This window comes from Dendropsophus ebraccatus, chromosome 11 (genome assembly GCF_027789765.1).
Source record: "Dendropsophus ebraccatus isolate aDenEbr1 chromosome 11, aDenEbr1.pat, whole genome shotgun sequence".
In the NCBI taxonomy this organism is placed as follows: Eukaryota; Metazoa; Chordata; class Amphibia; order Anura; family Hylidae; genus Dendropsophus; species Dendropsophus ebraccatus.
The window spans coordinates 82,948,896-83,223,312 of NC_091464.1; the positions used below are offsets into that span (position 1 = coordinate 82,948,896).

Consider the following 274,417-nt stretch of genomic DNA (forward strand, 5'->3'; position numbering starts at 1 on the left):
AGCAAATCCCCATAGGAAACCTCCCCTGCTCTCCAAACTGGGGAGAATACACCACTTCCTGCAGGACATACAGCAGCTGACAAGTACTGGAAGATTTGGGATTTCTTAATAGAAGTAAACGACAAATCCATAAGACTGGCCCGGCACGTTTTGTGACAACTTTGCTATCTGCGATGCACAAGGCGACGGTTACCATGGTAATCTACGGTATTACATACTCACTTTCTTTGTAGAATAGTGACCCAGCAGTCAGGTGACCCAGCCATTGATCTCTAGATACAGAATAGGTTATTATCCGTACCTGCTGGACAGTAACAGCGACGCTATTTTATTAACCATTTGTTTTTCTTTTGTACAGGTCTCTCATTGCTGCACAGCACGCATCCATGACAAAGAAAGAGAAGATAAGACAAAAAGGTGTGCAGAATTATTGGTAAACTGGGCTTTGTGCGCCACCTAGTGGTACAAGGTGTTACTATTCCTTTTTACATTGTAAAACTTTGACAAGGACAGCCAAATGGTAATTTTTATGGGTGCACTACACAGATAAGGGGGGGATTTACCAAGGCTGGCGTACCTGAACACTGGTCTTACATAAAGCTCTGCCCCTCATGTGTGCGCCTCCTGCAGGACCTGCCCCTGCTGTATGGCATCCTCAGAAATGTACACCCGCTGCAGAATAGGTATAGATTTCTGCCATGCTAGCAGGGGTTAATCATGATAAATCATGTGCTTCTGTCCGCCCCCCTCAGATGAGAGCGCTTACCTTGTGGAAAAGGAGTAAGTAGATAATGCGGGAGAGTTATCGATACTCGTACGCCAGTCTTAAAGCGTCACTGTCATCATAGAACATTTTTGACATGTCATAGAGACATCATAGAGACTTGTCAAAAGTTTTGATCGGTCCGGGTCTGAGTATTTAGATTCGGTACGAGGCTGAACACTCCGACCCAGACTGATCGAGACGTTTGACAAGTCTCTATGATGTGTCAAAAGTTTTCTATGATGACAGTTACACTTTAAATAAAGCCCGCACCCTTTTCCCATTCGGATTTACTAAGAGGCGTATGTGCAGGCATTGTGTAAAAATCAGGTGTAGATAACTGTTTCCAGGCATAAACCTTAATAAATCAGGCGCTGGAGAAGGTCCCCCCTCCCGACCGTCCATCAGGCGAACAGGGAATACAGCTGGTATAAGCTGCCTCCCCGTTAGATACTCCATGGCTAGAATAGGGACTCATGTATCAGAAGATCTGCATGTGGTACATGAGGCACTATGGTTTGATCAAAGTATATACCCCCCTGAATACATTCATACCCCAGACCTCCAGGAATACATTCATACCCCAGCACCCCCTAATCATATTCATACCCATGGCCCCTAAATAACTTAATGACACAGGCCCCATGAATAAATCCACACCCCAGACCCCCAGGAATAAATCCACACCGCAGACCCCCAGGAATAAATCCATACCCCAGACCCCCAGGAATAAATCCATACCCCAGACCCCCAGGAATAAATCCATACCCCAGACCTCCAGGAATAAATCCATACCCCAGACCCCCAGGAATAAATCCATACCCCAGACCTCCAGGAATAAATCCATACCCCAGACCCCCAGGAATAAATCCATACCACAGACCCCCAGGAATAAATCCATACCCCAGACCCCCAGGTATACATTCATACCCCAGACCTCCAGGTATACATTCATACCCCAGACCTCCAGGAATAAATCCATACCCCAGACCCCCAGGAATACATTCATACCCCAGACCCCCAGGAATAAATCCACACCGCAGACCCCCAGGAATAAATCCATACCCCAGACCCCCAGGAATAAATCCATACCCCAGACCCCCAGGAATAAATCCATACCCCAGACCTCCAGGAATAAATCCATACCCCAGACCCCCAGGAATAAATCCATACCACAGACCCCCAGGAATAAATCCATACCCCAGACCCCCAGGTATACATTCATACCCCAGACCTCCAGGTATACATTCATACCCCAGACCTCCAGGAATAAATCCATACCCCAGACCCCCAGGAATACATTCATACCCCAGACCCCCAGGAATACATTCATACCCCAGACCTCCAGGAATACATTAATACCCCAGCACCCCCTAATCATATTCATACCCATGGCCCCTAAATAACTTAATGACACAGGCCCCATGAATAAATCCACACCCCAGACCTCCAGGAATACATTCATACCCCAGACCTCTAGGAATACATTCATACCCCAGACTAGGGCTGGGCGATATTGGGCTAAATCAATATCGCGGTTTATCGCACATGTAGCCGCGGTAACGATAATTCAACGATAGTTATGACACGCCCCTTTTAGCAAACCACACCCACTAGCCATGCCAAACTGGCGATATTTTGATTAGAAAAAGTAAAAAAGAACTGAACAGCAACCCATGGTTAGTCTATTATCATTATTACTATTTGTCATTATTAGGGGTCTCAGCAGAGACCTAGATGTGTATATACAGGTATACAGCCTCTACAGTATGTGTATACACAGGGGTCATATAGGAATACATGTGTATAACTATATGGGGGGGTGGGGTGGATAGGTGTATATGACTATATGGGGGGGATGGATTGGGGTGCATTACTATACAGGAGGTACATAGGGATAGAAGTGTATGACTATATGGGGGTGGATCGGGGTGTATTACTATACAGGAGGTACATAGGGATGGGGGTACAGAACTATACATGGGAGTACATAGGGATAGGGGTGTATGACTATACAGGAAGCACATAGGGATAGGGGTGTATGACTATACAGGGGGCACATAGGGATAGAGATGTATGACTATACCGGGGGCACATAGGGGGAGGGGCAGATAGGGGTGTATGACTATACAGGGGGCACATAGGGATAGGGGTGTATGACTATACAGGGGGCACATAGGGGGAGGGGCAGATAGGGGTGTATGACTATACAGGGGGCACATAGGGATAGGGGTGTATGACTATACAGGGGGCGGGGCAGATAGGGGTGTATGACTATACAGGGGGGCGGACAGGGGTGTATGACTATACAGGGGAGGGTGGACAGGGGTGTATGACTATCAGGGGCGGTCTTGGCATTTCTTGGGCCCCAAGCGAAGTTATGTCTGGGCCCCCCCCCTCGACACGCACTCCACAACAATAGCCTGCTGTGTGCTGCCCCCAGTAGTATATACCTCTTGTGTGCTGCCCCTAGTAGTATATACCTCTTGTGTGCAGCCGCCAGTAGTATATACCCCTTGTGGGGCTTTTTGGGTCTGGTCCTGTGACATTGGGGTTGCAGGGCCGTTCCATGGCCTCCCTTCCCTGCACGTGCACGCTTTGCGGGGTTGGCGGTCGCTGACCGACACGGTGTGGAGTTAGCGTAGGGACCCGTGTGGACCAGAGGACCTGCGCGGTGGTACACGGGGCAATATGGCTTGATCAATTCATATACAGACACTCTGGTGTTGATTTTTAATATAGGCCTAGCGGCATTAGTATCAGCCATAGATGGGATGTGCAGCGGTTCCATTCTCTCCAGTTCGTGTTTTACAGTTCTCCCTCTCTGAACAGCTAGCACTCCTTTATAAGACCCACATGACCAAAATTAGCAGGAGATGCCTGTGCTCACATGTCTGGACCCTATGTCTTCCCCATTCTGTGAGAGCAGCAATGGTAAGTGTAATACCATATCCATACTTGTGTCGTTTGGGGGCAGCCTTCCCCGCCGGTGGTGCTGGCTGGGTTTTGGTGGGGCTTTTTGGGTCTGGTCCTGTGACATTGGGGTTGCAGGGCCGTTCCATGGCCTCCCTTCCCTGCACGTGCACGCTTTGCGGGGTTGGCGGTCGCTGACCGACACGGTGTGGAGTTAGCGTAGGGACCCGTGTGGACCAGAGGACCTGCGCGGTGGTACACGGGGCAATATGGCCTGATCAATTCATATACAGACACTCTGGTGTTGATTTTTAATATAGGCCTAGCGGAATTAGTATCAGCCATAGATGGGATGTGCAGCGGTTCCATTCTCTCCAGTTCATATACCCCTTGTGTGCTGCCCCCAGTAGTATATACCCCTTGTGTGCTGCCCCCAGTAGTGTATAGACGCCTGTGTGTTCCCCTAGTTATATATATCCCCCGTCTGTGGCTCCCCCAAAAGTATATAGACCCCCTGTGTGCTGTCCCAGTTGTATTTAAACCCCCTGTGTGCTGCCCCTAGTTGCATATACCCCCTGTGTGCTCACCCACTTGTATATAGCTCCACTGTGTGCTCCTTCAGTGGTGTATAGCCCCCCTGTGTGCTTCCCCACTTGGATATAGACCTCCTGTGTGCTCCCCCACTTGGATATAGACCCATGTGTGCTCCTCCAGTAGTATATAAACCCCCTGTGTGGTTCCCCCAGTAGTATATAGACCCCCCCCTGTGTGCTCCACCAGTATTATATAGATCCCTGTGTGCTCCCCCAGTAGTATATAGACCACTGTGCGCTCCTCCAGCAGTATGTGTGCTGCCCCCAGTTATATATAGACCCCCTGTGTGCTGCCCCCAGTAGTATATAGACCCCCTGTGTACCCCCGTTATATATAGACCCCCTTTGTGCTGACTAAGCAGTATATAGACCCCCTGTGTGCCCCACCAGTAGTATATAGACTCCTGTGTGTTCCTCCAGTAGTATATAGACCCCCTGTGTGCCCCACCAGTAGTTGATAGACCCCCTGTGTACCCCACAAGTAGTATATATACCGCTGTGTGTTCCCCCAGTAGTATAAAGACCCCCTGTGTGCTACCCCAGTAGTATATAGACCCCCTGTGTGCCCCACCAGTAGTATATAGACCCCCTGTGTACCCCACCAGTAGTATATATACCCCTGTGTTTTCCACCAGTAGTATATAGCCCCCCCTGTGTGCTTCCCCAGTTGTATATAGACCCCATTCTGCTGCCCCAAGTATTATATAGACACCGTGTGCTGACCAAAGTAGTATATAGACCCCTTTGTGAAGCCCCAGTAGTCTATAGCCCCCCTGTGTGCTCCCCCAGTTATATATAGCCCCCCTGTGTCTTCCTCATTATATAGCCCCACTGTGTGCTCCCCCCATTTATATAGACCCCCGCTGTGCGCTCCCCCAGTTACACAGGTCCCTGTGTGCTCCCCCTCCCTTATAGTATATAACACAATAAAACAAACACTTATACTCACCTGGGTCCGGGCGTCTTCTCTTCTCTTCACTCTTGTGGCCGCAAGGGTTTTCCCTGCGGTCACAAGAGGCCGCGCTCCCCTTGTCCTGGCGCTGATGCTCCAGTAATGTCACTGGAGCACCGACACCACAAGGACAGAGCGGCCACTTGTGACCGCAGGAAAAACACTTCCTGCGGCCACAAGAGTGACTGACAGGAAGGGAGCCAATGGCTCCCGCCCTGTCAGTGCTGCTGCTGCATGTAACTGTGAGCGCTCATTACGAGTGCTCATAGTTACAGTTTAGATCGCAGCAGCGAGCGGGGCAGCGGCCCTGTCTAGCGGTCTTGAGCACAAGAGAAGAGCGGGGCGTGGGGGCCCACCTGGATGTTGGGGGCCCCAAGCGATTGCTTGGAGTGCTTTGTGCCAAAGACCACTACTGCACAGTTACAGGTGTGATCAACACCAGTTGTTTTTTCGCTCACTATTTTTCAAAAATACATTGGACTGCGAGTGACTTGGTGGAAGTCCTCGAGTGGGAATTTGTATTGTGGACTTATATGGCGCAGTATTGCTGTTTCATGTACGCAGGTGTAGTGCTACTCCTTATGTACACACAACCATGTTCAGCCCTCTATCTACTTTCATCAGAGGTAAGTTTTACTTTTCTAGACTTTTCCGACAGTCAATTTAACTTTTGATAAACCTTACTATTAGTCTTTGGATTTCAGGGAAAAATTGTGAAATTATTTTTCACCTGTATTTCTGAAAAAAAGGGAATGTATGTTCCAGTGTGGTACTCGGCTAGTAGTTGAGCCAACCGTAACGCCCGTTTTGTGGTGTACGGCTAGGGAGGTTAGTTGTTGTGATGCCAGTGCTAGTCCAGCACACAGGTATGATGTTGGCACCTGTTTTGTAGATGGCCAATTTGTGTCTGTAAATGATCGGTGACCTGTCGGGTTGTGATGGGTCCCAACTTGGATCGCAACTGATCCAAGCGGACTATAGGTACCGCCACCCACAGAAAAGGGAAAAATAACCTAAAGTGTGCAGCTAATGTGTATGGGTGCCGGTGTGTATAGAATATAACAGAGTCGCAGTGATGTAAAAAGTTCTTTAATATAACAATACACTTTGACAAAATAGATAAATCTTCACATAGACTTTCAGTGCTTGACCTTGTTGTGCTTGAGAGTAGAGGAGTTTGTCTGAGGAGCCCCAACCCAATGTAGATGTGCACTCTGCTGGAACCTGAAGATATCCCTTGCAGTAAGATTACTTGTAGTTGTGTTTAGACTTTGGTCTGACCACCTTTTGCCCTACAGTTGTGAGCTACCTGTCCTGTCAGGGTAATACAAGCCCCAGCCATGGTTATCTTGGCGTAGCTAAGTGTCTAGGGGTGTCCCAGTTACCTGCACTGCGCTATAGGATACGTAGGCCTTCAGTACTGGCTGCTTTGTCCTATTGAGGCTAGTTCCTCTTGTGCTCAGGATACAGCCCTGCTCTTTGTAGACGTGTTTTCGGCGTGGGTCAGGGTGTTCCTCGGTGACCTCTCCCTTTAAAAAGCACTGCATAGTAGATATAGTAGTAGTTGGGAAGGAACTGGTTGTCTCTTGCTGAATCTATACACTCCTGTGTCTAGACGACTCACTGAACTGACTTGCTCACTTCCTCCCATGCGGAGCTAACTAACTCCTCCTATAAGGGGATGAGTGTGTAGAGAGCAGGGATAGGCAGAGAAAGAGAAAGCACCTCCTATTGTTTAGCACAAAACACATGGTACAACAACAACATTAACCCAATACTGACTTCAGCTGTGCAACACATAGACATATAGAACACTGACACCTAGTGGCGAAGCTGTAGAATACCTTAGCCCCACTTGAACTTTGTAACAGGAGCATAAGGGACTCAATAGTGGGACACCACACCAGCATCATAACCTTTCGCTGAATTACAGAGGTGAATGGCACAGAAATTATTCTAGATGCCAGAAATCTTCGAATTTCTCTGTGACTCAAAAGCCTCACCCAAAGCCATTAAATGGAATATCGGCAAGTTTGTCCTCGCTCAACAATGCAGAAGCTTTTTCTTGAGAGTGGTTTTATATTTACTCAGAGTCCATAAAACAGAGTAGACCTTGACCTGTAACTCCTCAGGCATTGACCCTGACGTCATAAAACAATTTAAAGAGAACAAGAACAGGACCAAGAGTCGAAACCTTCTCACTTCACAGATACAGCTCAGCCGAGGATCTCCGGGATCATCACCAAACGTAAGACACTTGTGGACATCTTATACTCCGGGCTCATTCCTATCATTATTCTCCTCCAGGTCATTTTCCCTGTAGAACAAAAAAAACCTGTTTTTTTTAATATATATATTTTTTAGAGTCTTCTTAGTTTTGACATCATAGAATTTCATAAAAAGGAACAAAATTCTGGACTTGAATTTACTGTGAACTTTTTACTTCTAGGTGGACATGCCCTTTAAGTAATAAGTAGACCACTCTTACAGTATGGCGTCCTATAGAATAGTTACGTGGTTTGTTGATTTATGTTAACATTATAATAAATGGCCAGTTTTGGTGATTCACTCACTTCAGTGGTAATGAGTAATGGTCCATTTACATGGAGCGATTATCGTTGGAATTTTTGCAATAACGATCACATTTAAGTGATAATCGTCTCATGTAAGCACAGTGAACGATCAAAGACGAGGGAGAAATCGTTCCTCTTGGTCTTTCAACATGTTCTCAAATCGTCGATGGTCGTTTGCTGAAAATTCACAGATTGCTTCATGTAAACAGTCTTTCAAAGATTCACCCTATGTGTGAGATGGGCTTAAGCGATCCTAAAACGATCATAATAACGTTTTTTCTAACGATTGATCTCTTCATCTAAACGTTGATCATTATAAAAACCAGATAGTTGCTTCAAAATTGTTAAACCATCCATTGGGCGAATTGAGTGACCATGTTTTTCTAATGCTGGATAACCCCTTTAAGTAGTCTTTTCATGGCCATTGTCCAGTCTAATGGACACTCTTGACCATGACAGATGGATAGGGTTAGAAGGTTTGCTTGTCAAATTTACATGTAAAAATGTATGAATGATGAGCCTTTTGTTTTTTGTCAGGAAGTTGCAGGAAAGATGAAAAAGATCAAGAACAATAATAATAAAAAAAAATAGCTATAGTAATACTTGTTACAATGATCTGGAGCAGATTTCTACTGATAATGTTTATCAGGCTGATAATTTGTACCTGTTCCATCTATGGCAACTCCAGCGAAAAATCTTTCTTTTAAATCAACTGGTGCCAGAAAGTGCCAGAGATTTGTAATTTACTTCTATTAAAAAAAATCTCGTCTTCCAGTACTTATCAGCTGCTGTAAGTCCTGCATACTTATATCTATGTCTATGACACTCAGCAGCTGATAAGTACTGAAAGACTTAGGATTTTTTAATAGAAGTAAATTACAAATCTGTTTAACTCTCTGACACCCGTTGATTATTTTAAAAAAAATGCTGCCCTTAAAGTGTGCTGATGTTACAAATGAGAAAAAAAAGTGATTTTCATAATCTGCCATGTAATTTTTTTTTCATTCCACTTCTCTCCTTCCTTTACTCTTATTTTACCTGTTTCTTCTATTTTGTATTCTCTGTCTAGATCCTCAGTTATTGTTAAGATATTTTGTTTTGACAGATTTTTCTATAGGATCCCTTTAATTTTTTAAAAAAAACTTTTGATATGTCTTATTTTGATCAGTAAAGATTGAGGTGCAGAGACTCTCTCAAGTAGGTAAAACAGTAGAAACAGATAGCTCAGAGGTAAGGAACCTTGGCCCTCCATCTAAAGCTTTGGCTGTCCAGGCATGATGGGAGTTGTAGTTTTGCAACATCTGGAGAGCCGCAGGTTTCCCATCCCTGCTTTATAAAGTTCAGACAATTTATCTCTAGATTAATCCTTAATTCATCCATTTTTTTCTCTCACTTGTCTGGCAGCCATTGTTACCGTAAGTTTTTAGTATTTGCTTTTTGGTAGCCGGTAATTCCTTTTACTGTAGTTCTAAAACTTTGCAGTGGAAATAACTTTCTGTGTCTTCTGTAACTCTAATCAGACGCGTTTCCAGCAATCTCCATTATTCAGACAACCTCTGGTAGCAGCCGCGGTCATGGTAGCTCTTCCCCCGTATCTTATCAGATTATAAGGACTGTGAAGGAAGATTATTATCCCAGAGACGCCTTTTCCTACAGGATTACAGTAGCCGCATAATATGGATTTTTCTGTATAGTTTATATATGAGGCAATGAAGCATAATGGTTGTTGTAGAACATTGACTTTTTAAATAAAATTTCTTTTATTTTTTTCTTATTTATCCCCCGATCAGACAAACAACTAAAAACACTATAAGAGAAATGAATAGCATTGATTATGTTATGACAATGGTGCCTGGCAAGGGGTGGGATGTAGTTGGAATTGGAAGCAGAAAAAAATTGGCAAACATAAGGATATGAGCAATTTTGACTTGCTGCATTGATGGGCTAGATGACAACCGCAGAGCATCTCGGTCTATGGGGTCTTCCAGGGGTTAGGATATTGCAAAAGTGATACAAGGAAAGACAACCAAGACAATCAAGAGGGTAAAGATTCTCCTTGCAGAGAGTACAAAAGGGCGCGTGGAGAAACTCTGGCTTGACTTTTATTTTCCAGTCATGTTCTAAGGCTCTTTAAAGTGTCACTGTGGTTTTATTTTTATGCCGAAATCAATAGTACAGGCGATTTGCATTTTTATCATGAAAAAGCAGTTTGAAGCTCTCCCCCCTGTCTTCTTTGTTCTCTATGGAGAGGGGAGGGGTAGAGGGAGATGAGACACCAAAACAGGACAACAAAGAGTTAATTTACAGCTACATCATCGGGCTATCTCCTCTGAAGTCAGCACTGACCTCTCTGACCTCTGAATACCAGCTTTCACACAGCTCCCACTGTGTAATCCTTTGTTCTCTGCTAGCGACTAATCTCCCTCCTCCCCTCTCCATAGGTTAGACAGGACTCGACTGATGTAAAAGAGGCGAAATTTCCTGATAATGAGCAGTGAGTGAGAGAGAGGAGGGAGGGGCCTGGGAAAAGGCCTTTTGAATGCAGATAATGGCATATTTGCCTAAAAAACCCAAATACAAAGTTTCTTAAAATCGCCTGAACTTTTGATTTCTGCAAAAAAAAAAACAAAAAAAAACACAGTGACACTTTAACCTCTTAGGGACATATGACGTACCCGTACGTCATATGTCCCCAAGAGGTGTTCAGAGGGGATGCCGCGCCGCAACCCCGCTCTGAACCGCCGCGATCCTGACTGCTATCTGCAGCACGGGACCGCGGCTATTAGCGGGAGCGGTCCGATCGCTGCTCCCGCTAATTAACACCGTTGGATGCAGCTGTCAAACATGACAGCTGCATCTAACAGTGTTGAATGCAGCCCATCCCTGGTGTCTAGTGCAGCAGGCCAAAGCAATAGAGCACTGATCTCATGGATCGGTGCTGCGTTATACAGCTACACTGATCTCTATGAGGGATCAGTGTAGCTGTATTATAAGTCCCCCAGGGGACTTCAAATTAAAGTGAACGTAAAAGAAAAAAAGAGTTTCCATTAATAAAAAGCCCACTCCCCTAATAAAAGTTTGAATCAGCCCCCTTTTCCCATTTTATTAATAATAAAAATAAATAAATAAACAAACAAACATGTTTGGTATTGTCGCATGCCTAATTGTGCAAACTATTAATTTATCACATTCCTGATCTCGCACAGTGTACGGCGTAAGTGCAAAGACCCACCAAAGTGAAAAAATTGTGCATTTTTGATCACATCAAATCCAGAAACATTGTAATGAAAAGTGATCAAAAAGTCGTATATACGCAATCAAGGTACCGATAGAAAGAACACATCATGGCGCAAAAAATTACACGGCCCCATAGACGAAAGGATAAAAGCGCTATAAGCCTGGGAATAGAGCGATTTTAGGAAACTTTTTTTGCTGTAGAAGGTTTTATTTTTTTAAAAGCCATCAAATAATATAAAAGTTATGCAAGCTGCATATCGTTTTAATCGTACCGACGTGAGGAACATGTATAACATGTCATAGGACAAACAGCGTAAAAGTGAAAACCGCCCAAAGAAAGAAAAATGCGTTTATTTTTCAATTTCACCGCGCACATAATTTTTTTCTGGTTTCGCAGCATATTTTATGCAAAAATTAAGTCTGCCAAGTACAATTAGTGACTCAAAAAATAAGGGCCCATGTGGGTTTCTAGGTGAAAAAAATGCAAGTGCTATGGCTTTTTAAACACAAGGAGGAAAAAGCGAAAACGCAAAAACAAAAATTGGCTCCGTCCTAAAGAGGTTAAGGTGTTTGATATTTATACCTCCAATAGGTGGCACCAGGGAGAGCTACATTGCATACACTCTTTAACAGCGGGTTATGCATGGCCTATAAGTCTCTATGTGCCTTGTATCACTCTCTAAGGAAGTTACATTGCAATGGGACCCATAAAAAAACTAATGGGATAAAGCCATTGATATATTGTTCCTCTCCTAAACACAATACACATATCTCTATGCACATATCTCTTATCCATAATGCTCTAAAGAAAATAAATTGTATGAATATATAAAAGAATTAAATCCTCTCCTTTGTTTCTACCAGCTCCGACTGTCTGAGGAAGAATGAAGACGTCTCTCGTTTTATTAGCTGTACTTCTCCCTTTCTTGCCTGAAGGTTCCGGTGAGTGATAACTGGAGAACGCATTGTCTAACCTGAATATAAAGAGACTATAAATACAATTATAAATACAATATCATAGACAACCTGTAATGGAAAAAACCCTAAACTTTCCTTATTATGACTAGCCTATGGTAAATGCCCCGTTATCTCACAGACGTTCTTCTGACTCTTTAAAGTATTAAGATATCAGGTTGAAAATATTCGTGGGAATTTTTTTTACTTTAGTTTTAATATGAGCTGAGATAGTGGGGGAGATTTATCAAACATGGTGTAAAGTGAAACTGGCTGAGTTGCCCCTAGCAACCAATCAGATTCCACCTTTCATTTTCCAAAGAGTCTGTGAGGAATGAAAGATGGAATCTGGTTGGTTGTTAGGGGCAACTGAGCCAGTTTCACTTTACAGCATGTTTGATAAATCTCTCCTATTATTTCCATTTTAGACTGGGGTTTCCCCATGCCATGGCCAGGGGCACACACAGAGGAGAGGGGTCACTATAGCACAGGGTCCTCCATCATGGTGCCTGGTTTTGACGTGTGGGGCAGAAAAGTTGGATTTCCATCGTGATGCTTTTGTCTATATTTCGTTGGCTGTTTTTTGTTTGTTTTCTAACCCTGCTGTTATAACTACAGGTTCCTGTTAGTCAATAACATAAGGGAGTTAGGCCAATCATGGCTGGTCATCCACCATCCAAGGCTTTTATAGGAGATGCATACATGTATTTTTAACTTAAAGGGAATGTGTCACCTAAACTTTCTTTTACTGATTAGAGTCAGATACTAAAACTTGTTCTTTTATTCTAATCTGTTTCTATTTTCTGACTGTAATTTGTTTTATTTCACTATTTGTATATTGTTATGTGGGTGGCCATCTTGCCTGGGCTGTTCTTAACAGCATTTAGTGACATGCTTTACAGCAAGACTCATGGACATAGATAACAATAGACAGACTCTGTCCCCTTGAGATGAATGTAAAACATTACTGAGCGCGCTCAGAGGTCATTCCACAGAAAGCCGCTATTGTCTCCTCTATCTACTGGTGTCACATGATGCTGCAATGCTGTATAGATCACTTTATAGCAGCCTCCTCTTATCACCACTGACACAACAGGAAGTCTCAGCTTAGATTTAGCCCCAGTGGTGGGAATGAAAACTGCAAGATATAGGGATTATATTATAATATAGATAGAAAAATGGAAAATTAGAAAAAAGTCACCAAAAATTATTTTCTAAAATTCTAAAAATATGTTTAATAATTTTCTGATGACACCTTCCCTTTAAATTCATAGACAGTACGTAAAAAATGGGACCCAGTGGTTTACTAACAATTTTCTTTCTGAGGGCTTCTTGTTTTACCACATTTAATAATGATGTCCGCACCCGTCATTTTGTGCTTTGAAACCAAAAAGTGTGCGTGTCCCTTTAAACCTCGACATAACCGACACATTTATCAAACAAACCGTAATTTTTTACAGGTTTCCCATTCTAAATATCAGCCACATCTAGTGTGACCGGATGGTCGGGTTTTAGTTCTGTCATGTGGAAAAACCCAACGAATTTACTAAGGTCGATCAATATATAATATATACTTGTTGTGTTTTTTTAAACCGGGGGGGGGGGGAGGGGGCTGGGAGGATATGTTAGCTATTAGTTGTTTTTTGTTTATTTCCATTTTTTTTACAAAATAAAAGCCCATAATGTGGATGGCAGATGTGAATTGTCACCATCTTCTTTTTTCCTGACCACAATAAAAAATTTGTTTGGAGAAAAAAAAACATCATTCAGTGACTCACAGGTGACGTCTTCTTTGACCTCAGTCGTCATTTCCCATTTTCCTCTCCATCCGGCCCCGGCCTCCATGACGGTTTCTTGCAGCTACAATTCATCTCTTCTGAACCTGCCAGACAAAATCTCAGGTTCCGCACTCATCCAGCAACTTCCTTCCCTTTTCCCACCTTCCAGTTTCCCTCCCAGACTGTAGTAATTCTGCTGTTTGGTGCAGTAAGGTCAGCTGGAAGCTGGGTGACCTCCATTACACTGACATACAGGATGCTGGGAAAGCTGTGTGACCTCCATTATGCTGACATACAGGATGCTGGAAGCTGTGAGACCTCCATTATACACTGCCATACAGGATGCTGGGAAAGCTGGGTGACCTCCACTACACTGTCATACAGGATGCTGGGAAAGCTGTGTGACCTCCATTATGCTGACATACAGGATGCTGGAAGCTGTGAGACCTCCATTATACACTGATGTACAGGATGCTGGGAAAGCTGGGTGACCTCCACTACACTGCCATACAGGATGCTGGGAAAGCTGGGTGACCTCCATTACACACTGACATACAGGATACTGGGGAAGCTGTGTGACCTCCACTACACAGCAGGGATAGAAGATATGGCATGGCGGCTTCCGGCCACCAGGGGGAGCTTACCACAGCACTCTCGTACAGCACAGCAGGGACAGAAGGTACAGCATGGCGGCCTCTGGCCACCATGGGGAGCTTACCACAGCACACTTGTACAGCACAGCAGGGACACTGTACAATATGGCGGCAGGTGACAGGATAAAAGCAGACTGTGTGCAGCTCTACAGCTGGCGGTAGGAAAAAAAAAGCAGGGATGGCAGCAGGTAAAGGGCCTCTTGAGACCTTGCCTGCACATTTTCAAGTGAGGCCTGAGGAAAGGAACATCGGTGTTGGCGGCAGGTGACGGTCTTTATGTCCTGCATGCATTTGCTCTGCAACGGACGCTAAAGGTAGAGGACAGCAGCGGCGCGCTAAAAACAATCCAAGCTGCATGCCGTGGACATACTTCTAAACAAATACTTTGCTATATCTAACCTTCGGGGGAGGCTTTATATTTAGCAATTCAGCAAAACCTCTACTAGGTCTTATTTTCGGGTAGACAGGGTATAGGTACATACCTATTATGTTGAGGAGGAGGAGACTTGCTTGGTTTAGAGATCACGCCATATAACATGATTATATTTTGTTAATAATTATCTCCGCAGCCACCGTGCTTTTACTGAACAATGCATCTCATGACGACCGCTTCAACGCCAACCTCAACGCTACTGCCACTCTGCGCTGTGAAGTTGTTAACAACACCAATGATGAGACCCTGATCTGGTACCGTGGGACCCAGCAAGTGGACATAAAATCTGAGAACAGTGTGAACATCAGTAATGTGTGCATCCCACAGCTGACAATGGAAGACAATGGAGTAAGCTTTACCTGTGCACTGGAGCGTGACCTCACCATCAAGCGCTCGGTGCAGCTGAATGTTCTCTGTGAGTCCTCATAATTATTCTAGTCTAGTAGATTCCAAAGAAGAATTGTAAGATCTAACATCTCTTAAAGTGTATTATTAAAGTGATGTTAAACTTGTAGGTATATAAGATGGGCCCTTACTATATGCATATGTGTTTGCTTAGGCTCGGTTCACACTACAATTTTGCAATCTGTTTTTCTTTTTTTTTTTTTCTTTTTGCAAAAAACGGATGGAAAAAGCGGATGCATGTGTGTGCATTCATTTTGATGCGTTTTTCCATTGAATACCATTATAAAAAAAGGATCAAAACGAATCAGTTTTTTAACGTACACAAAGTTGTCGACCTCATGTCCGTTTTTTTATAATGGAATTCAAAAGAAAAATGGATCAAAATGGATGCACACACATGAATATGTTTTTCCATCAGTTTTTTTTTTTTTTTTTGTTGCAAGAAACGGATTGCAAAAACGTAGTGAACCCAGCCTTAAAGGACAACTCCGGCGGGACCCCCCCCCCAAAAAAAACCACAGACACACACAGACACCATACTCACCATCCCTCCGGTGACGATCGCCACTCCATTCGCCCGCCGTCCGCCTCACCGTCACCTGCGTCCGCCGTCCAGCGATGTCTCCTTCTTCCGGGTCCATGAGAGAGAAAAGACTGCCAGCGCGCTTGCGCACCGGCAGCCTTTTCATTGGCTGAAGCGCATCACATGGCTTCCAGCAAGCTCAGCCAATCAGGGCTGAGCAAGCTGGAAGCCATGTGATGCGCTCCAGCCAATGAAAAGGCTGCTGGTGCGCATGTGCACCAGCAGCCTTTTCTCTCCCATTCACTCTCAATGAAGACGCCGAGGAGGAAGAAGACCCGGACCGCCCCCAGCTCTGACATCACCCGACACCAGAGAAGAGGACCGTGACGACCGTAATAGGTAATGTATATATTCTTTAACTTCCGGGGTGGGGGGTCGGGGGTCGGAAAGTGGGGGAAGGGGGCCAGACCGGGTATTTAACCACATTACAAAGTTATATAACTTTGTAATGTGTGTTAAATAAGCCAAAAAATTTTTTCGCCGGAGTTGACCTTTAAACTCCTTCCTCCGTGTGCCAGCAATGGTGATTCTGGTCCAGTATAATATGTGGATAGAAAGACTGGTGTCTGCTTCATGCTCAGAGTGCTTATCGGGGGTGTAGTTATATCCTTTTTGTTTGAATATTTTCTTCGGTTATTTACCTGTGATATAACTGATAATAATATTGGGGTCATCCTACCCGGCTATTATACCGTTATTGAGAGTCTCCTGAGGAGCCCGGCTTATGGTCTGGGTGAAACTCGTTGAGACGAGACATTAGATTTGAATAGAATAAGATTGCTATTGTAGGACCTATTGACTGACAGGTGATAGGCCCTCATTTGTAGACAAGAATTTTGACCCTGTTATATCTTCGTGTGTTATTATTTGGAATACAAATTTTAACTGTAGAAATAAAAGGTAAATTTTAATATGTGATTCTTAGATAGATTAGACCCTGGGACTTAGAAAACTTCTGGCAGGGCAATTTTTTTTGTAAAGGTGCCGGGGAGGGGGAGGCTGAAAGAAATAACTTGTTCTCACCTCCCTGGCTCCAACACTGATGCCGCATACCGCTTCTCCAGTCCCTGGCTGCTTCCTGGTTAGAGAGGGGACCTGGGTGGTGATGTGTCAGGGCTGACCAGCCAGTCAGCAGCGGGGCCCCATTACGGCCACTGACTGCCTGAGTGTCCCTGACACGTCACGAGCCAGGTCCCCTCTCTAACCACGAAGCAGCCAGGGACTGGAGCAGCGGTATACGTCATCAGTGCTGGAGCCAGGGAGGTGAGAACACATTATTTCTTTCAGCCTCCCCCATCTACAGATGTCCTTTAATATTATTTAGTTTTTTCCATTTTACTTCTCCTATTAGTGAAAGAACAATTGAGTTGAAAGAATCCCATTACCGTGCCTTACCTATAGATACTTATTAGGAATTGCTGCATTTAAAGGGCAACTATCAGCAGGTTTGACAAATTTAACCTGCTGATATATCCCTACTGTGCCTAGGGTGCTGAGGATGAAGGTATGTGTCTTACCTTCATCCTCGGCTCTGTTTCTGTGCAGTTTGTAGTTAAATTCTCAGGATAGTAAGGCGGTTTGGTGTACTGGGGGCCGGACTACTGCCTGCAGTGCCACAATGTGGCCAATCCCCAGCCAGCCTGCTCAACCCATATTAATTAGAAGGGGCAGCTGGGGGGCGGATCATTGCACTGGGGGTAGTAGTCCGGCCCCCAGTGCACCAAAATGACTTATTAGAGTAGGGTTTAAAAGCCTAATGTCATGGTAATTGTGCCGAGGATGAAGGTTAGAGACATACCTTTATCTTCAGTGCCCTGTGCGCAGAAAAGATATATCAGCAGGTTAAATTGGTCTACCCTGCTGATAGTTTCCCTTTAAAGCCAACCGCACTTTAGGGTCTGAGCCTGAACACTTACAAGTTCAGAATACAATCTTAACATAGTCACTACCTGACTACATTTGGGCTATTAAAGTCACTTGGCACCTAGGGGCCTGTGCCTAGGGGAGCAGTGTTGAGGGGGCAGTACTTAAAGGGGAACTATTAGCAAGTTAGATGAAGCTAACCTGCTGATAACCCTCTTTTGTGCACAGGATGCTGAGGAGGAAGATCTGTCTCTTACCTTCCTCCTTGGTGCCGTACCCGTGCTGTTAGCAGTGTAATCCTCTCTCTCGAGCACCATTAGGAGCACTGCCCCACCTCCATCACGCTGAGCCAGTCCACCTATTCCATTGATTATCATCAGAAGGAGTGAGCGGGCCGGCTCATGCTCTGGGGGCAGGGCAGTGCTCCTAATGGTGCTACGGACTGAGGATTACACTGCTAACAGCACAGGAACAACACAGAGGAGGAAGGTAAGATACATACCTTCATCCTCGGCACCCTGTGCAGAATAGGGGGCTATCAGCAGCTTAGCTTCATCTAACTTGCTTATAGTTCCCCTTTAAGTACTGCCCCCTAACACTGCTGCCCTAGGCACAATAGCCCAAATGTAGTCAGGTAGTGACTATATTAAGATTTGTTTCCCTTTAAATGAGTAAAAAAAAAATCATGAAATACTCTTGATGTAGCTGCTGCTGCCACAAATGATAAATGTTTCCCCTTTGGTTGAATCCATATGGGTCAGTGGATTGGGGAGATTGGGGTTTATGCTTATGGAGCAGACCTGTTACTGTATAGTATCTGTATAAGAGGCATATACCGATGTCTGATGAGATCACACATGTAATAGATCGCTCTACATTAAAGTAATATCCTTACAATCTGCCTGAAGTTAAATTGCGTCACCTTCATTGTTTTATGACATTTCATTCATATGTTTTTATAGACGCTCCTGTGCTGTCTGGAGACACAAGAATTCTCGCAGAAGAGGGTAAAACCGTCCAGGTCACGTGTGGGTTCAAAGCCAACCCGGCGGCCTCGATGTTTTGGAGACAAAATGGCAGCTTGTTCACGTTGCCTTCCCGCTACAAGCAGGACATGACCAGCGACTCTCTGCTGCTCACGATTGAAAAGGTGGAAAAGACAGATGCTGCCAATTATACATGTGTAGCTTTATTGTCCAATGGCAACGAGACTGTAAGAGTGATCGAGGTGATTGTTGGAGGTGAGTCTGCTTGGTTTCAACTCCTAATGTGCTGAAGACTGTAACACCTTCTTCGCTCCTTATCCAATCCCTATAAGTGCTTGATCGACAGCTAGAAGCAGAATCCCAAGGAGTGTCAGGAATGGGGGTAAAATAAGGAGGTGTTACAGCAGTTTAGGGACATGGGAACAACAATTTATCTCTTAACACGGAAGAATAGAACCATTTTCTAGAAGCACAGACAGATATATAAAAGGTACCATGTGTCTTCTTGATCCAACAGCATCAGCAGTCTGGAATTTAAATTACAGCTGGAGAGCCATAGGTTCCCCATCCCTGATCTAATAGTAGTCTGAAATTCACCTGTCTTCTCACATGCTTTAAAGGGGTTATCCAGGGCTACAAAAACATGGCCACTTTTTCCCCGCTCTTGTCTCCAGGTTGGGTGCGGTTTAAAACCCAGTTCCATTGAAGTAAATGGAGCTTAATTGCAAACCACACCTGACCTGGAGACAAGAGAGGGGGGAAAGTGGCCATGTTTTTGTAGCGCTGGATAACCCCTTTAAAGCATGTGAGAAGACAGGTGAATTTCAGACTACTATTAGATCAGGGATGGGGAACCTACGGCTCTCCAGTTGTTGTGTAACTACAATTCCCATCATGCCTGGAAAGCAAAAGATTTGATTTAGCTGTCTAGGCATGATGGGAGTTGTAGTTCTGCAATGGCTGGATGGCTGAAGCTTCCCCATCCCTGTTTTAGATCATATTGTTCTTCTTGAGTCTTGACCATGAAATTCTTCTTATATACTGGTTATTGGACATACAGTATACATACAGAGGTTGTTCGGCAGCTTTTCTGTCTGTACTTTTTTATGGAAAACATTCATTCTGCTTTATGATACTTGCAATGTTCTCATTCTATGTCGGAATGTGGAATCTGGTCTGTTCTCGGCTTTACTGACAATCTCTCACCTAGTTGTTCATTACTATTCCTGACCTGATCAATGGTTAACTCAGTCATATGGGTGCCTGGGCTGCCCTCATTTTCTTGCTTTGTAATTAGTATTAGTTACACCAGGTGCACGCTGCATTAGCGCAGTACTTCCTAGCTAAATGTTGGCATCGTATCAAGAGAACATTGCCGACGTATACTATGGCACACTGTGGCAGCTCCTTCCACTTCAATGGCTCAAACATAATTACTAGGGATGAGCGAACCGGCCGAGGTTCGTATGAACCTGAACTCTCTGCGTCTGATTCCCGCTGTCTGCCCACTCCATGGAGAGGGTGGATACAGCCGGGGGATGCCTGGAAACTGGGATACAGCCATAGCCATAGGCTTTATCCCAGTTTTCTAGGCAGTCCTCAGGCTGTATCCACCCTCTCCACGGAGCGGGCAGACAGCGGGAATCAGACGCCTCGGCAGGTTCGCTCATCTCTAATAATCACCCCAGTAATCTCTAGATTTATATTATGCTGAAAATTAGAGGGGCAGTGGAGCAAACTACTAACTGCACCAGAACAGCGCTGAGGAAGAAGGTAAGACACATACCTTCCTCCTCCTCGATGTCTCTGGTGTAATAGGGACATATCAGCAGGTTAGATTCGTCTCACCTGCCGATACTTCCTCTTTCAGCATTGGCTGGAAATTACACTTCCACAGTTCTTTAGTAGCAATGTTATTATTATTTCTGATGTAACATCAGTTTCAGGCAACCATTGAAAAATTGTTCGATTGTTCATTTAGATCTGACCCTAAAACCATTGTTGATCTTCGCTAATCGTTCAGTGTAATGGTGCGTTTACACAGACAGATTTATCTGACAGATTTTTGAAGCCAAAGCCAGGAACAGACTATAAACAGAGAAAAGGCCATAAAGGAAAGACTGAGATTTCTCCTCTTTTCAAATCCATTCCTGGCTTTGGCTTCCAAAATTGGTCAGATAAATCTCTCTGTGTAAACGCACCATAATTCAACATCGATCCTTCTTTCGCTTGGATCAGATGGAGTAAACGATTGTAGTAACGACTGTCGTTCTATGTAATATGGGGAGCGATTTCAGGTTGACGATAAACAATCTTGTTTACAATCAGTTATTGTTAACCGTTAAAAATCGCTTCATCTAATGGGACCCAGATGCTGAACGTTTGGTAAGTTCATTCAGGGGAAAAACAAAGGATAAGGTTGCGCTGCATTTTCCACTACTGGGAACTGGGTTGATGCAGTAACCAGCCGCAGTGCAACGGGAACACGAGCTGATGGGCATTTAGTACCTATACTTTCCATATTTCAAATATTGCAGCAGTAATCATTTTCAGCGGGTCTCAGTTTGTTTGAACAACACAATACTTTAAGTCTGGGTGTACGGGCAATGCTGGCAAAAATGGGGTTAGTCAGTATGGTTATTGGTTAGCAGATAATTCGCCAGTGTGTGATCAAAATAATATGTATGTGATATCTCTGTTACAGATCGGCAGCCTGGCCTGCCTGTGGAGGCAATAGCAGCAGCCGTGGTGGTCGGGGCCCTTATAATCGCCTTTGGATTGTTTGCACGGAGAGACAAATTAATGGTAAGTTGAACAAAATAAAATTTATCATAAGACATGATGAGGAATATCATTAAATTGTGGAACTCACCGCATAGATGGAAGTGTTAAAGGACAACTCCAGTGCTGACTCCACATCTGTTCGAATTTCCCACCATTTGCGGATCCCCGGAGCTCCGGTCAGCATCTTCATTTCTTCTTTGCCCTCTACCAAAGCCAGATTAAGACTCACTAAGGTGTGGCTACACTTCCTCTCTCCATGTGACTTCCTTCTACAGCATTTGGAAGGTGTGCTATGAGTGGGTGAGAAGAGAGTGCAAAAGAAAGAGAAGGGCAGAGATAGGTAAAATAGAGAAAGAGCTCTCATTGGTGCACAGATCCTAAAAACAATAACCATTTAGTTGCATACAGCTCTGCAATACACAATATACACAATATTTTATACAAACGAACACTGGGCTTAGTTCATAAGAAATAAAAATGATTTTTATTATGTATAAATAGGTACCAAATACACATCAAATTTCATTAGAGTAAATTAAAAAAAATGACCACAGTAATTAAAAAGTACAATTTAAAAAGAGGTGTCAGCAGAAATAAATAATCATGGATAGTGCAATTGTGATAATGTCTCATATATTAACCTCTATCTTAGTATGTTACACGGGGATATATATGTATCAGATTGCTTTAAAAGTCTCCTAATGTCCCCTATGTTTCCATTCACTGTGAAAGAGGTCTATCAGCAGCTGCTATTACCATCCAATATTATTGCACTCACCCATGCTGCCAGAACACCAAATGGAGCCGTCCCAATATACATACTAGCGACATCTAGTGGCAAAACTTAGGTACTACTTCATTACCAATTTTACTTTGGAGTACAGACTTTTGCGAGGGGTGTTAAGACTAAAAACACCAGTGGTGGGACACCACATGTTGTCTTTCAAATCAACTGGTGCCAGAGATTTGTAATTTACTTCTATTAAAAATTCTCCAGTCTTCCAGTACTTATCATCTGCTGTATGTCCTGCAAGGGGGGTGTATTCTTTGCAGTCTGGAGAGAAGGAGAGAGGTTTTCTATGGGGATTTGCTACTGCTCTGGACAGTTCCTGCCATGGACAGAGGTGGCAGCAGAGAGCACTGTGTCAGACTGGAAAGAATACACCACTTCCTGCAGGACATACAGCAGCTCAAAAGTACTGGACATTTTTTAATAGAAGTAAATTACAAATCTCTGGCACCAGTTGATATGAAAAAAGAAAAACATGTTTGGTAAACAACCCCTTTAAGGAATTACTGTTAGCAACACAAAGGAGAAGATGACTACCTGATCTGGTGATACTAGCCATCCAGTATCCAAGTGTAGAGTGTTTGGCTGACTACCAGTCACAGGGTGCAATCACTCCCTTGGCTTCTTGTAATGAGATGTCTCAGCTTGACTTGCTCCATCTTGCAGGGAATGTTCTGTGGAGACTTCTCTCCTACACCCTCATGTCTCTTATGACTTATGACTAATCATTATATAAGTAGAGGGTTGAGAATAGGGTCATGATCCTCCCAGCTGCCTGTACTAGTCCTGTGGCACCCACCACCACCAGCAGCAGCTCCATGCATCAGCTCACACACTGCTCTGTACTGTGCCAATTGGCAGACAGAACTAGCTTTCTTTATTAGAGCTGATGAATGCCAGAAAGTTTTTTTCCCCCACTTGGGATATATTCCAACAAATCATTTTTGTCCCTGAAATTTCACCCTGCTGTTGGGCCCTGCGATGTATTAGAAAGGCAGGTGCAGCAGTTACATTGTTGTACACCGCAGGTATTACTTAGGTCTGTATGATGGGACAGCACTTCAGCATTAGCTCGGAGCTAGTTAGTACAAGAGTCGGAGAGAATCTGGGTACACAATGTACAGCAATCAGACGTACTGTGCAGCGCTAATGTAGAAGAGTGAGACCGGGGGCAGAGAATAGAAATCCATACAGAACGAGGACATTGTAATCACTATGGCTAAAGTGAGTTCTTGTAGCCTCTGAATTAGGTCCTAGAGATGATGCACAGGTCTATGCGGGTCCGATATCACCAGTATGGCCTAGCAATGAAAAACAAATGCTTGGATTGTAATCCAGTTCACAGTATAAGTTGCATCGCATCCTGCACCTCACACCAAGGTGCAAACCAAGGTCCGGTGCCCGTGTGTCTGGGGGTGGGTGCTACCACTCCTGGCCACTGTTACAAGTTGACCAAAAAAAAAACAAAACAGCCCACCTGCTGCACACAACACCAGCACCAGCACCCTGGGCCACAGCATTAATGCGGCAAGCTGTTTTTTCCTAATGCCTGGCCTTTTCTCTGCTTTTGACATTTGTGCACCTTATTTCCACTTTAACTCTTCTATTCTTGCAATCCTAAAGTAATTATTCCAAGATTGCAAGTAATTCCTTTTCCGCAGGACAGGGGTTAACTAACTAATCAGGGGACCATTCACTATTGGAACAATAATCATTCATGAGAAAGTAGGCTCCTTGTCCCCAAAAGTGAATGCAAGTGACAATGTACACGCTCAACCAGTGCCCTTTTAATTCTCTATGGGACTGCTGAGCACTGACCTATGTAAGGAAGTCCTATTAATGTGATGCCCTGACCCGTGAGGGCCACTCCACAGTGCAGGTGTTACTAGCAGGCAAAAACCGGGCAGCTGCAGGGTATAGAGTTGTCACGGTACTGGCATGAGGGTGGCACAGCTGTAGGCCGGTCTGCGGTACTATGTGGGATACTGGGCATGCGATTCTTCGCTGTACCTAGTTGGGGCACCAGATAAGGGACACCAATGCCAGGGTTCAGTAACAGCAGTGGTTACAAGTTTATTGTAACTGAGGTAACTGGTAGGAACAGTCTCTTCCGGATGCAACCGGGTATATAGCAGGTTTAAACAGACAGAGCAAAGGTGGTGCTGCATAGGCTGAGGTGAAGCGTGCCGGATGATGGGGGTAGTAGTGATAGAGGAATAGAGAGGCTGGGTGGATTATAATACTTGCGGGAAATATCTTGAGTTGATGAGGAGATTGAGAACAGGAAGGGCACCCAGATGAGAGGATACTCCAGGCACTTGAGCAGGCGGACAGCCAGGAGCTGTTACAGCAGAGCACCAGCCACTCTTCTAAAGGTGAAGAGGGCCACAGAAACACATCTGTCCTCTCTGAGGTGGAGGGCAGAACTCACACAGACATCCTATCCCCTTTGTGGCAGGGAATAGACTGACTTGCAAGAGGAAGTCACATGGTAACCCCTGGCCAAAGCTCGACGGCCATTGGAGGAACCATGGTTACGGGGCATGGTCACGTGATCACCAGCCCTTGCATACCACTACACATGAACCTGAGAGTAATAGGGATTAAACAGTAAACAGTTGCAGTGCATATAGTTTCCAGGACAGGCATGGCTATAGCAATAAAAGTAACTTAAAGTGAGAAACTGACAGCATGTTCTGGGACACTGCATACCTCCCTAGCAAGTTTGAGCCGACCTCGGCGAATCTCGAGGGGTACATGAATGGACTGGACAATTAGACAACAGGAATTAATGGTGACTGTGAGTGTTGAAGTGTGTGTTTCCCACGCTCAAGGCACAGGTGACAAAGTGACGAGAGAGAAAAACCCTGGTGGCAGGACTTCACCTAGGGGTGCCTAACGTACTCTGGTTACAGGTAGTTAGTGCATGAACCATCTGACATGTAAGCCAGGACAACTTAACTGCTGGCGGGTGACCCTCAATATTCCAGCCAGTTAGACAGTAGGTTTTCAGTGAAATGTGTTACCATACTGGAGAAGAGAACTGTGAAGACCTGTGTATTACCTTGGGTGTTTGTGTGAAGTGTCCTGGACACCTGAAGGGAAAGAAGAAAATAATAAAAGCAAACATACATCTGGGTACCCTCATACACACCACTCAATCACACACACAAGCACTCCATAGGCCGAACACACGAAAAGGTATCCAGGGTGCAATGTGTATGGACAAATGTAAACGTTTAGTATGACTATGTGTGATAACTACTATGTTGGGACAAGACAGAGGTGAACAAACACTGGAGACACAAGGAAGGGAAACACAAAAGACAACAAATACTGCGAGGTCTTGTGGTGAACTGGCTCAAATAGATCTGAAGAAAACTGGCTCCACTAATCTTTCCAGTTATAGATATAATACTGTAATGGAAAACATAAGACTTGTTAAGAAAATACACTCCTACAAAACTATACTTTCTCTGAGATATATGAACTGACTTCTCTTACTCAGGATCTGACTCTGACACCAGAAAAATATATATACTGTTTTTCAAAAGAGGCACTCTACTCTGAGGCTATCTCAGTGACCTTTTGCTTACTCAGAGGAGGAAATACACAAATACCCTTGATAAGACTGAAGTATGATACTAGAGATAAGTGCAATAATAACCTTTTGACATCACATAATCACATAATGAAAGTGCTTTAGGAAGAAATGGATAAGTGTCTCGGTTAGGTAGTCTCTTTTAGGCAATAAGACCATCGTCCATGTAAAAGGCTCTGGGACAGGCACTGAAAACTTTTTAGCAATGTGAGTGTCCATCAGCACATAGCTGGTTAATAGACAAAGTTCTTGGTCAGGGGGACCAGGCATAAACCATGAACGTTACAGAATTTCACACAGCAAACAAAACAAGAAAAGAAAACAGTTTAAGGACTTTGGTCTCTGTAGCGTACTGGTGGAATTCCTCTGGTTGAGCGCTCGGACCGTCTCAGCGGAATTGCATTTTCAACAGTGACTGGTTCGGGTGCAGGGTGACAAGGTTCTCCCATAGGTGGCTGCGGAGGTGGAGCTGTTGGAAGTATGATTGGAAGAGGAGGAACAACTGGAACGTGCACAGGGACCCCTGAATAGCCTATGGGCATGAGGAATGGTTCGGACTGGAACATTTCTTCCAGAGAGAGGGGTTTAGGTGGAATGGCCAGAGCTGCTGGCGTAGACACTGGACATGGCACGGCAAGGCCTTGTAGATCCTCCTTGGCACAACACTTTATCCGATTCCGGTGCACAGTCTGAGGAACTAGACCAGGCTTTTTAACCTAATAGACATCAGTCTCTGGATGAGGGATCGAGGAGATAACGTAGGACTCAGGCTCCCAGAGGCTTTCGAGTTTATGAGAGCGATGATATTTTTTTAGCTAGATTTTATTTCCCACTTGTAGGGGTGCAGCAGTCGCCCTCCGATTATAGGCCTCCTCCTGACGCTGATGAGCCTCTCCCATCCTTTGATCCATAATTTCCCGAGCATCCTGGATTCTTCTCTGATGCGCCTGAACCCAGTCAGTCTCAGGCAGAGGGTTCGGAAGGTCAAGAGCCTGGACCCCGAGGGCGCGGTCCTGAGGGAGTTGACCCTGGCGCCCAAACATCAAGTAGAACGGGGAGTATCCCGTGGAGCAATGGGTGGTATTGTTGTAGATCTCCACCAGCTCGTCTAGCAGATGAGGCCACTCCACCCTTTTGGTCACCGAAGCTGTCCTCAGCATATTGATGAACACCTGATTGATTTTCCCTTGAGGGTGATAGGCCGTAGTGCGGAGCTTCTTGCACTCGTGGTAGGCACACAATTCCTGGAACAGCTGTGACTCGAAGGCCGGGCCCCGGTCTGTCAGCAAAGACTCTGGACATCCATAGTGCTTTACGTACTCCCTGTAGAAGGTGCTAGCAGTGGTCTTAGCGGTCAGGTCTCTGACAGGTACCACGACTAGAGTAGTGATCGACCATGGTTAGGGCATAGGTGTACCCGCATCTTGTTGGGGCCAACTTTACATGGTCTAGAGCAACAAGTTGATTAGGCCTGTGAGAGTTGATAGGATGCAAGGGGGCTCTGACTTCTCTTCCCCCAGCCTTGGAGATGTTACAGGCCGGGCACTCAGCACACCAGTTCTCAATGTCAGCTCTCATCCCAATCCAATAGAACCGCTGTCGGATGGTGGTCTCCGTTTTATGCACCCCGAAATGACCGGACTGGTCATGATAGGCGTCGAGCACCATCTTAGCATCTCGCCGGGGAATTAGGATTTGATGACACCTCTCTCCAGAGGCAGGGTCGAGGGGGTTCCGGAGGATTAGTCCCTTCTGTAGGAATAGTCTCTTTCTCTGTCTCCAAAGTCGCCTTAGTTCAACATCAGGGTAAGGCCTCTTGATCCGCATGGGAACCCGCCTGGTGGAGAGGTAGTCATAAATCTCCCCTAGAACTCTGGACTCCTCCTGGACAGTTTGCCACCTGGCCAGGTCTTGGGGGGCCCCTGTTGGAGACGGGGACGCTTCAGGCCTAGCGGCCTCGATAGCACTCTGGGAAGCGAACCTTTGATTGAAGGGGGGCATTTGCACGTCTTCCCAATCACTATCCTCCGGGGGTTCTTCGCCTCTAGAGAGCCGGGACAGGAAGTCTGCATTGACGTTAGCCTTGCCACTGCGGTATTTGATTTTGAATCTGAAATTGGCCAATCTAGAGGCCCACCGTTATTCCAGGGTGCCTAGCCGGGCAGTGTTGAGATGTGCAAGCGGGTTGTTATCCGTATAAATGGTGACAGGGGAAGCAGCGAGATAGTCCTTGAACTTCTCCGTGATGGCCCACACTAGGGCGAGTAACTCCAACTTGAAGGAGCTATAGTTGTTGTCATTCTTCTCAGCGCTCCGCAGGCTCCGGCTGGCGTAGGACACAACCCTCTCTTGACCATCTTGGACCTGGAATAACACGGCTCCTAGGCCTTGGAAACTGGCATCGGTGTAGAGCCGGAAGGGAAGGTTATAGTTTGGATAGGCCAGGATGGGAGGCGTGGTCAACAGACTCTTTATTGTTTGGAAGGCAGTCTCCTGTCATTCGGTCCACTCAATGGGGAGTCGTCGATTGTAGCTCTCCCAAAGACAACCCCGGAGCAGTTCGGTGAGGGGCTCGGCCACTTGCGCAAAGTGGGGAATGAATAATAATAGCCAGCAAATCCAAGGAAACTTCTCACCTCCTTGACGGTCTTAGAAGTGCCCCAGTGTTCCACAGTTGAGATCTTCTCTGGGTCAGGTCGTATCCCTTCAGCACTCACAACATGCCCCAGATAGTTCACTTGGGGTTTGAGAAGATGGCACTTGGAAGGTTTGATCTTCAGGCCGTGATCAATTAGGACCTGGAACACTTCAGCCAGGTGACGGATGTGGTCCTCGTAGGTACGGGAATAGACAATCACATCGTCTAGGTACAGGAGAACACTCTGGAAATTAAGGTGACCAAGGCATCTTTCTATCAACTGCTGGAAGGTAGCGGGGGCGTTGCACAGACCGAAGGGCATACTGGTGACCTCGAAGAGCCCCATAGGGGTGAAGGCCGTCTTCTTGCGGTCTTCCGGCGCCATGGGTACTTGCCAATGCCCACTGGTGAGATCCAAGGTGGAGAAGTAGGCGGCTGATCCCAGGGCGGCAATAGACTCTTCAATCCGGCGTAAAGGATAGGCATCCTTGTGCATGATTGTGTTTAACTTCCTATAATCCACGCAGAACCGGATGTTGCAGTCTTTTTTCCTTACGAGGACAATAGGGGCAGCCCACAGACTCTGACTTTCTTGGATGACAGAGTCTTTCATCTCCCTGAGCAGTTTCTTGACCGGCTGATAGCTGGCAGTAGGGATTGGCCGATGCTTTTCCTTGATAGGCAAATGGTCGCCGGTGTTGATTCGATGCTGAACCAGGCTAGTCTTTCCAAAGTCGAGGGTGTTTGTTAAAGGCTTCATGGTGCCGTTTGGCCACTTTAAGGATGCCGTGGAGGTACTCAAGTGGTGTATTGGCATCGCCAATGTGGAGTTCATCCCACCAAGGGACAGGAGGTCTGTTTGCATCTCCTCGAATACGACAGACGGACCTCTGATAGGCAATGGTTTCCTCACAGACAATGTCCTCAGGATCGAGTTGGTACAACATGGCTACAGTGGTGAACTTAGGTAAGTCAGCGGAGGAGTCTCCAAGGTTCACCAGACGTACAGGGACCTGACCATTGGAGACGGTCACCAGGCTCCTAGCAGCTCTGACCAGGGGTTGCCCCTCAACCTCGATAGCATCCAGAAGAGCGGCATAGTCGCATTGTCAAGACCCGGGCGAACCCTGCACCAAATGAGGAACTCACTGTTAGCTGAGATGGTGATCGGGCGAGCATCTCTAGTGCGGACTCGACAGATTTCCCCTCGAGGGTTGGCAAACTTCTGCTGAGCGGTGAGCACTTTGATGGTCTTCTGAACGGCAGGCAGGAGTCCTGTGGTGAAGGTGTAGGGGAGGCCCCTTGTAGCCCCCTTAGGGCTTGGCAGAGAGAGTCAACTACCTGAGTGAGGAGGTCAGGAGCCACTGGTGGATTAGCAAAGGTGGGCTGTTGTGCAGCCTGGATAGCGGGGACAGGTGGGGCCAACCCTGAGGCTGGAGGTGAGGGTGTAGGTCCCGCTGGTTCTGGGGAATCCGGACTTGGGATACAGCCAGCGCAAGGAGTATCAATGCCAACCACCCTTAGGGCTAGAGTCTTAAAGTCCAGGAAAGGCATGGTAGGGTTTTGGGCGGCTAGCATACGCAGCTGGCTCTGGATGAGTCTAGAGTCCACCCCCTTTATGAAGCGGTCAGTGATCATACTCTCCACAGCCGAGGGATCTATGGTGTCAACTTGTCTCAGGGCCCTGTAGGCAGATTGGAGTGCTAGTGCATAGTCTCTTAGGGTCTCACCTGGCATTTGTCGTCGGTCGTAGAACTTAAGGCGAACCTCTGTGGGTGACTGTACCTCAAACTCTTTGCTCAGCCGGGACAGGATCTGTTGCACATCGGCCTTCTCAGTAGCTGGCCATGATCGCACCTCCTCTGCAGCGGGACCCTCAAGTTGTCCTAGCAGCAACTGCACCTGCTGGGTGGGAGAGAGTGAGACAAGTTCAAGGGTGTGTGAGATCTTTTCTTTGAAAGCAGCTAACGTGTGGGGTTCCCCTTTATAGCTGGGGAGATTGGAGGGCCCAATAAAGAACGGCACGGCTGCTGTGATTATAGCGGCAGGAGCAGGGGGAGTAGCACGTGCTGCAGGCGGACTGCCTGATCCATCAGAGTCACTGTCGTGGCCGGTAGACATGGTGGTGGAATGCGGGGTACTGCGCCTTTAAGAGCTTGAGGTTCCGCTGGAGCACCCAGAACGCAGGCAGGATGGTGAGAGTGCGCAGGGACTGCAGGCGAACCAGCGGTGAGCAGCGATGATGGACTTGAGGCTGTAGGAACGGTAGACACAGCGGTACAAGGCAACCAGGCCTGGGAAGAGAGGGTGGAAGCAGAGTCCAGAGCTTCCAGCGGTCCGGTCACAATCTTCTTCCCCCCTGCAATGAAGGCCGGAGCAATGCAGGGCCGGGCGGGACTTGAGTGGGGCGCGCACGCGCGGGAGAGAATATGTCAGTCTACTGGGTTAACCCCTTCATAGGCCGCAGCGCGGCAATAGCAAAGTCTCTTAGGGGATGATAAGTAGCTTGCAGACAGTATAGGGATGGACACCGCGTGGTGTATCCTGTTCGTGACGCCAAAAATGCAATGCCCTGACCCGTGAGGGCCACTCCGCAGTGCAGGTGTTACTAGCAGGCAGGAACCGGGCAGCTGCAGGGTATAGAGTTGTCACGGTACTGGCACGAGGGTGGCACAGCTGTAGGCCGGTCTGCGGTACTATGCGGGATACTGGGCATGCGATTCTTTGCTGTACCTAGTTGGGGCACCAGATAAGGGACACCAATGCCAGGGTTCAGTAACAGCGGTGGTTACAAGTTTATTGTAACTGAGGTAACTGGTAGGAACAGTCTCTTCCGGATGCAACCGGGTATATAGCAGGTTTAAACAGACAGAGCAAAGGTGGTGCTGCATAGGCTGAGGTGAAGCGTGCCGGATGATGGGGGTAATAGTGATAGAGGAATAGAGAGGCTGGGTGGATTATAATACTTGCGGGAAATATCTTGAGTTGATGAGGAGATTGAGAACAGGAACGGCACCCAGATGAGAGGATACTCCAGGCACTTGAGCAGGCGGACAGCCAGGAGCTGTTACAGCAGAGCACCAGCCACTCTTCTAAAGGTGAAGAGGGCCACAGAAACACATCTGTCCTCTCTGAGGTGGAGGGCAGAACTCACGCAGACATCCTATCCCCTTTGTGGCAGGGAATAGACTGACTTGCAAGAGGAAGTCACATGGTAACCCCTGGCCAAAGCTCGACGGCCATTGGAGGAACCATGGTTACGGGGCACGGTCACGTGATCACCAGCCTTTGCATACCACTGCACAGAGTTATGCACACAAGATATACACATGAACCTGAGAGTAATAGGGATTACACAGTAAACAGTTGCAGTGCATATAGTTTCCAGGACAGGCATGGCTATAGCAATAAAAGTAACTTAAAGTGAGAAACTGACAGCATGTTCTGGGACACTGCATTAACAGTGGAGTCGTGGCTTAGTCAGTCAGTGGCACTTGTTGCGCTGTCTTGGAACATCACATCCCAGGTCCTTTCTCTAGACCAGGAAGCTGCAGGAAACTGGAACAGAAGACAGCGGACCCCAGTGCTGGAGCCAGGGAGGTAAGTGCATGTTATTTTTTTTTTACCCACCGCCTCCCCAGCAGTTTTTAAAAGAATGTCCCTGTACACTTCTTCTTTAACTGAGGGTGGTCAGTACATGAGACAGTGGCCAAGATGGAGAGTCTGATAAGTTGAGTTTCTCGAAAATAAAAAAATCATAGTTTTATGCTTCAATAAAAAAGGATTTAAAACTGTCCAAAAAAATAAAATGCTCAGGGGACTGTTAATTTAAAATAGTTAAAGGCGATATGTGTGTATATCATGTAAGTGGAAATGTTGAGGCCAGTTTGACATATTCCACCACTGGTAACAGGCTGTTTCTATTTGCAGTGCAAGAAGAATCAACTGGACACAGCTATGTAGGGAATGATCTGACGTTACGGTGATGTAGGATAACATGCAGCGTCCAACAACTGGAATCCTAGAAAGAGAAGCCAATGATTTCCATAAGGACTCTGTCTACTCTCATTAATGCAGCCTTCCTTGTAAGAAACCTTATTCCGATTACATTTGTTCTCCCCAGGTGAAGGACATTGTAACCTTGCCACTGATTTACAGGAATTGTTTTACAATCTTTGGGGTTGTGGCACAATGGGCAATGAACTTGAATCAGCCGGTACATTGTCATCTAATCCCCAGCATGACTTACGGATAACATTGCAAAACAGTCAGTTCTGGTGTAATTCATTATTATTGACGTCACATTGTGAATTGCAGTGTATTGGTTCCAGATACATTCCATAAAATATGGCCACACTACTGGGCTGCTGCCTTCACACTATGGCTTCCAAGTAGACCTGGATTGCAGAGACAGACTCTTTACTGGTTGAAGACATTCTTCACACACAAAAAAATTCCATTCCAAGAGCAGGCTGCCCAAACTAAAAATTCTTTGTATGTAATGTGTATACAAAAAAACCTTTGACATGTCACACAGACTTGTGAAACGTTTAGACTTTAATTATTGGTTTAATTATTCAGATCCCTATTGATCAGTAAACAGAGCTGGGAGAAGTGCAGAGCTGAGCGCTTCACCCTCCAGCTCCTTGCAGTTGCTGTCTTCCATGTTCAGAGATGTGACATCACAGGCAATGGCTGAGGCAGGACACCACTCCTCTCACTGGTTGGATTAGAGGGCCTGTGATGTCACACCCTCGATCCGGTGTTTTTTTTTTTTTTTTTAATCACCCCCTACTTAAGCATATATACTTATCTATAAACCCTTCTTCCCTACAACCCCTTTAAGTGCTGACTGCTTCCAGTGGGTTTAGTATATAATTATGCTATAAAAATGTGTAATTGATAAGGTAATTCCAAAGACTAGAAAATGCTTTGGCCTATGGCGTGTTTCAGCTGTATGTGGATTTTAACTCTCAGGATCTACAGTCTCCATCCTAAATAGCAAAGATTTTCCCATTCTTGTGCGTTCATATAAAATTTTATTATTGTAAAATCAAAAGAACACATACTTAGAGGCTATTAAAAGCTTTACTGCCCTATTCTTTAACGTTTACAGTTCTTTACTTCATAACTACGGAATATAATTGTATCACCAAATCCCACAGGAAATACTATCATTGTCTAGAGGGGACGCCTTGAAAGTGACTTTAAAACATGTTGTTTTTTTTCAGAAGTCTATTTTATTTTAATTTTGCCTTGTAAATATTAATTATACAGTTTTAACTTTGACCACTAGATGGCAACCCAAATTCTTTTTTTAACAACTTCTATGGTAAAACTGAATGTTAATTCTCATCAAAACTAAACTAAACTCACTTCTCGGCCTTTTGGCCAAGATCAAGTGTAGTATCTGTTCTGATCAGTTTAATATCAGATATGTCCCCTATCTGGGGACCATATATTAAGTGGATTTTAGAACAGGGAGATGGAAAAAGAGCTATATATACATATATACAGACACACGTCTGTGTCTCCTTTCTTTTCTGAACTAAGTGGGCAGTGTCACCTAGGCGGGCATTGATGGCCATTTGGCTCCCTCTCCCCAGCTAGGTTGGCACCATAGTCTCCACCCCCCAGTGACATTAGGTTGAGAGCAGCTCCTGCTGCAGCCTGAGCGCCAGGTTTCATCTCAGTGGTGCAGGCATGGTCAGGCATTGAATTTGCTGTTTCCTTTTCTGCCCTTACTACATCATCACTGGGGGGGGGGGGGGTATATAGCTATATATACACACACACAAGCCTTACCACAGATTTTAGAGCAGAGTGGTGGTCTGTAACCTAGACAGTGAGCTGTCAACAATGGGGCAGAAATGGCAGGATATCAAGAGAACAAAGCAGGTGTGCTAGATGGGAATACCCCTTTAATGGTGCGTTTACATAAAGAGATTTATCTGACAGATTTTGGAAGCACGCAGCCAGCAGGAAATTCAAATGGCGATAGTCACCGGTGGGATGGTAAGTATATTTTCAGTGTATGTCTATGTTTTTGTTTTGTTTTTTTTATGGGGGGAGGGGGGGGCAGCGCCACACTACCCCTTTAAGGATCGCCTGGTTGCTGGTGAAGCATGGCTGGGAAGGCAGTGAGTTTAGGAGTGAAATAAAGGGTAGTCTGAACAATAGTTTTTACTTTTTAAAGGGACTGGTCGGTCTGGTGAGGCCCAGGCATCACTTTGCTGTGTTGGGTGAGGCTCCAGTAAAAAATAGTTTGAGAAGAGGTTTGTAGATGGCAGAGGATTGCTGGAAGGTGAGGCTTATTGCTGTGGCATGGCCAAAGTTGGTTTGTGTGATAATAGGTTGCTATATTTTTAAAGGGGTTGTCCAGCGAAAATTTTTCTTTCAAATCAACTGGTGTCAGAAAGTTATATAGATTTGTAATTTACTTCTATTAAAACATCTCAAGTCTTCCCATACTTAACTGCTGTATGTCCTGCAGGAAGTGGTGTATTCTTTCCAGTCTGAAACCGTGCTCTCTGCTGCCACATCTCAGGTCGAGGTAGGAACTCTGTCTCAGCTTTATATGAATCCCCATAGAAAACCTCTCCTGTTCTGGACAGTTCCTGTCTCAGCCAGAGGTGGCAGTAGAGAGCACTGTGTCAGACTGCAAAAAAAACAACATTTCCTGCATGACATACAGCAGCTAATAAGTATGGGAAGAGTTGAGATTTTTTAATACAAGTAAATTACAAATCTATATAACTTTGACACCAGTTGATTTGAAAGAAAAAAGATTTTCACTGGACAACCCCTTTAAACATTTGGTTAAAAACATTGAGGCTTATTGGGATTAAAAGGGATGGCACCAGGGCTCGCCCAGGGTGGTTTTCGGGCCCGCGGGTGAGGAGCAGGACATGGGGGCTAGTTTTAGAAGGGAAGGGGGAGGAATATATATATATATATATATATATATATATATATATATATATATATATATATATATACATATACATACATACATACACTCACATAGGGGGATATGTATCAACGGGCGTACAGGGGTTTTTCGGCGTAATGTGCCGATTTGCGCATTATTTTATTCGCAGATAGCCGAATAAAATATTCGAAAATCGGCACTTTCCACCGGGTACGGGGAGGGGGTGTGAAGAGGGCGGAACGGAGGGCGCGGACTCAGTGTCCGCGTGATTCACCATCCGTTTCGCCAAAAGATACGCCGAAAACCTACTCCAGTCCTCAGCTGGTGTAGGTTTTCGGCCGTGCGCACCGAATTTATGTAGTGCCAGTCCGCCTCTACATAAATCCCCGTAGCGCCGGAGATGCGGGGACATTTTTAAGTCCGGCGTAAAAAACGTCAGACTTAATAAATGTCCCCCATAGAGTTTTTGTTGCCCCTTTTGGGGAATGTTGTTCTTTTTGGCAATCAGAAGGAATGGCCCTGCTGTAATGTTATAATGGTGTAGTGATAGTAGTGTAGAGCCTTAAGAACCAATGACCAGATTTCCAGTCTCAAGATACAATGTTCTTACTGAAAGCGATAAATACTATTACCTGAGGGTAGGCCACAACACTCAAACCAGTGAAGCCTGAATTGTAATGCCTGGTCAGAGCATCAAAAATTTGATGAAAGATTTTTCATTGTGTATGATAGTTTAGTACCTACCTAAAAGTGGTTAAAAGAAATATCACAGTGAATGCTGCCCGTTGCACATGGTAACTCCTGGCTCGATGCCACAGTCCTACTGTAGCAAAAATTGCTGAAAAAGTAAATACTAGGTGTCATAGAAAAGTGGGAGATCACACAGGGCACCGATGCTTGCGGTGAAGCTACAGATGAAAGTGCCCATGCCAACCCCGTCAATGGCTACAAAAGCCACTTGAGCATCAGAACTGCTCCATGGAGGAGGGAACCTGTGTCCAATGCATCATGCTTTCTACATAGATGCCAGGGCTTGGAAAGATAAGTGTAATGTCTATTTTTTTACACATTGATCAGTTTCTTCTGCTGGTCATTTCCTTTATTCCAACAAGCGGTAATCTGTCAAATTGACCTGATTGGGCACGGCTAGTTGCCAGAAGCAGTGACATGCTAAAGTTCTGCTGGGAAACCTTGAATCTTGGTATTTATGTAGATGTTACTTTGACATGTACCACCTGTCTTAACGGGGTTATCCAGAGTTCTAAAAACATGGCCACTTTCCTCTAAAGACAATGCCACCCTTGTCTCCAGGTCAGGTGCAGTTTGCAATTAAGCTCCGTTTACTTCAATGGAACCTAGTAGCAAAACCTGCACCCAAACTGGAGACAAGAGTGGTGCTGTCTCTGGAAGAAAATACTGGATAACTCCTTTGACATTGTCACCTACCACAATCTGTGTCTACAGGGTCCAGTTATGGTGCAATTACACAAACAGATTTACCTGACAGATCTTTGTGTATAGAAGATAGACTGTGGGTAGCTGATATAGCCTCAGCGCAGGACTTGCAAGACGTACTCTCCAGTATTATTTATAAAAATTGGTTTACTGAGCAACGCGTTTCGGCGACGTACTGCCGCTTTTATCACCGGCGGCAGTACGTCGCCGAAACGCGTTGCTCATTAAACCAATTTTTATGAATAATACTGGAGAGTACGTCTTGCAAGTCCTGCGCCGAGGCTATATCAGCTACCCACAGTCTATCTTCTATACACATTTGGCAAGTATCGGCATCTAGACGGGGGCCGACCACTACCACTGTTTGCCTGGCTGCGGACTTCTGTGTTATTTTGGGCTTTGCTAGTGTTGTGCCTATCGTACGCACAACACGAGAAGGTTAGTCTACTACTTGCTTTTTATATTGGAAATTCTACTCCATTGAGTTACTACACTATATGAGCGCCCCTCTTTGTTCATGTTTGTCCGTTCTTCTATGTCTCTGACAGATCTTTGAAGCTAAAGCCAGGAACAGACTATAAACAGAGAACAGGTCATAAAAGGAAAGACTAAGATTTCTCTTTTCAAATCCATTCCTGGCTCTGGCTTCAAAAACCTGTCAGATAAATCTGTGTAAATGCATCGTAATAAGTGTACATAGGGATGAGTTAATTACTAAAACTAGTGGTATGATTCATGAATGATTTACCTTCGTGATTTTTGCTTTGTATTAGTTACAATGTGCAAAACTTCATTTCCATAGGTCTTCATTATAAATTTTGCCCACTTTTGTTTGTACAGCCCCTGCATTGTGCTCTATTTTCTCTGTATACCTAAATACTGCCTTTATGATTTTATTTCTCCAGCAGACTTTTTTGTATCTGCTCCCCCTCTCTATGTAGCCTGTGTGCGTTATCCTTCTTGGTTTCTCTGTCTCCTATCTTGGGGTCCTCTTAGATTTAAAGATTTTTTTGGCCGTGGAGGCCGCAAACAAGCACTGGTCAGCATCCCGCTCTACCAGCTCTCCCGTCCTGTATCTTCAGACCCTCCCACCCCACCTCTGTCAATAATTCTGGAGGAGGCGCAGCCTGAAGATACAGCCGGAGGACTGGAGAGCTGGATCACAAGCAGAGTATATGGTAAGTTTGCACTGCTTGGGATCTGGAAATTGACAGCTCAGATATCTGTGCTGTCAGTTTCCCATTATAGTTATCAGCCACACTAAACAGGAAGATGTGCGACCGATGACTATAAATTTTAAAGCTTGCTCAAAAGACACGATCAGCACTGATCTTGGTCCCTTTTACACAGGCTGATTATCTGCTGCAGGAGTGTTTCTAGCAACACTCCTGCCCAGTACGTGGCCCCTGTAGAAGGCCCTTAAACTGGGCGTGTTAGAAACAATTCTTAGGGCCCCATTACAGGGAGCAATACATAGGCCAAATCAGGCTGATTATTGCTCCATGTAAGAGAGACAATGATTGGCTGATTGTGTCAAATAGTCTGACACCAAAATCGTCCGCCGACCATGCATCGCTAATAGTGATACATGACCCATGGCTAACGATTGAATAAACTGTATACATTATGTCTCCACACTCCTGATCTTCTTCTGCCCTCCACTTGCTTCCCGAAGCCCTGGCCATTGATTGGCTGAGCAGCCGGTCAGCTCAGGGACTGTTCAGAAGCTGCAGCCGTGGCGTCTGTAAGCGAACAGAGGGCAGGAGAAGATCGGGAGTGCAGAGAGGTAATGTATAACAGTTTAGGGCAAGGGCTGCATGAATAGTATATATATATTACACATATATACACACACACAGCCCTTGCTAAACGATCATCGAGCCGTGTAATAGACTCAGTAAACAAGCTCTGATCTAGCAGATTGGTGCTCATTTACATTATTCATTGGGCCGCCATCTGCCTGTCTAATAGTACACTAAGGGTACTATTACACGGAACAATAATCGTCCCTGTCCGGCCAATTATCGTTCCATGTAAAAAACACAACGATCAGCCGATGATCGTTGTCATCGGCTGATTGTTGATATAGGTTCAGACCTATAATTGTCGGCCACTGACCACGCACCGCTACGTAATAGCAATGCGTGGTCGGCGGCTAACGATTTGCAAAAGAATACATTACCTATCCATGGTCCAGGGCTCCTCCTGCTCCTCTTCTTCCCGGGTCCTGCGCGCTGCAGCTTCAGAGCGACCTGTCTTAGCTGACGGCTGCTCAGCCAATCACAGGCCGTGACCGCCGCGGCCAGTGATTGGCTGAGTGGCCTGTCAGCTGAGAGAGGTCGCTCTGAAGCTGCAGCACGTGGGACCCAGGGAGAAGAGGAGCAGGAGGTGCCCTGGACCATGGATAGGTAAGGTATACCAGTTTAGCAAGGGCTGCAAGGACATTGGTAACGATATCCATGCAGCCCTTGTTAAACGATTATCGGGCCGTGTAATAGGCCCAGTAAATGAGCGCCGCTCGTTTACATTTATTAATCGGGCCTCTATCGGCCAGTCTAATAGTACCCTTACTTCAAGTCATGGCTGGCAGAGATATACAAAACACATACAAGGTATTAGGTATTTTTGTTTATTCAGGTTTAATATTCACAATGTAAACAATAAATTTCCTCAACCACAGTATTTTTTGTAAAAGACAAAAGAACAGCGTTTGTACAAAAATGCCCTTAAAAAAAACAACTTATCGTGTATACATTTTACAAAATAAAACTTGCCGAAGAGTGAGCCGCTATTGAGAAGTCTGTGTGTGGACGCTCCTCTCAGCAGAGGCCAGACTGGGTTACACTGACGCAGACAAGACATCGAATGAGATCAAAAAACCCCTTTACTCCTCGGAACACAACGTCTCGACACCACATTTCCCTTCCACTGGTTTATTAAGGACGCTGCATCACATGCTCCGACTACCAAATTGGAAATGTTAACCACATCGTGAAAATGAAAAAATAAAAAAAAAACTGGATCTGTGATAGTTCTGGTGGAATTCGGTCATTTCTAAACAACTTGGCAGGCACATTATGCAGCAGGGTATATGGATTGCTATAGTGTATAGCAGGGGGAAAGTTACAGACTCCCCATCTACAGGCAAGGTATAACTCAGCCAGATACCAAGAGCTGTAGCTCAATACCTAGGAAGCAAGCACAAACGCACAGTGTGGCTTGCCTTAAAAGAGGAGCCGGGACGGAACAGGCATCTATAGTCAGAGACTGGTTGGCGGGTTCCAAAAGGCATTTAAAAGGCAAGTAGACCTAAAGTGCCAGTTCATCCAAGTTTAACAACCAGGATGTGTGTTTAGCAATTGTCCTCTCCTCTGGGCTCTATCGCTCATCGGTTGGTCTTCCTAAGCCTATACTACAATGTCCTGCAGAGAACCTGCCCTCCTGACATGTCTGTTATAGGAAATACTTGTAAACCCCAGGTAACAACAAATGCTCCAGAATTATTATTGTACCACCACATTGTGTAATTCCTAGTGTTATTCTTACTGGAAATGTATTATAAAAGGGGGTTATCCAGAATAAAAAAAAAAAAAACTTAATAAAAAAGAACTGCTACTATCTTCTAAAAACAGCACCACCCCTGGTCCTCAGGTTGTATGTGGTATTACAACTTGATTCCACTCACTTCAATGGAACGGAGCTGCAATGCTACATACAAACTAGGTGCAAGGGTGGCAGTGTTTCTTGAAGAAACCAGCTATGTGTTTCTAATCCTGGATATCCCCCTTTAAGTCAAATACAAGGTTGTCAATGTATATATGCATTTCCAGGAGAAATAACTGAGGAATTGCAGAAACTGAGAAATGTAATGCTGCTAAATTGTTATGTACATCTGGGTAAATACTTGCTTTCCCCAGAAAATGTCATGGCTCGTGGCCTTTTAACAGGCTGGCCTATCATTACAACTTATCCCCTCTCTCTTGTACAGGGACCAGTCTCCCATCAGAACAGAGCGGCGGTCAATGGTATGCACCGCCATTCGATTCATTTTCTATATCAGGGGTAGGGAACCTCGGCTCTCCAACTGTTGCAAAACTACAACTCCCATTAGGCCTGGACAGCCAGAGCTAACGCTTTGGCTGTCCAGGCATGATGGAAGTTGTAGTCTTGCAACAGAGAGCTAAGGTTCCCAATCCCTGGTCTATAGGAACCCCAGGTGATAGCTGAACACTGGACTCTTATCTCTGACAGCTTCTACCCTAATGGAGTGGTGGTGTGAGCTGCTGTCTTCTGACAGGAGACTCTGGTCATTTTCAAGATCATAGAGGGTCTCCGTAGTCTGACCCCTTGCAATCAAACACCTACCTCCTACCCTGGGGATAAGTTCTAAAAGGTGGGACAACCTCAAAGGCGCCTCAAAATAGTAATATATGGATCATTGTGTAAAAGGCTTTGCCTATACTAAAAGGGGTTTTCCAGGATTAGAAGAAACTGCTAAATTTCTTGCAAAAACAGCACCACCCCTGTCCCTAGGTTGTGTGTGGTATTACAATTAAGGCCCATTCACTTTAAAAGGAGAAGTCCTGGGTCTGACTTTTTTTTTAAAAAAAGGTGGCTGAACATAACAGGCACTTAGCGGGGTCCTACCTTGTCAGGCCTACTCAGCCAGTCAGCGGCCATGTCACATCTCGGGTCACCGCCCAGACCAGGAAGTGGACTGGGGACCGGGAACCAGAGCAGAGGACCCCAGCGCTAGAGCCGAGCAGATAAGTGCCCGTTATGTTCAGCCACCGGCTGTTTAAAAAAATTTCGGACCACAGACTTTTCCTTTAAGTGAGCTGCAAAACCACACGCAAATGGAGGGCAAAAGTGGTATTTTTATAAGCCTGGATTAAATTCAAAATACTGCTGAACAGGCCATCTTACATTCTGCATAAGACTGGTTCAGAGCACCTTAGGTATATACCGAACAGTTTACACCAGGATCCATAGATCAGTATTCTGGTATCTTCTCACCCAGTAGAGATCTAAGAGCCCCAATACTACACTCACATTTAAAGTGTAGCCATACAATCTATACACCGCCTCTGCACTATGACTGTAGCAGCAAATAAAAAACACTGCTTAAAAAAAAACAGGAAATGATCAAGGTAAAAACATCACTACATTGGAGTATTCCAGTTTGCAGCAAATTTTGCTATTAAAAGACCCCAAACATCAGTAAAAGTGTAATATAAAACACGTATATTATATGTATGTATTTGTAGGGATGCTGCAGGCGTGTTCATACACTATATACACCCGCCCACAAATACATGTATATAATATTTTTTTTACATCTTCACACGCAAACTTTAATAGACTGAACACAGATTCCAGGAAGGCCGAAACACTTGGTAGCTTTTGCTCTGAATATCAAATACACGCGCGCACACTATGTAACATTTACAGGTCGTGTTTCATACGGACAGATAGGCAGCACTGAGAGTCACTAGAATTACAATGTGTGAAGTACAGTAGGGACAGGTGGATCAGTAGAAAGAGGTGAAAGGCAAAAAAAAGAAGTAAAATGGCCATAAACTCTGACAGTTCACGGCATATTCAAGTAATGGAGGGTCAATCCTCGGAGAGTAGAGAACATGCCAACCTAGATTAGGATCTTCCTCTGGTCACATTCTCTCCCATTCACAACAAAGCCCTGGGTGGTATTGGGACTGATTTTACTTCTACTTCTTAAGAATAAGTGGCCATACTCCCTTGTACTAAAAAGCTATGGAGGACATGGGAATACCATGTAGGTTCGGCAAAGATTCCTTCCCCCCCCCCCCCCCCCCCCGAAATGTCAGCACCTAACATGTCAGTGCCCCAACAAGCCACAGAACAGGCATAGTCTTCCTAAAAAGTAAGGTTTATAGTGATATGTAAAAGTCAACAGCCACATGGCACACTGGACCCCCTATTTGCCGAAACGCACGGCAGCACTGCTGACCCCCAAAAAGGCATTAGGTACATGATGAAGTGATTCATAGGGACTTTTCTAAATAGAGACGAATCTGTAAATTCTAAAAAAAAAAAAAAAAAAAAAAGTAACTTACATATTTATGCAAGCTTTACATGCAGCCCACGAAGGTGGCAACTTCAGAACATCGCAACACCAGTAAACAGGTTATAAACCTCGGACTATCCTAAAACTTTCACAGTTCTGAAAAGATTGAAATAATAATAATAATAAAAAAAAAATCTAACCTCAGACAAAACATTAATCTGAAGTGTTAGAGAAGCAAACAAAAGTGCGCCTGGTTCCTACAACATTGACTCGCCAGTCAGGACAGCGGGGGCCCACCGACAACCATGCAGGAACAGTAACCTGCTTTTACTAAGGATTTCTTAAAACAAATATTTGAGGTTTCAGAGTTTAAAAAAAAAAAAAATTAAAAACACACACAATTATATTTATATATGTACAACGACTTACATGTGTGCAGTCAGGAATTACTTACAAAGGGAAAGAGGAGTAAGGGAAGCCCATCCTTACATGCATCAGGAACAATAATAAAACAATATGTCAAAATATATAAAATTAACCAATAAAGTGCACTTTCCTCACATATTACACCTGCCCCTTTATAAGAATGAAAAAAAAAAAAACACAACTAAAAAGTTCCAGGATTACATGGTATTATATAGTGGATTGGTTGTCCTCTTCTTCTCATTGGTCTTTTTAAGTCTTCGTAAAGGATGAGTTCTACCATGTTCGTGCTTGGGGGTGACACTTATTAGTGGGACTGAGGGGTCTAGTACCACTGGTGGGTGAAGGTGCCCCTGGGAAACAGTTAATTCAGACTCAGGACTTGCTATACCCTGCTGAGTTGAACCAAACTCTTTGGCATACTGCACAAGAGGCTTTTCCACTGGTTTGCTCTTTACGACACACTCTGCCGTTTTGATCTGTTCTACAAAATGTTTTGTGGGTTCCAGTCCCGAGGAGTCCTGGACAGAAAGGATGCAGAGTTTTTCAGGTGGATCTTCAGATTTCATATCTAAAGCAGATTCGCAATTCCCTGGCACAATCCGGAGAGAATTCTGAAGAATGTCGGGGTAAGTTTGATTATTTTCCGATGACACAGAGTCCCTCTCTGACAAATCATCTTTAGAGAGTTCTAAGCAGCCCAGCTTGGCCAGAGACGCAGAACGTTTCATCTGGGACGGAGTGGTGAGACCAGCTTGCCGAATCCGTGCCTCTATCTCCTTGGCTCTCTGTTTGACAACGCCAGGGTTGCTACTCAAGTCTTTGATGCTGTCGCTGCTAGAACTATGGGGAAGGCCAAAAGAGAAGGACGCGACATCCAGCACTTCACGCAGTTCCCGTATATTCTCTGTTAGCTTGTTGATTAAATTGAGATCTTCATGGCTCAGCTGGGACAAGGCACTGTCTGCTTCCCTTTGCATTAACTCCCCAAGGCCCATGAAGGGGTCCCCTTGGTACTTGTCCGTACAGTTCGACAGGTTGCCTAAACTTTCATCAGTACTGGTGCAGTCTTCGGTGGCACCTTCTAAAACGATGGAGCATGGGTGACACTGGAAACTGGGACTAGATAAATCTACAATTATACTAGGAGTGACTATATTGGGATCTTTTATATGTGTTACAGGACTATGCTCTTTCTGGGCACAGTCAGATGTTAAGGTTACGTCCAGGGAACCCAGGCATTCTATTTGTGCAGAGGACCTGTCCGATATACTTGCACAGGCGTTTTCTAAAGGTGCTTCTGAAGATGTCATCAGCTCTACAATTTCCCCTCCACTATTGAACTCCAGATGAGAGAGGTCATTGTCATTGTTATCAAAACACTTAAGTCCAGGGATATGTTCGACTTTCTTTGGAAACTCTACTGGACTATTTTTCTCTAAAAGTTCGGCAGTAGGCGACGGATTCTCTTTTTCTTTAGCTCCAGGTTCCGAATGATTCACGTCCTGCTTCATCTGAATAAAAGGATGTTCAGACAATTGAGATGTCTGTGACTCCGTAGATTGCTCAGATCGGAGAGGCTCCAAAGGCTCTAACCCTGTAACTTTTATTTTGACCTTTTTATCCTTTTCACCATCTGAAGCATCAAGCAAAGAGTCTTCAAGTTTACTTTTGGGAGCAGAATCACAAAAAGCGGATTCATTCTTGGAATTTTTCCTTGTTGGCACAGCAGAAGTGTGCTGCTGCTGCTGCTCCTGCTCTTGCCTCAAGCGTTCCTCAAACTCCATTGTGGCCCTTCTGACAGAGCCGGCACACCACTTGGGAGCCTGACCTAGAACGTCCTGATGGTCATTTGTTTCACTGGAGCTTTCCGAATCCTCCTGAGAACTTTGTTTACTCCTCTGCTCTTTAGACTTGTCGTGTGGCAGTGCTGCGCTAGCCTCGCTTTGCTCCTTGCAGTTGCTTTCTGGCTCCCAGACAGATTCAAGTGACAAATCGTGGATTGTATTTCTCTTTGGTGCTTGCACTTGGCTAGACAGATTGTCTGTTTTCTGTTGGCACTGGCCTGCTCCCTGGTTGAAGGACTCGATCTCCGTGATTATCTCTTTGACAGATATTGCATTTTCCGAGTGAGATTTGGGGAGATGATCTTGAACAACTGGTTCAGAGACCTCCTAGAAAAAAAAGAAAAAGAAAATTACCACCACATACTATTAACGCGAAACCAAAAATGAGGGTAAAATAAATAATTGTGACTAGTGTTGGTTGGCAGGTGGCTGGGATATGTAATCCTCACCAAAATACTAGACTATTTGTCCTAAAGTTATGGAATCCCCCCCCCCCCCCAAATACTAAAATCCACCTATTGACTTATAAAATTATTCATAAAAAAGTATAAAATGGATAAAATCCATAAAAAATACGCTGTCTATGTCTAATAATCACTTTGAATAGAAACACATCCCATGCCCTTCCCCAGTACTCAGCATTATAACACTGAATCCTGTACTTACCTTTGGCTGCTCCTCATCTGTAGACGAGTCCTCAGAGGCCTGTGGGGTGCTGACATCTGCATTTGATCTCTGTTTATCTGCAAGGCTCTCATACAATGTCGTCTCTGGCCAGGAACCTTTCAGGACACAGTTTCTAACATTGCCAACTTGCTCATCTGCTCGGGTTGTGGAGCACGTCCGTGGCCGATTCTCCTGAGATAATTCTTCAAACTTTTCCAGTGCACTTAAAAAATCAATTCTGTCCCCGCTCATGTCCTCAGATTGGGAGGTGAAAGAGGATTGATCAGGAGATTCCGGGAGATCACCCGTGTGTGATCCTAGATCCCTTAGTGGCAGGAGATGGCAGTCGACTTCGTTCTTCAGTGCATCCTTCTCCATGTCTTCCAGCGTCAGGTCAGGTAGCTCAGACTGACCTGTTAAGCTTTCGGAAACTGGAGACAAGTCGTCCGTGAGCCTGTCAGTTCTACAATTGTCCAGGAAGACTGAGGACTCATCAGAGCAGCATCGTGCCGAGCAACCGTTCACGGTGTTGAGATTCAGAATATCCTCTATTTGTCCAGTGTGATAGTCACAAGATGTAAACTCATAGTGTGCTTGTGGTGTGTTGCACAGAGAGGTGCTCATGGGGCAAGATGGGTTACAGTTATCCGTTTGAGGTCCCAGTGTAAAGGAATGATGCATGTCTGAGAGCTGCTCCGCCGATGATGTAATGTCCTTTTTGCTCATGTCCATCCCGGTTTTCCCAATTGGTTCGTGGTGATCGGATAGGTCACTATCTGAGTGAGAACGCCATAGCTTGTTGTGTCTCTGCTTGCTGCAAAACGAATAAAAAGGCAACTTTATACTTCATATAGAACGGCCATTATGCAAACACGGGCACATCTACATTAAAGGTGCAAAAAAACAAAAATACATGACGTTCAGCCAATAAAAACTTCCCACTAAATTAAAAAGTTGTTTTGAGCTAGTAGTGATAGGTGCTGCACCAATGTTAATAGACTGAATAAGATTCAGGAGCTGGCACACTAGTGGTTGGTCTGGAGCTTACTAATGTTAGGTAATGACAGGTATAAATGTGCTGAACAGTAAGACACTAGAAGGAGATTGTGTACATAGCTGTCCAGGGACATGACAGGTCAATCTGCGGCATCACATGAGTCATGGACACCTGTTGTGTCTGTCACTGCACGACCAACCTTTTCCAGGAAGAAGACAAGTACACGGTGAACTTCAGATCTCCAAGTTCATATATGGGATTAAAGGAGGCTGCTACCTTGAAACCTTACCGAGCAGTTAAATATATTACAATGCTGGATTAGAGGCATGGTTCTGCTTGACTGACAAGGTTTCTCTAATTCTCCGCATGTCGGATTACCTGAAATATGTACCAGCTGCTGATACACAATACTTAGCCAACTTTTTTTTTTTCCACTGAACTTTGCAAGTTGCCTCCGCCCCAGTGTTATTACTAACTTATAGAATATGGAAACAAATTATGGCCATTCGGGCTTCCTTAAATGGAACCTGTCACCCGAGAAGAGAGGGAAGAGCCCCGGATACTTACCTCATCCTGTAAGACCCGCTCCAGAAGCCGGTCCCACCGTGGAGAAATCGCTGCCTGACGGTCTGCGCACGCGTTATGTAAATGAGAAGAGACGAGTCAGACGTCCGTAGGAAATCACTGGAGAGCGATTTCCTATAGACGTCGGACTCATTTCTTCTCATTTACATATCGCACGTGCAGACCATCAGGCACTGATTTCTCCACGGAGGGACCGGCTTCTGGAGCGAGACTTACAGGATGAGGTACAGTAAATATCTGGGGCTCCAACTGGAGGGTTGGATGGGCTCTTCCCTCTCTTCTCGGGTGGCAGGTTCCCTTTAAAGGGGTTATCTACTTTTTCAAAATTAATAGGCCATGTCTGACTTTCACCCCCCTCTTTTCAATGTTAACCTCTGCTAAAACCTCCAAGCAATGGCAATACTAGAAGGTACCACAGAACTCTCCTGCTCAATTGAACAGGACAACATAGTAGTACCTTAAAGTGCTGTTACTGTTAGGTACAGGGCACCCCCACCCAATACCAATGGCCTATTCTAAAGATAGGCCATAGATTTGTAAAGCCTGTGTAACCCTCTTCTTATAACTTGAACATTTTACATGTATCGTGGCTTACCTCGCAAGCAGAATGCCCTGATATTCCTCCAGCTGCTTCATGAAACTCGGGTTGGGTTTGGTAACGGTCCGCCTCTCCTTCACGTAGTCAAAAGCTCTATCCAGGTTCCAGCCGTACTCCTTCATAGCGTAAGCGATCACAGTGGAAGCGGAGCGGCTGACTCCCATTTTACAGTGCACAAGACATTTAGCTCCATGTTTTCTGCAAGACAGCACAATGGAGTGATATTATTACAGTGCAGAATGCTTAAAGACTTTAAGGCAGCGTAAATGTACAGAGATATGGCGAGACTAATGTTTCACCACTAGAGGGCATCGCTTTGTCATATAACTGATCTCAATGGAAACCTCAGGGCACAGATGCTACATCACTGTGGCAAGCTTCATAATAACGCAACACTTGGACACGTGTTTGGATGGTTATATATCAGCGATAATATACCCGGCAGTGTTTTGTCAACATTGACATGAGAGCCGAGCCTCCCATTGCGGGACAACAGGACACGGAAACGCTTCCTGCAAAAACATCCCTTCTAAAGTAATAATAATCAATTAGGTAACACAGCCCGGGCGCACTGCGTTCTCTACAATAGTTGGGAAGTTGTACTTTAAAATGTGGAGATAACATGGAAACCCCCTTACCGTTTACAAAACTATATTGACTGGGAAAAAACAATTACTTCCTAGACTAATTTCTTGTGGAAAGTTGCAAAAAGTACAAATCTCTGAATCCCTATACCAAGCAGCAGTAGAGGTACAAAAATAGTTATAGATAGCAAAAATGGCGCCACCCCTGTCCTGAACATGTGTGTTCTATTATGGATGCAAAAGAACACTGAAAGACTGATGAAGACGTCTGACGTCTCTGTAAGAAGTTTTGTGAAGTGGCAGGGACACTTTATCCAAGTCTTCTCTGCAGTAACGGATAGGGCTGCAGCACGGTCATCTGTTAGATGCTACAGAATGTAGATTTTAGATGCGACCATACAGGCAATGTACTCACTTTGCTTTAGAGATGAATTTGTACGTATCATTCCAGAAAGCCAGCAGGTCCGTGCCTTCCTCGTCATATACTCGGATATTGTGATACTCAAAGACACCAGGGAAAAAGTTATCAATCTCCCGAGTGACGTTCAAAATGTATCTGACCCTGTAGATAGAAGGGAAAAGGGGAAAAACAGTTACTGCATTGACCTTCCTAAAGCAACAGCACATTTTCTAGATACCAAATGTCATCCCAGACTTATTGCAGATCTGGTCACGAAAGTGAAAGGTCATTAACAGGTTAAGAGTTAAAGATTAATGGTGCACCCCGGCAGTAGACATCTGGAGTAACACGCTGCCCACCTATGCCATAAGCCAGGGGTAGGGAACCTGGGCTCTCCAGCTGATCCAAAACTACATCTCCCATCATACCTGGACAGCCAAGCTTTGCACCAGCTGGAGAGCCAAGGTTCCTTACCCCTGCCATAAGGTTTTAATAACAATCGTAACCACGTAAAGGTTATCTGAGAGCAAATTGATTGTGAAAACTTGACATGCCCTTGGTTTCGGAAAACAGAGTAATGTTTTTACTCCTCTGCACATGGCACGGGGCCGATAAAAACACAACTTTAACATATGTATGCGGCCAAACCGGTCTGTCAGAACAGCACGCTCTATAGCTATGCACAAAACAACAAAACTGCCCCCTATGATAACCAGCTATGAAAAGATAAAACACGCTTTGGTGTAGTAATATGGACAATTAATATTCTGCAGACAAGCAGGATTAGGGACCCTTGGCTCCCCAGCCGTTGCTAAACTACAACTCCCATCATTCCTGGACAGCCAAAGCTAAATCTAGAGTTGTAGTTTTGCTACAGCTGGAGAGCCAAGGTTACCTACCCCTGACCTAGAGCCGACGCTACATGCACACTCAGAAAGCAAGCACTGGAACCTGTATGTTTTATAAGACTGATGGCTGTTTTTCCTTTGTTACAGCAACCGTACCACTCTGTTCCGTAGGTAGTGTCTGGTATTGCTGCTCAGCCTTATCCAAGTGAATAGGGCTGGGATGCAAAACCAATTGCAAACTGGCAAGGAATAGCCAAGGAAATCCAGGCAGATATTTGTCAGTAAAAGGCACACGCTGAATTTCCTTACCCTCTATTCTGCAGATCTTCCAGATTAGAGGCGTTCCATTCGGAGCCCTGTAAAAACAAACACCAATTCAATGACTCAAAGCTCTCCAATGATCTCACTGCAATTATTTAGTAAGAATTCCATCAAATTCAGGGAGAAAAATTTTTACAAATTACAAAAAAACATAACTTCGAGCGGGTCTACAAATCTGCTACCTGCTTGTTTAATACATGGGACCCAATGGCATTGGTGATATAGAAGACATATTGCAGTGAAAGGGTTAAGACGTTACGTCTGTAGTCAGGAAAAACACACACAAAGTTACCATAAAGGCAAACAGATGACTTCACCGTCCATGCTGTAATTGGACCCATCTGAAAAGCCCGTCCCGGGGAGAGGAACAACCTGTCAGACCAGGTACATCCTCCTCTGAAGGTCACATTTTCACTGATCTGACTAGAGATGTAAGTGGCAGCTACCCGAGGCAGTCCCTGGGGCTGCACAGAAAGCACCAGGATGTGAGAGAGGCGACAAAGCCTGAACACAGCTGCATCCTGGTGCAGAACCCTGTGGACTTAAAGGGACGCTAAACACCAAGTCAACCATAAACTACTGCTTTTCAACTACTTGAAAATGTTTTGCAGAGCTTCAGCTGCTACCAATAGGAAAGGACTTAAGGTCTGTCAAGCATACCCGTGCAGATTACCCCCTCCCCATAGAGAATATAGGTCTTTTATATTGGACAGACAAAAGCAAATACCAATACTCACATCACCTAGAGGGACATGGCTGCCGTCCAGGATAACCATCATACAGCATAGACTAGTGATGGAAGACTTCAAGGACAACATGGGATGAGATGTGACAATAGCCTAAAGCACATGGTGGACTTTCCCTGTCTTTTTTGGATCCACTGAAAACCTGGGCACTGACTGTGGTCTTAAGGCCCTATTATACAAGGTCATCTGGAGGAGCGAGCTAGTGCCGACCAGTCAGATCGGCGCTCTCTGCTGGCGCCGAAAGCGAGTGGGACAGAACGGAGGGGTGAGAGGGTGAGAACGGGGGGTGGTGGGCGGTGAGCTGCGGGAGGGGATCTTTAGATCATCCAGGGAGCCCATAGGAAAGAGCGGTGGTCTGCTGCCGCTCCTATTGCACGCCCAATCGCCCAAATAAAATTTGGGGGCTTGTTCGGGGATTAGTATTTATACTAATATTTATCATTCTTATAAATTCTTAAAAATAATTTTCCATTTATTGTCTGGGAGCTCCCACCTCACCGGTAGAGGTTACATGCGCCTGTACATGCTCCCATTAAGGGTGCATTCACACATACAGGATCTGCAGCAGATTTGATGGCGCAGATTCAATGCGAAGCAACTCTGGGCCATCAAATCTGCTGCAGTTCCTGTACCCTTATAGTATATGCCACATGTGTGGTACTTATGCGCTGCTGTTAAAAAGGTCACATTATAGATCCGTGCACTGAATAATGTATGGATGGAAGGGCATATGCAGAGTAGAGCAACGGAAAGCAATGCAAAGTTTACAAAAACATGATTCCGGCCAAGCCCCAGGAGCACTATGCCGCTTCTTTGTTTTCTATGTTCATGTTACAGATAAAGCTGTTCCCATTAAGAATCCCTATGCCAAATGCCAATCATCACCTGGAGATAGCCTCATGTTTTATGCTACAGTCATTGCATATTTGCTGATGTCAAGACTTCCGCTCATTTTTGTTTCATGAACGCGTCTCCCAAAGGTACGGTTCATATCTTGGCAATGGTCCCTGGAAAGATTTCACTGTGCTCTGGGATGCATTCTCCCTACAGTGAGTGAGAGGATGCCAAGAATCCTTCTTACCCCCATTGCCCCAGCTTTGAAGATAGTCTCCCTGGTACAACAAAGCCTGCTGTTTCCACTGTGGCTCCCTGTCGTCCTGTTACCGGACCTGGAGATCAGTGTCCTTGCAGTGTAAATAGTTGAGCCTCCCCAGAGAGGCTGCTGGTCATCTGGCATTAACCTCAACTCTGTTTCTAAACGCTGTTGCTGTTTCCTGCTCTCTGATGTGATAAAATAGGCCACAGGGGTCCATTCTTTTATAAAGAAGGATAAGCACAGCCGGCAACACGTCCTCTGCCTCCAGTGGTGAAAACAGAGTTATGCTGAAGAACTCCCAATAATGGATTTACTGCCGCTCTACAATGCCGAAGGGGCTCATATACAGAGCAAGCTGCTTCCTGCATGACATCACTAACAAATGACCTTATAACAGGGATAGGGGAACCTGCGGCCCTCCAACTGTTGCAAAACAACAATTTTCATTATACCTGGTATGATGCGAATTTAGTAGTTTTTGAACAGCTGGAGGACCAGGGGTTCCCCATTACTGCCTTATAAAATACAACTCAAGCCCTTAAAGTGGTTGTTCACTGAATCTTTTTTTTCCTTTCAAATCAACAGCTGCCAAAAATGTGTAATTTACTTCTATTAAAAAAAGTCTGACACCGTGCTCTCTGCTGCCACCTCTGTCCATAGCAGTAGAAGATCCCCATAGAAAACACTCTTCTGCTCTCCAGACTGGAAAGAATACACCACTTCCTGCAGGACACACAGCAGATAAGTACTAGAAGACTTGAGATTTTTTTTTAATAGAAGTAAATTACAACTCTATGATTTGAAAAAGTTTTGTTTTGTGAACAACCCCTTTAAACTGTCTCAGTCTTATGTAAAAGTTTCACGCGTCATAGAGAAGTATCAAAAGTCTTAGTAAGTGGAGATCTGGGTGTTTAGACCCAGACTGATTTCTAGATCTTGAAGAAGTTGGGAGAAGCTTGGGGTTTCATACTGTAGTAAAGCTGGCCATACATCTCCAATAACTAACGACCGAACAATCTCTCTCATACACAGGAACGTTCTACACAGCTGAGCTTTCCTGTGTTCTCTATGGAGGGTTCTTGCTGTGGCTTATATCTCCTGAAACAAAGGGAATGGGCAGTGATTTTCCACCACAAACACCCCCTATTACCACCAACATCATCTATTGGTGGATAGTCAGGTATACTGATGGCGGATATAGCTGTCAAAAGTCTATGATACTCTGCTCCTAAAGCCAGACATGGAGCACTGAGCCATAGAGTAAAGCAGCCACACAATGTTCCTGGCTCGTTCTTAAAAAAAAAATCACTTGGGACCTGTACACCCAGATGAAAAAACTTCTGATGTGTCAAGAGGTCTAATAAATGACTGGGATGCAAGCATCTATTTACTGGAGGAACGAAGCAGATAGGTTGCATGTTTCCCGTCACACAACTACGGAGCTGATGCATGCATATTGGGTTTCACTACACCTTTACCGTAAATCTTCCCCCCCCCCCCCGCCCCGTGGTGCCCGGAGAGCAGATTTACACAACCTTACTGTACGCAGAGTCAGGTTAAGGTGGTTTATGTTGAAACCCTCTTATCAGCCAAGGCGTCACCAAGACGCATCAAACTGATCTTGCACAAAGAAACCACTTCCTCTTAGGAGATAAAAGCCGCCGAATGTGTATATTTATTAGGGAAGTCCGCAGAATATATGAATCAAGATGAGACGTAGTTCACTAGAAAGGCTTGATGTGGGTATTGCACAAGTCCCTGACGTACATTGTGGAGTAGTGTGAGAAGAGGAGGAAGCCAGGAGAAAGGTGCAGGTATTACTACACAGGTCACTTACCAGATACACATGGTCAAAGATTTCAGTGGGGCTATCCATCTGTCCTAAGATGACAATCATTTCATTGTCAATGAACTCTTTGAATTCTCTCAGGTTACACACCATCTGCATTTCCAGCTCTGTGCGAATCTACAAAGAGGAATCACACGTTGACTACATTAGTATAAAATCGGGGATAAATCCACCTTTAAAATAGTTAGAAAAGATTGGAGAGGGGGTGACCATATAAGTAAGATGTCGAGAATAGAATCACAAAGGATATTTGAGTTTGATAGCCTTGAACCCAGAGGCTTGAATGCAGAAATGGAGCTCTTTGGCTTTCTGTGACTGGTGTTGTGTGATTGTCCCCTTCCATCCCTTTGTGACCGGTGTCCCTGTCCTGGCGGCCTCTGTGTCATGGCCGGCTACGTGCCAGGCCGTTTTTCACGGCGCCGGAGCCGTCCCTGCCACTTGGGCCACGGATCCTGAGATACCCGGGCCACTGATTACTATTCACGATATATGAAATATACCCTATGGAGTGGGTATTTATGAGTAAATTTATTATGATTTACGGTCACATGTAGTGGTCTAACTTGCCCACGTTATGCGAGGATGAGGATACTTATATCAGAAAATTTTGGTAAACATTGCATGGGTTAGTTACTCTCTACAGCATAACAATATTGCATACTCTCATTCACTTAATCGGTCTTTTACTTCAAATCTTTCTCTTTTGTATACTTATCCCTATACCCCGATCTTTTACCTTTTGTATCTCTCCTTTTTCGTGTTTTTTTTTTTTTTTTTTTGTGTTTGGCCCCTGTTCACACATGCTGCGTTTGTAATGCGTTTTCTAGAATGTATTAATACAGCAATAATAACAATACAACCAGACGCTGCTGAGTGTTTTACCATTGCACCCTTGTAACCTGCAGTTTACAACGTTCATAAGAATATATGTCAGAAGAACTCTTGAGTATGCATAGAATATACGGAAAATGGGTTTCTATGCGGATCGCAAAAGATGGTCTGAAATACCCAAATCCAGTCCTGAGTTTCTTCTGGATATCACATGATCAATCAGTAACTGATGGTCTGAAATACCCAAATCCAGTCCTGAGTTTCTTCTGGATATCACATGATCAATCACATGATCAATCACATGATCACATGATCAATCAGTAACTGACTACAAATATCCCACTAAATGGGCCTGCAAAGACTAGCATCATCGCCACTGACGAAGAGGTTAAACATTGAGAACCTTGAAACGCGTATGGCAATTATACAGACTAATGCTACATCAGATTAGTTATTGTGATTTTAAACCGAACATTATTTTTTCCTTTTTTTTTTTTTTTTTTTTTTTTTTTTTGGGACCTACTCTTGACCCATTGTCCCTCTGGGGGGCCCCCCGATTGTATTGTACCATCTGGACACTTGCCATTTGGAATACCACAACCATCTTTACAACCCTGTCCCGGACGGAGTCATCTGTGACGAGATCGAGGCTGTACCATTGCCCGCGAAGGTATCCTCAGAACCACGAGGACGCGCTGCGGGATCGCTACACTAGCCGCTAACCTCATATGGCCGTTGCGAGCTGATAGCAGAGAGGGAAGAAGCGATACCACCAGCCGCCTCGGGACGGGTGAGAGGCGCTACAAACGCCATAAGTTTGTGTCTGATATCACTGTTTGCGTAAAATATCATTACTGATCTAACAAAGCAGACCACACTTTGATGACTCGGGAGGACTATTAGTCTAAAAAGGGTGTCTGTAAAACACGTTAAAAAAGACTATCAGTCCGAGTCTTGATATGTACCTGGAAGGACTACAAGTCCAAGACCACCCTCTAAACTGAACTGCAACTAGAGTGAAATTAGTAGCTTACAATTAAAGGTATAAGCAATATTACTTCGCAACCGGCCGGCACCCAGCGGTACCGCTCATTTTAAAGAGACTTTTTTTTTTTTTGACTCATTTTTCTATTGTTTATTTTTTATTTTTATTTCTATTTATTTATTTATCTGTGTATTGAACCTTTATGTGCATTTATTTAATGTTCCATGTATTAATCCTCATTTTTGATAACTATAGGAATGCGTATATATGTTTTTATCTTTTGTTGATGAATATTTATATCATGCGCTATTTATGATTATATTAAATTAATTTATTACTGTCCAAATCTTGGCCAGATTAGTATATGATTACGACCTGTACAGGTAACCATTTTAACTGGTAAGATAGGACTGTTGTGGTTTAGAGGACTAAAAAAACTTTATGTACTTCCACCTTTAAAATAGTTGCTAACCGTATGCATTGACTTTAAGTTTGGCTGCGGCTCCTTTGGGCTTTGGACCATTATATCAACATTAATATACACTTTCGGGGTAAATACTCTTCAAAAGGAGGCGATTGGGATTAGAAAAACATGGCTACTTTCTTACAAAAACAGCACCACCCCTGCCGGTCAGCACTATACACTGTAAAGGAGCTGAGCTTCAATACCAGATGACAGACTGGTGGAGCACTTTTTGGAAGAAAGCGGCCATGTTTTTGTAAACTCCTTAAGGCCTTATTACACATGCCGATAGTAAAGGAGCAAGCGAACGCCAACATGTCAAGTCAGCACTCGCTTGCTCCCCATTCACTGTCAGTGCTATTACACTGACAGCAAGCAGAGAGGAGTGGGAGGGAGCCATGGGAGAGCTGCCTGGATCATCCTTATATTGTCAGGAGAGCCCATATGAGATAGCGGTGGTCTGCTGCCGCCACTCCTGTTACACGGAGTGATGGCCAGCAGATAGTTGCTATCAGCATAGTTTTCTTTCAATGTGTTGAAAGACAATGATCAGCCGACATGGTGCCTAATTGTTGCCTTTTAACACTACCGTATTATGCTGCGTTTACACGGAACGATTATTGTGCGAATTCGCACGATAAAGATCGAATTCGAACTATAATCGTACGTGTAAAGGCAGCGAATGATCAAACAACGAGCGAGAAATCGTTTATTTTGATCCTTGAACATGTTCTCAAATCGCTGTTGATCGTTCTCAAAAAATTCGCAGATCGTTCCTTGTGAACAGTCGTTCGCCAATTTAACCAATGTGTGAAATAGGCTTAAGCGATCGCAAAATGAATTTTCCATACGATATATCGTACCGTGTAAACGCTGATCGTTATGAAAAAAAAAAAAACGGTACTCCGACATCGTTAATCGTACGATCGGGCAAATTATCGTTTTGTGTAAACGCAGCATTACACCAAGCAGTTATCGGCCATAATGGCTAGCATAATAACTGATAACTAGCATAACGGCTGATATTTGTGTGGCGTAATAGGGCCTTTTCACTCTGCAGAGCCCACAATGCAATGTGATAAGCAGATGCCATAGCAGTAATCTTGCAGAATACAATTTCTGAGATCACAAGGCAATGGGATGGACGCATGTTGACTAGGACATGTCCTCACCTCTTTGGATGTGATGTTTTCCAGGTCCTTCTGCATCATGATTTCTCTCAGTTTTATTTTGATCAGGCGTTCGGTGCGTTCTCGCTCAGTTGGTCTGTTAAGGAAAAGTGACAACACTTAATTTGTGGCGTGTTACATGCCCCGTTATCATAGGGACAGGTGCTGGAGCCCTGCGAGGTGAACATTCCCAGTGTTCTATCACAGCGTCATCATTCAGAGGACAGCCAGGGATGTTCTCATAGGGTCACATCTCCCCCACCTATCCTGTATAGTCTCAGTCCATGTATGGTTCGGCAAAGTAGCTAATCACTACTTGCATTCCATTAACCTTGATGCCTGAGGCCTTATCACCCACTGCAAAAATAGACCAACTAAGCACTTGTAATGCTGCTGCAGTACATCTCTACTTCTTTCTATGTAGGGTCCACTACAGCGAGGTGACTTATTGATGTAACTATTGTACAATGCAGCCCACCATTTATTATTTACATAGCACCTGCTGCCCCCTAACAATAGAAGCAGCCCATATGGGAACCAGTGACAGACCCAAATACAGGAAGCCCTCTTATGTCTGCCATTGATACTGTGTTTTGCACCAATACACACAAAGCAACCGCCCCCTACAGGCACAAAGGGAGCTGCATGTAGCGACTTACACATCAGTGAAGAGGACAGGAGAGTCTGAGCGGTGGGACTGGACATCCTGCATAGCGTTCCATTCGTTGACCGACGTCTGGTCAGAGTTGATATGACTTTCATAGTAACTAACCCACGTTAAGAAAAGGCTGCCCGGGTAGTAGTTGTTGGCACGAGCTACCTCGCAGGCTTTGTGCAAGCTTTGCAGTGCAGACCTACGAAAGGAGGAGGTTTTTATTATGTTTTTATGGCTATTGAGTAGTACAACCGAAAATGTCAATACATAACAAAACAAAATGGAGGCGTTACTCACCACATGGCCTGAACAGACACTGGCTTAAATATGTGAACCCTGTTATCTGTAGATACGCTAAACCCCCTAGAAAGGGAAAAGAACAAAATAGAATTGTATATTGAGAGCAAATAATAATCATAATAATCATTATAATAGAAACATTTATTGTATGGTTCATCTTTACATTAAGGGGGTATTCTGGATGCGAAAAAGAAAAAAGTTGTTGCGCGGGGGGGGGCGGCAAAAAATGTTATATGTTGCTACAGGCCCCTGTAGCAGCTCTGGTTCCAGTGTCTTCCTCTTCCCCTCGGCCTTCTCAGCAGCCACAACCAACCCAGCCAATCACTGGCCGCCGATATACCACCTCAATAAACAATGGGCTACTCAGGAAGATCTAGCTAAGAAGACTTGTCTAGCGGGGGACTGGAAGATGCTGGAAAGGGGGCTATGGGGGAATAGGGTAAGCGGGTATCACTTACTATTTTTCTACAACTCCCCCAGAAAAAAATATAAATATAAAAATATATATAAATGTGGAAAATGAAATAATGTGAATTAGTGTTTTTTTTCCCAAAAAAATTTGGAACCTTTTTGGGCCCCTCCCCTGCAAAGAAAATAAAAATGAACACAGAAAAAAAATTATTTTTTTTTAAACAGAATAATGTAAAGCTTACCCATCTCCATCCAGGTGTATAAGGGTGTCACTCCACAAAGGAAGAACTAGGCCCATAGTACAAGAACTACTAAAATACAAAAACAAAACAAAAAAAGGAGGTTAATAGACACGTTTAGATACTAGATGTGATTTGTTTCCTATTGTTTCTAAAACTTCATTCAAACTGGCCATGTTTTTGTAGTGCTGGATAACCCCTTTAAGCTCCATTCACTTCAATGGAACTAATTGGCGAACCCCACTCAAACTGGAGACAAGAGCGGTGCAGTCTCTGGAAGAAAGTGGCCATGTTTTTCACGTGCTTGATAACCCCTTTAAGCAATATTTAGAGGGGGTTTCCAGGACATACATACTGGTTGCCTATCCTTAGTCTAGGCCATCAATATCAGACTAGTCCAACCCCAGCTGATCGGAGACGGCAAGGCACTTTGGATTCAACAGCATGGTGCCATACATTGTGTAGTGTCTGAGCCAGTTACATCCACAGCGAAACGCATGGCCTCCATAGAGGCTGTGCAATCTCCATTCAGCACGTCACTGAGGGGAGCTGCAAGGGGGATCCCCACCAGTCTGATATTGGACAGTCTGCCCTTGGACTAGGCCATAAATATTAAAGTCCCAGTAAACCACTCTAAGGTTTGATGTCTCTTTAATATTTCATGGTTCACAGATTTCTTTGGTCCCCGGTGAATTTTCAAGAACAATACTTAAGATGTTGTACACCTCCTTCCATGGTGGCCGATGGTTTACAGGTCAGCGAGCTGTCTACACACATCTAAGTGCAGCTTTCCCTAGTGACACGTGTCTCGGTGACCTAAAGAAGTAATTTGTGTGCACTGCGAATGTGATGAGTAGATGGAAAAAAAAAAAAAAAAAACACACAAGGCATCTCATGGTGCGAGGGGTATTTTTAGTGAGAACTGATTAAGGAAACCTAGCAACCTACCCAGAAACTCGTCATAAATATTAAGGCTTGTAAGCCCGCGAAACCTGACCTGTTGATCTAAAAACAGCTTGGCTTCTATATGCGGTTCTCCGCTCCCAAACTGTCACCACATATAATGGACATCACCTACACTACCATGTCCCAAGGTGTACCCTATTAATAGTCTCAGCTTAAATAAAAGATCCCAAGGAGAAGTCAATGATTTAGTCTCCTTGACTTCTTTAAGTGTACAAAGACCCCATTACAACTTGCACCAGGGAGGTGAGTGATCAGGGTGATTTTGTGGAGGAGGCTGTCAATCTGTCACTAGGTTTATGCTACCTTAAATGAGGATAGCATAAACTAGTGACAGAAATGCTGAACAGATCGGTGTATTACTTACATCATTCTGTTCACCTAATATGCAGGAGAATCGGATTCTTGCCACACCCCTCCCTCCAGCTGCTGATTGACAGGTGACTGCCCAAATGTAACAGGATATATAACTGCCAATCAGCAGCTGGTGGACAGAGTTTTCTGCTTCTCATGAATATCCAGGACTACTGGGCTCATGCACATAATGGAGAGGACTACTTATTGTTCGTGTTTTTCAGGAGGAGATCTCTGAATCAGCTGTACAGAACAATGTAAGTGATACATCATTCTGTTCAGCTTTTCTGTCACTATATTATGCTACCCTGAGATAGGACGTCATATACCTACTGACTGAGTCTCTTTAAGATTTAAATGGCCCAACAAGTCTGCCAGCTGTGGACACAAGCTACCTGCAAAACCGGATAAAATGCACAACAGCTTGTCAACCTACTATACAATAAGGATACCAAAAGCTCAAGAAATTTAAGATGGCAAAAACAGAACATGACAATAGCCTGGTGTAAAATAAGACTGCTTAAAGTCAGATCCCGATTATGTATCTATGAAAAGGTCTATATAGAAAGAGGGGAAGATAGTACGGCAGGTTTAACACCTGTGCTCAATTGCGAAGATGGGAGGAGTAGCTGCCGGCGTAACAAGCACTTGCAGCTACTGTACTGAAGATGTAGTAGGGGAACCTGCACCTGGAAGTATGCAGAGCATGCCTACTGGTTAGAGATGAGCTAACTTACAGTAAGGTCAGGCTCATGCAAACTCATACACCTGGTATTTAAATCCCAGTGGCTGGAGAAGATGGATGCATCCTTAGGGCAGTCTGGAATGGCTACATCCATCTTCTCCAGCCACCGGGATTCAAAAATCAAGTGTATGAGTTCACGTGAACCTGCACTTACTGTAAGTATGCTCAACTCAACTACTGGTGCCAGAGAAGAGTGTATGGCTGCCAGTGACCCCTACTAAACCTACAGATGGTTGACAGAATTCTCCATACACATAATGGACTAAGTCCCACCAAATTATAAAAAAGGGAGGAAAGCAGGGGGTGTCGAAAAATAATAATGTAACCTTACCCATTCTTGTGCCCCAAAGTGCCGCTCCCGGATCCCGTTGACAGACACAGTGTCCCTGCAGCTCTTCCAGCTGCAACGTCATGTATCTGGCTGAATGACTGCCTGCTCGGCCAATCCGCTGACTGGCTGAGCAGGCTATTGCTCAGCCGGGCTGTGACGTTGCAGCTGGAAGAGCCGGGTACGTAACATACTCAGTTTCCAGCCAAAATTGAAATCCAGCGGACCTGGGAGCAACACTATGGAGGGAGTTTACTTTATTTTCCTGCACCCCCCCTGCCATTTTACATGCATTTTGCATTCGTCTTTACACTTCTAGCCCCCTTCCTATTTCACAATGCTGCAATCTCCAATGTATTTTACTTTAAAATTACATAATTTTACTCAACTAGTCCAGCAGCGTGCAAAGCAAGAATACATTAGTAACCAGACATGAGTTCCTCCTAGTGCACTAATATAGGTAAGACTACTCAAGTATATAAGCATAGGGCATATAAAGACAACATGTCACTAGACCGGGGGTAGGGAACCTTCGGCCCCCCAGCTGTTGCAAAACTACAATTCCCATCATGCCTGGACAGCCAAAGCTTAAGCTGTTCAGGCATGATGGGAGTTGTAGTTTTGCAACAGCTGGAGAGCCAAGGCTCCCTACCCCTGCACTAGACGTACGTCTCTCCACCCCCCATATGTCTCATGACGCCTGATCAGCTGTCCATCCCTCCCGTCAGGTAATAGGATCATTTGTTTTTGCCACTATTTGTCACACAAGAGCAGAGAAACACATCGAGCACATAATAACAGCAAGAATGACGGTTCTCGGCTGAGAAGCCATTGGTGACTAAACATCACATGCCGGTCCCGTGTCGGAGGAGAGGAGGGGAGCAGATATTACACCATGCGCAGGTGGGGTTTCAAAACAAGCACTGAAATATTTTCCATAGTAACCAGACTACAAGGCTATGAATAACATTACACTAGAGATTCTTGGCATAGCAGTTCCCTGCTTTTCCCACTAGCTGCTGGCTAGAAAGATGGATGAGAAGTGCCGCGTCTCCGGCTGCCAGAGGAAAGCGGGAAATCAAAAGGAAAGGGGAAAAATAAAAGCAGCTACATCCAAGAAAGAGGAGAATTCAAAGGTTTGTATCACGACAAGGGTTATTAATGGATTAAACTTGAGGTTTGTTTAACTTCAAGTCTGCTACTGAATTTGTTGCAATTACATCGCCCCCTTAAAGGGGTACTCCAGAGAAAATGTTTTTCTTTTAAATCAACTGGTTTCAGAAAGTTATCTACATTTGTAATTTACTTCTATTTTAAAATCTCCAGTGTTCCAGTACTTATCAGCTGCTGTATGTCTTGCAGGTGGTGTAATCTTTCCAGTCTGAAACTGTGCTCTCTGCTGCCACCTCTGTCTAGGTCAGGAACTGTCCAGAGCAGGAGAGGTTTTCTATGGAGATTTGCTGCTGCTCTGGACAGTTCCTGACATGGACAGAGGTGGCAGCCGAGAGCACAGTGTCAGACTGGAAACAATACACCACTTCCTGCAGGGCATAGAGCAGCTGCTAAGTGCTGGAAGACTGGAGATTTTAAAATAGAAGTAAATTACAGATCTATACGACTTTTTGAAACCAGTTGATGTGGAAAAAAAAAAAAAAAAAAAAAAAAGATTTTTGCCGGAGTACCTCTTTAAAGGAAACCCAGCTCCATGAAAATTGTGTCCAGTCTATCAGCGGCACGTCATAGAGCAGGAGAAGCTGAGCAGATTGACATGTATTTTTGCGGGGAACTATTCAATAGATGTTGTATTTTAGTCAATATAATCCCTGCTCATTTTGGACATCGGAGTCAGGTGGGAGGTCCTAGTCAATGACTGATTGTCACTAACTGATTAGGACCGCCCACTGGACTTCTAAGCCCATACAAACTGTGATTTTAAAATAAAATATATAAGTAGAATAAAATCTTTTTCTACAAAATAACATACCAGTCTGCTCAGCCCCTCCCCGCTCTATAACATGATCTTGATATATTAAACAGTAATTTTATTTGACAGGATGCCTTAAAGTGTGAAATCTGGACAGTAAAACAACCTGCCATTGTCTACTCTAGAAGGGAGTGTTATGTACAGATACCATATATGAATTCACCATAGGGGTGTATTATTTTATTATTAGTGGGTAGATTATCGAGTTTATGGAGCATGTATAAATAGGGAGCGGGGTGGTAAGAGATCGGTCAGACAGCTCTGGCATCATCTACAGAGGAAGCATCAGTTATTAGGCACCTGTCATTGCATGAAAAATCCATCCCCAGCACGATGCTCTCCTCCGTGTCTTGCCTTCCGTTTGTTGAGACGACAACCATGTAACGTGTTCGGTTCTGGTAGGTGCTTTCCAATTTTACGGCCTAAAACAAGAGTACGTAAAAATAGGGTTACTACACATGATCTGACACGGCGAGTAAATCCACATAGCGACCAGTGTAAACTAACCCGCATATTAACATCTATGAAAACAAGAGGAGTACATACAGCGCTAAGCCTAGATGTGTACTGAAGCAGATCAGGAGGAGACGTCTCATCACAGAAGAGGATGTCACTACCATGGCTGTACACACTATATGAGCACACTGCTTCTGTAAGAGGTGGTCACCAGGCTATTACACCATACAAGCACGCCACTTCTGTAAGAGGTGGTCACCAGGCTATTACACCATACAGGCACACTGCTTCTGTAAGAGGTGGTCACCAGGCTATTACACCATACAAGCACACTGCTTCTGTAAGAGGTGGTCACCAGGCTATTACACCATACAGGCACACTGCTTCTGTAAGAGGTGGTCACCAGGCTATTACACCATACAGGCACACTGCTTCTGTAAGAGGTGGTCACCAGGCTATTACACCATACAGGCACACTGCTTCTGTAAGAGGTGGTCACCAGGCTATTACACCATACAGGCACACTGCTTCTGTAAGAGGTGGTCACCAGGCTATTACACCATACAGGCACACTGCTTCTGTAAGAGGTGGTCACCAGGCTACTACACCATACAAGCACGCCACTTCTGTAAGAGGTGGTCACCAGGCTATTACACCATACAGGCACACTGCTTCTGTAAGAGGTGGTCACCAGGCTATTACACCATACAAGCACACTGCTTCTGTAAGAGGTGGTCACCAGACTATTACACCATACAGGCACACTGCTTCTGTAAGAGGGAGTCACCAGACTATTACACCATACAGGCACACTGCTTCTGTAAGAGGTGGTCACCAGGCTATTACACCATACAGGCACACTGCTGTTCCCAATTGATAACATTTTTTCCCAGTCTCAGATGCAAGAATAAGAACTAAACTCAACAGACATACAGTATGTAAATATAAGTGTCATTCAATGTAAGGCTGCAAAACCATAGGGAACTACAAATTCCAGCATGCCTCCATTTAAAGGGGTAGTTTACCAATTTCTTTTTCTTTCAAATCAACTGGTCCAGTCTTCCAGTATTTATCAGCTGCTATATGTCCTGCAGGAAGTGGTGTATTCTCTCCAGTCTGACACAGTGCTCTCTGCTGCCACCTCTGTCCATGTCAGCAACTGTCCAGTAGCAAATCCCCATAGAAAACCTCTCCTGCTCTGGACAGTTCCTGACATGGACAGAGGTGGCAGCAGAGGGTATGTGTCAGACTGGAGAGAATACACCACTTCCTACAGGACATACAGCAGCTGATATACATACACAAGCTGATTGCTTGTGGATGGGAGGAAACAGCTGGTATGATATTTTATTATCCCTGCATGACCCCCTAAGTATATGGCAGTGTGAGTGGTGGTGAATGCTAGTGCAGAATTTACACAGTGCCTGGATATAGGCAGTCCTCAGGAAGAGGGTGCTTCCTGCACAGTGTGCCGTATCACAGAGGACATCTGCCCGGCCAAGAGACACAACAGGGATTACAGTCTATTGTTTTCCCACATCAGCTGTGCGCCCAGTCAGGGCTGACTCTGCAAGAAAGCAAGTAGGAGCAACGCCAAGTCTTCAGGAAACCGCATCGTGTGCGAGCAATTCCAAGAAGACGTCTCACAAGTACGAGAACAATACTTATCCATCAAAGTCAGAGACCAATAGGGGAAAAGTAGACTGATCTTTACAAATCACCAAAAAAAAACAAAAAACAAATGACATACCCGTATAATCAAGGCCCGTAGTTATTGTATATAGCCACAATAAACAAACTTCTACAGCTCCATAAGCAGAATGGCCGGTGAGTGAGAAAAATTTAAAAAAAAAAAAAAAAAAAAAAAAAAAACAGTGCCACATCTATAAACAGGCTGTGTCTGGTATTGCAGCTTGCCCCAATGTACTGAATGAGGTTAAGCTGCAATATCGAACACATACGGACGACAGATGTGGCACTGTTTTTGGTAAAAAAAAAAAAAAGAAAACAGCCATATTTTACTAATTCTAGCCGACCCCTTTAAAATGGTAAGATATTGTCAGCCATACAGGAGGACCGTAAAAAGCTGGACAAACATATAAGACCTGTGTCAGCCATACATATTAGATGTGTTTGACATCTCAGGAGGTCATCTCTCAGAGGAGGATAGCTCAATATGTCCACGGTGTCTGGCAGCAGCTTACACCCCTCTCTTCATTCCAAACAAGTGTGGATGTTGGCTGTCCGACGGAAAAGCATTCAGCTGACAGCTCTCTTATGTGTATGGCTGCTTTATGTTCTTCCCCTGCTATTTTAGATCTCTGTGGGTCTTGTGGCCACTGAGGATCAGGCTGTCCCTATCTAGAGGAGGTCACCAAGGCTATGTACATGGTCTGCAATAGGTCAATTCTACTTTAAAGGGGTTATCCAGTGCCACAAAACAAACTTCCAGTTCCAGGTTTTATAAATCTGTCCCATTGAAGTGAATGGAGCTTAATTGCAAACTGCACCTGACCTGGAGACGAGCGGTGCTGTCTCTGGAAGAAAGCGGCTATGTTTTTGTAGCGCTTTAACTTGGTACGAATGATCAAATAGCAGCTCCAACATGGCGATACTGATGTAAGGCACACCTGGTTGTGCTTCTGGCTTACTGATCCACAATTGTGGCCATCCAGATATTATAATCAGGATGCAGGAGAGTTCAGCTCTGGTTCTTATTGGGGATGAATGATACAACATTGCCCCAGGCAGCCAGTGCAGAGATCCTGGGCAGCCGGGTTCTGCTATAGTGTTTGCAGTCTTTTACCGCTCTGCTATCTTTCATCTTTCCTATCACAGCCGGTGAGGGATATTTATAGTCTATGTCATCAGATTTCAACCTGCTGGTAAATAAGTTTTTTTTATTTTTTCTAAATCATTCAAATCGGGCAAAAATAGAATGTATTTTTAGGAACAAACAGGTTTCGTCATGTTGTTCGGCTCAGTAAATTAACCGTTAAGGATTAATGGAACCTTTTACAAAACTCCTGACCCATGTACGATTCGTGTATGCAAATGAAGACTGCCATCTCTAGGTAGATTCCCTTTAATGGCTCAGATATGGACGTACATGGTAGCTGTCAGCTCTACATCATGATTAGAGCGGCAGACATAGGCAGATAGCTGAAAAAAATGATGGCAGTCTGCAAAGATATTTCCTTACAAGCCCAAGTGTTAAAGATGAGTTGCAGCATGCATGCCTCCTCACACCACTACTAGGCTTCCAGCACTGATCCCTGTAAATCATTCATCCAGGGCATGAAGGGGTGGTGGAGGGAGGAAGCATGCATACTGCAGCACAGCAACAACATGCCCTAGACACTTGAGCTCTGAGCGCGATATATAGATTAATGGAATCACTTTAAAGAAACATGGACTAGTGAGCTTAAAGAGGAACTATCAAAGCAGGTTAGACGAATTTACCCTGCTATTAACCCCCCCCCCCCCCCCCCCATTGTGCAGGAGGTGCCCAGGATAAAGGTATGTCTCTTACCTTCATCCTTAGCACTGTTTTGGTGCAGTTAGCCTTTTACTCCTTGTTCCAGTAAGGATAGTTGGGAGAACTGTCCCACCCCCATAGCACCAATCCACCCCCCAGCCAGCCCATTCTAATAATAATCAATGGAGCAGGCTTGATCGGTGCTATGGGGGCAGCCCAACACTGTTACTGAACCAAGTAGTAAGGGCCCATTTACACAGAAAGATTATCTGACAGATTATCTGCCAAAGATTTAAAGCCAAAACCAGGAATGGATTTGAAAAAGAGGGACAAATCTCAGGCTTTCCTTTATGACCTGATCTCTGTTTCTGGTTTTGGCTTCAAATCTTTGGCAAATAATCTGTCAGATAATATTTCTGTGTAAATGGACCCTAAAAGACTAGCTGAATAGAAGCCGCACTGAGGACGTAAGTAAGAGACATACCTTCATCCTTCAACAATACAGACATATCAGCAGGTTAGATTTGTGTACCCTGCTGATAGTTCCCCTTTACCCAGGGTCCCCCAGCTTTAGACAGCTAGACTGAACATAGAACTTTGAGCGGTATATACTGTGTGCTACAATTTGTCCTGGGTATGGATAAAAGTGCCTGCAGCTGCTCCTACCGGCAAGTAAAAAAGATGAGTGGAAGAGAGAATAAATTCCTGGAAATCCGCAGCCATTAAAGGACTATAGACGGAGCCGACAGTAATTGGGTGAGATGTAAATAATATGCCCCCAGCGGGAGAGACTTCACAGCGTGAGCCAATGCAGAACAGAAAATGATCACTTTGGGAGGATTCAGGCTAATTATTATGCCTAGCAACATGGAAAGCAAATGTAAAATAAACCGCGCCAACCTATAACTCACATCAGGAGAGGGCGTATACATTTACAGCTAAGCTATTCCTGTGTCAGATCCCATGGTCACACAACTTCCTTGGCTAGAAGGAGGTTTTCCCAGATAGGTGATACATGTCTATCTACGGTGTTCAATTGCTAAGGGCCCCAACCAGTCAATAGGACAGGGGTCCTGTTGTGCCATCTCCGTCACTTGCAGCACAAACGCCTGACCAACAGCAATGAGGGGAGACAGGAGACACAGAACCTCCGTACCAGTGATCGGAGGGAAGGGGGGGGGGGGGGGGTTGTCAGTGATCGGACAATCATCATCATCTGTCCTGTGGATAGTTAATAAATATTGGCATGCGTTAGAGGGGCATCAGCAGAGAACTTGCTGATAATGCTATGAAGTTTGTGGGTTTTACCTGTTTTGAACCTGTTCATTCTTTGGACGGACGGCGGAATCGACAGAGTCTATGGCATGGGCGGAAATACACACGGCTGCCAGAGTCTGCAAGCGGGTGTGAGCTGCGGAACCCGCAACAAGTATTCTGTTGGGATTCCACAGTGCGCACGTACCCTTAAAGGTTAAATGAATCTAGCCCTATTGCACAGAAGGCACAGGGGATGAAGCTATGTCACTTACCCTTATCCTCAGCGCTGTTCCCGTGCAGTTAGTCGTTAAGGCCATTAGAAGCACTGCCTCCCCTTCTCTAACATTAATAATTGTAGCAGGCGGGGTTGGGCTGGATTGGCGATATGGGGGTGGGCAGTGCTCCTAACTGTCCCAATATACCATGGAGAAAACTACTAACTGCACCAGACAGGCCCCAAGGAAGATTAGACACATACCTTCCTCCTCAGAGTCTTCTGTGCAATAAGGACATATCAGCAGGTTAGATTCGTGTAACCTGCTGATAGTTCCCCTTTAATATTATGCTGTATTTTCTCAGTAACAATAGTCTATAAAGAAAGATACCAGGAAAATCCCAGCGGGTGTGGTTCTCCAAGTAAACTTTTCTATACACCGAATGAGCTTCTGAATAACCTTTGGCAAGCTCCGAGTGACTGCCTCAGCAGAAACGGCCACGTGAGACGAGCTTCAAAGCTTGTTATTTTATATGGGAATATCATATGAATGTGTACACCCTTCAGGCAGACATTCCTCTATGGTTTGTTATATGGCGTCGGCAGTAACTGTGCTCACATGTGATGGGTTAATGTTTACAGATGAGGATCATATCATTAATATACATTGGGTCCTAATAGATTAGTGCCAGGGGATAGGTCTTATGACCGGAGCAGAATCATCACCCACAGACTCACCAAACGGATGTTGTCCTCGGGGCGGAGGAGTGTGAACATGGCCTGGAGGTGTTGCTGAAGGTCCCCTAGAAGAACAGAGCATACAGCTATGTTATAACTTGTTAATTCCACAGGCAAAAATTACAGAGGAAAGAAACCAGCTACATACCATATACACAACCTGCACTAAGCAGGTGCACGTTTTAGTCACCGGCACCATTAAAGTTTTGTTACAGAGGTGAAAAGACATCACGTTAAATATTGTTTTGCGTGCAGAGTAACACACAATTATTATTTCTCCGGTAATCTCATCCTCAGATAAAAGAGCAAGGTCGTCGGAAAGGACAGAAACAAAGCCAAAGTATTTCCTCGGAAAAGCCTGTGTACCAGGGATAGTTGGCACAGCGCGTTCACATTGGGAACTATCTAAAAGTGGCGCTTTCATTGCACAATAGTGAGATTACATATCCTTAGGGATAGGTCCCTTTGGCCAACACAGCACGCTGCTGAAATGGATTATAGAGGATTATATATGTACGTCTTCAGTCCTGATGTAGTGTCGGAACGTTTACACATGTAAATAGCGGCTATTATATAGGACAATGAGTATAGATATAATCCATTAAAACCCAGCCATCAGCCTGGTGACAGCCGCGGTCAAAATAATGGATTCATGAGTTTCCTGTTGCTTATATGTTCACACTGAGGAATAGGGGAGGAATAGAAGTGGAAAGTTTTCTGCTTGAAATTCCTCGCCTAATCAGCTCTGGCAGAAAAGGCACAGAATTGAAGCAGAATTCAAGCCCCATCGACTTCTAAGCGGAATCTGCCCAAAGAATTGATGTCAATTCTTTGGGCAGAAAGCAGATCTGCGGCGGAACACTCTGCACAAAGTGGAGTCTGTAGGAAATTTTTAAGTGGAAGCCGCGCAATAATTTCCTGCAGACTCCACTTGAATTTCTACCCATAAAATAGGTACAATGGAATGTCCCATTGAGTTTAATGGGATTTCTACTCTTTTGCTCACACTGTGGAATTTTTGCGCAGAGTGTTCCGCCGCAGATCCGCTTTCTGCCCAAAGAAGTGACATTAATTCTTTGGGCAGATTCCGCTATAGAAGTCGATGGGGCTTGAATTCTGCTTCAATTTTGTGCCTTTTCTGCCAGAGCTGATTAGGCGAGGAATTTCAAGCAGAAAACTTTCCACTTCCATTCCTCACCTATTCCTCAGTGTGAACAATAGAGTAGAAATCCCATTAAACTCAATGGGACATTGCACTGTACCTATTTTATGGGCGGAATTTTAAGTGAAGTCTGCAGCAAATTATTGCGCAGATTCCACTTTAAGTGCCTCAATGTAAACATACCCTAGCTCTGTAGAGATTGTTGTAACCAATAAGCTTCTGTTCTGTTGCCACATCAATAGGAAAAACTTCTGACGTGTCACAGACAGGTCAAACTTTTCGTTCAGGCAGCGTCTAAGTGCTGAGACCCCTACCTATCACTAGAATGAACAGGGAGAGGACAGCTAGGTGCTTCTTTAGTAATCTCCCTCCTTGAAGAAGATGGGCTTCAGAGACTAGAGAAGCACTTAGCCAACCACTTCTTCCCAACTGTTTTAGCGATTGCTGTAGAAACATTGCACACTACCAATTCCATAGCATGCTTTAAAAAAAAAAAAAAATAATAATTTGTGGCAGACTTTTACCACTTCCAACATAGAAAATAGAGTCCGCATCAAAAGCAGATTCCCAGCTTAAATGTTCAGTCGCGTGTGTGGACCAGACCCAAGGCACAAGCTTGTGTGTGTAAATACACGAGAAATTACTTTCCCAGGAGAAACTACATAATCCAAAATGGTTAATTATAGAATATATACATCAAAGCCGAAGCTTATAAATAGAGCAATTGTGCCCGACAGAGTCCAGGTAAGCACGTCCTGGATTTATTAGTAATTGTCTGGCGAGTTTACAGTGTGGCTATAGGATAATGGAAAGGCCTTTGTTCGGAGTCTCTGGTTGTGCTGTACTTTTCCATCATGCTAACTATTGTTGTATCATGTACTGTATGTCACAATGGTAAAAAAAAAAAAAAAAAAAAAAAAAAAGGAACAAAAGCAGAACAAAACATTAATAAATTAGATTTTCTTGTAAAACCAGTTCTCCGCAAACAGGGCTTTAACTTTCACCATGTTACGGTGCTCCACTAACCGATTTACTGCAAGGATGATGCATGCACAATATTTATGGGGTGATAAAATGACTCCCTAACATGTGAATGGGGGCTACTAGGTGCCATGTCCCAACTTAGTTCCAATTCTTACGCTGTGTCACAAGATTTATCATGCTGCTTTCAAAGGAAGAATTATTGCTGATAAATAGAGATGAGCACGTTCTTCCCCCGCTCGCTGCCTGTGATATCACACGCACAGACAGTGAGTTTGGAGGAGCAAGGAGCAGCTGTCCAATTGGTCTTTAGATTGTTTGGGCTGCCCATTGAAGTCTGTGGTTTCTGCTGCCATCTCTCCTTTTACAGGGGGCAATGAGCAGCAAACAGCATTGTGATCTTTCAGCATGTTGAAAGTCCACAATCAGCAGACATTGCGCATGTCTGATGATGGTTGCCTTTCAATTTGCTATTACATAGAACGATTATCGGCCTGTAATCAGCCAAGTAAGGCCAACAATCGTTTTATTTTTTTTTTTTTATTTATTTATTTATTTTTCTTCTTAGGAATTGGCCAGCAGCAGCATCTCTCATGTATTAGGCAATGACTGACAGCAGAAGAGGGCTTGAGCTGTGTAATGAATGACAATCTACAATAGGGATGGGGAACCTTCAGCCCTCCAGCTGTTGCAAAACTACCTTAGCTTTGGCTGCCCAGGCATGATGGGAATTGTAGTTTTCCAACAGCTGGAGGTTCCCCATCCCTGATCTACAAGATCGTCTCTCATTTACAGCATATGGGTTGGGCTGTGTAATAGGGCCATTATTACCCAACATACAGAACAAAAGCAGCTAACAAACTCCCTATAAATGTTCCCTATGCAACGTGTTCATAAAACATCCAGTTCTAGAACGGACAGAAATGAGCACTTACCTGCATGCTTATTGCGCCTATGGCTGGTTCTTGGGGTAGATGAGCCATTTCCACGTGGAAGGAATAAGGCAGCACCTTTCACTGTCAGGAAACTTTCACTGATGCTGTAAAGAAAAAAAACGAACCATTAAAACTACAATATAGCGAGAAAGTGATCACATTTTATTGACAAGTCACATGGATTTTCAGAACATAGATGCCCCCCCTGGGACCTATACAGCCCATAGAACACGTGTCAAACTTGCAGCAGCCCAACTATTGCAAAACTACAATTCCCATCAGGTCTGGACAGGTCTTTAGCCATCCAGACCTGATGGGAATTGTAGTTTTGCAACACCAGGAGGGCCTGAGTTTGACAGCACTGCCATAAAGCGTCGCGTCTGCCAATCAGCTGACAACCATCTCCCTTGGTTTGGATAAGGAGGAGGAGGTGGTGAGCAGCTGACGCATCTCCGGAAGTTCTTATCTTCTGGGAAAATAAAATAGGATCATACATGCTGAATTCCAATCTAATGCTATCCTTGTTTCACCCATTGTTGAATCACTCCATAGTAGTTATAAAGTTTTGTTCCGCAATACAGTAAAAACCTGCTGCAAAAGAGGGACAGAAAGGTCAATAGTTGTTGAAGTTAATAAAGCGCTTGTAAAGTATGTGAACACCCCGACAGCACGCAGACGCTCAGCCCGGCAGATGGATGGATGCTCCGCAGGCAGGGCTGTGCTGCAGCATGTCAGGTATTTAGGGCCCTGACAGTGAACTGCACAGCTGCCCGGGATCACACAGTAACCGGGACCTGTCACAGCACTTTCTATACTAATCTCAGGGAAAATCTCGGTTATGCATCACATTCACTGGAAATCCCATAAACCGCAGCAGGTGCTGCTACAAGAACACAGAACCACTCAATGCAAGAAAAAGACGTCTAGAAACGGTCATTACTGTAAACCTGTCCGCTTTTAATTGTCTACAATAAACCTGGCCCCTGTAAATATTAACCCCTGCACTGCCTTTAGAAAAGTGGCTTGGAAGAAAAAGTTGGACAATGACTAATAAGGCTGGGTTTTTGTAATTTTTTTTTCCCATCATTCGGTTTATGCAAAAAACAGATGCATTTGTGTGCATCAGTATTTCTATTGACCTCCATTATAACAAAAGAAACGGATCAAAAACATTCTTTTTTTAGCGTACACAAAAATGTTGTTGACCACGCTTTTGTGTACCTTAAAAAAAATAAAAAAAAAGGAATTTTGATCAGTTTCTTTTAATGACAGAAGTCAATGACAAATACATCTGTTTTTCTGTCCGTTTTTTTGTAAAAACGGATGAAAACAACAGTAGTGTTAACCCAGCCTAATGCCTTTATTGAGAGCGGAGGCATTCATTTCTGATATTACCGATATCATGGCTAGATCACACAGATTTTGATGCAGGTTCCCAGAGCAGAATTAGGGGACAAAAAATGGTATTGGTTATGCTAAAGCAGGGGTAGGGAACCTTCGGTCCTCAAGCTGCTGCAAAACTACAATCCCCATCATGCCTGGACAGCCAAAGCTTTAGCTGTCTAGGCATGATGGGAATTGTAGTTTTGCAACAGCTGGAGACCCACAGGTTCCCCATCCCGGTGCTAAGGCTACAAGGTGACTTTTGCCAAGACATGGGTCACATGGCCAAAGATTGCCAAGTTGCACGGCAATAAATGGAAGTGACATGACCATGATCAGAAAGGCATCCTGGATGGATTTCTAGGGATCATTAAGTTAGTTTCGCCAACGTGCAACATGACCCTATTCACTTTCATGGTCTGTGATTTGTGATGTCACGAGGGTCTGTAGGAGAGCAGTGAGCTGTAACGGCAGCCATATTGGCGCTCTCCAGCCTTCTCTACTTATAAGGTGTAAACAAGGAGTTAAATGTTCAGGTTTGTCCTGAATTCTTGCTTATATGCTTTGATATGGTTTCAAATTAAAGCGATTTAACAAGACGGCAATTAGTAGGTATAAAGTTTCCACTTCCCCATGTAAAGAACAAATAAATAAGACAGACACCTGGGCTTTTATAATACATCTCCGGTGCCAACTCTGCTCCCGTAACCCTCGCTTCAACCCACAGCAGAACGGGCACAGGCCCAAGAGTGATGCCTTTCCGCAACACACTAAGAGAAAGAGGAAACCACGTTAATATTGCTAAACATTGTGAGAAGCTTCTAGGCTGTGTGATCTGCCGAATTACATGTGTGAAGCGTCCAGCTGGGGAGGAAGTGATGCAGGATGACGATAAGACGGCCTCGCCGGGGAGCCTTCCTATTACCAGACACCGCAACAACAAAGATGGTGAAATATCAGCTCCCATCAAACACAGCAACCTATATACCGGCATATGTCCAGCAACAGATAAAGTAGGCAATAACAACCCAATGTACAAATAGCAGTAAGATCTGGAGCGAATAGGAGTACCTGGCTGGTAGCTAGTTAGATAGCTATAGAAGAGTAAGGGAGTATTACTACCGTAACTAACAAGGTGCCCGCCCATTCAGCTTGTTACCCTCTATCCTGAGCATTTTAAAGGGGTACTCCGGCGAAAATCTTTTTCTTCCAAATCAATTACTTTCAGAAAGTTATATAGATTTCTAATTTACTTCTATTTAAGTCTTCCCATACTTAGCTGCTGTATGTCCTGCAGGAAGGGGTGTATTCTCTCCAATCTGACAGTGCTCTCTGCTGCCACCTCTGTCCACGTCAGGAACTGGTCAGAGCAGCAGCAAATCCCCACAGAAAACCTGGACACTTCCTGGTCATGGACAAAGTTGGCAGCAGAGAACATTGTGTCAGATTGGAAAGAAAAAAAAAAAACACTTCCTGTAGGACATACAGCAGCTGATAGGTATGGGAAGACTTTAGATTTGTAATTTATTTCTATTTAAAAATCTCAACTTCCTGATATATTGGTGGAAAGACATTGATCATACATAAGGCAACCACAATGCTCCATTCTTCAGTGAGAAGGTAGCGTGAGAAAATTATATTTTGTTCTTCTGCAGAAATGAAGATAAGCAGATGATCGTCCCGTTTCCTCTCTGAAGGATAACTTGGCTTACAGGCTTTTCTCAACACCTTTCCTGGGCTCTTCCTGTGTCGGTAGAAAATTCTGGACCATGTCACGGGGGGCCCCAGATGTAGTAAAAGGATATCAGTGTAGACCAAGGGTGTAAAACTCAAGCCCTCTAGCTGTTGCAAAACTACAATTCCCATCTTGCCTGGACAGCCAAAGCTAAAGCTTTGGCTGTCCAGGCATGATGGGGATTGTAGTTTTGCAACAGGAGAAGAGCCTGAGATTGACACCCCTGGTGTAGAAGATAGTATGCATCACAGAGGAGAATATGACAAACAATCCATCAGGAATCTGGCTTTGGGGTTACGCTAGATTATGTATGACAGCTATAGCCATTACTAGGTCAGGCCCACACAGGGCAGAAATCCACAGGTAAAAACCTGCTGCAGCACATCCATAAGGCTGTGTACCCATATGCATGTGTCTACTACCACATCGCGTGCAGCCATTACAGAACGGAAGGAAGCCTGGTTTCAGGTGCCTGTCTGTGGCAATGCAACCCAATGTGTGAATTTACCCTTTCAGCAAGTGCACACAAGGAGGAAAAACACTGCAGTTTATCCAGCGCTACAAAAACATGGCTACTTTCTTCTAGAGACAGTTTCCAGTTTGGGTACGGGTTTTGTAACTCCGTTTCATTGAAGTGAATGGAGCTTAATTGCAAACCGCACCTGACCTGGAGACTAGAGCTGTGCTGTCTCTGGAAGAAAGTGGCCATGTTTTTGTAGTGCTGGATAACCCCTTTAAAAAAACAAACCTGCTGCAAAATCCATACGTGCAAAGAACAGTAAAGACGTAAGGGGGTGAAATGATTTGAGGGACGCAGCCTCCTGTGCAGGGATTATGGAAGAGTGAGCAGAACACTTGAGCGTGGGAACAGCGTTCAGCCGAGAACGTATATTTGCATGAAACATCTGTGAACCAGAGACCTCAGCATGTGTGCAAGGATTAAGAGGGCAGCGCTGTACATTAACCCCAGAGTGACGGAAGGCTGAGAGATACCCAGGCCTAATAAAAAAAGCCTGAAGCCATGCTGTACTTATCTGCAGGTAACATACGCATTTAACACATACACATAAAATAAGGATAAAACTCTGTATAGTGAAATTTACTATATTAAACCCATTCAGCAGTATACCCCTGTACTGATTCCAGAAATAAATTGTAATCTGCACAAAACAAATACTATTTATACACCTATATACAATGACCTACACTGTGTCAAGGATTGCCCATAATAATAACCAGGATTACATTCTGGGTGGTCAGACTGGGTGCTACGGGCACTTACATTCACTATACATAATCAAGTCTGCCAAAAATGCCAGCTTAGGGATCTCAGGGATCATATAAGACATGAGATGTTCACATCTACGTCAGAGGCTTTGATGCTTTTCTGTTCATCTGCTCGGCGATTGAAGAATAAAAAAACAAAAAAAAAACAATACAGTGCTGCACAATGGACAACAGGGCCTAATAAACCCCACTGACTCTAATGGGGACCGATGGATTTCGGTCCTGATGTCCACTATTGAATTGCACAGAATTTTGAACAGAATCCGCAACAGAGGCTGCCAGATGTCCAGGGAAAGAAGTGGGCATATTGGGTTTCAACAGTTTGGCGTCGGCCTTCCCCCAATTCAGAATATATGGAAGCCCAATAAGCGTGCACGTGTAGGTAAGGATCCAGAAACAAAAATTAAAAAGGGGTTATCCAGCGCTACAGAAACATGGCCACTTTCTTCCAGAGACAGCACCTCTATAAGACATGTATGGCCATCTTTACACAAGAGTACCGCATGGCAATACACCAGTTTATTATAGCAATGTAACACTCAATGCCATACTTGCAGGTGAACACTTGTTGTTTGTGCTTCTTTTCATCCCATATACCTTAAGTCTATAGGTCATTGTCAGTCATGGAGGACAGTCGGCCATATTTCTCAGAGACACAGTGAGGAAATTCTCATAACAATGCTCCTCAGTGTAATGGAGGCCACAGACATCAAAGCCCGATGACTAGTTACGCCCTCTCCCCTTCATGAATAGACAAGCCGCAGCATCATGAATAGGATTACAGTACGCAAACCGCAAAATGGCTGACAGATAGTATGTAGTAAACAAGGAGGCCCATAGCCCGCTCCTTCCCGCTCTGTTACTATATTTAAAGCAGAAGACATTAAAATATTTAGCATTTTCATACAGGGCTGGCCTTCACAAAAACAGCTGTGGGGGTCACAAGCCGAAAAATCATCATCATGGAACAAAGCGAGGAGGTCAGTCACATGTACGAGGCTCTCATCCCGGATACATGACTGAGACGTGAACCACTGAGACTGGAAAGATGGCGCAATCTTACAGGACTGTGGGGAGTGACAGAAACTACATGTGACTACCACATTATTGGTATTTTTTACTATCCTTACTGGTTTGTAATGGTCGAATTTCCAGTCAGAATAATAAAAGAGACAACAATGCACTGGTCATCATAAGCCAAGTAAGTAAAATACCACATATTCTCATCTAGTTTTACTATTAAAAAAATTAGGTTATAAAGCAAACATTCTCAATTTTGTTATGGCTGGGTGAGAAACCAATATGGCGACCACTAGGGTTTTCCACATTCATGAATAGTTTAAAGCAGGCGTATGGAACTTGCGGCCCTCAGTCCCATGACAAACTACAATTCCCCATCATGCCTGGACAGCCAAAGTGAAGAAGGCCTCAAGTTTCACATCCCTGCTTTAAAATGTACAGATTATATAGGCCCAGGTTTATCAAAGGATGTAAAATATACACTGGTGTAACTGTCCATAGCAACCAATCACAGCCCAGCTTTCACTTTACCAGAGCTGTAGTTGCTATGGGCCAAAGCTGTGGTTGGTTGCTATGGGCCAATATCTGAATTTGTGAGGTAAAATCTGCCACGTATCAAGCTCCCCTTTAAATTTTGCATGCCGAATGGAAAGACGACAGTTCAACGGAGTTGAGGAAACTTCTCAGAGTATTTCTCCTGCACAAAACTAACATGCCGGAGCTCTGAGCATTTAGTGTAAAGTGGCCAGCTGGCGTCCAGCAACGCCATCTCTGTCAGAACATTTATGCAGCCTTTCTATGCAAGCGGCAGGGCGTCTACTGTAAGCAGACGGAGAGATTGCCTGAGGTCAATATACTGTCCCCTTTCCATATTAGTCAAGTGTAGACAACACTATATTTAGCCGCGGTATGTCCGCTACTTGCCAGCTGAAAAAAGAACCAAGCCCCCCCTTTGACTTTGTCTGAATTAGGTAGTGGACCGTCCAGCTCTCAGGAATGGAAGAGGAGATGAATACCGAATAAGTACTGAAAAAGCTGGATGTGCGGACTGTCTAGGGTCGCAGTCAAGTCTATCGTTTGCAGACTCTTTATAGCCGTCGCTGCCTCCAGAAGCCGATTCACACCTACTGGGAAGGCTGGGAGCACATGGGGACTATGTAACATTTACACCTTCATTTAGAGAGTAGTATTTATAGTGCATCGCACTGACTAGCACATGGACTAACATACATAATAAAATGCACCACCTAAACAAAGCCTGTAAGGCTGGGTTCACACTGCGTTTTTGCAGTCTGTTTTATGGGGAAAAACAAAGCAAAAAAAATAATAAAAAAAATGGATGCAATTGTGTGCAATCCGCTTGGATCAGTTTTTCCATTGATAGAAATATTGGTTAATGGTGCGTTCACACGTACAGGATCTGCAGCTGATTTTCTGCAGCAGATTTCATTTAAATAACTGAACACAGCATCAAATCTGCTGCAGATCTGCTGCAGATCCTGTAGGTGTGAACGCACCCTAAAAGGGAATTTGCAAACCACATGGACTGTTTGAAAAACAAAATTCCACTGGTTTATGCATAGTGTGAAGCCTGAGGGGGCGGGGCATGTTATGCATACGCATGTGTCCTGCTCCACCCTTTCCACAGGGTCCACAAATCACTGGCACCAGTTGATTTGAAAGAAAAAAGTTTTTGGTAAACTTTAATAACCTGCAAACTTTTCGCGTAGATCAGATTGGGAAATGGAGTTCTAATAGCTTAACTTGTACCACAAACTAACGTGTATTGACCATCAGGGGTAATTTAGTGAGTATCTCAAGGAGCTCCCCAACCCCCATCACACCACTAAAGGAGTGTAGAAGCAAAACACAATACTCTATGGCTTCTCCTTACAAAAGACATAATGGCGGTCACCAGCCCACCAGGCTCCTTTCATCAATACATCTAGAGGGTAGAACAATGGCTGCCGATCAGCTGGAAAGATATCCCAGAATGGGACCTTCTGAGGAGATAAACCATGTTAGGTCAACAGGCTCTCCAACCACTGTCATGCTACAACACTTTCACCGACAAGCCAAACAAGCCATCAATCACCTTTAACATACAAAGCTGCTCCTTCTACCGGTATGTACTGTATATCCAGCACTCAACGATTCACCTGTAAAGAGTCTATCATGCAAAAACAACACAAAAGTATAAAAAAAACAAAGTCATCAAACCTACAGAGCGGAATTGTGCAACGCTCAACTCCGCAAGAGGACAAGAAGATTGACTCCACTTCCTAAGGTCACGGCTGTCACTTACCTGGAGAACTGAAAGATGCCGTCACTTACTGCATGAAGAAAAAACATGACAGAGATCATCGTGAGACAAAATAAAATCAGCCTGGATGAGAACAGGACTTATAATGTGATAAGACACCACAAGGGTTTCTATATGTGGGTGACGGGATGTGAATATTTACTGTCTTGGGGCCAGAATGAATAGCGGCCTACACCTATTGTCCATTGTGCTCCGCCATCTGATCTGCTTATCATGCACAATTCTTGTGTCCATCAACAGATTCCTTGTGTCGACGGCTCATAGACCAACTCTAATCGCGTCTTACAAGTTTATGACTATCTGAGGCCAAGTGCCAGGGATCCAGCCAGGTGAAAAACAAAAAAATAAACTATACGGTTAATAAATAACCAGAAAACAAATTGTAGATGTGTAAACCTGTGCGGCGGCGTGGGGAGCCGACCATATGGTTATTACAGGAGCAGCTAATGCTATGAGTTTACTGCCGGAGCCAGGGGTCAGCTCACCCCCGTACACACAGGTCACACTTATACCAAGGAGATTTATGGACCATCTAATTCTGCCTGTTTAGGGTCAGCTTTACATAAACTGATAAACCTATAATGCACTATAAGGGTATAAACCCACACACCGTATACGCAGCAGATACGCAACAAATACGCAGCACATTTGATGGTGCAGATTTGATGCTGTGTTCAGTTATTTAGATCTAATCTGCTGCGTGTTTGCTGCGTGTCGCAGCAGTAAATACGATGCGTATACGGTGTGTGGGTTTATATCCTAAAAGTCACTTTCAGGGTATAAACACACACACACCGTATACGCAGTGTATTTACTGCTGCGATACGCAGCAAATACGCAGCAGATTAGATCTAACTGAACACAGCATCAAATCTGCTGCAGATCTGCTGCGTATACGGTGTGTGTTTGTACCCTCATAGTGTTACGTTTGCATGTAAGCTTGATGCACAAATGACCCCCTGCAAAACATTTAAAGAAAAAAAAACAACTTTTGAAATGTCAAAACTTTTGAGCAGTCAGGGGTCTGGGTGTTCATACTCCTTCCAATCATTAGCAATAGCTGAAAGGAGCACCCAGCCGAGCTCTTCTCTCCCCAGCTTACTGCACTCTCTATCTCCCTGCAGGAGATGGACTCCATAGACTTATGGACTCTTAAAGGGGTAGTTCACAAAAAAATATTTTAAAAACTGGTGTAAGATTTATAAATTACATCTATTGAGAAATCTCAAGTGTTCCCATATTTATCAGCTGCTGAATGTCCGGCAGGAAGTGGTGTATTCTTTCCAGTCGGACACAGTGCTCTCTGCTGCCTCCTCTGTCCATCTCAGGAACTGTACAGGGCAGGAGCAAATCCCCATAGAAAAGATCTCCTGCTCTCCAGACCAGAAAGAATATACCACTTCCTGATGGACATACAGCACCTGATAAGTACTGGAAGACTAGATTTTTTTTTTATTAAAAGTAAATTACATATCTCTGTCACAAATTGATTTGAAAGCATTTTTTTTTAGTGAATTACCCCTTGAAGGTACTTTTACACAGGGCAACTATGGTCCAGAAGCGTTGCTAGAAACCCTCCTTCGGCCAATAATCGTGTAAAAGTGTCAGCGATCAGGAGTGGGATAATGCCCGCTCGTTGGCTGATGTGCGGCTTTAAAACATATTGCTATTGGTCACACATGTCCTGTGTAAACGGGGGAGGCAGTCGTTAACACCCCGGCCCCGACTAATACAAACTTGTAGGTTAGAAGTTTTTTTTTTTTTTTTTAAAAGAGACAGTGCCCATTTACATTTTTCTTTCTCCGAAACTCGTCCTCCTTAAGTGAGCTATAGCTCCCAACTTCACATTGTAGCTCTGCTAGGTAACAGGTTCCCAGCAAAGTTCCCTGTCAATAACAAAGTGCTAAAAATACTCTCTCCTGGAAAACTGTTCACTTCATGTTGTCAGGCCTGTAGAACCAGTGCTGACCTGCGATCAGAGATAAAACCACGACGGAGCACAAACCAACGGAGTAAACACGAAGAAACGAGGGAATGAAGACAAGCTTAGTAATGGGAAAACGTAGACGGTTACAGGGATTGTCTCATCATTACATGGCATATTCATGGTACAGATCATAGGAAAGCTGAGCTGCCCGGCAGGTTACCTGTTCATTAGGTGTCAGATGCAACATGACTAAACGCGGTGATCCCATGTGTGCCAACAAGTGACGCGTCTTGTGTGACAACTCGCTGGGTAAACACAACACAGAAACCCAGGACATGATTAACACGTCTGCTAGACTTTGCACTTGAGGTAATACTTTCTGTTCACAAGTCTGCGGAGTCATAGATAACAACAGAAGACACGGACACACGCTGTACACAGACGTCACACTATGATGAGAATTACCACTAAACACTGCTAAGGCTCTGTTCACACTGGCGTCATGTCCTGCTGCCCAAACCTTTACATTTATTGGAGTTGTCTAATCAGCCTCTCTTCCCTCTAGTAAGAATGACAATTCGAGAAATCTGAAAGAACATTTGAGAGGGGTTTATGCCTCTCAGTAACCCTGATGACACTAATCAGAATATTCCTAGAAACTAGTCGGGTCTCAAGGCTTTATCAGCTCAGATCAGGATCGCCACTGTGTTGCCAGCCAAATAATTTTTATTGATAAACAGGGGGAAATGTTTTCTTTAAACGTTTGGTAATTTTTTCTAACAAAAGACGAGTAAGGGCTCAGCCACACTAGCGTTTTTCTTTATTTCTAACGGATCCGTCTATATTAAACGGGTGAGCATAAACTGATGAGCAGACTGATGCAACCGGATTGCAAAATGTTCATCTTTTTTATTGGTCCGTTTGTATTTTGGCTTAAAAAAACTGACTTTTGTACATCAGTTTGCATCCGTCAGCATCCGTTTTTCTATCCGTTTATTTTTCTTTGGTTTCTTGCTGCTTCTGCGCATGCTCAGTGCAAAAACGGATGAAAAAAAAACGGATGTGAACGGAAATACCTTCCGTTTTAGATCCGTCCTCATTGACTACAATGTAAAAAAAAACGGAAGTGCACTGCTACAGTGTACAGGTGTGTATATTCCCTGGATGCGGAGTCCATGCAGTGTCAATGTAATATATAACCCTGCGTCACCAGAAAACGGAATACTGTATTTTGTACAATGGACCAAGAACTCTGATAGGTATCAACAAAACAACAACCAAGTGCAAATAAAGGTAGCACTTGACCCAAGACTAACATGATTCATTTAAAGGGTTACTCCACAGAATTTTCTTTTTCCTTCAAATCAATTGGTTTCAGAAAATTATATAGATTTGTAATTTACTTCTACTTAAAAATCTCCAGTCTTCCATTACTTAGCAGCTGTTGTATGTCCTGCAGAAGTGGTGTATTCTCTCCAGTCTGACAGTTCGCTCTGCTGCCACCTCTGTCCATGTCAGGAACTGTCTAGAGCAAGAGAGGTTTTCTATGGGGATTTGCTGCTGCTGCTCTAGACAGAGATGGGAGCAGAGAGCATTGTGTCAGACTGGAGAGAATACACCACTTCCTGCAGGACATAAGACTTGAAATATTTAAACAGAAGTAAATTACAAATCTATATAACTTTCTCACACCAGTTGATTTGTAGGGAAAAGATTTTCGCCGGAGTACCCCATTAAGGCAGGGATGGGGAACCTTTGGCTCTTTAACTGTTGCAAAACTACAAATCTCATTATGCCTGGACAGGCGGCAGGTACCCCCGGATGTAAAGACTCACAGCTGTATTACACAGACCTATGGCGCACAGGACACAAGTGTACCTCTGTATGACTTATAGGAGGCATATAGAGGAAAATTCTATCAAATAAAATAATTGTGGCATGCACAAACAGAATCTGTACGCACAGAGGTATTTACCCCTGCAAGCATTGCTCCTAGTGACTACTCCCATACATATGGAGACTAAAGGACAATGACGGTAGTGCAGAGACCTTACAGCTATCTAGGCAAGTATGCATAGGCCTTACTATCTCTCACAGACTCAGATATATAAAACACACACATAATTATATATTATATATATATATACATACACTATATATATATATATATATATATATATATATATATATATATATATATATATATATATATATATATATATATATATAGTAATGAGTATCAAAACATAGTGGGATAGTCAGGGTTGGTCTGTAGGCAAAAGATATTGGGATATTGGCATGAGATCACAAGTTAAAGGGGTTGTTCACCACATTTTTTTTTTCTTTTAATGCAACTGGTGTCAGAAAGTGCCAAAGATATGTAATTTACTTCTATTAAAAAAAACTTCAGTCTTCCAGTACTTATCAGCTGCAGTATGTCCTGCGTTCTCTGACACAGTTCTCTCTGCTGCCACCTTTGTCCATGTCAGGAAGTGTCCACAGCAGGAGCAAATGCTCATAGAAAAACTCTCCAGCTCTGCAAATAATAATAATAATACAGCACTTCCTGCATACCATACAGCAGCTGATAAGTACTAGAAGACTTGAGATTTTTTTAATAGAAGTAAATTACAAATCTTTGGCACTTTCTAAGTTGGTTTCAAAGAGAATTTTTTTTTGTGAACTATCCCTTTTAAAAGGGATGCCCAGGATCAAAAAAATATAGCTGTGTTCCTCCAAAAAAGGATGCCACACCCTGCGGGGGTATAACAACTCCATTCACATCAAGGAAACTGCGCTGTATTTCCAAACACAAACTGAGGACAAGAGTGGCGCTGTTTCCAGAAGAACGCACCCATGTTTTCCAAACATTGGATAACTTTTTTTTTAAATTACAGGGATAAGGCTAATGGTGCGTTTACACAGACAGATTTATCTTTGAAGCCAAAACCAGGAACAGACTATAAACAGGTATCAGGTCATAAAGGAAAGACTGTGATCTATCTTCTTTTCAAATCCATTCCTGGCTTTGGCTTCCAAAATCTGTCAGATAAATCTTTCTGTGTAAACGCACCCTAAGAGCAGGGCCCAACTAGATTAGATCCTCTCATCTAACACACTAGCCAATGGATATGTATGTGACTTTGCATGTGCACTTGAGTGATGCTGAAGTACAACCTATATACAACTACAAGGGTTTCCATGTTGACCGGGCCAAAAGGTTGCCACCGAAAATATATTCCCACACAAAGTAAAAAAGTCCAAACAAAGACAAGCTGCGGGTTACTTGGATACTGAATGCAGGTAAGGCCAAGGTAAAGAATAGAACAGCGCAGCCTGCATTGTCTTCCCAATCCACAGAGACAAACAAACGCCTCGGGTTGGGTAAAGCCTGCTATTTGCACAGCTTATTCTCACTGGCTTCAAGTCTAGACTACACGGGGTACTCAAACCTGTGGCTCTCCGGCTGCTGCAAAAGCACAACTTTGAAAGGGCATGATGGGAGTTGTACTTTTGCAACAGCCGGAGAGCTGCAGGTTGGGGAGTACTGATGCAGTCTTATGTAAAACATAGATATGTTGCAGTGAAATTATAGAATCCAGGGATTTGATCAAATCTCGGGAAATGATGAAATTAATGCGCCGTTGCATCATTTCCCTAGGGATTTGATCAAATGCATGACCCTTTTCAGGAAAATGATGGAATGAACGATTAAGGAGTCGCACGCAGGCATATGTCGGCGGGGCAGGAGGGGAGCTGAGCGGCACACCTACCAGCAGGCAGATGGGGGCGGGGCAGACGGGGAGCAGAGCGGCACACCTACCGGCAGGCATATGTCGGCGGGACAGACGGGGAGCAGAGCGGCACACCTACCGGCAGGCATATGTCGGCGGGACAGACGGGGAGCAGAGCGGCACATCTACCGGCAGACATATGTCGGCGGGACAGACGGGGAGCAGAGCGGCACACCTACCGGCAGGCATATGTCGGCAGGGTAGACGGGGACCAGAGCAGATAGGCCGGGGGAGCAGGAGGCATGTTGCAGGGTGGGGTGGACGGGGAGCAGAGCGGCACACCTCCCGGCAGGCATATAGCAGCGGGGTGGACGGGACCGGAGGTGGACAGGGAGAAGAGCGGCACACATCCCGGCAGGTATATATATGGCGGCGGGGGCGGACGGGGAGCAGAGCGGCACACCTCCCGGCAGGCTTATAGCAGCGGGGTGGACGGGACTGGAGGTGGACAGGGAGAAGAGCGGCACACATCCCGGCAGGTATATATATGGCGGCGGGGGCTGACGGGGAGCAGAGCAGACAGGCTGGGGGGGGGGGGGGGGGGGGCAGAGTTGGACGGGGAACAGAGCGGACAGGCTGGGCGAAGAAAAGAGGCGAGACGGAAAGCAAATTCTATGTAGCAGAGGGAAGTGACAAGAGTTCATTCCATCATTTCCCTGAAAGGAGTCAGTGATTTGATCGCAGAAGGAAATTATGGAACAGCGCGGTCATTTTTCATCACTTCCCGGGATTTGATCAAATCCCTGATTCTATCAATTCACTGCAACACAAACATTGTCATTGCACCCTGAGTTGTAGCAGAGCCGAGCTTGTTGCTCAGAACATCTATTTTGTAGCTGTTCCCCTGGCGCTGGCTTATGGCTGCACCTAGGGAGACCCCCTCCCTTACAAAGCCTCCACACTCTCTCACCATAGAGGAAGTCTATAGCACAAAAAGTATCTAATAACCCAGAAATATTCCACAAAAGAATTCACTGCAGATAAACAGGAAGCTGAAGATAGATAAGGGCAAAAAAAAAAGCATAAACTCGCTAGATTGTCCTGACAAGGGTCAAGTCCTTGAGACGATGGGAGTTTATTCTAAGGTGAGACCAAGACATTGAGATTTATACTACGAAGCCAAGCGGATCTGGGAGAGAAGAATCTAATTTTAGCCGCCATAAATAAAGAGAATACCATAAGGAATGATTCAAGAGAACACAATTACACCGGCTACGCTTTATCTTTTAAGGTCGGTGCTCACGCAGAATGTTTGGCAGGGGGTTCATACCCTTAAAGATGCCAACTCATCATGTGTTCAGGCACAATGCAATAATGGTAGACGTAAATCTATGATTGTGGCACAGCGCCAGGGTGCAGAGAAGCTACAAACAACATCCCTTACATTGGTCGCCCTGTCATGTCTGAGAGTTAAGTTAGGGCAGGGAACCTTGGCTCTCCAGCTAACGCTTTGGCTGTCCAGGCATGATGGGAGTTGTAGTTTTGCAACAGCTGGAGAGCCAAAGTTCCCTGCCCCTGGGTTAGGGGTACACTGCAACTTTGGCCATGGCTAAAGTTCGCCATGTTGTGCACAAGGATCATGCTGTATTGACAATAATGCAAATGAATGGGGTCTTACTGCACTACACAAGAACCGGAACCATGACCGGACAATCGCCAGAGATCCATCCATTTCTGCCCACAGCTACTTACAGCAAATCTAAGTGACGGGGGTCACTTTGCAACCTGCAAGTCGGCACAAACCTGGGGTGACGCAGTGATCTTTGGCCATAAGACCCTTGTTATGACAAAAACCCCTAGGAAAACTCATTATCTCCAATAAGAACTATGGGAATATGCACAAAGCAGCTCCATGATGCCACCTTGGTGAGTAATTTAAGATGTCGTATAACTTGACGGGGGGTCTAATAAACCAATGCTCTCCATTATCCATTTGGTCCCACAATGGCAGGAGTTCTGCAGCCTAATTTATACTGACAAGGGCCACAACCACAAAAAAAAAAAATTCATGGATTGGCTTATTAAATCCCCAGTCATGTTCACAGGATTCTTACACAGAGTCAAAAACTGATTAAGAGAAAGGTGGCATCAGAGAGGCAGTGGAGCATGAACGGCCTTGTAGGTCTCCACTCGCCTTTACGGCCCTCACTTCAAGGTGAAACATTACCCAGAAGTCACCTGTGGGGAAGCTGCACACCAATCCAGTTCATAAGCGATCCCTAGGGGTCCCAGTGGCACAGCATCCTATCAAACAATGGTGGTTATGGGATTGTCAGAGTATTTATATAGGGAGAACTTACACGAACTATATGAATCAGGGTTGGAAATCCAATTTTCCGATCATATTTTAGGCTGGTGCACCTATATGGCTGCTGGATGTTTGCAGCAGCTGCTGTACAGCAGGACATCCTGTTTCCAGAACAGGATGCCAGGCCGCCGGCAGAATACTGCTCAACTAGTAAACCAGAATCTGCACTGAAACACTAGAGCAATGGAAAAATCCCTATATATGAATGGATGTTACAGTGAGAAGAAGTCAGCAAGAGTGACCCCAATCTGCTTCTCCCAATGATGGGGGTACATGGAAGAGTGTGACAACACAGAAACCAATACCGAACATTACCTCAAGCTTTACTACACAGCACAGTGCAGCATGCAAGTGGTTGCTGTCTGTATATATGTGCACACAGACACAAGCTGTACAGCCGATGCTATATATGTGCACACAGACACAAGCTGTACAGCAATGCTATATGTGCACACAGACACAAGCTGTACAGCAATGCTATATGTGCACACAGACACAAGCTGTACAGCAATGCTATATGTGCACACAGACACAAGCTGTACAGCAATGCTATATGTGCACACAGACACAAGCTGTACAGCAATGCTATATGTGCACACAGACACAAGCTGTACAGCAATGCTATATGTGCACACAGACACAAGCTGTACAGCAATGCTATATGTGCACACAGACACAAGCTGTACAGCCGATGCTATATATGTGCACACACAAGCTATACAGACGATGCTATATAAGTGCACACAGACACAAGCTATACAGCCGATGCTATATAAGTGCACACAAGCTATACAGCCGATGCTATATAAGTGCACACAAGCTATACAGTCGATGCTATATACGTGCACACAAGCTATACAGCCGATGCTATACATGCACACAAGCTATACAGCTGATGCTATACGTGCACACAAGCTATACAGCCGATGCTATACGTGCACACAAGCTATACAGCCGATGCTATACGTGCACACAAGCTATACAGCTAATGCTATACGTGCACACAAGCTATACAGCTAATGCTATACATGCACACAAGCTATACAGCCGATGCTATACGTGCACACAAGCTATACAGCCGATGCTATATACGTGCACACAAGCTATACAGCCGATGCTATACATGCACACAAGCTATACAGCCGATGCTATACATGCACACAAGCTATACAGCCGATGCTATAAGTGCACACAAGCTATACAGCCGATGCTATAAGTGCACACAAGCTATGGGGCTTTCGTTCAGCGATTCTCTGCCTTGTACAAGACCTCTGCTCTTTGCAAGAACCAGATGAAACAAATAAAGCCATTGAGGAGACTTCAGTATCAATAGAAGCTTGTGGCAAGCTTCCCTGATGTGGGCATGTGGGCCTGTACGAGATCTATTGTCTTATGTATAAAACTATGTGCCCCGGGGACAGGCTCTCTGGGCTGTGACACTAGGAGGGAGAGTACATGACACACAATGAGACCCCACAGCAGCTGCTGCACTCCCCTCCATAGCGCCGCACTATTCCTGCTCACTACAGCACCGCTCTCTATTAGCTGTTGCCTGGTGTTCCTCTTCCTTCCACTAAGACGGGGGTCCTCCACTACGACAGGACCGAGGGGGGGGGGGGGGTTCTATTTTGGGTCTACGCTACAGCTACAGTCTACGCTACAGCGCACGCTGTCAATGGGAATTACTGGTGAAAGGACAAACGGAGAGAAACCTGAGAAAAATCACTATGGTGCAACGTCCCAACCACATCCAGGCTCAGCGATCAGTAACCCACCAGCCAGATCACTGATCAAAACACCAGACCGATCAGCAGATTGCTGATGAGCTTACAATAGTCAGGAACCAGATGATTGATCATAATGGAGCATTTACACAGCCAGATTTATCTAACAGATTTCTAAAGCCAAAACCAGGAACAGACTATAAACAGAGATCAGGCCATAAAGGAAAGACTGACTTCTCTTTTCAGATCCAGTCCTGGCTTTGGCTTCAAGAATCTGTCAGACAAATCTGTCTGTAAATGCACCATAACCCGACCACATCTAATCAACCCGATCACAAAACTAGACGACCAATTTAATCTGCTTGACAATTATAAAACTAGACCAAATCAGCAACCAGATCACTATTCACCTGATCAGCAAACCAATTTATTGACGACCAACCTGGATAACATTGTTCAACCAGAGCAGCAGCAGCAGCAGCCAGACTACCTATGCCAGAACCAGAGCAGCAGCAGCAGCCAGACTACCTATGCCAGAACCAGAGCAGCAGCAGCAGCCAGACTACCTATGCCAGAACCAGAGCAGCAGCAGCAGCAGCAGCAGCCAGACTACCGATGCCAGAACCAGAGCAGCAGCAGCAGCAGCAGCCAGACTACCGATGCCAGAACCAGAGCAGCAGCAGCAGCCAGACTACCGATGCCAGAACCAGAGCAGCAGCCAGACTACCGATGCCAGAACCAGAGCAGCAGCAGCAGCCAGATTACTGATCCCAGACCAAGACCTGCAACCAGATTACTGATCCCAGACCAAGACCTGCAACCAGATTACTGATCCCAGACCAAGACCTGCAACCAGATTACTGATCCCAGACCAAGACCTGCAACCAGATTACTGATCCCAGACCAAGACCTGCAACCAGATTACTGATCCCAGACCAAGACCTGCAACCAGATTACTGATCCCAGATCAGCACTGATCATAAAACGCAAGTAACCATATGACAGATCCACTATATCCCTTTCCACCCCACTATGCATCCCTGTGTGCCCAGCAGCCGGCCGGCCGGTCCCCCCCCCCGGTGCTGCTGATCGGTCCCCGGTGCCGCGGATCGGTCCCCGGTGCCGCGGATCGGTCCCCGGTACTCACAGCTGGTTGATGGTGTTCTGGGAGATGACGGCATTCTCGGAGAAGTGAGGGATCATCTTCAGCCCGCAGAGCTCACAGCGGCTGCCGCTTCCTTCCTGCCCGTCCCCGGGTGAGATGCCGTTCACGGTCATGGGGAGATCGCCGTCCGCCCCGCGCTGCCCGCACCGGCACATAGACTCAGCGGCTCCCCGCTCCTCCGCTCCCGCACATGTCGCCGCCGCCGCTATCACTCCCGGAGGAAAGTTTCAGTAAGCGGGGAAGAGTGAGTGTGTGTGAGGTACACGTGTGTATAGGTGTTACACGTGTGTGTGTGTGCGCTCCGGTGCTCGGTACAGGACGGTGCCCGAGCAGAGCGGCCGCAGCTGACAGCCTGAGCCCGGCTCACTGCACTCTGCGCTTCCTACTGTCCCGGCTACAGCTGCTGAGGCCCGCGCATGCGCAGCGCAGCCTCCCCGCCTCCTCAGTCTTATCAGCGCGCAGAGGGGAGAGGGGGCACCTCTCACACCGGGTATCCTCCCCTACACCGGCACCTCTCACACCGGGTATCCTCCCCTACACCGGCACCTGTACATGAACGTACCCTTCGGGCCTTATTCCACCGGACGATTATCGTTCAGATTATCGTTAGAATCTAAGCGATAATCGTTCGGTTGAATAGCAGTTAACAATTAACGACCGAACGAGAAATCGTTGATCGTTTAATAAGACCTGGACCTATTTTTATCTTTGCTCGTTCGCAAATCGTTCACATTGAATAAGGCCCTATTACACCAACAGATCTGACGACAGATTATCTGCCAAAGATTTGAAGCCAAACCCAGGAGTGGATTTGAAAAAGAGTTGAAATCCAGTCTTTCCTTTATGACCTGTTCTCTGTTTATAGTCTGTTCCTGGGTTTGGCTTCAAATCTTTGGCAGATAATCTCAATTATCGTTCGCATAGTCGTTAACGATAAACTATCCAAACGACCGCTATTACGAAAGACCTGAAATCGTTCAGATGAGTACAGTAAGCGGCTATTACCCTTCATGTGCCTGCTTTATCATGGTAACAGGACTACTTTTTGGCTTAATTGCTATTCATGTCTATGGAAATCTCTTATTGCTGGGTCAGTAATAAATGTTAGACTGGCTCCTGAAGTGGTCAAACTGGCTCCTTCAGCATTATGCCCACCCCCTAGGGCATTGCATAAGCCAGGATCCTTTATTACACGCTTACCATCATTGCTGGAACCTTTTCAAATGGAACGTAGACATCATTGAGATATTGCTGATGACTGATCTACAGATCAGTTAACAGAATACAGTCTATAACAGACACATTAATGCTATATTACTAGTGGAGTTTACCAGAAAGTGATGCTTTAAGTGCTGCAATTGCATAGAAGTGTAACCTAAAGGGGAAGGCCTCCCCCCCCCCCTCCAAAAAAAAAAAAAAAAAAAGTCTTTCAAATCAACTGGTACCAGAAAGTGTCAGAGATTTGTCATTTACTTCTATTAAAAATTCTCCAGTCTTCCAGTACTTATCAGCTGCTTTATGTCCTGCAGGAAAGGGTGTATTCTTTCCATACTGGAGAGCAGGAGAGGTTTTCTATGGGGATTTGCTGCTGCTCTGGACAGTTCCTGACATGGACAGAGGTGGCAGCAGAGAGCACTGTGTCAGACTGGAGAGAATACACCACTTCCTGCAGGACATACAGCAGCTGATAAGTACTGGAATACTGGAGATTTTTAAATAGAAGTAAATTACAAATCTCTGGCACTTTGTGGCATCAGTTGATATAAAAGAAAACATTTTCACTGGGGTACCCCTTTAAACATGCATATGCAGGGTATACCGTGAGCTTATAGACTTTATACATAGAAATCTAGGCAAGCAGTATGGTATGCATAGCCAGACTCATTCATATGCAGAATGGCAGTAACTTACAGTAATTTACTTCTATTAAATCTTCAGTCTTCCAGTACTTATCAGCTGCTGTATGTCCTGCAGGAAGTGTTGTATTCTTTCCAGTCTGACACAGTGCTCTCTGCTGCCACCTCAGGAACTGTCCAGAGCAGAAGCAAATCCCCAGAGAAAACTCTGCTACTCTCCAGACGGAAAGTATACACCACTTCCTGCAGGACATACAGCAGCAGATAAGTACTTGAAGACAAGAGATTTTTTTAATAGAAGTAACTTACAAATCTCTGTCACTTTCTGGCACCAGACGATTTGAAATAAAACTATTTTTGGTGAACTACCCCTTTAATACTGAACGTCACTTTTAGTCTTTATGTACAAGGAAAGGAGAATGAGTTGTGCATTATATTGTATGTGAGACTGGTTATCTTTAGGAATCCTTCCTATAAAACCTCAATACGTATAAATATGATGCAGTAAGAGGCATTAGGCTGGATATATATAGCTTCCTGAATAGTAGTAGAGAAGCATTACAGGCTGCCAAGGCCTTTACTACTTCTCCTATTGAGTGCTGCGGAGCGGGCATGCAGCGCAGGGATTGCCAATGACGCCATGCACAGGTTGGCATGGGACGATTAGGAGATCACCATCTGGAATCTGAACTGGATTTATATAACACCAGATTAGATTGTTGTGCTGCGCTGTTTCATGAAGCTCTAGTACGTCACTGTCTTCTGCGCACCCCCCCCATCATACACAATATCCCATGACAGCTCCTGGAATTCTGATTTTTTTTTTCGTTTTTTGTTTCTCCAGGAATACAGCAATTAGGTCACATAGCTAACATTACTAATATTCACTGATATACCTGGACCTCAGGGGCTGATCCCGGCTGCAGGGGCGCCTATTTACTTCTGGCTCATATAGAGAACCTGTCTGTACAGATGAGACATAATAAGTAACCTTCGGCCCTCCAGCTGCTGCAAAACTACAATTCCCATCATGCCTGGACAGCAAAAGCGTGATGGCCCTATTCCACGGAACGTTTGTCGTTCATAAATTCGCTAAAACGACCGCTCGTTAACGATTAATTCACGACTATATTTTGCGAACGACAACATATAACACGTGAACGATAACGATTACTTTGCGGTCGTTACATGCTCGTTTAAAACGTTCGGCGGGGTGATAATTTGAATACAACACACCTAGTTTTTCAACACATTGGGTGAACGATTTCACGATTTCTAATTCAACAAAACGATTAGCGAATTATCGTTGAAAGACTAACGATTTTTTTTCGACATGTTGAAAAACATTTTATAACGACTGAACGACGATTTTGCTGTAGTTCGATCGTTTACATCTATTCCACGGAACGATTATCGTTAACGAGCGGTCGTTTTAGCGAATTTATGAACGACAAACGTTCCGTGGAATAGGACCATTAGCTTTCAAATGAACTGGTGCCACAAAAAGTGCCAGAGATTTGTAATCAGCTGCTGTATGTCCTGCAGGAAGTGGTGTATTCTTTCCAGTCTGACACAGTGCTCTCTGCTGCCGCCTCTGTCCATGTCAGGAACTGTCCAGAGCAGCAGCAAATCCCCACAGAAAACCTCTCCTGCTCTCTAGACTGAAATGAATAATACCACTTCCTGCAGGGCATACAGCAGCTGATAAATACTGGAAGACTTGAGATTTTTAAATAGAAGTGAATTACAAATCTTGGGCACAAGTTGATTTAAAAATTGTTGTTTTTTTTGCTGGTGTACCCCTTTAAGGCAACAAGGAGAACCGATCAGCGCTAGTAGTATAATCCAGTGCCCAAGCTAGGGACTCAACAATATACCTTATTACAACATTAAAAGAGAGCGCTGTGCAGACTACTTGCAGGGGCTGGCTGGAATGCACAGCAGCACAGGAATACAGGCAGCACATGATCAGCAGCTGATAAAACAGTCACGACCGGTCACTTTGTTGCCTAAAGAAACAGTAAAAGCAGCAACGCTTGCAATGTAAGGAAAAAAAAACGAAGGTGTTTTTAATGTATATGCTAAGAAGCTATAAAAGGGGCTTCTATACAGGGACTATTCATATTATGGCTATGCTCACACAACGTATATTTTCGTAAAACAACATCCGTTGTTGCACATCTCAACAACGGCCGTGATTAGTAGAAAAATATACATTACCTTGCAGTCTATGTAATCCTGGCCGGAGCGTATACACATGGTATACGCTCCGGCCGGGATCCCTAGTGGCGCTGCAAACAACTGACATGTCAGTTTTCTGTGGCTGCTATTCATTGAATAGTGCCTGCAGAAAACCGTGTCAGTGCACACTATGGAGCGAGCGGCTCCGGCCTAAAGATCACCCAGCCAGTACTGCGGGATGATCTTTTCAGAGATCGGCTGTTCTGTGACCCGGACGGTCACATACGTTGTTTAGGGCAATTCAACAGGTCTAATGAGAAGACCCATCTAAAGGGCTGTGCCACAACCAAAGCTCCATTAGGGCTTGTGGGCATCATAGAAGGGGTACCCGCTCAATGTGCCACAATGAAGAGTCACGGTGGGTCTACCCATTACAGACAAGGCCACATATCTGACTGGTATGCTATGCTATGTATCTGCAGGGTAAGAATATGCCCTGACAAGCCCAAGTAGTGTCCAGTGATGGCCACATCACAAGGGCTAAGCCCACAACATGGCAGAGGATACCAACTGGAGTCCATTCTCCTTCTACAAATCATCGGTGTGGGGGAAACACTGTCTTCTGACCACTCTGCCCATGCCAATAGGCCAAGACAAGAGTCTACAGTAAAAGTGCCAGCTGCTGCCACTACAGTCTTCAGAGGAAGCAGAGATGTTGTTACGCGGACGTTGCTTTATTGTGTAATCCAGCTAGTAAAGTAGGGACGCTATTAGAGTTTATGGTCTAGAATGTGAGAATGATTGTTAGGCCGGGTTCACACAGCGTTTTACAAAAAAGGATGCAACTGTGTGTCATCCTGTGGAACAGTTTTTCCATTGACTCCCATTAAAAAATAAAAAAACGGATCAAAATGAATGCGTTTTTTTAAATGGACACAAAAGTAGTGTTGACTCCGTTTTTCTGTCCGTTAAAAGTAACCAATTAAACACGGATACGTTGAACAGATTGCAAAACACGCATGTGAACCCAGCCTTATAGTGAAGACTGAAAAGCTAAAGACACGATCAGCCAATGATTGACGTCATCGGCTGACAGTTGCCTCTCTTATGCTGCGTATACACGGAGTGATAGTTCGCCCGATCATACGATTAACCATTTCGAAGTAACATTTTTTTTTTTTTTTTTTTAATAACGATCAGCGTTTCGATGGAACCATATATCGTACGGAAAAATTTTTTGCGATCGAATTTGATTGTTATCGTGCAAATTCGCTCCGTGTAAACGCAGCATTACACAGAATGATAATCGGCCTGATTTGGACAATTATCGCTCTATGTAATAAGGCCCTAAGGAAGTCTGTCTGATCCTGGTGGTTATACATGTGATTGTATCCCTTGTCTGGTTACAGCAGAACAGTGGGTAGCCAGGCATCAGGGAGGTTATCATTATTTACTCAGGTTATCACAGCTCTGTGGAGATCTTAGGCCTCTACATGACAGTAAATGGTTTTAGTGCTGTGAAGTATTCTTGTACCATCCATCTATCCCATCACTAGAAAGACTGCAGTATGGAGTAAAAGGGAGTTTTCATGGTCGATCTTGTGACCTCTCTGTACCCAGCTCCTCCCTCCTCAGGATTCTTTCATCTTCCCCGGCTTCTCTCTTTAGGTTTACTTGCCCTTTAAAGTCTCCCAGAGTTGAACGCACCTGATGTAAGAGCAGCAGTCGCCGACCAGCATCCCTGTGTACACAGCATGTGCATCAGCGTGTAGGTGATGTTTACCTACTGGTTAGCGCACAAGGAAGAAACGCGTGAACACTAAACCAACTCAACTCCTGACGCTTATGTGCAAATGTGGCATTTATGATAGACAGAAACAGCTGGTTCCACCTGACAATCTGGCGGCTTTCCCACTGAGGAGTTTTTTTTATTATGGCTACCAGGTTTTTAAACTGATGAAAAAATTGATGCATTTGAGTCTGTTTTTTCCACTGAACACTAATCAAAAACTGATCAAAACACCTTTTTTAGCATACACTAAATGTGGTGGACCGCGTTTTGTGTACACTAAAAAAACAAAAAAAAAAAAACAGATGCTTTTTGATCCATTTTTTTTATAATGGAAGTCAACGGAAGAACGGATGCACACAAATGCATCTGTCTTTACATCTGTTTTTTCCATTAAACAGACAGCGGGGGGGGGGGGGGGAAACAACCACACACAGTGTGAACCCAGCCTTAGATTCCTGTGTACAAAATGGCTGAATATCACAGCACTACAATGTGCACAACTTTTTGGTGCAAAAATAAGTCAACTACCAAATGGTGCACAGTGAAAAATCTGGTGCCTCCTTATTTCTCAGTCTGATGCTGCGTTTACACGTAACGATTATCGTGCAAATTGGAATTGGAACGATAATTGTACGTGTAAACGCAGCGAACGATCGAGCGACGCACGATAAATCTTACATCGTGATCTTTCATCAGGTCAGCAAATCGTCGTTCATCGTACGCAAAAAATTCGCAAATCGTTCCGTGTGAACAGTCATTCGCCGATTTAACCAATGTGTGAGATAGGCTTACACGATCGCAAAACGATCGCAGTGCGAATTTTCGTACGATATATCGTACCGTCTAAACGCTGATCGTTATAATAAAAAAATCGTAAATCCGACATCGCTAATCGTACGATCGGGCCAATAATCGTTACGTGTAAACGCAGCATAAGCCTGAAATCGTTCTCCATATTACACAGAACGATAGTCATTAGATACGATCGTTACTATGATCGTTTATTCCTTCTGATCCCAGCAAAACAATGAACAATGTGCAATTACACTGAACGATTAGTGAAAAAATGCGGAACTTCAGCGAACTAATGTGGAATTACAGCGAAGAATTAGCGAACGATTAACGATAATTTTAGGTTCAGATCTAAATCAATGACATACGAATGATTTTTCGATCGTTGCCCACAATTACGCAGAACGATAATCGTTTAAATTTGAACGACTAAACGATTTTTCACACAATAATTGTCCAGTGTAATAGGGCCCTAATGGTGCGTTTACACAGAGAGATTTATCTGACAGATTTATCTGACAGGGTGCAGGTCATAAAGGAAAGACTGAGATTCCCTTTCTTTTCAAGTCCATTCCTGGCTTTGGCTTCCAAAATTGGTCAGATAAATCTGTCTGTGTAAATGCACCATAAGACCGGTAAAGAGTACAGTATGGGTCCATAGATCCCTATAATAAGGATTTGCCATAGGGCCTCATGTAGAACGCCTTATTCTAAATACATGCTTTGGTATATGTGTCAGATAATAGGAGACTGTGTGAGTGCCGCCTCACTTTCTAAGCTCCTTATGTGAGAAAAGTCTCCCGTCAAGGGTTCAAGTGTAGGTATAAGGTCTGTGATTGACAGCTGCAAATCCTCGACTATAACCTGAGAACGCTGCACATTTTTACCTGCTTGCTCACTGTGCAAATGGAAATTTCCACCCCTGACCTTAGGCACTGGTTGACCTCCTTACACCGCCCGCCCTGTGCTAGGTCACTGGTAGGTTCCCATAGTCTGTGCAGCTACACCTAGTGAGCAGTGCATGCTTGGATGACACTTAGGGCACTATTACACTGAGCGATTTTTAACGACTAACGGTAGCAAACGAGATTGTTCATCGTTAACCTGAAATCGTTCACCATATTACACAGAACGATGGTCGTTAGTTACGATCGTTACTACGATCGTTATTGTGATCGTTACTATGATCGTTTATTCCTTCTGATCCCAGCAAAACAATGCGCAATTACACTGAACGATTAGTGAACAAACGTGGAATTACAGCGAACCATTAGCAAACAATTAACGAATTTAAATCAACGACATACGAACGATTTTTCAATCGTTGCCTGCAGTTACACAGAACGATTATCCTTTAAATTTGAACGATTTAACGATTTTTCGCACAATAATCATCCCGTGTAATAGGGCCCTTAGGGACCCGAGGCAGTGCCCAGCCAACCCTGAACAAGTAACACAAGGCTGTCCTACCAAGGAGGAAAAGATCACAACTGGTGAAGCCGAGCCAGACTGCACAGGGCGTCTGACAGACAACATGGCCAGCAATTACGCCGTCTGCTTCACATGCGGAGTGACAAATGGAAGATCACATACACAGGTGTACAAACAGAGAGCAAACAGACCCCAGGCCACACAGCCTGGAGAACGCTCGCCTTCTCTTATACCGCGCCCTCAGAGGCCGTCATTGTCACGCTGGATCCACATTTGGCTTTGCATCAAAAATTACTGTGTGTGACCACCCCTGACCGATAAAAACTTCTGATGTCTCCTTTTTTGCCAATTGTTAAAGGAATAGTTCACCCAAAACATTTTCTTTCATATCAACTGGTCCCAGCAAGTGACAGAGATTTGTATTTTACTTCTATTAAAAAAAACTCCAGTCTTCCAGTACTTATCAGCTGCTGTATGTCCTGCAGGAAGTGGTGTATTCTTTTCAGTCTGACACAGTGCTCTCTGCTGCCACCTCTGTCCATGTCAGGAACCGTCCAGAGCAGCAGCAAATCCCCATAGAAAACCTCTCCTGCTGCTCAAACAGGAAAGAATACACCACTTCCTGTAAAAAAATAACATGGCTGCTTTCCCAAGACAGCTCCACAACTGTCTCCAGGTAATAAGCGGTATTACAACTTGGATCTATTCACTTAACTGGAATGGAGCTGCAATATCACACACAACCTGGAACAAAAGTGGCTATTTTTTATTTCTAATCCTGGAGAATCCCTTTAAGTGGTTAATATTTATATTTAGTATTTATATCGGCTGACACTCCGTGTGGTTGTTAGTCTAGGGATGAGCGGATTTACAGTACTAGTGACGACAAATGCTTCGCTAGTCTCATCTCCGGGTGCCTGGAAAAGATGGATTCAGTCCTGTGAAACTCCCAGCGTCCCAGGACTGGATCCAGCTTTTCCAGGCACCCGAGAGGAGCGGCACAGAGTTTATAGGCCGCAGGCTGACAAGCCGATAGCCAAGCCTCCTGTAACTCCGCTCATCCCCAGTTGTTCCTCCAATCCCTGCAGGCATTGTCAGTGTCAGACATTTCTGCATCCGGATTACGGCCGACCTCTCATCTAAGGACCTGACCCGACTCCCATAAATCTGGCTTATGTTAGTGTGAACTCAGTCTAGGCTGGGTTAATGCTACATTTTTTTCATTTGCATTGTTCATAGTGTGAACCCAGCCTTACACAACATAACTGGGCACACTTACCATTCAGATGCCTGGGAGAGCTGGGTTACACTTCACATAGTACTGGTTGCTACTTTGATTTTTTGAAGAATAGTTGTAGTTGTTTTTTTTCCCCTGGACGACTATGATTGACAGGCCTTAGTATTATATGTGAGTAATCTCGCTAAGTAACCTGCCTGGGCAGGGGCTCACTTACAGGACTGTAATGTATAGAGAACACAAAGGGAAGGCAGGCCTGCCGAATCCTCCCAGAAGCTGTAAGCTTTCACAGGGATCAAGTTATTTTGTCGACTTAAGAGGGTGACTATAACATATATCAACCTGTCAGGAGACGGCCATTGTGATTGACCATAACCTGCGAGAGAGAATGTGGCCGAGACCTCTAGAACCCAGTACTGTATATTCTGAACACATTGTATATATCTTCTGTATGTTTATATACACCAGTTATTATTCTTTTCTTACAACCTACCTGATAATTCAGTAAAGGTTCAAGAAAACTGGATTAAAGTGGTTATCAAGGATTAGATACACATGGTCGCTTTCTTCCAGAAACAGCGCCACTCTTGTCCTTCAGTTTGTTTGTGGTACTGAAGCTCAACTGAAGTGAATGGAGCAGAGTTGCAATACCCCACACAACCTGAAGACAAGGGGTGGTGCTGTTTTTAAAAGAAATGAGACATGTTTTACTAATCCTGCATAACCCCTTTAACTTTACTGTCATTTAAAGTGGAATCCACACGTTAGGTGCATGCGCCTGCTTACTTTATGCAGTGCCATAGGTCCACATAGATTTCCGCTGCATGAAGCCTATCTAAGGTCTGTGGATTGCAATCAAAGTTAAAGTGATATTCCACTCAAACATAACTTTTGATATGTTGTTGCCCATGGTAAGACTAACAATTCCTTCCATACTTGTTATTATCTATTGAGTCTTCTTCCCCCAGTTCTCAGCTGCTGCTTTATGCTAAAGACACAAAAATCTGTGTGTAAGCTTTTCTCTCCGTCTCCTCCTCCTCCCCCATCCCTTCTGAGACAGCTGGTGTAAACAAGTCCCTGACTGGCTGTATCTGCAACTTTGTATCTTCTGTATAATGCTGGGAGGGTTATTCTGAGGTCAACTTTCTGCTGAACGCATTGCAATTTATCCTCCCAGCATTACAAAGAAGCTTCAATGTTGCAGATCAAGCCAGCCAGGGACTTGTTTACATCAGCAGTCTCAGAAGGGAGGAGGAAGAGACAGGGAAAAGCTCACACACAGATTTTTTTTGTTTTCAGCAGAAAGCAGCAGCTAAGAACTGGGGGAAGGAGACTGAATAGATAATAAGTATGGAAGGAATTGTTAGTCTCACCATGGGCAGCAACATATCAAAAGTTATGTTTGAGTAGAATACCCCTTTAACAGATTTCTATGCAAATCTGAGCCGGAACCCATGTCAAATCTGACACCCGAAGCTGGTTCTCTCCTTTGACTTATTGGAGACCAAGATAGTGAGTCCAAAGCCACATACATCTGGCCATGTTACTGCCACAATATGAAGAGCTGCCAGACACCTATGGCTTCTGTCAAAGGATCTAAGTGACGTCTAACTTGTCTGCCCCCCCCCTGATTGTGGTCGGGGCGGTCAGAATAGAGATCACAGATTTTAGGATTTATATGGGGTGATTGGCTTTAATGTGTATGGAGAAGGAGGGTGGTGTATCTTAGGGTGATCGGCTTTAATGTGTATGGAGAAGGAGGGTGGTGTATCTTAGGGTGATCGGCTTTAATGTGTATGGAGAAGGAGGGTGGTGTATCTTAGGGTGATCGGCTTTAATGTGTATGGAGAAGGAGGGTGGTGTATCTTAGGGTGATCGGCTTTAATGTGTATGGAGAAGGAGGGTGGTGTATCTTAGGGTGATCGGCTTTTATGTGTATGGAGAAGGAGGGTGGTGTATCTTACATGGATGATACCAGACAGGGATCTGCTTTGCAGACTCTCTATGATGTAGAGGAGGCGATGACGTCATGTAATGTGGCTCTATGTGTCTGGCTGCAATCTACATACCATCAGGTGGGAGAACATGTAACGGCACAGACAATGGGCAGACATAAATCACCAGCACTTCCCTCTGCTCGCTCTCCTGCCATCATGGAACACAAAGACTGCTCTTTCTTCAGGGACTCATTTAGTAATTATTCATCTTCTGAAGAACACAGAGCAGCCGAGTTGTGTGTAATGTAATGGACGTCTGAGTCATCGCTCTCCGATGACCTAATAGCCCCGGAAATCTACACATGCGTCTCACACATAAAGGCTTGGCGACAGCTATCAGCTGATCTACCCACCTGCAATAAAATCATTAAAGGGGTCATTCACCAAGAAAAAAAAATTCTGTCAAATCAACTGGTGCTTGAGATTTGTAATTGACTTCTATTAAAAAAATGTAAAGACTTCCAGTACTTATCAGCTGCTGTGTGTCCTGCAGAAAATAGTGTATTCTCTCCAGTCTGACACAGTGCTCTCTGATGCCACCTCTGTCCATGTCAGGAACTGTCCAGAGCAGGAGCAAATCCCCATAAAAACCTCTCCTGCTCCACTTCCTGCAGGACATACAGAAGCTGATAAGTATTAGAAGACTGGAGATTTTGTAATAGAAGTAAATTACAACTCTCTGTCACTTTCCACCACCAATTGATATGAAAGATTTTTTTTTTTTTTTTTTTTTAACCAAAGGCTGAGCATTCACAATATGGGGGAGGGAGGATGACCATGTTCTGGATAGCCATATGGGCAGGTTTGCAGAGTGGCCTCCATTAATTGATAACCCCCTCCTATGATACGCATATACCCTCATATGTAAATTCGGCCTTACATCTCTGGTGCCGCTTTCTCTGTGGGAAGCAAAGGCAGCCGGGCAGACATTTACATTTGTAAACGGTATGTTTAATTTAATTTAGCAGTATTTTTGGCTTTAGTATTTACCCAAAATTTACATCCAGGTACGTGTGTGGACATGTAACCTGGTGCCCAAATTTACATCCAGGTACGTGTGTGGACATGTAACCTGGTGCCCAAATTTACATCCAGGTACGTGTGTGGACATGTAACCTGGTGCCCAAATTTACATCCAGGTACGTGTGTGGACATGTAACCTGGTGCCCAAATTTACATCCAGGTACGTGTGTGGACATGTAACCTGGTGCCCAAATTTACATCCAGGTACGTGTGTGGACATGTAACCGGCTGGTTCCCAAATTTACATCCAGGTACGTGTGTGAATATGTAACCTGGTGCCCAAATTTACATCCAGGTACGTGTGTGGACATGTAACCTGGTGCCCAAATTTACATCCAGGTACGTGTGTGGACATGTAACCCGGTGCATATAGGAAAGCACTGACACTAGAGATGAGCAAACCGGTTTCGGTTTCGAGTCAATCCGAACCCGAACGTTCGGTATTTGATTAGCTGGGGCTGCTGAACTTTATCCAAGTTCAGCAGCCACCGCTAATCAAATGCTGAAAGTTCGGGTTCGGATCGACTCAAGCATGCTCGAGGTTCGCTCATCTCTAACTGACACCCCTTCCCTCCCATTGTCCGACTGGTGCATTCCTTCTAATAAAGTAGAGTTGCAGTCCATATCTAAGGACCCTATTCCACTGGACCATAATCGTTCAGATAATCGTTAAATCGTTTTGAACAAAGTGAAAATCGTTCAGTTGAATAGCTGTTAACGATTAAACGACAAACGAGAAATCATTGATCGCTTAATTACACCTGCACCTATTTTTTATCATTGCTCGTTCGCAAATCGTTCTCATGGAATAAGACGTCGTTCAGTTGTTCGCAGTAGCGACAAACGCAATAGCAACGACAAGATGACCGCAAGAACGATTATAAGTAACGATCATCGGTCCGTGTAAATGGATGAACGATTTCAGGATGTTCGCAATAGCGGTCGTTTGAGATAGTTTATCGTTAACGATTATGCGAACGATAATCGCCCTGTGGAATAAGGCCCTTAGCCCAAGATATTAGAGCTATCCCTCGCTCTTTATTGTTTAGGTATGGATAGTAGCACAGAGATGAGTTTTAAAGAACCAAGATGGTTCCAAAATCCAGCTGACAAAGCCATTCTGCGTAGTGCGTGCTGTACATTCAGATCTTCCTATGAAGCCGGACAGATCCCTGGCCAATGTCACTCTGCACCCCGGGCCCCGTGCCACTGGAGGAATGCAGGCTATTGCAACCGCTGCCATCTCTAGCCAAGCTCTGGGCAGTGTGTGCGCCAGGCCATGGACGTCACCAAGCAATCAAAACATCACAAGGCCGGGATCCTATTAATCTGTGTCTTGTAAGCTGATAACTACAATTGGCCCAGCAAGAGGACTCTGTTTACAGTCAGCTCCTTAATCCGCCAGCTCCTTGTGATAGGATAATACATTGACTCCAAGAAGGATCTAAGGAGGGCAAGGCTATCTGCCCCAGACGGCACAGTGGAATATATATGCTGGCCGATGAGCAACATGTCAGCAGCGCTGTGCGTCGGAGAAAGTCACATCTATATACAGGGGAGCACCGGCTGCACCACCCGAGGACCTGCTGCCTGCAGGAATGCCCCTCCCCGCACCTGTAGCTCTCCAGCTGTTGCAAAACTACAATTTCAACCAAACCCCCAGGGATGCTGGGAATTGTAGTTCTGTACCAGCTGTAGATCCACAGGTTGGGGGAACACTGATATAAGGGCTGACTGCATCGATATGATGGTGGAGATACAAACAAGAGACAGGCACATATATATCCATCACATGTCATGACGTACACCTCCACTAATTCCAGTGCACACTCACTGACAGACATGTTGTTTTCGTTAGTTGGATACAGGATTGCAGAAGGATTGTTAGTCGGGAGCCATCTGTCTTCCTTTGTTGAGCTGTGGCTTTGGTAACGTGATGTATGAAGACTGAAATGACTTCAGCGTCTATAGACACCGTGTATATGTAATATGGGAGCTGCATGGTGTATATGTAGTATGGGAGCTGCATGGTGTACATGGTGTATATGTAGTATGGGAGCTGCATTGTGTATATGGTGTATATGTAGCATGGTGTATATGTAGTATGGGAGCTGCATGGTGTACATGGTGTATATGTAGTATGGGAGCTGCATGGTGTACATGGTGTATATGTAGCATGGTGTACATGGTGTATATGTAGTATGGGAGCTGCATGGTGTATATGTAGTATGGGAGCTGCATGGTGTACATGGTATATATGTAGCATGGTGTACATGGTGTATATGTAGTATGGGAGCTGCATGGTGTATATGTAGTATGGCGGCTGTATAATGTACACAGTATATATGTAGTATGGCGCCTGTATAAAGTACACAGTATATATGTAGTATGGCGGCTGTATAATGTACACAGTATATATGTAGTATGGAGGCTGTATAATGTACACAGTATATATGTAGTATGGAGACTGTATAATGTACACAGTATATATGTAGTATGGAGGCTGTATAATGTACACAGTATGTAGTATGGAGGCTGTATAATGTACACAGTATATATGTAGTATGGAGGCTGTATAATGTACACAGTATATATGTAGTATGGAGGCTGTATAATGTACACAGTATGTAGTATGGAGGCTGTATAATGTACACAGTATATATGTAGTATGGCGGCTGTTTAATGTACACAGTATATATGTAGTATGGCGGCTGTATAATGTACACAGTATATATGTAGTATGGCGGCTGTATAATGTACACAGTATATATGTAGTATGGCGGCTGTATAATGTACACAGTATATATGTAGTATGGCGGCTGTATAATGTACACAGTATATATGTAGTATGGCGGCTGTATAATGTACACAGTATATATGTAGTATGGCGGCTGTATAATGTACACAGTATATATGTAGTATGGCGGCTGTATAATGTACACAGTATATATGTAGTATGGCGGCTGTATAATGTACACAGTATATATGTAGTATGGCGGCTGTATAATGTACACAGTATATATGTAGTATGGCGGCTGTATAAAGTACACAGTATATATGTAATATGGCGGCTGTATAATGTACACAGTATATATGTAGTATGGCAGCTGTATAATGTACACAATGTTTATGTAGTAGTATGGAAGCTGTATGGTGTACACACAGTATGGTGGCTGTATAATGTACATGGGGCCCCAGCCACCTCCGCTCTGCATTATCCACGCAGAAAACACTGATCTGTGCGACGAAACCGAGATAAAAATACACATCATGGAGCCGGTGACAAAGTCTAAGCCCATAACCAAGTGATAATTGTTATATTGTCTTGTATGTAGATGTCTGTGCGGGCAGAGATAGCGGCGGGCGGCATCCTTCATCTAATACAATCAGCAGACGGCACTTCTGGTCAATCATCACCTCCTCCACATAATGGAGAGCGGCCGAGAGTCACTGATCACCACAAAGACCTCCATTATATCAATGTACAAGGGTCAATAGACTGTACTCCAAGGGGGAGGAGAACTGGGACTATAATACACCCCCCCCCCCCATATAATCTCCAATCACCATCACCAAGAACCTCACCTTCACCTACATGGTAACATATGCTTCTAATGGAGAGAACTAGTACGTGAGATACTGTATATTATATTATATATTAGTAGCTGAGAGGTGGGGGAAACGTCCCGAGACTGCAGCTGGGGTGGGAGACCCTGGGTTGTTTGTCTATATAAACCCCCTCCATATACTATACATAGTCTAACAGTAAATAGATCATGGTGGGCTTCTATATCCTGGTTATCTATGCAATACAAAGCCTCCAGCCAGGAGCATGGGGGACATTATTCTGTATGCATGCCCCCCTCCCGGGCAATATACATCCCGGATGCTAATGTCCCATTGCACCTTGCAGCCTTTTTCTTACCCCCCCCCCTAAAATAAATAGGACCCACCCCAAGTCTTTATCCATGGTAATGGGTTATCATTTACATACTGACCGCACCACCATCAGGGGCTAGCTGAACAGTAATACAAGGCACAGTCCATATCCAGGAACCCTTTACTACTAGTTCTGCGGGGGCTGAAAGAACATTATCAATAATATATATATTATTATTATATATTTTTTTGCGTTTCCACATTACCGGACTATCCCTTTAAGGATTTCTATAGATCTCTATGAGGGAATTTATCAATGGTTTATGTAGAATTGTTGCAAATTGTTGAACAATTGCTCAGTTGTTCAGAAATTTGCATCTTTTATAAAGGTTTGTCTTTTCTAAAGTTTTTTTTTCCAAAAAACGTGGTGGGAACCCAGCCTAAGGCTGCATTCACATGTTTAGTGTTTTTCCTGGTCTGTGATTGTGGTCTGCTAGCTACCTCCGTGTAAAACCATTTTGTCATCTATTTTGCATCTGTGTCCGTTTTTTTTCACGGATCTGTTTTAGAACATTTTATATTATATTGATTACATGACATCCATGTTTTTCACAGACGGACACAGATGTCACATCCGTGTACATCCGTGAAAAACACGGATCTCATTGATTTCTAGGTAGAATCCGTTCCGTGCTTCTGTTCAGAGTTATGACATGTCCTACTTTTAAACAGAACGGATTGGAGATCGGTGAAAACACTGCACATGTGAATAGCCCAATACAAAGCAATGGGCTATAAAACTGTCCATGTGCACGGCCCCGTGCGCACGGACAACTTCACAGAACGTGTGAATGCAGCCTAAGAGTAGACTTTTGATAAAAACATTGATAAATTCCTTGCATGGTGTTTTTTTTTCCCTGAGTATGCTGCCAATGAGCCTAAAGACGCAGAAAAGTGCTGAAAACCACCATGTGAGTATTGCATTTCATATTTCCTATTTCCTCTGACTCTCGGCTAACATCTGGCCGCAGCATTTTGTCCGATACTGTATATTCCCCCCCCCCCAAGCCTTTTTTAAATGTATTTCTTCTTCCAAGTGTCCTATTCTCCCATACTGTTCCCAACAGTATCATTCTCATCAAGCATAACAGAACAGCAATAAAAAAAAAAAAATCTAAAAATTAAAAAAAAAAAAAAAAAAAACTTCCAATCCTTTCCTATGTGAGGAGGACAGGGCAGACAATGCATTAATAGTCCACCACCACGGGGGGCTATTCTTCTTCGTTATCGGCCCTGTGACCCCCGTTATCTGCTCACATCCTGTCCGGTTAGTCACTCCCATAAAAGCGATGAATCCGGGCTGACTTGTAGGAAGGAATGGATTCCAGAGGAAATGAGACGGACAGAGAGGTTAACAAACAGGCGTTATTACGGGGGACAAAGTGTGCACCGCACAACCCCTGTGCACATCCTTCTAGAGATAGAGGCCTCCCTGTCAGGACAAACTGTGAAAAATGGAATCGGCCAAAATAATCGGAAGGAAATGAGGTCTTATTTACGGCCGCCGGGAGGGCAGGGATACAGCCGGCTTCATGGTTTTCACGTGCTATAAAAAGAATGTAAAAAGGCCTGGATCCTGTACTCCATGACTAAGCAGGGCACTAGTGCTGAAAGCTTCCATATTTTCTCCAGGTTCACATATTCACTGCAGCGTTTACTTTGTGTTTTGTTTTTTAGGTGCTTTTATAGTGGTTTTTGAGAATTTTCTTTTGTTATTTTTTTCTGTTTTCACATCATGGGATTTAAAAGGAGAAGTCTGTCCACTTTTGCAATTTGGCAGCCATCAGGATCAGGAGTAGGCACTCCTCTCCCTGTGCCCGCTGTGAGCAGTGAGACCGGCCTTGGGACCACTGCTGGAAGGCATTTTTCCCCCAAGTTGTGCATCAGTGCATCAGTCCATCAGTGTCAGTGCCGGAGATCCCAGCAGGGGTCCCAAAGGCTCAGGATCTGCAGCAGATATGATGGCGCAGATTAGATTCAAAGCAAATCTCCGCCATCAAATCTGCTGCAGATCATGCACGTGTGAATGCCCCCCTTAGGCCATGTTCACACAAAGTTCCGTACTAATCGCAGCAGTTGTTGCGACGGCCGTGATTGGCACAGAACCTACGTCGTGCTGCAAGCCAAGGAAATCCTGGTCGGAGTGTATACACATAGTATACACTCCAGCCGGGATCCCTAGTGGCGCCGTAGAAAACTGACATGTAGTCAGAAAACCCTGTCAGTGCACACAGTGGAGCGAGCGGCTCCGGCCACACGCTCCATTGTGTGCAGTGAAGAGTTCAGATGTGGGCGTGGGCTGATGCGCCCGAATTAGAACTCAGTGGCGCTAAAGATCATCTGGCAGGTACTGCAGTACAGGCTGGGATGATCTTTTCAGTGACCGACCGGTCTCATACAGCATCTGAAGATAGCCTTAGGGTGCGTTCACACGTACAGGATCTGCAGCAGATTTGAAGTTGCAGATTAAAAGCAAATCTGCAGCTTCAAACCTGCGCCATCAAATCTGCTGTAGATCCTTTACGTGTGAACGCACCCTAAGGCTATCTTCAGACTCTGTATGAGACCGGTCGGAACGGAACAGCCGGTCTTAGAGAACATCATCCTGGTTGGAACTGCAGCGGCGCTGCTAGGGATCCCGGCCGGAGTATATACACTCCGGCCGGGATTCCAATGACTGACACGTAACGTATATGTTCGTATTAATCACGGCCGTTGTTGCAATCGGCAACAAAAGATGTAATTTTACCAAAATATACGTTGAGTGAACAGGGTGCATTCACACGTACAGGATCCACAGCACATCTGCAGCAGATCTGATGCAGTGTTCAGTTATTGCTGCGATATGGTGTGTGTGTGAAGCTACCCTAAGGATGCCTTCACACCTACCGGATCCACAGCGGATCTCACTTCTGCGGATTCGAAGCGAGAACTGCTGCGGATCCGGTATCAATTCACCCCTATGATAGCACATATTCGCAGCGGGATTAACATCCCGCTGTGAATATGTGCTTTAACTCCCTGGTGCCCGCAGCCCCGCAGTCGCATCCCCCCATCCCGCCACCCCCCCTCCCCCCCCCCATCAGCCCAGTACCAGCTCGGCGGCGCTGCTGCAGTAAGGCTGCCGGCTCCGGTCCCGCTCAGATCAGCTGAGCGGGACCGGAGCCAGGAGCCTCACTGCAGCCGCGCTGCCGAGCAGGTAATGTATGCTCGCGGAGGCGGGCCGGAGATGGGCTGATGGGGGATGTGGCCGGGATGGGGGGGGGATGTGACGGCGGGGCTGCGGGCACCAGGGAGTTAAAGCACATATTCACAGCGGGATGTCAATCCCGCTGCGAATATGTGCTATCATAGGGATGAATTGATACAGGATCCGCAGCTGATCTCGCTTCAAATCTGCAGAAGTGAGATCCGCTGTGGATCCGGTAGGTGTGAAGGCACCCTTAAGGATATTTCAAGATAAATATAAAAAAAAAATGGCAAACAGAACACAACCTGCATCTACACACAAAATACTGAAGTGAATGTAAGAAATACTGCATCAACTGGGTAAAAAGATGCCAAGTCTACTAGCGCATGCTCCCTTTAGTGTTTTCTCCATTACATGTGATTTAAAGGGGATCTGTCAGCTCTATAGCATGGTCTGAGCTACAGACATGGGCACATAGCTGAGCTGCAGCATGCACGCCTCCGCCCCTCTTCCTGTACATCAATACAAGTTTTTCTCCGAGAGAGTCTCTAATATGGTGCCATGCAGAGGTAATACACATCTGAACATAAGGGTACTACAGCTTTGGAGGGATTTCACAAGCTGCAATTCATCGACAGTGCTCTCTGCTGCCACCTCTGTCCATATCAGGAACTGTCCAGAGCAGTAGCAGATCCCCATAGAAAACCTCTCCTGCTCTGGACAGTTCCTGACATGGACAGAGGTGGCAGCAGAGAACAATGTGTCAGCCTGGAAAGAATACACCACTTCCTGCAGGACACACAGCAGCTAATAAGTATTAGAAACCCTGCAGAGTACCCCTTTAACTTGACACAAAATCCACCAAATCCTAATAATTGCATTCTTTGTCATAGGAACAAGTATAAGGGAGGGATATGTGATGCTACAACACATATGGCTCTGATACATCGCTGTGTAACCGCACTGACCATACAGGACCACAAGGGTCAATGCAATATAAACCAACACGAGATCAAGTTCATAGGAAAAACACAATGAAATACATGAGGTGACATATAAAGGCTCCGTGGTTTCAGATAATGCGGTGTGACTGCACTGCTAAACATGGGAGGAAACTTCCAGAATTCGGCAGGGCCGGGTCTGCAGCCGCCTGGTGTGAAGCCACGATAAGATAAAGTGTATGAGAGATGGAGTCTATAAACCGCATAGAGTATAACACAACATCAACAACCAGGGAGCGATGCTCTGCAGCCACTCTGTGTACACATCATAGCTCCTGTGTAACTTTCACACACAGCCCCATAGCCACAGACTATCCCTCCCCCTGAACAAACCGCAAGAGTGTACATAATAAATCCTGTACAGGAAACGTACACCAACGTGCTGAACGCTGCAGAGGTACTGCTGTATATTACACAGGGTATATAAAGTAACTGGGTGTATATATATATATATATATATATATATATATATATATATATATATACATACACATACATATATATACATATACACACACACACACACACCCTACTCTACAGGATGAGGAAAATAAAAACAATGGCTACTATATAAATGAGTGGAGGTAATGGTAACCATGGCTAGTACTGGTATATAGAGGAATGGAGGTAATGGTGACCATGGCTAGTACTGGTATATAGAGGAATGGGGGTAATGGTGACCATGGCTAGTACTGGTATATAGAGGGATGGGGTAATGGTGACCATGGCTAGTACTGGTATATAGAGGGATGGGGGTAATGCTGACCATGGCTAGTACTGGTATATAGATGAGTGGAGGTAATGGTAACCATGGCTAGTACTGGTATATAGATGAGTGGAGGTAATGGTGACCATGGCTAGTACTGGTATATAAAGGGATGGGGGTAATGGTGACCATGGCTAGTACTGGTATATAGAGGGATGGGGGTAATGCTGACCATGGCTAGTACTGGTATATAGAGGGATGGGGTAATGGTGACCATGGCTAGTACTGGTATATAGAGGGATGGAGGTAATGGTGACCATGGCTAGTACTGGTATATAGATGAGTGGAGGTAATGGTGACCATGGCTAGTACTGGTATATAAAGGGATGGGGGTAATGGTGACCATGGCTAGTACTGGTATATAGAGGTATGGGGGTAATGCTGACCATGGCTAGTACTGGTATATAGAGGGATGGAGGTAATGCTGACCATGGCTAGTGCTGGTATATAGACGGATGGGGGTAATGGTGACCATGGCTAGTACTGGTATATAGAGGGATGGGGTAATGGTGACCATGGCTAGTACTGGTATATAGAGTTATGGGGTAATGGTGACTATGGCTAGTACTGGTATATAGAGGGATGGGGGTAATGCTGACCATGGCTAGTACTGGTATATAGAGGGATGAAGGTAATGCTGACCATGGCTAGTACTGGTATATAGATGAGTGGAGGTAATGGTAACCATGGCTAGTACTGGTATATAGGAGGGATGGGGGTAATGGTGATCATGGCTAGTACTGGTATATAGAGGGATGGGGGTAATGGTGACCATGGCTAGTACTGGTATATAGAGGGATGGGGGTAATGCTAACCATGGCTAGTACTAGTATATAGACTGTTGGGGGTAATGTTGACCATGGCTAGTACTGGTATATAGAGGAATGGAGGTAATGGTGACCATGGCTAGTACTGGTATATAGAGAAATGGGGTAATACTGACCATGGCTAGTACTGGTATATAGAGGGATGGGGGTAATGGTGACCATGGCTAGTACTGGTATATAGAGGAATGGAGGTAATGGTGACCATGGCTAGTACTGGTATATAGAGAAATGGGGTAATACTGACCATGGCTAGTACTGGTATATAGAGGAATGGGGTAATACCGACCATTGCTAGTATATAAAGGAAAGCCTACACTAATGCTGCCCATGCACGATACCTGACGGGACTCCACCATAGCCGTACAGATCGGCTGAACGTGTGTGGTTATTATAGTATGAAACAGCAATGGGCGACAATTACGGGGGGTTGTGGTTTTGGACAGTGACCTCACGTGGCCTGACACCGCACTGCAGCTGATCAGAACTATACAACTAGACAGATACATGGAAATGCACTGGGCAACCTGCAATACATCCCTTAGAGAAGACCATAGCAGCAGCTGTCAGTGTACTGGAGATTTTCTCTTCCCATTTAAGTCAACAGGAAATATCCCCAGAGTATGAGACCCCACGGAGATGCTACGGATCTGACCTCTGCACATAGGTCACTGTCCTTATGGACGTCGTGTAGGGAGGATATACCATACATGTCTGACGGGGGGGGGGGGGGGGGTCCCACTTCTTGGACCTGCGCCCATCTTCTGATTGAGCACTCCTGGCCCTCTCCGTCCATCTAAGGTGGTTGTGAGGCCATAAACCCTATAAGGCAGGTATATTACATAGATTATGTAACAGTATAGACCCGCAGAGCTATGGTGCTTACATAACTCCAAAGTTACAGATGTAGCGTTATCTACGCCATCTACAAAGCTCCCGTTAACCTCTATGGTAGTTACTTAAACTTTATAAAACAGACCACTAAAGGTGTTATTCACCCCCCAAAAAAATCTTACAAATGATCTGGTTTCAGACACGTATATAGATTTGAAATTTACTTCTAATAAAAAAAATCTCCAGTCTTCCAGTACTTATCAGCTGCTGTATGTCCTGCAGGAAGTGGTGTATTCTCTCTAGTCTGACACAGTGCTCTCTGCTGCCACTTTTGTCCATGTCAGGAACTGTCCAGAGCAGCAGCAAATCCCCATAGAAAACCTCTCCTGACTGTTATGACTCTGTAACTTCTACATATCTACATTATGTATTATAGCATGTACAGTTTTGAACTGTACTGTACCTTCCCCCCCTCTTTTCTCTCTGTATTCCCTAAAGTATTGTTGTAAAAACTAAAAAACTTCAATAAATAAAGATTGAAAAAAAAAAAAAAACCTCTCCTGCTCTGGACAGTTCCTGACATGGACAGAGGTGGCGGCAGAGAGCACTGTGTCAGACTGGAAAGAATACACCACTTCCTGCAGGACACACAGCAGCTGATAAGTCTTGGAGGACTGGAGATTTTTAAATAGAAGTAAATTAAAAGTTTATTTAACTTTCTAAAACCAGTTGATTTGAAAGAATTTTTTTTTTTGCTAGCGTACCCCTTTAATGTACAATTATGTAAATAACTTAAATTATTTTATAGCTACACGGGCTATAATGGAGAACTGTATATACTAGATGAATACTCTGCCTGATGCATGTATAAGCTATGCGGACAGACAGAATGCTGCATATGGAGCAGGCAGGCAGCAGGTAAGGAGTGCTGCATGCTGTGTGTTTTCTCAGCACAATCTGCCTTCTTTGCATATTCAAGCTAATGTTTGTTCAGTGATGGATGAGGAGATTGCACTTTTCTTCCTGCTTCACCTCAACCACAATCTCCTTTATGATTCACAATACACCCGGCGTGACGTCGCCTGCGCTCTGGGTAACAACAGGAAATCTAGAATGTAGAGGTCCTGTATAGAGCAGTAAGGATGTACCCTCACATCTATCTTCCTGTATATACACCAGAGATATACCTGTATACCAGAGATATTCCTGTATATACACCAGGCAAAACTCCGACACTCAAGACTATGAGCGGCCAAAGCTATCAACTGCGGTCATTAGAGGGAGGGAGGTTTTTTTTTTAACTTGCTGTAAAATAAAAAAAACAAAAACATTTTTTACAATATTTTGATGGCCTCTTCCATCATAAGCTTTAGCCAGATGCGGAAATCTCAAGCACATAGCTGGCTTTAAAGGGGTAGTTCAGCAAAAAAAAAAAAAGTGCCAGAGATGTGTAATTTACTTCTATTAAAAAGTCTCAACTATTCCAGTACTTATCAGCTGCTGTATGTCCTGCAGCAGTTTTATTGGGATTTGACATGGACAGAGGTGGTTGCAGAAAGCACTGTGTCAGACTGGAAAGAATACACCAGCTGATTAGTACTAGAAAACTTTTTTTTTTTTTTTTCTTTCATTTTTTAATAGAAATAAATTACAAAATATTAGAATTTTTTTTTTTTGCTGAACTACCCCTTTAATGTTTTCAGTAGATCCAATATGCATATACTGTAAGCAAGGTAGAGGTCAGTCTTATAATCCTATGGATAGGTACGTAACCTTCTTGGCACCCTCGTAGGCCATTATCGGAAATCACCCATTGTTTAGTATTTTTTTTTTCTCTGACTTAGTTGTCCTCTTTTATTGAAGCCCATGGCATGTGGAAATGATAGCTTTCACTTCCAGTAACTTGTTACACTCCGCAGACACGTTACCAGAAGTGATCAGCTCCCCAAGCAAAGCTGCATCTTATGAGAGAGGAAGAGACGTGTTCAATCTGGGTGAATGCTTACCATATGATGGTGCGTGAGGTTTCTGCCATCACCTGCCATTACTCAATACCCAAAACTGACAGAACTTTAAAGTGGGTTCTCTACCTTATTAGAGTACTCAACGCTAATAGAGATGGTCGCTGAACAAGGACTCTTCAACGACAGTTCTTTAGAATAGACCAAAGACACTGGCCTCATTTGGAAGGCGGCAGACGCGTTCCCCTGAAGGGGGCTGACGCGTTCCCCTGAAGGGGGCTGACGCGTTCCCCTGAAGGGGGCTGACGCGTTCCCCTGAAGGGGGCTGACGCGTTCCCCTGAAGGGGGCTGACGCGTTCCCCTGAAGGGGGCTGACGCGTTCCCCTGAAGGGGGCTGACGCGTTCCCCTGAAGGGGGCTGACGCGTTCCCCTGAAGGGGGCTGACGCGTTCACCTGCCTCTACTAAAGGTTAGGCCTCAGGGACCCCCGCCATATAGCTTACAGTCACCTGCCTCTACTGCAGGTTAGGCCTCAGGGACCCCCGCCATATAGCTTACAGTCACCTGCCTCTACTAAAGGTTAGGCCTCAGGCTATGCTCCCTTTCTAGGTGCGGCTGGGTTAACCCTTGCAGGTCCTGCTTACTATATTCCTCCCCAATATATTTTAAGGTCTTTTCCAGGGTGTTACATTGCATCTGTGCCCAATATATCCCCAGCTTAGTAAGAGTTCATGTAAAGCAGACAGGCCTTGAATAGATAGAGCATGGATATAGATGAGAAGTGCAAATACTAGAAACGCTCTGTCAGCATATCAGGCTTCAATAAACCACATGGAGAAGGTGAGAAAAGCAGAGTCTGCTCTTCTAAGAGTTCTAAATGAGCCACTGTATTATTGGCAATTCATGGAGAATCTAGGTTAAAGGGGTACTCCGGCAAAAGTATTTTTCTTTAAAATCAACTGGTGCTAGAAAGTTATATAGAATTGTAATTTACTTCTATTTTAAAATCTCCAGTCTTCCAGTACTTATCAGCTGCTGTATGTCCTGCAGGAAGTGGTGTATTCTTTCCAGTCTGACACAGTGCTCTCTGCTGCCACCTCTGTCCATGTCAGGAACTGTCCAGAGCAGCAGCAAATCCCCATAGAAATCCTCTCCTGCTCTGGACAGTTCCTGACATGTACAGAGGTGGCAGCAGAGAGCACTGTGTCAGACTGGAGAGAATACACCATTTCCTGCAGGACATTCAGCAGCTGATAAATACTGGAAGACTTGTGATGTTTTAACAGAAGTAAATGACAAATCTGTATAACTTTCTGTCACCAGTTGATTTAAAATAATTTTTTTTGTAGCCGGAGTACAATTTTTGCAAAAACAGCCCAACATATAATAACCATTCCAATGCAGCGGTGGTGTAAGGGGTGCAGAGGTTGTATAAATGGGGCCAGTCCAGGCCTCTCTTACCATCTAGGTGACACTAAGTGAGTAGTCGGTCAGTGATTTCATCGTTTTCAGGACGCTGCACATTTATAGCTATAAACCACGGCCACAATACGCTGTAAATGTTCTTGTACGTTATATATTAATCCTGTAATGGACTAATCCCTCCCTTTTGGGCACATTTCCCGTCTTCTTACCATGGACTGGGAATACCCGGGCTATTAGCTTACTGGTGAAGAGAATTGTCCTGTGTCAACTACACCCTGACATACCAATATAGCAGAACAATTGGCATACGCATAAACGGTAATGGAGGAAATTAAGTCCAGAAGTCGGTCCGTGTGAAGATTTTTTTTTTTTTTTCCTCGGAATAAAGTTTTCTCTGAATAGTTGTTTGAAAACAAAAAAAAAATTGTTTAAAAAAGGTGGAAACACCCACAGCAGGGCTGGCGTCAGCACAGGGCTTACCCGGGCAAGTGCCGGGGCCCACAGCAGGGCCGGCGTCAGCACAGGGCTTACACGGGCAAGTGCCGGGGCCCACAGCAGGGCCGGCGTCAGCACAGGGCTTACACGGGCAAGTGCCGGGGCCCACAGCAGGAGAGGGGCCCGGTGCTCTAATGTTCAGCCTGCTTACTGTAGTGGTGGGTGAGGGGCTGAACATCAGAAGACACAGGAGCAGGACCTGCACAGAGAGAGAGAGAAACGGGTGAAGGACCTGATCACATGACACAAAGGTCCTCAACCTTACAGTATGAAGAGCAGCCTGACAGAGAGGAAGAGGGAGAAGACTGAGCTGTAAGTGCTACATGTCAGTGTCGGAGTGTGTCACTCAGTCCGTCAGTGTCAGTCAGTGTCTGTGTGAATAATGTGTTGGTGTATGTTAGTGGTGTCTCAAGTGATTGTGCATAGTGTGTGGATGATGGGTGTATAGAGGATGGATGAGGGGCCCGCTGAGGCTCTGTCGCCCAAGGGCCCGCAAAAACCTGGCACTGGCCCTGAAATACAGTATGTATGGCCTTGTACAACAACTTCTGCTAAACTTTTTAATTTCTTAAGGTAGCTTGCATTCTTGGAATGAGTTACATGGCTTAGCTTATAAGTGTCATTGTCGCCCTAAAAGTTCAAAGTTTTTATTGGTCGGTGTCTGGATGCTGAGATGAGTGAGAAGAAGAGCTTAGAAAAGTTGTTCTCTCTTCTTCAGTCTCCTTGCTGCATAAGATGGGCCCCATAGACTTTCTATAGAAAATGTCTCCTGAAGCAAGGAGAGAGACAAGGAAAGAAGCACTGAGCTAAGCGGTTCTCCCTGCTCATTCTAGTGATCAGTCACATCTCTGACATGTCAAAAGTTTTTTTTTTTTTTTTTTTACAACTACTAATTCCCATATGACTCCTATAGACATTGGATGGTAGACATTGGACTTCTCTGCATACATGCAACCATGACCGCACTAATATAGGTAACTTTCTTGTTGGAGAGCGTTCGTCTATATCGTAGCTCTTCACACAATGAATGAGCAGCCTAGATTTCCTCCACTATTTTATGACGCCATATTTCAGGTTTATTGAATAATTTCTATTGTGCTGAGTGATTTCTTCTCCGCAGTTGTATACACACAGCGTACACTTGGTAGCTACGGCCACAATCATGGTAATACATCACATTTAATGTAGGGCTCATAAATAACTGGAGACCTATTTCATGCTTTGGCTTCTTGATTGTATTTCATAAAAACTATCCTGGACTTTTTTCTTATTGGCGCCGGAGTACTCCTTTAAATAGTTCCATAAAAAACACAGACACGGATGCAAAAAATATAATTTTTTTCATGGATCACAGACTTAACCCCCAGACCTTGAAAATCACTGAAAATTCAGACATTACATGTGCCATGACCTATATAAGGAGAATAAGCTCAGGAAATCCAGAAAGCATCACCTGTTGGGGAGCAGAGTTATAAATATGCTTTATGGTGCCATCCCAGTCCATGAATAAGAGGTTTATGAAGCCTAATACACAACGAGCGATGTTGCAAGACTTAGATGTGAATATGATCTTATTGTACAGGGTAGCACATGAACTGATGCCAGGTTCACACAGGGCACTGGCTTCCTTTACAAAGCTTCTATGGGGAATACAATGCAAGGTACCATAATACTGCGCTTAAAGGGGTAGTTCACTAACAAAAAAAAAACAAAAAAAAATTTTCATATCAACTAGTGCCAAAAAGCACCAGATATTTGTAATTTACAGTCTTCCAGTACTTATCAGCAGCTTATAAGTACTGGAAGACTTGAGATTTTTTTTCATTAAAAATACTACAAATCTCTGGCACCTGTTGGCACCACACTGATTGATTGAGATTGAGATATATATATATATATATCTCAATCTGTTAAGCCTCTTATGATCTGCAGCATGCTGTCTGTATTTATAACGTGCCAGGTTTAAATAGTTCACATAGACCTACACATACAAGCATAAGCACATGGAACAGGTACGTCTAAAGTTTTCCCATGAAAAATGATCCAGTTCTCTGTTACTGTGTGACAGTCATTGCTCTGGCCCTACAGTAGATGAGACTATGGCCACCTCTAAGACCACTGTAGAGAGGCCAGTGTCAGGTAAGCCATGTGCCGGGGTCACATCCAGTCTCATCTACAGACACACACAGCACATCATCCTTCCCTTGGGTCGTAATGCTCGGCTTGTGACCCCTCAATGACGTCCGATCTCCATGCATTCCCAGGACCCCTTGTTTAGGTTGTTGGAGGGTTTAAGTCAGCAACAACAAAATCAACAAGAAGGTTCTAATTATTTCTTGAATATTTTGTACTTCCTGGTCTGCGTGGCTGTCGCCAGCTGTAATCCTCCCTCCTCCTCAAATTCCACTGTGAATCTGAAAGCTTCTGTGACAGACATATTTTATGGATCATAAGTCACTCTGACTGCACTGTATCGCCTGGCCCTTCACCCTCAGCCTTTTCCCTCAGAAACACTGAATTAGTATGAATAACAATCTTGTGAGGAGACCGAGGGGGAAGAAGTTGAAATTAACTAAAAGATAAGTACGGGAGAAACGCAAGTGGTGTTCAGAATTTTTAAAGGGAATCTGTCACTAGGTTTATGGTGCTTAAATGAGGGCAGAATAAACTAGTGACAGAAATACTGTGATGTAAGTGATACACTGATCTGTATTCTGTTCGGCCGTTCTCCTAATATGCAGGAGAATGGGATTCTTGCCCGCCCCCCGCCCTCCAGCTGCTGACTGACAGGTGACTGCCTACACAAAGCATGGATAGATAACTGCCAATCAGCAGCTGGTGGGCTGAGTTTTCTGCTTCTCATGAATATCCAGGACTGCTGGGCTCATGCACATAATGGAGAGGACTACTTATTGTCTATGTTATACAGGAGGAAATCTCTGGATCAGCTACACAGAACAATGTAAGTGATACATCATTCTGTTCAGCTGCTCGGTCACTAGTTTATGCTATCCTGAGATAGGACACCATAAACCTACTGACAGTCTCTTTAAGAATTTATTGCATAGGGACATATTAATTCTATCTATCTATCTATCATGTGCCTTTCACCTACACCTACCCTGCCAGCTATAGGGATAATAACTTATCATCTTACAGCTCTTATACCACTGGAACTTCTCGCATTTCACAACAAGGCTGACATTTCAGAAAGTTTACAGGATTTGCTTAGTACTAAGAACCGGATACTTTCACCTGGATTGTTTTCTTATCAAGCAGGTGGATTAATGCAGATCCCTGTTTATATGAATGGGACAGTCACAGAAATGTCTGTAACAAAGCGCATAGCTACTGGAAACTGTATGGGAAGCATTCAGCTCCAGATTGCTGGAAGAGAAGCCATAGCAGTTGTTACAGGGAACCAATCAGTATGATTGTGATATGGTTCCCTGCAGCATCGTATAGAGCTACTGTGCAGCCCGTAGAGATGAGCGAATCGCCCGTCTAAATGAAGCAAGGAGCTTCATTTGATCGGCAAGTGGCTTATCAGCCGGCTGCCGCTCCATTCCAGGTCCCAGGAAAAGCTGGATCCAGTCCTGGGAAACCTCTTCCAGTTTCCCAGAACCGGATCCAGCTTTTGCTGACACCTGGGGTGAAGCGGCAGGGAATGGAACGGAGTTGAATGGCAGCCGTCTGATAAGCCGCTTGCCGATCAAATGAAGCCATTCACTTTGTTTAGATGAGCGATTTGCTCATTTCTAGCGATCAGTATCAGATTAGTGTCTCCCCTGACATTCAGCTGATGGAAGAAGTGTCCAAGCAAGAACTGTGGCCTCACAAACGATACAGGGATCATTCGTGCGGCCTGGCTGTTTGATTAGTTGTGCCGTAAAGGCACTGTGAATGAGCGCCAATCTTGCTTATTGACTATTGTTTGTTTCTGTAGAAGACCTTTACTTGAGCCACGGTTACGTGATTGAACATGGATTGTTTAAAAAGCGTTCCAGGCCCTACATCAAAGGGGATCAACTTTAAAGAGTACCTGTCAATAGTAAAAAAAAAAAAAAAAAAAAAAAGTTACAGAAAGATAAAAAGTTTTGATCAGTCAGTGTCTGAGAACAAGTGAGGAGATGGCTGTCCCGCCCCACACCCCTCTCCCCGCTCTGTGTCTGGGACCTCGATGACCCCATAGACTTGCATTGGGAGTCCATTTAGGTGAGTTGGGAATAGTGGCTTCTCCCAGCTCGTCCTCCCGATTCGTCCCAGTCTGAACACTCACACCCCAACCGGTCAAAACTTCTAATGTGCTCTTCCTTCTCCTACTGCCTTCTAAACCCCAAGGTGGAGAAAAGTCACATCTTTCTTTATTAGAGAAGAATGAACTTGCCGAAAGTTCAGGGTCACACAAACCCAAATGATCGGCATTGAAATCCGTCCTGGATAAAGTGGATGCAGCCCGAGAAAACGTGGATACAGCCTATGGCGTGCAATCCTGAACTTTCAGCAGGTTCGCTTATCTCTATTCTTCATCAGCTGTATTAGCTGACAAGTCTCCTGATTCGCGATTACCACTGTTTTATCCCTCCCATATAACATATTCACCTGCGCCTCGCAAATCTATTATACTGTGTAAGGGTGCCTTCACACGTACCGTATCGCTGCGAGTTTCTCGCACATAAATCCACAGTGATACTGATTACTATTAAGTCAATGTATGTGTATTCTCGCTGCGTGTTTGGTGCAATTTTTACATGCGAGTTTTGATTTTCACAGGAGAGTTTGACGCCACAAAAAACGCAGCTACTTTTGTGCGATAAATACGCAGCGATACAGTATGTGTGAAGGCACCCTAAAAAGGTGATAAATTACTTTAGTGGTAAAGTCTCTTTAAACTCATTCATTGTAATAGTCTATGGCTAGGTTTACACAACGTACTTTTTATGAAAAGAAGGGCCGTTGTTTTCATAGTGAAATAGGTTGCAATGAAGTCAGTGCAAAATAAAGTCCGTTATCCGTACCTTGTGTGAACATAGCTCATATATCTAAAGAGTTACTGTTGCTTTTATAACTGTATGGGACTGAGATAGTCCTGTGTTCTGTTAAGGGATAAGGTTATGAACTGTGGATCAGTGAGAAGAGACAGTAACATATAGTGGCCATTGTATATGATATAGTCACCATTGTATATCATATAGTCGCCATTGTATATGATATAGTCACCATTGCATATCATATAGTCACCATTGTATATCATATAGTGACCACTGCATATCATATAGTAGCCATTGTATATCATATAGTCACCATTGTATATCATATAGTGACCACTGCATATCATATAGTAGCCATTGTATATCATATAGTCGCCATTGTATATCATATAGTCACCATTGTATATCATATAGTCACCATTGTATATCATATAGTCACCATTGTATATCATATAGTGACCACTGCATATCATATAGTCACCATTGTATATCATATAGTGACCACTGCATATCATATAGTCACCATTGTATATCATATATAGTCACCATTGTATATCATATAGTGACCACTGCATATCATATAGTAGCCATTGCATATCATATAGTCACCATTGCATATCATATAGTCGCCATTGCATATCATATAGTCGCCATTGTATATCATATAGTCGCCATTGTATATGATATAGTCACCATTGTATATCATATAGTCACCATTGTATATCATATAGTGACCACTGCATATCATATAGTGACCACTGCATATCATATAGTAGCCATTGTATATCATATAGTCACCATTGTATATCATATAGTGACCACTGCATATCATATAGTAGCCATTGTATATCATATAGTCACCATTGTATATCATATAGTGACCACTGCATATCATATAGTAGCCATTGTATATCATATAGTCACCATTGTATATCATATAGTGACCACTGCATATCATATAGTAGCCATTGTATATCATATAGTCACCATTGTATATCATATAGTGACCACTGCATATCATATAGTAGCCATTGTATATCATATAGTCACCATTGTATATCCACATTATAGTAAAATGATAAAAAGGAGGAGAATATCCACAGCGTCCAAAAAAAAAATTGTTGTCTTTATTATGAGGCATATAAAAAGTTAAAAAAGATAAAAACATAGGCCTACATGTTTCGGGGAAGCACACCCCCTTGATCACGGCAGTACAGACTTTCACAGAATCACAAACCTTTTTTTGGATGCTGTGGATCTTTTCCTCCTTCTTACCATTATTACCGGGTGCGGCCCGCTACTACTCCACTTGCTCCTGCCTGAATGTCCACCATCACACAACAAACCACCTATGGTGAGCTAAGTTTTTATCTTTGTTCATAGTAAAATTATATCTGATCAATCACAGGAAGTAAGAGGAACGTGTCGCTGGAGCCGTGACTCACCTGTTACTCCGGGTACGGTACTTCCACGGATTCCATAATTGCTGCATCAATATTAATAGAAATTTCTGGGAATGTTTAGATATCTCCTTTGGACCTACTCCCTAGGCTCATGATTCACTGTATATGCTTCGTATAGTACTTGGTTACATGACAGATCTATATGGTTTTCATTGTCGCTTGTCAATAGTTTTGATCAGTCAGGGCCTGGGTGTTCAAACCTACACTGAATGTTAGGTACAACTGGGAGAAGTATGTGGCTGAGCGCTTCACTCCCCGGCTATAGGGTCCTATTAGACAAAGCGATTTTTCGTTTTCTCCAATTAACGATTGCAAACAAACACTTTTGGGAATGACCTGAATGTTTTGTTTTTTTTAAGTCACAAAAACAAATTTTTAAAAAGGAACATACCGATCAGCGTTTAGACAGTACATTATATCGTACGGAAAATCGTTTTGCGATCGCTTAAGCCTATCTCACACATTGGTTAAATCGGCGAACGACTGTTTACACGGAACGATCTGCGAATTTTTTGCAAACGACAATTTGAGAACATGTTGTAAGATCAAAATGAACGATTTCTCGTTCGTCGTTTGATCGCTCGCTGCATTTACACGTACGATTATCGTTCGAATTTGATCATTATCGCGCAAATTCGCACGATAATCGTTACGTGTAAATGCACCATAATAGGGCCCTAAAAGGTGACAACAGTGTATAGACAAAATGGGATGAGACCATTCCTAAATCGGTAATGTTCACCACTCCCCTTCTCCCCCTCCCTGCACAATGACCTCTGCACAGGTCACAAAGCATGCCTAGGAAACTCACCCATAGGAGTTAACAGGGTCCCCTCCAGTCTGTTTTCTATGCCCATGTAGCTGCACTTCACATTCCCTATAAATAATCCTTACCATACCTCAGCAACACGATTGGTTGGACTAAATTGTGAAAGTGCCACCACCTGCATTTACTGGTCCAGTATAGGCAAGATCAGTATTGTACCATACAAACTGGATATAGTGTAGTTATCCTGCTTTCTTAGGATACAGAAAATCAAACTGATTAGTGGGGATTAAACCGCTGAATGCCACACTGTTTGGTGGCCCCCATGGATGGGGTGGGGTGGGGTGGGGTGGGTAACAAGTGGAGTATGGAATACCCCTTTAATATTCTCAAGGATAAAATTACCTCCTTTTGCTCTGACAATATAAGATTTCTGTGTCTATTGACAACACATATTACATTACTTTGCCTCTTGGTAATCCTCCCCATGTAACATAACCAGTTATACACCTTTTTGTTCTGCTGTGACCGAGCCAAAACATTTCCACGTGTTGTACCGTCTCCTGTTATCTGCTGCCAGTCACTGACTGATGGTAATGAAGATAGAGATAATAGCCTAGAACTAATATCCTCAGCCCTTTGGTGTCTGTATGCCTGTTACAGAAGTTGGTCTGCATCAGCGGACAATGACTTTAGGTCAGGACCAAAAGACATGATCAGCCGCTGATCATTGTCTTTATTACATGGAGCAATGATCTGCTGAATAGGCCCGATTTGGCAGATTATTGCGCCATGTAATAGGGCCTTAAAGAGGTTATCCAGCGCTACAAAAACATGGCCACTTTCTTCCAGAGACAGCACCGCTCTTGTCTCCAGGTCAGGTGTGGTTTGCAATTAAGCTCCATTCACTTCAATGGAACTGAGTAACAAATCCCATCCAAACTGGAGACAAGAAAGGGGCTTTCTCTGGAAGAAAGTGGCCATGTTTTTGTAGTGCTGGATAACCCCTTTAAGGGTCCTTTTACACACAGATTATCTGACAGATTCTTGAAGCCAAAGCCAGGAACGGTTTTGAAAAGAGGAGAAATCTCAGTCTTTCCTTTATGACCTGATCTTTGTTTATAGTCTGTTCCTGGCTTTGGCTTTATTATTCTGTCAGATAAATCTCTCTGTGTAAAAGGACCCTTAGAGTCTGAAAAGTCCAAGGTTAAGCCACCTAAATGACTATACAGTGTCCTAATCCATGCATCTGTATATGCATAGTCAGCTACTTTTACACTAATAGTGAATTAATGATAATGAACACTCACCCTAAGGTTCGGACAAGCAGTTTGCTTGAGGTTCGTTCATCTCTAGAGCTAAATGTGTCACTGTCGTTACAAAAAAATTTTGACGTCATAGAGACATGTCAAAAGTTTTGATCGGTCCGGATCTGAGTGTTTAGCCCTGTACTGATCGGGAGAACACCGCGCTGCAGCACATCCTCTCCCCGCTCTGTGTAAGAAAAGAGTTGGACTTAAAATAGAAAAAAAAAAAAAAAAAAAGAGTCTGGCTTCATAGAGCTCTAACACAGCAGAGCGAGGACGCACTGCAGAGCAGTCCTCTCCCCGCTCATTCTCCTGATCGGTTCCTCTATGTTAATGTAGAAATCTTATTTCCTCTAGACATAGATGATGCCCTTGTCCTGGGTATAAGATAGACCATGGGGGAGCCCTCTTTATACATAGTCATTAGGTCCCCTAACCAATCCCAAAGTCAGTAAGGCTAACTAATAATGTGTGGAAATTAAGGTATAGCTCAACATACGCTGCCATTATGTAAAGACTTGCAAAAAAGTTGTAGTCCTGCAAAAGTTGGTGTGACAGCAATTTGACTTGTTCTGCTGTATGTGCTGATAACCTTCTATATACTAGTGCAGAAATATGTCAGTCAAGGTGTGCGCTCACCTGTACTATGGGCCCCACATAATACTCAGGGTGCCGTCATTAGCAACAGAGAAGCAGGACGAGTCCACTGGAGACAAAACAATGGTTATTCCCGCACAACCCTGAACTCCACACTGGCAGGATAACAAGACCAGACAAGAAAAATAATAAAACCTAAACACTATCTTGCAATTGACAACGCTGCAATAAATGATTTAGATGTTATTATTTTTCTTGTCCGGTCTCGTTGACCTCCCAGTGTGGAGTCTGGTCTAGTGTAGGGTTGTGCGGGAATCACCATTGTTTTGTCTCCAGTGATTCTCCATTAAAGGAGAAGTCCGGTGAAGATTTTTATTAAAGTATTGTATTGCCCCCCAAAAGTTATACAAATCACCAATATACAATATTTTTCCCTGCACTTACTACTGCATCAAGGCTTCACTTCCTGGATAACATGGTGATGTCACTTCCTGGATAACATGGTGATGTCACAACCCGACTCCCAGAGCTGTGTGGGCTGTGGCTGCTGGAGAGGGGGATGGCAGAGGGATGCTCAGTGCCCTGTGTCCCTCAGTGTCCCCCTGCAATCATCCTCTCCAGCAGCCACAGCCCGCACAGCTCTGGGAGTCGGTTCTACCGGCTTCCGGGTACGTCAGGTTGAACGTCACAAGTGGGTGGGATTTAACCCGTTCAGCCAATCAGTGCAGTGTACCATCCAAGTCAAGGTATCACTCAACGGGGTCGTGATGTAGCTGTAGGGGAGCTAAGAAGACAGCTGGCTGCGGTCCAGGAGCAGGACGTGGCTCTGCGTGGGTACCGGGACAGGTGACTGACTTTTTTTCTATGTTCCCCCCACCCCCAGCCTGGAATAATTTTTTGTGTATTGTGAAGGAGACGGCACTCTGTGGTGGTGCTCATGGCGGGATGGCGTCCAAGAAGAAGCGGTTAAGAAAATCCCGGCACTCACCTAGCAGAGGTATGCTTGTTTATTATGTGCAAAACATCATAAAATACAGGCGGACGCGTTTTGGCCTGTAGCCTTCATCAGCTCCATGGAACTACAGGCCGAAACACATCCTCCTGTACTTTATAATGTTTTGCACATAATAAACAAGCATACCTCTACTAGGTGAGTGCCTGGAATAATTTTTGGCCCAGCGCCGGACTTCCCCTTTAAACTGAACTTGCAAATCCTCCCAGAGCAAAGTCTTTCATATACATATTGTGTTCAACATGCCGGTAACAACCAGGGATGGTCTTGTATATGATGAACAGGGCCAAATATCTGTGCGGCATCTGTATTATTAACTGAACGACTTCGTGACTCAGACGGAACACTGATAACTGGCTGCACGAGTTTCTGGCACTAACTTGGTCTGATTCAATTACATTTCAGCTCTCCCACAAGAACACCCACATTTTGGCACCCACGGCTCACTAGCAACAGGTTGCATAAATAAACCCCTAAAAACCATAAGGGAACAGTCACTGGTTGGGGAAGAACACACACAAGTGTTTTACTAAATAGCGAAGGGTACATGGCAAGTGTTTGGGTTATTCTAAACACTGTATTCTCCAAGAAAGACAGGGGTTTCCTTCACCGCTGCCTCGGCTTCACCCAGTCAGAAGGGTGCGGGACATTCCTTTAAGAAGTCAGCGTGCTGAGTCAAGTCTAACAGATGGAGCAGACTTAGGCTGGGCTGGCTGCCAGCTGTTTTAAAGGTGTGCCAACCTCATGCCAATCTGCCATGTGCAGCTTGTTAGGGTTCCCCAAAGCAATTTGCTAAGTCGACAGAAGTTAACAAACCTCCTTACATGCAAAAACCTTCATTCCGATTTCCTAAAAGGGAAAAACCATAAAAGATTGTTCTAAACCTTTTAGGAACAGATGGATTTCAGGTTATTTGCATCAGGGCAGCTTAAATTTTTTGCAATAACGTCATGAATTAAGAGTTGTTTTTTTAATCATATAATGCATGTAGACCCACGACCATCTCTGGCAGATAGAATTTTCGAGGGCTATACAAACAAATGAGCTTCACTGTAGAAGCAGCAGGCTGGGGCCTATAATGGTAGTTCCAGTTATTACATGAGAGATACCCATGTTAGGGTGGTATTACGTGGGGCGATTTTTCGTCGATTAACGACCGCTATGACAAACTATCTTAAATCGTTCACCCTATTACATCGAACAGTGTTCGAACGATCAAAAAAAGTCTATATTCTATCAAAAGATCAACGATTTCTCGTTGGTCATTTAATCCCTGCGCGCTATTACACAAAACGTTGGGGATTTTTCAAACAATAATCGTCCCATGTAATACGGCCCTTAGGGTAAGGAACTATATCCAATAAATATATTTTTATTATTATTATTTATAAATAATAATAGTAAAAGTTCACTATACAAGCATGGATCATAGAAAGATGAAAAAAACGGCTTTCAAAGATGTAGCGTGGACCCAGCTTATGGCGCACTACGTTTTTTTTCATCTGTTCTTCCATTGACTTGCATTATTAAAAAAAAAAACAAAAAAAACTTTTTTTTTTTCAACGTACACAAAAGTGGGTTCGACCGCATTTTCATGTACGTAAAAAAAAAATGTTTTTTTTTATAATGGAAGTCAATGGAAAAAACGGATCAAAACAGATGCAACACAAATGCATACATATTTCCATAGTTTTTCTTTTTTTTAATTAGAATGATTACATAACATTCATGTTTTTCACTGATTGCACGGATATCCGTACCATGCAATCCGTGAAAAACTCGGATTTCATAGACTTCTATGGGGGAATCTGTGCCGTCATCATGTCAGAGTTACGACATGTCCTATTTTTTAAGGAACAGATTGCGGATTGTGGGGAAAAAAAAAAAAAAGCGAACATGTGAATAGCTCAATTGAAAGCAGTGGGCTACAATATTGGCTGTGATCACAGACAACTTTGTGGTATGAAGCTAAAGCTTTGGCTGTCCAGGCATGATGGGAGTTGTAGTTTTGCAACAGCTAGAAAGCCGTGGTTCCCCATCCCTGCCATAGACCAAGGTAGAAGACATAAAAAGCTGAATGCTTCCTTATGTAGATTTGATAGGAGACAAGCAGGTGACTGATTCCCTGTAAGTGGATTTTATGTGTCATTAAGCCTTTTCTCTGATGTGCTGAATAACGTCCCTGTGACTGGACTTGTTCTGTTACATAAGTCATGACCCAGACTGCAGACAGATTGTAGAGGACACGTCAGGCCTCAGCAAGTAGCGTACAGTTCATCCTCGGGTCTAGTCTGGTACAATGACTGGCAGCAAGAAGCCGAGGAGGTACAAGACAAAACATAGGACGACAAACTCTGCTCCCTGATGTATCTGTCCATTCTTCAGGTATATATAAGATGAACTCATATGTAAGTACAGGAATATAGGAGGAAAATACATTTCTCTGCCATGTCCAAAGACAATGGACACGTCACGGACATATCAGCCATATACTTTATTTTTTTATAATCCCTCCAAGCTGCCTAAATGTGATATAGCATTAACCAATGTCATCCATTGGCACATATATTACATTGTGAGCCCTATTGGGGACTGAAAATAACACAGGAAATAAATAAACCACAGGTTTCGTAGCTTAAACTAGCCCATATAAACTCAGTAGCTAAGGGTCCTATCACACAGAGGGATAAATTAGCCAAATCTGTCCGGTTCGGGGGGGGGGGGGGGTTATTGCTCCACATAATAGCGACAATAATGAGCCGATCGTGTCTTTTGGTTCTGCCTAAAAATCATCAGCTGCCGCTCGCGCATCGTTACGTGTAATAGTTATCCGTGACTGACAGGTGATGACTGTGGGAAAAAAAAAACTAAAGTTATACTTACCTGTCCATACTCCTTGGTGTTCTTCATACTTCTGCCCGCATCCACCACTAAAGCTTCTTCACCTGTCTTCGAAGTGACAGGGCGATAAGCCAATCACTGGCTGCGGTGCTGTCCTGTGTCAGACAGTGATTGGCTGAGCAACCTGTTACTTTAGAGACTGGCTCTGAAGTTCCAGGGGCGGCTGCAGGGAGCAGGCAGAAGCCAGGAAGATAACGGAGGGCACGGAGAGGTATGCCGCACAATTGTCAAACCACATAATAGGCTCAGTAAGGGCCCTATTACACGGGACAATTATCGAGTGAAAAATCCTTAAATTGTTCAAATTTAAACGATAGTCGTTCTGTGTAATTGCAGGCAACGATCGAAAAAACATTTGTATGTCGTTGATTTAGATCTGAACCTAAAATTATCGTTAATCGTTCGCTGTAATTCCACATTTGTTTACTAATCGTTCAGTGTAACTGCACATTGTTCATGGTTTTTCTGGGTTCAGAAGGAGTAAACGATCATAGTAATGATCGTAAAAACAATAATAGTAACAATCGTAACTAGTGACCATTGTTCTGTGTAATATGGTGAACGATTTCAGGTTAACGATAAACAAGCTTGTTTGTGATCGTTTATCGTTAGTCGATTCTAGCAGATTGCCGCTCACTTATCCGGAATATAGGGCCACATAATATGGCCCTGACTAATAACCATTATCAGGTTAAATTAACCCACATTTTTTTAATTTTGAGGGTATAAGTGGATGCCAGATAGTGAAATTTATCACCATTATAAGCAAATGTGTGTGCAGATACATTGTATCACTGATATACTTATACTTATATGTGTGATGTGTGTAGAAAAAAAAACAATACATTTATTAAATCAAGAAAAACTCCCAGAAGTATAGGAAACACAATAGTCAGTCACCTGACAGGTCTACAAAGAATACAGACCCTTCCCTGCCTGATATATAGTGTATGTGTCCTCAAGCAAAAGCAATCCCCCCCCATCCAGGATCCACCTATAAGATAGCAGACCACCCCAGCCCTGGGGGGCGCACAGGACATGACTCATCCTCCTCCATCACATTACCTACAGTGGGTGTAGCTGCCTGGAGGGACAACCATGAAACCTCAAAATAGCTAGTTATCTGGCTGTTCCTAGTGACACACCTGCACAACCTGACAAGACAGAAACAAACTCCAATCTACGACGTAACAAGTCACTAACAACGTACTTCATTTCTCTCTGTAATTTCAATTGCTTCTGGGGGTTGCCTGGCTTTCCTGTCTTCTCCCCTAGCAAATAACTGATAATTCAAGAAATAGAATGCTGGGTTGGGTTCACACTGCATTTTTTTAATCAGTATTTTTTTCATCAGTTTTATGCAAAAAAAAACAAAAAAAAAAAAAAAACATTTGTGTGCATTCATTTTGATACATTTTTCCATTGACTTCCATTATAAACAAAAGGATCAAAAGGCTTCCATTTTTTTTAGCATACACAAAAAAGTGGTTGACTATCTATATATATATATATATATATCTTTTTTATTCTCTTTTATTTTGCTTGTTTCTGTTTATTGTTCAACAGCTAATACAAAAAAATACAACCCCCTCCCCCCTCAAAAAAACAAAAAAAAAACAAAAAAAAAAAAAAACTTAAATTTTGGCCTTTATAAGAGAGTCAATTGATGACAGGTGAGTGTATTCTTGCGGACCACACAGTCGCTGTTATATAAAATAATTTTTCTTTTTAATACAATACCTGCCCCACGTAGTGGTGTAATGTCTTCAATACATGAACAACCTCCTTAAAGGGGTTATCTAGAAATCCAGAAACCTAGTCACTTCCTTCCAGAAGGGACAGCACCACTCTTGTCTCCAGTTCAGGTGCGGTTTGCAATTAAGCTCAATTTACGTCAATGTAACAGAGTTTAAAACCCACCCAATCTGGAGACAAGAGAGGGGGAAAAGTGGCCATGTTTTTGTAGCGCTGGATAACCTTTAAGCTCTGTTCACTTCAATAAAACTGAGTTACACAACCTGCACCCCAACTGGCCACAAGAGTGGGGCTGTCTCTGGAAGAAAGGGGCCATATTTTTGTAGCGCTGGATAACCCCTTTAACAAAAACAAATGCAAACCTTGGAATTTTAAAAAAAATCTTTTCCTGATGCCATTTTAGACTTTACTTCGACATTGCTCAATATTACGACAAACATGAGGCGGTCACCCTCTATCTGTCAGAACAGGCTATCTGCTAAGGGCACATTGCTGAGGTATATTTCTCTCTATAGGGAAGTAACTGAAGAGAAGTAAAAAAACGTAAACAAATTCTTACTTATTTTGTCACGGAATATATATTCATAGATCACAAATGACATGATGGGGAAGCAGAGGAATATTCACACAGCGGTGCAGGCAGATGCCACCAAGGACAAGCTCCTGGCCCCGCTGGGTGGAGAACATGAGAGGTCACATGGTACTGCAGGGTCTTCTGCCCTACAGATCACACATCAATGTTATATCCTGGAAAACCCCTTTAGTATTAAAGTCAGAAAAAAAGCAAATAAAGGAAGCCAAACTGTAACATATTTATTTATATTGTAGAAGTGGTCCGGCCCTTGTGGAGAATTGCTGGCCACATGTGATGTCAATAAGGAAATAGATTTTCTACCTATCGAAACAAAGAGCAAACAATTTCTAATCTGCTTACACATTAGCAATGATTACCAACCAGGACTATAGAACACGTCTGGCATCATACAGCCAGCTATGGTCAGTAGTGGGTATAGTGCTTCTCCCCAGCTATGGCCAGTAGTGGGTATACTGTGTGCCCAGCTATGGTCAGTAGTGGGTATAGTGCTTCTCCCCAGCTATGGCCGGTAGTGGGTATACTGTGTGCCCAGCTATGGCCAGTAGTGGGTATACTGCGTACTCAGCTATGGCCAGTAGTGGGTATACTGCGTGCCCAGCTATGGCCAGTAGTGGGTATACTGCGTACTCAGCTATGGCCAGTAGTGGGTATACTGCGTACACAGCTATTGCCAGTAGTGGGTATACTGCGTACTCAGCTATGGTCAGTAGTGGGTATAGTGCTTCTCCCCAGCTATGGCCGGTAGTGTGTATACTGCGTGCCCAGCTATGGTCAGTAGTGGATATACCGCGTACTCAGCTATGACCAGTGGTGGGTATACTGCGTGCCCAGCTATGATCAGTGGTGGATATACTGCGTACTCAGCTATGGCCAGTAGTGGGTATACTGCGTACTCAGCTATGGTCAGTAGTGGGTATACTGCATGCCCAGCTATGGTCAGTAGTGGGTATACTGCTTAATCCCAGTGCTTAGTGCCTAGCTATGGCCAGTAGTCGGTATAGTGCTTCTTCCCAGCAATTGCCAGTAGTTAGTATACCGCTTCGCCTATGATCTTGCTAGTGCCCAGCTATGGTCGGTAGTGGGTATAACTGTGTGCCCAGCTATGGTCAGTAGTGGGTATAACTGTGTGCCCAGCTATGGTCGGTAGTGGGTATAACTGTGTGCCCAGCTATGGTCAGTAGTGGGTATAACTGTGTGCCCAGCTATGGTCAGTAGTGGGTATAACTGTGTGCCCAGCTATGGTCAGTAGTAGGTATAACTGTGTGCCCAGCTATGGTCAGTAGTGGGTATACTGTGTGCCCAGCTATGGCCAGTAGTGGGTATGCTGTGTGCCCAGCTATGGTCAGTAGTGGGTATACTGTGTGCCCAGCTATGGTCAGTAGTGGGTATACTGTGTGCCCAGCTATGGTCAGTAGTGGGTATACTGTGTGCCCAGCTATGGCCAGTAGTGGGTATACTGTGTGCCCAGCTATGATTAGAGTGAGTATACTGCTTCTCCGCAGTGCTGCCTCATGCCCAGCAGTTCTCTGCTCAGATCCCAGAGGTTATGGGGCTTCTACTCATCCCCACCTAACACCAAGGATCTGAGCAGCCATTGAAAGTTATTATTACCAAAGCAATTTGAGGCTAAAGAAAAAACTGGTTACACATGGGAGAATAGGAAATAACATGAATCCGCCTTGTCTTGTGACAGGTACGGTAGCCTACTAATCTTTATGGTGGAGGCTGGATCCTAAAGGCTCTGTGAGGCATTGAGGTAAAGACGAGTAAGCTCCCATTAAAACTCATTCACACAGGAGTCTGTCCAACAATAGGAAGGCAGAACGTACGGAGTACAATGAAACAATCATTTCCCAATAACAATCATTCAGATCATAGCACTTAGATAATTTCCACTGAAACAACAAAGCTACCCAATAAAAAAGTGTAATGTGGTACCCTGGGCCCTGGAAAACAAAAGTAGTGAAGGCCACCCCGAAAGATGCACAGAACACATACAGTCCCAAAGCATACTGTACTGTACGCATCATGAAAAAGTGCATAAGAGCAGCAATGTATACAGTGTACAAGAGCAGGGAGCCCAGGTGTGACAGCAGTGATGCATACAGTGCTGCACAGGAGCAGGGAGCCCAGGTGTGAGAGCAATGATGCATACAGTGCTGCACAGGAGCAGGGAGCCCAGGTGTGAGAGCATCAATGCATACAATCCTGTACAGAAGCAGGGGGCCCAGGTGTGAGAGCAGCGATGCATACAGTGCTGCACAGGAGCAGGGAGCCCAGGTATGACAGCAGTGATGCATACAGTGCTGCACAGGAGCAGGGAGCCCAGGTGTGAGAGCATCGATGCATACAATCCTTTACAGGAGCAGGGAGTCCACATCTGAGATAAGTGATGCATACAGTACTGTACAAGAACAGAGAGTCCAGTTGTGAGAGCAGCAATGCATATAGTGCTGCACAGGAGCAGGGAGCCCAGGTGTGAGAGCAGTGATGCATACAGTGCTGTAAAAGAGCAGGGAGTTTAGGTGTAAGAGCAGCGATGCATACAGTGCTGCACAGGTACAGGAATTTAACTGCGCATAGATCCACAGCAAACTCTGTAACCCTGTGGATTTTGACTTCCCTTTTAAAACTCATAAGGAAAATTCACTATAAATCTGCAGCGTAATTATAATATGTGAGAACTCCTATACCAGCCCTTGCAGGAGCCCTTGCAGGATTTTCTAGTGGCGGACGTAACCCTGGACATGTGGCTTATAGGAAATCGTTTGCTACTTGTAGAAAGCCCCTGTCTGCCACCACACTGACAGCCAGTGTAGACAAAGGTGATGAACCACTTGCTGTTTATAACCACAATGGGACTTTTAGTTACACAATAGCTGGATAACCACAGTCTTCGGATCAGGGATATAAATGTATCTAACCAATCCAGAAGACAATCAAACCTCAAAAACGGAAAGAAAAAAAAAAATCATTATAGATTTTATAAACACTCAAATATATCCAGTCCTTGGAAGTGTACTTAAAAGGGATTTGTCGCACTGGGAAAATAAAACAGCTTTCTTTCCAAAAACAGTGCCACACTTGTTTACTGGTTGTATCTGGTATTGCAGTTCAGCCCTATTACCTCTAGTAGAGCTGGATAACAGATATAGCACATGGACTGAGGTAGGGCTGTTTTTGGAAGGAGCAGCCATGTTTTTCTAATCCATTAAGGTTAATGACTGATGACGGGTAGCTGTATAACTCTGTATCCGGACTGAACTGATATAGACTCAGCTACAGCTATAGAAGGTTGTCAATCCCATCTCAACATATTCTACAAATATCTTTAGGATAGGGGGATAACATGCTGAATGGTGGGGGTCTGACTGGTAAAAATCTGACTGATAACAAGGAAAGGGGGTCACTTTCCCCCCAAATTACAGAGAGAACAAGTGCACCATGAATGAGTGCTGCACACACAGTGGGCCCCATTAATTCTTGGTATTATTGATACTTATCAGCTGTTGTATGCCCTGCAGGAAGTGGTGTATTCTTTCCAGTCTGGAGATCAGGAGAGGTTTTCTATGAGTGATTTGCTGCTGCTGCTGCTGCTGCTGCGCTTGACAGTTCCTGACATGGACAGAGATGGCAGCAAAGAGCACTGTGACAGACTGAAAAGAGTACACCACTTCCTGCAGCAATTCAGAAGCTGATAAGTACTGGAAAATGAGATGTTTTAATAGCAGTAAAGCTCTGTCACTTGCTGGGACGACTAGATTTAAATGAAAAAATGTTTTGTTGAACAACCCCTTTAAGGCTTTGGTCACATGTCACAATGTGAGTTTTACTAAATAATGCAGTCTTTGCTAGACACCAAAACCCAATACTGTGCTGTGATTAATACAATAACCTGATGGTCACATTATTATTGTTATTATTAGGTGTTGTGTTCCACATGACGCACACTCCAACCTCTACATTAAGTAATAGACACTCACTTTATCACCTGGCAGGAAAAAGACCTAAACAAAGTAGATAAATCCTTTCTGAGAACTTGCAGCACTAGCGGAAATCGTGTTATTGTGTAAGACGTCTTGTGGCCGGGTACAGCGTGTACTGATAACACAATCCCGCCTCGCCGCTGCTTCTTCTTCTAGTGCCCAGACTGAGAGCGGAAGACGTAACCAGACACCACAAACACAGCGCATAACATAGGGGAGAGGAGCTGACCCCACTGACCTATAGCGGACCTCAGCCCCCACAAACACAGCACATAACATAGGGGAGAGGAGCTGACCCCACTGACCTATAGTGGACCTCAACCCCCACAAACACAGCACATAACATAGGGGAGAGGAGCTGACCCCACTGACCTATTGCGGACCTCAGCCCCCACAAACACAGCCCGTAACATAGGGGAGAGGAGCTGACCCCACTGACCTATAGCGGACCTCAACCCCCACAAACACAGCACATAACATAGGGGAGAGGAGCTGACCCCACTGACCTATAGCGGACCTCAGCCCCCACAAACACAGCGCATAACATAGGGGAGAGGAGCTGACCCCACTGACCTATAGCGGACCTCAACCCCCACAAACTCTCATCTCTGCCATTACATTACAAAAGAAATTCAAACTCAAAAAGGGGGGTGCAGGAAAATAATAAACAGATTGAACTCACCCGTCCCTGTGCCTCCATAGCAACGCTCCCGGGTCTTGTTATCGGCCGCAGTGTCATTTTCGGCTGGAATCCGGGTACTTCATATACCTGGCACTTCCAGCTGCAACATCACAGCCTGCTCATCCAGTCAGTGACTGAGGCCGTATCCCATCCCAGTCACTGATTGGTTGAGCAGGCATCACAGGCGGGGGATGTGAAGCTGCAGTTTGAGGAGATGCAGTCAACAGGACCAGGAGTGGTGATACAAGGCTTGAAGACGGGTGAGTTTGCATTTTTTTTTATTTTGTGATCCAGCGGCTGCAGCTTCAGAGCGGCCTGTATGACATGACACTCAGCCAATCACTGGCCAGAGCGGTCCCAGACAAGGATTGCCTGAGCGGCCAGTCAGCTCAGAGACCGCTCTGAAGCTGCAGCTGTGGCACCGGGAGTGAAAGCAGAGGGCAGGAGAACAGCGGGAGCGCAGAGAGGTGATGTATAGCAGTGAATTTATTCAGCAGCCATCGGCCACGAATCACTATTACACACAGCTATTACACATAGCAATGCATGGTTGTCGGCCGAGGATTTTGGGTCAGGCCCTATGACAAGATCAGCCGATGATTGTTTCATTGGCCGATCGTTGTCTCTATAATCGGGCTGACACACCTCTGTTTTTGTAAGTGACGTACAGCATCAGAGGTTGCAGAATGACTATAAGGGAGAATTAGTCCTTAAAGGGGTTATCCAGCGCTACAACAACATGGCCACTTTCCCCCTACTGTTGTCTCCAGTTTGGGTCGGGTTTTGAAACTCCGTTCCATTGAAGTAAACGGAGCTTAATTGCAAACCACACCTGAACTGGAGACAACAGTAGGGGGAAAAGTGGCCATGTTTTTGTAGCGCTGGATAACCCCTTTAATGATTTCTTCTCAATCACAGGAACTTTTCCCATTGGAGACTTGTTGTGGTGATCATCTTTCTGGGTTGCACAGTAATATCCTGTCAGCTCGCCTGCTTCCATCGTGGATGACATTACGGTAGCTGATAAGGCCGGAAACCTCTGGGAGCGATGTGCGACATCACAGAATGGGAAGCCTATTATACAGCTCATTTCCACATCAGAAATGGAGGCGATTATTCCCCTTTAAGCCTTATATCAAAGTTATGGGAAGTTAAGGACTAGCTGTTATTATCCATTATATACAGAGAGGCCTATTATTACACTTACAGGAACTGCAGGGTATTTCCCACGGTTCCCTAGAAGTTAAAGGTGTCACAATTTCCTGTTACTTTACACCTGAAGAAACAAGCAGAAAGTGCCAGAAACAGTGTGCTGTTCCAGCATGAAACTGAAACCCCCAGATGATGACATAGAAACATAGCCATAGAGACATGCTCCCAGCTGGGGCCCACACTGACAGGCCGTCCATCATAACCGCCCTGCTGAACATTTCCCTCATTCATCATCACATCAGGAACAGGAGCTTACCTTCTAGGCTGCGACCGACACTCTTCTTCCCCACTGTCCGCCTCCTGCGGGAAGAGAAAAGAGGACGTATTAATATGTGTACCCGTCATATATAATGCAGCCATTGCCCCCTATGGGAAGATGGCATAGAAATAATCATCACTAGGCAGCCAGGATACAGCTACCACTACTATAGCCGATTTCTTCTCACCATACATGCCAGTACAGTCTGCCTATACTATATGTGCGGTGAGACAGTTCCTGACATGGACAGAGGTGGCAGCAGAGAGCACTGTGTCAGACTAGAAAGAAAACACCACTTACTGTAGGAAATACAGCAGTTGATAAGTAATGGATGATTGGATATATTTTTTTTCAACAAATCTGTATTAGTTTTTGACACCAGTTAAAGGGGTATTCCACTCAAACATAACTTTTGATATGTTACTGCCCATGGTGAGACTAACAATTCCTTCCACGCTTGATATTATCTATTCAGTCTCCTTCTTCCAGTTCTGAGCTGCTGCTTTTTGCTGAAAACACAAAAAAACAACAACAAACAAGTCACTGGCAGGCTGTATCTGCAACATTGTAGAGGAATAATCTGAAGTCAAGATGCTGATGAACTCACTGTGATTAATCCTCCCAGCATTACAAAGAGGCTACAATGGTGCAGATAAAGCCAGCCAGGGACTTGTTTACATTAGCCGTCTCAAAAAGAAGGGGGGAGGAGGGGGAGACAGAGACACAGATTTTTGTGTCTTCAGCAGAAAGGAGCAGCTCAGAAGTGGGGGAAGGAGACTGAATAGTATGGAAGGAATTATTAGTCTCATTATGGGCAGCAACATTTGAGCAGAATATGCCTTCAAAACATTATTTTTCTCTGAAATATCACTTTAAGGAAGCGACCAAAGGTTGCATCAGATTGAGGCGGCGACTGCCCCCTGCATGTGGTTTCATCCTTATGTGGCAAGCCTAGCATGGTGCACGCTCAGGGTTTGCACATTGCTGACTATTGTAGATGTCGCTTTGAGCCGCAGACATTGTGTAACTCATATACATATACACAGTCCATGCTTTCTTGTGGTCATAGTGGGGAAGCATGTAATGTACTAATACGCCGCTCTAATAGACAGAACATATTCCATGATTTGGTTGTGGTCAGCATTAAAGGGGTAGTTCACCAAAAACAATTAGCTTTAAATCATCTGGTGCCAGAAAGTTTTATAGATTTGTAATTGACTTCTATTAAAAAAAATCTTGTATTCTAGTACTTATCAGCTGCTGTATGTTCTGCAGGAAGTGATATTCTTTCCAGTCTGGAGAGCAGTAGAGGTTTTCTATAGGGATTTGCTGCTGCTCTGGACAGTTCCTGACATGGACAGAGGTGGCAGCAGAGAGCACCGTGTCATACTGGAGAGAATCCGCCACTTCCTGCAGGACATACAGCAGCTGATAAGTACTGGAAGACTTGAGATTTTTAAATAGAAGTGAATTACAAATCTCTGACACTTGCTGGAACCAGTTGATTCGAAGAACTATCCCTTTAAATAACATCAGAATAAAACCTGCTAAAATAAGCTGACTACATGGGCAGGTGTATACCTAGCCCCACCACAATGCCTTCTGCTATATACAGGAGGCGACCAGCTCTATTAATAGTAAATCCTCCCCGCACAGAACATATGATTATGCACGCGGCATACCTGTACTCCACAGGGTGACATGCGATGGGTGTAGGTTACGTACTGTGCGGACTGTAATAGCCCTCAGATCTGTACAAATTATTTGGCAATCCCATGTAATTTTCTTATTACTCCCCATAAACACGTCCAGCAACGGACTGCTCACCGGCTCCCAGGCACAATGAATACTGGGAATATCCATGGAGCCAACACATCTACCTGGAATCATTGGGGTATATTCACACAGGGCGGGTACGCTGTGGATTAGCATGTAGGAAATCCTAGTGTATTACAGGAGTAGTCATCTGGAGGGGATTTGCAGAACTCCGCATCCACGCATGCCCATGCATGCTATATATATATATATATATATATATATATATATATATATATATATATATATATATATATATATATATATATATATATATATATAAATATATATATATATATGCAGCATAATACCCTCAGTATATAGCATACATCTATACCACACCCATTAGCTCTGACTGCAAATCACCAGGTTTCAGAAAATTATATAGATTTGTAAGTTACTTCCATTAAAAACCGCAAGTCTTTCAGTACTTATCAGCTGCTGTATGTCCTGCAGGAAGTGGTATATTCTCTCTAGTCTTACACGGTGCTCTCTGCTGCCACCTCTGTCCATGTCAGGAACTGTCCAAAGCAGGAGAGGTTTTCTATGGGTATTTGCTGGTGCTCTGGGCAGTTCCTGACATGGACAGAGGTGGCAGCAAGCAGAGAGCGCTGTATCAGACTGGAAAGAATACACCACTTCCTGCAGGACATACAGTAGCTAATAAGTACTGGAAAACTGGAGAATTATAAAGTAGAAGAAAAGTACAAATCTATATAAAACTACAAACTAGTTTATTTAAACGAAAAAGAAAAAAAGATTTTCACCGGAGTACCCCTTTAATAATTTTTTAGGAGGGGGGGTACAACGATAATCTCCACAAAAATCCATGACAAATTGGAAATATTCTTAACTTTGTAAAGTGTGAATACCCCTTTATCTTCAATCCACAGGATCAGTGTGTGTGGGAGGGGGGCTCAGACCAATCCTGACATTGCAGTAAAGTTGTAGCCTGCTTCAGTTCATCTTCCATGAAACATGGCACTTGTCGGAAAACCCCTTAAGAAATGAATTGAGCATTGATCACTGATGCCCACCCAACTCTACATTCAGCATTACTTCTCTTAATCGGATCTCAGGATAGCAGGGGTCCCAGGCACTGGACCCCCACTGATCTGCAACTTATCTCCTATCCACACTTGGGGAAGTGGGAATATCCCTTTAAGCCATCCTAAAGGGGGTTGACTGGGGAGCAGAACAGATCTTACTTGTTCTGCTTCCCGGCACCCCACCTGTCCCACCCTTAGCATGGCTGACATGGCCGGTGTATCGCAGGTTCTGCTTAAGGAAAATCTGCAGCGTTTCATGTGTATAAGGAGCTTCACTCCCCGGGAGCAGGTCTGCTTCTTCTATGGGTTTTCCTGTCAAGCTCTTTACTGCCCCCTGCTGGGTAATAGGATTTGTATAAACTATCAAAGGACTGTACAGCAGGCTGCTTCTTACACTACAGGCCTGACACAGCGAGCGGATACTCTCAGAGTTCTGCTTTACTGTTACACATAACCATTCCAGAAATCTATTATGGTCACAATAAACATAGATATCATGACTCTCCTGGCATGTTATTATAGCCTATGTAGCCTATGTAGGAATGGGTGTATTCTTCCCAGTCTGACACAGTGCTCTCTGCAGCTACCTCTGCCCATGTCAGGAACTGCCCAGAGCAGGAGAGGTTTACTATGGGGATTTGCTGCTGCTCTGGACAGTTCCTGACATGGACAGAGGTGGCAGCAGAGAGCACTGTCTCAGTCTAGAAAGAATACACCACTTCCTGCAGGGCATACAGCAGCTAATAAGTACTGAAAGGCTGGAGACTTTTTAAACAGAAGTAAATGACAGATCTGTATAACTTTCTGAAACCAGTTGATTTCAAAGTAAAAGGAATTTTGCCGGAGTACTCCTTTAATGTTTGTTTGTTTTTAATGGGTGCAAAAACACAGAGAATCGTAAATTCTTCTGCAAAATGAAGATTGTGTCAAAGGAACTGCAACATTTTAGTTTCTCCCACTAGAAAGTATGAAAATCTATCCCATTCCCTATAGCGGCATAAGGGAAAGAACACGCGGAACAGAAAGCTGTGATTTGTTGCCTTATTACAGGAGGAAAGCGTGGTGACTCTGTCGGGAGAGATACTGGATGTGAATAAGACCATTACCATGACGCACGTTATCATTTGTGAGAATCATGGCGGCCATGGATTTAATTACCATCAACAAATGGGAAATCAATGAAGAGAGAAGCGGCTGTGTATGTGTAACTAACAGAGAGGAGACGTCACACATCCCAGGGCTTTATATCATTACTGCATTATAGAGCCGGGATGGGGAACCTCCAGATGTTGCAGCTAAAGCTTCGGCTGCCCAGGCATGATGGGAATTGTAGTTTTGCAACAGCTGGAGGTCCGAAGGTTCCCCAGCCCTGGTATAGAGCAGTGACCACTAATACTAAGGACTTCACCATTGAGAGGGAGCGATTTTTTGACGATAAACGAGTTAAAATGGCGCAATATGGCGAAAAACCTGAAATCATTCACCCAATTACACGGAACGATGATCGTCACTTATGATCGTTATTGCGTTCGTCCTGTTGCCGCCACTGCGAACGACGTCTTATTACATGCAAAAGATCAACGATAAAAATAGGTCCAAATTCTCTTAAATGACCAACGATTTCTCGATGGTCGTTTAATCGTTGTCTGCTGCTACACTAAACGATTATCGTTCAAAGCCAAAGGATTTAACGATTTTTCAAACGATAATCATTCCGTGTAATACCACCCTAAACATAATCCCATTTCTATTTACTGTGCCTTTAAATGCAGTCATTGTTCCGGTTATCAGTCCTTTTTGGAAACACAATGACTCATTCACCTCAATGGACGCTCTATTTACTACTACTTTTTCTCATCAAAAATTTGCATTGAAATAAAAAAAAAAAAAAGAAAAAAAAAAAAAAAAAAAAAAAAAGGAAAAGAAATAAGATGTGACACCTATAAATTTCCTAAGAAATCCCAGTCTTTATATTTTATATGCTGATATAGTAGTCAAAACACTGCCCTCTGCTGGCCAAGACTGTTATCCACATCTACTGCTCTCTCACAATAAATGTGGCAGTACCTTACACACACACACGACAAGTCATACAGATGGGTCAGGGTTTGGTTGTTTGGACCCCCAACCAATTGTTAGACAGAGGCGGAAGCAGCGTGTGCTGAGCACTTCCCAGCTCCCTGCAGGAGATGGCCTCCATAGACTAAGGGTGGTATTACACGAAGCGATTTTTTTCAATTAACGATTAACGATAAACGATCTCCAACGATCGCAATAGCGGTTGCCTAATAATTGTTCGTTTTACTACACGGAAAGATTATCGGTTATATTGGAGCAACAAAATTCAAGAACACTCCCCTTTCGATTTGCGAATGAACAGGGAACGGCTAACGACCTCTTATTCAAACGAACGATGTGCGAACGATGTGTAAAAGACAAACGATAAAAATAGATCCAAAACCTATTAAACGACCAATCGTTCGTCGTTTAATCGTTGTCTACTATTACACATAAAGATAATCGTTCAAATACGACCGATTGAACGATTATTCGAACGATAATCGCTTCGTGTAATACCACCCTTATAATGGAGCTTGCTTTATGCAATGAGATAGATAGGGGGTGCAAGCCAGGGGGTGCAAGCCAGGAATCAAAGCTAGTAGTTAGATGCACAAGCACCTCTCCCTCCCTGCTCGGTGCCCTCCAAATGTATTGATTATACACATTTATGGAATACTTTGGGGAGCAAGGACACTTGCTCCCCAAAGTATTTCATAAATGTATTCAATCAATAATGTACATTACTTTTTACATAGACATCCATAGAAATAATATAGTACCATAGCCATAATATATATATATCTATCTATCGCCCCCTGCTGGACACTCCATGGGAATTACAACTGACTTCACGGTTTGAGAAAATTTGAAGACTCCATGTTCTACTAAATTAAGGGAAATAGCCCTATATGTGCATCTCCCATAATTAATGTACATTAGGAATTTGTCTAACTTTCCATAAGTAATAACATATAAAAAAAAATGTGTTTTGGCTGGAGTTGCCCTTTAACCCAGCAGTGAATTCTTGAATTAGGAGCATACTTGAATAATTGGAATATGCTTGTAATCCAAATCATTCATAAATCAGAGTAAATTTTCTCATAAGAAATCATTGAAACACAGACGATTTGTTCCACAATCCAAAAATAAAGTAGGTAAGGTGTTCTGTATCAATAAAGAAGACTGTATCAGGAAGAAAGGGGTTAATCAGTGAACTCTCTCCTCACACATACAACTCTACAGATGGCTACAAACCTGCTGGTGCTGGTACTAGTGCCGTCCGCCTCCAGCAGCTATCAGTGAAGGGGTTAATTCAGAGGTCAGAGGGAGGCATTGATGATGCGGCCGAGCACCAAGGGAAAAGGCGTCTGATCACCGGCAGAGTTGATCAGGTAGCAAAATAAGAGGGCTTTCTACTCAGTCCAGTATCAGGCTGATCGGTAGGTGACCTCAGGGATTCGTGCTGCCATAGGATGGAGAACAGGACGGCAGGGAGACGTCTCATCTCTGTATAACACTCAGGATGTCTGCCCGCTCTTACAGGCCATGTTACATGTAGCCGGGAGCCAATGTGCAATAAGTAAAGAGAACGATTAGTGTCGGCCGGATTAGGCAGGTGCTGGTTTACGGAGATATCTGGCTAAGCATATTAAGGCTGCGCTCATCCCAGGAAAATCCCACACGTATTGTTTAAGGTGTATAATCCTCGGGATCCGTTCAGACTTACTGCTCTTTTCTAACCAAGGAAAATGTTTATCAATCACAAAAAAACCATAGAGGCCTCATGAGGTTTGCGGTGGAAACAGAGGAGAACAGGTACGAGGAGGATGATAGTGCAGGGAACGCCGCTTACCAATAGAACTGGGAGTTACCCCTAAGCAAACAAGAGCGAGTGCTAACATAGGAAATACTAGAAAATGTACCCGGCGCTGCCCGGGTATAAAGTGTCAGTGTGTTAATTAGATTTGTTCTAAGGTGCCCAGGAGGCCAAGCTAAAGGTATTGTTTCATCTGAGTTAATCAGTGGAATTAGTGTATACCTGTAGTGCATAGTTGGAGGGGTTCTGTATACCCACAATGTATAGTTTTTAGGGGTCTCGCATATCTGTAGTGCATAGTTGGGGAAGCTGTATACCTATAGTGTATAGTTGAGGGAGGTCCTGTATACCTGCAGTGTACAGTGGGTGAAGGTCCTGTATACCTGTACTGTATAGTTTGGTGGTCCTGTATACCTGTAGTATATAGTTGGTGCTGTATACCTGTAATGTATAGTTGGTGGAGGTCTTGTATACCTGTAGTTTATAGTTTGAGGGTCCTGGATACCTGTAGTGTACAATTGGTGGAGGTCTTGTATACCTGTAGTAAATAGTTTGAGGGTCCTGTATAACTATAGTATAGAGTTGGTGGTAGGGCTGGGCGATTAATCGAATTAATTTGATTAATTCGCCCAGAAGGTTATAATCGATATGATTTTTTGTGAAAATCGTAAATTCGATTTTCACAAAAAATCATTGCGGCCAGGGAAGGGCAGAGAAGCGCGGAGAGTCAGTCGGGCGGGCGGACGGGAGGTGCAGGTGCCGGGCGGGAGATGGAGGGCGGGCAGCACTGCGTGAAGGTGCCGGCAGGGCATGAGGTGCAGGTTACGGCCGGCGGGAAGTGAGGGGGCGGCGCTGCGTGGAGGTGCCGGGCGGGCGGGAAGTGGGGCGAGGTGCAGGTCGGTCGGCAGTCCCCCAGAGCCGCGACCGACCTTCCCCAGCTGTACACATAGCGTTCCGTTCCCCTACCGGCCACACATGCAGGTCCCGGTCTCTGCAGGAGGCTGCAGGGACTGTAGTGGTGATAGCGTCGCTGCCATTACTGGAGCTGTACAGCAGGATCTTCACCCCTGATCCCGCTGTACAGCTCCAGTAATGGCAGCGACGCTATCACCACTACAGTCCCTGCAGCCTCCTGCAGAGACCGGGACCTGCATGTGTGGCCGGGGTGAGGGGAGGAGGGCTATGTGTACTCCTTTCCCAATCATTCCCAGCTGCCCCAGCCCTCCTCCATCTCCCCCAGTCACCCCCAGTCGCCCTCCATCACCCCCAGTCGCCCTCCATCACCCCCACTCCTCCTTCAGTCACCCCCAGTCGCCCTCCATCACCCCCACTCCTCCTTCAGTCACCCCCAGTCCCCCTCCATCACCCCCAGTCGCCCTCCATCACCCCCACTCCTCCTTCAGTCACCCCCAGTCGCCCTCCATCACCCCCACTCCTCCTTCAGTCGCCCCCAGTCGCCCTCCATCACCCCCACTCCTCCTTCAGTCACCCCCAGTCGCCCTCCATCACCCCCACTCCTCCTTCAGTCGCCCTCCGTCACCCCCAGTCGCCCTCCGTCACCCCCACTCCTCCTTCAGTCGCCCTCCGTCACCCCCAGTCGCCCTCCGTCACCCCCACTCCTCCTTCAGTCGCCCTCCGTCACCCCCAGTCGCCCTCCGTCACCCCCAGTCGCCCTCCGTCACCCCCTAGCTGCCCATCTATACCTGTACTACAGCCCTCATCTGTACCTGTACTACCACACCCCTCATCTATACCTGTACTACCACACCCCTCATCTATACCTGTACTACCACACCCCCCATCTATACCTGTACTACAGCCCTCATCTGTACCTGTACTACTACTACACCCCTTATCCATAACTGTACTGCTACTACACACCTCATCTATACCTGTACTACTACTACTACTACACACCTCATCTATACCTGTACTACTACCACACCCCTCATCTATACCTGTACTACTACTACACCCCTTATCTATACCTGTACTACTACTACACCCCTTATCTATACCTGTACTACTACTACACCCCTCATCTATACCTGTACTACTACACCCATCATCTTTACCTGTACTACTACACCCCTCATCTTTACCTGTACTACTACTACTACACCCCTTATCCACTATACCTCCACTACTAAACACACAAAGAAGATCTCCTATACTAACTAAAACTATTCTGTTTATTTAGCAAAAAGGAAAAAAAAAAAAATCGAGATTTAAATCGAGAATCGTCCAAAATTTAAAAAAAAAAAACAAAAAAAAAAAACGAGATTTTATTTTTTGGCCATATCGCCCAGCTCTAGTTGGTGGAGGTCCTGTATACCTGTAGTGTATAGTTTGGGGTCCTATATACCTGTAGTATATAGCTGGTGGAGTTCCTGTATACCTGTAGTATATTTGGGGTCCTCTATACTTGTAGTATAGAGTTGGTAAAGGTGCAGTATACCTGTATTATAGAGTTGGTGTAGGTCCTGTATACCTGTAGTGTATGGTTTTGAGGTCCTGTATACCTGTAGTGTATAGTTTGGGGTCCTATATACCTGTAGTATATAGTTGGTGGAGTTCCTGTATACCTGTAGTGTAAAGTTTGGGGTCCTGTTTACCTGTAGTATATAGTTTTGTGGAGGTCCCGTGCTTTTGTAGTGTATAGTTTTGGGGTCCTGTATAGCTGTAGTGTCCTGTATACCTGCAGGGTTGTATTTACCCGTATGGCAGTGTTATTCAGTCACAGTGTTATCCAGTCACGGTATGGCGGTATTGGTCAGGTCTGGTGTAGCGGTGTTACCCAGTCACAGTTTGGTATACCTGTTGTGCCCTGTATATACATGTACTGTATGGATGGAGTAGGGGGTCCTGTATATACATGTACTGTATAGATGGAGTAGGGGGTCCTGTATATACATGTACTGTATAGATGGAGTAGGGGGTCCTGTATATACATGTACTGTATAGATGAAGTAGGGGGTCCTGTATATACATGTACTGTATAGATGGAGTAGGGGGTCCTGTATATACATGTACTGTATAGATGGAGTAGGGGGTCCTGTATATACATGTACTGTATAGATGGAGTAGGGGGTCCTGTATATACATGTACTGTATAGATGGAGTAGGGGGTCCTGTATATACATGTACTGTATAGATGGAGTAGGGGGTCCTGTATATACATGTACTGTATAGATTGAGTAGGGGGTCCTGTATATACATGTACTGTATAGATGGAGTAGGGGGTCCTGTATATACATGTACTGTATAGATGGAGTAGGGGGTCCTGTATATACATGTACTGTATAGATGGAGTAGGGGGTCCTGTATATACATGTACTGTATAGATGGAGTAGGGGGTCCTGTATATACATGTACTGTATAGATGGAGTAGGGGGTCCTGTATATACATGTACTGTATAGATGGAGTAGGGGGTCCTGTATATACATGTACTGTATAGATGGAGTAGGGGGTCCTGTATATACATGTACTGTATAGATGGAGTAGGGGGTCCTGTATATACATGTACTGTATAGATGGAGTAGGGGGTCCTGTATATACATGTACTGTATAGATGGAGTAGGGGGTCCTGTATATACATGTACTGTATAGATGGAGTAGGGGGTCCTGTATATACATGTACTGTATAGATGGAGTAGGGGGTCCTGTATATACATGTACTGTATAGATGGAGTAGGGGGTCCTGTATATACATGTACTGTATGGATGGAGTAGGGGGTCCTGTATATACATGTACTGTATGAATGGAGTAGGGGGTCCTGTATATACATGTACTGTATAGATGGAGTAGGGGGTCCTGTATATACATGTACTGTATAGATGGAGTAGGGGGCCCTGTATATACATGTACTGTATAGATGGAGTAGGGGGCCCTGTATATACATGTACTGTATAGATGGAGTAGGGGGTCCTGTATATACATGTACTGTATAGATGGAGTAGGGGGTCCTGTATATACATGTACTATATAGATGGAGTAGAGGGTCCTGTATATACATGTACTGTATAGATGGAGTAGGGGGTCCTGTATATACATGTACTGTATAGATGGAGTAGGGGGTCCTGTATATACATGTACTGTATAGATGGAGTAGGGGGTCCTGTATATACATGTACTGTATAGATGGAGTAGGGGGTCCTGTATATACATGTACTATATAGATGGAGTAGAGGGTCCTGTATATACATGTACTGTATAGATGGAGTAGGGGGTCCTGTATACATGTACTGTATAGATGGAGTAGGGGATCTACCAGTTATTACTGTGGATGTTGTGAGGCAGCTTCCCTAGCAACCATTGCTCCCTGTGAAAATGAAAGCAGTAATCCTATTGGTTGCTAAGGCTCCAACTGCCGTGTCTGCTGCAGCTAATTATATCACCTGTGTTTGCAGTGAGGAGATTTTCCCATTCATCTCTATGGGGCGCCTCTCTTTCCCCTCCCCCTCCCCTCCTGTACATCTGGCGGGGACGGGACCTTCGCAATAACCTTCCCGGGCACCCAATGTATCTGTGTGCCAAATTTGGGGTCAAACGGTTCAGGCGTTTGGAAGTCTATAGAGGACAGACAGACAGACTTTGATTTTTATGATATAGATGTGCAAGCTAATTGAGATGTCCACCACTAGGGGGCAGGATTAGATCAGTCATCTATACAATACAAAGGCTCTGTGCAAGGTTATTTCGGCAACTCCTTGTCTGTGCGTTGGTTTACACCAGGGATGGGGAACCTTTGGCCCTCCAGCTGTTGCAAAACTACAATTCCCATCATGCCTGGGCAGCCAAAGGTTCCCCATCCCTGGTTTACGCAGTATCTTAAACATATTTCCTATCTATCTGTCCACCTATCCACAAACACACACATATGGATTGGATATGGGAACCTGGGGAACGTTCTCCTTCCATGCAGGTGATGTTACTTAGGTTAAATCTTCAAGGGGTGAGCAGCAGTAAGTGGCAATGGAGGGAAAGACTGATACTGTTTGACTGATGATGTTTTCATAAAATACAACCAATGACAATTTAAAGGGGAACTCCGGCAAAAATCTTTCTTTCAAATCAACTGGTTTCAGAAAGTTGCTTAGATTTGTAAAATGTCCTGGGATATATATATGTTAGTCCTGTATAATGGGAGTCTGAAATCCCCTCCTAATCCTCAATGACAGATCACTGAACGTCTGGTTCTCATCATCATTTCTGAGACTAATAAATCTAATAACACCTTGCCCTGGAGTGTGGCTTTCCATATAGTGCACTGGTTTCCTACCACAAACCAGCAGCCATGTGTGCCCCCTTCTGACCCGGAAACCACACTGTACACTCAGGCATAAGAATATAGTTAAAGGGGTACCCCATGTAAAAATATTTTTCTTTCTAATTAACTGGTTTCAGAAAGTTATATTTGTAATTTACTTCTATTTAAAAATCTCTAGTCTTCCAGTAGTTATCAGCTGCTGTATGTCCTGCAGAAAAAGGTGTATTCTTTCCAGTCTGACACAGTGCTCTCTGCTGCCACCTCTGTCCAATGCAGGAGAGGTTTCCTATCGGGATTTGCTACTGCTCTGGACAGTTCCAGACATGGACAGAGGTGGCAGCAGAGAGCACTGTGTCAGACTGGAAAGAATATACCACGTCCTGCAGGACATACAGCAGCTAATAAGTACCGGAAAACATTTTGTTTTAGATTTTGTAATAGAAGTAATAACATTCTGAAACCAGTTGATTTGAAAGAAAAATATTGTTGCGGAGTACCCCTTGAAACAATGCCCTGTTCACCCGTATACAGTGTCATCCTCTTTTCCTGCAACAATAGCTATCTGACAGCCCATCCCTGATTCTCGTGATCATTGCCTTCCATTGTTAGATACTGCTTTACGAGATTTTCTCAATATTACCTAGAGCCTTTATTCTAGAAGAATATTGCCTTGCTGTGATAGGAGTGAGATCAGTGACTGCTGAGGGATTCCTGTATCCTCCCACCATCTCCGGAAGGATACAGACAGGACCAATCCCCCTCCCCGACACAGCTGCTCCTATGATCTATTACCGCAAGGTCAGAAGGGAAGACACAAAGGGCAGATTTTACGTCCTCTGAGATGTGACCAATGATAGGTTATAGGCAATAAACTCCGCTCAGCCACAAAAATAAAAAAAAAAAAACGTGTGTGTGTGCAGTGATTGGATTCGGCGTTCCTCTAAGGACACGAGAAATCCTCCGTCATATTACTAAGGGCAATGGAGAGGTTTGATATGCAGACCACAGCTTTACCGGAGTTCAATCCAGGCGTGTGATCAGCTCCTAACACATGGCCGTATATTATATCCTGCACCACAACCGCTCATTATCCTCACCTGCTGAACCATGGGATACAGCAGAGCTCAACCTCATATACAACACAGTATACAGACTAGTAGGATCCCCATCAGTCCGACACATCTGATTGATTACAGTAACGGAACATACCTGCTGATAAAAGTAGATACCAGAGAAAGTAATGGACTTACATATTACAATGTGATTGGGACGGGAGCGGGTTAAAATTAGAGATAGATAGATAAGATAGATAAGATATCCAATCGAAAGTACTGCAGCACACCGTAGTCAAAGTGAGAAAGTAAGGGGATTTATTCAATCCATACAGCAGGTAATGCGACGTTTCAGTCTCTACACTGAGACTTTTCTCAGGCAAGTGAACACATTTCGTTACACACGTGTTTAAATAGTGAATACTTCAATATATCAATAAAATACAATTAGTGCAAAATTTAATGTATATAGTGTGAACAAAGACATAGTGTAGTCAAACAATCATGGTAAGGTTGAACATGTCAATTTCTTTCAAAGTACGAGTTCAACAAAGTGTTACATAATACAAAGCATAGTGTACAGTGTATATATGTGTTAATTATAAGGTAATGTACATACAGAGCAGCTGGGGAACTCGCCACGCGTCATCAGTGTGAGAGAGAAACAACTGTTAAACATCCATGAGAGTGAGAAACCATATTGGGAAGGTGGAACGCACGCCAGTATGTACCGCATTGCTCAGTGGAACGCATTCACGCATGCGCCTTGATCACAGTCGTGGAACGCATATAGTGTCTCATGTGACCAGTGGAGCGCAATGCACACCCTACAGGGAGCGGACCAATGTTGAGCGAGCAGCTCTGGACAGATGGGCAGGGTTATGCTAATGGCCATAGAATCTCGGGCTCAATTGAAGAATGAGGTATAAGAGCGTGAGATGTAATTAGCAGTGTAAAATAGTGAGCAACCATTCACACCTAGAACACAATCACTAAAGCACGCCAATTAACACAGGATGCAAGGGACAGCACCAAAAACTGGTGCCGATCCATTGACTTCGGTATCCAAGAACATCCTCAGCAGAAGTAGATTCCGGACTCCGATTCCCGTGGGGGCTATGGGGTGATGTGTCTAGAACCTCATTCATACTACACCGCAAGACAGGCCATGTTAAGGTGGCTTTCATGTATAAACATGTTAAGACTCAGATAAAGGTAAAGTATCTCACAGCCAAGAATGTACATAGTGAATAACTGATGATCAATCTTGGTGAATCCCCATGTTGTTGCTCCGGAGGATATGCTTGATTTAAAACTGAAAAAAATGAAAAACATTTATTAATATATAATTTAGAAAATGTGTTCAATAACTCCTACAGGGGAGGCAAAGACATACCATTGGACACAGAAGGGTTCACTCAATTTTACACACGGCAATATCTCGGTAATATTTTATAATCCACGTTGAGACCATTAGGTCTGAGTCTTAAGCTGGAATATCCACGATAGTTCCCTCTTCTTCAACATGGAGAGGCGATCCCCACCATGTGGCAAAGGTGGGATGTGGTCAACTATCATGGCCCTAAGGTCACTCTCTTTGTGTTTAAGCGCAGCAAAATGTTTTGATACTGGTAAATCCATTTTTTGTTTACGTACTGTATAGCGATGCTGAGTAAAACGGGTTTTGAAGTCATATGTAGTTTCGCCTACATAAAGGAGATTACAGGGGCAAGAGAGCACATAAATTGTAATTCTGACTGGGTAATTTAAGAAAAAATTGATCTTAAATGTTTGTCCGGTCTTTGGATGTGTAAAATGTTGTCCTCTTTGTATATGCCTGCAATTGATACAGCTGCCACATGGGTAGCTACCTAGTTGTCGTGGTCCCAAAAATGTCAATCTGTTAGTGGGAACAGTTTTCACCACTCTTCACTAGTCTATCTCTCAAATTCCTCGCCCTTTTGTATGACATGAGGGGTCTATTCTGTAATTCTTCTACATCCGGGTAGCTGTTTTGCAAGATGGGCCAGTGTCTATTGAGAATTCTAGCAATTCTATCACTCTGTGAATTATATGTGGACACAAATGGAATTCTCTGACTCATCGTCCTATCTGATCTAGGCGTGAGGAGATCGTCTCTATTCAAGGTAGACACAGTTCTAATGTGTTCATTGATCAATGCGTGTGGATATCCTCGTTCTGTAAAATTACTGGCTAACTTGTTGATAGCCCTATCTCGTGGCTGGTCATCATCCACAATCCTCTTTGCACGTATAAGTTGGCTTATGGGAAGACTACGTACCATGTTAGTAGGATGATTGGATGTAAAATGTAAAAGTGTATTTTTGTCTGTCTCTTTTGTGAAAAGGTCCGTCTTCAATGTCTGTCCGTCTGTATAAACTAATGTATAAACTAAAGGAAACTCGTTCCCTTGAATGTGTAATTGTGAATTGAATGTCAGGATTTATGTTGTTCAGGTATTCCCAAAAAGCAAGCAGTTCACTCTCCGTGCCTTCCCAGACGAGGAAAACGTCGTCTATGTATCTCCACCAGCCGCGCAACTTGCTGGCATGGTGGGACACATAGACAAAGTCCTCCTCGATCTGTTCGACAAATAAATTAGCATAGGCTGGTGCCATGTTGCTGCCCATGGCTGTACCACGTAATTGCAGAAAAAAACTTTTTGTCGAAAGTAAAAAAAATTAGTCGTGAGGACAAGTGTGAGCAGTTCCAGGATAAAGGATTGGCATGAAGCAGACATGTTGGTCTTTCTAAGTGTCCTAGCTATGGCAGCTATGCCTTTGTTGTGGGTGATGGACGTATATAGAGACGCTATGTCCAATGATGCAATAATGGTAGACTCGTTCACTCTCATGTCCTTGATTTTTGTCAGGAAATCTGTGGTGTCTCTAATGTACGATCTGATGTTGTGAACATGTGGCTGTAGTATAGTGTCCAAAAAGATAGCTACCTGGACACTATACTACAGCCACATGTTCACAACATCAGATCGTACATTAGAGACACCACAGATTTCCTGACAAAAATCAAGGACATGAGAGTGAACGAGTCTACCATTATTGCATCATTGGACATAGCGTCTCTATATACGTCCATCACCCACAACAAAGGCATAGCTGCCATAGCTAGGACACTTAGAAAGACCAACATGTCTGCTTCATGCCAATCCTTTATCCTGGAACTGCTCACACTTGTCCTCACGACTAATTTTTTTTACTTTCGACAAAAAGTTTTTTTCTGCAATTACGTGGTACAGCCATGGGCAGCAACATGGCACCAGCCTATGCTAATTTATTTGTCGAACAGATCGAGGAGGACTTTGTCTATGTGTCCCACCATGCCAGCAAGTTGCGCGGCTGGTGGAGATACATAGACGACGTTTTCCTCGTCTGGGAAGGCACGGAGAGTGAACTGCTTGCTTTTTGGGAATACCTGAACAACATAAATCCTGACATTCAATTCACAATTACACATTCAAGGGAACGAGTTTCCTTTAGTTTATACATTAGTTTATACAGACGGACAGGCATTGAAGACGGACCTTTTCACAAAAGAGACAGACAAAAATACACTTTTACATTTTACATCCAATCATCCTACTAACATGGTACGTAGTCTTCCCATAAGCCAACTTATACGTGCAAAGAGGATTGTGGATGATGACCAGGCACGAGATAGGGCTATCAACAAGTTAGCCAGTAATTTTACAGAACGAGGATATCCACACGCATTGATCAATGAACACATTAGAACTGTGTCTACCTTGAATAGAGACGATCTCCTCACGCCTAGATCAGATAGGACGATGAGTCAGAGAATTCCATTTGTGTCCACATATAATTCACAGAGTGATAGAATTGCTAGAATTCTCAATAGACACTGGCCCATCTTGCAAAACAGCTACCCGGATGTAGAAGAATTACAGAATAGACCCCTCATGTCATACAAAAGGGCGAGGAATTTGAGAGATAGACTAGTGAAGAGTGGTGAAAACTGTTCCCACTAACAGATTGACATTTTTGGGACCACGACAACTAGGTAGCTACCCATGTGGCAGCTGTATCAATTGCAGGCATATACAAAGAGGACAACATTTTACACATCCAAAGACCGGACAAACATTTAAGATCAATTTTTTCTTAAATTACCCAGTCAGAATTACAATTTATGTGCTCTTGCCCCTGTAATCTCCTTTATGTAGGCGAAACTACATATGACTTCAAAACCCGTTTTACTCAGCATCGCTATACAGTACGTAAACAAAAAATGGATTTACCAGTATCAAAACATTTTGCTGAGCTTAAACACAAAGAGAGTGACCTTAGGGCCATGATAGTTGACCACATCCCACCTTTGCCACATGGTGGGGATCGCCTCTCCATGTTGAAGAAGAGGGAACTATCGTGGATATTCCAGTTTAAGACTCAGACCTAATGGTCTCAACGTGGATTATAAAATATTACCGAGATATTGCCGTGTGTAAAATTGAGTGAACCCTTCTGTGTCCAATGGTATGTCTTTGCCTCCCCTGTAGGAGTTATTGAACACATTTTCTAAATTATATATTAATAAATGTTTTTCATTTTTTTCAGTTTTAAATCAAGCATATCCTCCGGAGCAACAACATGGGGATTCACCAAGATTGATCATCAGTTATTCACTATGTACATTCTTGGCTGTGAGATACTTTACCTTTATCTGAGTCTTAACATGTTTATACATGAAAGCCACCTTAACATGGCCTGTCTTGCGGTGTAGTATGAATGAGGTTCTAGACACATCAGCCCATAGCCCCCACGGGAATCGGAGTCCGGAATCTACTTCTGCTGAGGATGTTCTCGGATACCGAAGTCAATGGATCGGCACCAGTTTTTGGTGCTGTCCCTTGCATCCTGTGTTAATTGGCGTGCTTTAGTGATTGTGTTCTAGGTGTGAATGGTTGCTCACTATTTTACACTGCTAATTACATCTCACGCTCTTATACCTCATTCTTCAATTGAGCCCGAGATTCTATGGCCATTAGCATAACCCTGCCCATCTGTCCAGAGCTGCTCGCTCAACATTGGTCCGCTCCCTGTAGGGCGTGCATTGCGCTCCACTGGTCACATGAGACACTATATGCGTTCCACGACTGTGATCAAGGCGCATGCGTGAATGCGTTCCACTGAGCAATGCGGTACATACTGGCGTGCGTTCCACCTTCCCAATATGGTTTCTCACTCTCATGGATGTTTAACAGTTGTTTCTCTCTCACACTGATGACGCGTGGTGAGTTCCCCAGCTGCTCTGTATGTACATTACCTTATAATTAACACATATATACACTGTACACTATGCTTTGTATTATGTAACACTTTGTTGAACTCGTACTTTGAAAGAAATTGACATGTTCAACCTTACCATGATTGTTTGACTACACTATGTCTTTGTTCACACTATATACATTAAATTTTGCACTAATTGTATTTTATTGATATATTGAAGTATTCACTATTTAAACACGTGTGTAACGAAATGTGTTCACTTGCCTGAGAAAAGTCTCAGTGTAGAGACTGAAACGTCGCATTACCTGCTGTATGGATTGAATAAATCACCTTACTTTCTCACTTTGACTACGGTGTGCTGCAGTACTTTCGATTGGATATTTGTGTACTGGAGATCCCCAGTACACTGCTGGCACCCGACACTCACCTGATAATTTTCAGAGTGCAGCGCCATTTTTTCTTTGTATAGATAGATAAGATAGATAGATAAGATAGATATTGTATTGCCCCCCAAAAGTTATACAAATCCCCAATATACACTTATTACGGGAAATGCTTATAAAGTACTTTTTCCCTGCACTTACTACTGCATCAAGGCTTCACTTTCTGGATAACATGGTGATGTCACTTCCTGGATAACATGGTGATGTCACTTCCTGGATAAACATGGTGATGTCACTTCCTGGATAAACATGGTGATGTCACTTCCTGGATAAACATGGTGATGTCACAACCCGACTCCCAGAGCTGTGCGGGCTGTGGCTGCTGGAGAGGGGGATGGCAGAGGGATGCTCAGTGTCCCCCCAGTGCCCTATGTCCCCTTGCCATCATCCTCTCCAGCAGCCACAGCCCGCACAGCCCTGGGAGTCGGGTTGTGACATCACCATGTTATCCAGGAAGTGACATCACTATGTTATCCAGGAAGTGAAGCCTTGATGCTGTGCAGGGAAAAAAGCCCTTTATAAGCATTTCCCATAATAAGTGTATATTGGGGATTTCTATTACTTTTGGGGGGCGATACAATACTGTAACAAACATTTTTACCAGACTTCTCCTTTTATGGATTCTCTCCCCACTGTACACAATCAGAATCGGTAAGTAGCTGCCCCTTCCCTGATGCTATCTCTACGGCCTCATATTCACACTTCCCAAATTGTTGTTGATCCACGATTGTGGCCAAATTTAGAACACGCTGCTTTAAACAGGGCCATTCATATGCTCAGCATTTGCATGGCACAAAAAAAAAAAAAAAACACACAAGACAACAAATTGTGGTGCGGACCACAATTGCAGCACGGTTCCTTCACAGAAATCTATTAGAGACTCCACGATCTGCAAACCGTCTGCATAAAATGCAGATCACAAGAACACTAGTTCAACGTTATTAACAAAATATTGACTACACAACATTACACGGATGCTACAGATGTGCACTCCGTATGGTTTTTAGCAGATTGCGGGTGCCAAAATACGGACACTAAATATTTACACGTCAGTTTATTTTTGCAGACTATGAGGCCTCAGGGTATGTTCACACTAAGGTCAGGCAGATTCTATCCTGATCTTCTAATGTATTCCATTTCAAATTCTGCATGAATTCCACCTGGAAGTTAAGGCCATAGCGCACCAAGCAATTACCGGCGGTTACGACCAATAATCGCTTGGTGTAATAGCTCCTGTTAAAAGGCAACAAAGACACAATGTCGGCTGAACCTTGTCTTTAAACAGGCTTTGGCTGCTCATGCATGATGAGAATTGTAGTTTTGCAACAGCCGGAGGGAGGAAGGTTCCCCATCCCTGGTGCAGACATTAGGAGCCTCAGATCTGCTGCCTGCAACAACAAATATTAAACATGTGTGTGTCTATTTTAAGATTCCCAGAATAATATGTAGAATTCATTAAAATGCCTGGTCTGGGGAACACATTTGCTGGGACTTCCACCTCTGTCTCATGGGAAAGAAACAGGAAAAACCACAATGGCATGACACAGCAACGTAATACAGACGGAGCACAGTCTAGGGCGGCATTCACCGACCTGAGGCTCGGCAGCGACTGCAAAACTACAAATCCCAGCATGCTCTGATGGCCGAAGGACTTTACTGTCCCGTTCAAAATGATAAGGAACCTGACACTAGGTTTATGTGGTCCTAAATGAGGGCAGCATAAACTAGTGACAGAAATGCTGAACAGATCAGTGTATTACTTATATCATTCTGTTCAGCCGTTCTCCTAATATGCAGGAGAACAGGATACTTGCCGCACACCTCCCCCCGCCCTCCAGCTGCTGATTGACAGTTGATTGCCTATACACGGCATGGATAGATAACTAATAACAGCTGGTGGGCGGAGTTTTCTGCTTCTTATGAATATCCAGGACTACTGGGCTCATGCACATAATGGAGAGGACTACTTATTGTCCATGTTATTCAGGAAGATCTCTGGATCAGCTGCACAGAGCAATGTAAGTGATACATCATTCTGTTCAGCTTCTCTGTCACTAGTTTATATTACCCTGAGATAGGACAGCAGGAAACTACTGACAGTCTCAAGATTTGCAAATGACAAGTGGAAAAAAACAACAACAGGGAATTGTAGTCATAATAAGTCGGGTTCCCTAGTTCTGGGTTGATAAAGTCCAGGCATATACGGTACAAGGACATTTGCTTTTTCCTGATAAATATAAGTGTTCTGCCCACATACCAAGTCTTTTCTGCACACACCACTAACAATGCAGCCCGCACGTATCCCAGCGTAACGCCGGGCCTCCTGCCAAAAAGACTTTCCGACTATATGTGGCAAGCCATTAATAATCCTATAGCTATATATAAATTTTCTTTAAAAGGATACGCATGAGTTGAAAGAATTGAGTACAGATGTCGCACAGCACGGGTCAGGGATGAAGGTTTGGGCTCACAAAAGTAAAAGGTGGCCATACACATTAGGTGAACCTTGGGCAAACTCGTTGAACATCTTAGGTGTACAAGGTTGTCCCGACTTGCCCTCAAAGGCAGGTGTTGGGAGAAGGATCGGACACTTGGATCCAACACTCAACATGGAGGAAAGCTGCTGCTGGAGGTAACTCCCCTCTCTCTATTGAGAATGAATATAACTTGGCTGAGTGTGTGTGTGTGTGTGGGACATTAAGGTGACTCTGTATGTACCCACAATCTGACCCCCCCAAAACACTTGTACCTTCAGATAGCTGCTCTTAATCCAAGATCTGTCCTGGGGTCCGTTCGGCAGGTGATGCAGTTATTGTCCTAAAAAACAACTTTTAAACTTGCAGCCCTGTGTCAAATTGGCGTGGTCTAGAGTGTCTATGCCAAAGCCTTGCACCGCCTCTCCGTCCCTTCTCCGCCCTACTATTAGGAACACCCCAGGCAGGATTTCTCCTATTGATCACTTATCTGAACACTGCACACGTGGTGGATCGTTAAGGCACCTGTGCAATGTTCAGACAACTGATGAATAGGAGAAATCCTGCCTCTGGTATTCCTAATGATGAGGAGGGTGGGGAGGAAGGACGGAGGGGTGTCACAATCCTAGGGCATGGGTAGTCTAGGCCACGCCAATTTGATACAGGGCTGCAAGTTTAAAAGTGGTTTTCAAGGACAATAACTGCATCACCTGCCGAACAGACCCCAGGGCAGATATTGCAATAAAAGCAGCTATCCGAAGGTACAAGCGGTTTTGGGGGGGGGGGGTATGGAAGTTGCACTCCAAAGAGGGAGGGGGAAGTGAGGAGGCTTTCCTGAGCTTCTGTAAGATGGAATGCCTCCTCGCTCCCCTTCCTTGCAGGTCGACTTCCAGAGTATACTATAGGAGCAAAGACCAGAAAAGTAAATCTGAGTAAACGGTAGTGGATAACATCTGTGACCTCCTCCTCACATTCCGTCTAGAGGAAAAACAATGATCTATATGATGTACGCTGCTCGCTGCACTTACAGTAACTGTCATACAAAAAGAACATTTCAGCAAACCATGTACAAGTGTGACGGCAGGCCGGAGCATGTGGTTACCTATTAACGTAACCAGCATAAACACTGGTAGCCAAGTAACGGCAAGTACAAGCAGCGGGTCAGAGAGGCCAGGCTGCCGCAGACGTTACAGGGGAGGAAGGTTCCATTATATTGTCAGCTGCTCCAACAATAAGCTGTATTATAGTGTGGGTAAACATGTTATGTACATCCATATATCTACAGCGTCACACGCTTCCTATGAGGACTGCAGATTCCATACACTTGTTGTATCTGTTCTGTTCTATCTGTTGTATAGTACACAAAGAGGTAAAATATATGCGGGATATATGGGCAGGGGGCCTGATTATAGAAAGCAAGTGGCAAGGGAGATCTCAGGATGCAGCATGCACAAACATGGCCAAACATTGCTCTTAAAAGAAGTTACCCTTGCAAAAATCATTTTATTTCAATTAAACTGGTTTCAGAAAGTTATATAGATTTGTAATTTACTTCTATTTAAAAATCAGGAACTACCCAGAACAGTAGAAAATCCCCATAGAAAACCTCTCCTGCTCTGGACAGTTCCTGACATGGACAGAGGTGGCAGCAGAGAGCACAGTGTCAGACTGGAAAGGATATGCCACTTCCTGAAGGACATACAGCAGCTGATAAGTACTAGAAGACTGGACATTTTTAAAGAAGTAAATTGAAAATCTATATAACTTTCTGACACTAGCTGATTTTCTCTGGAGTACTTCTTTAATGCTGAACATCCATGGCAGTCTCAGCGACAGACATCACCCTTTTACTTTTTATGACTAGTGTCGAGGAGATCTGTCAAAACGTTCGGGATTGGTAACACTATCTGAACCAGAACACTCAGCGTTTGGTTCCCCACAGCCGCAGAAGTTGGATGCCACCCTAGGGCTGCCGGGAAAACATGGTTCCAGTCTAAGGCTATGTTCCCGCATGGTATTTTTTCAGTATTTTGCAACCAAAACCAGGAATGGCTTTAAAAACACAGAAAACCTATGTTCTCACACTGATAAAACTGAGTGGATGGCCATCATCTAATGGCAAATAATCGCAGTTATTTTAAAACAATGGCCGTTGTTCAAATGATCACAGTCTTGTTCATGCAGCCATTTCATGTAAAGGTGTCACCTAAATTTTCTTTTACTGATTACAGTCAGACACTAAAACTTCTTCTTTTATTCTAATCTGTTTCTATTTTCTGACTGTAATTTTTTTTTTTATTTCACTGTTTGTACATTGTTATGTGGGTGGCCATCTTGCCTGGGCTGTTCTTAACAGCATTTAGTGACATGCTTTACAGCAAGACTTATGGACATAGATGACAATAGACAGACTCTGTCCCCTTGAAATGAATGTGAAACATTACTGAGCGCGCTCTGTGACCTGTGAAGAGGTCTTTCCACAGGGATATGCTATTGTCTCTTCTATCTACTGGTGTCACATGACGCTGCAATGCTGTACAGATCACTTTACAGCAGCTTCCTCTTATCACCACAGACACAACAGGAAGTCTCAGCTTAGTTTTAGCCCCAGTGGTGAGAATAAAAACTGCAAAATCTCAGGATTATCCTATAATATAGAAGGAAAAAAATGAAAAAAAAAAATCAGAAAAAAAAAAAAAAAAACACCAAAAATTCTTAAAAAAATATGTTTAAAGGAGATGTCTAGCCAATTTTTAAATCTGGCAGGGACAGGGAATGTGATTCGGAGTAAGAACTTACCTCTCCCTGTGCCCGCAGTGAGTGGCGGGGCCAGGCTCCGGGTTCTCCAGTGCTTACACTTCATAACCCGGCTGATTGACAGTCTGCTCAGCCAATCAGTCAGGACAGGCATTACAACTAGGGGGGGGGGGGGGGGGGAGGAGGAGGGAAATGCCTGCCGGCGGGGGTCCAGAAGCAAGTCACCCTGCTAGACGCAGGCACAGGGGGAGTTCAAATTCCCTCCTGCCTCTGCCGGCTGCCAGATTTTAAAATTGCCCGGACTTTTCCTTTCACATAAAAACAACATTTAAACAATAAGTCTGATGCCACATTCCCTTTAAATGTATTGCTATCATTCACACAGGCAGACGTGCTGCCGATTGCGATATATTTTGCTGAAGTACAAAAGATGCGATCAGCTTATGGATCAGGCGTTTTCCCGCTCCTCGGATGATCGCTGTCACTTTTACAAAGGACGATTATCAGCCAAAGGTGCGTTCCTATCAACGCAGAGAACATAAGCCTGCCCATAATAACAGATAAGCCGGCGCTTAGACTAAACAAGACAGCCACAATTCCTCGTCATGTTCTCTAATGTGTCATACATTAAACAAGCGACAGAGTTAACGGCAGGAGAAGTCTAATAACACAAACAGCGCAATGACCTCTGTCACCGATATATTTATCCAGGAGGGTGTGTGCCGATACGCTCAACCCCACTCACCCAAAACAAACAGACGCCACCGCAGGCCAAACCAGACTGCTCCAGCCTGTATGCAAAGAGGAACTGCTGAGCAGCTAACAAAGGGTGACAGGTGTGCAGACAACCTGCCCGCAGCCGCCCCAGCAACCTACAGTCAGGACTAAAGGGACAGCTGCGGGAGATCCACCCGACCATCAGAGGCGGTACAGGTGCTCCACAGAGCTCTCCACAACATGTCCACTCAGAGGGGGGTTTAGCAACAGTGTATACAGGTTGTTTTTTTGGGGGGCAACTTATTACCTTGTTACACTGCCCCTGCCTATCACGGAGTTCTTTAAAAATCGTGAACAATATTTTACATATTTCAGTTTTTAACTTAAAGGGGTTCTTGATAATAAAAAAAAATAAAAAAATAAAATCTTTTAAATCAACCGGTGCCAGAAAGTGCCAGAGATTTGTAATTTACTTCTATTACAAAATCTCCAGTCTTCCAGTACTAATCAGCTGCTGTATGTCCTGCAGGAAGTGGTGTCTTTTTTCCAGTTCGGAGAGCAAGAGATGTTTTCTATGGGGATTTTCTGCTGCTCTGGACAGTTCCTGACATGGACAGAGGTGGCAGCAGAGAGCACTGTGTCAGACTGGAAAAAATATACCACTTCCTGCAGGACATACAGCAGCTGATTAGTACTGGATTAGTACTGGAAGACTGGAGATTTTGTAATAGAAGTAAATTACAAATCTCTGGCACTTTCTGGCACCGGTTGATTTAAAAGATTTTATTTTTTTTTTTTTTTTTATCAAGAACCCCTTTAAGTTAAAAACTGAAATATGTAAAATATTGTTCACGATTTTTAAAGAACTCCGTGATGGGCAGGGGCAGTGTAACAAGGTAATAAGTTGCCCAAAAAAACCTGTATACACTGTTGCTAAACCCCCCTCTGAGTGGACATGTTGTGGAGAGCTCTGTAAGTACTGGAAGAAGAGAGTTTTTTTTTATAGAAGTAAATTACAAATCTCAATAAATAAATTGGTGAACAACCCCTCTTAGGGTGCCTTCACACCTACCGGATTCACAGCGGATCTCACTTCTGCGGATTCGAAGCGAGAACCGCTGCAGATGCGGTATCAATTCATCCCTATGATAGCACATATTCGCAGCGGGATTAACATCCCGCTGTGAATATGTGCTTTAACTCCCTGGTGCCCGCAGCCCCTCCGTCACATCCCCCCCCATCCCGGCCACATCCCCCCCATCAGCCCACCCCCAGACCGCCGCCGCCCGCATCCTGCCGCCGAGAGCATACATTACCTGCTCAGCGGCGCGGCTGCAGTGAGGCTCCCGGCTCCGCTCCCACTCAGATCAGCTGAGCGGGACCGGAGCCGGGAGTCTCACTGCAGCCGCGCCGCCGAGCAGGTAATGTATGCTCGCGGCGGGCCGGAGATGGGCTGATGGGGGGGATGTGGCCAGGATGGGGGGGATGTGCCGCCGCCGGGGATGGGGGATGCGACGGCGGGGCTGCGGGCACCAGGGAGCTAAAGCACATATTCACAGCGGGATGTCAATCCCGCTGCGAATATGTGCTATCATAGGGGTGAATTGATACCGGATCCGCAGCGGTTCTCGCTTCGAATCCGCAGAAGTGGCACCCTAAGGAAATGTTTTCATTGAGGAATAGGCAAGTAATTTCAAGCGGAATCCGCACTTAATTTTGCATGTTCCGTCTGTAATATATTTACAGAACAATTTCCCATTGTGTTCCGCTAGAGAAATCTCATTGAAGTCATTGAGGCTTTGAATTTCTGCTGTCTGCTCCTATTCTGCCAGAGCTGAAGAAGAGGAAAATTTCCTCTTCAGGGTGTGTGTGAACATACCCTAAAAGTAGTCCACAGTCTGTAGTAATACAGCGTACTTACCTCAGCCGCTCCAGTGACAATGTTCCGATCCTGTGCTCATTATCCTGATGACTCACTGTCCCACCTGATGTCCTGAACGTGCTGCACCCTCAGGGATGGCTGCCGCACGAGGCTTTGCAGGCAGGTGGAGAGGTAAGTAGCACTTTACAGCCCCCCCCCCCCCCCCCGCCAGTTTTTTTTTAAGTATTAGTGAACGTGCCCTAAATGTGGGTGGGACCACCGCCGTGGGATGGACAGTCTTGAAAAATAGGAATAGTACATCATGTCCACACTTTCTAACTGCCTGCAGCTGACACTAGGGGGAGCTGTGGAGCTTACTGTATACAGAGTTATAAAGGTGGTCAATACAGATTATCTAACCGGACAAAACTTCAGGTTTGAGGGTACCTGCGTAAAGTTTGTTTTTGCGCAAACCCGAATGTTCAGCATTTGAATCCTGCTTCCTGGAACTTGTGGTCATCTCTAGTGCTCAATAAGAGCTACATATGCTTTTCTTAAAGGGATCTGCAGGCAGGCAGAAAATCATGAATGCAGTAAAAAGAAGCAAGAAACATGGAGCCCTAGATCACAAGAACAGAGATGAGATATACACATAGAGGGAGATTTATCAAACATGGTGTACAGTGAAATTGGCCCAGTCGCCCCTAGTAACCAATCAGATTCCACCTTTCATTCCTCACAGACTCTTTGAAAAATGAAAGGTGGAATCTGATTGGTTGCTAGGGGCAACTGAGCCAGTTTCACTTTACACCATGTATGATAAATCTCCTCCATTATATAATTAGTTTAGCATTTTCAATCTGAAAACCGAAACTTTAAAGAAAGGTTTTTCCCTGGACAATAGCAATGGCAGGAGTGTAACCGGAGAAGCCGAGGAACAATACAGGAGCACAACGCACTGACAAAACACGACTGAGGTCAAGGTCAGGGTCACAGTCAGGAGCATAGCCTACATAGAAGAACAATAACCAGGCACTTTAAACTTGAGGCCAAGGAGATGATCAGTTCCTTTAAATAGGCCACCTGGTTAATGTGTGAAAGCTACATCCGTTACCCCGGCAACCAGACACCTTTGCAGCAAATGAACTGAGCCGTGGCATGTGGGAGAGCAAAGCCACCTCGGGTTAATCAGCAATCTGATAGAAAAGCCTGTTGAACGGGAGCAGGGAGAGGTGAGTAACCCTGAAGACCCAATGGAGATATAGGAACAGAAGTCACATGATGAGGTCATGTGACTGCTGTACAGCATACTCAGGCTCTCCAGCTGTTGTAAAACTACAACTCCCATCATGCCTGGACAGCCAAAGTTAAAGCTCTATAGCAGGCATGATGGGAATTGTAGTCTCCATCTCTAAAACCTAACCCTTAAAGGATTGTTCAGAAATCAAATCAACTGGTGCCAGAAAGAGCCAGAGATTTGTACCTAACTTCAATAAAAAAAAATCAAAAAAAAATCCAGTCTTCCAGTACTTATCAGTTGCTGTATGTCCTGCAATATGCGAAGTATTCTTTCCAGTCTGGGGAGAAGGAGAGGTTTTCTATGGGAATTTGCTACTGCTCTGGAAAGTTCCTGACATGGACAGAGGTAGCAGCAGAAAGCACTGTGTCAGACTGGAGGCAATACACCACTTCCTGCAGGACATACAGCAGCTGGTAAGTATTGGAAGACTGAAGATTTTTAAATAAAAGTAAATTATAAATCTCTGGTACCAGTTGATTTGAAAAATTTTATTTCCTGAATTACCCCTAAAGAAAAAAAAAAAAAAAAAAAAAGTATAAATGAAACGTTTATACTAAAACACAAAATAATTACATTAACCTAAACAAGAATATATGCATTAATATATACAGTAATATATTACATATTATACCAGCGATGGGGAAACCTTCGGCCTTCCAGCTGGTGCAAAACTACAATTCCCATCCAGCTAAAGCTTTGGCTGTCCATGCATGATGGGAGTTGTAGTTTTGCAGCAGCCGGAGGGTGGAAGGTTTCTCATCCCTGTCTTCTAGAAAGATGTAAAGGGCTGACTAAGACAAGACGAGAGGACAGGGACGCCCGCCAGATGACTCGGCAGCAGACAGATCTCCGCAGTTTTTAATCACAGGCTGCGGGCGCCGTTCGTTTACTTAATCCGTAAAACCTTTCCCCTTTTCTCTGCATCTGATAATCTAGTTAAAACTTTCTCATCCTCTAACCACCTGTCTGGTCTACCCTGATTTTTTACAAAGCAGTAAAGCAGATGGTCTAAGACAACAAAATGCTGTGCACCAATTGCCAATAGTAAAAGGGTTCTGGAAGAATTTAAAGGGAACCAGCCCCAATGAAAGTACCAGGCGGTGTGTAATAGAGCAGGAGGAGCTGAAGAGATTGATATATAAAAAGGTTTGTGGCAAAAGATTCAGCACGACTAGTAATTTATTTGTTCTGAATTTAGGAGTCCAGTGGGTGGCCTTCCCTGCTTTAATCGCTGATTAGGACCACCCATCAGACTCCTAAGCCACAACAGGCAGAGATTTACATGACAAATGACAATTTATACTGAATCTTTTCCCACCAACGTACATACTAATCTGCTGAGCTTCTCCTGCTCTATAACATGCTGCCTGTAGATTAGACTGCATCATCCATGTGAATAGTTCCCTTTAAGAAAATATTGAAACACAGGGGGAGATCAAACATGGTGTAAAGTGAAACTGGCCCAGTTGCCCCTAGCAACCAATCAGATTCCACCTTTCATTTTCCAAAGAGTCTGTGAGGAATGAAAGGTGGAATCTGATTGGTTGTTAGGGGCGACTGAGCCAGTTTCACTTTACTCCATGTTTGATAAATCTCCCACACGGTGTCCAAAATCGTTTTGATATCGCTTCCTGCTCCGGTGTCTGTAAAATACTAGTATCCCCCCATATAAACAACAACTTTGGAGCATCTTTTCTTAGAATAATGGGTAGTGCAGTTCTACTTTAAAGGGGTTTTCCAGGCAAAACATACTGGCACACGACTGATCAGCTGTATAATGCCTGCACTACACCCACAGAAGCTGTTGTCTTCATTTACTGTGTGGCAGTGGACCTAGTTACTACAGATCAATAGCCATTCCCTTAAAAAGGGGGGGGGGGGGGGGAAAATCGAGTGAAATAATAAAATAAAATATATACAGAAATATACACACACACACAGTAACTTGGTTTAAAAGCTCACAGTTTTTCTAAATTGTGACTTGGATTAAGAGTTCCCTGTACTGGGTAGGAGGGGGCATAGTCTGCATAGCGGGGTCTACAGCCCTGTACTCTGACCCAGGAAGTCTCCCTCACCTCCCAAATCATAGCAGATCCTCTTCAGGCTGGGGCTTACATCAGGGGACAGGACTGTGGGGGTAATCTCTCCATAGCTGTAACCCCTCTCTCCCCGGACAGAGAGTGCTGCATGTATGTGCCCACATCTGTCCTGCTCATTCCTTCCTGCTCCCTGCAGTCTCTGTCAGTCCTTGTGTTTCCCATCCTCTCCATTACTGTACAGTAACTTTTAATATCACAAACTCTGCTGTTTCTGAGTGTTTGTTTCATCTGTTTTACATGTTATTTAGAATGCTAAATCATTATTTTTGGGGTGTGGAACCAATTGTCTGCATTTCTATGATTTCTTATGGAAAAATGTGCTTTGGTTTAAGAGTGGATTTGAATTACAAGCGCGGTCCCGGAATGAGTTATGCTCGTAATCCCGTAATCCAAGGCACCACTGTATGTGTATATATATGTGTGTGTGTGTGTATTTACAGCACAATCTTCCAGCATTTAGTAGCTGCTGTATGTCCTGCAGGAAGTGGCATATTCTTCCCAGTCTGACACAGTGCTCTCTGCTGCCACCTCTGTCCATGTCAGGAACTGTCCAGAGCAGCAGCAAATCCACATAGGAAACCTCTCCTGCTCTGGACAGTTCCTGACATGGACAGAGGTGGCAGTAGAGAGCACTGTGAAGAATCACCACTTCCTGCAGGACATACAGCAGCTGATAAGTACAGGAAGACTGGAGATTCTGGTACTTTCTGGCACCAGTTGATTTGAAAGAATTTTTGGCTAACAACCCCTTTAATAGACATGATCCTACAACTCCAGCATGTAGACTGAGCAATAGCAGCCAAACACACAGGGTGAGGTGTCAGCTCTTGATTGCCGCATTCGTCATGTTATTTATCTCCCACACACAAACTTCTTAAAGTGATCACAACTTTCTGCAGCAGCAGCAGAGATTCTATACATCACTCTCCTTCTGTACTGTCACGGCTGATAATCCACTTACACAACAGCCGAGGGATTTGTTCGTACACAGCAATCTTACAAAACCGCTAAAAGAGCGAGTGGGCCGTCATCTTATACAGCAGATATGTCAACGACATGAGGCCCAGCCGGAAACCAGTGACCAGAAGAACGGACGCTGCCGTGGCCGGAGGATTTCACAGGCCAGTATTGGTTATGCTGTTAGACCCCAGCACAGCAAAGCAGCAATACTAACTTATTGGGCCAATATACTAAAATAAATGGAAATAAACTGCACTTTTAAAGGGGTCGTTCACCTACATATTTTTTTTTTCAAATTAACTGGTTTCAAAAAGTGGCAGAAATTTGTAGTTTACTTTTATTAAAATATCTCCAGTCTTCCTGTACTTACTAGCTGCCATATGTCCTGCAGGAAGTGGTGTATTCTCTCCAGTCTGACACAGTGCTCTCTGCTGCCACCTCTGTCCATGTCAGGAACTGTCCAGAGCAGGAGAGGTTTTCTGCGGGGATTTGCTACTGCTCTGGACAGTTCCTGACATGAACAGAGGTGGCAGCAGAGAGCACCATGTCAGACTGGAAAGAATACGCCACTTCCTTCAGGACATACAGCAGCTGATAAGTACTGAAAGACTTGAAATTTTTAAACAGAAGTAAATTACAAATCTATAAAACTTTCTGAAACCAGTTGATTTAAAAGAAAAAGATTTTCGCTGGAGTACCCCTTTAAGGCCGACTGGTTAAAGGGAACCTGTCATAATCTTTATTCTCCCCGAACCAGGAGTCATTGGGGTGCTCCCTTCCGCTCCCATTGATTGATCGATCCCAAAATCCAAACCAGGATCTATCAATTAGGGCCAACGAAGTGGGGAGAAGCTGCAGCGAATCATGGTTCAGGCAGTGTAATTAGTGATGTCAGGTTCCCTTTAATGTTCAGAGAGGTCGGAGAAATAAGAACAATTTAAAAGGTCACTGTCATTACAAAAAAAAAAAATTGACACGTCATAGAGACATGAATGCTGTAAAATACTACTCTGGGCTGGTTGTGGATAATATAAAATAAAATAAAAATTCTACGTATACTTTCTTCAAAAAGTTAGAGCCCTATTACATGGACCGATAGTCGGCCGAATGGGCCTGATTCGGACGATTATCGCTCAGTTTAAGGGTCCATTTACACAGAAAGATTATCTGCCAAAGATTTGAAGCCAAAGCCAGAAACACTATAAACAGAGATCAGGTCATAAAGGAAAGGCTGAGGATTTCTCCTCTTTTCACATCCATTCCTGGCTTTGGCTTCAAATCTGTCAGATAATCTGTGTAAATGCCACGCTTCCCTTCCTACACCTCACCATCTTAACCCCCCCCCCCCCCCCTTTCACCCCATTGACCACTATAGAGAGTTTTTATGTTGGAAATCAAACAAAAATTTTTTTTTTTATAAATCCAAGTATATGGAAAGTATTGATAGCGGTCAGATCTAGCTTTTCATCCCTTATTCTTCTAATCCCACGAAGCGTCAGTCACAATCCAGCTGAACGGGCCTGATAAGAACTCATACGTCTATGTAAGACATCAGGCAAAAACTCAACGCTTTTTCTCTCCTTTGAAGGTAATTTTTTTTTTTTATTATTTTAAGATTTAGGTCCTTATTACCACATTTCACACATTTATATGCAAAACAAAAAGGAAAAAATAATCAGCCAAAAAAATAAAAAGTGCCATACTTCTAAAGGGCTCTATGCTACGGTGTATACCTACGTACATTGGTACCATTTAACAGCTCTGTGTCTTCACACTGGCAGCAGAACACTTCAGTCTCACTTTCTTCCAATTGTGAACTCTGTAACGTAAATGGAATAATGTCACTTTTCATGCGTCTGGTTAGGAGGAGGCAGGAAAGTGGCTGAGGGAGGCCCAGAAGCGGAGAGCAGAAGCGTCAGTCATCAGCAGAATGGAAGAGAGTCCCAGGGAGCCACCCCGGGTCACAGGAATGGGACCCGGCCTATAGAAAGAGGAGATTAAGGGGTGGCTCTCTGCCTGAGCGGCATGCCAAACGGGTCGCCTCCACTGGCAGAGGAAAACCAAGCAGATGCTATAGCTATGCAGGGGTGTGCAACGGTCTGCGGGGCGCTACATGTGCTTGCTGACACCATATACTGCTTTCCAAAGAATTAGAGATTAGCGATAGAGAGATAGGTACCAGATGAGTTGGGATTCTGCAGGCTTTACTGGTACCTCTAGGCCACAGGTTTCAAACTCAGGCCATACAGCTGTTGCAAAACTACAATTCCCATCATGCCTGGACAGCCAAAGCATGATGGGAATTGTAGTTTTGCAACAGCTTAAGGACCAGAGTTTGAAACCTGTGGCCTAGAGGTACCAGTAAAGTGAGCCTAACCAAGATGCAGATATATATATAAATAAATATAATATAATAAATATAATATAATAAATATAAATATTTGAAAATCAGATCTAAACATATTGCACACAGTTGCATCGGTGTGACCCCCAACCTCAGTGTAGAAATTGCACATATTTTTTAAATCTTCAAAAATAAATAAGTAATAAATAAAATAAGGCAATGTGAGCACCCAGCCATGAGGGAAAACAACTCATTTATAGGTTTTGGGGAACGCTATAAGATGTCTGCATCACACAGTGTCCTGCAGGAGGGTTTCCGGGTGTTCTCGCTGCTTTTACACAGGAAGCAGCTCGGTGGACTGTGTGTGATCCTGCGAGGAAACATGTTGTTTAGCCAGCGTGACAGATGCAGATCTGCCTGTAAAACGCTCTCTATCCTCGCCGCGCTCTCAGTAAATGACTGCATTAATTGCTGCAGATGAACAATAAGGCGTCTTGTGCGTCTTACACGAATCCCTTCCAGGATGGAGCCGCATGAGCCAGGAAGTTTTCATGGAAAAGGAACGAAGCTCAAATAAAAATGTCTATGGGTTGGTATCCTGTCTCTGCTCTTATGTATGTGACAAAGATAGCTCTCTATGCTGGGAGAGAGACTACTACATGGAAAAAGATGCAGGGCTGGTGGGACTGGCTAGGATTTTTTTTTTTTGTCCGAGACAGCTCGTACATGGAGACTTTTGAGTGCTTGTTGTCTAGGTTACCAACCACCACTCTGCTCTAAAAACAGTGGACTGCCTGGACATATACTGAGTATATATATCTACAGTATACTTATTTATAATTATATATTATATATATATATAATATATATATATATATATATATATATATATATATATATATATATATATATATATATATATAATCTTGATAAGTTCTACAAGAATAACTGTTAGATGAGATTCCCCTTTAAGTACAATCCAGCAATCCCCCCCCCCTTCCCACTGTGATGCAATGTGATGTACTCTCAAGACTTTAGGAGTACGGATTAGATTAATTATAAAACAACCCTTATGCTTGGGTTGTGTAATACTTATACTGATGGCCTATCCTGAGGCAGAGAGCTCAATTTTACAATTGGTGGTGGTCCCACCCTGCCGATCAGACGTGTGAAAGGGCCATGGTCTAAGAAGAAACTATAAATTTAAAAGGGTATTCTGCTCAAACATAACATTTGATATGTTGCTACCCATGATGAGACTAACAATTCCTTCCATACTTGTTATTATCTATTGAGTCTCCTTCCCCAAGTTCTGAGCTGCTGCTTTCTGCTGAAGACACAGAAATCTATGTGTAAGCTTTTGTCTCTGTCTTTCCCTCCTTTCTGAGACAGCTGATGTAAACAAGTCCCTATCTGCAACTCTGTAGCTTCTTTGTAATAGTGAGTTCATCAGAAACTTGACCTCAGAATAACCCTCCCAAAGTTACAAAGTTGCTGTCCAGGGACTTTACATCAACCATCTCTAAAGGGAGGAGACTGAATAGATAATAAGAATGGAAGGAATTGTTAGGGTTGCATTACACGGGCTGATGGGGGCCCAACAATAACTGTAAACGAGCGCCGATCTGCTAGATCGGCGCTCATTTACTGGGCCTATTACACGGCCCGATAATTATTTAACAGGGGCTGCCGGGACAAGGTTACTGTAGCGGTCCTGGTCAGTGATTGGCTAAGCAGCCTGTCAGCTAAGACAGGCCGCTCTGAAGCTGCAATGTGCGGGACCCGGGGAGAAAGAGGAGCTCTGCAGCATGGATAGGTAACGTATTTACTTTGGAATTCGCCAGCCTTCGGCCGCACACCGCTATTACACGTAGCAATGCGCCGTTGACAAATATAGGTCAAAACCTATATCAACGATCAATGATCGTTGCGTTTATTACAGGGAACGATAATTGGCCGTATAGGGCCGATTCAGCAGATTATCGTTCCGTGTAATAGTACCTATAGTCTCACCATGGGCTGCAACATATCAAAAATTTTTTGGGGTGGAATACCCCTTTAAAAGCCTGGATATAGGGATTTTGAAGGGAAACTATCAGCAGGTTAGCTGAATCTAATATGTCCCTATTGAACAGTAGATGCCAAGGAGGAAGGTTTGCGTCTTACCTTTCGCCTCGGGGCTGTTCTGATGCAGTTAGCCTCATGCTCCATGGTCCGGTAAGACTGTTATGGAGCACCGGGGCACCAGCAGGGAGCACTGCCTGGCCCATAGAGCCGAACCACCTATGGCCACCCCGCCCCTTTCTAATTATAATGAATGGAGTGGAGCGGCCGAATTGGCGATATAGGGACGGGCAGAGCTCCCGAAGGCCTCACCGGACCGCAGAGCACGCGGATAATTGCATCGGAACAGCATCAAGGAGGAAGGTAAGAGACATACCCTCCTCCTCGGCATCTCCTGTGCAATAGGGACATATTGGCAGGTTAGATTCGTCTAACCTGCTGATAGTTCCCCTTTAATTTGTTATTTGGGAGTAATGTTCTATAAAGCATACTCCTAATGTAAGGGTATTGCCATAAACATAAAATATGTAACATACAACAATGCAGGACTGCATAACCAGCTCATCCTCTTTATACGGGTAATAAAGGAACGGCTCCATCGGGCTGCTATCCCGACCATCAGCACACTATAGACTGTAATAAAATCTCAAGTGTTTGTTCACGGTCACTTACAGGACATAAAAAGGAGATACTAAATTCTTTGTGGTTGAAGGACATTCCTAATAACCCTTCAAGTATGATATTTACCAAAAGGAGATACTGCTGGATAATTCCCTTTAAATCAACTGGTGCCAGAGATTTGTAATTTACTTCTATTAAAAAATCTCAAGTCTTCCAGTACTTATCAGCAGCTGTATGTCCTACAGGAAGTGATGTATTCTTTCCAGGCTGCAGAGCAGGAGAGGTTTTTCTATGAGGATTTGCTACTGCTCTGAACAGTTACTGACATGGACAGAGGTGGCAGCAGAGAGCACTGTGTCAGACTGGAAAAAATACACAAATTCCTGCAGGACATATAGCAGCTGATAAGTACTGGAAGACTTGGGATTTTTTAATAGAAGTAAATTACAAATATCTGGCACCAGTTGATTTGAAAGAAAAAAAAAAAGAATAGTGAACTACCCCTTTAAAGGGGGGGGGGATGTGGGATTGTTTGTGTATCACTATGTTACCTGCTCCTTTAACGTTATCCAAATTAAAAAGTAAACGGTGCACCTGGATTATTATCAGCATCAAAGGCTTCTGACTGCCGTCTGCTAAATGCTGAATTTAATCTTTGCACACTACAGGCATGTAATTACATAAAAGTTGTATACACAATGACATCATGCACCGGGGCTATATATAGCAGCCGGCACCACAGGTGCACGCTGCCGAGGAACAATCCCCTCTTACATTACACAATTAATCATTTACCTTCACAATAAGATACCGGTGTGGTTGTAAAAGGAACATCTGTACTTTGCTAAGCCAGGGGGGTGGGGCTGATCACTGGATGGGGATAATTGATATATACCAGCATTCGTAGAAAAAAGTCCGTCATTAGAAGTACAGTACATTTTATGCCCACAGGTGACTTTCCTAGGACAGATGTGTCTTAAAGGGGTATTCCATTCAAACATAACTTTTGAAATGTTGCTGTACATGGTGAGACTAACAATTCCTTCCATACTTGTTATTATCTATTCAGTCTCCTTCCCTCAGTTCTGAGCTGCTGCTTTCTGCTGAGGACATAACAATCGGTGTGAGCTTTTCTCCCCCTCCGTTCTGAGACAGCCAGGGAGGGTTATTCTGAGGTCAAGTTGCTGATGAAATCACTGCGAATAACCCTACCTGCATTACAAAGAAGCTACACAGTTGCAGATAAAGCATGCCAGGGAATTGTTGACATCAGAAGGGAGGGGAAGACAGAGAGAAAAGCTCACACACAGATTTTTGTGTCTTCAGCAGAAAGCAGCAGAACTGGGGGAAGGGGACTGAAAGATAATAACACGTATAGAAGGAATTGTTAGTCTCACCATGGGCAGCAACATATTAAAAGTTATGTTTGAGCGGAATACCCCTTTAAGAAAAACTAAGGCTGGCTATACATTACAGAATGGGGATGACTTATAAGACTGACTTTCTGGCATCCGTGGACCCCTTTTAATTCATTAAAGAAAAAAAAAAAAAAAGTGTGACAGATGCCGACACTATAAGCAATGAACCTTCTTAAAGGGATAACTAGTAGCAAGTATTCTGACAGTGCTGATATTACTCCATTATAACAGCACATATTCTGCTTATGACTGGTTACTGCTCCCGGCTGATCTCAGATTTTACAGTCGTCTTAAATAGAGCAGAAAGAATTTACAATCAATTACTAATAAGAAGAAATTGGGCAATAAAACGTTCATGTGACATAGAACTATTGCAGCAATGTGATACTGGTAGCAAGTCCCACAATGCTGAGCACTAGTCCGAGCACTAGTGATATGGTTTCACCTTGGTGCCAAGCTTGAGTAATGCAGTGACGTCCCTGGCATCACTGATTAACACAAGCGTCTGCTGCTGCCAGTAACATGCCTGGCATCAGCCCTAAGGGGGTGACAACGCCATACAGTCAGCAGTCCTGCCTGGATTCATCGTCCAAATTTGATAAACGGGAATAGAATCCCGGACGTCTCAGTTCCACAAAGATTTATACATTTTGACAATTTAGCTGTTTGTAAAGCGGTTAATCTGGGATAAATGCCGCCCGTCTCGATGACGAATAATCCAGCACAATAGAGATCTGTGCCCTCCCATTAGAATAGTTACACATAGAGCAGAAAGAATAAGGGCCAATTTACAGCAATTATAATCAGATAATAAAGCCTCCCCATTGTCCACCGTCGGCACAATACGCCACCCAGCCGGCATGTAATGTATTTGTCATCGGTCTCGGCCCTCCATTATCTCTCGCAGTATTCTCCAGGCGCCTAATGGAGCCCGGCGCTATTGTCTAGGACGACTCCGGAGCAAACAATTCACACATGCAAATCAATTATTTATTCATATACTAGAAATAATAACCCCAATCAATCCACTGTCGGACAATATACAGATTGTCACATCGTGTTGTCTAATACACGGCAGGGTCTAAGCGTAGAAGACAAAATTCCTCTAAATCTGACGACGGACAATGTCAGAATGTGTCCTGTTAAACAAGCAAGTCTGATCTACCGGCATCATGTTATAGGCCAGGAGGAGAATGATATATAGTTTTTAGGGAAGAGATTCAGTAGAACTTATAATTTCAGCTTGTTCTAAGCTTAGGAGTCTAGTGGGCGGATCTAACCTGTGACAGACAGTTATTGTATTTGTAGCTGTAAATCAGTAATAAGACCGCCTACTGGACTCCTATAATGTTCCTGCATGTTCTGGGCTTAGGAGTGCAGTGGGTGGTCTCATCACACATACAATAATAATGGCCACAGGTTAGATCCGCCCACTAGACTCCTAAACCCACAACAAACTGAAATGATAAATTCTACTGAAGGAAGATTCATTTATGTTCCTGCTTGTTCTGGGCTTAGGAGGCCACTGGGCAGACTCCTCACTGGTTTACAGCTATCCCTATATGTGTACACATACAGGAATGGTCAAGCAGACGAAGGCACTCTGTCCAGTAAGTGGTGCTCGTGATAGGAAGGAATCCAGGGCAGTATGGGCGGTGGGCGGAATCCCCCACCTCTGTATGACGCGGCTCCTGATGGTACATCCTCTTTAACAATCCGGTAAACAGATCACCGTTCTCAGCCAAAGAAGACACAATAGACAGCTAGTTAAAGCGCTCAATGCAGTGAAATCCTAGCTGCATTGCTCCCTGGGAAACATCAATATGCAAAAAGGTCTGTGGATGGATACCTGGCTTTAGGATTTCCCTGCTCATATTGTTAGACACGTATCTGAGTTGGATATTGACTTAAGGGACCACCTAATGGTGGTTTTGGTGGTCTCCGTACAGGAGCCATCCCTTTGCTAGGTCCTTCCCTGGAGGGATATCTGGCTACCTTATTAAAGGAGAAGTCCAGCCGTAGCCAACTGCTAACAGCCGACAGGGTAAGAGGAGAGAACAATATACAGAGATTGCTTACCTCTCCCCATGCCCGCGACGTGCCACTGGACCGGCCTTGGAACCCCTACCGGAGGGCACCCCCCCCCCCCAAGTTGTGATGTCACGACTCAAGGGAAAATGCCACTCCAGGCCAATTGGTGACCGGAGTAGTGTACGACCCCACTTACTGATGGGCTGAGCAGCCAGTCCATCAATCGGGTCGCGACGTCAGTAGCTCAGGATATCCCGTGGGGGTCCCAGAGCTGCCATCCATCGCTGCACATCCACGAGGAGAGTTAACATTGTTTGTTCCGTTCCTCCGTGCCCTGATGTTTCTTAAAAAAAAAAAAATATATGTTGGCACCGGACTTCTCCTCTAATAAAAATCAAGGTGAATTTTACAAGGATAGATGGAATTCTGTAGACTGTATGAGTACGACCGCTCCAGGAATCAATACCATTTTATAGAGCTCCAGAAATATCCAGAGGAGTCAACCCTGAAGTCTGTGTAATACTACATGGTGCCTATTCCTTGCAAGGACCACTCCTTGCTACTGGGTTACAGAGGGGCAGGTGCCGGGGCCCCCCTCTAGGATATCCACATGTCCTAATTCTCCCAATGACATCAGCTCTTCCATCTTATCGATGGTTGCTCTATGCGTCTACATGTTGTGCTTTTCATTACAATCACTAGGCAGCATCGGGATTATATTGGTAACTGATGTGTGTAAACCAGATGTACAAGACTGCAGGAGGGTTTTTAAGGACCCATTCATATTGATAATAAATACAGGTGTGATCGTAGCGCTGTATGCTGCCCCCCTCTCCTGTGTAGGACCCTGCCCCCCTTTTTTTTTTTTTTTTTTTCAAATCAACTGGTGCTAAAAAGTGCCAGAGATTTGTAATTTACTTCTATAAAAAAAAAAAAATCTGAAATCTTCCAGTACTTATCAGCTGCTGTATGTCCTGCAGGAAGTGGTGTATTCTTTCCAGTCTCACACAGTGCTCTCTGCTGCCACCTCTGTCCATGTCAGGAACTGTCCAGAGCAGCAGCAAATCCCCACAGAAAACCTCTGCTGCTCTCCAGACTGAAAAGAATACACCCCTTCCTGCGGGACATACAGCAGCTGATAATATAAGTAAATTACAACTCTCTGGCACCAGTTAATTTGAAAGAAAAACTTTTTGGGTGAGCTACCCCTTTAAATCTTCTCCTTGTTTGAATGTTATTTGTGTCCACATGACATCTGTATCCAATGTGTGATAATGCCTAAGGGACCGGCTTCTGGTAGCTGTATTGTTTCTAGGTTTCTTTGTCACCAGTAAATGTTTATTTTTCTAGCAATGTTACACTTGCATAATGATCGGAATATTCCATACAAATATCACTATTGTTCTTCCATTACATTTTGTTTTGTAAACATTTTCCCTAATGAAACTTTTGCCTTAAAGGAGAAGTCCATTGTTGGATTTTTTTTTTTTTCAAAAGAGACAGAAAGGAGGTGGATGAACATAAGAACATGCATCTACCTCCCGGGTCCCCTGTCCACTTCCTGGTCTGAGCAGGACCCAGGTTGTGATGTGTCAGCCCTGCTCAGCCAGTCAGCGGCCAAGGTGGGGTCCCGTCTCGTCCGCTGACTGGCTGAGCGGGGCTGACCAGTCACAACCCAAAATCCTGCTCAGACCAGGAAGCGAAGCAGGGGAAAGCGGACCCCAGCACTGGAGCCAGAGAGGAGGTTGATGAACATAAGAACATGCACCTACCTCCCCGGCTCCAATGCAGGGGACCACTGCCCGCTGCTCTGGTAGTCGGTCCCCGAACCGCTATCTGGTATGAGCGGGAACCTGGGTTGTGACGTGTCAGCCCCACTCAGCCAGTCAGTGGCCAAGGCGGGACCCTGCACAGACCAGGAAGCAGCTAGGGGCCAGGTACCGGAGAGGGGGGGAAAAAAAAATGTCCGACACTGGACTTCGCCTTTAATGAAAGCTGTAAAGATGAAGCCCTGACACAGCGAGGTCCCACTCGGAGCAAACATTTCTGGTTGCCTTAGGTGACCCTTCATCCTTGGAAACTTTACTCTACCATGCCAAGACAGTGGGATCCAAAAGCAACAAGAGTTCAACTACAGCCCTAGAGTCAGCTGTAAATCCTGTACACGAGAGCCCGCGCCTCCTTCCAGCTGGATTTCTACACCAGTTTTTTGTGGAATTCCACAAGAGAAAAAAAAAAAAAATTATCACACGGGCAGAATATAAAACACAGGCCTCGTGTAGTCATATGTGGTCGGCCATGTTTGCAGATCACAGGGTGTGAAACCGCAGCGCCCAGACTATAATGATAGCTTGTCTATCTCTACATAGGAGATCCCTGTACCAGACATGCCAGGCTTATGACACCATCTTACCCTGTGCATTCTGTAAGTAAAAATACCGCCATATCCTGGAAACATCCTCTTCTGCCATGCTGTAAGAAGTCTATTCAGCTTTCCAACAGCATTTGTGCAAGCGTGATCAGTGCGGTCCCCCACCATGTATACTGTTCCCCAAGTACCCCTTGTGAATGGAGCGAGAGTATGCTCACCTGGTCACTGCTGTGGGACTGAGGGAACTCCCACTTCAGCTCTGAAGTAGAACACCTACCATTCTTCTTATCGGTGGGAGTTCTGGTGGTCGGGATCCTTCAATCCTCCAGCCATCCAGTGCAATTGCTATGGCGGCGCTCCATATTTTTCTTTCCTTGTGGCCGGCACATGATGGCTACAGCAAATCGGTGGCCTCGGAGATCATATGCCATAGTACTGGCATCACCATTCGGCAATGGAAGCCGTGATGCCAGTAGTACTTTACTTAGGGTAGCTTCACACACAATGTATCTGCAGAAGATTTCTCGTTGCGAATTCGCCAGGAGACGCTGGGAGGCCCCGAAGCTAGCAGGAGCGGGGAGCAGGGACCCAGTACAGTATCTTCCCGGGCCACAGGGGGTTAATGGAGCAGATTTGGACATACTAACAGAGGGGTGACAATCCTGCTACAAGTATGTCAGCCCATTGAAGTGAATAGGCAAGTACCCGCAGCGGATCTCGCTGTAAATTTGCAGTGAGAAACCCGCTGCAGACCTGTTGTGTGCAAAGCTACCCTAAGACCATATGCAGACTACATATGAGACTGCCAGTCTCTGAAATGATCATCCCGGCCTGTACTGCAGAACCGGCTGAATGATCTTAGGGACCGCAGAGTTCTGATGCGGGTGCATAGGTGCATGCCCGCATCAGAACTCCCCACTGCACACTATGGAGTGTGCGGCCGGAGCCGCTCGCTCCATAGTGTGCACTGACTGGGTTTTCTGTAGTTGCTATTCACTGAATAGCGGCCGCAGAAAACTGACGTCAGTTTTCTACAGCGCCGCAAGAGATCCTGGCCAGAGTGCATACTATGTGTATATGCTCCAGCCGGGATTCCATAGAAGGCAAAGCAACATATATTTTTGTAAAAAGTACGGCTGTTGTTTCCGATTGCAACGGCCGTACTTTTACGAAAATATACGTTGTGTGAACATAGCCTATAGGTGCATAACACATCTGAAGCATGTTGGCATAGGTTGTACCCATGTATTGCAGGACTTCCTAGGGCTGCATCCAGCTTCAGCAGCCACCACTAATCAAATGCCGCACGCTCGGGTTTAGACAAACCTGGACGTGCTTGAAGTTTGCTCAACTGTGGTCTACACTAAGGGTATAAACACACACACACACACACACACACACACCGTATATGTAGTGTATTTACTTCTGCGATACGCAGCACATACGCAGCAGATTAGATCTAAATAACTGAACACAGCATCAAGTCTTCACCATCAAATCTGCTGCGTATCTGCTGCATATACGGTATGTGTGTTTGTACCCTACATCACTGGGGGAAAGTTCGAAGTTTGATACACTCCAAGCTTCTTGAAGAACCTGGATCTGTGATTGCTGCCCCCCCCCCCCCTCACCTGTATAACCAATCCCTGCTAACAGGAGAACATATCCTGAGAATGGAGTAGCACATGCATGCGGGAGCCGCCAAAGGCTCAGGAGACACGGTCATGGCCAAACCCCTTTAAAGGAACCCCCCTTCCATATAGCAATGGCAGAAGCACCTTCAGTAGCTATGACACATGCGGAGCAGATTTTGGATTTTCCTGTCCTCCATATACAAGTGTATAACATATGGGATGACCACAGCTCCAGAAACTCCCAAACTGGATTATTCCTGCGGTTGTAAATTCCAGTCATTTTGGCAAGTGGTTTACATTAATTTATATAAGCGTAAAAGAGTGAAATGCATCAGAGGTTAGCGGCGGGCTGTGCAAGAAGAGGACAAGAGCCAGAGGAAATATTTACAGGTCCCCGGCGTCTTGTATGGAGGACACACATACTGTATAGCGTGAAGCTAAGCCCAGATATATGTATGGAGAACACACATGCTGTACAGTATGAAGCCTAACCTAGACGTGGTGTGTGTGTGTGTGTGTAAATATATCTCTATCACACAAACACACACACACACACGTACGAAACACATGCTGCACATTGTGATGCTAAACTCAGGGCTATGTATGTGTATATTGTGAAGCTAAACCTAGATGGATGGATGTGAAGCTGAACCCAGGGCTATATATTTTAGGACACATGCTGTACATTGTGAAGCTAAACCTAGATGTATGTATGTATAGCTGAACCCAGGGCCATGTATGTATGTATGTATGTAAAGCTGAACCCAAGGCCATGTATGTATGTATGTATGTATGTATGTATGTATGTATGTATGTATGTACTGTATGTAAAGCTGAACCCAGGGCCATGTATGTATGTATGTATGTATGTATGTATGTATGTATGTATGTATGTATTTAAAGCTGAACCCAGGGCCATGTATGTATGTATGTATGTATGTATGTATGTATGTATGTATGTAAAGCTGAACCCAAGGCCATGTATGTATGTATGTATGTATGTATGTATGTATGTATGTATGTATGTACTGTATGTAAAGCTGAACCCAGGGCCATGTATGTATGTATGTATGTATGTATGTATGTGAAGCTGAACCCAGGGCCATGTATGTATGTATGTATGTATGTATGTATGTATGTATGTATGTATGTATGTGAAGCTGAACCCAGGGCCATGTATGTATGTATGTATGTATGTATGTATGTATGTATGTGTGAAGCTGAACCCAGGGCCATGTATGTATGTATGTATGTATGTATGTATGTATGTATGTATGTATGTGAAGCTGAACCCAGGGCTAGCTATGTATGTATGTATTTATGTATGTGAAGCTGAACCCAGGGCTAGCTATGTATGTATGTATGTATGTATGTATGTGAAGCTGAACCCAGGGCCATGTATGTATGGAGGCATCTGCACTGCAACAGGGTGATACGTATGAAAAGCGTAACCATACTTAATAGGGAATCACACTAATCCCTGTATAATAATAATTTTTATAGCGCCAACAGATTCCGCAGCACTTTACAATTCTGGTGGTACATAAGTAGACACAAAGCAGTCATTACCGAGATATACATATCATTATCCATACATGAGGAGTGAGGGCCCTGCGTGCATGCATTGTATACTGGAAATACCCACAGAAGTATACAATGCATGAAGAGAGCTGTGGAAATGAGTCGGTTTAATATATGACTGGTGCGATCCTCCTATAGGCAGGTTATTTCCATTAATCTCTCTCCGGGTATAATGCTATTTATGGGGAGAGATGCCGCTCTGTTCTTCTGGCGGGGAGCAAACCTCCGAGGATTGCAGAGTCTATAATGTCAGATTAAGACCAGACAAGTCTGGAAATTTCAAGGCAATCCCAAAGTGAATTTATTCTGCAAGATATTAAACGCCCAGACGCCTGATAACAAGCAATGAAGGATGACCCTGTGCTTCAATACTGATCACAGCCCTACTCATATGCTTTGCTAACATGGAGAAACCCTTTAAAGAAGCATATACTGTAGGTTAGAAAAATTATGATGAAGACGTATGTGCACAGACAGGCACAGATAGAGAAGCACCGCTTGTGGCAGTGGCGTCAAACTACAGTCCCCATCATGCCTGGACAGCTAATGCTTTAGCTGTCAGAGACATGATGGGAATTGTAGTTCTGCAACAGCTGTAGGGCCACGGTTTGACACCTGTAGGTTATGGCAGTACCATATAGCAGGAGAACGGAACCTTGGCTCTCCAGCTGTGGCAAAACTATAACTCCCATCATGCCTGGACAGCCAAAGCTTTAGCTTAGAAATATGTAAAGAACACCAAGCAATATAGTCTATCAACTACCATCAGTTACGTGATAGGAAGCTTTAATAGGAGGGGGACGATCAATTACAGGACAATTATCACAGGGCAGACATTGCTGACGCTGCGTACAGCCGGTTCCTTCATGTCATTATGTATGCAAATCAAATAGTGTAAATGATTATTAATACTGTGCTGTATACTAGGGCAGATACACACAGGCTGCTCTTGTGCCATTTGTGCTGCACATTACAAAAAAAAAAAAAATATTACACACAATATATATATATATATATATATATATATATATATATATATATATATATATATATATATATATATATATATACACACACGCATATATACACACACACACAAACATCTGATTTGCAAAAGCAACACAGGACTTCGGCCTTTCCAAGGCAACTGCTGTTTTGCAACACTTCCGTATTTTCTTTTACTGATTAGAGTCAGATACTAAAACTTGTTCTTTTTTTCTAATCTGTTTGTATTTTCTGACTGCAGTTTTTTTTATTTCACTGTTTATAAATTGTTATGGGGGCGGCCATATTGCCTGAACTGTTCTTAACAGAATTTAGTGATGTGCTTTACAGTAAGACTCATGGACATAGATGACAATAGACAGACTCTGTCCCCTTGAGATGAGTGTGAAACATTACTGAGCGCACTGTGACCTGTGAGGAGGTCATTCCACAGGGAGTTGCTATCGTCTCCTCTATCTACTGGTGTCACATGACGCTGCAATGCTGTACAGATCACTTTACAGCAGCCTCCTCTTATCACCACAGACACAACAGAAAGTCTCAGCTTAGTATTAGCCTTAGTGGTGAGAATGAAAACTGCAAGATATTAGGATTATTTTATAATAGAGAGAGAAATGGAAAAATAGAAAAAGCTCACCAAAAATTCTAAAAAAAACAAAAATACACTCACCGGCCACTTTATTAGGTACACCTGTCCAACTGCACCTTACCACTTAATTTCTAATTAGCCAATCACATGGCGGCAACTCAGTGCATTTAGGCATGTAGACATGGTAAAGACAATCTCCTGCAGTTCAAACCGAGCATCAGTATGGGGAAGAAAGGAGATTTGAGTGCCTTTGAACGTGGCATGGTTGTTGGTGCCAGAAGGGCTGGTCTGAGTATTTCAGAAACTGCTGATCTACTGGGATTTTCACGCACAACCATCTCTAGGGTTTACAGAGAATGGTCCGAAAAAGAAAAAAAACATCCAGTGAGCGGCAGTTCTGTGGGCGGAAATGCCTTGTTGATGCCAGAGGTCAGAGGAGAATGGGCAGACTGGTTCGAGCTGATAGAAAGGCAACAGTGACTCAAATAGCCAACCGTTACAACCAAGGTAGGCAGAAGAGCATCTCTGAACGCACAGTACGTCCAACTTTGAGGCAGATGGGCTACAGCAGCAGAAGACCACACCGGGTGCCACTCCTTTCAGCTAAGAACAGGAAACTGAGGCTACAATTTGCACAAGCTCATCGAAATTGGATAGTAGAAGATTGGAAAAACGTTGCCTGGTCTGATGAGTCTCGATTTCTGCTGCGACATTCGGATGGTAGGGTCAGAATTTGGCGTCAACAACATGAAAGCATGGATCCATCCTGCCTTGTATTAACGGTTCAGGCTGGTGGTGGTGGTGTCATGGTGTGGGGAATATTTTCTTGGCACTCTTTGGGCCCCTTGGTACCAATTGAGCATCGTTGCAACGCCACAGCCTACCCGAGTATTGTTGCTGACCATGTCCATCCCTTTATGACCACAATGTACCCAACATCTGATGGCTACTTTCAGCAGGATAATGCGCCATGTCATAAAGCTAGAATCATCTCAGACTGGTTTCTTGAACATGACAATGAGGTCACTGTACTCCAATGGCCTCCACAGTCACCAGATCTCAATCCAATAGAGCATCTTTGGGATGTGGTGGAACGGGAGATTCGCATCATGGATGTGCAGCCGACAAATCTGCGGCAACTGTGTGATGTCATCATGTCAATATGGACCAAAATCTCTGAGGAAGCTTCCAGCACCTTGTTGTATCTATGCCACCAAGAATTGAGGCAGTTCTGAAGGCAAAAGGGGGTCCAACCCATTACTAGCATGGTGTACCTAATAAACTGGCCGGTGAGTGTACGTCTAACATAAAAACATTATATAAACAGAAGTAATTTTCTGATGACAGATTCCCTTTAACTTCAAAGAAAAAAGAAAAAAAAAAATGAAAATGTACTCAGTTCACGTCGTTTTTTATATATATATTTTTTTATTTTATATATTAAATTTTTTTTTTTTTAAGCCATAAACAGCCAAAAAAAAATAAATAAAGTGCCTTTTCAATGACTTCTAGATTAATGATTCTAGTTTTTCTCCCATCATTTTTTCCTTTCTCTTCTCCATAGCCCCCCCACTAGCGGACCCAAACATCGGATCATTTGTTTACTCCACAATACAGTGCAGGAGGTAACACATCGGAGTGTAATCTGCCTGTCGGTGAGCTGGCAGGACCTAACAGGAAGACACAGATGACACAACCTGGGGACATTAGGCCCTCCAGCTGCAACAGGAACAAATCCGCACCCCCAGTTATCATAAAAGGATGGTGGCGATGGGTTACAGAGCAAACACCCCTTCCCTTACAAACCATTCAATTCAGTCGACTGAGCAGCAGGGATAAGACGCTAGCAGACAGCTCAGGTGGTGGCTTATCTCCCTTAAGAACATAAGCATTGGGTGTCGAAACAACATACATAGATAGCAAACAACCAAACCTCAATGTAAAGGGATTAGCCAGGATTAAAATAAATAACACATAGTGGATTTCTTTCAAAAACAGCACCACCCCTGGTTGTGAGTGGTATTACAACTCAGCTCTATTCACTTAAAGGGATTGTGTCATCAGAAAAATGACTTATTGTACAAATAACATTTTCATGTTAAACATATTTTGTAAGAATTTTTGGCGACTTTTTTTAATTTTAGGTTTTTTCTGTCTAGATTATAAAATAATCCTGAGATCTTGCAGTTCTCATTCTCACCACTTGGGCTAAAATTAAGATGAGACTTCTTGTTGTGTCTGTAGTAAAAAGAGGAGGCTGCTGTAAAGTGATCTGTACAGCATTGCAGCGTCATGTGACACCAGTAGATAGAGGAGAGGATAGCTGCTCTCTGTGGAACAACCTTTTTACAGGTCACAGAGCGTGCTCAGTAATGTTTCACATTCATCTCAAGGGGACAGAGTCTGTCTGTTGTCATCTATCTCCATGAGGCTTGCTGTAAAGCATGTCACTAAATGCTATTAAGAACAGCATAGACAATATGGCCACCCCCATATTGATGTACAAAAAGTGAAAAAAAAATTAAAAAAAAACTACAGTCAGAAAATAGAAACAGATTAGAGTAAAAAAAATATTTTTGTATCTGACTCAAATCAGAAAAAAAATGTAGGTGACATATTCCCTTTAAATGGAATGGAGCTGTGAAACCAAATATAAGGGTAATGCTTGCAATCCCTCATAACCCCTTTAATTCTTCATGCTTTCTCCCACTGGCAATAAATAATTCTCACTAGAGATGAGCGTACCTGGAGCATGCTCAAGTCGATCCGAGCCCAAACATTCGGCATTTGATTAGCGGTGGCTGCTGAACTTGGATAAAGCCCTAAGGCTATGTGGAAATCATGGATATAGTCATTGGCTGTATCCATGTTTTCCAGACAACCTTGGAGTTTTATCCAACTTCAGCAGCCACCGCTAATCAAATGCCGAACGTTCGGGTCGATTCGAACCCGAACCCGGTTCGCTCATCTCTAATTCTCACCTTTTTTCTAGCACCAGCGCCTCTTGAGGAGATATCAGGTATTGCTTTTTGTTTTGTTCTTAAATTGGGTTGCCAGTTTTTTTTTATTTATTTATTTATTTATTTTTTTTGGGGGGGGGGTTGTTTTTTTGGAAGCAGGGGAGCATAACTCTGTTTTAGGCATATACAATAATATTCTCTATAGATTTACAGTATTCAGCATTGGGCATTGCCGTTTTCTACACGGTGAAGAAGAGGTCACATCTAGGTGAGAAGTTGGGGCCTTGTACATATGAAATGTGTGATTCTTCCAATATAAGTAACTACCTAATGATGCTGCGACAGAGCCAGGGAGACAATGGGGATGGGAATTACATTAAAAGGACTTCTTGTTTTTATACTGGAAGGAATGTCTCATCTGATGCCCGGAATTCAGGAAGTCTAATTGGAGAGAGAAAGAAAGGGAGCGCTATCGGCGTGTGCTCTCACATGTCTCCATCATAAGACCCTCACACACAGCCGGGGGCGGCAGCCCTATATGCTCCAAGAGTAATAACCCAAATACTTTGCTGAGAAGACGGAAAAACATTGGAGCACAAACATCCAGCAGAATCCAGGTCTGTACAGGACTACTGCAGCACCGCACAATGTATACCATACCGCCATCTCTTATATCCCTTTCCGCCAACAATCCCATTTACTAACATAACATCTGGCTGCTGCCGCCATAGGGGTCCGATGCCGCCATAGAGCTCCGCTGCCAGGAAGCCAATGAACCCCAAAAGCACAGAACTACACTGGTAACATTCAACAGAACAGGAATCAATGCAATTCTTATAACTACTGAGGCTATAAAACTTTCCAAATACGTTTATTTATTTTTATATCTTGTTCTCTCCACCCATTAGTGGCGTCTTTCTAGATCTTCTTCATTGTTCTTAGCTGCGGACACTGGCTTATTACCACGATCAGAAATATCACCTTAGTTCCCCATGGCCGCCCCCTTGGATAGCAAAAAACTGCACGAACTGATTGAGAACAAAAAAAACAACTTAAAAAAGCCTCATGTAACGTACACTACTGCAATGTACAGGAAAGTATTTGCATAGTCTCTGCTTATATCTGTACGACTGATGCAAATTGTTCAAACCCTGACATCCTATTTATGGAGGACAGGACCGCTCTTCCCATGTCTATGGTAGGACATATGCATCCCCGATAATATAACTATTCTGGGACATCTCTCCTCAGTCCTCTGCACTGGGCCCTTCTCCAGTTATTTCTCCTAGAAATTTAAATAAATTGACAATTGGGAGTTACCATCTACCCGTCCCCCTCCAGTCGAAGCGGAGTTTCCCTGCAAAGTCCAATACTGTTAGCTTTCACTGGATAGTCCCAGACACGCCCACAACAGGTAACATCTCATTGGCTATTTACAAGTCCATAAGAAAAAGACTCGGGTGAGAGGCGGCGTCTCTAGAAGCGCGCATGCGCGTGAAACAGCTGTTACCTGATCCGGTGGGTGCCTGGTGTCCACGCTGAAGCCCAGTAACTTTTGTGCACGCTAAAAGATTAAATTAAATTAAAGAAGATCACATAAGCGGTGAGTGCCCTCATCTTTTTCTTATGGACTTGTGAAGCTTACATCTAATATCGTAGTGAGCACCAACCAGTGATCACCGTCTAATCTTTATTCATCGGTGGAGTCCATATATGTGGTAACCTAAGTTTAGCAGTGCCGGTAGCTACCTGTCTTTCCAAGTGCCATTGGCTATTTACTTATGCATTTCTAGTAAGAAAATCAGGGGAATGACACAACATAACACAAATATAGCTGCTAAAACAGTCACGTCCGGAGAGATAACCGATATCTGACCTGCTGATATGTCTCTATAGTGCATGGAAAGGGGAGGATAAAAGGTGAGGATTTTGCATGCAGCGTCCTTTTACTAGGCATTGCCCCCACTAGCCAGAATCCTACTCCATACTGATGAGGGGCAAATACCCCAAAACAGCTGTCTGTGGATGGAAACCTTGCTTGGGTGGTTACCTTCACTGGAGACATTTCTTGACTTGGTTGTTCTTTCCCGGAGGAAGATCTGGCTAGCTCACTAACGTCGAGACACGTGATGGTGTCTTTGCAGTGTTATTTAGTATCTTTGATTTCACAGGGGGAATGTTCTAGAATACACGGACGTCGAGACATGATGGTGTCTCCGCTGTGTTTTGGTTGATCTCCCTGGAGGTCAACCAGCGTCCTTTTGTATATTATTGAAAGTCCCACAGGCTTGCTTTGGAAGTTTATTGCAATGCAAGTCCATATGACTTTTGGCAACTCTGTACACCGCTTGTTACTGGAGTTTGAAGGGAACAGGCCATGACTAAGGGTGACCAGAGCGGACCCTGGTGTCTTCTCGCCACCCCACCCACCTTGATTGATAGGCTTCTGTTTAGGTATAGGGAAACATCTGCCAACCAAGGCTTGTAGAACATGCTACCACCAAATATAGCCACCACGATAGTGATGGCAGTTTCCCTTTAATATGGGGAATATTTACTACTACATGCAGCCGGCCATTAGCAGTGCCATGTAGTCTATATGAATGCTTAGAGAGCTACATTAACCCATCACACTACAACAGGATTTGTAAAGGTGGAAAGGATTAGCCAACACCATTTCCAGATCTGCCCACGTGTCTATTAAAAAGGTTAAAGAACTGCGTCTTCTAGGCCAGGATAGGATTACTTGAAATTACAAGACAAAGCCGAAGGCTACACATCTGTCGCATAGATGACAACGTTCCCTGCTCTACTTTCTATCAAGCGCAATTTTACCACGGAGACCTAGTGTGGCCAAATCACCATATGCATCAATATCTACAATGCACCTTAAGTGGCGGCAGATATGCACGTGACCGCCGATGCATCTGAGGACCTGAATTCACAAGGACATGGTGATCCGGCCTCCGTCAGAAGCAAAGTCAATCCAGATTAGGATCCATATGAAAGCGAGAGGCCTTTAGATTGTAGATTTTACTAAAAATAAGCAGCGGACCTGTAGAGAGTCCCCATGCATTAGATGCATCTGTGCTGCGGATTTGCATCCATATGCACTGCAAACTGAATCTGTTTTGGTGCATGGTTCAATTTTGCCAAAAGTTGCAGAATATTAGAACTGCAACAACTACGATGGGACTAGAGATGAGTGAACCTTGAGCATGCGCTGGTTTGTGGAAACACATGCATGTGGCATTTGGTTAACAGTGGCTGAAGAAGTTAGATGGAGCCCTAGGGGTGCCTGAAAAACATGTATACCGCCTATGGCCCATGACTGTAACCATGTTTTCCCAGACTCCCTAAGGCTGCATCCAACTTCTTCAGATGTCCTATGTTGGGATTTGGACAGACCCAAGTGTGCTCGAGGGTCGCTCATCTCTATTGGGGCCTAATGTCAGCAGAGAAGCCAATTGTATCTGTATCCCCCTGTTATACAAGTATGAGCTGTAGAAGGAAATCTATCCCCTTCGCTTTCTTCCTGTTTCATCATGTAGCACATTTATCAGCAATGTGCACAGTATATTGCTTTTATCACTAATAGCGAGCAGCTCTGATATAGCGCGATCAATAAAGGGTCAGCGGCTTCCCGCCTCTAATCCATTGCCTCATGGAGAAATCTATAAACGCCCTGTATGGATTTCATCACAAGGAAGGGAAGTAACGTAGCTGGCAGGTGCCGGGGGTAAAGGGGCATCCCGACCGTCTGATGGTAGAGAATAGGCCTGTGCCAACACAGCTCATCCACCTTATACACAGCTCATTTGCTGTATACACCTTATACACAGCTCATCCACCGTATACATACACAGCTCATCTGCCATATACACAGCTCATCCACAGCTCATCTGCCGTATACACAGCTCATCCACAGCTCATCTGCCGTATACATACACAGCTCATCGTCCGTATACACCTTATACACAGCTCATCTGCCGTATACATACAGCTCATCGTCCGTATACACCTTATACACAGCTTATTTGCTGTATACACCTTATACACAGCTCATCCACTGTATACATACACAGCTCATCTGCCGTATACACAGCTCATCTGCCGTATACACAGCTCATCCACAGCTCATCTGCCGTATACATACACAGCTCATCCACAGCTCATCTGCCGTATACATACGCAGCTCATCGGCCGTATACACCTTATACACAGCTCATCTGCCGTATACACCTTATACACAGCTCATCGGCCGTATACACCTTATACACAGCTCATCGGCCGTATACACCTTATACACAGCTCATCTGCCGTATACATACACAGCTCATCGGCCGTATACACCTTATACACAGCTCATCTGCCGTATACACCTTATACACAGCTTATCAACCTTATACATACAAAGCTCATTTGCTGTATCCACCTTATACACAGCTCATCCGCCGTATACACAGCTCATCCACCGTATACATACACAGCTCAACCTGCCGTATACACCTTATACACAGCTTATCAACCTTATACATACACAGCTCATCTGCTGTATACAGCTTATACACAGCTCATCCGCCGTATACATACACAGCTCATCTGCCGTATACAGCTTATACTCAGCTCATCCACCTTGTACACAGCTCATCTGCAGTATACACCTTATACACAGCTCATCTGCTGTATACAGCTTATACTCAGCTTATCAACCTTATACATACACAGCTCATCTGCCGTATACAGCTTATACACAGCTCATCTGCCGTATACAGCTTATACACAGCTCATCTGCCGTATACAGCTTATACACAGCATCACTCACAATGATCACACATAAAAGAGACACAGATACCAGCAGACGTCACAGTAAAAGCAAAGTCCACCACAACCACATCACTCCTCAGTTCTATGGCAGTAACAGCAGCAATATTCCTCAGTACGTATATAGTCAGATAGTCAGAGCAGGATACACCCCGAGGCCCCGGGCACATGAGGGCAGTGATGGCAGCACACAGCCTGTATACAGACATTGTACAGTCACATGGAGAGACTTCCTGTATAGTGACCGAGCACAGCGCCATCATGGAGAAACACAGGGGGAGATCAAACATGGTGTAAAGTGAAACTGGCCCAGTTGCCCCTAGCAACCAATCAGATTCCACCTTTCATCCCTCACAGACTTTTTAGAAAATGAAAGGTGGAATCTGATTGGTTGCTAGGGGCAACTGAGCCAGTTTCACTTTACACCATGTTTGATAAATCTGTCAGTAGTTTATTTCAGTCGGGGGACCCCCTCCGATCATCAGATCAGCACTTCACACCTCCATCCCGCTGACTGCAGGAGGGGCCATCTCCACTGGAAATCTATGGAGACTCAGCAGGCCAGGGAGTGAAGCGCTTAGCTGCATGCTTCTCCCAACACATTCTAAAGATCGCTAGAGGTCTGAATGTTTAGGATTGTATTCCGTGGTAATAGACCCCAAACCAATAAAACCTTTGATGCACCATCTCCTAAATGACACTTTAGGGGCAGCAGAGTGGCATCTCCTGTAGTGACAGTGACAGCCGTACAGCTCCTCACACACCTGATCCTCGCTGATCTCACCCTAGGCGTGTCACATCACCATGCTTCCCGGCACTTACACCCTCACATTATCTGTTACAGAGAGCCCGATCTATTGTCACCTCTTACTGACTGTAACCAGGCTAAACTGAGAACATGTATACACGGCCCGTCCGTCCATTGTGGTGATGATGCTCCTGTGGATGACTCCGACCTGTATGAGGGAATTGTCCTACCCAGAGCCTCAGGAATTGTCCAGAGCAGGAGATTTGGGGATTTGTTGCTGCTCTGGACAGTTCCTGTCTTGGACAGATGTGGCAGCAGAGAGCACTGTGTCAGACTGGAAAGAATACACCACTTCCTACAGGACATACAGCAGCTGATAAGTACTGGAGGACTGGAGTTTTTTTTAAATAAAAGTAAATTAAAAATCTATATAACATTTTCTGAAATCAGTTGATTTCAAAGAGAGAAGGGGAAAATAAATAGCTGAAGTACCCCTTTAAGACAAGTAGCGGATGAACAATGAACTGAACATTTCAATTACATACAAATCTAGAACAATAAAAACATTCCAGCAATAACCACATAAACAAGGAGCCTCCGTGCCCTAAGGCAGCTGACTACTGAAGGGTTTACAGGCCCGCAGCCGATCAGCGGTGACATCACTTCCGGGTCCTACATGGAGACGTTACCTGCTGGGACACTGCAGGGGATTGTGGGAATATGGTGACATTGTACAGTAAAGGGAAACACGCTGATAACATACAGGAGAGATTTAGGGATCCTGCCCAGGAGAATAATATGCCTCCATTCTATAGGAAGCAGTAATAGGGCTGCTATAGGTCCATAGGCCTTATCCGTACCAAGGTGCCAATCCGTACCAATCTATGGAGCTGACAAAGAGGAGTACAACAAAGGGTGGTATTACACAGAGCGATAATCATTCGAAAAATCGTTAAATCGTTCGTATTTGAACGATAATCATTTAGTGTAATAGCAGACAACGATTAAACAACCAACAAGAAATCGGTCGTTTAATGGAATTTGAACCCATTTTTATTGTTGATCGTTCGCATGTATTAAGACGTCGTTCGGTCGTTCACAGTAGTGTTGAACGCAGTGGCGACATCAGGAGAAATGCAATAACAATCATAAGTAATGATCATTGTTCCGTGTAATTGGGTAAACGATTTCAGGTGGTTTGCCATAGCGCTCGTTTGAGTTCGTTTATTGGTAATCGTCAAAAAAAAAAAAAAAAAAAAAAAAAAAAAAAAAATCGCTTAGTGTAATAGTACCCAGAGACTCATTCCGACCCCTCTCCCTCTACCATCTCACACATAGTCCCCAGTCTGTAGATACGGGATACGTTATTTTAAAGTGTAGCTGTCATATACATTTTTCTTGCAGAAATCAATAGTACAAGTGATCTTAAACTCTGTAATAGGTTTTATTAGGCAAAAAGTCTCTTTTTGTACTCAAAAAGATGTTTTGCAGCCTACTCCCCCCCCCCCCCCCCATACATTACAGAGGAGCAAAGAGAGGACAGGTTTGCTGAGTCCATTATAACCTATGGAAGGGGCCGAGGGGGATGGGTGAGCAGGAAGAGGAAACTGGCAACTGAACAGTCTCAACACATAAAACGCTGGATTCACAGGTCAGAAAGGTCAGTGCAGGTCTGGGAGCTTGGTGAGGTAAGATAGCAGGATGTTGTATTGTGCAGAGCTGCCTTTTCTGCTCTCTGTGCTCACTCATCCCCCTCAGCCCCTCCCCCCTCCATAGACCATAATGGACACAGAAATCCTGCTTCTTCTGAAGTGAGGGGGGGGGGGGGGGGAAGAGAAAAACTGATTTTTGAGTACAGAAGGAAACTCTTTTGCTAAATAAAACCTTAAAATAAAATTGCTTGTACTATTGATACTTATTGATTTCCCTTAACTATATGGTTGCTGGCTATAACCACTGAGATATACTTGGTGTAACATTTAAAAAAAATAAATAAATAAATCTGCAAAGGTGTACAGCACAGTACAGTACGTAGCATTATAGATGAGGATGTTCTAGCAAACGTTCCTAGAATTGCTTCTATGCAAAACCACAATGTGGCTTTTATACAGCAAGAACTTTTTATGCAGAATAAAAACTTTTACAAACACTATAAAGGGGAGATACTGGCGCATGCCTGGCACTGTAAATACTGCACCTCTAACACTGGTCATGTACAGGTAGTGGTAATCGTCTGTGTACCTGTCCAATCACAAATCACAGCCTGATTATAATAAATATAAAATTATATATATAAATAAATATTTAAAGCAGATACCGGAATGTCGAGATATAGAAGAAACCAAGGGATTCTCTGGCATCACTGTCTCACTCGTCCATGGATTTAAAAAAAAAAAAAAAAAAAAAAAAAAAAAAAAAGAGGAAATCCAGGACACGTGCCAAGACTACTACTGTCGGGCATGACTCATAGCGCATTCATTTTACATCTTTAGCAGCTGAATTGGCTGCTATAGTACGTGTAATTAATGAACACATATAGTGACAGCTTGACATGATGGGAAAAAGACGCCATTCATGAATCAGCCTTTTTCACCACGCACGCGGCTCAATGCCCATCTCTACACAGTGTGCCCACAGATAGTGGTGGGCGATCAGCTGATCCCTGCAAGTCCGGCTCCTAAAGACGCCCATGGGTAGACGTGCCATATAGTCTATGTAAATTCAGCCATTTTTCTAATAAGTGGTTATTCACAAAATGTTTTCTTTTTTTTTTAAATAAACTGGTGCCAGAAAGTGCCAGAGATTTGTAATTTACTAGTATTAAAAAATCTCAAGTCTTCCAGTACTTAACAGCTGCTGTATGTCCTGCAGGAAGTGGTGTATTCTTTCCAGTCTGGTACAGTGCTCTCTGCTCAATGTCAGGAACTGTCCAGATCAGTAGCAAATCCCTATAGAAAACCTCACCTGTTCTCTAGACTGGTGAGAATACACCACTTCCTGCATGTCATACAGCAGCTGATAAGTACTGTAAGAGTCAAAGAATTTTAATAGAAGTAAATTACAAATCTTTGGCACTTTCTGGCAGCAGTTGGTTTGAAAGAGAAAAATAAATAATTGGTGAACAATCCCTTTAATGTGGAGTAAACGGGACTTTTGTGCACCAGTCCTGCTTCATCTGCAAAATGCTCCCCTACCTATGACCCCTCTCTCATTAATACGTAGGACCAATCCATCAGGATGTACCCTGGGTCCTGTCAGCTTCCCCATCAGGGTGGCCATTGTCCACGACAGATGGCACGTGCGAGCGGGGCCGTCCTGCTTGGCCGTGCCGCGGCTCTACTATAATGGGAAGATGTGAGAAATAATGGCAGGGGGTAGAGCACTCATCTGATGAGGCCTGTAACTGTGTGAATAGGCGATAACTCAGAGCAGCGACAGGGAAACGGCTGCAGACGAGGCCGCCCTGAGAACCAGTTTGGCAATACAGACGGGACTAAATGATTATTCCTGCCAGACAAGGACTCAGATTATATGTGAATAATTTAAGGCCATTCAATCGGCGAGGACACGGGGATGACGTGCAGCTCACAGGGAGCGCCCGGCACACAAGACCATCACACCGCTCCGCTCACTACTGCACTCACAGATCACAGCGAGGCCTAGCACGAGAGAAAGATAAAGGGGTTATCCAGCCCTACAAAAACATGGCCACTGTCTGTCAGAGACAGCACCGCTCTTGTCTCCAGGTCAGGTGCGGTTTGCAATTAACTTCCATTCACGTCAATGGAACGGAGTTACAAAACCTGCCCCCCCCCAACTGGAGACAAGAGCAGTGCTGTCTCTGGAAGAAAGCGGTCATGTTTATCTAACAATGCTAACATCAGGAATTCTCTGCTGCCGCAGTTCTGACAATGTTCGGGTCCCTACCTGGACAAGTGTCCAATACAACCAGTGATTGGCTGATCAGAAACTTCCTGTGAGTCAAGACAGGGCCTGAGCATGGTCAGAACAGCAGCACAGGTGAGCAGGTTCTTTTTTTCCTGACTTGACAACTCATATCAGCTGGTGCCATAAAGATATAAATTATGTAAATTATTCTGACTTAAACATTTCCAGTACTTATCAGTTGCTGTGTGTCCTGTAGGAAGTGATGTATTGTCTCCAGTCTGACACAGTGCTCTCTGCTGCCACCTCTGTCCATGTTAAGAACTGTCCAGAGCAGCAGCAAATCCCCATAGAAAACCTTTCCTGCTCTGGACAGTTCCTGACATGAACAGAAGTGGCAGCAGAGAGCACTGTGTCAGACTGGAGAGAATACACCACTTACTGCAGGACATACGCCAACTGATAAATACTGGAAGGATTGAGTTTTTTTTTTTTAAGTAGTAATATACAAATCTGTATAACTTTTTTTGTCCTCCGGAGTACCCCTTTAAGAGAGAGTTAAAAAATACAAGGGTATGCCCATTTTATAAAGTCATATCACAAATATATGTCACTAATTTATAGTCTATGGAGTGTGTGTGTGTGTGTGTGTGTGTGTGTCAGAAATCCCCGCCATGATAGTAGCCAGAAGATTTCCTGCTCTATAACCGTATCAGACGAGGAATTTCTCAGCAATGAAGTCACTTCAATAAAGTGAAAACATTCACATGGAAATATACGACCATGTAAAAAGGTTAAGACATATGTGAAAGAATAGACGGCAAGTAAAGTGATGGGTACCCCGGGCCCCTACATACCAGGCATGCCTGATAATCACAACTTCACGCCCAACACACAAAAACTCCCCATCTACCCATAGGGGGGAAAGCGTACGAGACCGGGGGGGGGAGGGGGGGGGGATTTCTGGTCCATATCATGGTGAATGTGAGGACAGGTTTACACTGCAGTTTTTGTGCATTGTTATTGCATTTTGCAAGTCGTCGATTGCAAATTAAAAAAAGGAAAAAAAAAAAATGCAGAATGTGAAACCAGCCAAAAGATAGCAATGCACAGAAGGAAGAAAGGACGGATGGTTTTAGTTGTTTTTTAAATTTCTTTCAACTCAACTGGTGTCAGAAAGTGACAGAGATTTGTAATTTACTTCTATTAAAAATTTCAAGCCTTCCAGTACTTATCAGGTGTTGTGTGTCCTGCAGGAAGTGGCGTATTCTTTCCAGTCTGGTACAGTGCTCTCTGCTGCCACCTCTGTCCATGGCAGGAACTGTCCAGGGCAGCAGCATATCCCCATAGAAAACCTCTCCTGGAGGACATACAGCAGCTGATAAGTACTGGATGACTTGAGATTTTTGAAAATGAAAAACTTTGAGATGATTTGAAAAAAAAAAATATATATAAAAAAAAATTGTGAATTAACCCTTTAATAAGATATTTATGGAAGTTCAATACCTTCTATTTCAGCCATCTTTTCCATACATTAGATTTCAGGCCATATTACACTGGCTATCACATTATCCATGACCTACAAGGGTGACAGATGGCGACTGATGGCCGCGTCTGAGTTCTCCTTATAGTCATTGTAAAAGCCCTTATACCAAATGACAGATCTCCATATCCATGTCTACCCGGTATACACTATATACTACATAAACACCAGTACAGAATATCATGGCTGCCATTATTGGTTGGTGGTTACACAGTATGGGAGAAATTTATCAAGGGTTATGTGCTTATTTTTCGGTGAATATTTGGATTTTTTGACCATTTTCCATTTTTGGTCTAAGTTCTATGTATGAACCAGTATTTGATGGGTAAATATTTTTTAGATGCAACTTTTTTTATTTCTTTTTTTTTTTTTTAATCTTCCCTTTTGAGTCTTTACCCCCCCCCCCCCCTCATAATCCAGGATTTGCAGCCAATTTATTATCTCTGCCTCTGTTCAGTACCAGGTAAGCAATCTTTTTACTTTCTGCCACTTTACTTACTATGCAGTGCTACATTTTAATAAATCAGTAACAAGATACTGGAACACAAAATACACCAATCCTCATTAGAAGAGTCACACAAATTAGATTTTTTTTTTTTTTTTAGGGAATCTGTCACTAGGTTTATTCCGCCTTTAATGAGGGCAGCATAAATAGTGACAGAAATGCTGAACAGATCGGTGTGTTACTTACATCATTCTGTTCAGCCGTTCTCCTAATATGCAGGAGAATGGGATTCCAGCCACACCCCTCCCCCCCGCCCTCCAGCTGCTGATTGACAGTTGACTGTCTATACACAGCATGGATAGATAACTGCCAATTAGCAGCTGGTGGACGGAGTTTTCTGCTTCTCATGAATATCCAGGACTACTGAGCTCATGCACATAATGGAGAGGACTACTTATTGTCCATGTTATTCAGGAGGAGATCTCTGGATCAGCTGCACAGAACAATTTAAGTGATACATCATTCCGCTCAGCTTCTCTGTCACTAGTTTATCCTACCCTGAGATAGGACGCCATAATGCACTTTAGTAGATGTCACCGTATGAATTTTTTTTCACATTTGAGTTGCAGCCTTGGTGTTTATTTTCTTTTCTTTTTAGGATGTTAATACATTTTGTTTTTACCCCTCATTAGCGTCCGTCACCCGGTATCCGTTGTGGTAGAATGGCACTGTCTTCTTTATCATAAAAGTAAATGGGATTACACTGGAGAAAAAAAAATGGCAGGAGAAGTAGGATCAAGCGCACCATCTTAATGAACGATCATTGGATGAACTCATCCTACTAAAGGTACACTGACGTAATTCACTTAAGGGAAAAGCAGATTATCAGAGCGTCCTCCATTCAATTAATCAACAAACCATAGACGTGATCTGCAGAGTACTGATAGACTCCTCGAGGAGTCTATCTCTACTGCATTACAATACAGCAGGGATGGGGAACCTTCAGACCTCCAGCCATTGCAAAACGACAACTCCCATCATGCCTGGACGGCCGAAGGCCGTCCAGGCATGATGGGAATTGTCGTTTTGCAACAGTTGGAGTCCCCTTTAACCTACATCAAGTGATCCAGTACCATCCCATATAGGATTTTTTGCCTCCCACCCATTACTCTATAGGCTACAATGGGGTACGACACCAGACCAATGGACCCTCCGACATTTACCATCCCGTTTGGGTTCATCATAACACAACTTTTTTGGATCCTGCATGCGGCCCTGTGGCTCCACAGAAATTTTCACCTCCACATCAAACCCTTCTTGAGTTGTACTTGGAATTTTAACACAGCTCAAACTTTTCAGTTTCCATTGACTACTATGAGACAGGGAGGTAGGGGCGTCGGCACATACGACATCTGATATGGCGGCACACATAGGACACAGAAAATCAACCTTGTGGTCTAAAATGACAGCTGTCAGTTTAGGTTAAAAAAAAAAAAAAAAAAAAATCACTGATATTACATTACTGAGAACCTGGCCTTATATTAAAGGGGTATTCCGGTGAAAATAATTTTCTTTCAAATCAACGGAATTCAGAAAGTTACACAGATTTGTAATTTACTTTCTACAGAAAAATCTCATTTTCCAGTACTTATCAGCTGCTGTATGTTCTGCAGGAAGTGGTGTATTCTTTTCAGTCTCGCACAGTGCTCCTCTGCTGCCACCTCTGTCCATGTCAGGAACTGTACAGAGTAGTAGTAAATCCCCATAGAAAACCTCTCCTGCTCTGGACAGTTCCTGACATGGACAGAGGTGGCAGCAGAGAGCACTATGTCACACTGGAAATAATACACCACTTCCTGCAGGACATACAGTAGCTGGTAAGTACTGGAAGACTGAAGATTTTTAAACAGAAGTACATTACAAATCTATATACCTTTTTGAAACCAGTTGATTAAAAAAAAGAAGGTTTTTGTTGGAGTACCCCCTTTAAGCTGACACTTTCTATTGTATATAGTAAACTTTCCAAAGCTGTCTCCTCTTTATCATCACAGTGAAAAGTTACATCAGTATATAGATAAGATGAGATCAAGCCATTCACTGTAGATGATAGTCACAGCTTCCATTCTCCCCTCTTCCTGCACAGGTCACCGAGCATGCCTCGAAAATGCTCCCATAGTGTTGCTCCAGACTATTGTCTCCTTACGGACAAGTCCACGTGTCTGCCGTAAAGCATCTCTCAATATGCTGTTAAGAGAAGCAAACTTGCAACACAGCAGTTCAAACAAAAAAAAAAGTCCATCTTTTTGCTTGTACATCACAAGTCACATGCCCGCCACTGACCACCACACCAAATCACATGCAAGTCACTCCACCAAGACAATCTGCTGCGTGAGGTATACAGACTAGGCCTAAATGAAATAAAGAAGACTCCTGGCCCAAGATGAACGCTCTGAAGGCTTATACTTACAGCAAAGACTCCTCAAGAAAAAGACAGGTCTGCGATAGGAATCGGCCTGATTTACAGTGAAAACAGATGGCAGCAAGAAAAACAACAACAACATGTGCAAGTCGGTGGTACACAACCCCGTCCGGGTCTGTATCCACGTCCACAGCGCAAAGCTATCAAACCCTACCAATAAAGCCGGGATCCCGAAGTGCGCCAATCCATTTCCTACACATACTTGGTGGTCATGGTAATGCCAGCAAGTCAAAGGGCCGAAATGGGTCGAGTTATATCTCAGGCACTGTTATAATGGGCGTGTCTTCTACAAAGCGCCAAATCATCCGCCGCTGCTGCCTGCATAATACATTATCATTACGGAGCCAATGTATAAGGCCCTGGGACCGTACGCTCTCTGTCCCTCTATCTCAATTCCCGACTTCCTTTAGGAAAAGCATGGAGAGAAGTGCGTTTACTACTCATAAATTATGCACGCTTTCCCCCCCCCCCACCACCGGTGAAGTCCGCCACGGCGTACAGTATTATATAAGCAGCTGTGCGCCCAATGCAAATGAGGTTTTAAAAGGGTTGTTCACCAAACAAATTTTAAAAAATTGTTTCAAATCAATTAGTCTTCGCAAGTGCCAGAATTTTTTAGTTAACTTCTATTAAAAAATCTCCGGTCTTCCAGTACTTATCAGCTGCTGTATGTCCTGCAGGAAAGAGCGTATTCTCTCCAGTCTGCCACAGTGCTCTCTGCTGCCACCTCTGTCCATGTCAGGAACCGTCCAGAGCAGCAGCAAAGACATAGAAGCATAGAAGACATCTTCTGTGGAAAGAATAGAACACTTTCTGCAGGATATACAGCAGCTGATAAGTACTGGAAGACTGAAGATTTTTTTAATAGAATTAAATTACAAATCTCTGTCACTTTGACACCAGTTGATTAAAAAAAAAAAAAAAAAAAAAAAGAAAGAAAGAAAACATTTTTGGTGAACAATCCCTTTAAGCACGACCAGCGTTTTGGCATATCACGGTGCGGCACTATACGGCACATAATACAGTATGAGCTCAGACCATGCAGGAACTCCAGAACTCGATACATCAGGAAAGGCAACAGTGCTTTGTGCCGGTCTGTAACGCCAAGGGTTAAAGCCCGCTGTAGATGGATAAATTCAATGAGTGTTCTCTAATATAGGATGGTGTGGGTGCAAACCAGCGGACTGGCAGTGCCAGATGAATCATTGTATGGGAAGTCATTCATTCCCTGGCGAGCAGAGGAACAAAGCAAAGGGCTTCTGTATATATATATATAGTTTTTACTAAAGAGAACGCTCAGAGGAAACAAACTGTTTCTACAGAGTACAAAAATAACATGTTCCATTACATCGTGCACGAGCCGAGACAGGAGTGTGGATGCCACCCGGCAAGATGGATGCCACCCAATAACCAGACGATGGAGCCCACCAAGCCGCTCTGTTCTCTCTATCAGCCCGGATGACATCGGGTCCAACAAAAAGGGCAGAACGGCTGCATCATGTAATTACCTCTTACAAATGTCCCACCACTAAGGGCCCTATGACACGGGACGATTATCCTTCGGAAGCGATTATCGTTCGGTTGAATAGCAGTTAAGGATTAAACGACGAATGAGAAATCGTTGATCCCTTAATAAGACCTAGACCTATTTTTATCGTTGCTCGTTCGCATGGAAAAAGACATCATTCGGTGGGTCGCAGTAGCGACAAACGCAATAGCGTTTCATAAGTAATGATCCTCGTTCCGTGTAAATGGGTAAAGGATTTCAGGTCGTTCGCAATAGCGGCCGTTTGAGAGCGTTTATCGTAAACGATTATGCGAACGATAATCGTCCCGTGGAATAGGGCACTAAGACTGCTTGCTACCCGAGTGTACCTCCAATGTGTGCACCTGTTCACACTGGTTATATAGTATATGGAAGAAAGGAAGAAGAAGAAGAAGGAAGAAGAAGAAAAAGAAAGAAAAAGGAAGAAGAAGAAAAAGAAAGAAGGAAGAAAAAGGAAGAAGAGCTACTCAGGGAGTTAAAAGTGCTATGCAGTATATTGTCCAAAAGGACATTCAAAAACAAGATAAATGTAATATTGTGGAATTTAAAGGGGTATTCCAAGAAAAACTAACTAGTCCTCTATCCACAGGATAAGGGACAAGTAAGATCATGGGGGGTCTGACCTCTGGACCCCCCGATGATCTTCGTATGAGGGCCCCGATTTCTGTGTTAAGAATAGAGCCGCAGATACGGCAGGTGACCCTCGCCTCTATCCATTCCTATGGAACCACCGGAGAGAGCAGAGTACGTACTCTTACAGCTTACTTGGCTCTTTCCGACAGCTCCATAGGAATTAATAGAGTGGTGGGTCACATGCCGTACCTGCGGCTCTATTCATAACACAGAAACCGGGGCCCACATACGGAGATAGCCAGGGGGTTCGGAGGTCAGACCCCCGGTGATCTCTTACATGTCCTCTATCCTGTGGATAGGAAACAAGTTATTATAGTGCTTGAAGAATCCCTATATTATAATCCGTATTCTTCTTCTTCTTCCAGCCATTTTTCTGCGATTAATACAGCCCCAACGGCTTTGCGAACAGACTCCGTTCAAACTCCGTTTTGAAGCCCTCGGCGCTGACAGGTGTGCTATCTTTTTTTCGTTTCGATCAGATTTGAAGTTTTTAAGAAATTTACGTTTAAAGACCACTAATTTCCCATAGAAAATAATGGCCAATTGGAAATAATGGCCACACTCTAACCGCTAACAGCCAATCACAGCACATATGCAAATAGCTGAAATATAGCAGCCAATAGGAACTCTAAGGTCTCCTCAGGCAATGTATCACACAGTCACATGTCCACTATTTGCCAATAGAAGATGGAGAAGAAGAAAGGTCCTTAACGATTTTGTCCCACTGACATGAGTAAGATTGTCATGGTAACCGAGCAATGATCTTTACCATTATAAGGACTTAAGTCGCTCTTAAAGGGGTTATCCAGCGCTACAAAAACATGGCCACTTTCCCCCTACTGTTGTCTCCAGTTTGTGTGGGGTTTTGAAACTCAGTTCCATTGAAGTAAATGGGGCTTAATTGCAAACTGCACCTGAACTGGAGACAACAGTAGGGGGGAAAAGTGGCCATGTTTTTGTAGCACTGGATAACCCCTTTAAAGGGACGGGACCCAAGTCGCTCTTAAAGGGATGGGAACCACGGTTTAAGTTTCTCTCTTTTCAAGCACTATGGGGAAGAGTTATCAAACTGGTGTAAAAGTATAATTGTCTTAGTTGCCCCTAGCAACCAATCAGATTCCACCTTTCATTTTCCAAATGACCTGTGATGAATGAAAGGTGGAATCTGATTGGTTGCTAGGGGCAACTGAGACAACTCTATTATAAACCAGTTTGATAAATCTCCCCCTATGTATTTCCCTGGAAATGCAAATCTAGTTTTTTCTTGGAATACTCCTTTAATAACAATATTGCGGATACATTTAATAATTTAGACTAACAATATTGTTATTACATTCATCTTGTCTTAGTATGTTATTTTATGGTGCGTTCACACCTACAGGATCTGCAGCTGATTTTCTGCAGCAGATTTCATTTAAATAACTGAACACAGCATCAAATCTGCTGCAGATCCTGTAGGTGTGAACGCACCCTTAGGCAATATAATGCATAGTACTTTACTATCCCTGAGAGTCCTCCATACTCCTCTTCTTTGTGCATCACTGTATGTGTCTGCAGCGCCCAAGCCCCGGCCCAGCCGCAGCCTCATAGGGATGGACTGTAATACATGCAGAGAAAGGCCGCCATATTATTCTGCTAAACTGGCCAAGGGGTTCCTATAGGCGTCAGACATCAATAGCAGCAATGTCAGGGGGACCGCCACCTGTCTATATGTATATAGGGATGAGCCATGTTGGTTTGTATCATGTAGAACCCATAGTTCCCACCTGTCACCAGGGGAGTGTAACAGTGACTTATTCCCATCTCTCTCGGCCAAGTGTGTAAGTATAAGGAGGAGTCATAAGGAACCGCAATCGGAGAAACAAGCATTCAGCCATCAATGTTTAAAATAAAGTGTCCCTGTACCTTTAAAAAAAAATACTTTCCTGGTGCCAGAGATTTGTAATTTACTTCTTTTAAAAAAATCTACAGTCTTCCAGTACTTATCAGCTGCTGTATGTCCTGCAGAAAGTGGTGTATTCTTTCCAGTCTGACACGGTGCTCTCTGCTGCCACCTCTCTCTATGTCAGGAACTGTCTAGAGCAGCAGCAAATCCCCATAGAAAACCTCTCCTGCTCTGGACAGTTCCTGACATGGACAGAGGTGGCAGCAGAGAGCACTGTGTCAGACTGGAGAGAATACACCACTCCCTGCAGGACATAAAGCAGCTGATAAGTACCGGAAGACTTGAGATTTTTTTTTTTTTAAATAGAAGTAAATTATAAATCCCTGATCCATCACACAGTCATCTCTGCTATCCCCGCGTGTACAGACAGGCATCTGATTTCTGGAGGCGGCATATTTGATGTCACAATAAAGTCCTGCTGTGCGCTGCGAGCCTCAGGCCGCTGTCACACACCGGTCAGTATTTTGCATTGGGTATTTGTAAGCCAAAACTACCAGAGGATCCAATAAACAAAAAAGATGCAAATCTTCCCATTATACCTTTTATTTATAGTAGTTTTTAGCTTAAAGGGATTTTCAGGACAAAAATGCATTGATGATCTATTAGGTCATCACTATCTGCTCGATGGGAGGCCGACACCCAGCACCCCGCCAAGAGCCAAAGATGCAGATACAGTGAACAGAGCAGGAAGCAGACAGCGCCGTACATTATGTTGTGGTCGTGCTGGGTTACTGCAGCTCTGCTCCTATTGAAGTGAATGCGGTAATAACCCAGTATGACCACTACACAATCTATGGCGCTGTCTGCGTCCTGCTCTGTTCACTGTGTACGGCAACACCATGGCTCTGACTTTCCTTAGAAACAAGTCTTACTGACTGGGGGTCTGTGTGCAACCATACATAAACCTATATAGCAGGGGTAGGGAACCTTGGCTTTCCAGCTGTTGCAAAACTACAACTCCCATCATGCTAAAGCTTTGGCTTTCCAGGCATGATGGGAGTTGTAGTTTTGCAACAGCTGGAAAGCCAAGGTTCCCTACCACTGCCATATACCAACAACAAGTCCTATCATGTAAGCAGTGACCTCCAGCCTGAGGAAGACTACAACTCCCAGCCAGTGGCCGTCCGAGCACTCTGGGAATTGTAGTTTTATTACAGCTGGAGATCACTAATGTAGAGAAGGAGCAGTCATGCGTCGTCTCTTCTGCAGCCGCCAGTGCCAGGAAGCTGCAACCATCATGCAAATAAACTCATCTATGGAGATGTCAGGACCGTTCCCAATGACTTACAGCAGGACGCAACATGGCCGGGTGTGACATGGGTTACACTACAGGCAGACACTGACGGCCGACACATCACTCATATACACAGCTCCCTGTCTGTCTATGGAGCACCACAAGTCAGCCGAGCACCACTGCCCTGCCTCTACCCTCAATGCAGGGGAAACAGGGAAGCGCAGAGTGCTGTAACGCACAATGTACAGAAGCCCAGAGGAACCCGGCGGCCCCCCGCAGGGAAGCCCAGAGGAACCCGGCGGCCCCCCGCAGGGAAGCCCAGAGGAACCCGGCAGCCCCCCGCAGGGAAGCCCAGAGGACCTTGATGCACCCGCAGGGAGGAACCCGGTGCAACCACAGAGGATTTCAGTGCATCTTCAAGGAAGCACAGTGGCCACCAGCAGGGTGCCCTCCAGGGGCCACAGTGACGGGACAGCAGGGTGCCCTCCAGGGGCCACAGTGACGGGGCAGCAGGGTGCCCTCCAGGGGCCACAGTGACTGGGCACCAGGGTGCCCTCCAGGGGCCACAGTGACGGGGCAGCAGGGTGCCCTCCAGGGGCCACAGTGACGGGGCAGCAGGGTGCACACCAGGGGCCACAGTGACGGGGCAGCAGGGTGCACACCAGGGGCCACAGTGACGGGGCAGCAGGGTGCACCCCAGGGGCCACAGTGACGGGGCAGCAGGGTGCACCCCAGGGGCCACAGTGACGGGGCAGCAGGGTGCACCCCAGGGGCCACAGTGACGGGGCAGCAGGGTACACACCAGGGGCCACAGTGACGGGGCAGCAGGGTGCACACCAGGGGCCACAGTGACGGGGCAGCAGGGTACACACCAGGGACCACAGTGACAGGGCAGCAGGGTACACACCAGGGGCCACAGTGACGGGGCAGCAGGGTGCACACCAGGGGCCACAGTGACGGGGCAGCAGGGTACACACCAGGGGCCACAGTGACGGGGCAGCAGGGTGCACTCCAGGGACCACAGTGACGGGGCAGCAGGGTGCCCTCCAGGGGCCACAGTGACGGGGCAGCAGGGTGCACACCAGGGGCCACAGTGACGGGGCAGCAGGGTACACACCAGGGGCCACAGTGACGGGGCAGCAGGGTGCACACCAGGGGCCACAGTGACAGGGCAGCAGGGTGCACTCCAGGGGCCACAGTGACAGGGCAGCAGGGTGCACTCCAGGGGCCACAGTGACAGGGCAGCAGGGTACACACCAGGGGCCACAGTGACAGGGCAGCAGGGTACACACCAGGGGCCACAGTGACAGGGCAGCAGGGCGCCCTCCAGGGGCCACAGTGACAGGGCAGCAGGGTGCACTCCAGGGGCCACAGTGACGGGGCAGCAGGGTGCACACCAGGGGCCACAGTGACGGGGCAGCAGGGTGCCCTCCAGGGGCCACAGTGACGGGGCAGCAGGGTGCCCTCCAGGGGCCACAGTGACGGGGCAGCAGGGTGCCCTCCAGGGGCCACAGTGACGGGGCAGCAGGGTGCACACCAGGGGCCACAGTGACAGGGCAGCAGGGTACACACCAGGGGCCACAGTGACAGGGCAGCAGGGTACACACCAGGGGCCACAGTGACGGGGCAGCAGGGTGCACACCAGGGGCCACAGTGACGGGGCAGCAGGGTACACACCAGGGGCCACAGTGACAGGGCAGCAGGGTACACACCAGGGGCCACAGTGACAGGGCAGTCCTGTAACATGAAGGAAGGAAGCAAAGGATGGCGAGGAGACAGCAGCAGGAGCAGCAGCAGCTGAGGCGCATGCGCACTGAGGCGCCGGTAGACACTATAAGGCAGGAAGCTGGCAGTAGCAGACAATGGGAGAGAAGAGCGGAGCCTCATCCTCCTCATCACTCCCATCATCCTCCTCATCACTCACCGACACGCAGGGGCTGGAGGTCGTGCTGGGGGTGGGGGAGCGCTGCACCGTCACCAGAGCCATCTAGTAGCCGGAGAAGGAGCCGTGTAGAGGCGAGCGGGCTGTCATTATGATCCCATGGAAGGATGGAAGGAGACGGGTGACCCCGCCCGGGAGAACGATCCGGGGAGCTCCGGCGCCGACAATATCCCGTCCGCCCGCCGCCTATCCCCACACTGAGAGGAGAGGCAGCAGCGCTGTGTGTATGTCCCCAGCGCGCAGGCGCACACTGACAGCCGTCACTTGGCCACACCCGTTTAACCCCTTGGGCGCCGGAGCCCGGTGTTATTTCCCTGATATAATATCCGAGAACCCGCTCCGTCTCCGTCTCCCTGTGTTATAATGGTCGCCTTATAGTCTGGGATTGCGAGTGCTGCTTGATGCCCCCCGAAAATTAGAGGACGGGGCTGAGCGGCCGGCAAGGAAAGGGTGCTTAACCCCTGCGGTGCTGCGGCCGTCCGCACAGCCGACTAGTGCTGCCAAGCTGAAGATGTCAGATCATTGTACAGTGTCCCCTGGGAATGGAGATGATGAGGAGACATCAGAGCTATAGATTATACAGTGTCTGAGTGGTGCTAATACAGAGACAGGCCCATGTCAGTGACAGATGGATAGGAGGGTGGCAAAACTACAACTCCCATCATGCCTGGACAGCCAAAGCTTTAGCTTTGGCTGTCCAGGCATGATGGGAGTTGTAGTTTTGTAACAGCTGGAGAGCCAAGGTTCCTTACCCCTGGTCTAGTCACTATCCATACATTATATATATATAAATAAATATATATATATATATATATATATATACACACACTCTCGCAACCGTATTTGTGTGCGTCCGTTGTCGTCCGTTTTTCCATTATAAAAAAAAAACTGATCAAAAAGCATCCTTTTTTATAATGTACGCTCAGGCTACATTCACACGTCCGTTGTTCTGTCCACAATTGCGGGCACACACAAAAAAAAAATTAACGGATCCGTAATACGGATGCTTTTGCGGATTGCAATGTACTGTCTGCAAATTTTATCCTCTCCCTAGACTTCTATTGGGGTGTCCGTTCCGTAATTACGGATTGTATTACAACATGTCGTTGTTGTTTTTTTGTCACAGATGGCGGATTCGCAAATTAACTGGATGTATGAACAACACCATTGAAAATAACGGGTCGTAATGGATTTCCTAAAAACGGATGAAAAATACTGACGTGTGAACGTAGCCTTAAATGTAGCTGACCTTATTTTTGTGTATGTAAAGAAAATACGGATGCGTTTTGATCCATTTTTTTTAATCATGGAAGTCAATGGAAAAATGCGCACAAATGCATCTGTTTTTCATCCGTTTTTTTTGCAAGAACGGATGAAAAAAACGGATTGCAAAAACGTAGTGTGGACCTAGACTGAAATGTAACAAAATAGCGTATATGGCTGGGTTCACACTGCGTTTTTGTAGTCCGTTCCACGTATCCGTTTTTAATTGGTTACTTTTAACGGACAGAAAACACTACACGATTCGATCGTTGTTTTTTTTTTTATGGAAGTCAATGGAAAACGGATCCAAACGCATGACACACAACTACATCGGTTTTTGCATCCGTTTTTTCTATAAAATGTATACGTTAAACGGATAGCAAAAACGCAGTGTGAACCCAGCCTAAGGGCCCTATTCCACGGGATGATTATCGTTCAGATAATCATTAACGATAAACAATTTCAAATGACCGCTATTGTGAACGACCTGAAATTGTTCGCCCAATTACATGGACCGATGATCGTTACTTATGATCGTTCTTGCGGTCGCGTTGTCGTCGCTATTGCGTTTGTCGCCACTGCGAATGATCGAACGACGTCTTATTCCATGCGAAGGAGCAACAATACAAACAGGTCCAGGTCTTATTAAGCGATCATCGATTTCTCGTTCGTCGTTTAATCGTTAATTGCTATTCAACTAAACGATTATTGCTTTGTTCCGAACGATATAACGATTATCTGAACGATAATCGTCCCTTGGAATAGGGCCCTAAGATTGGCCAAACTCACCAATGTAATCAGGGTTGGCTGGCCATCTAATGTATATAGCGCCCCCCTCCCCCGACTCTCTGACAGATGTAAGGAGAGAGAAGGATCAGGCATGTTGAATTTTATCGGCCTGATCATTTCACTCACTTGTGGCGTCTGGCAGCGGCTTTCCTCCACTCTCACTATTCATCCATGTGTTTGTATGGTGAAATAGGGAAAGAGCATTTTACATGGTACATCTTCTCCCATGTGTTCGACTTCACTTGCCAATTCCACAGAATTCATCAGGAAGAGGTGACGGATCTTTATAGGCAGACGTAATAATCTGGGTGATTGAACACAATCAGTCGGGGTAATTCCACAATGTCCAATGATATTTATTGCAGTATACTGTATAAAGGTCACGCCATGGCACACAGTTTCCATTATCACCTGACGCACAGATCACTCACAATGGATTCCTCTCCATCAAAATGATGTAACCGATACTAGGACAGATCAGGGCAGATCATGAAGAAAAAATAAATTCTTTCAAATCAACTGGTGGCAGAAAGTGCCGGAGATTTGTAATTTACTTCTTGTAATAATTCTCCTCTAGTACTTATCAGCTGCTGTATGTCCTGCAGGAAGTGGTATATTCTTTCCAGTCTGGAGAGCAGGAGAGTTTTTCTATGGGAATATGCTGCTGATCTGCACAGTTCCTGAGATGGACAGAGGTGGCAGCAGAGAGCACTGTGTCAGACTGGAGAGAATACACCACTTCATGCAGGACATACAGCAGCTGATAAGTACTGGAATACTAGAGAATTTAAAATAGAAGCAAATTACAAATCTCTGGGACTTTCTTGCACTGGTTGATTTAGAAGAAGACATATTTTGGTGAACAACCCCTTTAATAAAAGAGAACTAAACCCTAGAGCTGTGTAGTTAAAGGGGTAGTTCATGGGGGGGATTCTTTCAAATCATCTGATGCCAGAAAGTGACAGAGATTTGTAATTTACTTCTATTAAAAAAAAAAATCTCAGAACTTCCAGTACTTATCAGCTGCTGTATGTCCTGCAGGAAGTGGTGTATTGTTTCCAGTCTGACACAGTGCTCTCTGCTGCCACCTCTGTCCATGTCAGGAACTGTCCAGTGCAGGAGAGGATTTCTAGGAGGATTTGCTGCTACTGCTCTGGACAGTTCCTGACATGGACAGAGGTGGCAGCAGAGAGCACTGTGTCAGCCTGGAAAGAATACACCACTTCATGCAGGACATACAGCAGCTGATAAGTACTAGAAGACCTTAGTTTGTTTTTTTAAATAGATGTAATTTTCAAATCTGTACAACTTTCTAACACTAGTTGATTTGAAAAAAAAGCTGCAATCCTACTAAGAAAAAATACAGCCAGCATCTCCCCAACCTGAAGTGACTGCTTATACTCCATGTAGATGAGATGTAGTTTTGTGGGTGCAGCATACCATGGTGGTGTATAGGAGGTAAATGAGTGGTGGTCACACATGTGTACTGGTATATACAGCTATGGGAGGTGCAGGAACAGCTGTGTGAAAACTGGAGATACAGTGGGGGCCTAACTCTAAATATGTTTCTTTCAGATTAACTGTTTTTAGAAAGTTATATACTGTATATTTGTAATTTACTTCTATTTAAAAATCTCAAATCTTCCAGTACTTATCATCTGTTGCATGTCCTGCAGGAAGGGGTGTATTCTCTCCAGTCTGACACAGTGCTCTCTGCTGCCACCTCTGTCCATGTCAGGAACTGTCCAGAGCAGCAGCAAATCCCATAGAAAACCTCTCCTGCTCTGGAAAGTTCCTGATATGGACAGAGGTGGCAGCAGAGAGCACTGTGTCAGACTGGAGAGAATACGCCGCTTCCTGCAGGGCATACAGCAGCTGATAAGTACTGGAAGACTGGAGATTTTGTAATAGAAGTAAATTACAACTCTCTGCCAATTTTTGGCCAAACTAAAGACCTGATGGGTTTTTAATTTTACAAGATATCTAAACCAAAGTAGCTTATCTAGAATCCCAGGGCTGTGTGCTTTAACACCAGTCCAACCACAAAGGGCCAGGTACTTACCTTCGTAGTCACCTAATTAAAGCCCTTTTAGGCCGATTAAATCAGTGAGATGAATCAAGTGCCCGGTGGACACGCAAACGATCACTGTATCATTCTGCGGCTATTTGTTCTCCCAAAATTTTTTCTTTCAAATCAACTTGTGGCAGAAAGGGCCCGAGTTTTGTAATTTACTTCTATTTAAAAATATCCAGTATTTATCAGCTGCTGTATGCCCTGCAGGAAGGGTTGTATTCGTTCCATTCTGGAGAGTTTTCTATGGGGAGGTGGCAGCAGAGAGCAATGTGTCAGACTGGAAAGAATACACCATTTCCTGCAGGACACACAGCAGCTGATAAGTACTGGAAGACTTTAATAAATGAAAGTAAATTACAAATCCTTCTCAATTTCTGGCATCAATGAATTTGAAATTTTTTGGTAAACTACCCCTTTTAAATCTATTGCTATCAGCCGAACACCCCCTGTTTACACAGTCAATAGCGAAAGATTATAAAGCCTGCAATAGATATGATCAGCTGCGTTTACATGTACGATTATCGTTCGAATTCGACCGTTATCGTGCAAATTTGCACGATAATTGTTCCGTGTAAACGCAGCATTTTACAGGCCAATTATTGTCCGAAAGGGCATTTCTATTCAATTTGACTTGGAAAACTTTGGGCAGAGGACAACTATTCCATTCTTCCCCCTTGTGAGTGTCAATCTGTGTACATCTAGATCATTACTGAGACATCTCCCTGGTTAGGGGAGTGAAGCATCGCTCAGATGATGAAACCGTATTTAGGGTAAGTTCACACACAACGGATCTCTTGTCATTCATTTTGAATAAGAAGACATACTATGTAAATGCCGCCCGTTAACCCCCCGCTGGCCGGAGCGTGGAGCAGATAATGTATGCTCCGGCCAGGAGCAGCGCACTGATTGGCTGAGTAGGACATCCAGCCAGAAACCCCCGAAGTAAGCCAGATGTAGGACATACAGCAGCTGATAAGTATGGGAAGACTGGAGATTTTTAAATAGAAGTAAATTACAAATCTATATAACTTTCTCACACCAGTTGATCTGAATGAAAAAGATTTTCACTGGACAACCCCTTTAAGAGCCCCATACACTTAAGCCCCTATTAGGGCTCGCTTGCTCCTCATTCCCCGCTCGCTGCTGTCGCTATAACACGCGTCAGCAGCGAGCAGGAAGGGGAGCTGCCCGGGTGGTCGCTAGATCGTCCAAGCAGTCCATAGGAGATATCGGAGGTCATATTCCACGGAGCGACGGCAGCAGATTGTTGCTATCATAGTCGTTTGTCTTTCAACATGTTGAGAGACAACGATCAGCCAACATGATTCATGTTTTCTATCACACGAGACAATTATCGGCCGTAACGGCCAATATCGGCCGGATTTGGAGGATAATTGTTTTGTGTAATAGGGCCTTTAGACTTTAGACGGCTGAACCCGTAACTTGCAGCAGATTTGGCCTGTCAGCGCTCGTTTGCTCCTCGTTCCCCGCTCGCTAACGCTGCTATTCCAAGTGGCAGCAGCAAGCAGGTGAGTTCAGAGGGGGGGGGGGGGGCTGCCCGGGTGATCGCTAGTTCATCCGGGCAGCCCATAGCATACATTAGCGGTCTGCTGCCGCCATTCCGATTCCACGGAGCGACGGCAGCAGATAGTTGCTGTATGAACCGTTTGTTTTTCAACATGTTAAAAAACAAACGACTGCAACGATCAGCCATGAACAATGTCGGCTGATCGTTGCCTTCTATTCCACGGAACGATTATTATAATCGTTCCATGGAATAGGGCCTTAAGGTGTATGGGACCGTACAACCACCAACAAATGATGTTGGTGGCGATAGGGGTCGTCCGTCTTGGAAAATGATGGCCAATTCCTTTGTTCATTGAGAGATAAGCCACCACGAGATCTCTCTCACTGCAAATTACCCCTGCCCATAGAGAACATCCCTATGGATGAGGAAGACTGGCCGCGGGGGGGAGAGATAACTGAAGGCCTGTTGTGACCAACAGCAAATGTGGACCCACTGTGCTACTCAAACTTTTTTTTGAATCTAAGGGGGGCATTTATCAAGACTGGTGTAAAAGTACACCTGCCTAGTGGCCAGAGGTGTCAATGCAGCAGAAGTGGGAAGAAGATGGACAGGAGCAGCCCCAGGATGAGCATGGAGCACAGCAGAGGAGCAAACAGGACAGTGCCCCCACCAGTGGGCCTTGTCTAGCAGCATTACACCAGACAATCGTTTGGCCTTCAGTTACTAAAGGTGTATGGCAAGCTTTGTATTCTTTTCCAGTCTGGAGAGCAGGAGAGGTTTTCTATGGGGATTTGCTGCTGCTCTGGACAGTTCCTGACATGGACAGAGGTGGCAGCACTGTCTCAGACTGGAAAGGATACACCACTTCCTGCGGGACATACAGCAGCTGCTAAGTATTGGAATCATGGAGCGTTTTTTAATAGAAATAAATTACAAATCTCTGGCACTTTCTGGCATCAGTGTATTTAAAGAAAAAACATTTTTGCAGGATAAGAGGTTTGGTGCTGTCTGATAGTCAGCATTTCTTCATAATTATATATGTGGTGATTCAATATTTATGTAAGAATCCCTGGAGCTAGGCATTAACTGAGATTATACGTTTCACAATACAATGTTGGGAAAAAGTATTTGTCCGTCAAGATTTCAGTCATTACGCACATTGAATTCTTTTTGATCACTATATAAAATGTTATATCAGACAAGACTTTTATTTGTATTTTATAAGTTTTTTATTACATATAAATTTGCAGTATATTAAACTTAGGCCGCATTCACATGGTCTGTGCACGGAACATGTGCCGCGGACCAGATTCACGGACCTCCCGGCATCATGTATCTTTATGATGGCGGGAGCTCCAAAACAGGTCAAACGTTCTAGGTGCTGCAGCTGTGCGGCTGTGTCAGTACAGTACAGAGCTCCTGACATCATGATACATGATGCCGGCAGGTCTGTGAATCCGGTCCCTAGCACATGTTCTGTACATGCAAATGCGGCTAAGGCTAGGTTCACACAAACGTTGTTTGACATGGCCGTTGTTAGCAGTGTCACACAACGGTGGATGTCTTGCATTTTCACTCCAGTATCGGCCAGATGAACATCATTTTATTTAACTTGGATTGTGTTCCTGACTTCAATACAATGTACGGCCGTGAGCATGGCCATACGTTGTTCGAACAGCCATTGTTCACAGTCTGCCAGATGGAAATAGCTGACAAGTCTGTAGGAGAACAGCGACTGTTGTGCAATACATTGTGTGCACAGCAGCTGCTGTTTGCTTAAGTCTTAACACAGTGTATAATTGTTTTAACAAGAACGGACGTTGTTATAACCGTCAGCAATGGCTGTTCTTGTTTTAAAAAAAAAAAAAATTTGTGTGAACATGGCCTTAGGGTCCTATTACATGGAGCGATAATCTGCTGAATTGGCCCTTCTCCTGTTCTCTGCTTCCTCCCTGGTCCTGCAGCTGCAGCTTTAGGGCGGCCTGTCTGAGGTGACAGGCCGCTCAGCCAATCTCAGACAGCGGCAGTCTCAGACAGTGATTGGCTGAGCGGCCTGTCAGCTCAGACAGGCCGCTCTAAAGCTGCAGCTGCAGGACCAGGGAGGAAGCAGAGAACAGGAGAAGACCGGGAGCATGGATAGGTGATGTAAACTGAGCTAAAGCCGCACGGACATCGCTAACAATGTCAGTGCAGCCCTTGCTAAATGATTATTGGGCCATGTAATAAGTTCAGTGAACGAGTGCCGATCAAGCAAATTGGCGCTCATTTACATTATTGATCGGGCCGCCATCATCCCATCTAATAGGACCCTTAGAGTACACTTACAGGACCCTTTGTTTGTCCGTTACCATGAAAATCTATAGGCCTGTGTAGGAGCTGTAGACACAATAGGGCAGGACATGATGGACATGAACAGATGAGGTTTAGTTCTGCCCGGTGGTTTGTCGTGACGCCAGTGCCGGTTGGGCACACAGGTATGATGGCACACCTGCTTTTATTTTAAGAAGGCCGGCTATATCCTTTCCCCTGTGTACAGTGACCTGCTGTTGCGGGGTCCCTTGGGTACTTATCACAGTGGTCCTGAGTGGAGTAGTGACCCACCCGGACTATTGGCACTGCCACCCACAGAAAGGGGAGATGACCCAAGGAAGGTGTGTGTGCTGCGTTGGTGCTTGACGAGGAATCACAGTGTTTTTTCAGCATAAATATAATCTTGTTTACTCTGAAGATACTTGAGATAGGCAGCAGATAATACAGCTTTGCCTTGATACAATACTTTACACTTGGTAGGTTACTTAATACTGTAGAGTTCAGATCTGTACTGGGAGTAGAAGGAGTGATACAGCTGTGCTGACTGAGTTGCGTGATGAGAGGTAGAAGAGAGGATCAGAAGAGCAGAGAGGAGGATGTTGAGAAAATCCCAACCCAAGTAGTACTGTTCTCTGCCAGAACTTCAGAGGTAGAAATAGAAGAATACTTGAGAGTAGAGGGAATACTTGTGCCTGTGTTTTGACTCTATGGTCATTGCGCTACCTATTGCCCACCAGTGTCGGGTGACCCGTCCTAGAGGGTGACACAAGCCCCAGACCTTGTTACCTGGCATAAGCGGAATGCTGAAACCCACGTTCACAGAGTTCACAGGCTTTTAGCAACCTTGCTCTATCCGGATCAGTTCTTCACTTTCTTTATGGATACTGTCCTGCACTGTGTCTCTCCTTGTCCATGGCGTGGGTTAGGATGATCCCTGACTTGTGTCCTCTAGTGGAAGCTTAACACTGCATAGTGTTGAGTAGATTTACTTGAGGGAAAACTGTGGGGAGCATCTTACCTTTACAGAGTCTAAAGGCAAAAGCCTCTACACTTCCTCTACCCATGTGACTTCCTTCCTACAGCGCATGTAAGGTGTGCTGTGAGTGGGTGAGGAGTTTGTATGCAAAAGTAAAGAGAGAGATGATAGGTGAGAAGAAGAAAGAACTCTCATTGGTGTACAGACCAATGTGGTACACAAGTAAACAATAACCCTTTGGCTCCTACAGCTGTGCAATATCTGAATACACATAGTTACAATAGCGACATCTTGTGGCAAAACTTGGGTACTACTACATTACCACTTACACTTAAAAGTTCAGGCTTTTACGAAGGTTGTAACCAATAGCAACACCTGTGGTGGGACACCACAAATGCATTGGGCAACATCTTTGCATGAGCTGTGCATTGTCCCTGTAATTTTTCCTGTTGATGATAGGATAAGGTGTCTATATGAGAACATTTATACAGTAATTAAACCAGATTTGCAGAATCCCTAAAAACTCATTAAAGTCCAATCCTCAGCATAATATTGGGGTGTTTTAATGTGCCCCGCCTAAATACTGCAAGATGAATACACGTCGAACCTGTTTACCAAGCTGGCTGTATACCTAAGATCCGAGCTTTTAACCTTCTTTTACTTTTGGCCTCATCTGCTAGAACATGGTCACTGGTCAGCTGATGTTTTTGTCTATAAATAAGCACAATACAGACTGGGCCTGTTGTAGTATACGCCTACGTAGCACATAAGAACTTTTAGCCGCAGTTAGAGAGCACTGGCTGCAGCTTATCTCTCCCAGAACAAAGGGGTGACTTTCCATCACGCCCAACCCCTATCTCCACCAGCATAATCTGTCAGTAGAAAGCTGGGAGAGCTCCTTACAACTCATACCGACATATAGTGTACATAGCGACATTTATTTAACATCCACGCCATATTCAGCAGTTTCTGCCCATTCTACAAAGTGTATGACGGCCTCTCAACTCCCCCTCATTATGTCAGGGGAGAAAAGCGTCAGGTGTGGGGGACTTCACTTGCTTGATCCTTTTGTTCTCTGAGAGATAAGCCACCATCAGAGCATGTTTTTGTGTACACTAGAAAAAGATGCGTTTTGATCAGTTTTTTGTCTTTTTTTTATAATGGAAGTCAATAGAAAAATGGATCAAAATGGATGCACATAAATACATCAGTTTTTTCATCCATTTCTTGCAAAAACAGATGAAAAAACGGACTGTAAAAAAACGCAGTGTGACCCCAGCTTTAGTAACCGGAGAATTATTGTGTATATATCTTCTCGCACTGGACTGAACGTAAAAACACACGAAAGACTAAATCTATTGCCGATGAGTTATGTATGAAGTCTGCTAATCCTTAATGCATTGATCTAATCCATAGAAACATCAGGACAGTTTAAATGACATCTTAGAGGCTTATTATTTTACGGAATACATGACCCGCACCGCTTACTCTGCTGTCACTTACACGGCTATCTAATGGCTCACAGACTGTGTATTCATTCTCCATTATAGTAATGTATCTGTATCTCCAATAGGGATCGGGGAGCATCTGCTTTATCTATGCATTAGAAAGCAGATCTATCACCTTCGATTAAGCCTATCTGACATTACATTAGAAATCACTTTGTGTAATCGCTGCCCCAGGGAAGCTGTAATGTGTAGTTCATAAAAAAAAAAATTGGGTTTGGCAAGAATTTCTTCTCTAGTTGTGATAAGACTTGATCCGGATGCTGTCATATTATATGGGGAGAGTTTGCCCCCTGCAGGAAAGTATAGGGAACTGCAGATCATGATACCATCACCACAATAATGAGGCATTTATACCCTGGACTACATGTAAAATTATTGTCCAGGCATCTGAGTATCGTTAAAGGGATTGTTCCCTAATATATATATATATATATATATATATATATATATATATATAGTTTTTTTTCCCCCTCAAAGCAACTAGTGCCAGAAATAAAATCGTACGCCTTCCAGTACTTATAAACTGCTGTATGTCCTGCAGAAAGTGGTGTTTTCTCTTCATTCTGACACAGTCCTCTCTGCTGCCACGTCTGTCCATGTCAGGAACTGTCTAATGCAGTAGTAAATCAGCATAGAAAACGTATCCTGCTCTCCAGACTGGAAAGAATACACCACTTCCTGCAGGACATACAGCAGCTGATAATTACTGGAAGACTTAAGATTTTTTAATAGAAGTAAATGACAAATCTCTGGCACTTTTCGTTACCAGTTGATTTGAAACTGGCGAACAATCCCTTTAAGAGAAAATGGATTCCCATCAAACGTTCTCTGGGAATCATTTCTACCCAGTCTATCAGTGAGCAGTAAATAAAGATAGTGCTTGAGTGACCTTTCAAATCTTGTCCTATAGATCTCAAGTCCTATGTATGTGTTATATATCCAAATGGATTCCTTATCTCCGGCTCTCCTAGACATGGATAAGAGACAGCTAGTTTACTGTCAGAAGATTTTCCATGGTGTCCCAGGCTAGCGCTGGTGGCAGCTGTATGTAAATGATATGGCGTGCAGTTAGGATGTATGCCACTGCGATTCCAGGAAAAGCTAGATGGTGAATAATTGATGTATTTCACACAATGGCATCAGGGGTGATTCTAGCCTCTCTGCTGCCCGAGGCGAACTATAGAATGACGCCCCCCCCCCCCCCCCCGTCAATCCGCCCACATTATAATCCACTACTGCCCCCCCCCCCCACTGCTGTCCCCAATAAACATAATGTTTGGTCCCTTGCTGCACAGAGGATGTCAGGAGAGGAGGGGGCTAATCCTATAGGAGAGGTCCCAGCAGCACAGAGGATGTCAGGAGAGGAGGGTGCTGACTTTATAGGAGAGGTCCCAGCAGCACAGAGGATGTCAGGAGAGGAGGGGGCTAATCCTATAGGAGAGGTCCCAGCAGCACAGAGGATGTCAGGAGAGGAGGGGGCTAATCCTATAGGAGAGGTCCCAGCAGCACAGAGGATGTCAGGAGAGGAGGGGGCTAATCCTATAGGAGAGGTCCCAGCAGCACAGAGGATGTCAGGAGAGGAGGGTGCTAATCCTATAGGAGAGGTCCCAGCAGCACAGAGGATGTCAGGAGATGAGGGTGCTAATCCTATAGGAGAGGTCCCAGCAGCACAGAGGATGTCAGGAGAGGAGGGTGCTAATCCTATAGGAGAGGTCCCAGCAGCACAGAGGATGTCAGGAGAGGAGGGTGCTAATCCTATAGGAGAAGTCCCAGCAGCACAGAGGATGTCAGGAGAGGAGGGTGCTGATCTTTTAGGAGAGGTCACAGCAGCACAGAGGATGTCAGGAGAGGAGGGTGCTGATCTTTTAGGAGATGGTCCCCCTCTTCCCCCCTTATAGATGGTCCCCCTCTTCCCCCCCTTATAGATGGTCCCCTCTCCCTTATAGATGGTCCCCCTCTCCCCCCTCCCTTATAGATGGTCCCTCCCTTATAGATGGTCCCCCTCTTTCCCCTCCCTTATAGATGGTCCCCCTCTTTCCCCTCCCTTATAGATGGTCCCCCTCTTCCCTCTCTCTCCCCCCCTTATAGATGGTCCCCCTCTTTCCCCCCCCTTATAGATGGTCCCCCTCTTCCCCCCCCTTATAGATGGTCCCCCTCTTCCCCCCCCTTATAGATGGTCCCCTTCCCTTATAGATGGTCCCCTCTCCCTTATAGATGGTCCCCCTCTCCCTTATAGATGGTCCCCCTCTCCCCCTCCCTTATAGATGGTCCCCTTTCCCTTATAGATGGTCCCCCTCCCCCCTTATACATGGTCCCCCTCTCCCCCCTCCCTTATAGATGGTCCCCCTCTTCCCCCCCTTATAGATGGTCCCCCTCTTCCCCCCCCTTATAGACGGTCCCCCTCCCGCCCCTCCCTTATAGATGGTCCCCCCCTTATAGATGGTCCCCCTCTTTCCCCCCTCCCTTATAGATGGTCCCCTTCCCCCCCCTATAGATGGTCCCCCTCCCTTATAGATGGTCCCCTTCCCCCCCCTATAGATGGTCCCCCTCCCTTATAGATGGTCCCCCCCCTTATAGATGGTCCCCCCCCCTTATAGATGGTCCCCCTCTTTCCCCCCTCCCTTATAGATCGTCCCCCTCTTTCCCCCCTCCCTTATAGATGGTCCCCTTCCCCCCCCTCCCTTATAGATGGTCCCCCTCTCCCCCCCCCTTATAGATGGTCCCCCTCTCCCCCCCCCTTATAGATGGTCCCCTTCCCCCCCCTACCTTATAGATGGTCCCCCTCTCCCCCCCTCCCTTATAGATGGTCCCCCTCTCCCCCCCCCCTTATAGATGGTCCCCCTCTCCCCCCCCCTTATAGATGGTCCCCCCCCTTATAGATGGTCCCCCTCTTTCCCCCCTCCCTTATAGATCGTCCCCCTCTTTCCCCCCTCCCTTATAGATGGTCCCCTTCCCCCCCCCCTCCCTTATAGATGGTCCCCCTCTCCCCCCCCCCCCCTTATAGATGGTCCCCCTCTCCCCCCCTCCCTTATAGATGGTTCCCCCTCTCCCCCCTTATAGATGGTCCCCCTCTCCCCCCCCCTTATAGATGGTCCCCCCCCCCTTATAGATGGTCCCCCTCTTCCCCCCCCCCTTATAGATGGTCCCCCTCTTTCCCCCCTCCCTTATAGATGGTCCCCTTCCCCCCCCCCCTCCCTTATAGATGGTCCCCCTCTCCCCCCCCCTTATAGATGGTCCCCTTCCCCCCCCCTACCTTATAGATGGTCCCCTTCCCCCCCCCCCCCCTACCTTATAGATGGTCCCCCTCTTTCCCCCCCCCCTTATAGATGGTCCCCCTCTTTCCCCCCTCCCTTATAGATGGTCCCCTTCCCCCCCCCCTCCCTTATAGATGGTCCCCCTCTCCCCCCCCCCCCTTATAGATGGTCCCCTTCCCCCCCCCCTACCTTATAGATGGTCCCCTTCCCCCCCCCCCTACCTTATAGATGGTCCCCCTCTTTCCCCCCTCCCTTATAGATGGTCCCCTTCCCCCCCCCCTACCTTATAGATGGTCCCCCTCTTTCCCCCCTCCCTTATAGATGGTCCCCTTCCCCCCCCCCCTACCTTATAGATGGTCCCCCTCTTTCCCCCCTCCCTTATAGATGGTCCCCCCCCCCCCCCTGCACAGCAGATAAAACAAGAAACAGCACACAACTCACCTGCCCTCCGTTCCCCCGTCGAGCCTCTCTGGTCTGGTCCCGGCTGATGTGCGGCTGCCGGAGGTGTCCCGTCCTGTCCCCGGCAGCGCGCGCATCAGAGAGCTCCCCGTGTGCCTGTGCCTGTGACTTCCGGCGCACGGGGAGCTCTCTGATGCGCGCGCTGCCGGGGACAGGACGGGACACCTCCGGCAGCCGCACATCAGCCGGGGGACTAAGGCTGCATTCCACGTTCCGTGATCCTGTCGGATCACGGACGTGGAATGCATGTACTGGAGCCCCCCCGCCCCCGGGCAGTATCTGTAATGAGATGCTGTGAGCGGGGGGGACTGTATTCATAAGCGCCGCGCTGTAGTAACAGCACCGCGCGGCTGATTCATTACAGGGCGGCGCTTATGAATACAGTCTCCCCCGCTCACAGCATCTCATTACAGATACTGCCGGGGGCGGGGGGGCTCCAGTACAGTCAGTGGCGGATTATAATGTGGGCGGCCGCCCGAACCGCCCATATTATAATCTGCCACTGAATGCCGCCCCCACGAAGACAGCTGGTGGCGCCGCCTGAGGCAGACGATTCAAGTCGCCTCATGATTGCGGCGCCCCTGAATGGCATCCACAGACACATCCATAAGCTGTCACTGTACGGAAGAGATGAGCGGCATGGTGCGATGTCCAAGGGGTATTACCAAATATGTATATATATATATATATATATATATATATATATATATATATATATATTTTTTTTTTTTTTTTTTAAAGTAAGTCGCCTAGTGGATTAAGAACTTCAGATGTTTTGGGTTATTTTAAAGGGTGGATATCCTTATAGCAGAGGTAGGGAACGTTGGCTCTCCAGCTGTTGCAAAACTACAACTCCCAACATGGTTGTACAGCCAAAGCTAAAGCTGGAGAGCCAAGGTTCCCTACCCCTGCCTTATATGCATGTACAAATTGTGTTTAAAATAAGCAAGGGTGCACAGTACTCTCTTTATGATACTGCAGTAAAGCACTGCCCTAAGTGCCGCTGCCAGGGACTGCGAAATAAAGAGAACATTTCGTTATTATATAAAGTGCTGTGCAAAAGTTTTAGGCAGGTGTGGTAAAAATGCTGTAAAATTAGATGCATCCCATCAGGGGAGAAGCCAGCTCCACGTTTTTATTATGTGGCAGGACAATGACCCCAAACATCCAGCTTAGGGTACCTTTACACCTCACACAAACTTTTTTTCCTGGAGTTTTTCAGGCCGGAAAAAAAAAATTGCCAGAAAAAATGTGTTTATGGCTTTCTGTGCAAATGATCTTTTTTTGTGGGCGAGGCATTTTTGAGTGCTGAACTTTTTTTTTTTCCCCTCTGATATCACATGACCTAGCTGCTGGACCACAAAAGGTGTAAAAAAACAAAACAACAAAAAAACTGTTTGAAAAAAACATTTCACCCGGTTATTATTATTTTTGCCAGTATCAGATGGAACTTGGATAGGCTTATTACATGCCGTGGAGAGGCCATAGTACAGTGTAGGGTCCATCCCGGCATGAGGCCACCTTATCGTGCTGGGATGGTACACACTGTGTGCAAATGGTAACCAAGAGCCTCATAATTTTTATGGAGATTTTTTTGCAGTTGGGGCGCTGCTTATAGTGAGTATCTGTATTGGGTCTGCGTCTTGCCATTAGCGGTGAGCTGCTTCATTTTTTTTGCATGTGTTTTTATATAATGCAGATTTTACGCATGGAAAAATGGTTTTATTTTTTGTTCATTCTGATATTTTTATGTCTTTTTTTATTTCTTTATTTATTTTACACAAAGAATTTATTCTTCTATTTTCCCTGCAGATTCACTTCAGAATTCAGCACAAAAAAAAACCACAAACCTGCATAAAAAAACTGTAGTGTAATTTTATTTCCCAAATGTAAAACCACAATATAAGAGATCCCGGTGAAGGGCAGTCCACATCTTCTATATGATATTTGGAAAAGATCTCAATTTATGCCCGGGGCATTTATGATTGTAACTGGTGTCAGAAAGTGTCATTACCGAGCGACACTAAGAAGCAGGAAGATTAAGTGGCCATTATAAAATACCATGCCTAGGACTGAGGGGTTTATGACCGCGTAAAGAAAATCAATAGCAATAATCACACATATTGTTTGGCTTCATGTACTGAGCTGGAAAAGTGGACTGGAAAGGTTTTATTCTCAGTTCTCCGGCCTGGCAGGATTCAGCACTAAAAATCTATACCAAGCTACAGCGCATGGAAGCTAATGGGGGCTTAAAAAGCCTATTCACACACTGAGAAAGAAATCAGCACAGGTATTTAAAGCCCGCTGTGAAATCATTGTCACATCCATGTAAAAATCTATATAAAATACGGTGCAGTTTTTTCTAGGTAGATCCACCTGGTGTGAACATAGACTTATGTATGGCTTTAGAGAGGGTCCGTTATGGTTATATCACAATGCAGTCTGTTTGACTACATACATTTCTCCTTCTAACTTCATAGAAAAGATGCATGGAGAGAATAAAGGCTTGTTCTTTGGCTAACTGGGTATTTTGTTCAGCCATTAAAGGGGTATTCCGTCGATTTCTTTCAAATCAACTGGTTTCAGATAGTTATATAGATTTGTAATTTACTTGTATTTAAAAATGTCAAGTTTTCCTATACTTATCAGCTGCTTTATGTCCAGCAGGAAGTGGTGTATTCTTTTTAGTCTGCTCTCTGCTGCCACCTGTGTCAATGTCAGGAACTGTCTAGAGCAGGAGAGGTTTTCTATGGGGATTTGCTACTGCTCTGGGCAGTTCCTGACATGGACAGAGGTGGCAGCAGAGAGCACTGTGTAAGACTGGATAGAATGCACCCTTTCCTGCAGGACATACAGCAGCTGATAAGCACTGGAAGTCTGGAGATTTTTAAATAGAAGTAAATTCCAAATCTATATAACTTTCTGAAACCAGTTAATTTTCACCCTGTGTTATATGAGGACAGGAAGGATTAAATTAGAGCAATGCACAATCTAGTGATTGTACGTGCAGTATGGTCTGCAACTGGTAGAGCTTCTGATGGCCTGTTAAACAAGTGCCGATCATCAATCAGAGTGCTAATCGTTCCTTTTGTTAAAGGGCCTTAAAGGGGTTATCCAGTGCTACAAAAACATGGCCACTTTTCCCCCTCTATTGTCTCCAGATTGGGTGCGGTTTCAAACTCAGTTCCATTGAAGTAAATGGAGCTTAATTTTTATCCACACCTGAACTGGAGACAAGAGAGGGGGAAAAGTGGCCATGTTTTTGTAGCGCTGGAAAACCCCTTTAAGGCTAGGTTCACACTGCGTTTTTGCAATCCTTTTTTTAATCCGTTTTTTGCAAAAAACAGATGAAAAAAGCGGATGCATTTGTGTGCATCCATTTTTATCTGGTTTTTTTTTTTTTTACAATGGAAGTCAATGGAAAAATGGATGCACACAAATGCATTCGTTTTTTTCATCCGTTTTTCATTTTGCAAAAAATGGATGAAAAAAACGGATTGCAAAAATGCAATTTGAACCTAGCCTAAGGGGCCTATTCCACGGAGCGATAATCTTCCGAATCGGAGCGATAATCGGCCGAATCGAGTCGATTCGGCCAATTATCGTTCGGTGGAATAGAGAGAACAATCAGCCGATGATTGTGTCATCGGCTGATCGTTCATTTAGGTTCAGACCTAAAATAATTGTTTGCCACCAGCGCATCCCTACGGTGGAATAGCGGTGCGCGGCGGCGACCGATGATTTCAACAGCATCATACATTACCTGTCCAAGCTGCAGGTCTTCTCCTTCTTCCTCTCGGTCCCGCGCCGCAGCAGCTTCGGAGCGGGGCTGTCTGAACTGACAGACTGCTCAGCCAATCACTGTCTGGAACCGCAGCGGCCAGTGATTGGCTGAGCGGTCTGTTAGTTCAGACAGCCCCGCTCCGAAGCTGCTGCAGCGCGGGACCGAGAGGAAGAAAAAGAAGACCTGCAGCCTGGACAGGTAATGTATGAAACAAGGGCTGCAAGGACATCGATAACGATGCCCCTGCAGCCCTCGCTTAACGATCATCGGGACCGTGGAATAGGCCCAGTAAACGAGCGCCGATCTAGCAGATCAGCGCTTGTTTACATCGTTGATCGGGCCCTGCTCGGCCCGTAGAATAGGACCCTAAAGCGGATCTACAGCACGTGTTCCTGTCCCTGCCCTGTGTCTAGGCTTGCACTGGGAGTCCATCCAGGTCACATTACACAGAGCTGGGAGTGAATGTGCTAAGCCTATACCTGTTACGGCTCGTTCTCCTGATCAATCACAGTCCGAACACTAATGGTGCATTTACACGAAACGATAATTGGCCCGATCGTACGATTAACAATGTTGGAGTAACGATTTTTTTTCATAACGATCAGCGTTTATACGGTACGATATATCGTACGGAAAATTTGTTTTGCGATCGCTTAAGCCTATCTCACACATTGGTTAAATCGGCAAACAACTGTTCACACGGAACGTCCTGCGAATTTTTTACGAATGACGAACGACAATTTCATAACATGTTGAAAGATCAAAATGAACGATTTCTCGTTCGTCGTTTGATCGTTCGCTGCGTTTACACGTACGATTATCGTTCGAATTCGATCGTTATCGCGCAAATTTGCACGATAACCGTTATGTGTAAACGCACCTTAAGACCCCGACCAATCAAAACATTAGATATGTCTCAGAGGTGCCCACCCCCTATGCTGTTATTAATGATTGGCAAGATAATAGTATACTGTAATACAAAAACAATTGGTTGTGTGTTCTTACAAAAGACAAGAAAAAAAAAAAGTAAAATATAATACAGTATATTAAATAAAAATCCATAAAAACATTATCATTAGCCCGCACAATACCATCCCCCAGGCAGCTTCATAGACAAAAAAATAAAATAAAAAATATCTGGTGCACGATGTGTATTCCCATTTGCGGCCACATTTTGCTTGCAGTAGGCATGTGTTCATGCAATGTATAGTTGTGAGATGTATGGACTGTGAACCATTACAAAGCATGGATCACAGGAAGAAGGAGGCCGGGGCCATCACTGACAGCAGCCACTTCCTCATTCATCGCTAGGCAACGGCAGCAAGCCAAACACACAGGAGACTGCAGCACACCGGCCGAGAGCCCAGTGCATGGGGAGAGACCGCATCACATATTAGTGCTCATTAACCTTCTGCTCTGCCGTCACCAGGTAAGAAGGAAAGATCACCACTTACCCTCCTGTCTATGTCTTTGCTTTTGAATAACGTTTGTCACCAAAAAGTCCTTTAAGACCGTATTCACACAGTGGCCCATATTCATGAACAGGTTTTTTTTTGCATCAGGTAACTGGAGTGACAGGAGCCAAATTTATTAAACGGTGCGCTTCTCCCAATGGAGTCATCATTCATTGATCAGGAAATCAAATAGATTTGAGCCATCTCTGTTAATTCTTGTAGTGGGCCAAGACTGACCCGACACATATAGGCCATGTTCATACGCTGTAAGAGACCGGCCGGGTCACGGAACGTCCGGTCTCTGAAAAGATCATCCCAGTACAGCAGTACCGGCCGGATGATCTGTAGCGCTGCAGAGTTCTGATGCGGAAACATCCGTGCGCGCCCACATCAGAACTCCCCACTGCCCCTCGCTCCATTGTGTGCACTGACAGGGTTGTCTGCGGCCACTATTCAATGAATAGTGGCTGCAGAAAACTGACATGTCAGTTTACGGCGCCGCTAGGGATCCCGGACGGAGTGTATAACACGTGTATACACTCCGGCCAGGATTCCCTCAGCCTGCAGCACAACATAAGTACCGCACTAATCACAGCCATTGCAACAACGCGGAACTTACATTGTGTGAACATAGCCATATGCTGTATTCATACAACAGGCTGTTTTATGCATTTAATGTAACTTCAATAAATGTTTGGGTGGGAGTAACCCTTGCAGTAAAGCCCTTGTACACGCCATTCACTAAAGTTATTATGTGCTTTTATACATCCCATTTACCCTGTTTCCCCAAAAATAAGACATCCCTTAAAAATAAGACCTAGTAGAGGTTTTGTTGAATTGCCAAATATATGGCCTCCCCCGAAAGTAAGACCTAGCAAAGCGTTTGTCTGAAAGCATGCCCGCCAAACAGAACACCAGGGCATGCAGCTGGGATTTACTATTACTATTAACACTTACTATTTTATTTACTTTGAAGAACAATGGAAGCGGAATGCGGCGGTGACTCCATGGAGAACGGTCATCCGGTGATGAGTGGCTTCGCTGACATTTCTAGAGACACTTTTTGCCGTTCTACGGAGACAGAGGCGGGCTATAAAAAGATATTTACTGATACAATGCAACAGAGAGGATTAAGACTGCAGCAAGAAACACTGAGAAACCTAAAGATACAAAGAGAGCGGAGGGAGAGAGTGGAGAAGGAAGCCCCGGCGGATGTACTGGCCAGAGAATGGTTCAGCCAGGACAAGGCCTCAGTGGGCACAAGGTCTTACCTCCTAGAACAGCTGATGCCCTCAGTTGTCCATGGCGTTGAATCTCTTCTCATGGAGGTGGAAAAGAAAAAAGTTCTCGAAGACGATTCAGTAAAGTTTGACCCAGTAAACTATCTTGGAGAGTTTCTCATGAGACAAAATCCGGAGTTCTTTTCCGGCACTGAGAAGTCGGCCTATGTCCGTGGCTTGGAACAAGTTGTGGCTGATCTGAAAAACAATGTTTTTGACTTAGAATTCAACAGGTGAGGGCAGGTGGATCTGCCGCGTACACGGATCATTCTGCTTCTCTTGTGTGGATATTTTTGCTATTTGCAGAACTTATGTAGTTTGGCTAAGATTCACAGTGTTGGTTTTAGATCCAACCAAAAGTAGATAACTTCTAATGGGTGCCCTCACACACACTTTTTGTTTATGTTCACACAACGTATTTTTAAGGAAAAGAACGGCCGTTTTTGACATAAAGAAATGTGTTGCATTGAAGTCAATGCAAACAACGCCGTTGTTCACACAGGGAATTGAACAGCTGCCATTGTTTGCTACGGCATGTATTGTGTTTTTTTCTAGTGTTTTTGACTTTGTGTCAATGATTTTAGTGGTTTAGGCATTTTTTATTTGCATTTGCCTTTTTTTCTGCCGTTTTTGACTTTATGTGCGAAAGATCTTTTTTGTGGTTTAGGTGTTTTTGCGTGCTGATCCCTTTTGTTTCATTTGCCATCACATGACTTGATTCTTTGAAAAATGAAAGGTGAAATCTGATTGGTTGCTAGGGGCAACTGAAACAATTCTACTTTAGGGTATGTTCACACTGAGCAAATGGGGCAGAATTCCGCAGCAGAACTCTCCGCTACGGAATTTTGCCTGCTTCACTGTCAGACCGCATTTCTATGGAAGGGATCACTCTCCTCCGCTCTACGCTCAAAGAATGTCAATTCTTGAAGCAGGCGGAATTCCCCGGTGGAGAGTTTTGCCACAAAATTCTGCCCCATTTGCTTAGTGCGAACTTACCCTTATACCAGTTTGATAAATCTCCCTCTTGTGTGTAAGGCAGATCATAAACTTCCATTGACTTCTAGCTAACTTCTATCTGGCCACTGGCATTTTAGCAAAAATACAAACCAAAAAAAGACACCATGGCGTTTTTATTCAACATTGTAATTCCCCCTCCCACAATGTGTTTGAAATCCTTAGTTGTGGATCTTACTGCGGATTTTCAGCACTAGAGATAGGGGCTCACTTAAATGGTTTATCCAGTGAAAATCTTTTTCTTTCAAATCAACTGGTTTCAGAAAGTTATGTAGATTTGTAATTTATTTCTATTTAAAAATCTCCAGTACTTATCAGCTGCTGTATGTCTTGCAGAAAGTGGTGTCTTATTTTCAGTCTGATACAGTGCTCTCTGCTGCCACCTCTGTCCATGTCACGAACTGTCAAGTGCAGGAGAGGTTCTCTATTGGGATTTGCTACTGCTCTGGGCAGTTCCTGACATGGACACAGGTGGCAGCAGAAAGCACCATGTTACACTGGAAAGAATACACCACTTCCTGCAGGGCATAAAGCAGCTGATAAGTACTGGAACGCTTGAGATTTTTAAATAGAAGTAAATTACAAATCTATTTAACGTTTTGAAAGCAGTTGAATTGAAAGAAAAAGATTTTCTCTGGAGTACCCCTTTAAGGCTGAACAATCAGACCGGGCTGTATGCATGTTTTCCAGATGGTCCTCAAGCTGTGGTATATGGTATTATACAGTAATTATGACTTTATTGACCGCAGGCTTGGTCAGCTAAAAGAGGAGCTGAAGTTTAACCAAGATAATAGAGAGCAAGTGGAGAGTATCCAGAGCCAAGTAATGGAGAAGAGGAAAGGAGCCTTATCCCTGCAGTTCCAGGAATGGACTCTGGATGTTAGCGGCAGGATTCCACTCGCATTGGTACGTGTAGCTATACATGGGCACTAATGTGTCTATGTCACTTGATGCATGGTAGGACAGTAGGTTCATAGTTATCCAGTAATAATAAGGCTATATTCACACAACTATTGTTTTTGGCAGTATTTTTGGTTGGCTGTGTTTTTGCCTCAAAATGACGCCATCCAAGGATATGTCCGAAAACAAAGATTGTGAGAGCATGGCCTAAATATGGAAGTTTCACTTATGAGTTATTATGTATTCTATGCTTAGTATATATAAGGGAATCAAGAATGTCCTGCATAATGGATGGAAATAACTCTTCATCCGCAGAAGGTGGTGAATGCTCTTTAGTTGCATGGTGAAGGTTGGAACCATTTGTACAATGATGACTGTATACTGTATATCCCTCATGACTGGTATACGGTAGTCTGTTGTGGATTTTTGATCATTTTTCTTTTTTTTACAAAAATTTAGGTACAAAGTGCTTTGAAATCATTTTTTGAAGACATTTCCCAACTTGCGTTAGACAAACCAGGTAAGATTTATTACAGGTAATATTAATATATCTATATCATTTTAATTCAACGCACTGTAATGAACAAATCTGAATTGTTACATATAATTAGTAGAGATGAGCGAGTAGTGAAATATTCGACTTTCGAGAATTCGAATCGGATAGGCACCGAGATTCGACTATTTGAACGAATATTCCATCCCATTATAGTCTATGGGAAAAAAAATTCTCTGCACTTGGAAATCAAAATTTGACCGCATGGAGGTCACCAAGTCCCCCATGAAACCTCCCTAAACGATGCAAAAACCTCCGGAGTGACACTGGGACATTAGGGGGAGCATGCCTGGGTGCACCCAACACCCCAAAATAGCAGTATATTGCCATTCTACGCAGTTGCGAAGGAAAAATATTTGCGAACGCTTTACGGCAATGTTTACACATTTCGTTCGCATTTTTTGCACAGCTTTACATACATTATTCCAATGTGCGTCCGCAGTGCGTCATGTTATTCACGTGTATCACGCATCATGCTGTACGATCGTTACTGGAACAGTATGTATCACTTGCCTTTTACTGGACAACTGGCACAATAGATATCACTTGCCTTTTACTGGGCTATTGGCACAATAAGTCTTTTCCTGACTAGGTTAAAAGCGCATCTGCGGTCGAGAGGCGGGAGCCAATTATTAAATATTCGAGTTTATGTGGTTCAGCCATCCAATGAGGGTAGACACCGTTTTCGCGCTGCGTGCGTACTCCCAGGGTCCCTCACGGCTTCCTGCATGGTGATTGGATTAAAAAAGGCGCCAACTGCGATGGGAGGGCTGTCGAATGTTTGCCTACTCGATTGTATTCGAATCTTTTGAATACCGCAATATTCGATCGAATACCTACTCGATCGAATCGTATTCGCTCATCTCTAATAATTAGTATATTGTTTTGGCAGTATACAGTAAGGAAGTGGAGACTGCAGACACAATGGAGCAGAAGTTAAATGAGGAACAGTTTGTAGAGGTGAGGTATCATCACTTATTTCTACTTAAAGGGGTATTCTCATATCCAATGGGGGGGGAGGGGGTTCCGTTACCTTGTGGCTTAAAAAAAAAAAAGACAAAAGGCGTCCGCTTTTTCTTTTTTAAAATGACGTCCGTTATTACCGCATTTTAATTGACGTTAGTGGAATGCATTAAAGTCAATGGAATGGGGGCCGCCCAATGCACACAGTGTTTAACCCCTTAAGGTCAAATTTTGTAGAATTTTTGTTTTTGCACTTTTGCTTTTTCCACTTTATGTTTAGAAGTCCATAGCGCTTGCATTTTTTTCACCTAGAGACGTATATGAGCGCTTATTTTTTGGGAAACCAATTGTAATTTGCAATGACAGGCATTATTTTTCCATAACATATGCTGCGAAACCGGAAAAAAATCATTTGCGCTGTCAAATTGAAAAAAAAAGGAATTTTTTTTATTTCGGGGAGTTTTGCATTTACGCCGTTCGCCCTATGGTAAAACTGACTGGTTATTTATGTTCCTCAAGTCGTTACGATTACAACGATATATAACATGTATAACTTTTATATTATCTGATGGCCTGTAAAAAATTCAAACCATTGTTAACAGATATATGTTCCTTAAAATCGCTCCCTTCCCATGCTTATAACGCTTTTATCCTTTGGTCTATGGGGCTGTGTGAGGTGTCATTTTTTGCGCCATGATGTGTTCTTTCTATCGGTACCTTGGTTGCGCATATACGACTTATTGATCACTTTTTATTACATTTTTTTTGGATCTGATGCGACCAAAAATGCGGAATTTTGCACTTTGGAATTTTTTGGCGCTTACGCCATTTACCTTGGGAGATCAGGAATGTGATTAATTATTAGTTTGGGCGATTACGCACACGGCGATAGGAAACATGTTTATTTATTTGTTTATTTATTTATATTTATAAAATGGGAAAAGGGGGGTGATTTGGACTTTAAATAGAGGAGATGAGTTTTTATATATAAAAAAACATTTTTACTTTTATTTTTACTTTAACTAGTCTAGCCCCCCTGGGGGACTTGTATATAAACAGCACTGATCTCTCATAGAGATCAATGCTGTGTATATACACAGCAAAGAGCGATTAGATCGGTCATAGATTACTATGGCCTGCTGCAGGCCATAGCAATCTATTGCCAAGCCGGGATCAGCGTCACTCCGACGCTGAGGCCCGGCACGGGCAGAAGAACGGATCTCCCCCCGCGATCGCATCGCAAAGGGGAGATCCGTCCCAATAGAGACCAGGGATGCACGGAGGAAAGCCACTAAGTGCAGCTGTCAGGTTTGACAGCTGCACTTAGAGGCTTAATTAGCCGGCGCGGCAACGGGACCCGCGCCGGCTAATAGAGGCACTGCCCGGCTGCTCATGTCAGCCGGGATCAGCACCGTTCAGAGTGGGGTCCCGGCGGGACCCCTTTCTGAACACCCCGCGCGGCACCATGACATATCAGATACGTCATGGGTCGCTAAGGGGTTAAAGAGGTATTCCAGGAAAAATAAACTTTTACCCTATCCACTCTGCATTAACTTGGCTCTCACCTCTTTCCATCGCTCCATAGGAATGAATAGAGCTGCAGGTCATGTGAAGCTCTATTCATAACATGGAAGCCAGGGGTAAAAAGGTCGGCAAAGTAATAATCATGACAACATGAACTAGAATAATCAAAAACAAAAAGTCTTAAGCAGCACCAGTTAGGCAATGCTTGAGAAAGGCTGCTTCTATGGCTGAAACGTTGCACTGGTGTGATTAAAGTGAAGATCTTTTTTGGATGTGCAGTCTCCTCTACATTTTTTTTGAACTAGAATAATGTAATGATCGGCGTCCAAAAGGCGGAAAAACCGACGTAATTTTGAACTCAAAATGATGGATGTCATTTTAAAAAATAAAAAACGGAAAGAAAAAACATAATGTGAACATAGCCCATACATGCAACTGCATTCTTTTATTATAGCACTATTATATGCTGACTAATAGATACACATAGTATGTGCACAATGTCATCCCTATAACTATTAACATTTTATAAGCTGGCTCTAACAGCATTGTTTATTGTTATTGTTTATTTATTGTTTCTTAACAAGAAAAACACATACTTTTCTTATTGCTTCACGTCTTCCTATGCCTATGTTAGGCTGGGTTCACACTCCGTTTTTGCAATCAGTTTTATGCAAAAATTGAATGAAAAAACTGGTGCATTTGTTCGGTTTTTCCATTGACTTCTATTCAATGGATCAAAAAAAAGTTTTTTGTTTTTTTTTTAATAAATTTATTCTTTCTTTTCTTCAATTACATACAAAATCACAAAATAATGAATCAAGAGTACTATTCTTACCTCCCTCCCTGACAGCACACAGCCAAAAGAAAAAAAAAAAAAAAAAAAAAGAAAAGTATAGGCAAGTATTCTCTGAGAGTCCTGCAGGACCTACCCATTCCGACACTTATTCCAAATTCTCTGATGTTTCCCGTACCCTTTCTTCCCTTTTCTGGACGGCAGCTCCTCATACATTCTGACCCTTTCCACCGACCCTCTCCATTCCTCCACCCCCGGGGGGGCTTCTTCCATCCACCTCCTAAGGATAAGCACTTTAGCACATCCCATAATTCTATTAATCAGTGTATTGGTTTCCCCATCTTCTATCAATCCCCTCAGTAAAATCTCTGCTTCAGAATATACACCCACTATATCCATCCCCATTACCTGTTCAACATATCGAAAGATCTGATTCCAAAATTGTACAATCTTGGGGCAGTTCCATATCAGATGCACAAGATCCACCCCTAATTCCTGGCATTTCTTACATCTAATCTCCTCAATATTCTTAAACTTCATCAGCCTTTTGGGGGTATAATATAGCCAGTAAAATTTTTAAAAAAAGATTAACCTATGCGTTGGACTTCTGGACGTACACCCCAAATTTTTTACTATAGACTCCCATACCACTTCTTCTATTCTTCCCAATGCAGTTTTCCACCTTACCCTTAGCTCTCTTAACAAACGTGGATTCTCTCTGGTTTATAAGAGCCCCATACACTTTAGTCAAAACTTTTCCCTTTACCCCTACTTCCCATATACTCTCAAACGTCTCATGTGAACTTCTAACTAATATCTGAGCTCCTCTAAGCGTCTTCATTGCAGACTTCAACTGTACATAATAAAATAACTGTGACTGTCCTAACCCAAATCTACTTTTAACATCCTCAAATGTTATTATCCACCCATCTTCAAAAATCTGGTGTACATACTTAACCCCATATTTCTTCCAAAATTGTTCCATAGTGCTCTTTAACACACCATCAAAACCTTGATTTTCCCAAATCCCCAATCTTTTCTTCTTTTCCTGGTTTTGTTGACTTGATGGAGTTGGGGGTGGGGTGGGGGGTCGGTTAGGGGGGGGGGGGGGGGGGGGGAGGGATCTAGAGTAGAGGCTCTTCCGGAACTGGGAGATGGTGGTGTCTGGCGGAGCCAATATTGGGGGAGATGGGAGGGGGTTTCGGGGGGAGGGTAGGATTTGGGGGGGAGGTCTGACAGCACACAGGGTTTTTGGTGGCTTTGGTTTTCTTTTTTCTTTGGTGTTAGATGAGTTTTGATATTTGGTTCTGGAACCTGCGGGGGACAGGAGATAGAGTTAAAAGGGTAGCAGCCTTTGACTTAATCACAAGACACTTACCCGCAGTTGTATGTCTGCTCGAGACGCATTGTACCCATGAAACAGTTTCGAGGATGAGACGTAGATGGGCGAGCTCTGAATACCACTCTCTCTTCTCTAACTTTTCTGGGGGGTTTCCGTCTACATACACCATAAAATCCCATTTCGCTGTATTGCAAAAAAAGTAGATAATAGGGGGAGATACGTGATCCTTCATTATACGATATTTTCCAAGAAGATGATTTTGGTGTTTGTGTATGTGCCGCCTCCCTTCTCTCCGCAGGTTATATATGAAATTATTAAGAAAGTAGGGGACAGAGATGAGATTCCCTTTATTATGTGCGGGGACTTTAACTGCGTGATGGATATCAGGGTGGACAGGAAGGGGGTGAAGGCACGAAATCCTAATTGGTCCTCCCCTATGGCTAAGGTGGCAAGAGAAATGGGATGGGTCGACTTGTGGCGGAGCCTATACGGCAATAAAGAGGCCTTCTCCTGTTTCAGCGCTACTTATAACTCTACACAAGCCAAAAAGACAGAAATGGCTGCACATCGCACCCATGGCTGACACGAAAGCTTATTCAGCTACATTTAAAACCAACATCAGAAGTTAGTATATAATTTGGCCAAACCATATTGCCTCATGTACCACGTGCAGGTCTTCTGATACACATGAGTCCCTAACCAAAAAACATCACTGTGCCGGTCAGCGACCACAATCCCCGCAAAGCGTGCGCAAGCAGAGAAGGGGGGCCACGGAATGGCCCCGCAACCCCATTGTCACAGGACCAGACCCTAAAGGGCCCCCCCAGACCCCGCAGGCGCCACCGGCGGAAAAAGTGGACGCCAAGCAACACAAGTGTGAACAAGCTCTTACCTCTCTCCATTCCTCTGCAGGTAGAATGGGAGAAAACTAGGAGATCCTCCCCTTATGTACACAGGTGCTTCCTGCTAATTTGGATCACATGGGTCTTACAAAGCACGAGTGCTAGCCACAATGAAAAAAGGGACAGAATACCTAAAATATGCACAAGCCAAAAAGACAGAAATGGCTGCACATCGCACCCATGGCTGACACGAAAGCTTATTCAGCTACATTTAAAACCAACATCAGAAGTTAGTATATAATTTGGCCAAACCATATTGCCTCATGTACCACGTGCAGGTCTTCTGATACACATGAGTCCCTAACCAAAAAACATCACTGTGCCGGTCAGCGACCACAATCCCCGCAAAGCGTGCGCAAGCAGAGAAGGGGGGCCACGGAATGGCCCCGCAACCCCATTGTCACAGGACCAGACCCTAAAGGGCCCCCCCAGACCCCGCAGGCGCCACCGGCGGAAAAAGTGGACGCCAAGCAACACAAGTGTGAACAAGCTCTTACCTCTCTCCATTCCTCTGCAGGTAGAATGGGAGAAAACTAGGAGATCCTCCCCTTATGTACACAGGTGCTTCCTGCTAATTTGGATCACATGGGTCTTACAAAGCACGAGTGCTAGCCACAATGAAAAAAGGGACAGAATACCTAAAATATGCACAAGCCAAAAAGACAGAAATGGCTGCACATCGCACCCATGGCTGACACGAAAGCTTATTCAGCTACATTTAAAACCAACATCAGAAGTTAGTATATAATTTGGCCAAACCATATTGCCTCATGTACCACGTGCAGGTCTTCTGATACACATGAGTCCCTAACCAAAAAACATCACTGTGCCGGTCAGCGACCACAATCCCCGCAAAGCGTGCGCAAGCAGAGAAGGGGGGCCACGGAATGGCCCCGCAACCCCATTGTCACAGGACCAGACCCTAAAGGGCCCCCCCAGACCCCGCAGGCGCCACCGGCGGAAAAAGTGGACGCCAAGCAACACAAGTGTGAACAAGCTCTTACCTCTCTCCATTCCTCTGCAGGTAGAATGGGAGAAAACTAGGAGATCCTCCCCTTATGTACACAGGTGCTTCCTGCTAATTTGGATCACATGGGTCTTACAAAGCACGAGTGCTAGCCACAATGAAAAAAGGGACAGAATACCTAAAATATGCACAAGCCAAAAAGACAGAAATGGCTGCACATCGCACCCATGGCTGACACGAAAGCTTATTCAGCTACATTTAAAACCAACATCAGAAGTTAGTATATAATTTGGCCAAACCATATTGCCTCATGTACCACGTGCAGGTCTTCTGATACACATGAGTCCCTAACCAAAAAACATCACTGTGCCGGTCAGCGACCACAATCCCCGCAAAGCGTGCGCAAGCAGAGAAGGGGGGCCACGGATGTTGGTTTTAAATGTAGCTGAATAAGCTTTCGTGTCAGCCATGGGTGCGATGTGCAGCCATTTCTGTCTTTTTGGCTTGTGCATATTTTAGGTATTCTGTCCCTTTTTTCATTGTGGCTAGCACTCGTGCTTTGTAAGACCCATGTGATCCAAATTAGCAGGAAGCACCTGTGTACATAAGGGGAGGATCTCCTAGTTTTCTCCCATTCTACCTGCAGAGGAATGGAGAGAGGTAAGAGCTTGTTCACACTTGTGTTGCTTGGCGTCCACTTTTTCCGCCGGTGGCGCCTGCGGGGTCTGGGGGGGCCCTTTAGGGTCTGGTCCTGTGACAATGGGGTTGCGGGGCCATTCCGTGGCCCCCCTTCTCTGCTTGCGCACGCTTTGCGGGGATTGTGGTCGCTGACCGGCACAGTGATGTTTTTTGGTTAGGGACTCATGTGTATCAGAAGACCTGCACGTGGTACATGAGGCAATATGGTTTGGCCAAATTATATACTAACTTCTGATGTTGGTTTTAAATGTAGCTGAATAAGCTTTCGTGTCAGCCATGGGTGAGATGTGCAGCCATTTCTGTCTTTTTGGCTTGTGCATATTTTAGGTATTCTGTCCCTTTTTTCATTGTGGCTAGCACTCGTGCTTTGTAAGACCCATGTGATCCAAATTAGCAGGAAGCACCTGTGTACATAAGGGGAGGATCTCCTAGTTTTCTCCCATTCTACCTGCAGAGGAATGGAGAGAGGTAAGAGCTTGTTCACACTTGTGTTGCTTGGCGTCCACTTTTTCCGCCGGTGGCGCCTGCGGGGTCTGGGGGGGCCCTTTAGGGTCTGGTCCTGTGACAATGGGGTTGCGGGGCCATTCCGTGGCCCCCCTTCTCTGCTTGCGCACGCTTTGCGGGGATTGTGGTCGCTGACCGGCACAGTGATGTTTTTTGGTTAGGGACTCATGTGTATCAGAAGACCTGCACGTGGTACATGAGGCAATATGGTTTGGCCAAATTATATACTAACTTCTGATGTTGGTTTTAAATGTAGCTGAATAAGCTTTCGTGTCAGCCATGGGTGCGATGTGCAGCCATTTCTGTCTTTTTGGCTTGTGCATATTTTAGGTATTCTGTCCCTTTTTTCATTGTGGCTAGCACTCGTGCTTTGTAAGACCCATGTGATCCAAATTAGCAGGAAGCACCTGTGTACATAAGGGGAGGATCTCCTAGTTTTCTCCCATTCTACCTGCAGAGGAATGGAGAGAGGTAAGAGCTTGTTCACACTTGTGTTGCTTGGCGTCCACTTTTTCCGCCGGTGGCGCCTGCGGGGTCTGGGGGGGCCCTTTAGGGTCTGGTCCTGTGACAATGGGGTTGCGGGGCCATTCCGTGGCCCCCCTTCTCTGCTTGCGCACGCTTTGCGGGGATTGTGGTCGCTGACCGGCACAGTGATGTTTTTTGGTTAGGGACTCATGTGTATCAGAAGACCTGCACGTGGTACATGAGGCAATATGGTTTGGCCAAATTATATACTAACTTCTGATGTTGGTTTTAAATGTAGCTGAATAAGCTTTCGTGTCAGCCATGGGTGCGATGTGCAGCCATTTCTGTCTTTTTGGCTTGTGCATATTTTAGGTATTCTGTCCCTTTTTTCATTGTGGCTAGCACTCGTGCTTTGTAAGACCCATGTGATCCAAATTAGCAGGAAGCACCTGTGTACATAAGGGGAGGATCTCCTAGTTTTCTCCCATTCTACCTGCAGAGGAATGGAGAGAGGTAAGAGCTTGTTCACACTTGTGTTGCTTGGCGTCCACTTTTTCCGCCGGTGGCGCCTGCGGGGTCTGGGGGGGCCCTTTAGGGTCTGGTCCTGTGACAATGGGGTTGCGGGGCCATTCCGTGGCCCCCCTTCTCTGCTTGCGCACGCTTTGCGGGGATTGTGGTCGCTGACCGGCACAGTGATGTTTTTTGGTTAGGGACTCATGTGTATCAGAAGACCTGCACGTGGTACATGAGGCAATATGGTTTGGCCAAATTATATACTAACTTCTGATGTTGGTTTTAAATGTAGCTGAATAAGCTTTCGTGTCAGCCATGGGTGCGATGTGCAGCCATTTCTGTCTTTTTGGCTTGTGCATATTTTAGGTATTCTGTCCCTTTTTTCATTGTGGCTAGCACTCGTGCTTTGTAAGACCCATGTGATCCAAATTAGCAGGAAGCACCTGTGTACATAAGGGGAGGATCTCCTAGTTTTCTCCCATTCTACCTGCAGAGGAATGGAGAGAGGTAAGAGCTTGTTCACACTTGTGTTGCTTGGCGTCCACTTTTTCCGCCGGTGGCGCCTGCGGGGTCTGGGGGGGCCCTTTAGGGTCTGGTCCTGTGACAATGGGGTTGCGGGGCCATTCCGTGGCCCCCCTTCTCTGCTTGCGCACGCTTTGCGGGGATTGTGGTCGCTGACCGGCACAGTGATGTTTTTTGGTTAGGGACTCATGTGTATCAGAAGACCTGCACGTGGTACATGAGGCAATATGGTTTGGCCAAATTATATACTAACTTCTGATGTTGGTTTTAAATGTAGCTGAATAAGCTTTCGTGTCAGCCATGGGTGCGATGTGCAGCCATTTCTGTCTTTTTGGCTTGTGCATATTTTAGGTATTCTGTCCCTTTTTTCATTGTGGCTAGCACTCGTGCTTTGTAAGACCCATGTGATCCAAATTAGCAGGAAGCACCTGTGTACATAAGGGGAGGATCTCCTAGTTTTCTCCCATTCTACCTGCAGAGGAATGGAGAGAGGTAAGAGCTTGTTCACACTTGTGTTGCTTGGCGTCCACTTTTTCCGCCGGTGGCGCCTGCGGGGTCTGGGGGGGCCCTTTAGGGTCTGGTCCTGTGACAATGGGGTTGCGGGGCCATTCCGTGGCCCCCCTTCTCTGCTTGCGCACGCTTTGCGGGGATTGTGGTCGCTGACCGGCACAGTGATGTTTTTTGGTTAGGGACTCATGTGTATCAGAAGACCTGCACGTGGTACATGAGGCAATATGGTTTGGCCAAATTATATACTAACTTCTGATGTTGGTTTTAAATGTAGCTGAATAAGCTTTCGTGTCAGCCATGGGTGCGATGTGCAGCCATTTCTGTCTTTTTGGCTTGTGCTACTTATAACTCTGCTTCCCGTATAGACTATGTTTTAGGGAATGTTTTGGCTCTCCGCTGGATCAGGAGAATGACCTACGGGGGCAGGAGTCTGTCAGATCATGTGCCTGTAACTGTGGGAGTCTGCATGGAGCAGGACCTAAGTAGAACTGGGCACCCCTTCAGATTAAACCCTCATTGGCTGGGACTTCTGGATAGTAAAGATAAGATTCGGCAAGAAATAAAAGAATTCTGGGAGATTAATGTGGGTTCAACTGATATCCATTATGTTTGGGATGCATTAAAGGCTCATATACGGGGGATACTAAAGAGAGAGATTTGCTATAAGAAAAAAGGGTTTAGAGAGCAGGAGGATAGCCTGAAGGCTGCAGTTCAGGAAGGGGAAGAAGAATTTAAGGTTTCACAGACAGAGGTAGCGGCAGATAAGATTAAGACAACCCAGGGGAAGTATGGGGAATACCTTATAAATAAGGCTCAACAAAAATGCTTCTTTCTGGGCCAGAAGCGGTTTGTGGAGGCGGGGAGACCAGGGAAACTTCTGGCAACTATTGTTAGGGCACAAGAAGGGAGCTCGTATATCTCAGCCCTGGAGGATGAGATGGGAGGTCAGATCAGGGATAGCGAAGGGATTCGCGAGAAAATTGTTGAGTTTTATGAGAGGCTGTATAGTTCAGAAGCCTCCCCAATGGAACAGGAATACCAAAAATTATTTGATGGATGTAAACTGCCATGTGTTCCTCAGGATAGAGTTAAATGGTTGGAGGGGAATATTGGGGTTTCAGATCTAAGGGAAGCCTTGAGTAGTATTTCAGGATCAACTACACCAGGATCTGATGGTCTGCCTTTTGATTTCTATCGGGAGTTCGGAGACGTCCTTTTTCCTTATTTAGCTGAACTACTTAATGAATCCTTGTGTAAGGGGCGTCTTCCTGAATCTATGCGTCAGGCCCACATTGTGTTAATCCCCCCCCAAAAAATAAAAAAACCCTGCGAATAGAGTCCTACCGTCCAATCTCCCTGCTGAACACTGACTACAAGCTAGTGGCCAGGGTTCTGGCATGGAGATTGACGGAGGTTATACAGGGTCTTATTGGCCCCGAGCAGACAGGGTTTGTTCCGGGACGTTCTATTTTTACCAACGTATCTAGAGTCCATGCCAGTGTCCAATTGGGGTCCCCACTCCATCCTGTCTCTTGATGCCTTGAAAGCCTTTGACAGGGTGGAGTGGGGATTTCTGTGGAGAGTGATGGGAAAGATGGGGTTTGGTCCGGAATTTGTGAGCTGGATTAGATTACTTTACTCGGATCCGCTGGCAAGGGTAATTGTGAACGGGAACATTACTAGGTGCTTTAAATTATTAAGGGGTATTAGGCAGGGGTGTCCCCTGTCCCACCTTCTCTTTGATTTGTATATTGAGCCCCTGGCGGAGTGTATTAGGACGTCCAGGGACATAGTGGGGTTTGGTTTAGGGGGTGGGAATAATAAGGTTCTCCTTTATGCCGATGACGCCTTATTGTTTATCAAGGACCCAATGGAAAACCTGCCCAAGGTTATGAGATTAGTAGAAGACTATGGGAAAATAGCTGGATTTGGGGTGAATTGGGATAAATCGGCATTACTGTCCCTAGGGGAGGTAAAAGCAGGAACGGAGGGAATAACATCCCCAGTGGGCAGGAGTGAAATAATAGAATACCTCGGGGTTCGGATTAGTAAAGAGGTGGAGAGCTATCTGGATTTAAACCTTAAACCCCTGTTGACTAAAATCTCTAAAAAGGTAGATATATGGCTCAGGTTACCCCTATCGATGGCTGAGAGGATGGCCCTAATTAAAATGGTGGTGTTACCTCAAGTTCTATATATCCTTAAGGCGGCTCCGCTTTGGATTCCAGATCTCTGGTTTAAGAGAATCACTATAATTTTGAATAAGTTGGTATGGGGAAAAAAAGTCAGAATAAAATATAAAGCACTTACACAGAGGGAGAGGGGGGGGGGACTATCTATGCGGGATTTTAGGCTGTATTTTTATGCAAGTGTGGCACAGACTTTGGTGGGGTGGAGGTCCTCCTCTATAATTAAATATATGATGGACATGAACAACACTAGTCTCACAGATTTTCTTGAGGTACTTGAAGCAGGTCAGTGCACGGTGGAAAATCTGGGAGCACTTTCGTAAGTCACTTTGTATGATAAAACATGGAAAGTAATTAAAAAATGTTTCCATATCACAGGTCATTTGGATCAAAAAACAGTTAAATACACATTTTTTTTTTTTTTTTACCGTACACAAAAATGTGGTCGACCATTTTTTTATGTACATTAAAAAAAAGGAAGCGTTTTGATTTGTTTTTTTGTTTCCTTTTTTTAATAATGGAAAATGGATGCACACAAATGCATCTTTTTTTATCCGTTTTTTCCATCCATTTTTTTAATAAAACGGATGGAAAAAACGGATTGCAAAAACGCAGTGTGAACCCGGCCTAATATTATCTTTCTTTTCTATTTGCAGTATGTATACCCATTCATCAGTCGCCTCAGCACAGACTTATTCCAGGAATTCTTGCACCACATGGCGCAGTGCGCTGACATGTTCCGTGAGACTATTCGCCACGATATCTGGAGGCAGAAGTTTTCTGATCTTTTTCTTGCATGTGATTCAGGAAAGGTTAGTGCAATGTATTCTATTTATATACTGATATAACGTTCTGTGTCGGATGTGTCACACAAATGATCCCAGTGGCTCTGAGTGAGCTGCATGAATTGTTCTGATGTGGTGGTAAATAGCGTTGCTTGAAGCACTGTTGCACATGGCGATTCTGGACAGAGCCTCCAATGAAAAAGTGGAACCATCGGTAGAAAGAAATCAGATGACCTATTATTGTATGTTTGGTCCATCAAGTGCTCAATATCATTTATAAAATTCTCAATATTTCAGTAAAGGCCCTGTTATATGAAACGATTATCGGCCGTTACAGCCGATAATCGTCTTGTGTAATAGAAGGCAACAATGTCGGCTGATCGTTGCAGTTGTTTGTCTTTCATGTTGATATATATAGCAGTGATCTGCTGCCGTCGTTCAGTGGAATAGGAGCAGTGGCAGCAGACTGCTACTGTCTGCTATGGGCTACCTGGACGATCTAGCAATCACCTGGGCACCCCCCTGCACTTACCCGCTCGCTGCCACCGCACATATTAGGAGCGGCAGCGAGCGGGTAACGAAGAGAACACGGGTGCTGACAGCGCTTGTTTGCTCCTTTCAGTTGCCCCGTGTAATAGTGGCCTAAGGCTTCTTACCCCCAGCAATTGTTAGAAAAGCACAGGACTGAGAGCGTCACTCCCCAACTCACTGCTTTACCTGTCTTGTTGTCAGACTCTATAGAAAATGTATAGACCCCGACTCCTGCAATGGAATGGGGCAATTGAAGGGGTGGGGGTGGGGGGATTGAGCGATCTTAGAGAATTGGTGGAGCACTGGATGCCCATGCTTATTGCACTCCATTCTGACAATATACTTCCAGTCTTGTGATTGGTGGCGTGACAGTGATCTGCCCTCACCAGTCAGCTAAATAGACCCTGTTTTGTGCATAAGTGATAACCTAAAAGAGAAGTCTGGGGGGAGGTAAAAAAAAAATTATTTCAGGCCGGGGGTGGGGAGTATAAAAAATAGGTTATATTCACCTGTGTCGGCACCCTCGCTGGGCTGCATTCCACTTTTGGGTCCCAGACGTCCGTCTTCCCAGCTCCCCTCCAGCTACATCATGACCCGGCTGATGGATAACCCAGTCAGTGAATGGGGCGGGACACCACTCCAGTCACTGATTGGCTGAGCTGCCAAAATCCCACCCACTTGTGACAGTTCAGCCGGGTCAGCTTCAATAAATTTACCTTTAAAAGAAATGGCACTGCAAAAGCAATCTGAGATACTAGCTAGAAAACGCAATGTCTTGTTCATGATAATTGCAATTCTACACAACGAAACTAGTGTCAGAAAAATAGCTATTTTTGGTAAATTGTACTAACTGTGTCCTTTGTATTTGCAGGTTGGCTTCCTAGACAGGCAGAGAGTTCTTTCTCTCATTGAAAAGTTCTATGACAGAATAAGTTCAAAGGCAGAGACGTGGCATCCACGCAACCCACGGCAATGTGAGACCATATAATATATATTACATATGGGAATGTTGATTGTTCCACTTTATGACTCTGCAGTATAAGTCATATACAATACTACCTCTAAGAGGTGTGCGTCTCTTAGTATGGCCTTACTTTTTTCATGTCTATAGAGCATCTAAGTTGAGAGCAGTCTGCAAAGCTCAACATATTGAAAGACATTTATGCAAGTTACGCCAGGGAGAAGGCCGGGGAAAGTGGCTGGGAAAGTGGGCGGGGCCTAATTTAAGAGTACGCCGATCTTAATAAATTTCCCCCATTGTGTGTACCAGCAGATCTTTCCTCATTTCTCTTTGCTCTTGAAGTAAACGGAATACCCTTAGTTTTCTGACCAAGGGAACATGGATTAAGGTGAATTATTTAAGCAAACAATCACATTTCTTTATATCCGATTACATTTTTTTTTATTTCTATTTTCCCCCTTCAGGGCCGGTAATTGAATTAGGGGAAATGGATCCGGCTGATTTCTGGGCTGAGTTCCAGGAAGGAGATAATCAGCCTGAAGAGAAAGGAGAAAACCCAACTACTACAGCATCAACTCTAGCCAGCGGTTCTGGAGAGGAAGGAGGAAAGGAAGAGAAGTCAGAGGACACTGAAGAAGGTGACACACAAAAAGCAGCAAGATGTAATGTGACATATGCATACACTGACTGTCCTGATAACAAGAACCATATAAACTTAAGTAGCTGTAAAATACCAAAAGCAAAGGCTTCAAAAGGGGTTTATACAAAAAAAAAAAAATATGTCTAAGGGTATGTTCCCATTTGTGTGGATTTGCTGGAGATTTTCCACAGCATATCCATAGTGTGTGAACATACCCATCATAAGAAGCTTACTTAAAGGGAATCTGTCACTAGGTTTATTCCGCCTGAAATGAGGGCAGCATAAACTAGTGACAGAAATGCTGAACAGAACGGTGTATTACTTACATCATTCTATTCAGCCGTTCTCCTAATATGCAGGAGAATAGGATTCTTACCGCACCCTCCCCCCGCCCTCAAGCTGCTGATTGACAGTTGGCTGCCTATACACAGCATGGATAGATAACTGCCAATTAGCAGCTGGTAGGCGGAGTTTTCTGCTTCTCATGAATATCCAGGACTACTGGGCTCATGCACATAATGGAGAGGACTACTTATTGTCCATGTTATTCAGGAGGAGATCTCTGGATCAGCTGCACAGAACAATGTAAGTGATACATCATTCTGTTCAGCTTCTCTGTCACTAGTTTATGCTACCCTGAGATAGGACACTTTTTAATGTCTCTTTAATGATCACTTAGTGAAGCTGTGATTGACCACACACTTTATTTCCCTGGCCATGACTTTTGCAGGGGAATTAACACTTACAGTACATGGCAGTCATTAAAATGAATGTTTAACTATTCAATACATCAATGGGCTGAGTCCACTAGCACAAGGTTCTTTGGTTTGGTTCACATGTCCATTTTCCCTGTGTTATTCTGCTCTTTTATAAGATACATTGGATCCACTGCACACTGGACAAAATGGCACCTAATGGACCCCATTGATTTTAATGGGGCTGTTGGGTTTTCCTCATGGTGCTCAGCATCTTATCCGCTCTAATATCGCATTGATCTGCACTTCCTACATTTTAGCTGGAATCTGTGGCGTGGAACGTCTGACATAGATGTAAACCAGCTGAATATTACACAACAGCCAGAGAAATAATAATGGTCAATATCTTCTCATTTCCTTGTAATTGTGCAGGTGCGGCACATAGAGAAGAGAACACCAGAGACCAGCAGACTGAAGACAGTGGAAGCCGAGTTACACACTTCATTGAGGGCAAGCCCTGGTCAGGTAAATAAAACATACATAGACATCCCTGACTCCTATGATGGCGTACAAAGAGAGTCACTTATTCTGTAGGCCTCACTATATTAAATATTTTTGCAAAGATATTAATTTACCAAACCTGTGTCCTCCTCCAGACATTCTGCTCTTTCCCTCCCATTGAAGACAGCTTATCATCTAGGTTAGCGACCACCACTCTGCTCTAAAAACAGTGGTCCGGCTGGTGTATATATATGGCTATAATATAAAACATAAAACATATATCTTCTAGTTCAGCAAAAAAAAAAAAATCTTTCAAATAAACTGGTGTCAGAAAGTGACAGAGATTAGTAATTTACCTCTATTAAAAAAATCTCAAGTCTTCCTGTATTTATCATCTGCTGTATGTCCTGCAGGAAGTGGTGTATTCTCTCCAGTCTGACACAGTGCTCTCTGCTGCCACCTCTGTCCATGTCAGGAACTGTCCAGAGCAGGAGAGGTTTTCTATGGGGATTTGCTGCTGCTCTGGACAGTTCCTGACATGGACAGAGGTGGCAGCAGAGAGCACTGTGTCAGACTGGAAAGAATACACCACTTCCTGTAGGACATACAGCAGCTGATAAGTGCTGGAAGACTGAAGATTTTTCAATAGAAGTAAATTACAAATCTACATCACTTTCTGAAACCAGTTGATTTGAAAGAAAAATATTTTTGCCGGAGTACCCCTTTAATTCATCCATGTTGCAAAGTCAGCTTTTTAAAGTTGGGAATAACAGGAGCACCTGCGAAGAACTAAGGGTCCATTTACACAGAAAGATTATCTGACAGATTATCTGCAAAAGATTTAAAGCCAAAGCCAGGAATGGACTATAAACAGAGATCAGGTTGTAAAGAAAAACCGGAGATTTCTCTTAGTTTCAAATCCCTTCCTGGCTTTGGCTTCAAATTTTTGGCAGATAATTTGTCAGATAATCTTTCTGTATAAATGGACCCTTAGGAAGAATTTTTTTATAGGAGGTATTTCTAAGGCTGGGAAAACAAAAATGGAAGTATATGGATTGTTTTTTCTAAGCAATTCTCTAGAGTTCCTTAATTATGTCCCCATAAGTAGTTGTCACGTCGATGGGTGAAGCGCTTGATTTTATGCCCGCTATTTGATCGAATTAAAATTGTCGCCTTCGCTGTATAATACTGGTATCCATCTATAGTCCATCTACTATTCAGGAGGCTTCCAAGTAGAACAGTTTCTTCCTGCTGGTCTGGCGACCTTATTATCATGAAGCATTTCTATACAATAATGGTGCGTTTACACAGGCAGATTTATCTGACAGATTTTTGAAGCCAAAGCCAGGAACAGACCATAAACAGGGATCAGGTCATAAAGGAAAGACTGAGATTGCTCCTCTTTTCAAATCCACTCCTGGCTTTGGCTTCAAAAATCTGTCAGATAAATCTGCCTGTGTAAACGCACCATTAGGATGATGCATCTATTTGTATATTATTAGAGCAGAGGGGCGGTTTAGTTACAGCGTTTTTTTTTTAGTTCCCTTTAGATATTATATATGATGTGATTAAGCTGGAAAGATTTTTTATCTAGTGGAATTGCTTAGCCACTTTGTAGCCGTAATGTCCTCCTCTGTACCTTTCCAGGTGACTTGCTGACCTCAGATCTGGCTATAAGATACAGTTCATATGGAGACAGAAGTGAAGAAGAATACCGGGATGCTGCCTCTAAGTTCACAGGTAATATTCAGCATATCTGATTTTGCTGCAGTACACAGCTGCTTGTGCGCTACGGAATCTGTTGGTGCTATACAAATAATAATAATTATTATTATTATTACTTACACTTCTTATAACATTTGCAGGATATCCATCTTCCAAACTGCTAACACTCTTAGGCTATGTTCGTGCAACGTTTTTTTCAGCTCCGTTTAAGATGACGTCCGTCATTTTGAGTCTGAAATAACGGACGTCATTTAGCTGTCTGGCCTCCCCTTAGTGCAATGACGGCTGCTGGTACATTATTGTGCTTTGATTACTAATTGGCCTTTGTAGGCGGCTTAATTGAAAAGTCCATTGAATTTAATAGTAAAAACGGAGAAAGAACGATGACAAAAGAAAAACTATGTGAACAATTAATAAAAAAGTCCGCTGTATGCAAAAGACGTCCGAAAATAATAAACATGAACATTATTTTGATGTCCGCAGCAATAATGTCCGTTATTCGAAACATTGTGTAAATTGGACGTCCGTCTTTACATTGACTTTAATGCATTGCCACTGCAGTCAGTTAAATCGCAAAAACGGACGTTATTTTAAATTGCAAAAGCGTCCGCCTTTTAGATAGCTGTTAGTACAAGTGCATCTTTCATATATCCATCTTTGCTTCCATAACAAAAATCTCTGGTGCCAAGTGTCAGAGAGGTGTTCTCAATCTGCAGAGGGCTGAAATACCTCTTTCCACTACTGTCTCTTCCCTTCCCTGTTGAAAGGGAATAACCTCTTAAAGGGGTAGTTCAGCAAAAAAAAAAAAAAAAAAAAAAATCTTTCAAATAAACTTGTGTCAGAAAGTGATAGAGATTTGTAATTTACCTCTATTAAAAAATCTCAAGTCTTCCTATATTTATCAGATGCTGTATGTCCTGCAGGAAGTAGTGTATTCTCTCCAGTCTGACTCAGTGCTCTCTGCTGCCACCTCTGTCCATGTTAGAAAATGTCCAGAGCAGTAGAGATTTTCTATGGGAATTTGCTGCTGCTCTAGACAGTTCCTGACATGGACAGAGGTGGCAGCAGAGAGCACTGTGTCAGACTGGAAAAAATACACCACTTCCTGCAGGACATACAGCAGCCGATAAGTAGTGGAAGAAGTAAATTAGAAGTAAATTACAAATCTCTGGCACCAGTTGAATTAAATTTTTTTTATAGTTGCTGAACTTTTCCTTTATTCTCTTTCCTTTGTCCATAAACAGATGAAGGAAGTAACACTGTATATAACTAATGATCTGATGACTTTTGGGTTTGGTTTATCTGGCTGCTAAATTGTAATTATATTTAAAAAACACATTAGTCTTGTGGCTTTCTTATAATGTAGGAAATACAGTATATAACGCTGTTCCATTCAATATCTGATGCTAAGAGCAAGGTTGCAAATAGTCATCTTCTAAAAATGTAGTGACATCAGTGGCGCCATTTAAGACTATGACGTCATAACAGCAGTGCAGGTGGCTTTTCATGACCGATATAATAAGATCCATTCATGACGCTGGTGCTTTATGTTCTGGGCCATGTGAAATTACTGTTTGCAAACTCTGACATTGACTTTGAAGTGATCGTTCCCTGATACTCTTAGGTTTCATTAGTAGCGGGATCAAAGGAAGCTGCTGGCGGCTAGTGCGTAAATATAATCTGTCCATCTTACTAGAAAATGGATTCTGGGAAATACGCTGCTTCACAACGTAAAGATTCCAGAGCCTATAAAGTGCAACTTTTATGTGCAGCCTGGCATTGTGCAATGTTCTGAAGTCTCCATATTTGTGGCTTTCTTTGAAGTTCGCTTTTCAGACAGATGAAATATTATGTAGTGTCGGGCGTTTCAAATAATGAAGAAAATCTAAAAATAAATTCAGTTTTTTTCCTGGTCTGGATATTACCACAAATAAGACAAAGTATAATAATAGTAAATTAAAATTAATAATAATAATGCTTTTTTTAAATTATTTATATAGCACCAACAGATTGCACAGCACTAAAAAATAAAATAAAATTTATATATATATATATATATATATATGTATATAATCGCTATAAACTGCAGTTATGATCACAAAACTTACATTTGTTTCATTTTCAGATTTACGAACCATTATCTCCGATATCAACACCCGCGGCCCATCACGCATCCCTAGCGCCTTTAATGACAGCGCCCTCAACTTACCCCAGTTTGTTCAGCTGATGGAGACATTTGTGGGAGAAGAGGCCCCACTGGCAGCTGTACAGGAGCTCACGTCTTATATACAGAAGGAATACGTGGAGACGGAAGAGGAGAAAATTGCATTGTTGGCCAAAGTACGCAACTTTTTTTTTACATTTGTATTTATGCCCTATATTTCTTTGGGTGCTTAATATTCACCTATTTCCGTACTCCGTGCAAGAGATTCCAAGGGCGTTTAGGACTAGAAATAGCCTGAGGTGTGAGCCATGAATCATGAATATTAAGGGAATGTGCAGTCTGCAAAGGATAAACATAAATTAAAGGGGTATTCTGACAAACACATATATATTTTATTTATTTTATTCAGTTATATAACTTTGTAAGATGCCTATATTAAAAAACAAACACACACACACACACACACACACATATATATATATATGTGTGTAGATTACATTGACTGGCAGTAAGGCCTTGTGTACATGACGTTCCATGCATGGTCTGGAAATACATGCATGCGGATAGTGTATAAAGGAACAGATTATCGGAGCTCCCGGCAGATTTAGGCTGTGATCCCACAATGTTTTTTCTTGTCTGTTTATAATTTTTTAAAATGACGTCCGTCATTTTGAGGTCAAAATGACGTCTGTTATTTTGCAGTTTGCTACCCTTCAGTTCAATGACAGCTGTCGGTACATTATTCTAGTGCAGGTGGACTGATTGCCCTTTGGGTGCGTCTCCAATTGAAAAGTCCATTAAATTTAATAGTAGGGACAGTGAAAAAGGAAAAACTGTGTGAACAACTAAAGTCCATTGCTTGTAAAACACGTCCGAAAAATAATTGTCATGAACATTGTTTGACATACGCCTTTAAAAAAATCAGTAATTCAATACACTGTGTGCAAATGATGTCCGTTATTCCACATGCTTCAATGCAATTCATTGCAGTCAGCTAACATTATGCAATAATGGACGTTTTTTTGTTTGTTTGTTTTTTTACCCCAAAGAAAAAGCTGATGACTTTTTACTTTCCCTTTTTTTTTTTTTAACTTTGTGTGAACATAGCCTTAAACTGATTCGGAGCTCCTGGCATCATAATGATATTTTCCGTGCACAAACCATAGTCACGGAACATGGGAATAAAAACGGGTGACCAGTGGCTATTTTAGGAATTGCAGGGCTGCACAAGCCCTACAGCATGGGAATAAGGAAAAGTAAATACACATTCTTTATTATGTTCCCCTCATCCCCCCCCGAACTGAATTTTTGTCCCCTACCCCACCCCCGGGACTTCTCCTTTAACTGGGCCAGGGAAGTTTAATAAATTTATATTACTATGAAAAAAATCTAAAAAAAAAATATGCCTGCATAATTCCCCCCCCCCCTTGATCGTAATGCGCTATTCATAAAGAGATAATGATTACATTTACGTTGACCATTAGATGAATGGAAACATGTTTTAGCTTTATCACAAAGATATTGATGAACTCATTTTAGTACAATCTCTGTTTTTTAGCTGCAGCAGGGGCGTAGCTAGGGGTTCAGCCTAGGGGGGGGCGAGTGAGTCTCAGTGGGCCCCCAACCAATTATGTTACCTATAGGGAACCTCAGCAGATGACAATGCTTTCCAAATAATAAACAGTATTTTCTACTACATTATTCATAGTGACCAGGGACTGAGAACAATGGAAAAGACTTTCAACATTTTACATATATAACCATGTAAAAATTAAAGAGGTTATTCAGCATTACAAAAACATAGCTGTCTTTTTCCAGAAGCAGCGCCACTCTCCTCCAAAGCTTGGATGTGGTAGTGCAGCTCAGTTCCACTAAAGGAGAATGTAATACCACAAACATCATAGAGGAAGCTATGGCGTTGTTTTTATTTTCTAATTAGTCCTCCATCCATCCATTCTTCTATCTCTTTATCTCATCTATCTGTCCTATATCTATTGGGCAGCATGAGGACTACATCATAGCTGATGGTCAATGACCAAATTAGCCACATCCGAAGGGTATACCCACAGTACTAATAGAGTAAGTGTATAGTACAAATGCTGGGTAATAACAATAAATAGTCCTATGGAGTTCAAGGCAACTATACTAAATAACCTATATACTGTACAAAAAGGCCAGACTACTGCAACATAACTAAATGGAATAATTACTTTACTAATTCATAGAAACAATACAGAACAATATATTAAACATGTAGGAGAAATCAGCCCCGATAATCATGGTGTACAGGGTATATGACAGCAGACAATTTTTGCCTCCATGTAGTATTTAGACCCAATTTTAGCCCTCATATAGTTTGTAGGGTCCCTCTGTGCTCTCATATAGTAAAAAACAACCATCTATATCCTAACATAGTAGATTATCCCCCCTTGTTGCTCCATATATAAGATAGACCTGTGCACCTACATATAGTAGTCAGGCCCCTCTGTACCTTCATATTGAAATGCAGCTTCTCTGTGCATCCATGTAGTAGTTAGGCCTTCTGTGCCCCAATATAGTTATTACTTCCCTCTGTTTCCATGTAGTAGTAGTTAGGGCCCTCTGTGCCCTCATATAGAAGTAAGCTTCCCCTCTGTGCATCTATCTAGTATTTAGACCTCTCTGTGCAGGCAATTCCCCCCCCCCCCCCCAAAAAAGTACTATCCTCCATGTAGGCATCCCCTCCAGTACCACCTCATGTAGGTAATCCCCCTGGTATGTATTCCCTATGCAGCCACCCCCCTTCCCCAGCAGTAATCCCACCACCACCACTGTGAGTAGACTGTACCTCCAAATCAGGTACCCCCTTTTCAGTTAGCCATCACGTCCCATACCCCAACCCCCATAGATAACATCCTTCCCTGGAGTTAGCACCATAGGTCTCCTCTTCTATAAATAAGGGGAAAAAAGCCATACTTACCTGCTGTACAGTTGCAGTACTGTAGTCTTCTGATGTCAACTCTCTCCCTGCTCTGTGAGCGCACAAGTGACATCACTCACGTCCCACAGCTCTAAGGGAGGGAACTGCCTCTTGTGGCCACAGCAGTGATTGGCAAGGTGGAGAGCCAATGCTTTCCTCGCCTTGTCAATCACCCTGCTGCATTCAACTCTATGTTCTCCTCGCATACAAGCGCATACAGCTAAATGGTCAGACACAACATTCAGTAGCCGTGTGGGGCCCTCAGGAGCACTGGTTGCTGGCCAGGGGCCACCTACAGCCAACGGATATTTGTTAATTTGTTGCGGACAGCATTAACTGGCAAAACCTTCAGTGGGTCCCCTGCCTGTGTGGGCCCGTGAGCGTCCGCCCCCTCTGCCCCCACCAAATTACGCTACTGAGCTGCAGCCATTTAGGATAATATTGTACTTAATTTCACTACGTCCCAAAGGTACGGCAGGAGGCGCTTCGTGCCCGGCAGAAGCTCGTACTACAGGCTCTCTTTGAGAAATGGGATAATGACGGGTCGGGATTTATAGAGCTTCAGGAGGTAGAAGGCGTGTTGGCCAAATATAAAGAAGGGATGGAAGCTGAAGTGGTGACTAAAGGTGAGATACTTCTCTATATTTATATCATATATATATAAACAAATTTACTATGTGAAATGAAGGTCAAGGTGGTTATTCTCATAACTACAGTAACTTACAACAATGGTGGTGGAATGCGGATTGTATTCTTATCAGGCTTGTCAGACCTATTGGAATTGTTTAGGTTAAACCAGGGGGCAAAATCTAAGGGGTCGTGTGATCTCAGGGTCAACTGGACCCCAGTTCCTCAATAGAAATCTTACAGAAATTTTGTAATTTACAGTGTGGAGTAGGATTCTGGCTACCAGGGGCAATGACAAATCAACCAACAAAACACAGTAATCACTGACATCAAGGAGAACAGCGACAAAAATCCAATGGAGTGCTCACTCAAGAGTCTCCACTGATACATTGCCCTCTATAAATTAACAAAAAATAAACAAAAAAGGGTCCGTGAAGCCTCAGTTACGGGTCTGAAAACACGTCCAATTCTGGCCTTTGTATCGGCCTTTATTTGAAAAAAAAAAACCTAGCCACAATGCAGCCACATATCCTCATGATAAACTGGCTAAAGACATATATAGTCAGGAAAGTGCATCTTTACCAAAGTAGCAATAGCAAACAGACCAACACATTCACAAACAAAAATAGACCAAGGAATCTTACTTTTCCTGCAAAATGTGCAGGTTTGAGCAGTTCTATATACAGTATAGGGATATAACTGGCCACAGGTCTGTCCTTTGTATTGTCTCATAGCTTATATATATTATAAGAAGGACTGCAGGGATTTCACATCGGACTTGGGACATCACCTTCAAAGGTTTGTATAGCTGCTGGTGTCCCATCTATCAAAGTTCTTTCAATGCCCAAATACATTTTATTTTGAATATTATTACAAAAAAAATATTCCATATGTAAGATTCCAATGAATGTGAAATAGAAATAAACTAATATCAGTAATATAAAGACATCAAAGAACAAAGGAAAATTTTTGTACAGAATAAAGGAAGAATTTTCCCCCGTATGGCTGATATTGGCTCACTTGGAAACACAAAGGTATTGAATTTTCTGCATTTCCATCTGATTTTTTTATTGCTTTTATTGCTTGTAAAAAAAGGCTCCTGACCAGTCATAGTTCTAGCTTTGCTGCATCTCATACAATGTCATTTGCCAGGGAAATATTTTTTATTCATTTCTTCTGTTTAGGAAGGGAAAGCCTAAGTTCCTCCCAGTCACGGCATACATCAAGAAAGCTTTCAGCGTCTGAGTTCATGAGATACATCCTTGGCTTGGTCCGCCAACTTCCAGGTCCAGAAGAAGAAGTATATGAGAATTTGGTAGAATTTCTTACCACAAGCGTAGAGCGGACCCAGAGCGAGAAGCTACGAGGGGCCTCCCGCAGGAAGTGGCTGCAGCACATTCAGTCGGTGGCTGAAACAAGCGGTGGAAGATTTGAGCCAGTGTACAAAGCTGTATTTCAGGCCCTGTATAAGGCAAGTCTGGATTAACATGATGTGAGGATGCGCTAAGCATTAACAGCCATAAACCTCTAACACTTTATTCTCTGTATACATACAGGACGCAGAGGCTCATGGGAATGACAAGAAGATCAGTGCCAATATCGCCCTTCTAGAGCAAGCCTCAGTGAAGGATAGGTGGAATGAGGTTCTACGTTATGTCGCATGTACTTCTGAAGATGCCACATATGTATTAAACAAGATACTGACCAGAGACATGAAAAGTGTGAGGTAGGAAACAAATGTCACATCTCCACCTCTCTTCATGTTCAGCCCGCTCCTGGGCTGAATGAAGGTGGGGAGAGAGGCCTAGGGCCTAGGGCACAGATGATGTAGGCCTTGCACGCCTCAGCGCCTTACTGCTCAAAGAATTGACATGTCAATTCTTTGAGCGGAGAGGCACTGAGAGTGGGGGTACTCAAGGCCTCCCATTGAAAGAGATAGCAGGCGGGATTCGGTGCAAAGTCCGCGGGCAGGGGTTCCGAGCAGATTTTTACGGCCGATTCCGTAGTGTGAACGGGCACTTAAGACAGGACAGCAGAAATCTACTGACAGAGTCTCTTTAACAGCTATCTTTGTATATTATGGTGTATGGCTCAATGATTCTTATTATATTCATTTCCAATCTTAGTTTATGTTACCAATACACTTTATTCAAATATTTTACTTTCTAGATTATTCTTGTATGTTTTAGACATGGTTACTGATGTATGCTTACTTACATATGCTACATATAATGTTCAGCTTTGCAGCAGTGGACAGTGGGATACCACAACATGTGCCCCGTGTACAATATCATGGTAATGTCCAGTTCTGGAACGCAGAGAGGTCTGAAGAAGAGAGAAAGGGGTCACTTATTGTGCTGCCACTAATGGACAAACAGCAGCGGGTATTTGGTACCCTGGGCATCGACACTCTGAGAGAACTCAGAGATCGCAATATATTCCTCACACATGAAATCAGTTTTTATCAGGTAAATTCCACTGACTAAATAACACTATCACTCCTCTGCTTTGAGTAACGTTAGGTCTTGACTAGTGTTTTGTGAATGTTTCAGCAACATTACCCAAACCCAAACGCTCATTGCTTTATTCCCCACGGCTGCAGAAGATGGATGCCGCCATCTTCAAGGGCTGCAAGGAAAACATAGATACAGCCTATTCCAGTACTTCCAAGGGCGGCATCTAACTTCTACTGCCGCAAGGAATCAAACAATAAGCAGTCACATTCGATAACGCGCTGACTGCTCTGATACCTGATCATATAGCAAAACAGTATATAACTATAACTATGTTACTCCAGTGCATCTAAAATAACATAGAAACGTATTTGCAAATAGTTTCAGTTAAAAAGAACCTACAATTCTATTTGTACAGTAAGACATAAGTATCTCCATGGTAACAGACTACATGTAAGCCATGTGTAGTCTGATCTGCAGCTACTGTATATTCACTTAGGGCACTATTAAACAAAGTGATTATCGGCCGTATTTGGCCGATAAGCGACCATTACGCTGATGATCGTTCTGTGTAATAAAAGGTAACGATCAGCCAACATGCACAATGTTGGTGGATTGTTGTCTTTCAACATGTTGAAAGACAAACGACTACGATAGCAACGATCTGCTGCCTTATCTCCGTAGAATAGGAGTGGCTTCTTATTTTAGATATATATATATAAAGTGGTTCTGGCATGATAGACTTTCACTGCCTGACCCCATTGTTCTTGAAGAAATAAACCATTGCCAGAGAAGTTTGGCTGCGGCTTACCCATCCCCTTCCTATAGAGAATGTCCATGTGTATGGGGAGAAGATGTGTATAGAGATAACTGATGTCTGAACATTCAGTAACACATCATTGGACTTTTCAGTCCAACACCACAAAGGGGTTTTCGCACAAACAACAAACTCACATATCATATATCCACTGGCACCCCCACTGTTCACCAGAACGGCGGTCCTATCATTATTATTCATAAGAAAACCCCTTTTAAAGGGATACTCCCTCAATTTTTTTTCTTTCAAATCAACTGGTTTATATAGATTTGTGACTTACTTATACTTAAAAAGCTTCAGTCTTCCAGTAATTATCAGCTGCTGTATGTCCTGCAGGAAGTGGTGTATTCTCTCCAGTCTGACACAGTGCTCTCTGCTGCCACCTCTGTCCATGTCCAGAGCAGCAGCAAATCCCCAAAGAAAACCTCTTCTGCTCTGGACAGTTCCTGACATGGACAGAGATGGCAGCAGAGAGCACTGTGTCAGACTAGAAAGAATACACCACTTTCTGTAGGACATACAGCAGATGATAAGTATGAGAAGACTTGAGATTTTTAAATAGAAGTAAATTACAAATCTCTATAACTTTATAAAACCAGTTGATTTGAAAGAAAAAATAATTTCACCAGAGTGCCCCTTTAAGCTCCTTAGGAGATCATTGTAAATTCTTGGTGGCGCATTAGTTTATTAGTTTGCAATCTCTCCTTAAGGCTATGTTCACACTACGTTAAAGTATGGCCGTTGTTGCCATCGGCAACAACGGCCGTACTTTATGCAGCGTGGAATATTGCCTATTCCTCTATGGGATCCCGTCCGGAGCGTATACACATCGTATACGCTCTGGCCGGGATCTGTGCTGCGCCGCAAAGAACTGACATGTCAGTTTTTTGAGGCCGCAATTCAGTGAATTGCGGCCATAGAAACCCTGTCAGTTCACACAATGAAGCAAGGGGCTCCGCCCACTTGCTTCATTGTGCGCTATGGGATCTTTATAGCCCGCTGCCCGATGATCTTTGCAGAGCTCGGCCGTTCCGTGACCCTGCCGGGTCACGGAACGGCCAGTCTCATACGTTGTGTGAACATAGCCTAAAGCATAATTTTTTTTTATCAAGGTGGCTTCTTCATGGAGTTTTATGTTATCCTTAAGTTTTGTCAGGTTCCCCTTTCCATCCTCTAATTTCCCTGCATTTTTTTCCTTATAAATCGGTGATTGCTTTTTAAGAAGATATTATATTGCTGTTTTATTTCCCCAGGGTGTGACAAATGCTTTCAGTGCAGCATACCACCATGTCCAGAGGCAGAGAAATATAATACAGCTGGTGAGCAGTGCACTCGCTTGGATCTACAGCCGTGCCCCCAATATTCGGGCCATCAACACCTACCTAATGGAGCCATGTGTAGATAAGGTACTTATATGTGGATATCCTGCCACTATCTCCATATATAATGGTCATGTAATTTCTGCATGGCTTTAGAACAGAGATGAATATAATCTGCTATCAGTAAATATTGGGAGGTCATGGCACCATTGTAAACTTTTCATGGCTTTGGGGGTGAGATGAGTGTATGCGGAAGGCGGGCACCTGTATGATGGGGTAGCTTCTGCTGTGTTGTAGCAGCTCTGTTGGTGCTGGGTCACTTGGGCACTTGTCTCGGTAGCCTGGGGTGGCGTTGGGACAGTGGCGGACATATCACTTTTGCAGCCGGTTCAGCTGCACAGGGGCCCAGGCAAACAGAGGGGCCCTCCAGGCTTGGACTCTGAGCCTCAGCCTAGTGGGCCCCTCCATTGCCTCCTAGTGGGCCCCGCTGCATAGGTGATGAATATTGTCCATCCACCCATACACCAGGTGCCTGATCAGATGTCCTGCCACGCTCTGGCCTGCCAGCGCTGAGATGCCAGCAGCCGCAGCCCAACCCACATACAGCACTCCTCTATTGGACATGTGAGCCACGACCGGTCGCAATGGCGCCACGCTTCTGCCTGCTTTCCTCTATTGGTCCCTGCCGCCTCTCTTCCCCTGCAGTAATTGATCAGCAAGAAAGAGGCAACAGGGACCAATAGAGGAAGGCAGGTAAGAAGCGCTTAATCCAGTGCACGGCACCAGGCAGCATGGGTGGGAGGGAGGGAGGCACATGAGCAGGCACAGGGCAGCACAGGGAGGAAGGGAGGCTCGCACATGAACGGGCAGCACAGGGAGGGAGGCTGGCACATGAACGGGCAGCACAGGGAGGGAGGCTGGCACATGAACGGGCAGCACAGGGAGGGAGACGGGCACATGAACAGGCAGCACAGGGAGGGAGGCTGGCACATGAACAGGCAGCACAGGGAGGGAGGCTGGCACATGAGTGAGAACCGGGCAGCATGGGGAGGGAGGGAGGCACGTGAGCGGACAGCATGGGGAGAGAGGTACATGAGCGGGCAGCACAGAGATGGAGCGAGGCAGATGGGAACAGGATAGATGGTAACTAAAAAGTCCACCTGCTGCATGAGGGGGCTGGGGACGGTGATGATTGCACTACATATAGTTCTGCATAGACTTCTACTTCTATACTTCTACAAATACTGTGCCCCCTGCTGGTTTGCTTATACGGGGGCCCAGGCAAATCTTTTACACAGGGACCCTATGTAGTCTGTGTCCGTTCCTGGTTGGGACCCACCCCCGGACAAACGGGCACTGCTGCCGAGGTTTTGGAAATCTCAAGTGTAAATCTGGAGTGTAGGCGCGGGTGAATCAAGAACAGACCATGTCTGTTTACTTAAAATCTTCAGTGAAATACAAAAAATACTTTGGCAACTGTAGGTGCAGGTAAGAGGTAGTAGAGATAGTCTGTAGACAAGAAGAAAGTTGAATAGAAGAGCGCCTTAGGGCTCTGTCCAATGTAGCTGTGTACTCTGCCGGGATAGCTTAGTGAAGAACAGAAGAATGAAATACTCATACTCACATATGTATACGGTTGATCTGACCTCCTTATGCCCTATAATGTCGAGATACCGTTCCTGGTAGGGTAGTACGAGGTCTCAGGTCCCTGCGCTGGGTTGAGCAGACTTCCTAAGGTTTCCAAGAATAGCCATGCATTGCAGTAAGTTACGTAGGCTGAACTGCTGCTTTGTCCTACCGGGGTCAGTACCTAATTCTGCCCTGTGTAGTGTAGACTCTATCCCTGGCATAGACAAGGTGATCCTCAGAGGATGTCCTTCCTCCTGAGGGGGTCTATCACTGTATGCTAGCTGAGGTTAACTTGCACAAAAGAAGAAATCAGTTTCTCGGCCCCTGACAAGGTCCTGGCCTAAGCCAGGCTCTGACTTCACTGCAGCAGGAACTGTCTGTGCTGCTCTCCCTCTTTGAACTGACTAGAGAACTCCCCCTTTAGGAATTAACCTCTCTTTTATAGGGGCAAGCTAACCTTACTGGTGATTGGTGGGGCTGTGTGTGCAAGATAAAGAAGAGCTAGGATAGGAGAAAGAATGGAGGGAAAAGACCTGCACCTGTGACTGGATGAAAACAAACATGTGACAAATACAGTCAACCCAATGCTTTCTTCCTTAACATAATAGATAGAAAATCCAGACAGTGACACCTAGTGGGAAAAACTAACAGTACACTCCTCCTTCATCCCACTGTGAGAACCTGAGTGAGTTACTTAGTGGCACACCTGTGCTAGGACAACACATGCATCATAGTCATCAGGTTGGTGTGCTGGGTATAGAGTCATATGTGGGGGGACATGAAGCTGGGTGTAGTTGGCACTGAGCTTCTACACATATGACTGTATAGAGAGTTTGTAAATGTACTTATCACTACCTACATAGGCACAAGGATATGTATTCCGGAACATGATGCACACAGACAACAACACGGGAGTGTCTGAGGTCTACAGTTCTCCAGCCACACTGCGCAGACGGGACAATCTGTTCAGGTCAGTGGTACCACACTTTAGTGTCATATTTTAATATTTGGCACTAGAGAGATACTTTTCTACCTTGTTTGCCTGTAAGACTACATATACCAGTTGAATCTCCACAAACAAAACATGTACTCCCTTATACTTTTAAAGGCGAACTGATGAATCTAACCTGCTGATATGACCCTATTGCACTTGAGACGCAGAGAAGGAGGGTATGTGTCTTACCTTACTCCTCGGTGCCATTCCCGTGCAGTAAGTACTTTGCTGCACAGTCCGGTAAGATGGTTAAGAGCACTGCCCGCCCCCATAGCGCTGATCTGCCCCTGGCCGGCCCACTCCTTTCTAATAATAATGAATGGAGTGGGCCGCCAAGGGGGCGGGATGGATTGGCACTATGGGGATGAGCAGTGCCGCCCAGTGCCCCTAATGGTCTCGCTAGTCCATGGAGCACACGGCTAACTGCACCGGAACATCGCCGAGGAGGAAGGAAAGAGACATACCTTTCTCTTCGGCATCTCCTGTGCAATAGGGACATAGCAGCAGGTTAGATACATCTAACCTTCTGATAGGAACCCATTATCATGCTGCCTAAGGCTCCTATTAAACAAAGTGATTTTTAGCGATTAACAATAAACCATTGCAAATAAGTTTATTGTTAACCTGAAATCATTCACCATATTACACAGAACGATCGTTGTTAGTTCCGATCGTTTATACAATCTATGACTCCATCTGATCCCAGCAAATGAAGGAACGATGTGGAATTACACTAAAGGACTAACAATGATTTTGGTGTCAGCACCAAATGAAGGACTTCTCATTGGTCGTTTGTTCAAAACAACTAGGGTTTAAATTCGAACAATATAACAATAATTTGCATGGTAATTGTGTAATAAAGCCCTAAAGCACAAGTGATCAGAGTGATCACTGGCCGCTTCCCACCCCACCAGGCTTGACTGATAATTCTCTCCGTCTGGGTATAGGAAGAGATCTAACTATCAACACCCAATGACTCATGGTTCAGGCAGTTTGAAAGTTTCCCTTTATCTTATTCTGTATAGGTTTTTTTAGCATCTTGGTTTTTCTATATATCATTCTTTCCTATGATAATAATGGCAGATGTCTCTTTGGGCAGGGACTATTTATTTAAATGTGCGGATAGCTCAGAAGTTATTACAACAGATGCCTATGGAGAACGCCACATTGCTGTCCCTATCCGGGATCCATCAGGAAGAGCTCTGGGGGTGCTGGATCTAAACACAGGCCACTGCCGAAACTTACCAGCCCATGAGTACCAGGACTTACAGAAAATGCTGCAGATGCTACAAGGAGCTTGTTATGAAATCCTAGAGGAAGAACCAGCTAGCGACACCCCGAAAAGGGCTGTATTGGGTAAGACTTCAATTAGCCATACAAGTTACTATTTTTTTAATGGATTTACCTTTAAGTCCAAATCCTCTTTTACGACACACACACCCTTTCCGTATGTATTATAAAACCCCTTCACAATAAATATGTTTATAGAGGTCTATACAGTGCTACCTTGGTTTAAAAGTAACTCGGTTTAAGAGCGTTTTGGTTTAAGAGCTCACAGTTTTTGAAAAATTTGACTTGGTTTAAGAGCATTGCTTTGGTGTAAGAGCTCCCTGTACTGGGTGGGAGGGGGAGTGGAGGAGGGGCATGGTCTGCATAGCGGGGTCTACAGCACTGTACTCTGACCCAGGAAGTCTCCCTCACCTTCCAAATCATAGCAGATCCACTTCAGGCTGGGGCTTACATCAGGGGACAGGACTGTGGAGGTAATCTCTTCATAGCTGTAACCCCTCTCTCCCCGGACAAAGAGTGCTGCATGTATGTGCCCACATCTGTCCTGCTCATTTCTTCATGCTCCCTGCAGTCTCTGTCAGTCCTCATTGGTCCATGCTGAACACACCCCCTTCCCCATTGCAGTCATGTGACCACACAGACCCCTGACAGCAGCCCTGCTTCTCTATTCTAGCCTGTTGTACTATACTACTGCATTATGGGGATCTGCAGCTCCATCCTGTATCTACAAACTGCTGCTGTGTTATCAGGGTTATACAGTTACTATATGTTATACTCCACATGCTGATTGCTATACTGTACAGTAACCTATAATATCACATATTCTGCTGTTTCTAAATGTTTGTTTCATCTGTTCGACATGTTATTCAGAATAATAAATCATTATTTTTGGGGTGGCGAACCAATTGTCTGCATATCAGTGATTTCTTATGGGAAAATTTGCTTTGGTTTAAGAATAGATTTGGATTACAAGCACGGTCCCAGAACGAATTATGCTTGTAATCCAAGGCACCACTGTATTTAAAAAGTGGTGACAGGTCCTCTATAATGTATTCTCAAAATGTACCACTAGAGGGCAGTATAATCCTTTTAATAGAAGAGATGCTCAGTTTCTTCATACAGTGAGATTTTGAACATTTAGTCACTGTAGGTTATGGTTAGCGATATACAGTAATAATGAAGCCAAGCGTTTTGTTATCTATGAAATCTGCTCATCAGCCTTCTGCCTTATAACTCAGTGCCTTCCCCTCCCCGGGTGCTGGGAAAAGCTAGATCCAGTCTTGGAAAACTGGGAGAAGTTTCCCTGGACTGAATCCAGCTTTCCCCAGCACCTGGGGAGGAGCGGCAGTCAGTTAAATGGAAGCAGGATAATGAGCGGATTTCAGAGATAACGAAGCGCTTCGCTTCATTATTACTGTGAATTCACTCATCTCTAGTTATGGTGAATAATGAACAATTATGAAGTTTTGCTATATAGTTCATTCGCTTACCTTTTTCAAAATTTGCTTAGCTGTGAGTGGCGCACAACATGGGGTATGACATTTCATATGTGCAGGCTACATCCTAGAACATATTTGGATGCATTATGCTGGGTTTACACGGAGCGATAATTCGCCCAATTGAACGATTAACGATTTCGAAGTAACGATTTGTTTTTTATAATGATCAGCATTTAGAGGGAACGATGTATCGTTAGGAAAAATCGTTATTGCGATCGTTTTAAGCCTATCTCACACATAGGGTGAATCGGTAAAAGACTGTTTACACGAAGCGATCTGTGAATTTTTAGCGCAAGACCAACAACTATTTTTGAACATGTTGAAATATCAAAATGAACGATATCTCACTCGTCGCTTGATCGTTCGCTGTGTTTACACGAGCCGATTATCGCTCGAATGCGATCGTTATCGCGAAAATTCGATCAATAATCGTTCCGTGTAAACGCACAATTAAGCAAGTACCTGATCTGACCTGTAGCACCTGTGGCGGTCAGCACTTCTTCTTGGCTTCCTGAGAGGTTTTAAATGTAGAAATCTTTCTCTAATATTGTGCTGTCCTTTTATATGGGGATGTCTATTCTAACATATGAGACCTTTCCCATTTATTTTTTATTTATTTGACTGCAGAGGCAGAACAGGGGCCAGGACAGAGGAGAGTGGGAGTCCTATTCCATCGCTTCATGCTGCAAGACCTGAGACAGTGCGTCAGTAAACTAGACCACCAGTCATTTGCTGAACTGAAGAGCTACAAGGAGCCGCCTGTCATGGTGCATAGTATCCTCAAGGCTGTGTTACTTCTGTTTTGTCCGGCCTGGGCTGATTCGGAGGAGATTCACAGCTGGAACCAGTGCAAACTTGTAGGTCAAATGGGAGATTAGCAGACATGGTCAGCGATACATACAAATGTTCTTTCACAAAGTGGCAAGGCAAAGTGAACTATTTAAAGGGGTACTGTGGAGAGGAAAAAATATAGCTGACTGGCATCAGAAAGTTATACAGATTTGTAAATTACGTCTATTAAAAGAATCTCCAGTCTTCCAGTACTTATCAGCTGCTGTATGCCCTACAGGAAGTGGTGTATTCTTTCCAGTCCAACACAGTGCTCTCTGCTGCCACCTCTGTCCATGTCAGGAACTGTCCAGAGCAGAAGAGGTTTCCTATACGGATTTGCTGCTGCTCTAGACAGATCCTGACATGGACAGAGGTGGCAGCAGAGAGCACTGTGTCAGACTGGAGAGAATACACCACTTTCTGCAGGACATACAGCAGCTGATAAGTACTGGAAGACTGGAGATTTTTTTAATAGAAGTAATTTACAAATCTGTATGCCAAGTAGAAAAAAGCTGAAAGCACTCACCGTTCTGATGCAAGTTGACTTTATTACGTGATTGGATCAAAACATGGACATTAGTCCTGCAGGACGGCAGATGCTAACTCCTACACAAACAGGTTTCTCATGACGGCCATTTCGCACGCATGCGCGCTTCGTCAGTGATCTGACGAAGAGCGCATGCGCGCGAAATGGCCGTCATGAGAAACCTGTTTGTGTAGGAGTTAGCATCTGCCGTCCTGCAGGACTAATGTCCATGTTTTGATCCAATCACGTAATAAAGTCAACTTGCATCAGAACGGTGAGTGCTTTCAGCTTTTTTCTACTTGGCTTGCCTTTGCTTTACCTGAACTTTGAAATGCACCCCGACGCGAGGAGCTGTCATAAGTCCTAAATTAACGATCCAAGGTCCAGACTCTGGTTGGAGTAGTGCCGGTGACCTCTCTCACATTGGTTGTTTACAAATCTGTATACCTTTCTAGCACTTTTTTTTCTCTGGAGTACCCCTTTAATGACAGTTTACAGAGCTAGCCCTGGTGATTTGCTTTCTGCGATGTGTTAGTGTAGCCAGGGGTAGACACAGACAGCAGAGGGCCCCTGTGCAAGACTAGTTTATGGTTTTTCCACTAGCTTAGCATCGAATTTCCCCTTATGGTGCATTTACACTCAGCAGATTTCATGCAGCGAATCCCGCAGCAAATAACGGCCGTTGTTATGAAATATGGCTGTTGTTTTTACATAGTTCAAACTCAGCCTAATGGGGTATTCCAGCAAAAACATTTCTTTTACATTTCTTATATAATGTTATATAAGTGTAATGTAACTTTAAGGGTACAAACTCACTGGGCGGATCCGCAGCGAGTTTCTCGCAGCAAATTCGCAGTGAGACCCGCAGTGGATCCCTGCCCTGTACAGTCTATGGGCAGACAAACTCGCAGCATGATGCACATGAGTATGTCCGCAGCCCGCCCCGTTACCCCCCCCACCGGCTGGAGCGTATACATCACCGGGTCCCTGCTCCGGCTTGCTTTGGGGATTCCCGGCACGTCCCGCTCAGCCAATCAGTGCGCTGCCCCGCCGCAGGGCACTGATTGGCTGAGCGGGACTTGAATTTTTTTTTACATTGACCGGCAATAAGGGGCAACGCAGTCCCTCTATTGTCACCAATAGCTGTGTCACAGAACTGTAGATCTGCGCAAACTCTGGTCCCATCACCTTTACATATCAGCAATATTATTAGTAATACTATGCTGAGACCAGGGCTTGTGCAGCTCTGCAGTTTCCTGAAAGTCATTGGTCGAGAAAAGGCATATGTATAGTGTAGGATCTGCCCCTTACACACTGGTACACACTGTTTGCTCAGAACTTTTCCACGGCATTATTGCAATTTAAAAATATCTACATTGTGTATATATCTTAGCATTCATAGTCTGCTGCTGTAATTGTCTCTATGATTTTTTTTTATGTGACATTAACGCTTTAATAATCACGTAATAATGTTATAAATTTTTACATCTGTAGAAAGTAAACAGTGATTTGATACGGAAGATCCTGACCTTTGACCCCACCGCCCAGTCAGTACAGCTCAACCCAGAGATCCTGGCTAAGTATATTAAAGGTAAATATATAGGGACCCTGGACTGATTTTCCATTCAAGTTTAAACACACAACATATTTAGGCTATGTTCAATTTAAACAACGGCCATTCTAGTAAAAAAAATAAAGAATGTACGGTGTGGAATCCTATGGGGAACAGTGGCCGTTGTGCACAGAATGTATTGCACAATAGCTGCTGTTTCCCTACGGCCTTGGAAATAATTGACTTGTCAATTATTTCTGTCCGGCAGCCTGTAACAACGGCCATTGTTTACAGTCTGATCACACAATGTATGGCCGTTCTCATGTCAGGTACATTGCACTGATTTCAATGGCAACTTGGATTGCAGGCACACCCAAATGTGCCCGCAATCCAAATAAAAAAAAAATGATGTTCAGCTTGTGAATATATGGTTAGAGTCACTGATAGGTTTGGACCCTGCCAAGTTGGACAGAATGTCCTTCCCACATTATATAATTATATATATATATATATATATATATATATATATATATATGGACATTTATCAAAGGTTCGCCAGAGGCATACGCCAGGGAGAAGGTGCAGATTCGCCCCTTCTCCCTGGCGTACACCTCCCGTACACCCGGCCCGTTCTGATGGGTGGGCTGGCGGAGCTTGCAGGGGCGTGACTAGGAGGGGAGGAGGCATGGCCTTCTTCTGCTCATTTATCATGATTTACGCCTGTATATTTACCCCTCCAGTCTTCACTGTTGTCGCGGCTGAGGGGGGGACACTTTGGGCTGAGGCAGTACTTTTGAGTAGTCCAATAATTAAGCAAATACTATACTTGATAGGGCATCATTGCTCATCTCACCCCAATCATTTATTGGTTTCAATATTGTTGCAAAGAAGCTAATACATGCCGGATCTGTTTCAGGTATCCCCAGAGGAGCAGTCTGGAAGCATGGCTCTATCCCAGCAGAACATCTCTATAACTGGGCCTTCACCTGCCTCTCACTGATAGAACTCAGCCAGAAAATGCAGAACACACAGTCACCAGCCCAGGTCTCCACCGCCCCGCCTGCACCAAACTAAACCAGAATTAAAATGGGACAGAACATTGGTGTGTGTCTTCATTTAAAGTGCAAGGACTTTTGTAGCATAAGTAAAAAAAGTACTGACAGAGGGACTGAAAGGTTCAGTACATAGAGTGAGGTGTAAAAGTGGCCTAGACCTTAAAGTGACTCTGTACCCACAGTCTGGGGGGCAGATTGTGGGTACAGCGTCACTTTAAAGGATACCTCTCACTCCTTTAAGTGCTATAGACTGCATTGTGATACACTTATAATACAGTGTATGATGCTTCCGGGAGTTCCATACTGCAGGCTTGTGTCAGAAAAGGACTGTCCACCTGCAGGATTTTTTGGGGAGGATCCTGATCCCCATTCATTACACCTCGGCCTCCTTCAAACACTACCCCAGTAGTGCAGTCGGCAAAAGTAGTGCACTCCATTACCCCAGCGATCCATGCCGCAAAAAACGGTCCGCATTACAACATGTCTGTTTTTTTTTTTTTTTGCGGCACGGATCGCGGCCCCGTATACACGTACGGAGGTGTGAACGGGGCCATTGGATAATATTGGTTTCATGTTCTGTCTGCAATTGCGTGCCCGCAGTTGCGGACATAACAACGGAGGTGTGAATTTGGCCTAACACTCACAGCCTCCAGAAACGACTCTTGCCCAGGGTGACAACCCAGTCCATGCCACTTTGGTGACAGCCCATATAGATTTTTGCAAGCTATCCATGTTCATAGCTATCAGTTCAGCTTAACGTTCAGCTTTCTGATATACAGATCACTACCCTCATCTAATGGATCTTCCAATGTTTTGTTAGGAGACCTGCCATGTACAAAGGCCCTGTGTCACACTTCTTACAAGCCTCCTGACCACTACCTGGACCTCCAGCCGAATCCACATTGACTGATAAAGAAGCCCACTCCAGCCCCCAGGTCACCACCACTCCTCCAATGGGACAGCTCCCAGGCCAAATAGTTTTCATACAGCAATCGCAGGTCTACTTGACGGCACACGTCATAATCTGCACAATTTAAGTGTTTTCCAATATGCCAATGTGCACGCCTATATCACACTCCTCCTTGGCATAAACTGGTGTTTGGCTGCCCAGGCATGATAGGAGTTGTAGTTTTGCCACAGCTGGAGAGCCAAGGTTCCCTACCCATGATCTAGTCCTTCTACCACTTGCTCAAGCAAACCCACCTCTAAGTGGTAGTGAAGTGGTTAAGCTTTTCTGAATAGATATGGAGAGATTCCATCTATGTAATAACATTCCTAGTAAGAACATCTTTTTAATAAAAGCAAAATTTGGGAAGCGGCATGTGTCTGTTATTTTATCTTGCTGATAAAACCGCCAATACCAGGTCAGGGCTGTCGCACTGATCCCACCGCGATAAGATGCTCTTGTTATTGCGCTACCTGATAGCGCAGATAATCCGGTCTCGGTTTCGTATTCTGTAAAGGGGCAATTAGGGAGAAGCGGCCATGTTTCCAGGAGTAATCTTCTAAAGATATTAAACTGTCAGAATAGACCTTTATACTGTAAATATCATTTCCTAATAGAAAATGAGAAAGGCGGCCATTTGTACGCTAAGGACTTGAGTTGTCGAATTATCACTCACTATTAAGTAGGACTTGTGATGACTGAAATATGGTTGGGCTGTGTTGATCCATATACTGTATAGTCTGAGTAGCGTTGAACTATCTGTAAATCCAAATTAAAGGGGTACTCCGGGCTGGGGGGCTTTTTTGTCTATGGCCAGGGAGGAGGTGGATGAGGGCAATGACGTCCCCTTACCTCCCCAGTTCCAACGCCGTGTCCTGGATTGCACCGCTTTGGCCCGCGCTGCCTGGCCGCTTCCTGGTCTCTGATGCGAGCTTGAGACGTAACGTTTCAAGTCCCCTCAGCCAGTCAGTGGCAGAGGAGGGATCCCGCCTCTGCCACTGACTAGCTGAGCGGACTTGAAACGTCACGTCTCAAGCCCCTGCAGAGACCAGGAAGCGGACCGGAGCGGCGCAATCCGGGACACAGCGATGGAACCAGGGAGGTAAGGGGACGTCATTGCCCTCATCCACCTCCTCCCTGGCCATAGACAAAAAAGCCCCCCAGCCCGGAGTACCCCTTTAATTGATCACATTACAAATCAGCTGTTACCGTGAGAAATAATTAAATCAGGTGATCTAGGAATCACAGGATTGGTTATGGGAAAACGTAACCAAAAAAGGTCACGAAAAACACAGGTACTACATATAATATATAAATATATAATGAAAAAAAGAAAATAAATAATAAATCAGCAAAACTATATGAGGAGACCTAGGTACCTAGTCACATGCTTAACCCTTTGAGGACCAGGCCCAAAATGACCCAGTGGACCACGCCAATTGTCATTTTTGCGCTTTCATTTTTCCCTCCTCCCCCTCTAAGAGCTCTAGCACTTTCAGTTGTCTATCTACAAGGCCCTGTAATGGCTTATTTGTTACAGGAATAGTTGTACTTTGTAATGGCGTCATTCATTCTACCATTACATGTATGACGGAATCCCAAAAATATTATTTATGAAAATATAAATTGGTGAAATCGTAAAAAAGAATGCAATATGGTAACGTTTGGGGGGTTCCTGTGTCTACGTAATGCACTATATGGTAAAAGCGACATGATACCATTATTCTATAGGTCAGTCCGAACACAACCATATGCAGGTTACACAGATTCTCTAATGTTATATATATTTTTTTAATTAAATCTTTTTTTTGCAATTAATTATTAATAAAACGGCCCTATTGTGACGCTTATAACAGTTTAAGTTTTTCACCTACGGGGCTGTATGGGGTGTCATTTTTTGCGCCATGATCTTTAGTTTTTATTAATACCATATTTGTGTAGATCAGATGTTTTCATCACTTTTTATAAAAAATTTTTATAGATAATGTAACCAAAAATCGGTGATCCTGTCGCTTTTTTCCCCTCTTTTCGTTTATGGCGTTCACCATAGGGGATGGTGAGTTTCATATTTTAATAGACCGAACAATAATGCACGCTATAGTGTATAATATGTTTATTTATTTTTATGTTTTATTTATACTATGGGATAGGGAGGTGATTTTAACTTTCATTGGGGGGAGGGGCCTTTGGGGTATTTTTAAAAACATTTTAACTCCCCCCCCCACACACACCTTAACCCTTTAAGGACATGGCCCATTTTCGTTTTTACGTTTTCGGTTTTTCCTCCTTGTGTTTAAAAGGTCATAGCACTTGCATTTTTCCACCTAGAAACCCACATGACCCCTTATTTCTTGCGTCACTAATTGTACTTTGCAATTACAGACTGAATTTTTGCATAAAGTACACTGCGAAACCAGAAAAAAATTCAAAGTGTGGTGAAATTGAAAAAAAAAAACGCATTTCTTTTATTTGGGGGAAATGTGTTTTTACGCCATTCGCCCTGGGGTAAAACTGACTTGTTATGCATGTTCCTCAAGTCGTTACGATTAAAACGATATATAACATGTATAACTTATATTGTATCTGATGGCCTGTAAAAAATT

General features: G+C 44.3%; 3 protein-coding genes, 2 long non-coding RNA genes and 1 other non-coding gene across 9 annotated transcripts; 4 read left to right on the plus strand and 2 right to left on the minus strand.

Annotated features, from left to right (window-relative positions):
• Nucleotides 1–6,357: 6,357 nt before the first annotated feature.
• Nucleotides 6,358–22,956, minus strand: LOC138767711 (uncharacterized). The gene is made up of 3 exons (XR_011358840.1): nt 22,798–22,956; nt 21,559–21,760; nt 6,358–7,538 (listed from the first exon to the last, which is right to left on the minus strand). It is a non-coding gene; the product is annotated as an uncharacterized lncRNA (long non-coding RNA).
• Nucleotides 7,368–32,858, plus strand: TMIGD1 (transmembrane and immunoglobulin domain containing 1). Its single transcript, XM_069945415.1, has 6 exons — nt 7,368–7,469; nt 11,896–11,973; nt 14,986–15,264; nt 18,663–18,941; nt 21,391–21,491; nt 32,430–32,858. The coding sequence occupies exons 2-6, from the start codon at nt 11,916–11,918 to the stop codon at nt 32,460–32,462; spliced, it is 750 nt and encodes a 249-aa protein (XP_069801516.1). The 5' UTR covers nt 7,368–7,469; nt 11,896–11,915; the 3' UTR covers nt 32,463–32,858.
• Nucleotides 32,859–33,870: 1,012 nt separating this feature from the next.
• Nucleotides 33,871–34,064, plus strand: LOC138768237 (U2 spliceosomal RNA). Its single transcript, XR_011358965.1, has one exon. It is a non-coding gene; the product is annotated as a U2 spliceosomal RNA (small nuclear RNA).
• Nucleotides 34,065–42,725: 8,661 nt separating this feature from the next.
• On the minus strand, nt 42,726–210,504 carry SSH2 (slingshot protein phosphatase 2). 3 transcript variants are annotated; one of them, XM_069945025.1, is made up of 16 exons: nt 210,259–210,504; nt 172,176–172,253; nt 139,472–139,515; nt 72,540–72,643; nt 69,462–69,526; nt 63,619–63,740; nt 58,948–59,013; nt 58,292–58,357; nt 57,999–58,193; nt 57,343–57,436; nt 53,880–54,008; nt 50,189–50,235; nt 49,047–49,193; nt 48,045–48,245; nt 45,868–46,681; nt 42,726–45,528 (listed from the first exon to the last, which is right to left on the minus strand). In XM_069945025.1, exons 1-16 carry the CDS (start codon nt 210,319–210,321, stop codon nt 43,555–43,557), a joined length of 4,209 nt encoding a protein of 1,402 aa, XP_069801126.1. In that variant the 5' UTR covers nt 210,322–210,504; the 3' UTR covers nt 42,726–43,554. The 3 variants fall into 3 exon arrangements, with proteins under 3 accessions (XP_069801126.1, XP_069801125.1, XP_069801127.1); XM_069945024.1 differs by having other exon boundaries at nt 58,948–59,016; XM_069945026.1 differs by lacking the exons at nt 139,472–139,515; nt 172,176–172,253; nt 210,259–210,504 and adding an exon at nt 91,188–91,561 and having other exon boundaries at nt 58,948–59,016.
• LOC138767500 (uncharacterized) lies at nt 175,020–203,131 on the plus strand. The gene is made up of 3 exons (XR_011358804.1): nt 175,020–175,205; nt 201,190–201,344; nt 202,641–203,131. It is a non-coding gene; the product is annotated as an uncharacterized lncRNA (long non-coding RNA).
• A 19,015-nt stretch (nt 210,505–229,519) lies between the features above and the next one.
• On the plus strand, nt 229,520–271,813 carry EFCAB5 (EF-hand calcium binding domain 5). Of its 2 annotated transcripts, XM_069944560.1 has the most exons (22): nt 229,520–229,650; nt 230,652–231,188; nt 232,719–232,875; nt 233,329–233,389; nt 234,315–234,382; nt 245,972–246,127; nt 247,503–247,605; nt 248,057–248,230; nt 249,360–249,452; nt 251,076–251,168; nt 253,279–253,493; nt 256,746–256,902; nt 258,088–258,374; nt 258,460–258,629; nt 259,143–259,371; nt 261,427–261,579; nt 263,985–264,091; nt 265,215–265,471; nt 267,532–267,761; nt 269,756–269,852; nt 270,730–270,915; nt 271,689–271,813. In XM_069944560.1, the coding sequence occupies exons 2-21, from the start codon at nt 230,656–230,658 to the stop codon at nt 270,885–270,887; spliced, it is 3,498 nt and encodes a 1,165-aa protein (XP_069800661.1). In that variant the 5' UTR covers nt 229,520–229,650; nt 230,652–230,655; the 3' UTR covers nt 270,888–270,915; nt 271,689–271,813. The 2 variants fall into 2 exon arrangements, with proteins under 2 accessions (XP_069800661.1, XP_069800662.1); XM_069944561.1 differs by lacking the exons at nt 267,532–267,761; nt 270,730–270,915; nt 271,689–271,813 and having other exon boundaries at nt 269,756–269,849.
• The last annotated feature ends 2,604 nt before the right edge of the window (nt 271,814–274,417 follow it).

Coding starts and splice junctions, on each gene's coding strand:
- TMIGD1 (XM_069945415.1), top strand. CDS start 11,916: ATGAAGACGTCTCTCGTTTTATTAGCTGTACTTCTCCCTTTCTTGCCT. Junction 11,974..14,985: donor TTTCTTGCCTGAAGGTTCCG/GTGAGTGATAAC, acceptor TTATCTCCGCAG/CCACCGTGCTTTTACTGAAC. Junction 21,492..32,429: donor CACGGAGAGACAAATTAATG/GTAAGTTGAACA, acceptor TTCTATTTGCAG/TGCAAGAAGAATCAACTGGA.
- SSH2 (XM_069945024.1), bottom strand. CDS start 210,321: ATGGCTCTGGTGACGGTGCAGCGCTCCCCCACCCCCAGCACGACCTCC. Junction 63,741..69,461: donor CCGAGGACAACATCCGTTTG/GTGAGTCTGTGG, acceptor CTCTTGTTTTAG/GCCGTAAAATTGGAAAGCAC. Junction 59,017..63,618: donor GATTTTTCATGCAATGACAG/GTGCCTAATAAC, acceptor TTTGTATTTTAG/TAGTTCTTGTACTATGGGCC.
- EFCAB5 (XM_069944560.1), top strand. CDS start 230,656: ATGGAAGCGGAATGCGGCGGTGACTCCATGGAGAACGGTCATCCGGTG. Junction 234,383..245,971: donor ATGAGGAACAGTTTGTAGAG/GTGAGGTATCAT, acceptor TTCTATTTGCAG/TATGTATACCCATTCATCAG. Junction 269,853..270,729: donor CCTGGCTAAGTATATTAAAG/GTAAATATATAG, acceptor GATCTGTTTCAG/GTATCCCCAGAGGAGCAGTC.